The sequence below is a fragment of the Zootoca vivipara genome, chromosome 4, assembly GCF_963506605.1.
Source record: "Zootoca vivipara chromosome 4, rZooViv1.1, whole genome shotgun sequence".
NCBI lineage: Eukaryota > Metazoa > Chordata > Lepidosauria > Squamata > Lacertidae > Zootoca > Zootoca vivipara.
The window spans coordinates 64,834,886-65,123,243 of NC_083279.1; the positions used below are offsets into that span (position 1 = coordinate 64,834,886).

The following is a 288,358-nucleotide window of genomic DNA, read 5'->3' on the forward strand; positions in this document are numbered from 1 at the left end:
GCAACTGGTACCACAGACAGCACCACTGTCAGACCTCATCCTGGAAGCCTTGGTTTGGCTGCCACCACTTACCTTTGCCTCTCACCATTTGGAAAGGGGTTCCTTTAGCACCAGAGCAAAATCCCCCCATACCATCCCTGTTCCGAAAGAGCTTATTCCCTGGCCCTAGGTATGGAAAAGTAGTGCTGGAATATATATATTTTTCCAAGCCTGTTGGGGCGCCAAGGTCCTGGGATGCCATGTGCTGACATTGGGCCTGCCAGTATTCAGAGCAAAGTGTTCCTAATGTGTACCATTTTGAAATCCTTTCCCAACAGCTTGCTTAGCACAGTGTCATCGAAGGTGAATGGAAATATATGTGCCACATCAGTTCCCTGCATGATAATACCACAAGATGTCTTTCATCATTCTCAGTTAATTTTAAATATAGGATTAGAACATTTCCCTGTCCTCCGATTCTTCTTGCAAGGCAGTACTTAATATGCAAAAGCAATTCCACACACTGGTTTTAAAATGATCCTTGCTTTAGAACGGCACATAAAACTTTAAGGCAGAGGGAAGATGATAAATTATCCCTCCTGCTATGAACATCCAAAGGAAACTGAGCATTACAGGATGCTTTTACATTGTGGAGAAATGATTGGGAGGGGGGGGAGCACAATAAATAAACCTTGGCTTATATGGTTGAAGAAGAGTGCATTTTTACAGCATTTGGATGCCCCAGCATTATGAGAGGAGCTCCAGCGCCTTTGAACTCAACAAAGACTTTCATTTTCTTGCCCATTATTTCATTTCCTTGTTCTCTCATGAGTTTCAGATCCAATTCTTCATAGTCTTTTATTCCTAGAATGCTCATAGAACAAAGCCAATCACAAACTCTTGACTGGAAGGTGACCGTCCCACTTTTTCTCTTTGCTAATCTTTTTTTTGCAACACCCACCATGTGAAGAAGGTAGGTGAAAGTGGAATTTGTACAGTCGGGAGAGGGGAAGGGATTCATTCTAACATATGGTGCTGCTGCAGCGCCCCTTTCATTCATTTCAGTTAATCAGATTTAATTGCTAATCGGTACAATTAAACCTATTTGGCCTGTGTTGCAACTCCCAATTGCAAAATCATACAGAGCCTGCAACAAAACAACTAACTTTCCTAAACAACAACCCCACAAAACTGTCCTGAACAACAAAACAGCAGCAGTCGATAATAATCTTGGACAATTGAATTGCATTTTATCAAAGGCAAATGTGCCTCAATCTGGCACTCAAAGCCCAGTAATGTAGTAGCCATTTGTGGCACCAGGAGGTAAAACTACATAGTCAGGTTACCATTACAGAGATGGCTCTATCCCACCTGGGCCACCCTGATCGTGAGATTGGATCATCTTAAAGGATGGTCCTGGGTGCGGGTGGGCCCACAACACAGTTCCCCCCTCCCTGGTGTGGGGGGAGTGATGCCCTTTATGCCAGGGTGGCACCACGATCACCCCAGGCCTCTTTTGGCCAATCACAATTGAGTGGGGTGATCGTGGGGGTATAAAAGCAGCAGCGTGATGTGTGCTGGGCACCTGCTTCATGCTGCCGAACACCCTCCCACCCTCCCTTTTGTTTTAGGTGCCCTCTGGACTTTGGTTCGTCGCCTGTCTTGGGATGGGGGCTGGGTAGGAATTTTTATATTTGGCAGATTGGCACTGACCACTTGCTTTTCACCTACCTCTTAGCAATCGCCACAACTTTGTAAGGTTTGTGGTTAGGCATTGGATTACTGATGTGTGCAGGAGGGGAGGTCAGCCATCGCCTGCCCCTCCATGTTCAAGGGTATTCTGTTGAATGAATCCAGGGCCTGGATCCGGTCCGAAGTCCACTTGAGGGGTTAGGGCCATGCCAGGCCTCTGGGAACACTGAGGAGAGCTGCAGGCGGGTTCCCCTGATGTGGTTTACTCATTGGTGGTTTACCCTTCCTGACTGCCTGCAAGGTGGGCAGGAGTCAGTTAGAGTTTATTGCCAGTGCCTAAGCCAATACCACTCACATTTGCTATAATCAATAAAGTTGTGGCCTAAATTCCGCCCATTAACCTTAAAGCAAAATCTGTGTCAGTGTGAATTTATTTCTTCTGGGGGGTTGGCTTGGGGGCCTTGACCAGTGGAACAATTGGAAGGATGTCACCTGCTGATCTTAGGGCCTGTGTTGGCTAAGTCAGGTCCTCTCTAACAAGAGGGCACGTGTTGCAGTGTGACCTGGCAACCAAACCCTGTGTTGTGGGTGGGAACGTTTGGACAGCCACAACACCCTATTGGAGGTCCCTTGATGCTGGGTGCAATCTGACCAATGGGATGCCTGCTAAATGCTATCAAGGGACCTCTATTTAAGCCCATGCACGTGTCCCTGAGCTTCCTCTTTTGGGCCTGTGCATCGGAACACCTGCCCACCTCTCCCTATATTCTGGGCTTGCACGCATTACCTTGCTATGCCGTCGTGGGTCGTCTGTTGTTGGGACAGGGTAACGGCAGGCATTTTCCCCACCTGGCTGATTGGCTGGTGCCATTTGGGTTTTGCCTGCCGCATAGCAAATCGTCACAACTTGTAAGGTTGCAGATAGGCTTTGGTTCAGGTGATAGGGGTGGCAGAACAGTCTGGCCATCCCTATGCGATGGGTATTCTGTTAAAGGAATCCAGGGACTCTATGGTTTGGTCAACCCTGAGAGGGATTGTGCCCATGCTTGAGTCTGGAGGGCATCTGGCAGTTAGGCTGGTTGACCCCACCTTCCACTCTGCCGGGTGTTCACTCAAAGGCTGTCCTATGGTGTGCCCTGGGTCAGCGCTACCCGCAAGGGTGCAGAGAGCTAGTCGAACCAGAGCTTATGCAACCACTCACTTGACTGTAATCAATAAAGTTGTGGCCTAAATTCTGCCAAAAACCAAACGAAAAATTTGAGTCTTCTCTTAATTTATTTGGGGGTGGTTAAAGGATCTACACACGCAATATGGGGAGTGGTGCTACATCATGTATTTGGGGCACAAGCCATTTAGGGTTTTGTATATCAGCACTAACACCTTGAATTATCCCAGTGGGATATAGGCAGCAGGCGAAGTTCATACAGAATAGGTGTTATGAGACACTGCACAAATACTGCTTTCATCACTGCTTGGCATGTGAAATGAAAGTCTACTTCTGCATAGACACTTCCCCTTGCTGGATTGTGGTAAGGCTGTTTTTAAACTTGAGAAGTTTGCTCCAGATACTTTTGGAGATTTAATACAAAATGATTGCCCAACAATCAGTTTCCTTGGCTTCAAAACAATCACCTGTGTATTCCAATATGTAAAAAATACTTTCATTATGTTTATTATAAAAATATAAATGTTTCCACTACAAATCATTTTACATTAGTAACAGGCCATCTACAATTGCACAACGTAATTAACTAAATGAGTAAGTAATGCTTTGAAATAAAGGTTAAAAAGCAAATGTGGATTTGCCAGTTCAAATCACATCTATACATTGCTTATTGGAGTCTAAAGTACAGCAAAACAAAAAAAACCTACGTTATATGTTAACAGAAATAAATAATATATGTAAAAACAATATTTTTAAGATACAAAAACAATAATATAGTACATATTCTTAGTGAAGACTTTGCAATGCTTGTTTGATGTAAATAATAATCAAAGGCAGGTCCTGTACAGGAAGATGGCCACAAAATTTCTATTTCCTCTACTCCACAGTTAAGAATTGTACACTGCTATGTTTACATATGTACAGGGGTAGAAGGGGAATGGGGGCTATCGGAGGCCACCGAACAGTACAAAAATTGTAAGAAAGAGAAGACAAAAAGTTGTTTTAAAACCCTCTGCAAAAAAGGAATTTCCTCCTGAACAAACAATGAAATCAGTCTTTAGTACCGAGCACACACATAATTATGTCCCATGGTATTACTAGACATTGAAAGATGATTAAGGATAGGTAAGACTAAAATGTAGTTTGAAGACCTGCTAATACACAATTTTTCTTTCTTTCACAGCCATTAAAAATTGCCTCGGGGACAATTTGTTCTAGATAGTACTTCCAAGAACATCAATAGAATTGTTTTGCTTTAAAAACAAACAAAAACTTTCTGCTAGCAGGAATGGTGCATTTATGGCTAGAGATCAAATCTAAAGAGAAGGGAGGTGATTATTTGACACTATTAATCTGATCTGAATCCTTGCAGAACATGGGCTTAGGATGGTGCACTGTATACTTCCAGATCCTGCTATGTTCAGAGAACATCAAAAAACATGACATCGTATTGGAAGGGCATGCAAGTTACAAAAGTGTGCAAGGAAAGTATACCAGTGCTCTGTGTATAGTCAGAGTGTCAGCATTTTGAAGTGTCATTTTATGCTTTTTACAAAATGGATCACCTACTGGGCATGTTTGCACATAATGCAAAACCAAACCATGGCTTAACACAAATATGATGGTTCTTGAGAAAAGACTGTGGTTGCTGTGTTCCTTTCCTGGTCATCCTGCTGCTGTGCTGTGAACTAAACCATGGTTTGGGTTAGCATACTGTCTGAACCTGATCTCATGGTATGTCTCCTCCGGATAACCATGAGCTGTAAAACCCAAGAGCAAACCATGGTTACAGCTCACTGTTTGCCTGAAGTGTGACAAACCATGAGGCTAGATTTGGATGGCGAGCTAAGGCAAACCATGGCTTAGCTCATAGCAGCGCAACAGCACTAGGGGAGGAGGGCAGTAGCTGCAATCTCCACTCTGAGGACCTGTGCATTCATGCCAAGCCATGTTTTGACTTCACATGTCTTGCAAACAGGCCACTGAATGATTCGAATCCATCTTAAAAGCTGCTATGTACTGTGGTGAGGGCAAATGTAGCCAAAAGAAAATACAAACAGGACATGTGTTGATTTGGATATTGTTCACATAGTACAACTTACAAGCACATCTTTGTACGTGTGTTTAAGACGTACTGTTTAAGACGTGTGTTTAAGAAACATACTGTAATCATTTACTCTCAAGTGGATGCCAACAATGCTAGCTATTAGTTCTCTAATATAAGAACTAAGAAAAGGGATTTTCATCTTTTCCTATTTGGACCCCAGAGTATTATAAGCAAATAATTTTATCACCAAGTAATGCATCGTATAGCATGGGTGTTGTTGTTGTTTTTTTAAAAAAAATCTGGCACAATTCAACGCTTTGTGCACACTGCAAACATTTAAGTACATGCAATTATGCAACTCTGAGTTAAGTTGTCAAGAAAATAACGAACAGCTCACTATGGCTGTTTTCCTTGGAGAAAAATGATTGTGTGGTTCATTGGATTATATTACCCAGAACATGGTGCATGAAAATTTACTCACTTGTGGGCATGTATGCCTCTTTCTTCACTTACATCAGATCCTCAAGATTGGGACCCATTTTCTTTAAAGTAAGTCTCACTACTTGTACTGAAATTTCTTCCCAATGTCTGGGGCTACAGCCAAAGTCTGGGAGGATTTGGCACTTGGTAGTAATTAAGCCCAGTCAAAACATATATAAATATAAACAATAAGAAAACATTTAAAGGAAAATAAATATACCTTTTAAAAGAAAAATTAAGACTTTTTTTAAAGAACACATGCATCAAAACCAGCCCCAACAGCAAATATTATTCATGAACTATTGCCTCATTTTATACCCAACATTATTCATGTTTTCCTTCCACCGTTGAAACAGAATGTTGCAGGAATATCCTTGCAGATATGGCCAGACAGAGCTGAGGTATTATCCCCAAAGAGCATTACAATTATTTTAAAGAAATAAAATACTAGTCACCTATCCTTTCTGCATATAAAGAAAATACTGCAAGGGTTTCCCCCCCTCTTGCTTTCTGCTGACAATTGGTCAAGATTTAGCATAACATCCTCCGTTTAGTTGTTTGCCTTTCTTGTCATTCAGTCCATCAACATTGAAATGGCTCTAAGTTACATGGAAGGATTTAATAAAACAAAGAAACCAACATTTTCTTTCAAATGCAGTATATGTTTGAGCAGTCCATTATTACAAGGTGGGAAAGGCACCCCCCCTTCAAGAACAAGAGAGAGAGAAAAGTTTTTCATTCCTATTTTAAGGCAATTTAACTCAGCGTATGAGTCTCTTAGTGGGCTTGAAACGGGCCCAAAATGTCATGCTTCCAACAATGCTACAAGAGTGCCTTTTCAGTCTTGCACGTTTTCACTCATCACCATGACCTTTGCAGCAACCTCTTGCTTCCTCTTGCTGTGTCTCGAGTGCCAACGTTTCGGTAGCCTACACTGGAACGGGGCCATTCTTTGTATGCATTTCTAGAGATTTAATACTGCTAATGAGCTTTTTCTGTGGCCCCACAATCGTCACGCCGACCTTCTTCATGTCGCTGAAAAAGACAAAACACACCTGATGAGTTCCAGAGAAGTTGGAAAGTGTTTCGCACATCAAAAGAATCCACAATGTTAGGTCGATGATGAAACTTCCTTTCCATGTTGCTAAACAGTGGTAGCTAGCCTGAATGTTTCCAGATGGACCAAAGGCAGTGGAGTGTGTTTCTGATATCTAAGAAAATAGCTCTCCTAAGGAAGCAACACAAACACATTCTCAGGCGCTGAAAAAAATTGTTGCACCTGTACAGCAGCTTGCAGATTTTGGATGATTTAAACAAAAGTGCGTGGGAGACAGGGAGCAGTGGTGTAGTGGAGGAGGGAGGAGGGAGGAGGGCAGAGGGGTGGTGGCCTTGGGCACAAAATTATGAGAGGGGCACAACCAGGCACAATGCCCATGAATCCCACACCTGGGATGGCTGAGCTGGGAGGCAGCAGAGCTGCCAAGTTGAGAAGGTGCACGGCCACTGCAACCACCAGCAGCAACTGCCCAGTCCACCAAGGGAGCGCAACACTTGCCGCGTCCCGAGCACCAGCAATCCATGCTATGCCACTGATGAAGGACCACTGTCTTGGATGCCAGTGGCTACTGCCATACATATCTTCTTCATAGAATTTCCACATATGGTAACCAATGGCATCCAGGGGCCTAGGTAAGTTGGAAAAGGTTCATTCAAAGTGTCTGAGTTTTAGGGCTTGAAGGATTTCTGTGGTGGAGGGCTTTAAAAATAAATAAATCCCAATGAGCCTGGCTCACAAACTGGGAATGACAGATGGTTGGCATTTTATCTATCCTGAGGGGCAGTACTGTGCCATGGTGAGAGAATTTATGATGACCAGAAAGACTTCAGTTCAAATCCACATTCAGCACATGGGTTGAGTGATATTGGGTCATAGGATGTAAGATAGAACAGAGAGGAAAAGCTGTGTATATCTCCTTGAGATCTTTGGGCTCTGTTAAATCTTCAAAATGCCAAAAATGATCTCCCTCTCCTTTTTTCCTGCCCCACCACATCAGCATAACTGACTATGGACAAAGAACACCCTATTTTCCTGAGAAATCTAGAACACCCTATTTTCCTGAGAAATCTGAACGTTTGCTCCATTTCAAAAATATAGAAGCTAAAAATTTCATTATGCTGAACCGTTGACCTATATGAAAAAATTGACACATCTAATTCTAAACTAATACCAGCCACCACAAGTCAGATGGAACAAAAAAGTTGCATGCTGCTTTCAAAAGAAGATCTTCCATTTATGATTTTACAACAGCTTTTCAAAGAAGTAGAACAAATGTGGGGCAGCTCAGTTGGTAGAGCATAGGACTCTTAATCTCAGGGTTATGGGTTTGAGCCCCACATTGGGTGAAAGACCCCTGCACTGCAAAGATGACCCTCATGTTCCCTTCCAACTCTATGATTCTATGAAGAACACTATATTGTTCGAATTGACATATATGTAACTGAACACATCGGTGGTATATTTCAGCAAGGTGTTCTTGAAGTGCAATCCTATCCATGTCTACTCAGAGGTAAGTATCACTGAATTCAATGGGACTTGCACCCAGTTAAGGCTGCAGCCTGAGTTGACTTTAAAGGAGCATGTGTTCTGGGCTGTGTGCTGGGCTCATATGTTGCATTAATTTCACTGAAACCTAGATGTTGAACTGCCCACAAGATAGAAATCTCATAATTTGGGAAGTGGCATGAAAAATGCAAAAGCAACCAAAGAAACAGTTTTAAGATGGACTCTTACTCTGAGGAAATCTTGGCTATCGTATCGCATGAGCTGTATTCTACTCCTGTGAATATGTCCTTGCATTGTCCTATCCGAATGCCATTGAGCCAGTCACCTGTTGAGCGGAAGGCTGAGATTTCAACATTGCTTTGGTCCAGAAGGAGATTTGATGGCCTGGAAAAAAATGAATGTGACGGTGGTGAGAGAACAGAAATACACTGTGATTCCCTATGTATCTGGACTTAAAACCACTCCCAGCAGAATCTTTCAGATTAGGTGCAAGTTGCGTGCAGAATTTAATGCCTGCAGAAATCTATTGCTTTAGGGAAAAACAGAGAAATCACGGTGCTTAAGTGAACCAGCTGTTCAGTTTGTGTCTTAAGCTCGTGATTGCATTGTCAGGGCACTTCTTTTGAATTGAAGCTTTCATGAAGCTCATCTTGATTTAGTTCAGGTATGTGTAACTTGATAAACATACCTCAAATAAGAGCCGAGCCAAGCCAGTGATAAACGCTCTTAATCTCAGATTAAACCAACTGATGCAGTGTGATTTTAAGCACGTTATGAACTGGTGGCTTAAATAGGAGGATGCGACCATCTGGAGCTTTGCGGCACGACTGAAAATCTCTAGATGGCCTTGTTCAGAATTGGCAGCACAAAACATTTCAAACAGCAAATGCACTGATATCACCAAATGCTTCCCTAAAATTTTCTACAACATTTTTCAGTTCTGGAGTATCAAAAGAAACCTGAGAGATCTTTGCAGTTTAGAGCCTGTGGAGACAGACATAGAAAGCTTGTTTGCTTCATAAAAACAAAGTTTAAAAACTTAAGCTTCCATGATATTGCATCCCTAAAATGATGTGCAAACTGTATGCTAAATTATCCTGTGGCTTTGGAATACATAGTGGAGACTGAGAAAACAATAAGTAAACCATCACAAATGGTTTTCTACAATATACCTATTGGATATTCCCTCTCACTTTTATTTTGGTTGCTGATATTAAAAATAAAAATAAAACTCAGTGGATTCTTTTGAGGAATAAGCTACTATTTCCCCTGCCAGTCAGTCAACATGCACAATGCTTAAATGTGATCTTCTCAATCATCTTTCTACAATTATAGTAGGTGCAGTAAAAACAATATCCTTTTTGGGTGCATGGGAAGTTCGAATTCTCTGTGTCAGTTTGTCCATGTAGTTTGATACACTAGAGACAAATGATTTATTTTTTGAGAAACAAAACAAAACAAAACAAAACAAGGCACTTAATATTACCTCTTCTACCATCTCATTTTACCTGATAAGATAATGTCTGATTTATCAGCTATGAAGAAACCTGGGAGATGAACATCACCCCCACCTGCCCAACCCTGTTATAAGAGATAAAAGAACAAAAATCTGGGTGCCCACTGACCAAAAAAGCTCTCTCACCACCCCAGCAGGCACAACAGCATAATTTTTTTTTCTCCAGCAGTTGTCCTATTATCTTCCTGTCTATTGCAGAATGAGGACAAGACTTCTCCTCCTTGCAGAGGGGAGGGGTTGCGAGCGGGAGCTGTTTCCTGCACTAGCAGAGGGGCATATTCGGCCCCCTGCATTAGCCTTCCTCCGCTGCCATGCCAAGCCTCTCAGCTGGCCAATAAGACCAGCTGGTGGGTGGGGTCTGGCTGCATTTAAGCAGCCGCAGCAGCGTTAGTGCCCCATTTGGCTTCCTGGCTACATCGGATCTCCCGCCCCCGCCTTTAGGTCTGTTCTATGCTTTGACCTTGCTTTGGACTTCGGTTGGTTGCCTTGGTTGCCCAAGGGGCTTGGTAGGAATTTTTATCCATTTGGCTAACTGGCACCAGCCTCTTGGGTTTCCACCTACCTCATAACAATTTGCCACAACTTTATGGTATTGGCGGTTAGGCATTGGAATATGTATATGTGTTGTGTGTCAGAGGACAGGTTGTGGCCATCATCCAACCCCTCCTCTTTTGGGTATCCTGTTAAAGCAGGCATCCCCAAACTGCGGCTCTCCAGATGTTTTGGCCTACAACTCCCATAATCCCTAGCTAACAGGACCAGTGGTCGGGGAAGATGGGAATTGTAGTCCAAAACATCTGGAGTGCCGAAGTTTGGAGATGCCTGTGTTAAAGGGATCTGGCAGTTGTGGATCCTGTCTGTTGCCCTGCTGGTGGCTAGAGCCATGGCATGACCCCCGGTGACATCAGCTTCCAGTTGTACTTGCATCAACAAGCTCCTCCCACTGGTTGTTAACCCTAAACGACTCCCCACTGAGTGGGGTGGAGTCATGCTTGCTTGTGTTATCCAAATACCTAAGCCAATACCACTCACATGCTGTAACCAATAAAGTTGTGGCCTTATTTTTCCCATTAACCTAAATTCATGTTTCAGTGTGTCTTATTTACTCTGTGCAGGTGGCGGGTCCTCGACTCGCAATGCTCTTAATTGTTGGCCAAAGCCCTAGTCTCTGCTCCAAATGGATTTTGATTAAAGAAAACTAAAACAAAACTCAATGATACGCAAAAGAGTTGTTTGTAGCTTCTTAGTATATGAACCATCTCTCTTTCCCTTCATCTCCAAAACCAGTCAACACATTTCAGCTGGACAGATTATTATCAGCAATACATCATTGCTTGTGGTGAAGGACTGATATTGCTCATTTGTATAGAGGAGCTGAGTTGCTTAACGTGACTATTAAAAACAAGAGGCTATCTGATGCATCAATTGCCTGCTCTCGCTATGCATACAGTTCTTGTTAATATGTATGTATGATTTCCTTGATGCTCAGCCATTTCCCCTAAATGTACATTTCAGAAATAAATCCAAAGGAAATGCAATTAACTATACTGGATACAGCTAGCTAACTTCTGTTTGTCTCATGAAGTCCACATTTTTTATTTATAGCTTTCTCTGCATAGCTACTAGGATCCCAGGGCATTTATTAAAGTATATATGAAGTATGGAGAAGTTGCTTTTTCTCTCTGGTCAATCTAACATGCCGCTTCATTCTAGTAAAAACTGGCGTCGCTGCTCCTTTTCTGTGTGCATGTGGAATGTTAAACAACATGAGAAAAAGCAGAGCAGCAGGATTACAAATTGGACAATCCCAGTGAAGCTTTTATGTCTGTTGTCGGGACCAAGGTGTAATGAAGACAAAAATATGAACTAATTTCAAGTAACCACAGAATAACTAGCATTGTAAAGTATCATTTTTCTCGCAGGATTCTAAGTGGGGAGGGCATTCTCCCCCCCCCCAAAAAAGCTCCTTTCCTCCTTGGAGAGGACATCTGGACAGTTTATCAATGAGCAGGAATTTGTCTCTCGCTGTGAAGAGTCTGTGATGTCTCCCCATGTGCATCGGAGGGAGTGCCGGGCTTTCAGAGCATCTGCATCCATGGGCTTCCACCCCCCTCCCTTTGACCCAGCCCCCTAGACAGCAGGTCTAAACATGAAATTTATGGGCTGGGTGATGTGCACCATAAGCTCACACTTTTACTAGACAAATTAGATGGGCTACAATCCGTGCAGCTGTAAATGACGTCCTGCAGGGTTCCACCTGATCTTTCACAGCTTTTCATAAATCAGGTCCTACTAGCGTCAGACTGCAATCATTAAAAAGAAATCATGGAAATTACATGTTTGCTCAGGGGAACTGAAACACAACTCCCCCGCCTCTTTCATTTTTGCCGCTTCCCACTCCCACTAGCAACATTTCAAAACTGTTCTCTGTGTACTGGCAAAGCGGGAGGGAAATCCTCGGTGCTATTCATTCTGGCACTGAGCATGGTTGGAAGGCTGCATGTGCTGGCATATGGCTGCCATAAATAAAAGGACAGCAACCCACTCAGCAGTGAGATTCCAGAGTATATTTTCCACCAATGGCCTCTTGCAGTCAGCTTTTATGGACTGACCTATTATGTTAACAGCTGGAATTAACCTTGTTCTTTTGCATGCAAGCCTGGAAAGCCATGGTTTGCTGTCATTGAGATGGATGTTGCCACATTGCAAAGAATTTTCTGTCGCACCGCATCATGTCTCGAAATAAACATATAAATAGCAATGGAGCTCTACCTCCTACTGATACAAATTGCTGTTCTGAGCATGCCAGCTGTCCAGTGGGGAAAGATATAACTCAATTTGTAACCACTACCATCAAGCACTACTATTTGAGAGGCAGCAGTGCGTTACTAAGAGAAATGTTGCATACTCTACCCTCTAAGTTTCCACATCTATTTTTACTTGTCTTCTTAGCTAGCTCTCCTCTGCCGAGTGTCTCAAGACTGGGAGAGCATCTATTTCAAATGAGCCATTCTTAATACCTTGCATTTTTGCTTATGTAAAAGGCTGCTGAACATTTATGTGAGCTGAAATATGACTTTGATGGCTTATAAATGACCCTAAGGACCAGAATCCTAGACTAATTTTAAGGTCAACAAAAGCACAAGTGTGTGACACACACACACACACACACACACACACACACACACACACACAAACTTTATTGCTGCCAAATGGAAAGCACAGATACTGTATATCCACTTTCCAACAGGAGACAAGAAAATAAATGATGCACTGAGGAGGCGTGGAGACATGTTGTTGACTTTAATTATCTCAGTACCACAAGGAGTACAACTTTGCCTTTACAGTCATTTATGCTGCTTTAAAGTGCCAATCAGGTAAAAAAATATGACTATGTTCTTTAAATAAAATTGACCTACCTCTATGGCACATTTGCTTCCCCTGATATTTCTTTATATCATGTTTGCTCAGTTCAGTAATAATCAGATAGCTACTGCATTTGGTCCTTGACCTAAAAAGACCTAGACTTGCAAATCAGACATCAAAGGCGTAACCTTAGCCTAAAGACAATCATTTATGGACTGCTCACCAATAAATGCCCAAAGCGCCACTTCAGATAATGAATGCCCCCCAAATTGTTGTAAATGTCAACAACACTGAATGCTTTTCTTTTACTATGATTATAATACTGGAAACCTGTGGGCAAGGTATTTTTGCTTTGCCAACTCAAGTAACCCTATAGCATCTAGTTTTTGAGGTGCTTACATCAGAAACTTGGGTTTTAATCCAGTTAGTTGCATGATAACTTCAGTTACATACACGGCATGTGGCTATTCCAGTGAACAGACAAATCTGGGATTCATATCCATAGTCACCCAGCTCCAAAGTGGCAATAAAGCTTGAATTAACTGCAACACAGGATACCACGCAGTATCCATATTGCCTAAATAGTCCCAAGGAGCGCCAATTTCTTGGCATTTTGGTGCTTTGTTGAACATGGAGTTTAACACAACAGAGACCCATTGTGTTGGGAAGCCGGGAGAGCAACACAGCTCCACCATGCCACCCTATCAGCCGCTACTGTGCATAACTGAGTCCAATATTTACAACTGTAAAGCAGTGCACACGAAGGTAAGAAATAATAATCTGAACTAGGAAAAATAATGGAAGTGATCAAAACTCAACTTGCCCTAAAAACACACACACACACACAAATCTATATGTTATACAGATTAAATCAGAGCGGAGAAAAAGTTAACAATGTTCAGACACCCAGACAGAACCGCAGAGACAAATCAAAGAAGTTATGATTAGATTGTGCAAGTGCCCTGGCACAATCACAAACTAAACTTTAACTAAACTTCAAATATTGTGCCTTTTCGCACTGTGTTTCAAAACACAAAGTCTGCATGTACCTGAAAAACGCTGATTACAAAAGTGCCAATCAGCCTAGTAAGAAAGAAGAGCATAAAAATGATTTCATAATGGGTGAACATAAAACTTGTGAGAGAAAGTATTATTTAATGTTGAGCCAAGATATGGAACTTCCTGACCTGGGAGAATCAACTCCCAGCTCTCTCTTCCCTCCCCTCCCTTCCAATTACAAGTTTTCTTCTGCTGCTTGAACACCTGTTTGTTTGTTTGTTTGTTTGCAGGTCTTTAACCTGACCACTGTGATTTCTGCTGCCCTTCTCTGGAATCCCTTTGGTTTGCTTTCATATGAGTTATTTTTAAAAGTTTGACGTAATTTATTCTGCACCTGGATAGGGGCAAAGAGCTATGCAGTTGTCTCTAAATCAGTGGGGACAGTGGTTCACTACCATCATCTGCATGGCATAGTTTCTGAAATTTCACTAGGCATTGCTGACATATTTTCTTCAGGACTAAAACCTCATTTTTGAAAAAGAGCACAGGTTGAGATTGCAAGGATGAAATCTCTGTTCACTCACAGTTTCTGCACCTGTTCAACCTGACCATGCAGTTGCAGAAAATCCTCTGTCCTGATAATGTCTGTGTGCTTTTATCACAGTGTTTATGTGGTGCTGCACACCTACAGCTTTATCGTGTCCTCCCTCAAAGAGGGCATGTGTTGCAGTGCGACCTGGCAACCAAACCCTGTGTTGTGGGTGGGTACGATTGGATAGCCACTATTGGTAGGTCCCTTGATGCTGGGTTGAATCAGACCAATGAGATTCTAGTCAAAATGGATCAAGGGACCTATATATGCCAATGCACATGACCCTGAGCTTTCTCCCTTGGTCAGTGCATCGGAACATCACCCACCTCTCCCTACTTTTAGGGCTTGCACGCTTGACCTTGCTATGCCGTCGTGTGTCTGTCGTTGGGACAGGGGCATGGCAGGAATTTTCCCCACTTGGCTGATTGGCTGGTGCCATTTGGGTTTCACGTGCTGCGTAGCAAATTGTCACAACTTGTAAGGTTGTGGATAGGCTCTGGTTCAGGTGATAGGCGTGGAAGGATGCCTAGCCATCCCTATGTGAAGGGTATTCCATTAAAGGAATCCAGGGACTCAATGGTTTAGTCAACCGTGCGAGGGGTTGTGCCCATGCCTGAGTGCAGGGGGATATCTAGGTGGTGGACATAGCATGTCCCTGGCTTTCCACCATTCCAGGTGTTCACCCTAGGCTGACCTACGCTGGTGCCCTGGGTCAGCGCTACCTGCAATGGTGCAGGGAGCTAGTCAAACCAGAGCCTATGCAACCACTCACCTGATGTAATGTAAAAACCAAACCAAAATTTGAGTCTTGTCTGAATTTATTTATAGGGTGAGGTTTAAAGGTCTAAAGCGCAACTGTTGAACTAGTCTTGTGAATTCATAACCGGCAGGAACTTTGAAACTAGATGTCCCTTTGCCTCCTTTGCAAACTGGGGTTTGGACAACAAACAGTCAGGGATTCTGTTTGCCTACTAGAAGATAAAGAGATAGTAGCCAAGCTTCCTCCCAGCCCCAGTCCCCAACTTAAACTACACTACTAATAAGAAATAGCTGTAAACGTGGAAGTAGGTAGTGGACAAAGCAAACATATTGTAATTACTGGAGGTAGAGTAAGCAAACACATTCAGTGTGTAAGATGTAGAAGGTATTGTGTCACCTTGCAGCTGCATTGGTGATTATTTTTAGACTGCTGGGATTACGGATCAGCTTGTCCAGGATGCTGACAATCTGCTCAAACTTCGGTCTGTTGTTTCTGTCTTTTTGCCAGCAGTCCAGCATCAACTGATACAAGGCAGCTGGGCAGTCCATGGGTGGTGGCAAGCGGTACCCTTCTTCCACGGCTTTAATTACCTGCAGAAGGGGGGGGGGGAGAGAGATTGCAGACATTATCAGGAAATGCTTCTGCAAGGGATCTCCATTACATTGTCACGGACACACGGTATTTAAAACAAATCTATTCATTCTCCAATTGTTCCAACGTGTCCTCCTTCCTCTTTATTTGCAAAATAAGCCACTTGACAAAACGGAGATACGGAAAGTGACAGAGGAAGCAGAGGATAATGTGTAGCTCTTTGAAGAAGGTGCTGTTTGGTCTTGTCCAGTGCTCAGCTTTGATTAGACCAAATGCAAGTCAACTTAATACATTTCCTACAATACACGCTTAATTGGTCCAAAGAGAAAACATCTGGAAGATCACTACCCACTCATCTGCCCCTCCTCCTCAACAGCCTTTTAGGAACTGCAGTTTGAGATCATAGAAACATGGGAAGCTGCCTTAGAGTGCGCCTGATTATTGGTCTGTATAACTCAGTACTGCTTTCAAGCACTGGCAGCAATTCCAATGGGTTCCAGGCAGGAGTCTTTCCAGCCCTATCGGGAGAAGCCTATGACAGAACTTGGGACATTCTGCATCCAAATCATGCACTCTCTTTCTGAGCTACAGCCCTCCCTCCAACAAAGAGCCCTTACATTTTAAGGTCTAATTATCAATTAGGATGTTTTACATAATATTCACTAACACAAAGAAACAAGCATGCAAACTCTGGGACTATTTCATAGGTACGGAATTCTGTATAGGGAGAGAGCATCAGTATATATAAATATATATACATATTAATTGTTTCACAGAAAGAGGGCAGTATTCATCTACATTGGCAGCTGGCAGCTTAGCACAACTCATTATCCCTTCTCCTTTTGATGGGAGTGCTCCTCGCCTCTACAAGCAAGTGATATTCAAATACACACTTAAACTTGCATATGCAATTGCTAACGCCACATAATTGTAGAAAAATCCAGCTTTACTGACATTTCCATATTTCTGCATCGCACGGCAGATAGAGTTAGATTATTGTTGACAGATGGGTTAAGGCAGTGGTTCCCAACAGGTGGTCCGGGGACCCCCAGGGGTCCGCGAGCTATGCCAGAGGGGTCCGCAAGATGCTATTAGAATAAAAAATATATTAAATATATTTCGTATGATAACAGATTTTTTGTTTTGGCCGCTTCCTGCATGAGCAGAGTCTAGCGCAAAACTAGAATTAGATAGAGGCAGTAGGTCTGCTGTATGCCGTTAGGTGGCGCTTTACAAACACTACTGTTTTGCAAAGAGGCAGCGCGCGCATTCTACTAACGCTCACCTCCCCAAGATGCTTTGCGCGCGTCGGCTTCATTTGTGCGCTACTGCGCAGGTACCCTGTCTTCTCCATTCCCCTCCCTCCTCCCTGGACTCTTATAAAAAGACTCTTAATTTGGCTCTCACTTTTTAATTTTAGGATTAGGAATTAATGGGGGTCCTTGTCACAATAGCAGCTCGATGAGGGGTCCTCGGGAAAATTTTGTTGGGAACCCCTGGGTTAAGGGGCTAACAAGTATGTGGAGTAGCAATAAAGCTAGATTACCCATGATTGTCCTAACAAGCATATTTCCAGCCATGTTGGGTTTTGGCTTGAGAGGTTGTGGCTGTGTGGTTTGCATGTGAGAAATCAACCAGATTTTGACTTTCTATAATCATCTTAGGAAAATGACTGAAAAGCAGCAGGCAGCTTAACAAATGCCCTGTGGCAGATCACAAACAACTGCTTCCTACTTGACATTTCAGGAGGAACAAATTATGAAATTAGCTTCTATGTTCTAATTTCCATTCTCAGGGCAGCAATTCTTTATTTCTAAACCAGCATGTTAAGCAATATGGTTAACTAATATGAACAACTTACAGCCAATAGTTATATTAATAACCAGGGGCTAGTGCAAACATAAAATTTCTTGGTCTTTTTATAAACTGCAGCTAGGAAATTAAAAGCATTCCCTGACCTACAAGAAATTCCTTTCCCCTTTCAGAGTTAACAACTGCCACAGTGAGGAGTTACGTTTGCACTAATGCTAATAATAACCGTAAAGGTAAAGGTACCCCTGACTGTTAGGCCCAGTTGCGGATGACTCTGGGGTTGCGTGCTCATCTCGCTCTATAGGCCGAGGGAGCCGGCATTTGTCCGCAGACAGCTTCCAGGTCATGCAGTCAGCATGACTAAGCCACTTCTGGCAAAACCAGAGCAGCGCACGGAAACGCCGTTTACCTTCCCGCCAGAGTGGTACCTATTTATCTACTTGCACTTTGAGGTGCTTTCGAACTGCTAGGTTGTCAGGAGCAGGGACCGAGCAATGGGAGCTCACCCCGTTGCGGGGATTCGTACTGCCGACCTTCCGATCGGAAAGCCAAAGAGGCACAGTGGTTGAGACCACAGTGCCACTCGCATTCCTTCAATAATAACCATAGTTGCCTTTAATCATGGTTTACATAGCCATTTCAAACTCTTATTTTAAAGCTAACCAAGGGCAACATTGGTGCAAATACCGTGTTTCTCATATTTTAAGGCATCCCCAAAAAATAAGCCATGACAGGATTTCAAACGGTTGGTGAAAAATAAGACATACCCCGAAAATAAGCACTATCGCAAAGCCCCGACCGAGCGAGAGGCGAAGCCGCGGGACCCAGCAGGAGCCTCTGTGTCCCCTGTGCGAAGCCCTGGGACCCGGCAAGAGCCTCAGAGCGTGCGCGCTAACCCCCGGGAGCTGCAGCAAAGCCCTGGGACCCGGCTGGAGCTTCAGCGCACACGCGCTAACCCCCGGGACCCGGCTGGACACATAGCTGAAGCCGCGGCAGCTTGCAGGAGCTGCGGCGAAGCCCTGGGACCCGGCTGGAGCTTCAGCGCGCGCGCACTAACCCCCGGGGCCCGGCTGAACGCATACCGGTAGCTGAAGCTGCAGCAGCTTGCAGGAGCTGCGGCGAAGCCCTGGGACCCGGCTGGAGCTTCAGTGTGCGCGCGCTAACCCCCGGGACCCGGCTGGACGCATACCGGTAGCTGAAGCCGCAGCAGCTTGCAGGAGCTGCGGCGAAGCCCTGGGACCCAGCTGGAGCTTCAGCGCGTGCGCGCTAACCCCTGGGACCCGGCTGCGAGCCTCAAAGGCGCGTGCTAACCCCCGGGACCCGGCTGGACACGTAGCTCAGGAGCCGCGGCGAAGCCCTGGGACCCGGCTGGAGCCTCAGCACACTGTGCTTGAAGCCCTCCGACTGCAACTGAAGCCGTGCGAAGCTCCGACCCAGCGGGACCCAGCAAGAGGTGCAGCTCTCCAAACCCCAGTGGCAAGACACTACGGTACAGGTAGGGTACTTTTTTTCTTGCCTTGCCCACTTTATGCATGTTTAATGCAAGCTTTAATTGCATGCAATTGCTTGCCCCCCCCCCCAGTGCTTTTGCATGGTGCAAAAAAAGTACCGGTAACTGAATAAATGTAGATTGCTGTACCATACGTAATAAAAATAAGACATCCCTGAAAATAAGCCATGGTGTGTTTTTTTGAGGAAAAAATTAATATAAGACGTGTCTTATAATATGAGAAACACGGTATTATTGCATGGCTAATGCTGGCAAGGGAAGATAGGATGGAATTAACATGGTAGAAGGGACACGGCTACTAATTTATTAACAATATTCGATAGACTGGAAAATGTTATATATTTATATTAATAGACTACATTCATTTTAAAACAATGAACAACATGGGTTCACTACACTGTGATGCAGCCAGTGGATGTGGGTGGGTGTGTATTCCACGATTATATTCCCATTTGTTAGCTAAATAACAAAAGGTGTCTGGTTTCATTTGCTTTTACTATATGTTTGCTTAGCATTAGGGTAAGATATTGTACACAGAATTTATTCCCATTTGTAAAGCATGTATAGAGCTGGTCAGAATTGGTAGCTTTTAAATGAGTCATGTGGAACACATCTAGACTAAATTAAGGGAACAATATGGTATGTTTTTTAAAACAGCTTTGGGAAATACTATATTCCAAAGAAGCATAAAAGGATGGCAGATCTGTTTAACTTCCTGAAGTTGGACAGCAATAAATTTAAAGCTATCTAAATGAACCTCTATGTAAAAGACTTCTAAACAAATCAAACCATCACTTCATTTTATCTGCTCACTGCATCCGAAGGTATTTGCTCATTAAATCTTAAACACAACTTCCTCCTCTCTTTCTTAGGCAGTTTAATTGGCCCAGTATACTCCTAGAAAAGCTCAACAGAGCTACAGCCAAAAGGAATCAGGAGACATTTAATAAAGTTCTATAAAAGATGTATAACATTCTAACTAATGTAAAAGCACTTGTCGATTATTCTCAGAGTAACTTGAATCACCCTCCTTCCTTTATCCTGTAAGTTCAAAAGTTCTTTTTTTTAAATAGAAATGCTGCATATTTTTTCAAGAGAAAGTAAGATTTTCAAACATTTGTTTTTCCAAAATTAAAAATAGGCACCAGCTTTTCTTATGCTTTTCCTCCTCTCACAGCTTGCGAAAGCGATTCAGTGTACTCACATCCTGATTGGACATCTCCCAGTATGGTCTTTCTCCATAGGACATCACCTCCCAAAGTACAATCCCATAGCTCCACGCATCACTGGCTGATGTGAATTTACGGTAAGCAATGGCTTCTGGAGATGTCCATCGGATTGGAATCTTGCCTCCCTACAAACACAAAGCATTGTATAAAGTAGCAATAATGACTCAGGCAGTGGGATGCACATTTATGCTATGGAATTTGCTACCACAAGACGTAGCGATAGCCACCAACTCTGAAGACTTCAAAAGGAAATTAGACAAAATGTTGGAGGATATGACTATGAGCAAAACTTGTTCTATGAATGGTTTCAACATCCTGAAAAGTGAAATGGACCCAGTTTGAGTGTAGCTTGTAAAAAGAATTTGCAGTGGTGTAGGTAACTTTTTATTTATTTACACTGTCTCTTGACAGTTTTACAACAAATACGTTTTCAAATGTTTGCACAAATTTTAAAAAAATATTTTTTAAAATAAATGCAATTGAAAATGCACATAGCAACAATGAAAGAATACATAAAACCAACAGGGAGTCTATCTATCTAATTCCAAAATCCCTGAGAGAACAAAAAAGTCTTCCAGCTTCTGAAAAGAAATCAGAAACATCAAGATTTCTTGTGGGAACACACTTCATAACTCCAGGACCACATGAGAAAAAGCAATGGTGCCCTTATTTCCCTAGAGGCCATAACTTGGAGCAGGACCACACTGGCAAATACTAAATTAGTGTAGTAATCTCATGTAATTGATGTCATTGCCTGATGCTGTTTACTTGTTTATGTCACAGGGATTCCTGCCAGAAAAAGAACATGGTATGGAAACCAACGTCTGATTGTTCTTTATTCCATTGGAAAACACATAAACCCCAATTTCACCTGCCAGGCCTAGATGGTGCTCTTTTAATTTTATTTTAATCTCTGTTGTTAACATTTAGCTATTTTATGCTTTTATGTTGCATTTTACATTTAAAATGTTTTTGTTTTTATTGCAAGCAATCCATAAACTTTGCATTATGGGGCTGCATACACATTTTGCTTTAAATAACCGAATGAATAAATTATGTAGGACTGTCACAAAACAGCCACTAATATGTTGTTATTACTTTGGGCATCTTTTTCAGCGCTTTATGGATCTGCTGACATTTTATCTCCATTTTGATAGACATTGATTGCCATTGTATACACATTTACCTAGGACTTACAGCTGAATAGGTATGCATAGGATTCCAATCTTAAGCATGATTAGGTTCCATAATACATATTTTTTGAACCAAATCTCACCGGATGGCATTTGGCATGAGGACAGAACTATGCAAGCGTGGCTCGCCCTGCAGGGTAGAGCTGTAGTAATAGCCTCCTGCCAGCAGCATGCCTGTTGCTTACTGGAAGAGGCAAGGTGGTAGCGAGGTCGGTGCCAGGGGGAATCACTGTATCTGCAGCACTGCTGCTGGGAGGCTATTTTGCAGTACTGTCCCACTAGGTGAGCCATTCCTGAAAAGCATGTTCTCCAATTAGGGAGAGTGCGGGTTGCGGAAGGGTTAAAAGTCATCGCTTGGGTTGGGGATGGTGTTGGTAGAGAGGGAGGGAGTGTGATAGGACCATCCTGAGCTGCTGGGGTAAAAAGCATGTAGCAATTTTTGATTGGCAGGGACTGACCCTTAAAACCTCAGCGTCCAGCAGTTAGTTTCACTTTTGCAAAGTGCTTCGGATCTCCCTCCCTCCCACCCACCTCCTTCTTTCTAATGGTTAGCCTGACATTGCTTTACCTTTCATGGGATCGCTTGCTTTGCAAGGGCCCAGTAGGAATTTTGCCATTTGGCTGATTGGCTGTTGCCATTGGTTTTTGCCTACTGCTTAGCAAATTGTCACAACTTGTTAGTTTGGCGGTTAGGCATTGGTTAATAATTCTGGTTGGTGGAGGGGTTTGGCATGGAGGTGCCTACCCCTCATTAAAATGCTGCTCCACATAGAAGTATTATGTTAAAGGAATCCTGGGGCTCCGGGGCTCTTGTCCATACACCTCTGCAACGGGCGGGGCTGGGGCCATTACAGAGCACGAGCCTTGGGGAGCATTTCTGGTCGAGGGGAGAGTGCCTGGACACAGCTACCTCATCTCCCATGGGGTGTTTACTTCCCTATTTGGCTAGGGAAGTCGGAGCTGATCTGTCCCAGGCAGGGGACAGATGGATTAACCAATGCCTAAGCCAACACTCACATTTAATTGTATTTAAATAAAGTTGTGGCCAAATTTAATTTAATGCCAAAACCCAAACTAAAATTCTGTGTGTGGTGTGAGTTATTTAGGGGGAGGGATGTCTGGCAACCTCATCACGTAAGCATGTATGCAGCCTTGAGCTTCTTGGAGAAATTGTGTCGAAAGAAAGAAAGAAAGAAAGAAAGAAAGAAAGAAAGAAAGAAAGAAAGAAAGAAAGAAAGAAGATTGTAAAGGCCCAAAGGAGCAGAATTATGTGTTTCTAAAACCTTCAACACTGGCATTTGTGAAACTGGCAGGGTGGTTAAACGGCATTAAAGTATATATATTTTCTTACCTGCCTGGGCAGATCCTTTCCTTTTTTAATCTCTTCATCAACTCTTCATCACCAAGCCAGAAATGTAAGAATATTGGAGGAAGTGTATAGTCATACTGAACAGTCTTAGACAGAATAGAACTGTCGTGGTCATGTATGTGTGTGTGCCCTCCCTCCCTCTTTAAACATAAATGATCTTGTTGAAGAGCCACTATGTGAAATTTGACTCTCAAACACTTCAGGATTCCTAGTAATCATTCACAAATCACCAGACTCACCCTTGTTGTGTAGGCAGCTTCTGGATCATCCTCCAGAACACGGGAGAGGCCAAAATCTGAGACCTTGCATACCAGGTTACTGTTGATGAGGATGTTGCGGGCAGCCAGGTCACGGTGGACATAACCCATATCTGACAAGTACTTCATGCCAGATGCAATTCCTCGGAGCATCCCCACTAGCTGGATGACTGTGAACTGAGCATCATGTTTCTGTAAGACATTTACAACAGCCTTTCAGATCTTCGACACACCCAGGACCTGTATCCACACACATTCTATCAAAGTCACTGGGAACCTGCCTTGTGAAAATGCTTTTCCAAAACTCAGTGCTTATAATGAAAATAAACCTGTCCTAGTATGAGACATGGGTAATCTCATCTGTCCTTTTATTATTGCACAGTTTTATATGAGTTCAGACTATATAGCTCCCTTTGGGCTGATTTCCCCCCACTCCGGTTGACTGTGGGGGCCTAATTTCACCAAAAAAACTTAATTCTCTACTCCAAGTTAAGCAGATACACAGGAAGGCAGACAAAATATGATTATAAACATATATAATGGATTCAAATGGGCACATTCTATCTGTGACTCGATATTATTTTTCACAGTATAATACAATTTCATTCTTTTCTTCTGGCGAAATGCAGTAGGTGCACATATTTCCTTGTTGCCAGGTATCATGCGTCAGTCTTACAGGGGGTGGGGGCTGCCTGAAATCCTGGACAGCTGCTGCCAGTCATTGTAGACAATACCCTGACTGAGTACAAGATGTTCCTATGTTCCTATGATTCCTTAGGAGACAAGCAGTAGACTCATATCCTTATGACATTTTTACATATATGCAACCAACCTTTACTGTGGTAGCCATTACTCTGAAATTCTACCAATAATGGTACAGTCACACTGATTCATAAAGCCTGGGGCATCACCACAGAATAAACAGGGTACTTACTCTCAGGAAGCTATCCAAAGAGCCATTTTCCATATATTCAGTAACAATCATGACAGGTTTACCTGGGGGAAAAATATTAAGCACAATCACTTTGTAGGATAAGCAGCCTCATAACCAAAATGCTTAAGTCTAATTAATGCCTGCATGAAGGGGTTAATCCCATAGAGCAGGCACCCCCAAACTTTGGCCCTCCAGATGTTTTGGACTACAATTCCCATCTTCCCTGACCACTGGTCCTGTTAGCTAGGGATCATGGGAGTTGTAGGCCAAAACATCTGGAGGGCCGCAGTTTGGGGATGCCTGCCATAGAGCAAGCTGTCCTGCCAGGCTTATCTAGGTTACTCCTTTCAACTTGAATGGAAGGAAGTCAAGCCTATGGTTCCCCTCAGCCTAACATGCAAAGCCACTCGTGTGTTCCTATAGAAATAATTAGGAACTTGCACCATTTTGGAACTAACCTAAGACTTGCTGCCTGTGTTTTCTGACTACTGGATGGGAAAGCACATGAATCTGACCTTTGGAGAGACTACGTAAAGAATTTTTAACTTACCAAACATGTGGTCTTTTTTCTATGCTAAAGGAAGAGGGGAACTTTGGAAGGAACTTAGAAGGGCATATTTTCAAGGTCTAGGAGCCTATGTTGGCACTCCATGTTTTGTTATTTTAAATCTCTACTGCAGTTTTCTTACCAAACCTGAATCTTAATCATCTAGGGAATTACATTTTTATACCTAATTTTTCTTTCCCAGCCAACACACTCAATGCCAGAAAAGTCAATCAAGCAATGCAAACAAACTGTGAAAGACTCAATGGATATGTACCATATTGGCCCGAATATAAGCCACACCCAAATATAAGCAGCACCTTTAAAATTCGGGGGGGGGGGGGAGAGAGAGACAATACCCGAGTATAAGCCACTCCCTTAAAATCCTGCAGGCACTCACACGTGTTCCGTTTTACCGTATGTCTGTTTCATAAGAGCCAATTTTTGTAAGGTTGCGAATTTAAGCTACACTTTAACTTTTCATGGTCGGAATTTGGGGGAAAAAGTGAGGCTTATATTCAGGCCAATACAATACTTTTCCCTGTTGTTTGCTTGTTTTGTAACACAATAGCATCTTTAATAAAAACCAATTCAAAACAACAACAACAACAACAACAACAACAACAACAACAACAACAACAATGTAAAGGGTTAACAAGAGAAAAGTTAAGTTCTACAAAATACAAGAGAGCTGTATTATGGTAAAACGGCTAATAGCATTTGGTGTTTGATCAGCGCATGCTATCTCGTTCTAAAAGCATTCTCCAAACAGAAGAGGGACATAAACAGGTAAAGGTAAGGTAAAGAACCCCTAGACGGTTAAGTACAGTCAAAGGCGACTATGCAGTTGCGGCTCTCATCTCACTTTCAGGCCGAGGGAGCTGGTGTTGGTCCACAGACAGTTTTCCGGGTCATGTGGCCAGCATGACTAAACTTCTACTGGTGCACGGAGGACCGTGACGAGTGCCAGAGTGCACAGAAATCCTGTTTACCTTTCCGCCGCAGCGGTACCTATTTCTCTGCTTGCACTGGTATGCTTTCGAACTGCTCGGTTGGCAGGAACAGGGACATAGCAACGGGAGCTCACCCCATCGTGGGGATTCGAACTGCCGACCTTCTGATTAGCAAGCCGAAGAAGCTCAGTGGTTTAGACCACAGCGCCACCCGTGTCCCATCAACAGGAATGGTTGCATGGCTAGCTATATGGTTTAGTGCAGGGGTGGGCCTGAGGATGGCATGAAGCGCTCAGCCTAATTTCATTCAGCTGCAGAAAGCCTGGAAGGAGAGGAAGAAGGCAAGGAAGGGAACAGAAGGGGGAAACTAAAATCGATGGAGCAATGGCAGCAGGAAACAGTTCTGAGCTCTGGAGACACAGGGATCTGCATTGTACTGAGCAAGACTGAGAACTGATCCATCTAGCTCAGTGCTGTCTACACTGAAAGACAGCAGCTCTCCAGGGTTTCAGGCAGAGTCTATTCCTGGAGGTGCAGGGATTTGACATACGGGACCCCTTACCACCACCACCTCACCCAGCAGTTCAATCATATGGGAAATTGGTTCTCATGGGGGGGGGGGAGGTTCCCATGCTTGGTTTGCTGCAAACATGTTCAACTTGAAGGTTCTCCCAGCGGCGTAGGAAGCCGCTTGGGCACCCGGAGCGGCAAACATGATGTGCACCCGGGGCGGGGTGCTGCTACGTAGCGCGCATGCACAGCATCGCTACGTATGACATATGCATCGCTATGTACAATGTATGCATTGCTACGTGCAACGCTGCGCATGCGTGCTATGTAGCAGGGTGCCGCCGGCGGCGCACACGCTGCTCCCCAAAAGACAGAGCTAGGAGCGGGCTGCCCCCTCCGCTCCCCCCTTGCTATGCCCCTGGGTTCTCCTACACTTTTTATGAAGCTGCTGCTACTGAACACTGTCAGTGACAGAATGCTAGGTTAACGTGACCTATTGGTCTGAAGCAATATGGCAACTCTGACCTCCTATTATAGCAAGGCTATATGCAATTGCCTTTCATTTTGGGTCTCATGAAGGCAGATACAATATTAGCATTTCAGAAGATAATCACAACAAAGGACTATATATTTATATGAATCTATTTTATCTTCTGTCCTAGCAGATCGGTGCAAATCATCACAATTATCATGGATAAAGCAAACTTGTCACCACAGGGCTCAAAGGCCAACATCTTAATCCTAAACACATTTACTTGCAAGTGAATCCTATTGATTTCAAGACAATTTACTTCCAATTAAGAATGCTTAGGATCATAAAATGAGCCAGGGGGACAAGAGGCCAGACAACACCAGCAGGAGAGCAAACAATAGGGGAATATTTGACAATATATTAACATACACAAGAAACACACAGATGGATGGGGATGAATCACAACCATTGCTCATAATTATAGATTTCTCCATGCTTGTTTTCGTCTGAAATTGCCACTTCACTGCTGAAATTTCCTATAGGAAATTTTTCCATCAGTAGCCCACTGTATATAACCCTAACATATACTTCACTCTTTGGGCAAAGGGGGGCAAGTGTCCTGTACAGAAAATGACAAGGGAGTATGGTGGCAGAATACCACCCTGCTTTCCTGTGACTAAGCCTCTTCTGTGTCCTATAAGCATGGGACGCCTTTGCCCGGCGGCACTGTGGCCCGTAGATTGCAGCAAAATCCTAGGCAAGGTTTTGCCCAGTATTCTTTCTGTGTGATGGGCTCATGGGAAAAATCTGCCCCATGAGCCCTTGCTGAAAAGGGGAGGGGAAAGCCTAGATAAGGCTGCTCCCCCTGGAGCTCATAGCCATTTTGCTTTGAGAGCTTCCAGCCCACCCACCCTCGGGGTAGAGCCTTCACTGGGAAATTTTGGGTCACTGGTTGACAGGGTATTTTTCCACCTTTCCCTCAGTGAAAATTATGGCATCCCTTTTTTAGGAGGAATAACATTGTTTGTATGAAGGCGGAAATGGCATTGGTCAGAGGGGCCAGAGGGGAGGATTGACCACAGCAAACCCAAGCATGCGTTCAGTATCTGCCTAGTTGAAATCTGCACCCTGGTCCTCCAGTGAGACCTTGCTTGCTTGGCTTGTACCATGACAAGGTTCAACACTGGCCAACTCCCATCATACAGGTTTGGAGTGATCCAAACCCAGCAAATCCATTCCATCAACACGGGGCTTGCGGAATGATGAACTGATCCTGGGACCCAATGCCATGCCAACCCTTGCCCTGCCTGCTGCTATCAATAAAGATTGGGCCTGATTTTCCCCCATCACCGTTGTACAGTCTGGTTATTTTGCTGTTCTCGTGGGTCACATAAAGTGCTTGCCTGGACAATTAGCTAATCGCAAATATACTACATTTAATTATCACAAGCATTAAGTAGTTCAGGAGTAGCAGGTCTTACTCAGGACCCTAACAGCCTTTCCACTGCCTAATGGCAATTGGACACAGTTCTTTCATGTGTCCTTTGTAACGAAACACTGCCATGCTTATGCTCCAATGAATCTTTACAAAGCTCAGTCTTTCAGATCTTTCTGGTCAGGTCTGACATGAGTTATGGCTTGGGAACCAGGAAAAACCCCACTAGATAATCCACTTAGCAACTGCTTTAACTCCTTAGGGATAATGCCACCCCCCTCCATGGCTTTCCATAATCAATAAATACATGGCATAATACAGCATAATGTTCATTCAGTTAATTATTAATAACCATATTACAGCTGCAAATAATTCACAAGCTACCAGAATTATGGGCTCGTTCGGCATTACAGGACTACGCTGGCGGTGCACAATTTCCATTTTATAAATGGCTACGGACCTATTTAGTCTGAGGTATCCCTACTAAGACAGACCTATAGTCAAAAGTTAAATCACTGTCGTGTAAACTGCCATGCGCATTCTATGCTATGCGAACAAAAGAATGTTCACCATCTTTCAGAGGTATTGTAAGGGCATTGAAGCCATAGATTGCCATACTTCATATCATTTTTATGGGATCTCATATTTTAATAAAATAATTAATATCAGAGAGAGGATTTCAATGTCATGTGCAGGTAATTTTGTGTGGTATTTAAAATGCAGTCAAACCAACAATTCACGTTTTGCTAGACAGGCACACGCTAGGGGCTGAAGCTCACAGAATTTTCCTCTAAGTTTGCTAGAGACAACTCCATTAGAAGACACTCCCACTGTGCCCTGACAGGGAAAATGCATAGCTATATATCTTCTCTTACCTGCCCAGGCACATCCTCTCCTTTTTCACCTTTTCCTCAGCTCTTCACCACCAAACCAGAAATGTGAGAACATCTGCTAAATCTGAGCTCCAAAGCTCAACTACATTTAAGCTAGACGTAAGTATGTACTTGTAACCAAATTACCATTTTATTTTATTTTCAAATATATTTATTGATTTTATAAAACTGAGAAAAAACATATAAAACACACAAAAAAATCACATAAAACACAAAATACAAAAAGAAAAAAAAGCAACAACCATATTTATCACTCATGTATCCTAACATTGTTGACTTCCTCAAGTCCCTCCTTTCTGCTTTTCATTGTATATCATCCTTAGTAATTTCTATATCATACTTCAATCAAATTACCATTTTAAACCTGCCTGAAGAAAGCTGCTGTTATCTGTTACTCTTCCACAAGTATTCTGTGAGAACAAATGTTATTTATACATTTTACAAGATTGTTTGTGTGATTATTGTTTTAAGGGGGAGAAAAGGGAGAAATACCAGGAAAATCCAGTCTGCTTTAAAGCATTTGATCTCCCTCCCATCACCATGTGCTGTTCTGAGGGTGTTCCCAACCCCCTAAAGCCAATTTCAGGGGGCATGGGGGGGGAGAGTCCCATTGCACAAGCAGAAGTACTTGCATTTGGCTTCTGCTGACAGGACTCATTAGTCGTTTCCTGCTCTCAGGTCTCAGCTAGACTGGTAAAGAAAAAACAATTTATATGTGTTGTATGTGTGATGTAACATTGTGCCATCAGCTGGCAATGTGGAGTCCTGTTTTTCTCTACCTGTTTACCCTGTTTAAATTTACAATGCTTTAAACTGAAATGGTTTTTTTATGTGTCTGGATCTAGCCACAGTTAAGCCTCCATGTCATCTTCTTTTATTCAGATAAAAACATGGATGTTATTTCATAATATTGCTCCCCAGTCTCAAAACTCAACAAACTATTTCATTCCAATGACGATAAAAACTGGATTCAGACCTTTGAATAGATTTCATTGCACATTCACAGAATTATCTTTAGCCTCAACAGCAATCTGTTTATAAGATGCATGATAATAGAGAAACTATTAAATGAGGTAAAAGTGACTCTAAACGCAGAGCTGGCCCAAATAGGGAGCAGAATAAGACCACCATGCCTATAATGTTTTACTGTAGAGGAGGACCGCAATGGTCCATCCTCAGAGTGAGGTACGTAAGCAGTGAAGATGAGATAAAGGGGCAGCAGAAAAGCTTCTACCACTAATGCGGTGGCAAAAAAGTCAAGGGAGGAGGGAAGGAAGAACAGGTGGTTTGATAGGCAGAAGGGGGAAGAAGTAGGATAGTGCCACTGCTTGATGGAAGGCATAGCTAGCTGGAAGCCCCAATGAACAGGAGCATGCTTAAAAGGATGTGAGGATACACCACTAACATTTGCTACAGTGCCATACTTGTTTCCTCTAATAGCCAATTCCGTGGACTGAATGCCTATCAGTTTGCACATGGAACAGAACCACCTACAAGTAAGGCAGTAGCTTTGACATACAGAGGTGACACCCTTGCTAGGCAGAATCAAACGAACGAATGAAAACTCAACCATACTGGCTGACATGAAGCCATGAATGTACAAAGTCTTGATGGCAGTTGAGAGGCAATGGGTGAGGAGAGGGGAGACTAAGGGTTTAATGCTGTACTCACCAAGGGCATAAACCACACAGAATCAATGGGGCTTACTTCAAGTAGACTTATATAGGGGAAGGAAGAAAAAGTGTCCTTTATCCATTCTCCACCCATAAACCCCACTCATCTACCCCCATACCGAGAGGCTTAAACAGTACAACAAGGCTCCTATTCCATGTTCCTGTCTGGAATATTCCTCTAGGGGAATGGCTATAGACAGAAAGACTTTGTTATAGGTCCCACGTGTCTTAGTATGTTTCAAAACTCTAAATAAAAAGAAACTGAGTGGAACATTGTACGTTTGGTAGCAAGCAATGCTTATGAGATGAATTTATGCAACAAGTAAAAGCTAAAGTTGCCTGGTTACAATCTGAATGTTTCCATATTGATAATGTGCCAGTAGTCTAAAATCAGGAAATAAGCAAAAGCCTTTCAAATCAATAGACGTACATTTCCTGCCTTATTTATCCTGTTCTGAAGAGAAATTCTCACTAACACTGAGCTGGAAATGTATGTGCAATTCGAAACATATGCTCCAAAGAAAACCTACATTTAAAAAATAATAATGAAACATTATGTGTTAATTTATCAAAATGCAGCCATTTACACGATAACAACTTGTGTCAACAGTGTTTCTAAAATTTATACTAAATTGCTACAAACTGCTGTAAATTATTAGTAAACTAAGGAGAACATGTGTGTTGGCTATTAGGGCTGCTGCCTATAGGACACCCTAGAGACCAGTGTGGAAGGAAAGTTCACCACAGAAACAAATATGTTTCAGGGGAATAATTCAGTGCTGGAAGAATGGTCGGGGGTCTTATTTCGCCCATACACCTTATCACATCTCTAGTGAGTAATAAGAGACACTGTCCCCAAACAGTGAATATGTGCCTCTGGGTTCCAGTAGGGTTTCTTACAGACATTTGCCATGCAAGAGGTCAGGAATTAGTCCATATGAGCCTATCAGCATGAATAGTCAGTTCCTTTCTAAGGCCCATCCATCAAATTTTGGTTTGCCATGTAGTGGTCCCAATGCCTATTTATCATGTGCTTTGTATATTTTGAAAGGTATGCTTGGCAGACTCCTTTCAAAAAGAACACCCATGGATAATATACAAACTTGAACTATTTTCTTGAACTATGTCCAGCTTACCTTTAAGCTCTACATAATTGCTAGTAAAATAGAATTCAAAAGCACTGGAGAATTTTTCATTGTACCATATCGATGCAGGAAGAAATAATCTATTAAGTATTTGCCATCTTACTGATAATGCAAAACATGTATCTGAATTGCCTTCTTGAAAGCAGTAAGAACATTTATAGTAATAATGTCAACAATGGCCAAAAACATTTCCCCTCAATAATGTGTTGTGTTATATGACTTAGCTGATACAGTGGTACCTCAGTTTATGAACACAATTGGTTCCGGAAGTCTGTTCATAAACTGAAGCGTTCATAAACTGAAGCGAACCTTCCCATTGAAAGTAATGGAAAGTGGATTAATCCGTTCCAGACAGTCCGCAGAGCACTTAAACTGAAGCGTTCATAAACTGAAGCAAACTTTCCCATTGAAAGTAATGGAAAGTGGATTAATCCGTTCCAGAAGGGTCCGCGGAGTACTTAAACTGAAATGTTCATAAACTGAAGCATGGGTGTAATTGGTTCCGGAAGTCTGTTCATAAACTGAAGAGTTCATAAACTGAAGCGAACTTTCCCATTGAAAGTAATGGAAAATGAATTAATCCGTTCCAGATGGGTCCGCGGCGTTCATAAACCGAAAATTCATAAACCGAGGTGTTCATAAACCGAGGTTCCACTGTATATATTCTAAACAACTCTGGATTGTAATGTGCTAAGGCCTTTTGTGGTGGTGAAGCATCGGGTAGTGATTAGCTGGCCTGCCATGATGTCATGGAGTGTTCATAAATGTTCTAACTGCTGAAGAAAATGACACTATGAATAATAGAATGTTTGCAAAAAGTCCAAGTGAAAAATCACTTTGATTGAGGGGGAAATCTACTTGCAATCTAGTCCTAACTCAGACTTTTGGGAGCAAATTACACCACCACAGCATTTGTCATTGCAAAATTTGCACATTATTATTATTATTATTATTATTATTATTATTATTATTCCTTTGTTGGACATTGTTACCCACAAGGTAGTAAACAATGACCACAAATTTGAGTCATTTACAATTTACAGTTCTTTCTGTCAACAAAAAGCTCCTGGGACAAGAAATATCCCAAGAAAATCAACTTGATTTTACACGTGGGTTGCTCTTGTTCATGGGTAGGCAAACTAAGGCCCGGGAGCCAGATCCGGCCCAATCACCTTCTAATTCCAGCCCGCGGACGGTCCAGAAATCAGCATGTTTTTACATGAGTAGAATGTGTCCTTTTATTTAAAATGCATCTGTAGGTTATTTGTGGGGCATAGGAATTTGTTCATTTTTTTTCCTTCAGAATATAGTCCGGCCCCCCACAAGGTCTGAGGGACAGTAGACCGGCCCCCTGCTGAAAATGTTTGCTTACCCCTGAACAATGTTCCACCCAATGTAATGTGTTGGGGTACCAAGAAAAAACTGATGTGGCATTATAGTGCCCAGAGAGTTTTCTTTTTTAATAAATTCCCGGGACTTATTATAGAATTATAGAATTGTCCATTATAGAATTATAGAATTGTCAAGTTGGAAGAGAATCTGAGGGTCATCTTGTCCCATCCCCTGCAATTCAGGGATCTTGGCTTAAGCATCCATGACAGATGGCCCTCCAACCTCTGCTTAAAAACCTCCAAGGAATGAGTGTCCACAAATTCCCGAGGAAGTCTTTTCGACTATCGGAAAACTCTTATCGACAGAAAGTTCCTCCTGATGTTTAATGCATTCCAGACTAAGCAAAGATGTTCTTAGCATATCTAGTATAAACATCCAATTTGGATAGGGTAAGCATAAAAAGTTTTAAAACCTTTTGAATTTCCCCCCTTCTTTCTTTCTTTTTTTTAAAAAAATGAAATTGTCATCTGCATTGTGATAGCAATATTTATATGGGATTCCATTTTATCCTAATCAATTTATCAATGCTATTCTTGGCCATTTCAAGGCAGGAACTAATATTTGCCCACTTTGTACTGTTCTTATGACGCCTAAAATACATATGAAATACCATGCAATAAATAATGAAATTAAGCTTTTACATGGACCAATTATTGCCACATGGTTTTTTGCTGCCTAATTGTGGCTATCCAAATATCTGCCAGATGCTGACACCATGAGGTAATGTGCAGTATGGTTTTGCAAGCGCAGCCAGAATGCCTGCAGCTGTTTAAGAGCAATCACTCTCAGCACAGATCCCGGTATTTTCTAATCTTGAATGACAACTGCAAAGCATTATCATCATTATCACCACAGGAGGGTGTATAGCACACAGAATTCTCCAAAACTATAAGAGAATGAAAGACTATGGGTTCCTGTAGTATATATTTAACTATTCCAGAAGTTTAAAGACGGTTGCGTAGCCCCTTAAGATGTATAATACTGCTTCTACATTACTGCCCTGGTATTTAGGAGTCATTCTGACTTATAAGTAAGGGACACGGGTGGCACTGTGGGTTAAACCACTGAGCCTAGGGCTTGCCGATCAGAAGGTTGGCGGTTTGAATCCCCGCGATGGGGTGAGCTCCCATTGCTCGGTCCCTGCTCCTGTCAACCTAGCAGTTCGAAAGCACGTCAAAGTGCAAGTAGATAAATAGGTACTGCTCCAGCGGGAAGGTAAATGGTGTTTCCCTGCGCTGCTCTGGTTTGCCAGAAGCGGCTTTGTCATGCTGGCCACATGACCTGGAAGCTGTACCCTGGCTCCCTCTGCCAATAAAGCGAGATGAGCACCGCAACCCCAGAATCGGTCACGACTGGACCTAATGGTTTACATTTTTATGACTTATAAGCATCCTATAAGTAAGACTAGCAAAATTTAATTTGATGTGTATACGTAGTTCAATGAAAATTTACTCATGCTTAACTAAACCGTTAAAGATTTCTGGAGAATATATTACTGTTCTGTTAAGGGCTTTATATACCCATGGTAATACCTTGAGCAAATCGAGAACTGGCCCTGTAACAAATTGAGAACTGGTGTAGATCAGTGGTCAGGCAGACAATCTAGGTGCCACATGGCTCCTGAAAACTACCAGTAGGTTACAGATAGCCATCCGACCTCTGCTTAAAAGCCTCCAAGGAATGAGAGTGTACCACCTACAAAGGGAGCCCTTTCCACTGTCAAAACAGCTCTTACTGTCATAAAGTTCTTCCTGTTGTTTAGTCTTTTCTTGTCACTTCAGATCCTGCCCCCTCCAGAGCAGGAGAAAACATGCTGCCTCCATCTTCCATGTGACACCCCATCAGATATTAGATGGCTACCCAATCTCCTCTCAGTCTCCTCTTTTCCAGCCTCAACCGTTCCTCATAAGGCTGGGTTTCCAGACCCTTGATCACTTGCACATGTTCCAGCTTGTTAATATCCTTCATAAATTGTGATGCACAGAATTGGACACAGGACTCCAGGTATGGTCTGACCAGGCAGAATGGAGTGGGACTATGACTTCCCTTGAGCTGGACACTATACTTCTGTTGATGCAGCCTAGAATAGGGATTTTTTTTTTTTTGCTGCTACACCACACTGTTGACTCATGCTAAGCTTCTGGTTTACTAAGACCCCTAGAACCTTACATTTGTCCCCAAATGTAGCTCTGCACATTGCCTGAACAGAAGCAGGAGCCAAGCTACATTGATCTTACCAGGAAGAAAAAACTTTGTTTGCTGATCAGAATCTCTGTCTCACAGCACTGCAGAGGAATGAAGATTCCAATAAGCAAGCAAAATTTCTTTTTCTGCCACCGTGTCTCTTGCTAGACAGAGTAGAGACACTTATATCATACTTAGCCTGTCTCTATTCTTTCTAGCAAGAGGCACAGTGTGTGCCTGTAACCTGCATCACTGGCGGATGAAGACTTTTTGGAGCCCGGGGCAGCACTGTGGTCGTGCACCCAGGGGCGGCGCCCCATGCAGCGTGCATGCGTGGCATTGCAGCACACAGTGCATGCGCAGGAAGCATGTGATGCATGCGCAGTGCACGGCGGCTCCACACATGCTGCACAGCGGATCCGTGCGGCGCTGGGGATGTTTGCTGGCGGCTCTGCTGCGTAGCGGGGCCTCTCCGCAATGGCGGTCGCACCACGGAAGTGCAAGTCGTCGTCGGTGGAGAGGGGGCGCTGCCCCCCCCCAGAGTGGAGCATGGGGCGCCCCACCCTCTCGCCCCTCCCTCTCACCCCTCCCTTGATATGTCCCTGACCTGCATAACAAAAGCAAGAGTAAAGCCATGTGGATCTTATCCTTTGTTGATCGGAATCTGCCTGCCTCAGCAGGGAAACTTCTTGTTATGCTGGGTCTGCCTCTAGCAAGAGGCAGGGGGCTTGAGTCTTGCAGATTGTGCAGGCAGAAAGCAGCTTTTAATGCAAAGTAAAGCCCTTTAGTCTGCAACTTCAGCTGAGAGGGGGCAGGGGCTCATGCCTTGCAGACAGGGAAGGTAGAAAACAGCCATTTGCTTTGCAGTACAGTGGTACCTCTGGTTACGAACTTTATTCATTCCAGAAGTTCGTTCGTAAGCAGAAACCGTTCTTATCTTGAGGCATGCTTTCGCTAATGGGGTTTCCAGCTGCACGCATGTCTCCAGTGCACGATTTTCACTCACATCCTGGGGCAAAGTTCGCAACCACGAGCATCTACTTCCGGGTTAGCAGAGCTTGTAACCCGAAGCATTTGCAAGCAGGACAGTTCGTAACCAGAGGTATTACTGTAAGTGTAAAGTTCTGCAAGGCCAGCTGGACAGTGCATTCTCGATATATTACAGGGTGAAATAATATGAAACCTTTATCGCGGTAAGAGTCAAAATATCGATTTATCGATTTATCGTCCACCCCTACCTAGGACTAGGCAGCTAAGAGAATTCTGGATATCTTAGGAATTACATTTCTCATAAACCTTTCATACCTTGCCTACAGGCCATAGATTTTCGAATTACTCCCTGTGGGTGCAAATCAGATGAGCAGTTTCTGAGAGTTTTAATAAAAAGTCATTGGCCACAGAAAGATGACATTTGCAGCTTATGAATGTGATTTTCCACCACTTGATTCAAAGATCAACTTCTTTTGAGGCATATTAAGGCAAACCCTTTCCATGACAGTCACAGGAGGAGGGCTTTAAGAGTCTTCCATACAATCTTCTATACACTATCTGCAGTATGCTATACAACACACACAAGCAGACTTTAAGTATTTCTACAAGTTTCTTCATACTTCATATAATCCAAAGCGTTTTCTTCAAATACAGAAACTCAGGTAAATCTATTCAACTTTCAGCTCAAATAATTCCCCTGCCTTTTTTGAAGTTTGTTTGTTTGTTTTTTGCAATTTATTCATTCTCAATTACATCTGTTTAGACTTAGGGGTAGGTTGACCTTTTCAGCATGTGGGCCACATTGCCTTGTGCAGAGCCTTTTGGGGTCCACATGCCAGAGGTAGGCATGGCCAGAGGCAAATATTGGCAAAGCAATGGGTGTGGTTATTTCCTTTGCATATTCTAGCTGCACAAAAGTTTTACAGTGGTACCTCGGTTTAAGAACAGCCCTGTTTACAAACTACGGGAAGTAGTGTCCCGGTTTGCGAACTTTACTCAGTCTAAGAACAGAATCCGAACGGTGGAAGGGCACTGGCAGTGGGAGGCCTCATTAGGGAAAGTGCACCTTGGTTTAAGAATGGTTTCAGTTTAAGAACAGACTTCAAGAATGGATAAAGTTTGTAAACTGAGGTGCCACTGTACATGTATTGCTATCCTTTGCCAGGCAAGCAAGAAGCATTAAAACAATTTGAGGACACATTTATGGCAGGAGCAGGCACAGCAGGTCTGGTGGGAGAAAAATTGGGTTGTGGGGGTGTCATGACCTCGGGAGAGTTCCCATGAGCCATATAGAAAGAGAGGAATCAATGGTGACACTTTGCACCGGTGCCTGAGATTCCTAATTCCTATAGTAGACAATAGTTCTTACTTTTAGTGACAACTCCTTCTAATCGAATGATGTTGGGGTGATCAAACTGTCCCATGATGCTTGCCTCTCCAAGGAAATCTCTTCTCTGCTTATCCGTGTAACCAACCTTCAGAGTTTTGATTGCCACTGAGATTTCTTTTTTAGAAGGAAGTTTTAGGCGACCACTGCACACTTCTCCAAACTCGCCTGTCAATAAAAACAAAATAGAAGGGAAACACTTTTTTTCATTTCATAGCTCAGGACAAAACATTAACCAACTTTGAAAACTGCACTTTAATTGGCATTGAAAAACTGACATTTTCACCACTATGGATCCCATAACATGTGGTTCCCAACCAGTCACTCCTCCAAGCACTAACAAAAGTGAAACCGTCTTTACTTCAGCAGTGTGGTGGCCTCATTCACTTTCAGGTAATCACCCTGAGACTGTTTCAACAACAAGGCATCTTCAGCAAGCCTTTTCCAAAATATGCTTGACCGTTTCACATTGTTCAGTTCCTCTTCTTCAAAACTATGGCACTGACAACTAAACTGCCTTACAGTAATGTTCTTCAGCAAAAACAGAATTTTCACACAGCTTCTGTGGTACGGTCATTTTGTTAAAGTTTTGCGAAAGTTTTATTTCACAATGATCATGCCAAGTGACAAATGACGTTATGCAATAGATGAAGAAATAGACACTTTGACCTATGGCACGACTTGTCTTAATTCCAGGTTAGGAATTGATAGCTATTTGATAAAGACCTCACAATCTTGGCCAACAACTCAAGGAAGTGAAACCATTCCATCGCCTGAATAATAGCAGCCAGTGCTTCCATAGTTTAGTTACAATTCAGTCAGTGCTGTGCTTTCCTTACAGGAATGAAATCTACAGCCAAAGACCAGTAATTCTTCACCCATTGCTATCATCCCTGGACAGGAAGTGTCATCAACAGATGAGATTTCTGTTGTGCTGTATGTAAATATCTATATGTGACTAATTTAGTCACATAGGTCATGAAGAACACGGGCCATGTGACAGTGTGACAATTTTTCATCTTGACAAATTCACATAGAATTTTAACAATTGTCTTCAAAAGCCAGTATCTCCGCTATAGCCTACTGCTGACATTGCTAAGAAGTGATAACGTGGGCTGGCATTGAAGTGGTATAGGAGAGCCTAGCACACACTGCATTGCATTATATTTTCTTTTTGTTTGGTTGTAGGTCACAAAGGGCCATTCAGCTTGAAAATGAGCTTTTGGGATTATTATTTTTTTAAACTGACTATTTAGAGATCCTAACAGGCATTCAAGAAACTATACAGGCTGCAACAAGGATTCTGATGAATAAAAATCTGACCTCTACAAGAATCCACATCTGCCAGCATGCTTTACTCAAGGCAAACAGCAGTTCTATTCAAATATTAGCATTAGGTCGATACTGTTAGGACTCCATGAGAGCAGAAAATCAAAGCATGACACCAGAGGAGCAAAAAACCCACTTTGCAATAAATCTTGTGAAGGCTTGATGTTGTATTTTCTTTAGCTTTTTCTCTCCTTTCTTTCTCTCCCTATGTATCTTAATGGTTGTAACAGCTATAAGCTGCTGATCTCTTACACCTACATTGTGTGACAGCCAGAGGAACTTTTATTTATCATTTGAGCAAATGCGGTTATTAAACCTGTCTATGAATTCTTTGCCTGAGAACACAGTCAGAAGTGTCCACTGTGTGTGTGTGTACGTATAGTCTGATTTTCAGGGAGAAATGCTATGTTTTTGTTCCATTCCCCCTACATTATTTTGCAGCTTATGTAAAATATAGATTGCCCTGAAAAATAACAACATGCTCCAAGCTATAGTGTTGTTGTTAAGCTGTGCAGGCTATTAGGTTGATTTTCAGAAGTGGCTCAGACTCCCCAATGCAGTGCTCTCCAGCTGTTTTGAAGTGTAACTCCCACCAACCTAAACTGGCTGGGACTGGTGGGTGCTGCTTCCTCTGCCACAGCACTAGTCCAAGTACTTCTCCCATCCCTTTTAATGTGCAATAAATATCTCTGGATAGTTTTGTGGGATTTCTCCTTTTAGCCGAAAACCAGCAACACTGTAATGCTCTTTCCACAGCTAGAGATTGTGAAACGGCTCTGCAGCGCTGCCACTCATCATTTAAAAGGCTAAAACAGGTACAAGGAGATAACTGAGTGGGACATGGTTTGTGAGAGCACTTCCTGGCTTTTTGTGTTGTTGTTTCAAGGCGACATGGTGTTTCTCCTGCTACTGAACCTACTATGCCTTGCTGGAAGCATGGGGATAGCAAAAATCATTCCCCTTCTCTATCTCCCCCCCCCCCCATGTAAATGCTCATGGCCTCATTATTTTTCACTAGTTGTGGGCACCATATCCTGTTAGGAAGAAATGTTATCTGATGCTTTTTTAAAGTTATATTTTCAGAAACAAATTTAGGCTTAGTAGTAACTCACAGGTTACTGCTAAAAGTCTGAAAAACATATAGATATCTTGAATTTAAAACTGGACAGAGTCTTCACTCAGGGTCTGTCTTTTTACATTTTTCTTTTCTTTCAGATCATTATACTGTACATGCTTCTGTTTTTCTTATCGCAACCCTCATCAGGAACCCCACACAATGATTCAGTCTTCCAGCAATATGGTAGGAGCCGTAAGCCAGGGTCTTTCACAAAAGCCCATCTCCGCAGCTGACTTTCCATCTATCAGGAGAGATATCTCAACTTCCACTCCCAAATTCATTAAACATGGAAAACTGAGCACTATGTCTTCATTCTGTTACCTAACGGTGCCTTGATGTTCAGGTCCTCTTACCAAATGGTTGATGAATTCAAATCCTACATACTGCAATTGTGTAAGCAATTCAAGCTATAATTAGGTGAAGAGGGATTAATGGAGTCCTAAATTAAGTCAGTAAGCCATGTTGATAGTAAAACATGTGCATTGAGAAAACCTAGCAAGATTAAGATACGGAGGAAGAAGAGCAGAAGTAAACCCAGCCTAGAACTGGGGAAATTGCTGATTTGGATAGAACCAAATAATAGAAGAAGAAGAAGATTTAGCCAATTGTGCTTTGCAAGAGTGAGAGCCTTACATTTCTGCCTATCTGGCATGCCTTTTACACTTCCAGTTGTCTCAGACATCTCATTTGAATATGACATACATGTTTAAAACACAAGCCACTTAAGTGTGAACTTAGTAACTGATATGTCATACAAAATCTGGAGATTGACGTGACCTGGCCATAGTGCATTGGGTTTTATACATGTACACACAACTGGGATGGCATGCTCACACACAGCTGTCAGGGGCATCAGAGATGGGAAAATGCACCACATGAATGGCAGGAAAGGTTTGTGATCAGGTAAGTGTATAATCCGATGCAGCCTGCTCTCTGTCAAGCTCAGGTCTTCATTTGTGAATGAGAATTATGTACTACCAAGCTGTTGTGAAGTTAGGTGACAAAAGAAAATCATTGGTATTTTATTGCTGCTTTGGGCATAGTACGTTCGATAACAAGATATAATAATTTTATTTTTATTATTATTATTATTATTATTATTATTATTATTCAACCATTCAAACAGGCACGTTGTTCACTCCAGATAGCTTACAATGGATTTCCTTAGGGGGAAAACCCACGAGGCTTTAATTTCATTTCAAATCACATGCACAGCAGGGGTTGAACTTTGTTTTCAATTTGGACTGTCTGGAAATAGAAGGATACAGATAGATATTACTGGAAGAGCTTTACATGATTTAAATCTACTCAGGGGACACTGGACATTTCTATTAATTTAGGCACTTGCCTCAATCAATTGCATTTTGTTGAGAATTTGCAAACAGATGAGTTGTAGATGCAATTGTTTCCTCCTCTTAGTTAGGTATGCTCTAAATCATAACTCTGCTATGCACAGAGCCCTCCGTGACATTCCATTTCCTGTTCAGATAAGACAAATGTCTCATGTAAGCTTAAACATTTTGTGCTGAAGCCCTCATTAATGAGAGCCAGGTAATTCATCCCCGCTAGGCTCAATAGCTCTGGAGCTCAGACTGTTAAGCCTTAATTCAGAACAGTATTCAAGGAAGCATTGGTTAAGACTAGCTATTTAAAGGACTATACAGTCATACCTCGGAAGCTGAACATAATCCAATCTGTTTGACTTCTGAAATGTTCGCCTTCCAAAGCGTGGCTTCTGATTGGCTTCAGGAAGCTCCTGCAGCCAATCGGAAGCTGCAGAAGTCCCGCTGGACATTTCACTTTTGAAAGAATGTTTGAAAACACGCACTTCCGGTTTTCGATCGTTTGGGAGCTGAAACGTTCGATTCCCAAGGCGTTTGAGAGTCAAGGTACGACTGTATAAGCATAAGATGATATTTTACAGGACATGCTAATTCAAGAAGAAGACAGTGCCCCACAGATGATAAGAGGCACCAAACACATCGTGCCAAATTATGACTCCTCGTGGACCATCATTCAATTTTAAGAACCTAGGCCAAGAGATTTTCCAAATATAGGGGGGGGGGGAAATGAAGCAAATAGCCTGTTAAATGATGTGTGTACAATCTTTGGATTAACATAAAATTTTGAAAAATTAATGGAAGTTAACTTTCTAAATATGTCCATTGTTTTCTGTTAATACAAATAAAAGCTTAAATACTGACACCCCAATAGAATAATAACTAAGTAGACTTGGTCTATCATTTAAAATAGTTAGGTAAACAACCAGCCCTTGTTTCCAAGTCTATCTGACAGATAATCAACGTTTGTCTTTTAAAATACATTATTTAACCTCATATCTATATTTATATCTACATTCCATACCCTTCAACATGCACCAGAGTAAAACCAGGATGCCCAGCTTTCGGGGATGCACTCCTATGTGAGTCACGTGACTCATGTGAGAGCACAGCCCCCCAAATGTGCATCTTTCAGGGATGCGATCTTACAGGAGCCAGGTGACTTGTGTGAGAGCACAGCCCCTAAAAACGGGGTGTCCCACTTAATCGGGACAGTTGAGGCGTATTTCATTCTGTATATCCTCCAATAACTCAGGGCAACATAATTCATTTCTTTCTTCTCGCCCTTTTATCCTCACAATAGAGTTAGTCCCATGGTATTTATAAGCCACAGGAAGCCTGATGTTCACTTATATGGAACTGATAAGGGTTGATGATGAACGTAAAGATAGTATGGTCGTACCTTGGAAATTGAACAGCTTAGTTCCCAAACGTTTTGGCTCCCAAACGTCGCAAACCTAGAAGTGACCTTTCCGGTTTGCAAACTACTTTTGGAAGCCGAATATGCAATGGGGTTTCTGCTGCTTCCAATTGGCTGCAGGAGCTTTCTGCAGCCAATCAGAAGCTGTGCCTTGGTTTCCAAATGTTTTGGAAGTCAAACGGACTTCCAGAATGGATTGCGTTTAACTTCCAAGGCATGACTGTAGTAGTAAGGAGCATGTTTACACAGATCAGTCCAGGTTTTTACAATAACTTTACAATAACTTTAAGGCATTGCTTTGCTCTTCTGACTCTGGTGCACATTGCAGGCATGCATTTCAGTGGACAGATGGTGGGAGGCAGGCCCCATTGCCACATCTGCCCACACGTTCACTACTGGTGCCCAAAGAAGCGCAAACACATGAAGTCGGGCTCTGAGTACAGGCTCTTTAAGAAAAAGTCAGAGGAGCCACATTCACCTTACAATGCACACCAAGATTCAAAACAGAGGGGCAGGTGAAAGCAAAAAGGCAAGTGAAAAGGTGTGTTTTGAGTACCCTGTGGATAAATTAAAGCATACAACTTCCTGTCCCAATAAATATGTGCAGAAAGAAAACTGGAATTGGAGGAGGAGCAGAGCGAGATACACATGCCTTGCTTGGCAACTTCCAACTCTCCCTTTGACAACAAGGGCAGACACACATTAGGAATTTGATTTAGAAAAACAAAAGCTCTGCCTCATAGGTTCTAAAAGTGCATGATGCAGCGAACTCCATGTACAACATTCCAGATTAAAAATCAGAAATAATGGATGGAAATTAGGCACTTGAAATAAAATGTATTTTCCAGTGCTATGGTGTCCTTTAAAACAGCGATGGAAACGCTTCATATGCCCTCTCATGTTTCTATGGTTTGTGTTCATGGGGTTACTTTGAAAAGCACCTGAACCATAAAACACTTTAAAAGCACCTTTTCATGTCTCGAGCACTAGGGAGTGGAATGCCTTGGAGTGGGGGAAATGGAATCCCTGTTGTAAATCCAAACTGTATAAACACAGATTACAAGGTATGTCTGCCCTCATTTTAATTAGAGATTGCACAGCAGTTTACTTTGCTGATTTGATTGTCAGTTGTAAAAATGACCCATAGCACCCATTGTTAAGCACTCATTAAAGTATCATTTTAATTCATTTTAAATGCTTTAAAAACATTTTAAAGCTTTTAGGATGAAATGGTTTTAGCATTTACTGCTGTATAATTAACTGCTAAGAATTACAAACAGCTGTTGTAACCCTTATCAGGACCCTGAGAAGTGGTACTAGTTAGCAGAGGCAGATGGGATTGACGAGGATCGTTAGAAGAGATTCTTTCAGTATCGGACAAGAATCTCTTGCAGAAAATAGTCCGAACCAAGGAGTCTACACTACACCTGTGAACTTTATCAGCAAGGAACAAGACATTCAAGGGAAACTGCCAGCAGTCTTACAAATATGTTATCAGTCTCTTTTCTAGTTAAAAACAACCATGGCCATAACACATATGCCACTGCTAGCCTGGATTTAACAGGATGGAGAACACTGCACTCTTGTGGGGCAAAATGAAAAATAAATAAATCACCATAATTCTGTAACATGATGTGACTTTTCTCTCCCCTCCCCATCATATTTCACAAAATACATTGATTTCCTGTTAGCTTTTTTTGAAATAAAATAAAAATACCTTACACATCTTTCATGGAAAGCATTTTTTTTTTTTACAATTATTTATTCCTTCAGGATATTAAAGAAATGTAAACTAAAGAGATAAGTCCATTTTTTTGTTTGTTCTTCCTTCCTAGGTCTGTGTGCTACTTTGGTGGCTCACTGTTGATTTGGTGTAGTTATTTGAGTTTAGAGTTTGCCTCTAACTGTGGGAATGTCTATGATCTCAGGTTTGAGCAAATAAAGCATCGCCAGGAGAGATGGAAGGATCTGCTAAGTTTTGTTCCCTTGGGTTCTCATTTTTCCAATCTTAAACTCCACATTCTCCACATTTCTGCAGCAATTCACAGTTTAAAAAAATAAACCCTCAGCATTTTATTGTGAAACTTTCCTGATAAACACATTTGTGCACACTAATGTACACATTTTTGCAAGTAATTTTCAAACGTTGTTCTCACTAATATATTCATTTTAATGTGCACTTTCTCCTAATATACATACATGTTTTTGTTAACAACTAGTTGGTTGCATGTAATATACATGTTTTTTGTTAACAACTAGTTGGTTGCAGAACTGCATCACAAAATGAGGATATGTGTGAATTTCAAAGGATGCCTGTGTTTGAGTTTTCATAATGCTTCAGAGAATGTGAATTTGATAGATTTGCCTTCAAATGCAAACTGAATCACATTTCTCCTCCATCCCTAAATTCACCAGCGTCAACTTAATTTTCATATTGACTCGGGCAAGACTGCCAGCCAATTGAGGACTACAAAACATAAAGAGCTCGTGCATTTGCAAGTTCTTGAATCTGACAGCAATGCTCTCCTACAGTTTCAGGCCAGTTTATGGCAAAAGGTCATAAGCTGTATGTTTAAATGGCAGCACAAGAATAGAAGCAGCTCAACATTTCAATAGTAGTGGTTGGTAGGGTGGCATTGCTTACTGGCTTCCGAACACAGAGTCACTGCTAGGAACCAAGAGGGAGACAGGGGGAGTGTGGTCACTAGTGCAAGCACAACAATGGAAATTTTGGGTTAGCTCTGCTGCTGCACCTGCACCACTACCAACATTCCCATTGCTGCAAGCTCTTTGTTGGGAAGCCAGGGAATCAATGCCTTCCCATCCCGTTGGTTGCTTTTGCATTTCAGTGTCCTGAGAGTTTTCGTTTCTGGCCTCATTTGGGGCAAGGAGCTGGTGGTGGCTCAGCTTTAGGCATATTTGGTGGGAAATGATTATCTGAACCCATCGTAGTCAGGGCAATTGTTCACTTTAACTCACGGAGCAATGTGTGGGAAGGCCTTCCTCTACCTTATATGTTGTAAGACAGATTTTCTCCTTCTGCAACTACGTGCACACAAATACATGTGAGTCTACGCGCAAAGCCTGGAGGTGTGTGATTCAGTTCTTCAGCTGACCCTATTATACTGTCTGGGAATCACATGTAAGCCACTCTAAGCTCCTTGGACAGAGGCGCGGGCTATGGGTAAAATAAATGAATGAATTAAGTAAGTACAAAAGCACTATTCTGCCAAAATAAATTTGATAGCCTTTAAGATGCAAGCAAATTTGCTGTTTTTGCTACAACTCCTAGTCTTCTGGAATGTTTTCATTCTGTACTTATTCTTCAGTAATGTCTCTGATTGCTAAATGTTTGAAGCACTGAGGCATTTGGATACTATTCACAAACCTCTCCTGCTGTGCAAATATCCTGCATACACTGGTTTTGTGGAAACCGGTGCGTTTGCAACAAGCTTGTATTCAGGGGTATCTTTATAGCTCTGGTGATTAATAATATGTCAAGAAGCAGTTTGCTCTTAAATGAGTAACTCCAAATGGTGATGTTCAAAAATCAATCCACTGAACAAAGGTCACTGCAGTCTGATGGCTGTTTGATAACCTATATGAAATAAAAGTCTGAGGTTTTAGCTCAGATTCTGGTAGACCAACAAATCTTCAACATCAAACCTTTTATGGGCAGCAACATTAAAACAAAGGGCAAAAGAAAGGCTGGTAAATATTTTCAGTGCAGAAGAAGCAGCTGGATCTGTCAGTCGTGACAGTTGTGAAAAATTCAGAATACCAATGCAGAAACCTTCAAATAATTATTTCCTTTGCATCTACATGGAAAGTTTTCTCCACCAACGTGCCTGCATCTGAATGGTCCAGCTGCAGCAGGAGGACTGAAATTTCACCATTATTCTCACGAGAGAGGACCCTGTAAGTATCCTTACCTGCCCCAACAACTTTGTCGATGGCAATGGTAGCAGAATCTAGCTCCTTGGCAAATTCATGAACAGCTTGAGTGGGATCTTCATATGTATGTGGGTCCACATAAGTTCTAAGGCCTGGGAGCTTTACTGTTTAAAAAGAAATTCAGATAGACAAGTATATGTTCAGTAATAATAATCAATTCACACAAAAACCCTAATGAGTTTGTATTAAAAAGCATCCACTGTAATCATGAAAGCAAAAAGTGCAAGATTCCTAGGCCACTGAAATTTGGGGAGCCAATTGGATTACATCTTACCCCATGTAAATATCAGCCAAATTGCAGGGGGAAATAATAATCATGCTAATTTTCCTCCAGATCTCCCAATATTCCAGATCATCCTGCCCCACTGTACAGCTGATGTTAACTGAAAATAGAAATGTCAGGAAATCTGATCATGGATCTTTGGCCCTAAGAAGCTACGTAACAGAAGCAAAGGAAATAATTATGGCTTTTTCTTCTCCTTATACAGTGGTACATTGGTTTGCAAACTTAATCTGTTCCGGAATGAGCCTCCCGCCACCGGTACCCTTCCACCGTTCGGCTTCCGTTCTTAGACCGAGGTAAAGTTCGTAAACTGGGACACTACTTCTGGTTTTGCGGAGTTCGTAAACTGAATAGTTCGTAAACAGGGCTGTTCTTAAACTGAAGTACCACTGTACTAGAAATCAGCATCAACCATTGACATTGATTGTCAGTAGATTTATGATGGACAGAATAGCATTTGCTGTATCAGAGCAAATCTCAATCTAGCCCAGCATCCTCTTTCCTTCAGGCCAACTAGATACCTCTGGGATGTCCACAAGCAGAACATGAGGAAAATAAGATCCCTGGTCTTTCCTAATGACAAGTATTCAGAGGCATGGCACTTCTGACCCCAGAGGTAGTTATACTGTACAGCCATTGTGACTAGTAGCACCTAGTTGGCCACTGTTGGAAAGAAGTTGCTGGACTGGATTGATCTTTGGTCTGGTTCAACAGGATTCTTTTCTTCTGCTCTCACTTCACCTACCAACCCAATTGCTGCAAGAGCGTAATCAAATCTTGAAAGCTTCTCCCTTTAAGCTCTCCCTTTAAGCTCTAGTGTTAACTGCCTCCAACACAATTTAAGCATCACAGGAAGAACAGTGAAGCTGTGTTTTGCCCAATACGACATGCTGAAAGTGTTTCGTACAAGATGGTGGTTGGTTAAACTATCGTTCACAATAAAACTTCCTGAACAACAGCAGCAATTAAAACACACACTCACCCCCCTACTGGCAGCATATTGCTACAGGTTAAAGGTCTCGTAAATGTTCCCTGCCATCCATACTGCCTGCATATTACAGACTCCCTCCTGTCCCTAATAAAAAGAAATCCAGCAATTTAAAAACCTCTGAGCAGTGGGGACTTCTGTTCCTAATTTTTTTAATGCTGACCCCTGAGGGTTTGTGTTATCAGGTGACAGTGGAGACTGCAAGGAGAATAATTCCTTCACACCAATTACTAAAGAGCAGTCCATATAATGTCGATTCTGTCATGAGCAGTAGATAATAAACACATGTACTCGCGTTAAGCTGCAAGACTTTACAGCTCCTTCTGTGCCAGTGGCATCATTTCCATTTTTTTTTTACCAGCATAAATCGTCTTACAGGTAGCAAAGGAGTAGAAAGTGCTTGGCCAGAACATGGGCAAACCGGGATGATCTGAGAATGTCAAATGCATTTCTGCTCCTTTGAAGTGGTATTACAGGATCTGAAATAAGGCCGCAGGGAACACTTCATGGGTGAGGCTTTTTCTTAGGCAATTCACAAGCAAGTGGCTGAAATAAACCATCTGCTATGGGCTAAAGTGCAGAAAGTTTACTATAGCCACAGAAGTTGTTTTATCCTATTGAAACGAACCCAGGAGAATTTTCATTCCGGTATTTGCCTCCAACAGACTCCAGAAGAATGACTGGGTTTATATTTCCCCAGTAGCAACTGGGGGTTCGGATGAATGCTTAGCTTTTGGGAAGGGGGAGCGCTCAGTAGTAGTTCTGTATATTCAACAAAATGCCACTAATAGAACATTGTAAATAGCTATGGGGTATACAACTGAAGCACTGATGTTTGCCAAAGTTAATATATCTGGGTACAGTCCCCTTCTCTAAACATTTTCAAAATAAGCCTCCCCTGTAAGGAAGCTGAAGATTTAATTTGAAGCAGGACTCACCAGTGTTTGGTTGTGAGACCTGTTTTGAATGACAGACGTTTGCCCAGGAATATGTTCAGAAACAATAAAGAGGACTGCCTCTGAATATTTTCATATCAGCACTTAATAGTCCAATCTAGACACAACACATCTGACGTCAGGGCAATATAGCTTTCCAGACCCAGTTTGATATATATATACTGATAGCAACCCTCCCCCAACTATCTTCAGCTCTTTCTCTCTCTGTGATGGCTTGTCAGAGAACCAACAATATTTAGACTTTCTCCTCATATTGCAGTATGAAAATGGCTTGGAACGCCAAAGCACAATAATTGAAGTGGTTGAATCCACAGGAATTTTAACTACTGTGATTCATTTAGAAAAAAAGTAGTTGTGACATTCCACTGAACGAGGGTTGAGAGAGCAACTTTTGACCTGTTACTTGTCCATGACACTTTTTAAATGGTTGTTTCTGTTTTATAATCTAATTAAAAAGCTGTGGGCCACATATTACTAAATGGGGAGCTGAAGCCCAGTGTGTTAACTGTTATTGTGCAGCCTTAAGTAGCTGGATATCACAGCTTGCATGTTGGCAATAAAGTACCAACTTGCTCCTGAGGGGAAAGGCTCTAGAGAAAAACAATTTGACATTTCAATTGCTCCAACACGGTTGTAATTAGGTATAGGTTTTAATTTCTGCAACCATATGCAAACCACATAAAAGAAACTGGCAATAGTGACTCTGACTTAAATGGTAAATAAAATATATGCATCTAAGAAATAAGGATTCAGCTATGTGAAGAAAAAAGAAAACAAGAAGTCTCCCATTCCTTGATCCAAAATTGAATTGGGCCCTTCCAAGCATTTCACCCAAATTTCATGCGATCCCAAGCTGGGATGAGGTAGAAATTTTGCTTCTGTTCACATTTTCATGCAAACCTACCTAATCTGCACTTCTTGAAACAATACAGGAACTGAAACACAGCTATTATTTGAAATTTGCACGAATTTCGCAATGCAGTTCTGCAACCCCAAAAGTACACAAAATTTGCAAGGAAAGTGTACACAAAAAAAGCATCTGTAAATGAAAAGGAAATGAACAAAGGCACTAAATCAGGGGAAATTCCTTGCAAAAAATGTGTAAATCACCAGAGGAGATGCTTTCTCCATATCAAGTTGACCATTCATTATGATCAGCAGGCGAGGCTCTTTTGGTAGTTCCTGCTCTGAATGAGATGAAAAGTGTGGAAGGCCCTGTAAAAAGCCTTTTTAGTGATGGCTCCGTGCGCTACAATCTCCACACTGAGATGTGTCTTACTTGTGCTATGCATTTGTTGAAGCTGCACCTCTTTCATCAGGCTTTCAGAGTTGGAGATGTGTGGTAGGTGAAGTCAGTTTAAAGTATGACGCTGATGCTTATATTAGTCATGTAGGCATTTTAGGTCGAATGGATTTAATCATTTTATTATATGTTATGTTTTGTTGTCTTTTATTTTGTTGCACACCACCATGTGACTGCTGGGGAGAAGAGTGGTATAAAAATACCTTGATAAATAGGCAAAACTGAATGCAAAAATGTGTATCTTGATCACTTTACATAGAGGGAGGCATTTCTAGTTGCACAATAAGGGAGCACAGATTTATACTACACTGCTATTATGAATTTGGCCCCATTGTTCAGAATGAATGTAACGATCACTATGGCTTTATCAACCCAAGTGTCAGGAGCCTGTGTCCCTCTAGATCAGGCATCCCCAAACTTCGGCCCTCCAGATGTTTTGGACTACAGTTCCCATCATCCCTGACTGCTGATCCTGTTAGCTAGGGATCATGGGAGTTGTAGGCCAAAACATCTGGAGGGCCGCCTGCTCTAGATGCTGTTCAACAACTACTCCTATTATCCCTGACCACTGGCCATGCTGGCTGCGGCTGATGGGAGTTGTAGTCTAACACTAACCGGAGAGATACAGAACTACAGCATCCTACACCAGGATAATGGATTTGAGAAAGCACCTCAATGTCCCTTGATTATTCCAACATAATGAATTTTACACCCATCATGGGATGGATCAGGGGGGAAAACATTTGCAGCCAGCTTGCCATTTCAATTTAGAGAGAATAAGACAGGTAGACTTGGCTACCTTTGAAGCCTCTTGGAGTTCAGGATTTTGCTTGGAAACCAGAGGCATGGTTAGTGCATTTGCTCTATCCTGCAGGAACATTGATTTGTTTCCAATGTGCTCTGCTTGCATATATGAAAATAAACCACATATCACAGACACATTTCTTTTCTGGGATTTCTCATCAAAGAAGAGAGGACACAGTGAAACTTCTGAGGAAGCACATATAGAATTGCATGGGTAAAAACGTTGTATAATTTGCTTTGTGAGACACAAAGTTGCATCTGTATCATATGAGCACATAGAATTTTGCTGAATGCAATAAATGGCATAATGTACTTTGGTGGGGGTGGGGTGATGACAAAATAACTTACAATGTCCATTCCCAAAATACAGCCTCTTCTCATCAATTCCATGTTTCGATTTACTATGCCCACAGAATCTACAAGCAATAAAAGGCAAAAACATAAGAAAACCAACTTTTTATACGCTGCTTGGATATAAAAAACAGAACACAACAGTTACCTATTAAGAACTTTAGTACTGTTTACATTCTCTGTATCCTACAGAGCATAGATACGTTCTGAGGGAATTTGAGGAAATTGACTAATGAGACAATCTGTTGATTTCTGACCCCTCCAGTTTAGTTTTACAATTGCTTGAGATTGTGTTTATAGCTATTTTTAACAGGTTCTGTAGTGCCTGTGCCTGCTATTGTTTGCAGCCTCATTAAGGCTTATTAACTCTGCTGTGACTTCCGGGTCAACAAATGGGGGCCTTAGCGGATGAATCTTGGTGATTCTTGTTCAGGAGGGTGTCTCCTTGACAGCGCTTATCATTCAAATGCAGCACTGAAGGGATGGAAATAAATGTGTAAAAGAAATTATGAACTAACCTTCCGATCAAGATGTAAACCACAATTGTGAGCAGAATAATTGCTACTGCAGCCGAAACAGCAATCATTACAACCTGGCTGTTCTCGCTGGAGATTGAGAAAGCTGGAAGTTACAAGGAAATAAATGTGAGGTTTTCTTTTAGTTTAAAAACCCTTGGAACATTAACTATATCACCAGCGACAAATGCAGGTAGCAGATAAGTGAAATCATTACAGCATTGCTTAGAAATGATTTGCAGCCCAATTTTCTAAGCTAAATATCTATTTACTCTTTACCAAATTGAAAAGACAAGAAAAACCCTTAAGGGTCTATGAACAAGTTGCAATGGCTAATAAAAATAAAAATATATCAGGTTGGAGCCAGAGAAGTGCTAGCATGACTCCACACCAGGCAAAGGCAAACTCGGCCCTCCAGATGTTTTGGGACTACAACTCCCATCATCCCCGACCACTGGTCCTGTTAGCTAGGGATGATGGGAATTGTAGTCCCAAAACATCTGGAGGGCCGAGTTTGCCTATCCCTGCTCCACTCACACAACATGTCTTTTTCTGCCCTCCCTCCCCATGGTAGCCTCCTTCACCCTAAAAACCCCCCTTATTTTGAGGAGTGAAGAACTCTCTGGAACTGTGTGGGATTGAGACGGGAGAATCAGCAGAATTGAAGAAGTCTTTATCCAAGCAGAAACACATTTCTGCTTGCTCAATACACTTTTGGATCCATGCCACTGATGATGATGATTTTAAGGATGACTTATAAAATTATATAATTAAAGTAGGTTTTTTTTTTAGTATACAAGTCAAGCATGATAGATCGAACCGCTGAACATTTTATGTGCAATTTTCCTTAGTAAAGTATGTAGCTGGGGGTATTTTTTACACAAGAGGCTTAAATCAGCTCTGTTTAAATTGAGCTCCTAATATGAATGGAAAATGAAAAATTGATATCAGCTACTCCTTCAGGTCTCATTCCAACTCTCCATCACAATAACCACTAAAGGACCAAACTAGTCCATACATTAGCTTTATATCTGTGTCCTTAGATATGGGTTGTTGCCGTTTGCTTTTTACACAAATTTAATAAATAAACAAAACTGGCAAGTTTTGTAAAAATAACACACTGCACTTAAGAGCATAGATGTAGAGCTAAGATATCAAATCTTGGTCTTTAAAAATGCTTAATTGTTTTAAAGTCAATGGATCAAATCCAAAGTTTAAAATGCTATGGAAAAAAAGTACTTAAAACATAATAAGAATATTGAAATCCAAGTCATGATTTTTAAGTAACCAATTAGAATATCCACCAAAATAATATCATAATAATAAGGAATAATAATAATAATAATAAGGAACAATAAGTCTTCCATCTGTTACACATTCTGTTCATTTGCCAGAGGCATCCGCAAGCATCTTGGTTCGAGTTAAGACAACACAAAAACATATTTCTTTGACATCTATTCCCACATATCATACCCTAAATGGTTTTATGTTCTCTATGCATCATACAGTTTATTCCACAGACTGAAAGTCACCATAATGAGTCATTAGTTTGCTAAAATCAGGAGCTCAGCTACTTTCCAGAAAGAGCTGGAATTTCAAAAGCTCGCAAATCTCAAAAATTCAAACAAGATTGCTTGGCTTGCTGCTAAATTTTCTATGTTTATTTTTGAGACCTTATACTCTCCAAACAGAGCATTTCTTAAACTTCAGACACTCAGGCCTTATGAGAAGTCTGTCAGAAAAAGTTGCTGCCACAGTATCTGTGGTATAATCTGTGTTATGCTATAACTTTGGAATTCCTCCCACCTTCCTCCAAACTCCGATGTCTGACAAATTAATCAGGACCAACTACTAGATGGTGATATTATTGCTGACTGGTAGTGCACTTGTAATTGAGATGGACACGTTGAATATTAACTCACTCAAATATTTTCATAAATGCTATCAAGGGAGGTGATTCTCGGACCCAGTGGTTCAATTAGGGGAGTCAAAAGATAAGCATTTGTGTTTTAAAATATAGAATTACATTATGTACATTTCAAATGGTCTGATGACTTGAGTTGGCTTTGGTTGTTGTTGTTTTTTTTAATGGAGAGTTCTGCAAGATCAGACCAAAGACCTAGCTAGTACAGGATTTTGTCCTCAGAATGGGCCAGAATGGGAAGCCCACAAGCCAACAGCATGACATTGTTCATGTTTAGTGCAAGCAAGGGTTCTGTACATATTCTGGTTAAGTAATGTCTTTGCCAAAAGTTTTGGAATGCAGGTCTTTCCCAGAAAATAGCTATTTTGTGGGGGTTATTGCATGTATTTGTCACTCCATCACCTACAGTAGTGAATGTAGGATAACAATGTGATAATTCGAAAACCTCAAAGGTACCAAGGACTAATAATGAGCATGTAATGTTGTAATGAGTTTCATGAACTATTGAAAAATTTAGTTTATTGTAGGTTGCATCAAATTGTGTCCTTCCATGTACAGATGGAGTCTTTCCATTTGGAGCATATGATCTATTCTAGTTGAAGCCCTTGCTAATGGAAGAGGAGAGGACATGTTCTAACCCGTAGTCCCTCGTGTCACTTTCTATTCTTTCCCAGAGTCCATAGGGACATGCATTAGCAGATAATATAGCACTTTGTTAAGTCCCATGGGAAACATCTATTTGAATCAGTGCTATTTTTCTAGAAAAAGAGGAGCCAGAATTCACCTTGAACATCTCTCTCATTACCTTGAACGTCTCTCTCTTACAATGGGAATGGTGCCCACCTGAGAGGTGTCGGAACGGAGTTCTGGCGAATTCTGGCCCTGATTTTAATGCCACTTTGAGAAAAGCAATGCATTGGGGCTTAGTGTAGAAGAAAGCCAAGCAATATAATACAAAATGGTAATTCACTGGCATCAACCTCTGCTTTGACTGTAATTTGCATGAAAAGTTATGATTCCCTTCCTAACAAACCAACACCCACCTACAGGGGAAAACAGTGAAGCTTGCCTGAAGTTACGTTAATGAAAGCACAACTCTGTGTACTTGGAAGTGGGGGGATGTGGTTTGAAGTGACTGCAGTTCTTTTGGAGTTCAGAAGTTTAGGAGCCCATAAGTTTAAACAACAATGTCAGAATATTATGACACTGTGGAACTTTTAAATTTCTTTCCCGGCAGGAGCTGCTGCCTAGCACAGGATTCATTTAATTCTGGCAACATAAATAAGATATGGCAGGAGAAAGTAGGAATACCACCTGCATTATTTTATAGTATATTTCTCATAGCATGTTTTTAAAATAATGACAAAATATAAAAATTTATAGGCATGTTAGCCGGAAAGGCAGATCATAAATATTGAATCACATTTGCTGAACTAGAGAGGGAATAAAGCTAGCCAGCCATATAATCTTTGTGCAGGAAAACAGACAAAATCAATTTTTTACAAATACATACAATCCGGGCTGGTTTCAAACTCAAACTTGCGGCTGTTGGTTCCATATCCTGCAGCCGTCCGAGCTCTGATTAGGAAAACATAAGTGGTGTCTGGTTTGAGGCCACTGATGGTAACATTGGTGCTTCTTGCCCTTAGAATGGTGTAACTTGTCTCTTGCTCCTGCTTCAGAAAAAAAGAGAAATGGCGACATTAAAACCCAAGATAGGGTGGCATATTGACATTCTCTCCCACCTCATGCTGGCTGGGTAAACAGCATTTAGAGTGAGAGTTAATTGTATTCACGTGTGTTATCTTCCTGCACCAGAATGATGAAACAGATCGGTTCCTGATGCAATCACAGATACCCACGCATGGAATTGTATTAAGAGTATTAAGATTTTAAAACAAGGTACAAACAATAAATCTATTTTTTTTCTGATCGGTGTCTTTGGAGACAATGAAATCAGATCCCAAAACCGGGGGGCAGAGGGGGAAGAAAGACCCAGTCCTACCACCTCCTTGCCTTGAGAGGAATCATAGAGTCTAATATTATTGAGAACATGAGGGTGCAGAAATGTCTTAACCCTCCACAGCCCTTTGTCCTTGTTGGTGTAATTTGGAAAAATGGAAAAATGGGTGAAATTGCACTACCCCTAGCCAATATTTTAGTGGACTTAAGATTACTGACGGTCTATTATTGCAGATCAAAAATAGTCACAGTGCATTATGATTTTAGGCTGATTAATCATGTGTGAAAGTGTTTTGCCTTTCTCTTTTTCCCTTTCAAGCCTTTCTTTTTTACCAGCTTGACACAGGCATCTGACCGAAATCAAGGCCCTTTAACACGGCAAGACATCCAGAAGATGCCCTTATGCAAACCCTCCCCTTTCAGACTAATAAAAGTAATAGATGCAAGAAACATAGGATTAATAGAATATATGTTGCAAATGTAGAAATATAAAATACATGAATAAGCATATTTATAGACTACGTTGTTTGTGATTTAAAGAGGTCGCAAGATAAAAACAGAGGGCACAATCTAAAGTGGGGAATTCCCATAGGGTAGCTTAACAGAGTCTTTCTTTCCCCTCCTCTGTGCAGGGAGTTCAAAATGTCATTCGGGAGCAGAAAAAATTATCTGCACAGCTCCCATAGCCCCATCCAAGCACGACTCTGCTCAGTGCAAGTTACTCAAGCTTCAGAGTATGAATAACCTGCAGCAAAGTGAGAAGAAGGGGTACCTCGGGTTACAAACGCTTTGGGTTACAGACTGCGCTAAAGCACGTTCTCCAATCAGGGAGAGGGCGGGTTGCGGAAGGGTTAAAAGACATCTCCTGGGTTGGGAGTGGTGTTGGATGAGAGGGAGTGTGTGTGATTGGAACCCTTTGGGTTGCTGGGTTAAGAAGCATGTAGCGAATTTTGATTGACAGGAAGTGACCCTTAAAACCTCACCGTCCAGCAGTTAGTTTCACTTTTGCAAAGTGCTTCGGATCTCCCTCCCACTCGCCACCTTTTTCTAATGGTTTTTAGCCTGACATTGCTTTGCCTGTCATGGGGGCGCTTGCTTTGCAAGGGCCCAGTAGGAATTTTGCCATTTGGCTGATTGGCTGTTGCCATCGTTTTTTGCCTACTGCTTAGCAAATCGTCACAACTTGTTAGGCTGGCAGTTAGGCATTGGTTAATAATTCTGGTTGGTGGAGGGGTTTGGCATGGAGGTGCCTACCCCTCAGTAAAATGCTGCTCCACATAGAAGTATTCCATTTTAGGAATCCTGGGGCTCCGGGGCTCTAGTCCATACACCCCCGCAACGGGCGGGGCTGGAGCCATTACAGAGCACGAGCCTTGGGGAGCATTTCTGGTCGAGGGGAGAGTGCCTGGACACAGCTACCTCCTCTCCCATGGGGTGTTTACTTGACTTCCCTATACAGCTAGGGAAGTCGGAGCTGATCTGTCCCAGGCAGGGGACAGATGGATTAACCAATGCCTAAGCCAACACTCACAATTAATTGTATTTAAATAAAGTTGTGGCCAAATTATTGCCAAAACCCAAACTAAAATTCTGTGTGTGGTGTGAGTTATTTTGGGGGGATGTCTGGTAACCTCATCACGCAACCCGGAAGCAATACCTCGGGTTGAGAACTTAGTCTTAGCCCCAGGATGAGAATGGAAATCGTGCAGTGGTGGCGCAGCAGGAGGACCCATTAGTGAAAGCACGCCTCAAGTTAAGAACGGTTTCGGGTTAAGAACGGACCTCTGGAACGAATTAAGTTCTTAACCTGAGGTACCACTGTATGAGACAAATGTGGCATTTCGCCCTAGAAGCATGTCTGTACTGCTAAGTGCCTGCACATAGATAGTGGCAGGGGGAAAGGAAACAGGGCTTGCCATGCATTGGAAAGTGTCCCTTAATTTGCATTCATCGCTATTTCACAGACATCCAAACGCAAACATGTTTATTTAGAAATAAGCCTCACTGAATTCAATGGAACTCCCTTCCTAGCAAGTGTGTCCAAGATTGCCGCTTAGGTAACTATCTTAATAGCCCAAAAGGAATAGGTTTGCCAGTATAAATGTCATCATTTTATGAATCTGAATGGCTGCTTAAGTGGAATTTCTGAGGCTATGTTTGCATAGTCAGGGTAGTTCCTTCTTTTTAATAAATATGCAAAAGAGGAGATTTTGTGGTTATGGAAAGGTCACATTTCTTATTATAAATATAAATCTGCATCCTATACACACTCAACTGAGAATAAGCACCACTGAAATCAGTGAGAATTATTTCTGAGTGGACAATATAGGATTGCATTGTTAAGCTGCTTGGCAAGGTATATATATATATATAATGAGATGAATGGCAATGTATCTTTAATAGAATGGTAATTTCTGTTTTGTGTTAACAATCATCAGATTTTCACTGTACAACAGCCTCCAGGTTTATTTTTTCACAGCACAGAAACAGAAATTCAGAAAATCTGTACTTTATCCATTAACATTCTTTTTTTATTTTAAGAAAAGAACAAATCACTCTGATCAAACACCCAACATGTCGGTGATTTCTTTGAAATGGCCTGTTATTTTTCCCCTAAGCATTTCTGCCCATTTTTCCACAAAGCAGAACTGGATGGATCACAAAACCAACACATTACCAATAAAATAATCTACCAGAGAATATTTCTCAGAGGATAGTCAATTCTGTATTTCATAGCGAGAAATTCTGTCATTAATGCATCTCATGCAACAAAAATGTTCTAGTTAATTCAGGATGGGGAACTTGTGGCTTTTCAAATGTTGTTAGATCCAATGCCCAACTTAAGGCAAGAGCCAAATAAAATAGCTACATTTTAGATGATGGGGAATTAAATTACTGTTAATATACAGATATTCCTCAATGGTACTTTGTAAAAGTCTAAGAGGAGCCGTTCCAACCTGACACTCTTCATATGTTGTTAGACTACAACAACCATCATCTTGCTGGCACGGACTGATGGGAGCCAGAATCCAAACACATATGGAGGCAACATTTTTGGGGAAAGCCGCTCTAGATGTTAAGAGTACATAATTGCTGTTTTGTATGCTTGTATGTCATGTACCCCATAGCACACAATTATAGTCCAAAATACACCTCAGGCCTTTCTCCTGGTGCTCTGCTAATTAAAATGTGATGGGTAATTTACTAGGGTAGGGACCTTTTCTGTGGTCACATCTAAGTTATGGAACGTGCTTCTCCAAGAAGCTCACTTGGAGACCACATTGTGGTCTTTTTTATTTTCACTGGCTTTTAATTTTTTTAAAAAAATCTTTTAATTTTTTTTTAAGGATTACAGATATTTATTGAACTTTTAAGATCTGTGAAATTCTTGGTGCAGTTGTGAGTTTGCTTTATTGGTGTGATCCTCTGTTGCCGGCTTTATGGTGTGTGATATATTATTGCTGTTTTCGATTTATTTGTCATGGGGCATCCTAACAAAAGTAGTAAATTAATAAATAAATTTCACTGGGTAAATGAAGGGAAAGTAGAATGGATGATGAAGTATGTCAACCAAACATAGTGGGGACAATAATTCCCTAATTTTAATTTTTTCCGTACTAAATCCTGTGGATTTGCTTTTTATGCCTGGCTTTCATTTCTAACTTGCATGTTTTTGTTTTGTTTTTTTTAAAAAAACAAAACAAAGATCAGGAAGATCTGATATATGGAAAATTAAATAACATTCCTTCCCTTCCCCGGGTCAAAACACTTTCTAAGAAACTTGTCTTTTTCTGTATCCTGGAACATGGGCAATTATAGTATCTAAACAGGCCTTAGAAATTACTGCTTACATGGCTTTACCTGGAAAGTTAATTGCTAAGTTTAGTAATATAATATCTATTTGGGAAAATATTGAAACTTACGTAAATTCAATTATTTTACATTGATATCACAAGTGTATAAAACAAACAAGAATTCCATTCCTCAAACGTACTGTGTAAGTGGAACTTTAAAGGACAGTTGAGATGCTTATGTAACCTTCTTAAACTGTTGTAGTCTATGCTTTTATACAAAAAGCCTAATTAAATCATAATAATCTGATCTAATATTAAATGCAGCCACTGAAAGCATTAACATTAATATGATACATCAACAGAATGGAAAAGTTGTTCTGCATTTTTGTTCATGGTTCGGACAGCTAAGCTTGTGTTGAAGAATTTGGATATGAATGTGAAAGAGCATTTTTATACAGCTTTCAACTTCTTTTCAGTTTCTTATCTTACTCTTCCCATAACCAAGCCCACCCCCTGCCATCTTTGCTGTGCTTTCCCACCTTTTCGTAGTACTTGACTTCATAGTCCAAGATGATCCCATTAGGATGTTCAGGCTCTTGCCAAGAGAGAGAGACACTGTTCCTGGATGTCCGGTCTTTTCTAATTAATGTAATAGGGGATGGAGCTAGAGTGGAGAGGGGGGAAAAAAGAAAGCAAATGGAGTTTATCACTGTTCTAATCCTTGGCAAGGAGGCGGTGTTTCCATTTGAAGGGCTCCTGAGTATAAACCTGGATCCGTATCAACACTCAACAGCTGGATTATAGACTTCTTACCCAAGCCTTGAAGCAGGAGAGCCTGAAGGAAAACGAGTTAGGCTTTCTATTGCTAGAAGACTGGTGGCAAATGAGCAGATGTTTCTAATCTGCTACTATAATGTAAGCAATGAAATACATTTGATATATTAAAAAGTGAAGCAAAAAAAAGTGCTCAGCCTATTTATTACGATGTTGCGGTGTTATTAGTACCAGATTCTGCAGCTCATTGATAATTTTTTTCATATTCCAGGCATATGACAGGACTGGAGTACATTATGGGCAAGGAGTCCCAAGAGGTCCAATGCTAATAATAATAATAATCAGTGTACTGTTGAACATACACTTTTCTGTGACATTCTCTGTGGTTCCCCTATCCCAGTCCACTTCAAATTTCTCCCACATCCTTAACAATTTTCTACAGGGTTTAAGCAAACACATAGCTTTTTTTTAAAAAAGACACCACTAAAGCACAATTCATTTATCAAGGCACAGGTAATTTTGCTGACATAATGAAGAAACACAAGTACCAAAAATGCAATGTGGTGAAACATGTCATTGTTCATATTCAAGTTCTCCTTCATATGGTCCCATCAGGACAGGGATCACAAATGTGACATCCGTAGGCTCTCATGCTAGAGAAGGGTCCCAATAAACATCCCTTCACAAATCATTAATACATAACATACTTTTTGCAATTCCTCTAATATTCTGTTAGCAATGGGTCAGTCTCTTCTGCACTGAAGTCATCATGCTATGTCCCAATAGTGTCATGCCACACCCCATAACAGCCACTTGGTGATATTCCCACCCCTGACCATCAGCATCATTTTTTGTATGCCATGCCCGCATGGCAGCCATTTTGTGACTGGGATCCATGGTGCTTTCTTTAAATAGTAAATAAGCCCACGGCCCAAAAAGGTGGGTGACCTTTAACTATAAAAATTAAATTTTCTACTAGATGTTTCAACAGCTCATTCAGTGAGCCCATGGTTCATGCTGGGTATCCTGGTAATATGGCAGGACACAGAAAAATGTAAAAAAAATTACCCAATGGATATGACATGTAAGAAGTAAATGCATGTCAGCTTTCATTTGAAAATAGCAGATAAGGTGAATATTCACATTTATTAGAAGATCGGCCTGGAATTTTATTCCAAATCTGCTCACACAAATGGTAGTGTTATTGTTTATAATACAACTGTATAGTCATAATGGGTTAGAAACAGTCCAGGTTACTTGAATGAAGTTATCATAGACATCAACTGGAACTCAAGTTATGACAAAGTTACTCCATTGATTTCACTGAGACTTCTGTTTCCCTAATTTAGCTCAGCTCATATAATTTTATTGACCCCAAAATCCCATAATTTTTTTCACATTATAGCTTTCTGAGAATTCATCATAATAAAATCACCACCATCATTTTAGTCATGAACATGGTCAACTCTTAATTAGGGTGATTGGAATTAAAATTAAAAATAAAAGCTGATTCTAGATTCATTTAAAACAGAGAAATGTGAGGGTGTGTCCAGACTAAGTTCAGCTTCATGCATATATGGTAAGTAGTGGCATAGTTGCTGCAGTTGGAATGTCTGTCACAAGACACACAGGCCTGAAGGTTCTTGTTTGTGCACACTAAGGTAATGAAAATCTATAGGAGGAGCCCGTACTGTAGCTCATTTCTATCATTGTTGGACGTGCAACAGTAGAAATAATGTAGTTTGTAACTTGAGGGTGAATTATGTCATAAGTAAGTCAGCTAACCAAGAAGGTAGTAGTGGTGCCGACGCTGCTTAGCAACCAGGCAAAGTTGTAGAAAGCTTGCTGACGCAACATGTGCTGTGATTGGCTATGAACTTCTGAGGGAGTTCTCCCCTGAATGTTTGGTTGAATATCTCCTTGCTATGCACAATTCCTGAACCTCTGTTCCTTTCCCCCCAAATTACATTTTGTGTTCTGCTCGGTTTTCCTCATGAAAGTGTTATTAGGCTTTATTTTCTCCCTGGATTCCATCAGTGTTTTTAATGGGACTTTGCCAGCAAACATCACCCACAACATGTGCTCCTCCTACAATGGTTCAGGTGCTCTGGCATTACTGGAGTGGTGCAGGATGAACATACGGTGGAGCAGCTTCTATTGCTTGAAATGGATTTTGACAGCAGCTCTGTTGTTGCCTGAATGCATAAAGCTGCTCTTAATCTGGGCACTTCCGACAAACACAACAGAACATGCACGCACACATGCCACACACACACACACACACACCAGTAGAAGTTCAGCATTATGCAAGCAGCTCCAGCTTCCCATATACAACTACTAAATCTTGTGAGAGGTCTCACTGGCCTCTATGTCCCCAGGAGGAAACATGCACCTAGGAGAAGCAACTTCGCATAATGGAAGCCTTCCTTGCTGATCTTTTAGTTACAATCCCTATGACTGAAAAGGCGACATGTTTAAAACTCAACTGTGGCAAGACCAGCAAGGACTGGCCCAAGAATTTCGTGCATAGCTCAGAATACAAGTTGATTATAATAACTGACAAGCATTAAAAGCAACACAAATGGATCTGGATAACATCTACTCACTAGTAATTGCACAATCAGAAGTACAGGCTGCTGTTAAAAGATAGATACAATAATGGTCAGGCTGTTTTGAAATGGAGACCTATGTCATGCATAACTTCCTACTAGTTCATCTTTACATTCTTCTAATTTGTACCCTGTAACATTTTAGTTTGCATTTTCCAAGCATAACAAGCTCATGCTAAGGTAGGTGCCATCCATATTTATGAGTAATTAACAAATCATTAAAAGTTATGATTCCCCACCACCACTAATAATACTGGGGAAACCCAGCCGGATCGGCGGGGTACAAATAAATTATTATTATTATTATTATTATTATTATTATTATTATTATTTCAATCAATATAGTGTTGATGAGACAAGGCTAACAATTCTGATGGCAGTGATTACTCCCAAATTGTACTTTTTACAGTAGCTCCACTTTACTGATATACTTCTCTCTATGAGTCACAAAGAATGTTAGTGAGTTTATTGTGAATTTTTCAGAAATATAGCTGTTTTTGACACACACACACACACACACACACACACACACACACACACCCAACAGCTCCTCCAGTTACTGAAGCCACAACAACGTTGCACATAGTTGATATATGCCACATCATGTGAATGGAAAAGTGAAATCTTGATTAGAGAAAACATGCTGACCTTTATTAATCAGACTCCACCTCTGCAATAACAGAACTATTTGGGTGACCAGATAATTTTTACACTCAGATCTTTCCCAGGACTCACCAGAAACCACTAGATTCTGCAACTGAGTTGCCTCCCACACCATCCAAGCATCAGAAATATTAATTTCAAGGCCTGATAACTCTGCATATCTGCTGTGGGTTCTGACCTATAGGGGATTCGCTTGTTGTTCATACATTTAAGTATTTATATGCTGCCCTCTAGCAAAATATCATCATAAACAGATTTGAAGCAATCATTAAAATGCTTGGCTACTCAAGGATAGGGATTTTGTTCTCTAAATTTCTCATTTTTCCAGTCTTCAGTTCTCCATATTTTGCTGCACTGTGTGATTTTTTATTATTATTCTCTTAAAAATCTACCAGCATTTTAGTGCAAATTCCCCATATTAAATACATTTTATATGTAGTTTTGATTAATATGCACATTTATGAAAGCAGCTTTCCTTAATGTAATGCATTTTCCCCATTATTTCCATCAGTATATTCATTTTTATGAACACTTTTCCCGAACAGATGCAATTTTGTAAAGACAGGTTTGTGAACTACATAGCAGAATTTGGAAACGTGCCAATTTCAAAGGTCACCTGTATTGCAGTTCACGATTTATTTATTTTTTGCAAAAGTATAAATTGATAGATTTGGCTTCAAATGATACATGAACAGAATTTCTCCCACAGGTACTCAAGAAACATTTTAAACAACTGTGTAGGGCTATCAGTTTTTAAAATAAAATAAAATAAGAGATGCCTGAAAGTCTTAAGCAGACATGGATATTGGTACAAAATTTACTCAGTCAATAACATCATTCCGTATATAATAACTAAATCCAAAACCATAAACAGTCAAACATTAAAACATATACACCATCAGAATCGAAGAAATAACAGCAAAACCTTCACTGAATTTAAAAGCCAAAGGCTTGATTGTTCCAACATGGGAACCTCTCAGTGGCAGCAAACTGTTAAAGGATAAATAAATATTCTTTATCTGCTCAAAATCTGTTATAGTACATAGATTTTGGAGGCAATGAAAGCAAGTCTGGGAGTGAAAAAGCTCATTCTTGTAAGTGTTTAAGATGCAAAACATAAAGAGCATGAAGCTTCTTAAACTCCTGACAGTAATTTTAGATTTACCTTGCTAAAATTGATTTGCTAGAGAAAATAATCCCTAAGCATATCATGCATCTTCCTTTAGCCTAGTAGCAGCTAGACATAAATTTCCTTATTGATTTAAACTGCATGTGCAGTGTTTGTATTTGTTACATGAATACTGGGCTCCAGATGAACACATGGCAAAAGCCATGCCTGCAATGTGCATAGACTGCACTCAGTAGTTACTGCCTCCTAATGGTTCCTAACTGTTCTATTGAGACTGTAGACAGTCTATAGGGATCACAAAGATTCATATGCATGCAATTGCCCAATGCTCTCAGAATGATTCTGGACCATTAAGCTGGATATAGGGGGAGTATCTAAAACCATGTACAAAGTGGCACATGAAAAACTTATTTTGTTTCTTTCTCACCACCATGGTAGAACCCAAAATTTTCATACCTGCAATGTACTATGGTGATTCACATCCAGTATGGGCTTCAAATATTTAGATAGGCTGGAGTGTAGTGTTCACAAACCTGTTTAGCTTTCCTGGAGGACTAGGTGGACTCCATGACCACCATACCACTGCAGTTTTATCTAAAGCATAGGAGAATGCATCACATATCTAGGGAGAAATGTTGCTCCCTAGTGGTGCCACGAAATGTAAAAGACATGCAATAGTGGGAAACTGAATTCTGCATTCAGATCCCCATCACTGAAGCCCAAAGAAATGAGATAGAAGAGTTAGAAGAATTTAGGGAGATGTGTTGAAGCTTCATTCTGGCCTACAGGATTGCTGTTGACCAGTTTGTGCTCTTGTCTCCGCTTGTGCGCTTTTGATGAAGCCCTGCTCCCTGCAGGGAGGTGGCCTAGTTTAGCCAGAACGTTAGTCATGATTTCAATTCGCAATGAGTTCGATGCAACTAACTTAGGCTGCATTCAGACGTGAGATTATTCCATCTTCCAGACGTTTCCTTACCTGCTAATTTTCACATAAAATGCATCTCTGGAAGTCAAGCAGAACCTGGTGGCAGTTCAAAGCTAATTTCTGTGTTGTTACCAGACAACAATCTGTTGTAACCTTTGAAATTTGCTGCAGTTTTCATGGATCAGGCCCCCATTGCTCATGTGATGAAATTTTGGGTGGTATTCTAGCATACTGCACAGTGAATCACAGGGGAACAATAGAGTGAATTCACAGAAAGGGTGGGGGGTGACACTTCCAATGACATTCCTTGTTGTGTCACATGACACCAACTGGTGCAACTAAAACTTAATGCAACATGGGTGGGTTTATTATTATTATTATTATTATTATTATTATTATTATTATTATTAAAAACCCATAGCTCCATAATTCAACTGGTGCTACAGTGTAAAAGGAATGTTAGAAACTGGGACAGAACCAGGAAAATTAAAGCAATGATCCTCATGTCTGAATGCAACATTCCTCTGGATCCAACTCTGTTTCTGAATGCAAAAACTGCTGTTGAATTCCATATGAATGAATAAAGTATAACAGTGTTTAAAATAAAATAAAAAAACTATCACAACTCTTTCACAAGGTTTTAAAGCAAAAGAACTTTTAGTTTTCAAATAACTTCTAAACTGGTGACCTCACTAATTATGTATTTCCTTGTAGGCAAGGTAAAAGGTAGAGGACCCATGAGCTGTTCAGTCAAAGGTGACTATGGGGTGCCGTGCTCATCTCGCTTCAGGCTGAGGGAAGCTGGCATTTGTCCACAGACAGCTCTCCTGTTTGTTCACAGACAGACAGCATGACTAAACCGCTTCTGGCGCAATGGGACACCCTGACGAGTGCCAGAGCGCACAGAATGGCATTGCATGGATACTCTAAATGCCCTTTATACAGAGACTTATGCCCTATTCCACTGGGCCTCCACATTTTCTAGAACTATTGTATGTAACCTTTGAACGAACAATATCACAGTTTATCATGCAAATGTACATTTTAATTACAGTATTCTTACAATCTTAAAATTATTTTGCTGAGCTGAGGGAAATCTGTGAAAATTTGACTATCCTACTTCAGTATGCCTGCTTTTGTTTGGTTGGAAAAACACTGTCAAAAACTACTGCTTTTTGGCAAGTCTTCAGTGACCAGTATGAAACATCTTGGGAAGAGATGTCTCACAGCTCCATTCGCAGATGACTGATAATTACAATGTTAACTCTGATAGGTTCCCTATTGGGAACATCACTGAAGAGAGCAAGTCATGAAGAATGGTCTACATTCTCACCTTTATGTGGTGGTCCCTGTAGATTACATAAGACATGCCTGAAGGATGGGGATTTTGGATGAAACTTGTCTTGCTGCTATTTCTTTGTGAACAAATAGATGATTATATTCTCTTTATCTCAGTCAAACACCTTTCAGCAACAATGACTTTTCTTGAAAGACAAAGCTTTCCTTTTATAACAAGGAGACATTTTGCAATTGAGCTCATACAATTTTGGCCACTATCCACCAGTTTCCTATTTGTTTATCTGACAAGTGAAATGGCACAGGTGGAACATCTGGCCCAATGATTTCTATAAACATTCTCTCATTAAGAACTGGTGCATTTTTTTTCTTGACTACTTCTTTACCCAGAATCCATGCTATACTGACAGAAGGGGAGTTGAGGGTCAGGCTTTGTTATAGAAAGAATAAAGTTGGGTATAACTTTAAACTGTTTGTTATTATGTTATTATTGGTTTTTATTGATTTATTGGTTTGTTTGTTGCCTGTATAGGATATTGGTGTTTTTTTATGTTTGATGTTGTATTTTTATATATGCTGTAAGCCACACAGAGTGGCTGGGGAATCCCAGCCAGATGGGTGGGATATAATTATTATTATTATTATTATTATTATTATTATTATTATTTGCATTTTCTCAGAAACAGAAAACTGTGTGAATGAGCTGAAGAATTATGAAATGCATTATGATTCTACAGCAATGAGCATGACTGTTGAACTTCCCCCCCCCCCATCTTTTTAGCAGAGGTTGAGCTTCTAAGTTTCCCTCAAGGTCAAATTCCAAGGCTGTAGTTATTCAAATGGCTTCTTATTCAAGCTCACATCTTATGCACTGCTGTAGGCAAATGTTCTAGGGAAACAGGGCAGAATTTGAACAAGAAAATCATATATAGATTTGTACACCATGAAAAATAAAATCCTCATTTGGTGGAAATATCAAATGGACAGCAAGTGGAATTTGCCAAAACAAAACTAACTTTAGTACTTATCCTGCTGAATAGCTTTATTTAGACAACAGTTTTACGAAGTGCAATTTCGAGCATTTTAAAATTTAATACTTAAGACAGGGCCTGCCTGTCTTAGTGCATTAGGTGCTGGAACATACAGTATGCCCTAAAATTTATTGGGGTCTGCAAACATAAAAGGGGATAAAAGAATGCAAGGCGGAAAAGACAGCAAGGGACACAAAATGCCCCTAACTTTTACGTCAGAGGCAAACTACTCCTATCTAACAACTTTCTCTGTAAGAACAATCAGTGGCAGTTAATTTTCACTGGTACTGTTAAAATGCATATTAAACTTTGGCTTGTTTCACTCTTTCATGTGCTGTTGTCTGTCCGTCTCCTTTTTATAGAGATACAAAGGGAGCGAAACTAACGTGTTCCTCATATGTTTAACATGTGTGTGATAAATCAAGGATATGCCAAGTCTGCTTGAAAAGTAACAGGCTGCACAAGATATTCACTTCAGGAACCACAAATTACGGGGCTGTGGCTTTCCCAGGTGGAGAGGTAAAAAATCATGTATGCTTTTGCAATGGTTCTTCTGGAGTAAACATGTTCAGTTTTTCAGTTTCATGCACAAAATAGAAGCTTTTATGCTGCTTTGTCATTCCAGTTGAAAAAGCCTCATGGTGGTTCATGGAGAGATCCTGATGTGATGCCAGCTGTATGAATACTGTACAATTAAATTATTCTCCTCCCCTGCCAGACTTCTTAACTTCACCTTCTCTAAAATACAGAGTCAGCTTCTGATCTCTTAAACATCAATGGTGAAAGACAGTGTGATCACCCTTGTCTGGAGTGTAGGGATTATGCACTGAGATCTTTGCTTCAGCAGGTGCCTAAATCTTATCTAGGGTGGTTCACAGCACTGCTCTTGTGAAGCTTATTATATACCCAGTTGCTGGATATCTTTCAGAATAAGGAACTTCCTGGTAGATGAAAGCTCTCAGCTATGTGGGAATCTGAAGGCAATGCATCTAGTTCACTACACAGAACAATGCTGCTGTGCTTTTGATTTTATGCAGCTATAATACCAGTATGGGATGGTGACTTGTCAACATTTTAAGATCAGTTTATGGCTAAAGAGTGGGGGAGTTGCTGAAGACGAAACCAACGAAAACAGCCCTATTTGTGATACATTAAAGGTAAAGGGACCCTTGACCATTAGGTCCAGTAGTGACCGACTCTGGGGTTGCAGCGCTCATCTCGCGTTATTGGCCGAGGGAGCCGGCGTACAGCTTCCAGGTCATGTGGCCAGCATGACAAAGCTGCTTCTGGAGAACCAGAGCAGCACATGGAAACGCCGTTTACCTTCCCGCTGTAGCGGTTCCTATTTATCTACTTGCACTTTGACATGCTTTCGAACTGCTAGGTTGACAGGAGCTGGGACCGAGCAACAGGAGCTCACCCCGTCACAGGGATTCGAACCGCCAACCTTCTGATCAGCAAGCCCTAGGCTCAGTGGTTTAACCCACAGCGCCACCTGGGTCCCTTGTGATACATTTTTAAGTCCAATTGATTCAGTTAGGTTGAATGGGGTCTTATTTTAGCCAATGGGTACAATCCAGAAAAAAATAAGTGATCTTAAGTCCAATTAATTATAATTTATTTGAAATTTGGCTGCAATTTAAATAATAGACCTGCTATTTCAAGTATGCATGAGGGAAGGAATATCAACTAATGACTTGCATGTGTGAATAGGTCACAGGCAGGACTTTAATATTCCCTCAAACACCATTGCTTTTCCATGATTAAAGCTCACAAATATGCTACTTTTCATCAAGTGATGAGAAATTACAAATTTAATCAGACTTGAGTTCATAAATCAAGAGTGGAGAACTTGTGGCCCTTCAGATGTTGAGGGGCTCAATCTCGGATCAGCCCCAGCCATCCTAGCTAATGGCTAGGGATGAAGGGTATTGTAGCCCAACCACATCTGGAGGGATACAGATTCCCAACCCCTGAGTTGGAAAAGACCTTGGTCAATTCCCACTCTTAAATCAGCCTACACAATCCAGATTACAAGGGGACAATCGCAGATGAATTTCCCATTGAAAGGTATTTACAAATTTTCTCCTTCCTTCCTTTGTAGCTCATCAAATCTCAGAAATTCAGAGTTAACTAAAATAAAATATACAATATAATCCCCCAACACAAAATTAACACTAGGCAGGCTTATTTTAAAAAAATTAAGAGGCACAATTTGGACTTCGATTCAAGCAACAAACTACCCGTTTCTGCCTCAAATTCCTTTCCAATCACACTCTATTCTTCCCACTGCTCTATGTCTCACCCTTCCAACCTCCACCAGCACAGTGTTAAATACCCCCCTTTTTTTCTGAAAAAATGAAACCAAGCAGTCTAAGGAAACATTTAGAGTTCAAGAGGAGAGCAGGTGAAGAAGAGAGGAGAGGAGGTGGAGAGATGAATGGGAAACTTTGGGTCTTGATGGACAAGGCTAGCTTTTAATCACACTGAATTATTTCTGAAGCTACTCCAATCACAGTGATTTGGAGCAGGGATGTTGATCTAAATAAACAGAGTTGTTCTTCTCATGTGTCATCATTCTCTGAGTTTTGGCTGTGAGAGCAGGGTGTAAAAAAGTGGAATTAGATTACTGGGTGGCATAATTCTTTTCCCTAAAAAAACTGTTTAAAAGAAAGAAAAAATAGGGAATCACAATTTTCTCTAATGAGTAAATTGTAAAAATCACCTGGAACTATTTGTCTGAGCGTTGGTAGGTTTCTTGCCCAGGGGCACTTTGAAACTGATTGCCCTCAACAACAACAACAACAACAACAACAACAACAACAACAACAAAGCTAAGGGAGAAAATGTAATTTCTATTTTCCAATTATAGCAAAAAATTAAAAAGTTATAGTCTTTTTCTTTTTTAATAAACAAAACATTAAATGTTCGCTACATGAAAGCACCTGGATGGATCTGCCTGAAATTTGGCAGGCTTAAGCTATTCTTGAGGGGCTTCTTCGCCTAAAGACCTTACCCATTTTTGTAGAAAGTGAAAAAAATGCAAGAGCGGTTTTCAGATTCCCCATTACAGTAAATGGAGTTGAAACAAAGCTTTGGATTTTTAACAGATCAGATTCAGACCCAAATAATGGATGAATGAAATGAATGAAATTGGAATGACACAGAGCATATCTGAAACAGATTGGGCTTCTTCCAGATGCAAGGCAAATCTTGTGGTCACTGCACACCCCTTATATCTTATTTGTCTCGACTTTTCATTTGAGAACTACTAGCCGCGCATACCAGAAATTATTTTTTTAGTTTCTTTTCCTATTCTTTGCTGTCTGGTATTGAAGAATACAGTGGATACTGAATATACTGTAGGAAGGTATATTTATACTTTTTATTTTATGTCAGAATAATGCTCCCCCATTACAATCTTGAAAGGGAGAGGGTTGTGCTCCACTGCTATCCTAGTCTTGATTTAAGAGATTTATACAGTTGCAGCCATTTACCAAAAGATCCAGATACCTATAACCAAAATACAGCCAATTAAACAAGTTAAGGTTCTTAAAATAATAAAGAACCCAAAATCTGATCTGAAACCCTATCTGTGAACTAAACATTGACCAAGCAGACTAGATAAATCTGCGTATCAGCTTGTCACAGTGCCACAGCTGTCCATCTCTCTCCATGACACATTCATAATTAGCACCTTGCCTCAGGGGATTGTGGATTTCATATAATTCTCCTGCGGCAGTCAGTGACCCGTCCTAAGCAGGGTTGATTGGTGTTATTAGATAACATCTGTGTGAAAACATATTATTGTGAGTTGAGATGAAGTCTTGTTCCCTTTAGCATGGCTGATAACTACAGTTATCATTATAATATAGTCGCAGAAGCCTGATCATATGAGCTACTAGAAGCAGAGTGTGTTACTCTTTCCATGAGGCAGTTGACAACAAAACCCACCTAAAAGTATTGCAATACTGCAGTTGTCCAAGGCAAACTGTCCTAGACTCTATGTCAACGAGCACATGTGATCCAAGGAATAAAATGATGGATTAAGGACGTGAGTTTCTGAACTTCTTCTGCTTCTTTTTGTCCTGTTTTGCTTGGACAATGTTGGAAATGCGGAGCCATGCCAGAGAATGGCATGGTTACTCCCCACACCAGTCCAATACCAGGGCCGGATTTAGGTTTGATGAGGCCCTACGCTACTGAAGCTACTGAAGGTAATGGGGCATTTTATATGTCCAGCTATCCTTTGTCAACAACAAATTGTTGTCACTGTTTTTGTGTGTTGAATATATGCTATATGGTAATTTATGGACCTAATACAGGCATCCCCACACTGCGGCCCTCCAGATGTTTTGTCCTACAACTCCTACACACAACTTGTCAAAAAGGCAGATGAGAATTATTAATTAAGCAACACATTGTAACTGAATATCTCCATAAAGAAAGCATCTAAGACTCATTCTGAAGAAAGTAGAGAATGAACTACATGGTGGCTGCTACAGAAAGTTGAGTTTCCTCCACTTCCCACCAATGATAATTGTGAAATTTAAAAACAAACAAAGTAATTTCAAGTTTAGTCTTCTGTACTTGAACAAACAATACTTACTAGAGACCTATCTATTGCAAGCAAAAGTTTCCACGGTGAAAATTATACTCTCATTCATTCATTGTTCATGTACAGAAAATCCCATAGGCATGAATGGGCCCCTTTAAGGTCAGCTGAATGCCATAAATCACAGCACCAGCACTTTAAAGCAATATTCATGTAAAGCTGCTGGTGATCAGGATTTGGGGAGAGCAGGGAACATGGAAGAACAGAAAATATAATCCATAATATCATTAAATCTTTGTAGTGCCAGTGTTAGTATTTTATATGTCTAACATCAAAGCACTTAATTTCCTCCACTTCTATTATATCAAAATTAATCACTTACATGACCACTGTAATTTATATTGGAGATTACTGCTTTGAGTCTTTCATTAAAATCTGATTTTATTAATAAAACACATTCTTTCTGTAACAACAGACTAAAGTGTTATTTGACACTGCTGACTGGAGATTGGGAGTTAATCCTAATATTAATTCTGCAAAATCCCTTGATAATAAAGCCACCCAACAATTGGAAATCTGTTTCTGTTTGCTTTCACTACAGTATATCCATAGCATCTCCCCTTATGCTACAGAAGCTAAACTAATGAAGACAGTGTCCCTAGTACTTATGATGCAGGAAAAGAGAAAACACTACCTCACACCAGATAGGTGGCTCTAGCTGCTTGGCAAAGAAAGCCCACATGCCTTCTTCACCTCTTGTTGGCTCTCAGATGGATACAGTGATGATGGAGGGGCTGAAATTTGCCTCTATGCCTGCCAGGTGATTGGAATTTCAACTGCTCAGCAGAGACAGAACAAGGGTCCATGCCTCCACCGCCTCTCATCAACTAATGGCAGGGGAGGTTCTGCTTGTCCCTGACCTCATGCAGTGTTTCTACAACACCCCACTCCCTGGGGCAGGATTATGTCCTGGTGAAAACAAATTGTTGTTTGACCACAAAACACCCAAACATTATGGACATGTGGACCTACTTCTTATAAAGACAGACAGAATACACACACAAACACACTCCAAACAAATATGAAAGCTAAAAGGTAAGAACAGCAGTTGTAACCAGGGAAGGGCAAACATCTGCAGAACTCATGGGACTGACTTGGAAATGAATTTAATTCTTTGCTCAAAAATTGGAAACAATTTCAGTTCGTTGTCAGAGCCCGTGAGATAAACTCAACAAAAACAAAAGGAGCCCCTTCCTCCTTGGCAGTTGACCACTGCCCAAAACATCCTCCCTAGGTTTCCCTTTGTTTACTAATTTCAAAAGGTTTATAATTTAAAATTAATTTTAAAGAAGATTTGAAAGATTTTTAAAAAGATTTATAGACAATGCACATTGTAGTGGCATGGTATACAGGAAACCAAAAGTGATACAGTTAAAGTAACAGGACCACATCAGTAGACAATCAGCAGACAATAACTAAGAATTTTATTCAGAAAAGGTGTGGGTAAATAAAAAAGTTTTGAAAATGCATCTAAAAGAATAGATTGCTGGCCAACGCCTTATCTCAAACAGTTATGAATTTTGCATTAAGGTGGACACAACACTAAAAAACCTACTATTGGCAGACCCAAGGCACATAGCTTCTGGACTAACCTAATGGACAACTATATGGGATGTACTTTGCTAGCCAAGCCTTGAGGTTACCAGTGTGTGGCCACTGTGGTCAGATTACCCTCGTTCATGAACACACAAAGTTGGCATTCTGTTGAAGCTGGGAGAACCTCTTACTAGCCACTGAATCCACTTGACGAAAGATGAATCAATAAGTAACCCCAGAACACAAACCTGTTCCTTCAGAGGATGTGCAGCCCCACACAGAACAGACAAGAGCCAACTTCCCAGAATAATGTACAAGGCCTCCACTTGCCAGGATTCATTTCTCATTCTATTGGCCCTCATCCAATAAACTTATTTACTAGCAAGTAGAAATGGGGGTGGGAGCAGCAGCAGCAGCAGAAAGCAGAATGGAAATAATATTAGCTCCCCACCCACACACACATACCCCTGATGCACTGCAGATACTCTGTGGCATACCATACCAATGGAGAGGTAGTGGGGTCAATGTGAAGAAGAAGAAATCCCTTCCTTCTCCCTGCCATCGCTATAGCTACTAGTTCTAAATGCTGCTAAAAGTAAGGTGAGGGATGCTCTGAGGGAGGAAAGGATGATGAGGATGTGGAGAATGAGGCCTGGAAGCTTCTCAGGTTCAGATAGCAGAAGAACAATGAAAAAAATGGTACTCACCAGCTTGGTTGGTCGTAATGATGACTGCAGCAAATTGCCTTGCAAAGGTGCTCAAATCTGACACACCATTAACTGCATCTATCTCAAAGGTGTAATTTGTGTGAGCCAGGAGGTCCACCACAGTCACGGTGGTGTTGGTGAGGCCGATCTGACGTGGAAGGAATCTCACATTAGTACTACACGGATCGCACAGCTTTGCTGTTCCTCCACATCTCTTGCAGACTACGTTGAAAGTGACATCTTTCCTGCCTCCCGTATCCAAAGGCCAGCTCCAATCTAGGATGACTGATGTTTCATTGATGTTAGAGATAACATTTCTGGGAGCAGAAGGTGGTCCTACAGACGCAGCGGGAAGAAAATGATTATTGTTTCACCCGTTTGAATTCAAAGACAATAAAGACACTCAAAGATGCATTTGTTAATGGTAGGTGTCATGTTTTTTAATGATCTGCCTCATTTCTCCAAAGACATTTCTTAGAGTTGTTTTTCTTTTAATGGTCTCTTGACTAGGACTGCTTATATACAGGCATTTACAACCATTTGCTACTGATCAAAATCACTTTCATGAAACATCTGCTTGAGAAGTCTAGTATTGGTTCTACAAATATTCAAGTATGGGTTTCTGTGCAGCCCTTAGCTACAGGGGCACAAGGAAACCCACACTTGAGTTATTTATCCTCAAGGTGTATGTCTGAAGAAGTACAACAATGACTTAAGGATTATTATGGCCTGCAGTATTATCAGTTTTCCAACACAAATTACAGGTATCAAGCTTTGTTCCTCCTCCTCCTCCTCCTTTGTTAAAATCTTATGTAGATGGCACACTGCTATGTTAGATAAGCAAAAATGACAGAAATCATGCTTAAAGTACATTAGGATGTAAAGCTGTAACAGACAATCATTTCTGCAGCTACTAATAAAGATGACCTATTTGGTTCAAGAATCAAAATGCACAAAAATAATGAGAATCTTATCAGCAATTACAGTGCAACAGTATAAAAAGTTTTATTTTCAAAAGATAGATTTTTTTTCTTGTGATGCCTTCATTGTACACTTTTAGGTGCTAGAGAAAAACATTCCTCTTTAACTAGGCCTTTTGCTGATTGACATCTGATGCCCTTTAAAATGTGTTGCAGAACAGGGGATTATTGGGTACTCTTTGTTCTTATTTTTATTATGCATTTTGTGTTTTTTTATATTGCAATTTTTTGTTGTGAACTGCCCTGAGATCTACGGATATAGGGCAGTATACAAATTGTAATAAATACTACTACTACTACTACTACTACTACCACCATAGCTGCCAAGTTTTCCCTTTTCTCGCGAGGAAGCCAATTCAGCATAAGGGAATTTCCCTGAAAAAAAGGGAGAACTTGGCAGCTATGCTACTACTACTATACTTACAGGAGAGACTGAAACACAAGCATCATTTTTTATATTTATATACTGAGGTTACTCACTTGTGCAAGCCATAGATGGTGGGTCTCTCTCAGAGCGAAAATAATTCTTTTCACACTTGCAGTTCGTAGAACCTTCCACATTTGTAGAACTGTGAGGCGGGCATTTGGCACACTTAACATTACCAGCAAAGGCTTTGTAAAATCCTGGTCGGCAAGCTGTAAAAGAACAGTAGTTGGTTAAAAATCTCTCATATAACATTGTTCTACCATTCTTTGCTGAAGATGAGTAATAACTAAGGGAAGGATGACTACTAGTTCCTCTACCAAAATTAAGCCAGAAGGTATTATTTGAATGGGCTCCTTCCACCCTTATTTCCCCCTCTTTTGGAGTGATTTTGGAATGGTTTCCATTGGTTCAGTGGTATAACATCCGTTTGCATGCAGAAGGTCCCAGGTTCAATTCCTAGCATTTCCAGGTGGAGCTGGGAGAGACTCCTATCTGAAACCATAGAGCACTGCAGTCAGTGGGTATAGTTAATACTGAGCTAGATGGACTAATGGTCAGACTCTGTATAAGACAATTTCCTATGTTCCTCTGTTGGGAATTTAAAGTCCATATGGAAAGACAAGACATGCTGGAGAAGCATGCTACAGTTTAGGACTTGCTGTAACTCTTCAAAAAGTGTATTGTTTCTAAACTAAGATCACAGTAGTCCATCCAACAAAAATGATTGTCTCAATTTTAATAATTCTCCTTTTTTCTGAAGTAATGTGAGGCACTCAGGTACAAAGTACCTTGAGCAACAGGCAGGTAGGCAGTGTTTGGGAAAATCCACATGGGCAGTACTGGACCTCCAGTGTTGCTTGACTTCCCAAGGAAAATGGATTGCTGAGTGAAGTCCTAGCCACTGCTGTGTGAATGGCAACCAACTGCAATAGCAAAAAGAGCATAGATCCAATGTCTGATCCAAGTTTCCAAGTTTAAAGTCCATGGAACCTAATAGCTGGGGGCGATTATATTGAGTAGGTCAATAGACTAATCAAATTGGGATGTTGAAGTGCTCAAGCCAAGCACTTGAAAAGCCTCAATAGGTTTTTTGAAATCTTCAGCTTGGAAATTCTAGCATCCCTTACTGCCAATTTCTACTTTGGGGGAAGGGATATTAAAATATGGCAGGAAGCAGAAGAGTGTAGTAAGTGCAGAGGACAAGGGTGTCACGTGCAGCCAGAGATCATGGGACTTGCAAGCTCTGAATAATCTCTAAAACCTGACAACTGAATTCACATTAACAAAAAGCTGAGAATTATGCATTTTCAGATAAGTCCCCAATTTTATTTCGTGCCACACTCAATCATGAATTTGACTCTGTGCTTTCTTTGCAAAAGGTTGGGGTTTGAGGATGATCAAATTTTATGTTTGTTTGATCTCTTCAACACAACAAAGCAACACAAAATTACTAAAGAAAATGTAAAAATGCTCATCCCACCTGAAAATTTGCAGAGCTAAAAAAACAACACAGAGCTATAAGATATAAGCTATAAGAACGTTCCCTTTGTTAAACATGACTGCTAGAGAAGATGCTTCTGGCTGTATAATCTGCTTGGGACAAACTCCAGGTGGTCGTGTTTTATTAATATTGGTACATTCCTCTAGTCTTTCTCGTTGCCCAGACTGAGTCAGTACCACACACATGAAGTGAATGCATAGCGAAGAGTGTGCATGACTTTATAGCAACTGCATCTAAATTTAGTATAACCAATTAGACAAGAGAGTGGACAAAGGGACACTATGAATGAAACTCTGCCACTTTATTAGATACAGTTATACTGCCTTTTGATGCATGTGAGCAAGGAGTGTCCCTTAATTCCCCTGGAGGTCTAGCTCAGGGGTCAGCAAACTTTTTCAGCAGACCTTGTGGGGGGCCGGACTATATTTTGAAAAAAAATATGAACAAATTCCTATGCCCCACAAGTAACCCAGAGATGCTTTTTAAATAAAAGGACACATTCTACTCGTGTAAAAACACCAGGCAGGCCCCACAAATAATCCAGAGATGCATTTTAAATAAAAGGACACATTCTACTCATGTAAAAACATGGTGATTCCCGGACCGTCCGTGAGCTGGATTTAGAAGGCGATTGGGCCGCATCTGGCCCCCGGGCCTTAGTTTGGAGACCCTGGTCTAGCTGATGAGAACATTGCTTCTGCTCTGAAAAGGTCCCAGAGATTCATTCCTCTACCTCTACTGCACCACTAAGTAAGCCCCACAGTGTTCAATGAGTTTATTGCCTAGTATAGTGTATTCAGGATGGCAGTCCCAGTAGGTTGCTTCCAAGATCTCCACAACTGTATATAAAAACCAGGCTGGTGTCCTTACCTGTGAACAGATTTATGAGTAGGATTGCCAGACTCAATAGAGGACAGGACTTCTGTGCCTTTAATTGCCCTGCTCTCTTTTGAGTCTGGAAACCTTAAAGAGAAACCAGCACACCCTTTGTTTAATTTCGAAGCAAAGGGTCTGCTGGTTTTACTTTAAGGTTTCCAGACTCAAAAGAAAGCAGGGCAATTAAAGGCACAGAAGTCCTGTCCTCTATTGAGTCTGGCAACCCTATTCATGAGTACAGTACACACCCCAGATTGCCATTTTAAGTGGCAGTTTTGAAGGAACAGTGGACCACCTGTGTGGTGATCACAAGGAAAGGAGTAATTCCCCTACCAAGCTACAATGATCAGAATTCCCTGGGAAGTGGGATTGACTGTGAAACTGCTCTAGACACGGAATTTCTGGGAGGGGAATGGGGTATCCTCACAACTCTCAGCATCCTCACTAAACTACAGTTCCCATAATTCTTTGGAGGAAGCCACAACTGTTTAAAGTGGTATCATACTGTAATGCTTTAAATTTATGACATGAAGGTGGACAAAGACAACATTTGGCCTGCTGCACAACCTATACCATATGTATATTTTAGTATTCTAAAATGCCTTGAGAGGGGTGAGTGTGGGTGTGGGTGTAGCCTACCCCAACATGTTAAAATACTAAAACAAATAAATGGTATAAAATGCTTATTGATATGATATCAATGTGTTTATGTAGGGGTCCACAGAAGGGAAAAAATGACAGACCTGCCCACAGACCTGGCTTAATAAAAGCCAGGAAAAACTGAAGCAGAACATCACAGGAAAATATCACAACAAAGCCAGCTGAATCTGTTTATAGTCTCTAGAGGCAGAAACGTCACCAGAAACTTGTGTTTTTCTCATGGCTATGAAGATAGCAGTTATGAGGGAAATGAGCTAGTTACAGCCCAGCATGCCCTAGTGGGAGGATTCTGTTTTGTACCTTCACCTCAGGCTCTCTTGCACTTCTTCTATCTTTGTGTGTCAACCGAAGCTAAAATTATTCAGTGCTACAGCCTTCAGGGAAAGAAATTAAGTAGGCAATTATAGTGTAAATTAAAAACTTGGAAACAGTATGGCACGAAAAGGTGGTGACACCAATTTTATTATGTTTGACATAAGAAGATGGGAGAAAGAATTGCAGCCTTCGTTTCAACTGATATTTATTTTTCCGAGGCAGGCACATATGTGGAAGAGCCAACATTTGATTTTGTCAGATGATAGGCACTTTGAAAAAGACAAACCTAAATGTGAGATATGGACAACATTTTTATTCATAAGCTTATAATTGCAACTAATGCAACAGCAGCGTTGGAAACATTCTTCCTGCCTAACCTACAAAGTGACACCCAAGCAGCAAGGGGTTAGAAATCTGATAAACTCACAGCCCAAACTCTATCACTCATAGTATCCCGGCCTGTAACTCTGCCAGTGTAATATATGATACAATTAGGTAGCACGATGTGGGTGGGATTTATTGGCAAGGAAGCCCGCACACTTTTGGCTACAGACTTGTGCCATTGTGATGAGTGACGCAAACATGTCATAAATACAGGCAGGCTTTCTGCCACAAGCACAGAGCACCTCTAAGCTTCGTTTTTATTGGAGCTCCTATATTTAAATGTTATGGCCAATCAGTGCAAACACACTGGGAGGATTTACAAGTACAAACCCTGGTGTTTTAATGAACACATGGATAAGTAAACGGGAGGCAAAAAGACACTAATTTCTGGCACTGATTTCTGGATGATTCTATGCTGCCTTAGTCTCATATCCATAACATAACATATCATACCCTCCAGTAACAATATGGGGTGGTTGATTGCCTATCAGTTTGGAAATGACTTGGGATGGAAGGATCCAAAAACAGAGGAGTGGCTTCTAAATTCTTTAAAAAGAAACAAAGAAACAAAAAAAGCAAATAAATACACAGAAAAACACACACACACACAGAGAGAGAGAGAGAGAGAGAGACAGACAGACAGACAGACAGACAGACAGACAGACAGACAGACAGACTTGGCAAGGACCTCTGAACTTCCAGGACTTAGGAAATGTTGGTGGCAGCTGAGTCTATAAAGTAAGGACATATTAGAGCAGGCATCCCCAAACTTCAGCCCTCCAGATGTTTTGGACTACAATTCCCATCATCCCCGACCACTGGTCCTGTTAGCTAGGGATCATGGGAGTTGTAGGCCAAAACATCTGGAGGGCCACAGTTTGGGGATGCCTGTATTAGAGTAACTGGCTCCATTGCCTAGAAAGAGAACCTCCAGGTTCATAATGAATGCCAACTACAGAACTCTCGTCTTTGCTGCTATTTTTTGTTTGGAAGAAGGTCATCTTGCTGCCCAAAGCTACACTAAAATCTTGGATTTCCCTTTCATTTTCTACAGGCAGGTTTTGCTTCTGATGCTGAGGAGAGGAGGAAAGGTCATGGGTTAGGTAGACATGATATGTTCAATTAAAAGATTATTCATTTATATGCAATTTTTTTAAAAGGGCTGTGTTAGCCAATAAATTACATGACTCTACAAAGGAATCAGACAAATTCATGGAGGATGCAACTATCTGTGGCTACCCATCATGGTGCTGATATGCTACTCTGATATTAGAGACAGCATGCTTCTGAATACCAGTCACTAGGGAACAACAGCAAGAGTTATTGGCCTCGTGTCCTGCTTGTGGACTGACTATAAGCATCTACTTGGCCACTGAGGCAAACAGGATGCTTGACAAGATAACCCTTTTGTCTGATTCAGCAGCATTCGTAAAGTTGACAGTAAGCATCAAAGTCTCATTTATTTCTATTTTCTCTGGATTGCATCAGTTGGTGCAGGGAGGTCCTTTTTAGATTTTGGCCCTTAGCATATGCTAAAGAGGGTTGTTTCCTGGATTGGCTCTTCTAGGCCCACTCATCTGGGCAAGGTCAAAACAACAGTTTATTTGTGAAGAGAGCCATACTGTATGATCCAACAGGAACTCCATTCTTTAAGTTCTGGGCAGAAGAACAACACTTTGAGTCAAAGTCTGCAGCATTTCAATACACTGGAACAGAATATGTGCAGTCATTCAGCTGAGCAGGCAATGGGCAGAAGCGACCCTGCATGTCCTTCTGTTGTTCCCTACTGTTCAATTAAAAGAAGAGGGAGGTTTCGGGTGGAAACACCCCTCTGCTGATTTAAAGCTCCGTGTTGAGAAAATAAGCGGAAATAAACCAACATGACTCATACAGGTATCAGCTCCTGCATGCTTTAACAAGACAAGGTGTCAACAACCCAAGAATATACTTCACACACATCTTTGTTCTATACATAGAATATCAAAGTGCACCAATTACGCTAAGGATAAAACTGTTCCGGCTTCTTCTTTTTTAATCTACAGACACTGGCCCAGTTCAATTATATCTGAGCTTCTTAAACCAATATATGCACAAGCCTTTTGCTTGAACAAATTCCTGTTCTGATGCGAGCCACAATTAAAACAGAAAATCTCTAACCATGGTTCCCCAGTTCTGATGAAATGAAAAACTATGGCTAAATATATACATCTTGATTTAATAGCAGCTTGCCATGAGAGAGTGTGCGTGTGTGAAAGGCAGAGGCATAGGAAGAGGAATGAGGTGGGTGCGGTCTGCCCTGGCTGTCATGACTGAGGGGGGTGACAAAATTGCAGGCGAGTGGGCGGCATATCTTGTGCCCGGTGGCAACAGTTCTTCTGACCCAGCGGCAGAGAGCAGGAGGAGAGTGAGCAGCAGCTTTCCTGCCCCTCTCCTATTCACACACATCTGGCATTAGTGCTTATGTGGCAATGTGCTCATCTCTCCAGTAGCAAGGACTCCTATACTATATCACACAAAGAACCAACAATGTTATGGGTTGTGTGTTGCAGGATAGCCAGTAGAAAGAATTGACAGTTCAACTCTTAAGAATCTGGTTTTCTTGTTCAAATAATTTGTGAAATATTCTACAGCTAATAAAATGCTGACTTCCAAAAAAATGTGCTTCCTTCTGCAAGGAACTAATACATATAAAGAAGATGCTAAACTGTCCCCTCCACACCATCAGACTTTTTAATGTATTTCCAGTGTTTCTTTCCTTTTTAAAAAATGTTCAGGGGTACTCTCATTTTCCTACTCATATTGAAATACTGCCCCTCAATGAGGCCAAACTTAGATTCACAAAATGTTTAGGGGTATGCATCCTCCTAGAAAAAAGCATGTGTATTTCACACAGCTATTGGTACATGATTAAATGTGGAACATGTTCACCTATAGTCAAATTGCATTAGCATGCCATCACCCTTACTTTGCCCTCAATTTTATCAGACCTGTTAAAATGAAAATGAAACAGATTCCAATTTATGAATTATTACAAATTCAGTGCAATGTACTATCCGTGAAGTTGTATTTCACATCTGTGCATGTGCAGGGGGCAGGAAAAACAGGAATAAGTACCTGCTATACTGGGCCAAAACATATTTGAGGTGAGGTGAAAAAATCCTCCAGAAATTAGAGGGGGTGGGCAAATTTCTACAAACTTTTGGGAGGCTGGGGTATACCTTAGATTTAGTATGTACAAGTGACAGTCAAGTGATTTTAAACTTTCATTTCCATGGCCATTCTGAACAGTTGCATGGTTCTCCACAGCTTCCAACTAGGGTAAGGTTACCAGATTTTTTTCAATGAATCCGTGGACACTTTTCAACTTCAATGGGTTTTGTATGGGGACTGATTTGTAAATCCGGGGACTGTTTCCAGGAAACGGGGATGTCTGGTAACCTTAAACTAAGGTCACTGGCGGAGCTTCATGCTCCGGCACCGGGGCTGGCACCCATTCTGGGAGTGGGGCGCGCTTCCTGGAGGGGCATGGCACGCATTCTGGGGACGGGGTGGGCAGCCGCCATGGCGCCCTCGGGATTGTGCTGCCCAGGGCGGAGTGCCCCCATCGCCCCTCCCTTCCTACACCCCTGACTAGGGTGCATTCTTGGGAGGGGCAGAATGCCTCTTAGTCCAATGTTACACTTCACTCCCAGGGGCATTTGGTCAGTGGTGGATGAGATGGCAGGGTGGCAGCATTCGCCTGGTCTCCCTACAGCTGAGTCCTTGCTGCTTAGCAGGAGGAAGGAGTGGGGTGGTCAGTGCATTGGTGGCAGAGCTGCAACAAGTGGTGGTGAGACTTTTTTCCAGTCTATGAAAAAAGTAGTAAAAATAATAAGTCATAGAAGCAAAGAAAAATTATGATAGCTGTTAAGGAAACCAGCACACATGCATATGTGTGTTTGTGCTAATCTGAAATCAATTTTTGATGAACAATATTAAAGTGAGAGATAACTAATCCTAATTGATGGTAATAATAAAGGGTTTGTTTTATGGATCAACAACAAAACCCACAAACTGAGGGAAAGTTCCTACTTCCTATACCTGCAATGAAACCTCCCAAAGGGGTGATAAGAATGTGCAGATCCACATGACAACGTCAAGGTTAGCAGATACAAAAACAAACTTAAAGGGACTGACCACAGGAAGCCTTTCATGCATTACACTGCATTAGCATCACTGCAGTGCAAAGTTCTTTAGTCCTTTCTTTCCAACTAAGCCATCTTTCTCAGCAGGAATGTCTTATAAAGCAGATTTTCAGCAAACCGTTTCCTTGCTGCAATACGCTTTCCAACAGACCTCATTGTGCTTGCTATATAAAAAGTCACAACCTACTGAACAGCAGATGCACACTGACATGAAGTCTTTTCTTTCTAAGCCGCCAACATCCTCCCCTCCCACCCACCCGTTGCCTGGTAAGGAAACATTTCACACCTCAATAAATAGTGGACTTAACATTTCCGACTTGGCTTTGGCATCCAGGAAGGCCAAGGGCACAGCACAAGGGCTGCTGCTGCATGTTCCCTTTTCAGAGAAAGTTTCTAACAAAACGAAGCAGAGACTGTTCAGTTTCATTTCCCACAGCATTAAACAAGTTCAGCCTAGATTTAATCGATTTTCTATGCAAAGGAGTAACAGGTTCTGAAAATTCTTGGCTTCACAGTCAGTATAAGGAATAAGATACAGTGGTACCTTGGTTTAAGTACACAATTGATTCCAGAAGTCTGTACTTAACCTGAAGCGTACTTAACCTGAAGCAAACTTTCCCATTGAAAGTAATGGAAAGTGGATTAATCCGTTCCAGATGGGTCCGCGGAGTACTTAAACTGAAAGTACTTAAACCGAAGCATACTTATACTGAGGTATGACTGTATTCATGGTTCTTTGTTGCAGTGCTCAATATGTTTTCTGTACACTCGGGGCTTTTTTTCCAGCCAGAACTCACCGGAACTCAATGAGCACCATTGCCATTCTAAGAGAACAAGGGAGGCACTCATGATGAGTTCTGGCACCTCTTTTTCTAGAAAAAATAGTGCTGTGTACAGTGCCTAGAAAGGGTTAGGAATCTTTCAGACCAAGGGCAACATTCCCTTCTGACCATCCTTTTCTCTTCCATCCAGGAAAGCAAGAGGCATCATCTGAATTCTGAGATACTTTTCAGTCAGTCAAAACACTAGGGACATGTGAAATAGAGGTGGTAGGGATTGGGTCTGGCTGAAGAGGTGTGGTCTAGGAAAGGCCCCAAGAACCAGAAGGGACTGAAGGACAGTATTTGGGCCCCAGGCCTTTGGTTCCCCACTCCTGGCCAAGGACATCACCACTACCCAAAGTAAATAATAAAGATCATGAGTGATAGTCAACCGAGTCCTATTCTGAGCAGAGCCACTGAAATAAAATGATTTCAATGGGTCTGCACTGAATGTAACTTTGTTGGCTATCACCCTATGGCAGAGCTAGTTCCAGACAGGTAGCTCCAGAGATTTTGGTGCTCGGGGCTGAAAATCCAAATAGTGCCCCCAAAGTAGAAAAAGACAACAATTAAATGTGGCACCCTTTAAGCCATCATCAGAGATGGGCTGTCCCACCCTGTCCAATGATAGTGTTGGTCCTGTAATGATCATATGATCTGCTCAGTATAGTATAAATATTCAACACAGTCTATGCATAGTGTGGCATTTCAGCATTCTATGATAAAAAGAAGATTAACACTTTTACATAGTCACATAGCACTGCATATGATACATTTGAAAATTGATGTTAGTGAATCAATGTTCTTAATCTTACCCATGAGTAATCTTACCCATTTACTTACCACATTTTATATTTCACACTGATCTGTGACCTTAGCATTTTAATCAGATACCTTTTACATTGGCTGGAGTCCCAGGTCAAATTATTCAACAGAAACAATCCTTCCCCATTGTTTAATAACTGTTTTTGGCAGACATATTAATTATATGTACATAAGAGATAGTTTCATCCCAGGGGAACAACAGTGTACCTTTTAATAATAGCTTCCCATTTTAGTTATCCGGGTTTTTCTACCTCTTTTTATAAAGTGGATTGCCACAGTAACAATGGATAATAATACAGTTTTATAAGGTGATGATACATCAGTACATCAGCAAGGAAAAAAATAAGACCTATCATCACAGAGAGCTAGTGATGCAATAGGTTAAACTGTAGAAATCCAAGTCTATTTGCATGCAAAATGAATTCCTTTCATTAGACACTAAACTATTGGGAAATTAGTTTCACTGACTGACTCTCAGAGTTTTAAGCATGGCTTTGGATGTCACACTAAATTATGTTTGACCATGACAGAAACAAGCCTAGGTGATCCTCACATTGGCATGGCCACACACACACTGACACATACACTGAGCGAGAGATGGAGGGAGAGAGGGAGGGAGGGAGGGAGGGAGGGAGGGAGGGAGAAGGAGGCGAGGGGAAGCCATATTGGAAACCTTCACTTCTGATTCTTCTCCCAACCCATAAACTGTGATTAATCTTAATTGTGGTTAATGAAAATTAATCAGCTTTATAAACTATGGTTTAAAGTATAATTATTTCAAACAAACCATGGTTAATCACATTGTTGGTGGTTTCAGTGACACAACAAGCTATGGTTAATCTAAAAAAGTTTCTTAAATTGCCCCTACTGGTCTGAGGGTGGTGACCAAACAGGATTCTAGAGGTACATCACAAAAAACTTGGGAAAAGAAAACCTGCTTGTATAGAAAAGAGATGAAACTAAAATGAAGTCCAGTGAAGAAGGTGCCAGTTCTCTCCAATGTCCCAGAAACCTTTTCCTGCACACTGATGTATTTATTTTTATTTCACCCTTGCTCACAAATAAACTTTGTTTTGTATTGGTAAATGACAGGCCACAGCGTAAACACCTTGAGATTCTGTTTTTCATTGTTTTAGGTGTCAACATGAGCCTAAGTCTTACTGGGCTATAGACAAATTCATGAATTCCACCCAATATTCCTAACTGGATCCTGTGCCTTCGTCTCACTGGGGCATTGGTCTAAAGTTTCATCAGCATTTCTACTTCTCATACACTCCTCCAGACTGAAAAATATTTCTGTCCTCAAAGCAGGCATTCAACCCTCTTTCAGTCATGAACCAGAGTTTCATGCTTCCATTCCACTGTTTCTGGGGTGATTTGCCCCCCAAACTGAGTTCATTCACAGCTTCCAAATTCCTCCTCACACCTTTGCCACAGTAAGACAGGGAAAGATGGAGCTCATGAGCCCAAGGTTTACCCAAACTCATTTCAATTACAAGTCTAGGTGAGTTTGTGCTCATGTGTAGTTTAATGTGCTTTACTGCATTGTCTGGAGGCACCAAATAGTAAGCCTTTATGTCCCACAAGTATTTTTTTTTCCATGGAAAGGCCTTTCAAGTGCCTGTTCTACCAATTGTTCACACTTATTATTAGAGGACTACCTCAAATCGGCATAACGTTCATTCGTGAGAAGTACAGCTTCTGTTATACCTGCTATAATTATTGTGCTCTTTGTGACTAGGTCACCTCATAAAATCTAATGCCAAAATGCAATATTAAAATAAGTTATATAAGTGGATATTGCTCAGACTGAATCTGATGGGGTCAGGACACTGTGAGGCATAGGGGTTGTATATGATATAGAGTAATATTGAAGTGTGTCAAATGCAGGAAATTACGAGAAATTACTGCCTTGCCAGTACAGTTAACCCTCAGCAAAATATAGCATGTCGTTTGAGCACAGGAACATTTTTATTTGACTATAAAAGAAGTAATATTCTTAATTTAATGTGATCTTTAAAAAAAATTCCATGTGTTTTTAAATGAAAGGCTGCCACTAAAAGTATTTAAAATTTCAGAAGAACAGGTCTGTCCTATGTAGTGTTGTTTGCTAAACTGGAACAGTTACAAATATTAGTTCCAGGCTAAGTTAGTTGGATTTAGGTCTCATTGCAATTAATGAGGTAAGTTAGTAATGGGTTGACAGTGCAGTTCTAGTCAAATCCATTCAGAAGCTACACGTAGTTCAATGGCACTGACACAGATAGGGATGCAAGGAAACATTGTTTCCATTCTGCCCTGTAAATGTCACCTGCAGCACTGTTTCTGCTCAACTGCAGTTCATCTTATGCCAAATACTACATTATTTGTCTCACTGACCACTGTGGCAAAATGATATAACTTACATAACTTATATAAATTGCATGGCTACATTTTCATTATGTTATCTGCCCCATTCATTTCAAGGCAAAGGAAACACAGTGTAAGGATCAAAGATGTATTGTTTCAGGACTGAAAGCAACAACAGCAGCAAATACTGATTGTATTTGCTGGATTGATTTCAGTTATGGACATTGAATGAATAAGTGAACACCTGCAATTTCCACTTCCATTTTCTCAGAATCTTCTGGCCTTCCTCACCCCCAGGTAAGCATCCATAGGATGCAGCCTAAACACTGTAATCTTATGCATGCTTTGGACATAAACCTGGCTACAACTCCTGCCAGCCCAGCAGCCATAGCTCAATGGTAAAACACATGCTTTGCATGCAAAAGGTTGCTGGTTCAATCCCTGGCCACTCCAGGTAGGGCTGGGAAACACCGACTGAAACCTTGGAATGGAAAGCCACTGGAAGCCAATATAGACAATACTGAGCTAGATGGCCCAAAGATATGACTCTGTATAAGGCAACCTCTATGTTCCTATGCTAGAATCGCCCCTAGACATGTAGATTATACACCATTTATTGAAGTTGCAAGTAACACAACTTTTATATTGCCATCTTGAAAACCCAAAACCCTTGTTTATGCTGACATGAGGCCTAGATTAAAAAACAATGGCTTGCCCGGTTTTGTTTTGGCTTGAAACTGAAGACATATGTGCACAGAGTGTTACTGTCATTTTAAAAATGCTATTCTTTTTTAATGGCATAATCTTGCCGGGCAAAAGATGTTGCTGCTCCAATGGATCTTCAGCAACAACAACCATACACCCATACAGCAAATGTTCCTTCCAACTACTGCTACTAATGTTCCTTGCATGTAGATATATTCCTGATAATGTAAGCATTCCATAAACAGCTTAACAATGAAAACTTAAGACTTGATTCCTTTAAATAAAATGTTATACTCTGAAATAGTGACAGTCTGAGCAGGAGGAAAGAAAATGTCTTCACCAGTGCAGAATAAGCAATTACAATAGGGAAGCGAAAGCTACCTTTGCTATTAGACACTGTCATAATGCATTAGTGAAGTATCATATTAAATCATACCTAATGTGAAATGATGTTCCACTGATAGGATGTCGCTCCTGCTATGATCTATTCTACTGACATCTCACAGTAAGATCAAGGCAGCTTTCTGCAGATCTGGCACTGGAGAGCCAAACTCCTGCCAGAGAAGCTGATTAAGAACTCATATCCCCACCTGGTGCCAGGAAAAAGGCACATGACATCCTGAGCTTTAGCTGATTATCATCCTGTAATTACCTGGACACTTAATCTAACCTAGACCTTTTCCTGCTGAAATCTGTAATCTCCAAAGAAAGCATTGTCAGCAACATGGGGATAAACAACCGTGACATATTGTCGCCAATACAAAATGTTCCCAAAAGACATCCAGGATAACTGTGACTTTGTCAATCTGAAACCACTGCTGTCACAGTTGAGTATCTTGAACAGAGAGCAGGTTTGAGAATATTACTGTTAGAAGTGGGGGGGGATTCACAAGCTGTCAAATAATTAAGCCAGTTGCAGTTGTGATAATCAACAATGCTCTGTTCCAGATGTTACCATTTGGGGAGATTCTGTGCTTTAGAGAAGGGAGCGTGATAAAATAAAAACAAATGTGAGGTGCGTTTAAGGTGCAACAATCATTTCTAACGTGAAAGGGAAATACTGATTTTGCAAAGAAGTAGCTTAAATCTGTGATGCCAGTATACAGAAAGATAGAAATGTCAACAGAAATAAATGAACAGGACTTTGCACATTCCGAGCAGCCAATATAACATCACACGAGTCCCATGAACCATCATTTAGGAGTTGAGTAATCCTACAATAACATTTCCTGTTCGGTGCAAAGACAATCAGATTATGCTGAACTATGTACAGAAGTTATATGCTTAAGGGAGAAGAAAGAACAGCCATCATGTATTCTCTACAGAAAGATAGCTGCTTTTGAATACAATGCCATTTTCTTGGTCATAAATCAAAACAACAGAATTTGTCTCAGGAGATTTACAGGACAGTGGGACCTCCAGTGACAGCAAGTTTTCCTGTTCACAAAGGACGACAAAATCAATCACAGGAGATGCCTGTGGCTCAGCTTGGATGTCAGCACATTTGTTAGAATTTGACTGCCAGCCACCTCCCATTTATCTCAACTGACTGGGTACCAAAGCTGTCATAAGGCACAGTGTAAACCTGCCCAAAACACATCGAACCTCATCTGGAACACGAACTGGTTCATCAAGAGAAGAGACATTTTCATACATCACGCCAGACTGGCATTTGCGCCGCATAAATCAGCCCAAACTTTTCACCATGCAAAACGGAAAGTTTTGCTCCTCTTGCTGTCAGTAAGTGACAGAGTTATAAAGTGGAGTAAATGATCCCTGCACATAATCTCATGCAACAGTGCACTTCAAGGTCCTCAGTTAGGGACTTAATGATAATTCTTCAAACTTAAGTACCTAAATTGCCTATAAGGCATCTTAGATGTGCAATCTCTTATTGATCTTATTATTCAAATACTCTGTAAATAACTCTCTCCCCCCCCCCTAGTCCCATCCCCAGCCAGTTTGCCTTTCCTCAAGAGTAAATTAAGTAGAACTGCATTCATTACTGTCTTTAAGCATCTTGGCATATACATCAAACTGCTTTGAACTGCTTTACGTAATTAGGTTCTGCAGTTCTCAAATGCTGCCATTTTTCTTCTAGCTTAAGCATACTTTGTGAAAGCTTAGCAGAATGGTTCTCATAACTTTGTTCATCAAGGACACTGGTAGAAGTTAAATGCCATGCTATAAAGAAAGAAAAGCTTATTTTAACTTAAATGAGACATGCCCAGTAAATGAACATTACGGACATAATGGTTGTGTCCTCTAGTGTGTAATGGGAATTGAGTGTCTCATTTGGTTGCTCACTTAGCTGAATATTTACTTCCAAGGCCCTGACAAATCGCCAAGGAAATGGAAGTGACAGTTAAGGGAACTTTAGTCTCTCTTGGCATAAAAAGCAGCACAATGGGACCGATGAAACTGGAAGGTCCTAAACTCTTCCTGGGGCCTAAGCACTTGAGCTCTTTGGCTGGGCTCATGCTTTGCATACAGAAGATCCCTGGTTCAAATTTGAAATCTCCATATATATATATATAGAGAGAGAGAGAGAGAGAGAGAGAGAGAGAGAGAGAGAGAATATTTCGACCTCAGATACAAGGCTAAACACATCTTCCTGAGACCTTGAAGAGCCATCTGAGGGTAGTTGAGGGTAGACAGCTATAACTAATTATGTGCAATCTCATAATACTTTTCTTCTTAATCAGGTTTTCAACCACCCTCCCCAAGTTATTTAAATTGCTGTTAAGCTTGACTGCTTTCTATTGCTTGTATATACTGGGTGATATCCAATATTTAGTCAGAATAGACCTCTTGAAATCAAATGGCTTTTACAAATGCTACATAATATCCATTCTGCAATTGCAAGGAACCAGTCCCCCAATGTGTCAGCACCTAAACTTTGGAATTCCCTGGCCATTGACACCAGGAAGATCTTTTTCACTGTACTATTTTCAGCACCTGCTAAAAACTTTTTTTGTTTAAGCAAGCCTAATGTAACATGGAAATCTGACATATATTTTAATATGTACATGATTACTATTAATAGTAAACTGTTGATGTTACACTGAATAATGTTAAGATAAATTGTTTATCACATTTGATTTTATGGTAATTTGAATGTTTATTTTAGATCTTACCGTATATACTCGTGTATAAGCCGAGTTTTTCAGCACATTTTTATGCTGAAAAAGCCCCCCTCGGCTTATACTCGAGTGCGGCATGTGCGAACGAAGCATGAATAGTACCCGGGGCGGGGGGCGGAGCAAACCAACCATACGGTGCATGCACAGCACCACTACATACAGCGCATGTGTGCACCATCCAAACGGCGGCAGGATCGCCTGCTCATGGCAGGCGTATGGGCGGTTTGCTGACAGCGCCTCAAACATCTGTGCGGCTCTGCTCACTCCCTCTGCCTCACGTGCCCAGCCCTTTGCCCCACTCCATCAGAAGAGTCAGGCACCAGGTGTGCAGGAGACGGAGAGCCGGGCAGGTCGCTCTCTCTTTCCCTCTCTCCGCCCACATGTGCTTCCCCCACCCCACCCCACTCCACCCAAGACAGTGGCGGTGACTATGAGGCCGTGGTGGTTAGTGCAAGAGCAGACGCGGGATTGTGTGCCTCAGGGAGGCAGTGGTCTTTGCCGCTGCTGCCACCGCTGCTGCGCCGGCTGCTGCTCCTCCTCCTGTCGCCTCTCCGTCCTTGTGGGGGGGTGTGAAGAGGCGGCAGCAGAGGGTGTAGCCAAGAGCAGAGGATCCTTTTTTTATTTTCTTATTAACCCTTATCCCTTATTATTATTAATATTTTCTTATTTTCTTATTAACCCCTAGTGTTTTCTACCCTAGGCCTTTGCTCGAGTCAATAAGTTTCCCCAGTTTTTTTGTGGTAAAATTGGGTGCCTCGGCTTATATTCGGGTCGTGGGTATGTAAACCACTTAGAGGTTTTGATGATGAAGCAGTGCATAAATTATGTTAAATAAAATAAATAAATACTCTATGATTTGATTGAATGTCACCTATTGCCATTGACCCTCTACAGTATTGATATTATCCTTGTCATTTTGCAGCCCCTTCTCTCTGCTTTGAAAGGAGGAATAGCATTCAGAGTTAAAATAAACATACCAAGGGTTTGCCTGTGATCGAGGGGAGACTGTAATCTCAAAAATTGGTGATAGAGAGAAAATCAATTACTTGACAAGAATCCTGTCACTTTGGTGGGCATGTATAGGCTTCCTCCTGCTGCCTTCTCTTTTTCTCCTGACAATTTTTCGGGTAAACATAATTAACTCTGCATCTTCCCAGTACAGAGTAACATAGGAGGAGAATTGAACAAACACACACCACCCCTGCTAGCCTTGACGTTAGACAACCCACAGCCAACAGGGACAGGGAAAATGGTAAACTTTGATCTCCGACAACACATTTCAGTAACTTTGGTCCCACCCAACACCAATCTTCTCATGTCAATGTTCATCCCAGAATAACAATTTGGTTCCAAGTTGCTGCCTCCAGATGATTCATTACTGTTCTAATTAGCCAATCAACACTGGAAGTAAATCGGATTGGTTTCAAATACTTCTGTTTCTCCAGACTGTTAATACAGATATATAAAGGTCGCGTCTATGTAGGTGTGGAGAAACATGTTGGATTCCTAGATGGCAGCATCAAATTTGAATCAAATTTTAAGTGCCTGGCCCTGTGGAAAACTCAGAAAACGCATTTAAAGTCTCACACACAGGAAGTTTAGGAACAGGATTAAAGTAACAGCTCAAGTCAGGTCTGAGTGTGGGCTTCTCTTAAGATAGTCAGGAAGATGCAATTGGTGCAGAATGCTGCAGTCTGGTTGCCACGGAGTGCAGCTTGACAGGATCATATCATTCCAATGTTGAAAGCACTGTACTGAATGCCAAAAGCCACTGGACCTGATTCAGGTTGCCATATTTACTGTATAAACCCTGAACAAGTTGAGATCTGGGCACCTGAAGGCATGCTTCATCAATATTATTTATTACTACATAAACTGTCCAATACTTTGGCCACCTCATGAGAAGAGAAGAATCCTTGGAAAAGACCCTGATGTTGGGAAAGATTGAGGGCACTAGGAGAAGGGGACGTCAGAGGACAAGGTGGTTGGACAGTGTTCTCGAAGCTACGAACATGAGTTTGACCAAACTGCGGGAGGCAGTGCAAGACAGGAGTGCCTGGCGTGCTATGGTCCATGGGGTCACGAAGAGTCAGACACGACTAAACGACTAAACAACAACAACAACAAAACTGTCCTGCAGCGACTTACACCTCTCCACCCGAGCCTCATGTAATTGTTACAATGCATTTCTTATTGATATATGACACTTTGCATGTTCTGTGAGCTAAAGAGTGTAATACGTTAACTTTCTTATTGATAGAAAATAATATTTCACTACTATCTATAACAGGTTCAGAATAATTGTTCACAAAAGACCGTTCACCTAAACATTGAGATCCTGGAAATCATCTGAACAATTACCAGTTCTGTAACCTTCATACCTGATTCTTTCCTCTGGAAAAGCTATCTTCTTGTATTGATCATGGCTGTAATCTCCTCCCTCCCCGCCCCCCCTGTGTGTGTGTGTGTGTGTGTGAGAGAGAGAGAGAGAGAGAGAGAGAGAGAGAGAGAGAGAGAGAGAGAGAGAGAGAGAGAGAGGGGGAGAGGGAGAGGGAGAGAGAGAGAGAGAAGGCATGGAAGAGAGAGATTTTTCCAGGCTCTGCTGAAAGTATAAACTGAAGAATGAGGAAACTTGGTCACAAAATAAAGCTTTTGGGTATCATAAGGACACAAACCTAACCTGCATTGGCTATGATCTCTATTAAGACTGACTTGAACAAACATAATGGTGCTTCATGGGAAATCATACAAGAACAGTTTGAAAATCCATAACGTATTTCAGTTCCAATCAAAGGGAAATGTTTTGTCCCCAACACCCCAGATGGTACAGCAATTTGGCTGAAAGGCATCAGTTGCACCAGTTATAGAAGAAGTATCTGAAGAAGTGTGCATGCACACGAAAGCTCATACCAAAATAAAAACTTAGTTGGTCTTTAAGGTGCTACTGAAGGAATTTTTTTATTTTACCAGTTATAGAGTTCACACTAACTGCTAATAATGAATGCAGTACATTTTATCTGGGATAGAGTAATCAGCAATACATTTTTTATCTCATATAATTAGCTATCATAAGAAAAATGCTACAAATATTTGCATAGCAAATGCTCATAATGACAGCAGCTTCTGTACATCACTTGTCTAACACATCCACCATACTGAACATCACAAAATAAAACAAGGCTAAATGCTGCTTCTCCTAATACAGAATTTTAATTATGTTACATCAGAGCACACATCACCAACAGAAATTTTTAACAGATGGGGAGTTGAGGCAGAGAAAAATCAAGCAATCTTGACACTCCAAATCTATGCATTCAAAACCTCAACTGTATGATTTAATATGGGAACAAAACTGGAAATCATTTTTAACCCACAGAAATACAATCCTGCAAAATTATTCATTCATCACTGTCCGTCTGAGCCTTGTGCACATATTGCTAATGGCACCCTAAAGAAATAGCTAGTGTTCCAAATGCTCACTGTTAATCACTCTGGATTTATTAGATAAGGCACTTTCCACTGACTACTCACTAAGTTGCAGCCCCATTCCTGATTACAGTTTGGAGTTTTAGTGGGATATCCTTAAGATACTTAAGCAGAAATCGTATAGCACCAGATTGGACAATCATGCTTAAGTTCCTGGATATTGTTTTATTTTTGAAAACACTAGTGAAAAAGAACCCCATTTTTGGATGAGGGTGGTAGCTTTGAGACAAACTAATTAATGTATGCATAAAGAGCTTGCTTGCGTCCCAGGAGAAGATGAGATAATATTGTCACCCAGAAAGAATATTTAATTATAATCAATTCAGTCTTTTGGAAGAACGTCTTTGTTGTGCTCAGCTATGACATAAATGGTTTTATTACCAATATCTTCCTCCAAAAAGACTTTGAAATCTTATAAAGCAGTCAGGGTGCAGACAGTTGAACATGCTATTGCACATTACATTATATATTAGCAGTGAACAAGATTCGGCACAGACTACAGGAGCACAAATAATTATACAGTATAGATGCTCAGAGACACACATTCATTTAAGTGAGATTAGTTTCCAATCAGTTAAATTGGGATCCATACCATCAAATCAGATCAATGGGTGATTATAATTTTTCAGCAAACCAATTAACAATGTACTTCTGTACCTACAATTAAATCCCATTACTTTTAGTGGGGCTTTAACTGGTGATTGGATTGTGGACAAGGCTCACCTCCAGACTGTCAATCTTTTGTAGGAACAATTCAACTGTATAACAGAAGTTTAGGTCTGCATTATTAAAGTAGATTGAAGAGCTCTGGTTTAACAGATCTACTTTTCTTTTCTTTTCTTAAATGGACTTATTGGGGTTAGGGAAGTTTGGGGGAAATGCACTACAATGTGCAAAGTAACAATTGACTGATGAGAAGTCCTATAACTTCAGTGGAAACAAATCAGGTTAATAATAATTAATAATAATAATTTATTATTTATACCCCGTCCATCTGGCTGGGTTTCCCCAGCCACTCTGGGTGGCTTCCAACCAAATATTAAAAACAATACAGCATCAAACATTAAAAACTTCCCTAAACAGTAAAAAAAAATTATTACCTTGACATCTGCTGGGAGGGCGTTCCACAGAGTGGGTGACACTACCGAGAAGGCCCTCTGTCTGGTTCCCTGTAACCTCACTTCTCACAATGAGGGTACCGTGAGAAGGCCCTCAGCGCTGGATCTCAGTGTCTGGGCAGAACGATGGGGGTGGAGACGCTCCTTCAGGTATACAGGACCAAGGCCGTTTAGGGCTTTAAAGGTCATTACCAACACTTTGAATTGTGCTCAGAAACGTACTGAGAGCCAGTGTAGATCTCTCAGGACCGGTGTTATGTGGTCCCAGCGGCCGCTCCCAGTCACCAGTCTAGCTGCCGCATTCTGGATTAATTGCTGTTTCCAGGTCACCTTCAAAGGTAGCCCCACGTAGAGCGCATGGCAGTAGTCCAAGCGGGAGACAACCAGAGCATGCACCACTCTGGCAAGGCAGTCTGCAGGCAGGTAGGGTCTCAGCCTGCATACAGGTGGAGCTGGTAGACTGCCGCCCTGGACACAGAATTAACCTATGCCTCCATGGACAGCTGTGAGTCCAGAATGACTCCCAGGCTGCGCACCTGGCCCTTCAGGGGCACAGTTATCCCATTCAGGACCAGGGAGTCCCCCCACCCCCGCCCACCCCCTGTCCCCCAGAAACAGTACTTCTGTCCATAGCTGCCGAGTTTTCCCTTTTCTCATGAGAAAGCCTATTCAGCATAAGGGAATTTCCCTTTAAAAAAGGGATAACTTGGCAGCTATGCTTCTGTCTTGTTAGGATTCAACCTCAATCTGTTAGCCGCCTGCTCATTCTCATTTAACCTCTCCAGAAACAAATAAGAACAAATGTCCAATAATATTGGGTAAGCACCATACCTGCCATAGGTATGGTGGTCACCAGGAAATAGCACTGAACGTTCCATCACTGTGGCTCAGAAGGGCCACCTGGAGCAGCCAGTCAGTCAGAGCACCTAACTGGTTCTGGTGGGAGGTGCCTGGACTTAGACCATGGAGGACACTCGACATTCCTGGTCTGTAGCCAGGCTATTTAAAACAGCTCAGGCTGTTGCACCACTGCTGATTTTCTGACCTATCTTTGAGAAAACAGTATCAAGGAAGTAGCATTGTCTGTGTCTTGAAGAAACTGGAGAAAAGGCCTAAAAAGAAAGATGTAGCCCCTCTGACTGGCCTGAAGTCCAGCTGTGATATAAAGAGAATGCTTGGCTGGTGGTGGGTGAGCTGAATTAATAAAAGCAGTATTGGCTGCATAGTTTAGTTCTTTCTTTCTTTTTCATCGGGGCAGGGAGTGGCAAAACTTGTGTTTTTTTGCTTGGGAGCAATTTATGCATTTGGAGAAATTCAGGCAACTACAAAATCTCTGCAGAAATTGAACCTGCATAAAATGCAGAGACCAGCTAGCATTGATTAAAAGTGTTCTCCAAGTATACATTAAAGGAAATGATACAGTGTACACTATCAGGACTAATAATAATGTTGCTACAATTACAGACTGCAATGTAAACATAGCTGTTGCACACGAACACCACTTCCATTCATTTTCTTAATACAGTAATACTAAGCCAAATGCAACAGGTTTAAATAATTACAAGGAAGATTTAGGTTAAACAATCTTAACATAATGTTCAAGCTGAATGAACAATTGAACAATGAGCCAAATGCATTTTGAGTCCTACTGAATCCACTTTCCTGGAGGAAGCTATTGATTACAAGGTCTTTGGGAGGGAGGTAAGACTAAATGGGTAATATGCAGCAAGGTTGTACTCAGAATAGACCCATTGAAATTAATGGACCTAACTGAGGGCATATCTACACTTCCTCTTGTCCTGCTGCTATCCAACAGGGGAAACTGCACTCAATTGGAGCAAACAACAATTCAGGGTCCCGTCGTCCCCCCGATTGGCATTTGTTCCGATCTTTCACTAAAGAATTAGTTTTCCCTTGGAAAGGAATGGGGCAAGAGGCAAACTGCTCAGAAAGTATGGTTTTCTGCTTGACACACTTTCTAGACATGGTACAAGTGGAAATGTGGGACGAGCCCACAGTCATGTTCATTAATTTTAATGGGTTTTCTCTGAGTAAAACTTGTTTGAAAACCATCCTACGACCTGTTAATTTCTCCTGGTTCTATGCCCCCAGATTGCAATGGAGAGAAAACCATGCAGTAGAGAGAAAGTAGAGAGCTCACCAGACCCATCAATAATGTGTAAACAGGCAAAATGCAGTTTGATGGCTTACAGAAGTGCATCATTCTCCAACCTTTTGCCCCTCTACATGTTATGGACTACAACTCCCATCAGCCCCATTCAGTCAATGATGGGAGTTTAATTCCAAAACAACTGGAGGGCACCAGGTTGGGAAAGGCTGGGGAAGTGAGTCATGTCACATACTGCAAAAGGAAGGTCAAGCTGACCTAGTTGGAATCATAGAATCACAAAGTATCCTATTTCCCTAATACCCCATTACAATAGTTACAATTATCAGGTAAGTTTTACAATACACATAAATGCCCTTGAACTTCTTTGAATTGTCATAAATTGATCTTGGAAAAAAGTAAACATGGATTTAAAAGATGCACTCTCTTATTGCACCATTTTTGGACAAAAAAACGCCCCCACCCTTACTCTGTTTTTGGGATAATAAATTTGATATTAACTTTGGGAAATTGAAATCACAATTGTGAAATAATTCTCATGTGAACAGTTCAGTCTACTCCCCCCCCCCAAGTACATTGAGAATACTTTGGACATAGTGCAGTTTACGGAAAATATATTTTGATGGGATTCTGCATATTTTTGTGCACAGATTGTTTGCTCAAAAATAAATGTACTGTGACAGATGTCATTACATGCCTCAGACTTCAGCAGCCTCTAATGTATTTCCATTCCAGAAGGCTGAGAAAGAAAAGTGTCAATCAAAAACACAACTTCTGTTTCCATGAAAGTTCTTAGTATATTAATCTGTCAGTTTATTTTATTTTTCACCACCAACCCGCCCCCCTGCATAATGTGATCATTTCTGACAACATCCTAGGCATGATATTTCATTCCTTAAAATAAAAATAAAAAAGCTCACTTTTGAAACACACACATGGAAATGGGAAATTATAGGGGGCGGGCACAAGAATGCCATTAAGAATAAATAGGATTTTAACTTGTTACAAATTTGAAAACAGAATTGCTTTGAAAAGAGAACAAGGAGCATCATCAAAATAAAATATATCCTCTCACCTCTGCTCGTTTCTAGATGTGTTTGGGGATGGAGGAGGGTTTTTTGGGAGCTAGAAGAGGGTAACTGGAGTTTTAGTTCACTATATATCACACTGAGATATTATACAAGGGGGTGATTTATAAATATTCTAAGAATTCATTAATAGATTGATTAAAATCTTGTTTGCCTCTGATTGATTAAAATCTTGTTTACAGGTGTACTGGACTGTCATTCAGAAGCCCCTGAGACCACAGAAGTATATATAAGAGCAACAGCTTATGGCAGACATCCCCTTACTTTGGCCCTCCGGATGTTTTGGTCTACAACTCCCATGATCCCTAGCTAACAGGACCAGGGGTCGGGGAAGATGGGAATTGTAGTCCAAAACATATGGAGGGCCAAAGTAAGGGGGATGCCTGGCTTATGAGAACAGACAGGACCTTCTGCAGGACAGACATGAGTAACAAGCTAGCAAAACAGGATGGCACTAAGCATCTCATCCTTCTGCATATCATAGAAAGCATGGGGGTTGCTTATCCCTTCCTCTGTATCCTTTCCCATTGAAACCCACTGTTTTTCTTCGTTGACGTTGCAAACACACACCTATCTGGGGTGAAAAGTCCCATCAACATAGTTCTGCCATGAGACTTGGTCCAATGCCATGAGATATTAGACTTGGTTTGCATGTTAGACATTTTGCCACACACAGGAAAACCAACACTGAGACATTTAGATTACCAATTATTGCCTTCATCTGTCCCCCACAAAGTATAGCCTGAAACAAGTTGTTCCATGCTGTTGCAGGGCAGGGTTGGAGTTCCTTCACGGTGAATACCTGTTGGATGTGAGGGAATCCCTCCCTCCCTTGGATGCTACTGACAATAAAGTTTTTGTTTTTCCTTCCACACATTGACATCTTTGTACTTTCTGATCCTGAAAAGCACTCCTATGAGTTCCATTTGAATGTATGTCAGTGTAGTTCTTTGTGTCAGTTTTGGGCAGGATGCACATGGAAATATAGTCTGAGTTTCATTACATCTCTGTGTGTGTGTGTGTGTGTGTGTGTGAGAGAGAGAGAGAGAGAGAGAGAGAGAGAGAGAGAGAGAGAGAATGATGATGGTGACAGATTCCTGGATCTACTGGCTGTATTATATGCACAGATTCGCAGGTAAATTTTCATATTGTGGATTAAATTTAGTGATATATATACCTCCCTGTATGAATCCATTGGTCCTGTGTAAATTTCAAGATGTGTCCATTGGGTAATAAATTGTTAAGCTTAATTTTATGAAGACAACTGCTCCATTTGTTATGATGTTCTGCTATCCAGCTTCTGAGTTTACATTTTATTCTGTAATATTGTATACTTTCCCACCCTAGCCCTTCTTGCCTGCTGCAATCCCTGGTATAATAAAATTGTGGCTTTATCTACCAATAAGCAATCTGTATTTGCCTTTCCCCCTGTCAATTGCTCCAGCAGTCTTCCTATTTTTAAGTGAGTTCCTTGTGCTTATCTCAGTTCAGGCCATCTGGCCTTGGAATAGTTCAGTACTGAGAGTATTGCCTTTTTCATCTAGCATGAATTTTGTTAAAAATACAGAAATGAAATTACCCTACGACTGATACTGAGTCAATGTATAGAGGCGTATCAATTTTAAAAAATCAAAAATAGAAGATGCTTAGGTTTGTAGCAGGAATGAGAAACCTTATCAATGCTGTTGAACTCTAACTTCTAGCCAGCACGTGACAGTCAGGGATTATGGGAGCTGTAGTTCAATATCTTCTGCCAAAGATCAGTCACCTCAATGTCTACACTACAGGAAGGGTGGGCGGGAATCCACTGACAATTTGGGACACAGAAATCCTACACAGGGGACATGAAAACATTAGGAGGCCATTTACGGTAGTTCACAGGCCACCTGTTTAAACCAGCATCCCCCTGAACTTGACGTTCTTCCTCTAATTGTTCTAAATGCTATTTAATTGTTACGCTTTTTAAAGAGTTTGATTTATAGTATCTATTTTCATTACAGGGTTTTAAAATGTTTTCATGTAATCTCTTATTGTGTATTTATTGTGGGCCTCGGCAATACCTGAAGGAGTGTCTCCACCCCCATCGTTCTGCCCGGACACTGAGGTCCAGCACCGAGAGCCTTCTGCCGGTTCCCTCACTGCAAGGTTACAGGGAACCAGGCAGAGGGCCTTCTCGGTAGTGGCGCCCGCCCTGTGGAACGCCCTCCCATCAGATGTCAAAGAGATAAACAACTACCTGACATCTACATCTGGAGGCAGCCCTGTTTAGGGAAGTTTTTAATGTGCGACATTTTAATGTATTTTTAATCTTTGTTGGAAGCCACCCAACAAAGAGAGAGAGACCCAGCCAGATGGGCGGGGTAAAAATAATAAATTTATTATTATTATTATTATTATTATTATTATTATTATTATTATTATTATTTAATAACCGATTTTATATTTGTAAATGGCTTAGAAACCATTTTGACATGCAAGCAGTAAATAATAATAACACTGGGGAACAAAATTTTTGTTGCATTGACACCTGCAGTTGTTCTAACCTAATTTCTACGTGCTGATTTCATATCTGAAGTCGGTTTTGCTCTGTAAGCTCTAGTTCTTTTGCAATTCGTGTTTTTCACTTTTCACCATAATCTTCGTTTTTCGCAATGCAAGAATTCAATATTTTATTAAACACATAGCCAAAGTAGTACAATATGATTATAAATGTAAGTGACTTATATAGCATTGAACATGACATGTATAGCATTGAAAATGACATGTATATCTATGCAAAAAATGCAAAAAATACAAAAATGTATTCCCTTGGGATAAAGTATATACAAGCTGCTGTTATTCAGGTAAGAATTTGCACTTGTAGTTCTTGCATTTGTGGACTTGCACAGGGGATTCTCGTTTGATGGTCCAGCAGTAGTCTGACATCATAGTTTTGTCCCATCGTCCTTGATAACGCTCTTCCATTGTCTTCACGTCTTGATGAAAGCACTCTCCCTGTTCATCAATGACTGCCCCAAGGTTTTTGGGGAATTGATCTAGGTGGCTGTTCAGGAAATGGAGCTTCAGACTCATATTGCACCCAAGATTGTGGAAAGCCAACAACTTTTTTAAAACCACAACCTCATACTTGTCTGCTTTTTTGTTGCCAATGAATTTTTTGATAACTGCCACGAAAGACTGCCACACTTTCTTCTCTTTGCCATTCATCTTCCTGACAAATTCCTCATCTCAAACAAGGGCACGAATTTGAGGTCCATCGAACACACCTGCTTTGATTTTCTTGAAAGACAAAGCAGGGAAGCTGCAACTATATGTTGAATACATTTACCTTCAATATTTAATGCCTTCACAAACTGTTTCATCAAGCCATCTTTTGGGTTGATTGTGACATGGAAGAAGGAATTCTGGATTTGATTCTGAGATGGATTTAAAAGAATTAATTTGGAGTTTGAAAAGCGACATAGGAGGTAAGGATGAGATCTTGCAGATTTATTATAACGGTTCAGGATCTCATAAGCCAATATTGACCTCAAGGCCTTTTGCCTTTATGTGGTTGAAATAAGCTTTGCTGAACATATAGCTGTCCGTATTTGACATAGGAGACATGAAAAAAGATGGCTTGATGAAACAGTTCATGAAGGCATTAAATACTGATGGTAAATGTTTTCAAATACAAGCGCAAATTCCTTTTTTTGCACTTTTTGCATAGATATACATGTCATTTTCAATGCTATACATGTCATGTTCAAAGCTATATAAGTCACATTTATAATAATATTGTACTACTTTGGCTATGTGTTTAATAAAATATTGAATTCTTGCATTGCGAAAAACGAAGATTATGGTAAAAAGTGAAAAACGTGAATTGCAAAAAAAAAAAACAATTAGAGCTTACAGAACAAAACCTACTTCAGATATGAAATCAGCATTGAAAGAACATATAAGGACAGTTGAAAAATCTCATGCAACAGAAAATGGAAAAAAGTTCCCCAGTGATGATAATACTAATAATAATAATAATAATAATAATAATAATAATAATGACTCGCTAAGGACTGGGTTCTGATTTTGTTTACCTGTGTCTCATCCACTTAATGTGTGTTTCTGAGTATCAAGAACTATGGCCCATATCATTGGTAATTACTGGTACTAAGAGATCTTTTAACACACCTGAAATCAGATTTTCACCCACTTGAAAAGCAGCCATACCCTCTAGGGTGGCTCATCTGTCCCTGACCAATGGGAATAAAAGCATCACTTGTCACTGCTGAGGCACTTTGATTTGTATGATCAGTACAATAGGCAGTAGAGACAAGACGACAATATGCCCCCTGGTTGTCTTTGCCATTCCTTGGCAGTCTTCCTATCGATCCAGTGTTAAATGTGAGAAGCTTTCTCTCTCTGCCACTGTCACTGAGATCCAGACAGACTGTCTATCCCAACACTTGCCCCCAGTCTGTGAAAATAGATGGATACCTTCCCCTTTGACTCATTGCTTTTAGCATCTTTGTAGCACACTTGTCAGAGCTCCTTATGGAAAACGGCATGCTTTTGAATTCCTCGGGACTGAAACTCACTCTTCTTAATGTCACACTCAACATTTGCACCTCTCTCTGTTTTTCTGCCTAGATTCTGAATATCCTAATCTATTTCTCCTTTGCATTGTATTAACTCCATGCAATGTGTTTGAAAAGCAAGCCTTCACAGGGTTAAGGAACACCATTTTTATTGATTTTACATTTCCAATACAGCCACTAGAAAGGGAACAGGCTACTTGCAATTCACATCTTGGAACACAGTTAACGTTGAGAGAACAGTAATATTATTGATTTATCTATGATTAAGCAATTTGTAGCATATGCCAGCAAGTATAGTTTTCCTGTACAACACTTTACAAAATGGATTCAAATGCATTTGTTTTGCAATTTGGTTTTGTAATTATATCAGGGATTTCTTAAATGCATTCTTTTTACCGTCATTAGTTATCACTGACAAGTTGGCTCCTTATTAGGTATTTAAAGTAGAGGACACATTGCACAATTACTCTACTTACTTGCACCCGTATGTTGTACCAAGTATACATATTAAGAAAAGTCTCTTCAAGATGAATTGCCCCATTTACGAAACAGTGGGATGTCACTTGTAATCAATTAACCAAAAAGCTTCCATGTATGAATGGGTGACAGTCCAGCCTACTTCACTGAATACTAAGCAAATTGAGCCATTTCTCTGAATTTTCAGCTCCATTTACCTTAGGCATTTATTAAACAAATCTTTAAGACCTTAACCAATTATCTCCAGACAGCTAAATAAAAGGCAAGAATGACATTAATTAATCGCAGATAGCTCAGAAAGCCTCTTTTATAAATGAGCTCTTATCCAGAATTTTAACTGTAAATATGATAGCACAGGGAGAGAGGGAGAGATGCTGAACACAGGGATATTTTCCAGGGCTGCACATTCAAATACATGTCTTTAAAAATGTTGAATTGATAGCCCATGCAGCAAAAAAGTGATCTTTTTCTCATTGTCTGTCTTTACGTATACACACACACACTTTCAGATTTTATATGAATGCTTGGATGGATGTGGAGAAGCTATATAACATGCATCTGACCTCCACAGTGAATGTCAGAGACTACAGGCAGTGCCGTCCTTCCTATTGGGCACCAGACAGACCTTTCCAGGTATCTAGAAATAGATATCACAGAATGTGATATTCTTGCTTCAGGATTCACCTTGCAATTTAGACTGTTTTCTCTTCCTACCTATCAGCTGGTGGGTAGCAGAGTCTGGTTGTAATATGGACATTCATTCTTTTAGCAAGCTGGGCGCAAAATTTATTTTGAAAATTGTGGTGCCTTAACTATTACACGTTTGTTGGGACGCTTCAACTTTGCTAATATATCCTTTAAACAGGTGGTAGAACTCATAAGATCTGTTGTGTGAGCTATTTCCAGATACCTGGAAATGTCTGTCTGGTGCAAATTTGTGGTCCTTTCACATAGAGAGCATTTTCTTCTGGCAGTAATCACAATTTGCATTTGACTGTACCCTGGTGAACTTCACCAGGGCATTTTATTTCACTAGGATACCTTGTCTCATGTTAGCTAGAATGACAATTCTATCCCCATAATGACTAACTGCTTCAACTCTGTAAGTCTCTTTCATTCCAGGAAAACAAGAATAACTCTCTGTGCAGCGGAATAACTCATAGCTGTTTGTGTCAGTCTTGCAGTGGTACGACGAGTGATATCATATAATGCAGGTCAAGCTGTTTTACCCTCACGGAGGTTTCATATTGTTTTGGACCCCCCAAACCAAGTGGTATTTGCCTTCAACACTTCATTTAAGGAGTAAAGTACCCATGCCAACTTTGGCATAAATCTTTCCAAATACTGTACCATGCCCAAGAACCTTTTCAACTCTACAATGGATTCTATGAGCTAATCTCTGAAATAGCTTCCAATGTCTTAGAATCAGTGCTCACACCACAATCGTCTATGTCACGGGTGTCAAACACAAGGCCCGGGGGCCACATCCGGCCCGCCAGACCTCGTCATGTGGCCCGCCGAGCGCCCCAGCCAGTGGGACCCAGCAGCGGGACCTTGCTGCTGAAGCACCGTGCCAACAAAGCACCGACAAACAGCTGGGGCCGGGGGGGGTAGAAAGGCGGCCGGAGCAGCGCTGCGTGGAGCGCCCCGAGCCACAGCAGGAGAAGGAGGAGGCAGCTTGCCGGGTCAGCGCCCGGCAATGCCGCACGGAGAGTCCCGAGCCTCTGCAACGCAGCAGTGCTCTGTAGCACTTTGAATCCTCCTCCTCCTGCCATGGCTCGGCGCCTGGAAACGGCTGCTGCTGCTGCTGAAGCTGAAGCACAGACAAAGCACCCAGCAGCGCCGCGTGGAGGAGGAGGAGGATTCAAAGTGCTACAGAGCACTGCTGCGTCCCAGAGGCTCGGGACTCTCCGCACGGTGCTGCCGGGCACCGACCCGGGTAGCCGCCTCCTCCCCCTCCTCTTGCCTCACCTCCTCCTCCTCCTGCCGCGGCTCAGCCTCATGAACGTGAGCTCAGCAGCGGCTCAGCCTCACGAACGTGCAACTCTGAGGCTTTACGCACTTCTCCTAAAACGGACACCCACTGCCTCACGCTGCACGGGAAATGCTTTTTGCCCCTGGGTCCCTTCGCGCTCTTTTCTGGTGCTGAATCAAGGCGGCCACCCCCCTTCCCTTTCTTTCTTTCTTCCTCTCTCTTGTTCTTATTCTTTCTTTCCCTCTCCTTCCTTCCTTCTTTATCTCTGTCTTCTCTCCCTCTTTATTTTTCTTTCATTCTTTATTCCTTCTTTCCTACTCTTCTTTCTCTCACCTCTTTCCTTCCTCTCTCCCTCCTGCTCCCTCTTTTCTTTCTTTCTTCCTTACTTCCTTCCTTTCTTCCTTCCGTCCTTCCCATCTTTCTTCCTCTCACTCATTCTTATTCTTTCTTTCCCTCTACTTCCTTCCTTCTTTCTCCCTTTCCGTCTTCTCTCCCTCTTTCTTTTTCTTTCCTTCTTTATTCCCTTCCTTATTTCCTACTCTTCTTTCTCTCCCCTCTTTCCTTCCTTCCTCTCTCCCTCCCCTCCCCTCCCTCTCCCTCTCCTCAGAAACATAGGATGCTGCTTTATACTTCTGGCCCTTAAACCCTGGAACCAGGAGAGCAGCTCCAGTGAGTCAACCTCAGCCAGTCCCTTTGGTGAAGGGTGGTGGCTCACTGGCAGAACATCTGTCCTGCATGCAGAAGGACCCCAGCATCTCCAGGTACTAGTAGCTCTGCAAAGGTCCTGCATGAAACCCTAGCGAGCCTCCACCATCCAGTGCAGTTACCAAAGATCATTTTTCAATAAATTGTACAATAATTGTACATTTAAATATCTACTTGCCATTATTCTGACTATGTTTCTGCTTTCAGAGCTAGTTATTACTTACATTATTACAAAAAACCATAATAATTGAATGCAGTGACAATAATTTATGATAATAAAGAGTGGACACATAGTACTACAGATACAACCGGCCCTTTGAGGGTGACCAAACTGCTGATGCGGCCCCCGATGAATTTGAGTTTGACACCCCTGGTCTATGTGATTCTTCTGGTGTTGGAGGCACTTCCATTCAGTGCAGCTTAAACAGTTGCTCAGACATTGTTCAATCTTCCTCAGCGAGAACACACCCTAAAACTTCAGGCACGTAAACAGATACTCTTTCCAGGTGTTGCAACAGCGCTGCCATTTCCCTTTGAAACTGCTCTGGGGCACGCAAAATCCCTAAAGGTCATCTGTTAGAGAAATATCTCAAAATGGTGTGATGAATGTGGTTGATTTAGCACTGTCTGGATCAGTCAGGTCAGCTACTAGCCGCATCAGATGCACAACAAACCATGAGGAGCTGCTTCTCCTCGGTGGCATCCTAAGCAGTAGAGCTGGCCTGAGACATTTTGCTGCCTGAGGCAGAGAAGCAAATGGTGCTCTCATGTGCAATATATCAAAGTCCAGTCAAGTTACCTTGGCATCTGGGGCAGAAAACCTCATAACTCCATCTCTGGCAGAAAAAAAAATACAAATAAATAAATTAAAGCAACTAAATTAGTGAACTCATGTCCCTTAAAACCAGCTTCCCATTCCATTTCACAGCAGGGCCAAGACTCCACAAGCAGCTATGGTGGTTGCAAGCCATAATCATATAGACAGGACCACTTGAATGCGTCTTCCACATCAGCACATCCTCCCTAATTAACAGCCCCAAATTTGTGTCATTGCACCATTCACACACATTGCACCCACCTGGAATGTAACCATAGCAGCATATTAACCAGGAGGAATGCATCTACAAAGAGTTCCATTTTATGAATGTACTATTCCAAATGTGTATTCATTCCTCAGCCTGGCAAGTGGTTTTCCTACCAGGAAGAACTGGGCTTCCGAAGCCTGTAACTACCTGCAATACAACCACATGTTTGGTGATGCCTCACTTCAAAGGAAGCACCTTCCTATAACCTACTAATATAATGCCTACACGGGAAAAAAATGAATTAGTCCTGCTAATCTGGCCAATAGTTTAGTATGCTTAAGGCTTTCAAAAGCAAATAGTGAACATGAACAATTACAAACCCTCCCCCTTGTACCTCAAGCTTTCCGAATAATTCTCATCTAACAGAAAAAACATTTCAAATCCATTTTAAAGGGCTTCTCAGGGATATTATAAACCATGTCTTTTGATAAGCAATTTGTATAAAGTATATAAAATTGTATGAAGTCATCATGCAGCCTGCAAAAGTAAAGATCATTGTCAGAGAAAAACTGAAATACGATCAAGGGGAAACTCATGAACTTTCTCTGAAAAAGCAGCTGCAGTCAAACTTTTGGCTACAAGATGGCATGTGATTAACCCTGTAGTAAAATGAGCCATAACCGCAATGCCGTAGAAACCTTCAGGAATCAAAGCTTTGATTTACTCCTTGGATATTAAAAAATATAGGTCTGAAATAGAGTTAGAAGAACAACACACAAAAAAGAGTTTGCTATGTTTCTTGGTGTCAGAGTGTGCCAAGTTGTTTTATAGACCGAGCAAAAACCGATTCTCAGGTGTGTGAGTTTTCTTTCTCTTCCTCCTATTAAAATAATCTGATATTCAAGATAAGCATATGTTTTAAAAGCCTGGAAAAAAGAGACTATAAATACATTTTGAAAGTACAGGCTGCACCTTTTTCCTTTCTTTCCCCGAGTTGCTTTTCCCTCCCTTATTGTCTCTGTATTTGATGTCATCCTGTAACATTAAGGAATCTTTGCTTATACATTCCTTTCAACCGCAACGAAAAAGAAAAAAAGGAAAAAAAATATGGCAATTTGCAAAGCCTAGCTATGGATTTTGTGACTCATACTTTTAAAATATGTGATTAACGTTGACAGGACTTAACCAAAGGCTCAACGTCTTTTCTGCATTAAGGTTTTTGTCTTTTCTAAGAAAACTATAAAACAAAGAAAGAAACAACAGAAAAAGGCTAAACTGATTTACAGTTCTATAGCCTTTTGTATATTTTGGTCTAGAAAAAGTTTCACTAACATTTGACTGAATCCTGCATTGAAGAGGGGTGGACTAGATGTCATTCGTGGTTCCTTCCAACTACACAATTCTACGATTCAGTGGGATAACTACAGTACAATCCTATGCACACTTACCTAGAGTGAGCCCCACTGAATACAGTGGGGCTTACTTATGAGTAAACAAGCACAGGCTTGCACTGTCAGGTATCATTGGCTGGGATCAGAAACAGGACTAATCAGAGGACAGGCACCTCTGATCCAAACAGATTTTTAGTAATTTGAATAAACTAAACCTCAGACAAGTAATAATAAATCAGAAAGTGAATTAAAAAAGGATAATATTTAAAGAATTTATAAAACAGTATTGTAAAAATGTAGATCTCCTGACAGGTTTAGATTGAATCTTATATATTAAGGAATGCTAGAAACTTAAAAATTCATTCGTGATATGCAATAGATATAACAGGAAGTATGTATAGGCTAAGAATATGTAGAAAGCACAATAAGGTGAATCGGAAGTAAAAAGTGTGTGTGAAGTTAGAAGATTTGTTGTTAGTGTGTGTGTAGTTGTTACTGACGTACTATTCTTTTCTTTATTTGTCTGTGCTGTTTTATGTAAACTGTTTTGCAGTAAAATAAAATAAAATAAATTTTTTTAAAAAAACTGAACTGAGCCAAACTGAAGACATTCATTCTGACACAAAGATTATCCTTTCTAAATCACCAAAAGGGAATAATAGTCTGTTAATAGTAGCCTATGACAGTAGACACTTTGTGAGAAAGCAATGTTTACAATTACATTGTTGACTGGCCCAAGACATTCTGCTGCCTGAGGTGGAGAGCAAGATGGCAGCCCCGTCAACATTGGTGATTAGACAGCAATCTCCACCAAAACTGCAGGCAGCACGCTAGCTTAGGGAGAACAGGCCAGGTCATGTCTGTCACACAGTTCCCCCTCTCACAGTTTAGTATCTGCTGCTTCTCAACCTCACTAAAATGGTTGGTCCTGGTTTTTGAACTAAGGCAGGATACACATGGTTGTTACATTCAATTGATATATTAGTACTATTGATATATTAGTACTATTCATACAATCCTGCAGTAGAATCCGTATCTTCTCCTCTGTGCGTTGATAAACAACCCGGGGGGGGGGGGTGTGTTGGAAAATAAAAACAGACGGAGGAGAACATCTAAGTATCTTCTCTCGGCTGTCATTACTCACACGTGCAGTTTAATTTGGGCCTTATAATGAAATCCTAAGTATTTCACACATATGTTCTAAACACATTGCCAAGATATGGACATGGAGGAGGCATGGGCTACAATATGCCTTATCTTAGTTCTCTCATCTGCTAGAATAAGTGATTTTGGTAGATTTTGATCAGCAGTAAGACACCTCCTACCATATTTTAGCTGTGTCCTTTTTTCACGTGAAATAAAAACCTGATGCTACACAATACATTGTTATGTGCCGCAAACCTACAGATTTTGTTTGCCACCAGTTACTTCATAGACAGAGAGATGAATGGGTGGATAGAATCTCCTAATTTCAGTAATGCATACCCTTAAATCTAAGCACTTTTAATCCCTTGAAATCTAGGTAAAATTCATAGGTATGCATCCAAAATATTACATTTTGTACGTTACGTTTAACTTTTGGATGCAGTAAAAAACAAATGAAAGAAGTACAGTAGGTGGTTTTATTACAAAAGCAAGCTTTGGAACTAGTAAATCTTACAAATGTCAAAGCTGAAACCTTCTCTTAAGAACTGGGGCCTACTTAAACCTTGGCTCTGGAGTAATCTATTACAATTCCATACTAAACCCACATGATGGAAAGATTAATGTATTAAGCAAAAGCACAAGGCATTTCTGAAAACGAGCATGTAATTTCACATTCTTCAGGTATTCATGGAGCATAAAAGCTTGTTGTGTGGTGGCTAAGAGCACTATAGTGGCCTTTGAAGTTTCCAACACCAGGCCTCTCTAGAAACCCAGGCCTCTCCTGCTCAGTGGTGTTTTTTGAAGAAAAAAATCCTTTCAGAAAGAAATCGTAGGTAATGACCATCAAATTGATAGCTTAATTAAAGTGAATATATTTTGCAAGAAAAAACCTATTTTTTTCAGCCTCTGTTCAACTTAAGATTCACAGAATTGCTGTGATCTATTTTAGCTAACACTGCAGCTGCATTTACTCAAAAGAACACTGACTTTCCGATATCCTCCTTTAATACATAATATGCTCTTTAGTGCAAAAGAAAAATACATCATTTCCTGGATTCGGTGGGAACCTTGGCTTCCTGAGAGAGCCATTCTGCATAGTGTCATAAATCTTCATCCGCAACGTAGAAAGCTTCGTAAAACGTAGACTCTCTCACTTAATCAAACGTTTTCATGATGCCTTTTTCAAACAACATCCAAGAACGAGAAGTGGTGCTATATTAATTCTGCTGCTGCTTTTGGCTCCTGTGTGCTTTAATTTATATATGCACACTGAACACTGCTAGATTAAACATGGGAGAAAGAATGAGAATAGCATGCATTAGTGCACCAGCTTCAATTTGTCATTGGGCTGATTCATACAATACTATATTTTGTACAAAGTTTCGGCAGACTTTTAGAAGGTGGTCACACGAACAAACATAACATGTGGGCTGGGTCATTACAGATATGACTGGTAGTGGTTCTGATGATTCTGACAGTTGAGAGAGGGGCCATAACTCTGTAGCAGAGCACTACTGTAGGTGCAAAGATTCCCACATTCAAATCATTTACATCTCCAGTAGCTAGAAAAGACATCTGCCTGAGACCTTGAAGAACACCTATTAGAGTATCCAGTAGTTAAACAGATGATCAATGGTATGCATCAACATAAACAATCATATATTGCAGGTGTGCGGAACCAGGTACTGCTGGACTACTACAACCCTCATTATCCCTGACCACTGGCCATATTGCCTGGGGTTGGTGAAGTTGGAGACCAGCAACATCTGGAGGGCCATAGGTTCTTCAGCCCTTATATATATAGGAATAGCTTCCATTACTTCCATGTCTTGACTATTACATGTGTCCATGTAATGCTACCAGAGGTTTGGAATGGTTACATCTAATAAGAAAGCTATGTGTGAGTTGTTCTACTCAACAAAAATCCTAGAACAGTATTGCTTTGACACCTCTTTCTACTTGGTAACCTCCATCTGGTGTAAAGGAACAAGAATGATCTCTTTTAACAATTTGAAAGGAACAAATTGAGAAATGGCACCTATGGAACCAATAATATTTATGTTGATGGCTGATCACAGGGTAATCATTAAAAAATGAAAAGCTATTTAACTGTTGACATTGCATTTTTGGTTTGGTGAGCTATATAGCAAATAGGCATGATGGGGAAAAAGGCTTACCATTTTAAATTTGCAAAAGGTAAAGCTTTTGATTTTTATATAGTGTGGTAGGATTCTACTTTATAGATAAATTAGGGACATATTAGGTAGTGATGTTTATCAAAGCCTTTCCTCAAATTATGGACTTGCAAAATTTCTTGTGAGGGCTCCCCACACCCCTGAATTTGGAAGAGTTTTATTGGGTGAAATATCTGAAAAATGCTGAAAGGAGGCAGCAAAAGAGTTTAGATATAAGACTTGCAAAAATTATTGGTTCAGTGAAAATGGTTACTCCAATTGAAATGTTATTATGGCAGTAAAATCATGCAAGATCTTCAAATGCAAACATGCAGAGCTATTACTTATAATTAAAAGGCAAGGGTGAAATTTAACAGATTGACAATCTGGGAGGCTAGAAACTATATGCAGCCAAAGAAAAAGGCTTGAAATTCAACCCCACCAACATGACAGTGGTCTGAAATGAAACCTCACACCATGAAAGGTGTGTTGGACCTTCTGTCTCCATTCTGAAAGCCATCTGTTTTTCTTCTAAAGGTCAACTTGTGTGTTATATTTTTCCTGTGTGGTGATTATCTCAGTGTAGAACAACATGTATATGATGAACTCGTGTGAAAACATTTCTTTCTTTCTACGAAGTATTTAACTTTTCTGTTCTGTAATCCTGGATATGCAAAATAATTCTGTGGACTGCATTCAGATATTCTTTCTTTTTGGAACTTTGGATGTCTACTAGGCTTCTGAATGCACTGCCAAGTGTTGGACACTGCTTTCTATGGGATGCACATCTGAAAGTTTAACTCTGTTTCTAGCCACCACCATCAAGTGGTTTATGTATCCAAGCACTAACAATTTATTTTCCCCAAAGGGGGAAAAAGTAAATTATAATCAGACAGAAGGTAACTTTGGCAAAACTGCATTGTAAATGAAACTTTCCAGATCTCTATCATATATTTTACTGTAAGTTTAAAACTGCAGCACAAGGCCACTCACTATACAATTTCTCCAGATAGTACACTCACAAGTTTAGCCAAATACAGGTGACTCAAGGAAGTGTATCATGGGAAGAGCCTACCACTTTTGCAATGGTTACTTAGTTTCCAGCTTTTTCAAGAGATGTAACAACCCTGACATAGGAGTACCTTATTTCTAGGTACTTCAATCTTATTTAAGTACGTTTACCTACCTAAAGTACCGTAGGCTTCTGTAATAATGAAAGGTACCCCACATTTGATACCCTTTGAGGAGGTGTGACTTAATCGAAAAGTGAAGGCCAAAGTGCTCAAAAAGTTGACTTTAAAAATGACACTACAGTGGTACCTTGGTTTACAACCACAATTGGTTCCGGAAGTCTGTACTTAAACTGAAGTGTACTTAACCTGAAGTGAACTTTCCCATTGAAAGTAATGGAAAGTGGATTAATCCGTTCCAGACGGTCCGCGGAGTACTTAAACTGGAGCGTACTTTACCTGAAGCGAACTTTCCCATTGAAAGTAATGGAAAGTGAATTAATCCGTTCCAGATGGGTCCGCAGCGTTTGTAAACAGAGGCATTCACAAACAGAGGCGGTTTAAACCGAGGTATGACTGTAGGAGGAAAGTAATAATTTCCTGACAAATGTCTTCATGTGTCTTCTTGCTTCCTACAAAAGCTGTAAACATAGTTCAAATGCATAATGGCAGCTCACACCAGTATTTCCAACTCTCATTTACCCCTCTTGTGAGTTTGTTTACCAAGAAACAATATCCTTTGCTCTTCAGTGTTCTGTGATCAATCAAAGTTCATACAATGGTTTCATATAATAATAGAAATCTGAAATTGGAAAGACCTATTGGGGCCCTCTAGTCCATCTCCCTCAATATTACATAACTGTATAACATTATATGGTGCTTTTCAGTCTGCCTGACTCACAGCATCAAAATAAGCTGCAGTACAATTTCGCCAAAGATAATTAAATTATATTCTTTTAGAAATGCATGGAATAATGTCTGTTAAAACTGCGAGATGCTATATCACAAGACTGAGCCAGTTTCTTTCCAAATCCATTTATAAAACAAACAGCAACACTAGTTACCAGTTGGTTAAGTTACTTGTAATATTTGCTGTAACATTCACATTTCAGCTTTCAAGATATTAGGTTACATGCCCCCAGCGCCCCAACCCCGTCCAGTTTTGTTCTCACTAATTTTCTGCTACATGTTTGATTTGGTTTCATTTCAAACCTGTTGCCGAATTGGCGACAGGGGGGTAGTATTAGATGTTTTATCTGTTATGGCAAAAGGACACGGATATTTCAAAGTGGTGGGCAAAGATTAAGAACTGTAAAGGGAGATTAATTCCATTCTAAAAATCTGATAAGGTATACATATTTAAAATAATTATGTAAAGGGTCAGCTACCCATAAAGGACTAGAGAACTTGAATAAATGTCTGCATGAAACAGAATGTTTCACAACAAAAATTGCCGAAAACTTATGCATGGTTTTTCTGACAATTTACAAAGTCGGTTATTTTATTTAATCCTCTGTTTTATTGAGTACAGTACTCCCATATATATATATATATATATATATATATATATATATATATATATATATATATAATTATTAAAACCCTCAAGTCCCACCCCCCATTAGACTTTTAGTTTCATAATATGCTAAGATTTGAGGGTTGTTATGGTGAGAATAAAGCAAACAAGTCACAAGCTTACCTTTCTATAAAATGGGAATTGGAATTTTGCCTCTCATTGAATTTAATGAACACATAAGCGGGTAGCTCTTTAGTAACAGCACTCAATATCTGACCGATTCCAACACAAATCTATTCAGTGCTATTTTGCTAGAAAAAGAGGTGCCAGAACTCACCATGAACACCTCCCGCGTTCTTTTGGAATGCAATGGCACCCACCTGAGAGGTGCCAGAACTGAGTTCCAGCTGAAGAAAAGCCTTGAATCTATGACATTCACCACTGAACCGAAAGCAAAATACCATGCATTTCTGCTCAGAAGTAAGTCCATTGGCTGCAACACTATACTCAGTTTTCTGGGAATAAGTATGGCATATGTGGGACCCTGCTGTTATTGCCACGTAGTTGTGTTGAGGCTTCTGGTCTTAGTAGGAAATGAAGGATGACTTCAAACTGTAGTGTGAGAATGCAACACTTATTTGAAAATGCATGCTGACACCTAATTGGGAAATGAAAGGAACACTTCTTCAGATAAATGTGCGCAAAATAGTATTTCATAAACGGAACACACTTTTCTGATGAGTTTCAGTTAAATTACTTTTGAGCTTCTACTCCTGTGACCTTACTTATATTTTGCCAGCATCTGTCAACATTGTTTATTTAATTTTCAGTTCAAAGTATAAGCTTCTCTGCTGTGTCAGGCTAATTACTGGTCCAAACTAATGGAGCTATGAGATTGTTTTGGAAAGAAACAGCAAGATGGTTGGCCATGTTGTATGGGGAAAATAGCACTTACTTCCCTATGTAATATAATTCATATAAAACTATAGAACACAAATTCAACTGCTGCTGACAGAACAGTGAGGGTAATTAAAAGTGAAGCATGTTACTAGTTTACCTGCAGTATATTTCTGTTCATAGAATATAAAGTTCCATCTCTACAATTCTATGGTTCTACATTTAACAGTGTAAGTAAGCTGCAGTGCAAATCAACTATGGTAAGGATAGCTAGCAATGGTTTTGGCCTCAACTGGATTCTGGCTCAGGTTTGCAATTTTGTTCTTATAGGATGGTTTTCTGATTGGAACTCAGTATATTAGAATCCATTCGGTTTCCAGATGAATGTTTAAGAATAACTGTAGACGAAAAATTGAACTGGGTTAATTTGGAAAAAAATTCTTTCTTTCTTTCTTTCTTTCTTTCTTTCTTTCTTTCTTTTCTTAGTGCAGTGGTGAAATGATGGAATTTGACTATTTCATCACTGTACTGCTGCACTGTTGCACAATTTTGCAAGTAAAAGGTGTGGAAAAACAAAATATTGTTTTAAATTTTTGTTTGATATTTCATCATTGTGGAATTGTGGGACAGTTCTTTTCTAATTACAACATAAAGGTAAAGGTAAAGGGACCCCTGACCATTAGGTCCAGTCGTGACCGACTCTGGGGTTGCGCGCTCATCTCGCATTATTGGCCGAGAGAGCCGGCGTATAGCTTCCAGGTCATGTGGCCAGCATGACAAAGCCGCTTCTGGCAAACCAGAGCAGCACATGGAAACGCCGTTTACCTTCCCGCTGTAGCGGTTCCTATTTATCTACTTGCATTTTGACGTGCTTTCGAACTGCTAGGTTGGCAGGAGCTGGGACCAAGCAACGGGAGCTCACCCCATCACAGGGATTCGAACCGCCGACCTTCTGATCAGCAAGCTCTAGGCTCTTACTAAACTTTAAAAAGGACCTTTCCCGGCTTTTACAGTAATGTAACATATGCAGAATTCCATCAGTTGCCTTCCAGAATTAGAATTCTGACTGGAATGAAACTGGGGTGATAACTAATCTGGTGTCTGAATCCTAACACAATTAGAGAAAAGAATTGCTCCATTTTGCTCACAGTGTTGAGAAGTGAACAGATCAGAAATTGTGCACACTTACAGGAGCTGTGGTCCAAATGGCCCATTGTGATACAATAGATATGGATGAACTGATTTTTATGTTATTTTCCCTAATAGATATGCCTTTTGTATGCACTTCCCCTAATTTACATATTTTGTGGTTGTTGTTTTTTGCTGCACAACTATACTACAAAATTCAGAGAAGTGCAAATTTTGAAGGTTAACTGCATTTGGTTATATATTCAATTCAATTCAAAATAAATTCAATGATTTAGGATCCCCTAACTGACTTTTAGGGGACGCGGGTGGTGCTGTGGGTTAAACCACAGAGCCTAGGGCTTGCCGATCAGTAGGTCGGTGGTTCGAATCCCCGCGATAGGGTGAGCTCCCGTTGCTCGGTCCCTGCTCCTGCCAACCTAGCAGTTCGAAATCACATAAAGTGCAAGTAGATAAGACGGTACTGCTCCAGCGGGAAGGTAAATGGCATTTCCGTGTGCTGCTCTGGTTCGCCAGAAGCGGCTTAGTCATGCTGGCCACATGACCTGGAAGCTGTACGCCGGCTCCCTGAGCCAGTAAAGTGAGATGAGCGCCACAACCCCAGAGTCGTCCATGACTGGACCTAACGGTCAGGAGTCCCTTTACCTTTAACTGACATTTACCTGTATTTGAATCTGTTCTTTTGGACATGAGGCAGTATAGCCAAACCTTTGTTCAGTCATGGAATAATTGGACTGGCCTGTTCTCTATCCGAACTCCAGTCTCCATGTTAGTGTGCTAAATGTAATTTAGTAGCTATTGACTGATTAGAACATTCCATTATTCTTGTTCAAAAGTCAGTGTTATTGATTATAAGAGAAAATTCACATAAAGCTAACTTACTGTATAAGCTCCTACAATCTCTCCTCCCTGCTCCAAGACTGTACTTTGCTTTTCCATCTAAGAATCCCCCTATCTTGTTGTTATCATCAAATCCCTGGAACTAGTTCAAAACCACAACTCTTTGGAGACGCAGAGTGGCCTTCACTAATCAAGGTGAATGCTTACAGAGAAGTTGCTCTGTAATCTCCATGAAATCCCTTTCTTGACATGCAAGAGCCTATATTTTTAATAAACTGTGAAACCAGGTCCTTATCTCTTCCCATAATACATTAAAATGCCATTAATAGTTAGCCTCCTGTATGTGTCCGCATAATTGTTTAATTTAACTGTAGCTAAGTATCGACAACTAATGCCTAACTTTGCTGGTTATTCATTTGTTAAAGAAAAGAAAAACAACATGTGAGAAAAAAGACAAAAAAAAATAAGGGAAATGTTACCCATGATTATGGATTTTTAGTAGAAATAGTGGCACTGTTCAGGCTTGGGAATTGTATAATGCTAAAACACCACAGGGTTCATTAAGAATACATGTTCTGGGATTAGACTTTACTGCGCACCTCAGGAATCTACAGGTCTAAATGGAGGTGATATTAGCTTCCATTAAAGATTCTCAAGAAAGTAATTTATAGTTACTCACAAGGGGAAACTTAAGGGGCGGAGGAGAAGGAAGATTGCCAGCAACTCCTGCTGGGATCAGGAGTATCACTTGCAGCTCTACTTTAACCACTGCTTCACCTCGCCACTTGTCAACACATAAATCTTGCACTATCACTAGAAATACCTCAATGGCACCTGGGCAAAGCAAGACTAGAGAGGAGGGAGCTAAGGAGGAAATGCCGCTTGAAAAGTGAGTTGATGTACTCAGTTCAAGCAGTGTTTTACATTGAGCATTCCTAAGGCAAGATATCCCACTGAAATTTGTATCGGTGAAGACAATGTACTTAAGATTTAGGAAACTGTTTTAAAAATCAGATGAGGAAACCTCTTCCTATGTTGAAACTCCTCGAAAACAATGAAAAGAGAACATTTGTAAACATAAGGATTTTTCTATACCCGAAGGAGCCTCTCCACCTCCATCGTTTAGCCTGGACACTGAGACAGGGGTGTAGCAAGGGGGGAGCAGGGGGGCTGCCCGCTCCCAGCTCTGTCTTTTGGGGGGCAGCACGAGCGGCGGCAGGGGTACTCTGCTACATAGTCGTACGTAGTGATGCATACGTCGTACGTAGCGACGCTGCGCATGTGCGCTACATAGCAACGCTCCACCCCTGGGTGCACGTCATGTTTGCCACTCCGGGTGCCCAAGCGGCTTCCTACGCCAGTGCACTGAGATCCAGCTCTGAGGGCCTTATGGTGGTTCCTTCACTGAGGGAAGTGAGGTTACAGGGAACCAGGCAGAGGGCCTTCTTGGTAGTCATGCTAGCCCTGTGGAATGTCCTCCCATCAGATGTCAAGGAAATAAACAACTATCTGGCTTTTATAAGACATCTGAACACAGCCTTGTATAGGAAAGTTTTTAATGTTTAATGTTTTACTGTGGCTTTATAATTTGTTGGAAGCCACCCAGAGTGGCTGAGCAACCCAGTCCCATGGGAACAACAACAACAGTCACAGAGGACTGCACTGGAGTCCAACAAAAACTCTTCACATAAGACATGCAAATCTACAGAATTCCTTTGGCTTGTGATATTTCTAATGGGTCCTAGTGAGTGAAACAAATAAGACACATTGCTTTAAGGGTGTTTCAGGTTTTCACATAACTCTAAGAGAGAATATATGTGCTCAAATGTTAATGATTAAAGCAGTATTACTCCCAGCCAGGCAAACAAGTTGTTCTTGGACATCAGCATAACTTTAATACTGAAAAAGAGCTGTATTTAAAAACACGAGGTGTTCTACTGTCTTTCATGCATTTTAATCTTCTAAATGTAACATGAGAAATTGCTGCTGGCTCTCAGCACACCACAAGGAGCCATTTTTATCATACGTTTTTTCATTAATGTGTATCTGCCAATGCAAATAATTGTATGTGAACGGCAAAGTTAGGGAGGAATTTATCACTTGCACTGTCTGAAGTTTTAAGTACCATGTGAATGACGTTCTTGCTCTTAGCAAGAGCCAATTTGCCTCCCCACTGCAACTGGGAAGAGTCTCTAGTTGGTGTCTCCCAGGGGGAGGGGTCACATAGGGAGGTGTGCCCAATGGGAGGGGGTAGACCTGCCTTCTTTCTGGGTGTGTGGGGCTATAAGAACCTCTTTCCACAACTGTACTTGCAAAATTCACATTTATAGTCTAATTCAGGCCTGTCTCCCATCAAACTGAATGTGAGAATGCAAGAATGAGAACTTATGTGAAATTTCAGCAAAATACCTGCTATCAAAATACATCTGTCAAACATTATAATAGATGTTTGCTTAATTTGGTCTAAGAGTAGGCACTTTATGACATGCAACATTGTTCGGCAGAGTCGTTATCTCTGATTATTTTATGGTTTGTCTTTAACAAAGAGTTACACTTTTGTTATGAGAAGGCCCCCTTCCTCTGCCCCACAATACCTATTGCTTTTTAAAAGAGTGAGAAGGCTGCAGTTCCTGCAACAGAATGAAATTCTTTTTAAAACTTATTTTTATTTTAAAATCATTTTTATTGATTTTACAATAAAAACAGCCAATTAACATATCCATCAAATCATAATCATAATCCAATTAAAAACAATAAACTAAAATAAAAAAACAACCAAATTACAATCCAAATTACTAATTATTAATTTTTCTGGGCTTCCCATAGTCTGGACCTCTGAAATATATCTCCAATATCTTTGTTCCTGCCTTCTTCTTGTTGTTGTCATATTTTCCACATCCCGATCTTAACACTTCAAACAAAAAATTTAAAAAAATCCTTCCAGTAGCACCTTAGAGACCAACTAAGTTTGTCATAGGTATGAGCTTTCGTGTGCATGCACACTTCTTCAAATACACTGAAACAGAAGTCACCAGACCCAAATTGTTGTCTCAATTCATTATAAAGTCAGCTAGCAAGTATTTCCCACTTCCCTTGAAAAAAGGAGGAATTCTCATTTTTCCGTGCTGCGTCATATTAACAAGCGCCATCTTGTTTCTTCTTTCATCTTTATCAAGTCTTTCAAGTCTAAGTAAAGCTGTGCAATTGAATACTTAATTATAAATAGAAGTTCATCTGTACTTTTCAAAAAAAATAGGTTTCTTAATGAGGCTTGGCTTAGAAAAACAATTGTAGTTATTGAGAAGAAGAAAAAAGAACATACCAATCACCTCTGTAATCCAAACACCATGATGAGAATCTCTTTGAAGTCTGAGCTTAAACACCAGGGACTGTGCAGTTCTGCAGGTTTTTTCTCAGTCTTCTTCGGTCCAGACTATGTCTGTTTATTGTCCAAATCTAATTATTTTATCAAACAGATATTTCCGGCTATGAGAGTGACTTCGGAGAGTGCCAGTCATACTGTGCTCTGTGACCCAGTGTCCTGTCGCTTGCACAATGCAAGCTGGCAATCTTGGACAATCTGTGGGTCTTCAAGACAGTCCCCCCCCTACCCTGGGGAGTCTGCCAGGGCTAATTACTCCTATATCAACCCTGAATCACTGGCACGGCTGAGGTCCAATCGTGTGGGAGTCAGCCATTTCTCACCTCCGGAAACAGGAAGCCCCTTTAAAACTTATTTTTTTTTAAGTTGCATATGTTAGCATTCTACCTGGCACTCCTTATCTACAAAGCAGATAATCAGGTTGGACAAAACGGTTGCATGCTAAGGGGAATCCTGTACTATTTGTCTGACTATTGACCTATATGTTTAAAAGGACTTATTTTGCTCTCTTACTAACAGTAATTTTCCATTACTAAGCCATTTAAAGAGACACATAGAGAGCTAATCCAGTATTTAGTGCAGAGCATTTCTGGCACATTTCATTGTAACTTTGGCTAGAGCCTGTTCGGCAGGGGAGAGGTTATGGTTCACACGATATGAGCTCAATTCCTTGCTGGCAGTAGATTTGTGCAGTACATGTACCCCACCCCACAAAAAAGGACCTATAAAATGTACTGTGTCACTTGTATGCTTTATCTCAATACACTAAAAATGTTCTATTAAATTTTTTTTTATAGAAGACAGTGCACTGCGGAGCACAATACCTCAAAACATTAACAATAATGTGAGTGTTCAAGGAGGAAATGTTTAAACATAGCCAAAAAACCGAGAAAAATGACCACAATTAACTCTATGTAGCGCTTATCCCCCGCCTACCCTGCAATGAATGTCACACTAACATATTGTTTTAGCAATCTGAAAGGTCTTCCCCCCCCTGAACTTAAATGCCAAGCTAAGCAGCTCTTTTCCTTGGCCCCACTGGGGTTAGAAGAAAAACTGTTGACCCTTTGCCTTGACTATGTTCACTTGTCAGCTCTGGATGCTGTAGCTGTCACATATTCCAGGGGATCAGCTGGTCAGAGAGAGCTGGGGAATAGACTAATTAGCATCTCTATAGCTCGGTCCAGTCCACCTGATTACACATTCATACAAATTAATTAATTTTTAATTTTGCCCTATCTCAGCTATTATAAATCAAGTCAGGCTGGCCAGAGAAAGGCTTGCAGGAAATATGAAACTGTCTGGCTACGAGGCGCCTGATATGAGGCTCAGGTTCAGCAATCTGTCGTGCCATTGAGAACACAAAGGGAAATTACTCTGTATAGATATTGTGATTGGAAAACACCGTCTTAATTAATTATTGTTGCGCCTGAAAGGTCGCCAAGCAGGAAATATTACAGCAGTCATGAGCCCACCTATCCAGTATTGAAGATCACTGTATGATCGCCGACTCATTTTCTTTGCTTTGTCAATTAAGCTAATAATAATAATAATAATAATAATAATAATAATAATAATAATAATAATAATAGCAGCAACAACATATTTTCATACATGAAATAGATGCAGAAGGTAGACTCCTGTCAGGGGTAGACTCACATCAGCACCCACCAGTGTGGCCTATGTTTGGAAACATGTTTGTTTTCATCTTGCTAGTCTCTCTGTTTGTCTGCTGTCTATTATGATGTAGTCTTTGGAGCCTATTTGTGCCAAACCATCATGTCTTCAATACTAGACTCTGGGTTCTCTGTGGACATACACACCAACTCAGAATCCCGTGCTAACGTAAAACAAAGTATGCACTTATAAAAGTGGTTTTTTAATTTAAAAAAATTGCAAATTTGCATAATTTCCTGATTTTGCATCATTGCTTATATTCTCATTCCACAGTCAGTTGAGGAGGAAAACCTCCCAAACAAATTATTTATAATTTTGATTTCAATGTCAGCAGTGCTACCTCTAGAAGGCAAGAGGTTGGATGATTTTGCTTAGGGAACAAAGTAACTGCTCCCTTCCCTGTCCACCACTGTGGCACCAAGGGCTTTCATACCACTGATCTTCTGGGCAGTACGTAGTAGGACAATTCTGGAGGGGAAGCACTCTGATCCAAAACAATTGCCTTTTGGTCTGCAAAAATGCCATTTTCTGGCCTATGCTATGTACTACCTTGATGGAAGAAAAAGTTTTAAATTTAGGATAGGCAATTGCCTAACTTAGTTTACTTCTTCTTAAGCACTTGATATGTTATTTTTTTAACCACTGCTTATAATTGAATTACTCAAAGAATGAAATCCATATTGGAATACTATTGCCAGTTATTAAGTTAGTAACATTTGATGGTGCAGCCTTATTTATGGACCTTGCAAATACCAAATGGATAGCATTTTGGGGTTGAAGATTTACTAGTAGTGGGTGGCTAAACTATGAGTTCCAAAATGACACCTGGTTTAAATACTCATAAATCAAGCCAGGTCATTGGAGTTTCATGTTGATATCAAATTGGAATTCGGCCCTGAGGTTTACAGATCCAGATGTTCAGTTTTTACACATATTTGGCTAGTTTTAAAGTTGATATAAAACCTAAGATATATAGAGTTTGTAAGCTGCAGATTAATGCAACACACCAATTTGGCATTCTGCAAGAGCACCACATCAATAAAACATATTCATCTGAGGCAAAACTGCTGGGATCGAGAACAGCAAGAAACTGGAGAAAGCACAAGGAAGACAAATCTTTGATCTTACATTTGTTTTAAAATTATGCCAAAATGCACTTTCACTCCAATATAATTTCCACATATCCCCACAATTTATAGATCCCCGGTTCTCAAACTTTGTTGCGTTGATCACCGTTGGGCTCTGTATATTCTATGTGAACTAGCACTGCAATCAAACCAGCCTGATGGCTCTGTGGAGCCCTGTGCTACATTTAAACATAGGGTTGAATCCTGGCAAAAGTAGTTGAACTTGAGGCCCATTGTTTTCAATAAGAACAAAGTTGCTGTTAGTTTGTCCTATTCATTTTAATAGTTTCAGTGTTGAACTTACCAGTACTTAAGCTGGATCCAACCCTTCACCATATACACACATAAACTCATAACAATAAAAGTCCTACCAATTGTATCATATAAAAGGCTTTCAATATATAGCTAAACTTCACAGTTTTGTTATCTTCATAGAAAATAAATAAAATAAAATAAAATTCCCCAGCCACTCAGGGCAGTTTACAGCATATATATAAAATTGTAAAATATCAGACATTAAAAATTCCCGATACAGAAAACAGAAATGAACTTAAAAAACCCAAACTAAGATTTACCTTTGTAGCAACAGTCATTTATATTTGAATGAATGCTGATGAACATTTTGTTCACTTGCATGGCTGACAACTGGGGGGGGGATTTCTCTTCATTGTGAGGTGGAAACTTCAAAGAAAACTTCAGCTCTTTAGTATCTTATTTGTATTTACAGTCATACCTCATGTTAAGTCCGCTTGAGGATGCGTCTTTTCAGGATACGGTTGCGCCGAACCCAGAAGTCCTGGAATGGGTTACTTCCGGGTTCGGTGCACACGCCTGCGCAGAAGTGCTAAATTGCACTTTGCACATGCACAGAAGCACCAAATTAAGTCACGCGCCTGCACAGACACGGCGCTTCGGGATGCAGCCTTTTCATGTTGCGAACGGGCCTCTGGAACGGATCCCGTTCGCAACCAGAAGTACCACTGTATTGTGGTCCTCTGGAGGGGGCACTCAAAACAATAGAAATAGGCCTTCTTGGGTTTTTGAAACCCTAAGTGTCTTCTGATTTTGTATTACACTCTCAAGAGATGATGATGATGATGATGATAATAATAATAATAATAATAATAATAATAATAATAATAATAATAATAATATATTTATACCCCGCCCATCTGGCCGGGTTCCCCCAGCCACTCTGGGCGGCTTCCAACAAAACATTAAAATACAGGAATCCATCAAACATTAAAAGCTTCCCTACACAGGGCTGCCTTGAGATGCCTTCTAAAGGTCTGGTAATTGTTGTTCTCTTTGGCCTCTGGTGGGAGGGTGCCACTACCGAGAAGGCCCTCTGCCTGGTTCCCTGTAACTTGGCTTCTCGTAGCGAGGGAACCGCCAGAAGGCCTTCGGCGCTCAACCTCAGTGTCCAGGCAGAATGATGGGGGTGGAGACGCTCCTTCAGGTATACTGGACCGAGGCTGTTTAGGGCTTTAAAGGTCAACACCAACACTTTGAATTGTGCTCGGAGTCTCCTAATTCTAGAGTATTGGCATTCAAGGCATCCAGAAAGTGCCTAAATTCTGGGGGGAAGGTGGTTATAACCAGAATGTTGAGAATAGTGCATGCCTAATGTCTTACTGCAGGTCTTTGGTTCTGAAAAATATAACTTTAGGCACCTTTTAATATAGATTCATTAGCCATGGTTTTGTTGTGTTTTTAGTGAAAGTGAATTCCCTACTTTTTCTTGTAATCATTCAATCTGTGATGTTAAAGCATTGGTTATGCTATAGTCTATGCTATGCATCGATGTGGGGGGCCTGGAAGATGTCTGTCTTATATAAAGTTAATTGCACAATTATACGTAAAGCATTCACATGATTCCAAGAAAGGAAGCCCTATGTTTATAAGTAAAGTATATCATAGTTAATGGCTATCTCTCTAAGCCCAGAAATGACATCATTGGGCCAGATGTGACTGGAAGGCTGCAAAGTTTTTTTAGCTGCATCAAAGTTGCTCAAGACACCCCTTCATGTAATTTGTTTAGCATGTCATTTGTGGCTCAGAAACAACATTTCAGCTACAGAGCAATTTGCATGAAATTGTTTCCCTCAGGTATTCAAATGGCATTAATTAAAGTAGTAGTACAGTATTGTAAAGAACAGAGTTAGCCCTGCAGTATTTGGGGTATGGAATAATTACTTCCACTTAGCTTACTGGGCACTAGAAATGACTGTTTCAGTCTGTGGACATCTTAAAGCATGTCCCATCCCTTCCAGGGAAATTCCAGAGATTTTTAGGATAATTCCAGAGAATCAAAATAAATAAATAAATCTGCAGATAAAAACAGTCAACAAAAACCAAACATAAACCACAACCCCCACCAAACTGAGGAGTACTTAGGAAGAGTACCAAGGGCAGTTCTTTTGGATAAGTTGTACAGATGGGACAGTTGTTTTGTTGTACATTCAATGGTCATTTGTGCATATAATTGCACAGGAAGTGATGTGTGGCTGCTTCCTCCACCATCTGCAAAAGCATTTTTACCCTGTGCAGTGGAAGTGCTCTAACCAGGTTCATGTTGTTAAAAGCAATGATAAACACAAAACAACCCACGGTACACCTTGCAAGTACAATAGTCAAAACAGCTCTCAAAAAGGTTTGTAGATCTCCAGATCAAGCCCCAGGTTTGTGTTTCATTCAAAAAATGGTTCTATGGGATAAAAGGGGTGTGGCCTGGTTTGAAATTCTCAGCCATCACTACTTGAGTGTGTACTCAAGATTGCAGATACAGGTACCCTGTTTCTCATATTTTAAGACATACCCATAAAATAAGCCATAGCAGGATTTTTAAGCATTCAAGGAATATAAGCCATACCCCGAAAATAAGACATAGTGATAGGCGCAGCAGCAATGCCGGCTGCGGCAGGAGGAGGAGGGAAAAAATAAGACATCCCTTGAGAATAAGCCATAGTGTGTTTTTTTGAGGAAAAAAATAAATATAAGACATGTCTTATAATATGAGAAACACGGTAGGTAGCCGTGTTGGTCTGCCAAAGTCAAAACAAAATTTAAAAAATCCTTCTAGTAGCACCTTAGATACCGACTAAGTTTGTTATTGGTATGAGCTTTCATGTGCATGCACATTTTTCTTAAGAAGTGTGCATGCATATGAAAGCTCATACCAATAACAAACTTAGTCGGTTTCTAAGGTGCTACTGGAAGGAATTATTTTACTCAAGATTGTGTACGGTAGATGTTTTTGATACTACTCCTTTAGCCACTTACTGTGCACACAACTAGACAGAGTTAAAGACTGGATAAATGGTGTCCATCTCCCCATCTTATGGAGTGTGGGCAATGATATGCCACCATTACACCAGTGCTCCCATCTTAGAATCATCATGATACTTTCCAGGTATTTTGAAAGCAGTGTTCTCAAAAACCATCAAATGAATGGAATACTTCCCACTGGACCAAAGAAAGATGTTGACACATTTTTAAAAATAATGCAAACAAAAAACATTCAACTTGTGAAAGAAGAGGAATACCATACAAACTCAAGCCTTAACAAAAGCTTTAAATGGTGATAAATTAAAATACCAAGGGAATGGTTATTGGTAAAGAGAGTTCTATGCAACATTTCAAACCATCGTCAGGATAAAATGGGCTGAAAAATGACTGCTCTGGAGAAAACACAATTGAGTCATAGTTTAAATCAGGGTCAAGGTAAACACAAACATTATTTGCAGGAAACTAGAAATTTTTTTCTGTGCTTCATAAAACAGATTTTTTTTTAAAAAAAGAATAATATTGATTTCCCATCTTTCTGCCCTATGTGCCCCTTAATAGCTACATGTTTTATATTTAAATTGGACTCTCCTCTATTACTTCAGACTAAAGGGCTAGTTTTCTTATCCTGAAATAGAACTTGTTCCAATTTTCAATTAATTTCGTTCTCAAATTATAAATGGAATATAGTGTGATACTACGCTTCCAGGATATGCAGATGAAACATTATTGTACTGAAGACTGATCAGTAAATCTTTATTTTAAAAAGCCAAGAAGCAGGAATTATACTATGCAAATGGCTTTTTCCTCAGTGTTAGTTGCAAACAGCAGCTATCCTATTTCGAAAGGTTAATACAGTAGAACCCCCATTACCTGGATCATTATCCATACAGAATTCACTGTATCTTGCATGAAGGCCCACAACACTTGAACACTATCTAAAACATAGTTATTTATTATTTAGTAACTTATTTTGTAAATGTTTGTGGCTGTTGGGAAACCATTCATTAAATTTGCTACAAGTGTTTGCCATTACAATATTTTTTTAAAAAAGCAGCTCAGTCTTTAATCAGAAAGGTTGATGATTCTCAGTGTAGCCTCTGAAAAGCAATTTTTGGAAGTGAAATTGTGCATCTTTTTTTCCACTTTGGAGAATGTGAATGGAAGTCAGGCCATGAGGAAAACACTATACCTTAGTTCATAGCCCTTGCCTGCTGACAGACTTTAACCTGCAGTCATTTATCTTGTTCATGCTGTGGCCCTCCAACTCTCCCCGCCCCAACTCTGAACATCAATCCTAAGTAAAATTCCTTGCCAGAAACTGCTATGAGGAAAGAAAAACTTTGGCTTCTCACTGCCTCCCACCATGTCCTTTCCTTATGTCATACCACGTAGCATCATGGTGACAGAGAAAAAATAGCAGCTTGTGCAAGGTCCAAAGGTCCATAACAGCAGGAGAAGGTGAAGTAAGAAGTCATGTCAACAGCAACAAAGCAAAGGAAAAAATGCTTTGATCTTGTGAATAACTACCAATACAAGACACACTGACCACAGTAGAACACCCTCCCTATTTAAAACAAAGACAAAGACAAAGCAAAAATAGGATTTCAGCTGAATGAAGCAAGACCTCATCCAATGAACAGAATTTGAGTGAGTACAGCATTTCAGCCATTTTGCCATCTTTTCCTTACCCCTTTTAAAAACACCTCCTCAAATTTTAAAGATGTGCAAATCCTGTTGTTTCCTCCCCCTGCCCACTCACAGTGCACAGCTTAGCTGGTACAGAATCCTTTTGTGCCAACATGCCTATAGCCATAGACATTATGTAGTCTACCATTTTGCATGTGAATTGCAACATCACTATTACTGTTAATAAAGTACAATATCACGCAGGATTGTACTTCAGCAGCTGCAATCCATAGTGGCAAAAGAAGCATCATTGCCTATGTGGGTTTGAAGGTGACTCAAGTGTAATTGTCAGCAACTATACCTCCAGAACACATGAACCTGCTTGACTTCTTTAGATGCCCTGCTCTGTGCCCCCTTCCCTTTAGCTATAAGTAAGTACTGAAGGCAGTGGCACCTAAGTCCTGATCAATGTCCCAACACAGCAAGGTATCATTAGGCAATATGAGGCAGCCTCCTCAGGTCACAGAGGGGTGTAGGGAGGTGTTTTGTGTGACGGAGTCTGCTCTCAGACCCCTTTACCAGAATGCTGTCCTCATGTAATTGGTGACGGATGCTGTCCCTTTGCAATTGCTGAAAGAGAGCCAGACTGGCTGGCTTCTGTACATGTCTGGCCAAAGACCTTTTGCTGCCTGAGATGAAGCAGATGATTGCTCCCCACCCATTGCATCTTACTTCAGCACTGGGGTCGGGCCACACCACATCTTAAGCTGAGCCTGCTGAGGATTCTGCCCTCCAGTACCGTAATGACACTCCGTGCGTGTCTGCACACCCAGCACCTGCCACCGAAGGCTGACTCATGCTAGCACAGCTGTGGTGTAACCGCCTCGTAAAATACATTTATTTGGTTCCTTCTTTACTATCTTTTAGATGCCAAGAGATGCCCATCAGATGCACCCACAGTTCTAATCACAATTAATTTTCATCACTTTTAATCTGTTTCTTATAGTATATGCTACTTTTTAACCACATTTTTTATTCATCATTTTCATTTAGCTTGTTCTTGATGGATGTTTTAGGTTGTGTTTAGTGCCAAGGTTGTGCGGGCTTGCCTTGCAGAGAAGGAGCAGCAGCAGCAGGAGCAAAAGATTGGATTAAAAGTTATTTTAAAAAAATTCTTGTTGCAATTGTGTTCTGTCTTTCTTACAGGGCATTCAAAACAGTAGGAGAGAAGTCGGCAACCTAAGGCCCACGGGCCACAAGCAGCCCATGGGGGTCGTTTAACCAGCCCATGGATCCCCGCCGCCCACTCAGGGACCCCCGCCACCCACTTGGTCAGCTCCCTTGCGCAGTGCTAAACTGGTGCGGAGCAGAGCGGGGACCGCCTTCCGCGACGCTGCCCGGCTTCCCATTGGCTGCAAGAAGCTCCTGCAGCCAATGGGAAGCTGTGCATGCCTTCTCCGTACCGGAAGGAGCGCCAGAAATAGCATTTGCGCATGCATGTGTGCACATACACGCGCACACTCCGGCCCACTGCGGCGTCTGCGGAACCATTAACCGGCCCAAGCCACAAAAACTTTGCCAACCCTTGGAGTAGCACTTTCCACAGTTATTTTCCCAGGCTACCCACTACTCAAAGCCACATCCCTCAATGGCCCTTCCTCACATCCTACCTGAGTTCATTTTCCTCACTGGAATGTTTCCTTAAACTGAGATAAGGAGCTGCTTCTAGAATGGGACTGTTCTGCACACTTTTGCCTCTGGCCTTACTCATCACTGGCATGCGGTCCCCTGGGGATTCCCAACAAGGGAATGTGGCCCTCAGGCTCCCTATTCCAACCTAGTTCGTGCTTGAAGGCTAAAACCCTCTGCAGGGATCGCACCCTAACTTGGCTACTTCCATTCTAAGAGCCTCCATGACAATCTGCATTACAGTATGTACATTGCCAGAGTAAAGCCTTTCCATTTACCTGGGAGTGTTAAGGGGGGGTTCATTTGTCTGTGATCCGTTCCTTGGTTTTAGCTTTTAGCAAGTGAGGTATGTTTACTCAATCTGTTTGTAAGAAACTATTTGCCAGACAGCCGAAACGTAACCATGACATTGATGTGAGACACTGTGAAGGCCGTTGCTTAGTGAGCTGCTCCCCCTTTTACAGATATATAAAACAGCATTTATTGTACTTATTATTGTATTATTGTATACCACCTTCCAAATGAAGAGCACCAGAGAGGTTTAAAAAATACATTAATGAATATGCACCCTGGGAGTAAGTCTCATTAACCTAAATTGGAATTACTTCAGCTGTTCTGCATATCTCAGCAACAAACTTAGGGCTGTACATTAATCAGTACATACTATTTAATGTTTGCATATAGTGTTTATGTATTTATTTAACAGGATTTCTATACCACTTATCCAACTATAACATCTAAGCAGTTAACATTCATTCCGCTTGTCTCTAAACCAAAGAGGAAAGCCATAAGAAATAGCATGATGCAATAGCATGCAGTATGAAAGAGGAAACATCCTGGGTTCTTTTCTAAACCCTTTTAAAGTCCCTTATTTCACTTGACTCAGTTGAAAAACCAGCTTTAAATCATTCAAGGGGAAGCAGCTCGCTAAGCAACGGCCTTCACGGTGTCTCACATCAATGTCAGGGTTATGTTTCGGCTGTCTGGCAAATAGTTTCTTACAAACAGATTGAGTAAACATACCTCACTTGCTAAGATGCCAGGAGTGGGGGATCTCATCCATGAATCTTTAAAATGAACCTCTGGACGGTAGCTAAATTAAAAGCAAACACCACAGAATCGCTATCTTCTATTGTCAATCATATTTCTCTTTTCCAAAACAAAATAAAAAAATTAATAAATATAAACGCTGCACAGTTTGTGTCACATCACAATCTCTTGTCTATACAGCATTTTTCTGCATGTGGGAATTGCTTTAAAACACACACACACACACACCACACTACACAAGGTTTTTGACCTTGACAGCAACTGTAAATTCCCCCAAGTCCTATGCAAGCTTGGCTGCAGTCATCTAATCTTTACTAAATCCTGTGTCAGCTAAACCCAACTTTTGATTGTTTCATCTACCTATATATAAAACAAGAATGACTATAACCTACATCTGGCTGTTATTTGGAGGCCAGTACTAAAAACAATAATGAAAACTTTCAGCTACCAACCTAAGAGAAAGCAAAGTGTAGGATATTCATCTAAACCAATAACCCACACATCATGTCAAACTCAAGAGGGATTACTCCTTCCCCAGAAATGATCTATAATGAACTGAAGAAAATTTTTAAAATAACTTTTGTTAAAAAAACCAGAAACTTTTTTACTAGGATTGATAGGAACTGAACTCCCCAAAGAACAGAAGAAAATATTTATGTATGCTACAACAGCCGCCCGAATATTGTTAGCCCAAAGATGGAAGGAAGAAAAGATACCAACGAAAGAAGAATGGCAAATCAGCTAATGGACTATGCAGAAATTGCAAAATTAACGACAAAGCTCAGAGACTATGACAACGAGAAGTTTAAAAAAGAGTGGGAACCATTTATTGTTTATGTGCAGAAATACTGTAAACAGGTTGATACATTGGCAGGGTTTAAAGTAAATGCTTGCAACTAGCAGAAAATTAGATAAAATTAAGGGAAATAATAATTGAAAAAGTTTAAGAATGGATATGCAGAAGAACTTGGTTAATATAAGGAACCAGAAGTATGGAGGGAAGTCCAGAGATTTAAAGAATCTCAAAGAGAAGGTTTGTGAAAAAGATATTTGTATAAATTTAGATCTGGTAGAAATGTGAGTTAATTACTGTTATTATTTGTGAAAATGTAACTGTGAAAAACTAATAAAATTTATTTACAAAAAAAGAGGGATTACTCCTTGTCTTTTATGAATGGTTTCTAGAATTCAAGACATAGATATGTATCTGAGTGACAGGGCCAGGATAAAGCTTATTCCTCACCTGGAATGAGTTCTGAGGTAATCTATAACAGGGAGACAAAAGAGTTTCTAGTACCGTTAGGTATTCCTATTGCCTGTCAGAGAGAATTCAGAGGCTGAGCACAGGTAGAAAGTCCCACTAAAGGTACTATCATGTACTCCCTCAACCTCTGAACTAGGTTCATAAAGGAGGAATGAAGGCTGACCCTGATATATATACTTTGCCCCTCTTGCACTCCAACCCTTTATTCCCCCAACCCTCTGGAACAGATATTTTGGGGAGACACAATGGGCTGCAGGAGGAGGAGAGGGAAATGAAGTCCCATTGGACAAGCAGACACCCTCTTGCATTATATCAGATCTCAGCCTAATACTCTTCTGTTTCCAATAAATATAATCAGGAAGAATAAGAAATGAGAGGCAGAATGGATTTGGCATAATAGGCAATATAGTCACAGTTTGCTTCTTTAACAAGTGACAGACAAAACACATGTAAAGAAAGTATGCATGATTTTAATTTGGGGTGTACAATATGGAGCAGATTTCAGCTTCGAGGGCCCCCCCTCCTGCTTTAACTTCATTAAATCTTTACTGTCAAGAGTTTGTAACAATTTCTTAAATAAGATGGCAGGTTTCCTGACAGATGGGTAACTGATGTGCTATGCAGTAATCCCTAATTATAAAAGAATTTGGACGGCTGACATGCCTAGCATTAAGGAGGCAACCGAAACAGTGTCACACTGACCCTTCAGAAATGATTATGGTCCAGACATACAATATCTCTGATTACAAGGAATTGGTGAATGTAGTTGGCAAGAACTATTACAACAATTCCCTCTATGAATGGATATCCATTTTTATGTCTCATTTTTATTGTGGCAACATATGAGCCAACCTCTCCCATGCTGATAAACTTCAAACTTCATCTCAGGTAGGTATATAAATCCTAATTATATAACAAAAATAAAAATATCAGCCAAAGGTTCTGCTTAGATGCATTTAATGATCTCCAAGGCTACAATTCTCTCCAGTAAGGCTAACTTAAGTCTCATTGATTTCAGTCGGTCTATGACAGGACATCTGGTTCCAATCCAAAAATCAGTGTACTTCTGAGTTAAGATGGATAAAACTTCTTATAAAAAAGGGCTACTTTCTCTAATATGAGCTGATAGAGATTATTATTATGCATAATGCCTTTGAAAATCCCTAGGGGAGATATAAAAGACTGCTTGATCAAACTATTTTATGAATGTACATAATAAATAAATGAAAGAATGAAAGAAATAGGTAGAACAATTCAACTCCAGATTAAAACATTTAAGAATGAAAAGCCTGGAAAAACAAAACTAAACTAAAGTTATAAAAGAGAGTGCCTAATTGGAAAGATTTGTATTTTATTTTGAATTGGAGATTATGTTAATATATTTTATAGAAACTTTAATTTATGTTTCCAGCTAAGATGTGTTTATTTTTTACTCCCGTGGTCCACAGCCCCACCCCCCAAAGGTTCCAAATATGTGAAATGACAGGTTCACCTACTAAGGTACAAACAATGCAATACCTAGGGAAGGTGTGAACTCCTTTGTGCCTCACCCACTTTGGAATTTATTTTGAGAGAACCAAAAGGCTATCTACATCCCTGTGCCCTTAACAAACAATCAAAGCACTTTGGACATCCCACCAGGATTAGTAATACAAAAATCTGAAAAACAAAGCGACAATTAAAGGGTGAATCTCCACATCCACATCACTGATGGGATGCTCAGCTTCACCATATGGCTTTCCCTTCCTTTGTGGAAAGCAAAACTTCCTGTCAAAGAGCAGCTGCTCTAAGTAATCACATCAGACTTTAACCTTACCATAGTCAACCACCAAACCCATAGATGTTTGTCAATAAGATACTTTGCTCTGATGTTTTTTAAAGGATCCGTATTATTATTATTTTGCTTGAGAGAAGTTTTCTTCTTCATTCTGCTGCAGGCCAACTGTTTTGTAATCAGCTGATGCTTATCAGCATTTAATGGTGGAACTACAACTAAATTCTTGGACATCGCCTCCTAATCCTTCCATACTATTGTAAAATCGGATGTTTTGATCAGTTATTATGTGACCATATTCTTTTGTTAAAGCAGACAGACTATCAAAAGAAGAGTGTGATTTAATGGAAGGGAACATGTCATCACTATGGGTCTAAGCCTGATTTCTCATGAATTAAGTCAACTGTATGAATTTCCCTGAATAATATATGGACATTTTGTTTTGCTATAATAACCACTTCATTAGTGGTTATTTAGAGGTCTGATAACATTTGAGCAACAACGTTACTTCAAGAGACAAACAGAAGTTAGGTACCTTGCCTACTTGTGGTCATCATTCAAGACAACTCAATCTGTGTGAGCATTTTAATCAATTACCAAAATGTACAGTGCTCACAACAATTGCTCTCTATCAAAGTCTTGTAACAGCTGTCAGTGTTGTAATGCAAACCCTTGTTAGTTCTTACACATTCCCCTCTGGAACTAATGAGGGACCATCTGATAACTCTAAACATAGGCACAATTGAGGAAGAACCTACTCAGAATGGGAAGTGTGCATTGATATATGACTCAATACAACCTTAATGTAGCTGTGAATTTAATCTCATGTCTTCATCTTCAGTCTCATTGTTTTTTAGCCAATGCGGTCAAGGTATTTTCAAAAATTAAAAGAGCTTAATTTTCTGCAATCCTATACTCATTTGCCTGAGAGCAAGTCTCATGGTACTCAATTGTGCTTATGTTTGAGTAGATATGCATAGCATTGTGCTGTTAAAAGACAAAATATTTTTTAAGATAAAGAGGGAAAGATATGCCAGCAAGTCCACTAAATAGTATTTATTATGCAAATAGGTCAAATGTTCTTGAATAGAATTCTGCACAAAATAGCCACTATGACAAAATGTTCAGTACTAAAATGTTTAATTCCAAATAGGATGGGAATGAGCAAGTCAAAGCTGATATAACCCACTTTTGTTGCCTCTTCCAAGAAAAAATTAGCATGTCTTTGTCCATTTATCTACTGGATAAACTATGACAAAACTTATGGGTCATGCACCAGGTTTTTGGATAATGCATTCCAGTATTTCACAGCAAGAGCAAACCACATATCCTAGCCAATCATCAATCTAGGTTGTGTAAATGTATCTTCTGAGAAAAAGAATATAACAGTTCATAACCACGGCTCATTCGTGTATATTTGGGAGATATCAGCATGATAAAAACTGAAGTTATTAAAATTAGAAATGAGTAAAAACAGAAACTTCAGCTTTTTATTCCTAACTGGTTTAGGGTTGCTTCTTTATATACAGTATAACCAAATGCTAATAGAAACCATATATAGAATTATTTAAAATCCTAGTCAAGCTTCCTTTAAAATAATATTTAAAAACTATGACTGAAAAATCTTTACCAAATAAGGATCTGATTTAACTCCATTCCTAAAAATACTTTTGTATAGATTATGAACCACTATGATTCTAATGAAATCAACAGGTAAAAAAAAAGATCAAAAGAACTGGGCATAATATTTTCGGTTTTATTTCTAAAATACTTTAATGTTGCTGAGCCCTTCAGGGATGAGGCAGGTATGAATTATAACCCACATGAACTATCCTAGACCCTGCAAACATCATCATGGGAGGTTTGGAGGTTGGCAACACAACAGCAGATCTTCTCAATGGTGGCTCTTTGCTTGTGGAATGTTCTCTCCAGGGAGAAATGCCTGACATCATCTTTATCTATTTTTAGGCACCAGGGAAAAACTTGTTTTTACCCATGCTTTTGGTCCAATTCCCATCAGGCCCAGCCAACATGGCCAATGGCCAAGGATGATGGGAGTTGAAGTCCAGCAACATCTGAATAACCACATGACCCCTACTTCTAGTGTACAACTGTGTAGATTATTTTAACCAAATACTAATAGTCTTCATTGTGTTCAGGAAAAACATCATTTGAAGTAATAAAACATTAAAAGAATGAATGAAGGAAAAAAATGTGCCTTGCTTGGAAACATGATACAGTAGTTTTCATCTTGAACCCAAGTCTGGTACTCTGTCATCTGCCTGTCTCGCTACACACAAAACCATAACAGTATCTCCGTTTATTCAACTTCATAGACAAATGCTTCTTATTCATTCTGACCTTTGAAAACAATCTGATAAACAGACTTTAGAGATGGAAATAAATGGCCAAACAAGCTGATATGCTTTATAGTGTACTAAACATAGCAGGAGTTGAATGTATTAATATTATTTTCCATGATTGATAATTTTATGAAAATGCTAAGTGCACTGAAGTTGTGTTAAGCAGGAAACACATGGAACCAGATAATAACCTACAAACCTTGGAAGATTTTTACAAAGGGGTGAGATGAATCCTGCACAACTAGCTATAAAGAGACATGATCAGTCTGCACATTATAAAATATTTCAAAACATGAATATATGTAGTAGTAAAATGACTTCCATTAGCTTGAGATGGAGGTGGCTTTGAGGCATTTAACAATAGTTTGGACAAAATTTCCCCAAAACCTATCTTTATTTCAATTTTCTTTTCTACTCAGAATAAAATTGCTATTAGTACAGATTGATAGGGAGGGAGGGAGAGAATACCATGCACAGTTTAAAAGGTAAAACACTAGTGATGTCAATACAGGAACAAATGTTCCTGAAAAGACCCCCAAATTAAGAGCTATATAGGTTAATATATAATGCTTGTGGTTATGCCACTCTTTCAAAACGAATATGAACTTTCATTCACTGCCCTCAGCTTAGACTAATCACGACGCCTAATTCTCAAAAAGGGTTGGGAAAGCTCATGCCATCATGCTGTTGAACTGATTATCACCAGCTTTTCTTCTTTCACATTCTATGATAATTTTCCTATTACTTGCTCTAATGTTAATTGGTTTATTTTGGAGAAATTGCGGAGCAATCACTATAAAGTTTTGGAAAATTCAGAATCTCATAAATGCTGCTGTGGTACAAAGAAAAAAATATTCACAGAAACCAGCTAGAGTCCCCTTCCTTTTCAAAGAAGTGAATGTGAAGAAGCAATTAAATAAATACACCTGTTTCAATGGTTTCTTCTGCCAACGATTCTCATTGACTACCTGGGCTAGGTAGTATTACTGTCACATGATTCACCCCCATCATTAAATGCACTGATTTCATGCCTTTTTCTTGCATGCTCTGTCTAGAAAAGTACTATTTTAATCATCTTAACTTGGGGTGGGGGATAGCATGGAAGGAACACTGCTGAGACACCAACTAGTCCATTAAGAAGTATGCGAAAAACTTAACTTGGTTCTAAGCCTTCCGATTCCTGCTGCGTTACTGACGTCAACAGCAGGAGGGGATTGGGTTACCAACTGCTTTTAAAGTGCCACTTAAATCACACCCTGGTGAAAATATTTGACAAATTTGGGCCTTGATAAAAGCTGTCAGGACAGCAGGACGTAGTATGTAAAACCAGAGCAGGCCAGAATGCCCTGTCACTTTTGTTAATGGCCTGCTCATACAAAGCTCTCTTGATGAACAAATGGAATGGAAATAAAAAAAGCAGGCCAGCTCCACTGGATGCCAAGCCTTGATTGCAGGATCAGAGTCTGCTTCTTATATTTTGCATTCACGGGCACAAGTAATCTCTTGCTGACTGAAGTCAGCAGGCTTTTCTCATATACGCAGTGTCTGAAAACAGGCTTCATCCAGTGGTATAAACATTTAGCGATACATATGCTTGTCCCCAAGTCCCATGCTGACACTTTTAACAGATTAAAGCTTGAACAATAAATTTAGCCTTGCCTGGTTGGATCTACACCTCCCCCTAAAATGGAATTAATCTTTTATTCTTGTCATACAAACGGTCATAAACTCAGAGCTGAAGAAGGTGTGAATTTAAAACTCCTGAAAAACAAATAATTTCTTATTTCCGGGGGGGAGTTATGTGCCTTTACCTAACTTCTGATAGTGGAAACATAAAACCTTAAAAACACATGTAAAATTCAATAACTACTTTCTTAAATCACATTCTTATATTGAATCCTTTCAGTATATATATGTGAATAAGCAAAAATAAAATGCATTTGTTTACATTCTTTTTTGAAAGGGTAAACCTGAATCACCTTCTGTCCTCCTAGTTCCTTCTCACACTCACCATCTCAGAACACTAGCTTCTTTAAAAGAGTTTGGACTAATAACCAGGTGAACCTTGCTCTGTCTTGTGAGGAGAGGACAGCACCAATCTAACCAGAGAAACAGACTAGGCAACTGCTTGGTGTGGCAAAGTTCCACATGTGACTGACTCAGCAATTGCTGTGATTCAGGGGGTCAGACCAGGGGTGTAGCAAGGGGGGAGCGGAGGGGGTGGCCTGCTTCCAGCTCCGTCTTTTGGGAGCAGCGCGAGCAGCGCAACCGGCACCCCGCTACGTAGCACGTATGCGCAGCGTTGCTACATATGCGCACTACGTAGCGACGTCCCGCCCCGGGTGTGCATCATGTTTACCGCTCCAGGTGCCTAAGCGGTTTCCCACACCACTGGGTCAGACTTCCCCTCTTCAGGGGCTGAGGCCAGGAATTTAAAGCAGGAGGTATATAGCCAACTAGAAGTACTTGTAGTGCCAGTTTTCTAGCCTAAGAACATTGTTTTGTCCTCCTTTAATTCAGAGGACACCAGCTCAAAAGCCCTGCTCCATCAGAGGCTATAGCTAATAAAGCTGGCCGAGCCTCTTTAAATGAAAAGACTCTTCCCTGTGAAGGAGGAACTGCTGCTGAATCAATATCTGAGTTCTGCTCTCATGAAGTCTCCAGTCCGAGGTATCTTTGTCTCTGCTGAGGTCAGTACTCACAACATAGCAACAATGAGCATGCCTGGAGGAAAGAGCCCCTCTGCCTGCACTTTGAAAGAGACATACACAGAGTTCATTGAGCAACTTATCAGCAGACAACCTTGATCTCCATTGGCTGTCAGAGTATCTACAAAGAGCAGTAGTAAAAGACATGACAAGAGATTATAAACGGCAAGGGCTATAGCCTGGTACCAGATCATACATTAACGTCATAGGTTCAATCTATGGAATCTCCAGATCGAACTAAGAAATAATCCCGCCTAAAACTTTGGAATATGTGAATTTCAAATGAAATTGATTGCAGATTTATCACGTTAGGGATCACACTGCTCTTTTCTGAAAGCTATGGGTCTCATGGTGCCTCCAATTTCTGCAATCTCCTGCCACCAGCAGCCACTTGAGCTGATTTGTAAGTCATTCCAAAAGGGACCTTTTTTGGCAGTGCAAGAGGCTGTAGTAGATAGTGGTAATGGAAGCCCTATTATACAAAGCTTTGTGTGCAAGCCAATGAGATTAAATATCAAGTATTCAGAGTAGCCAATAGAACTAAATATAGCAAGTACAACTGCAGGAAATGAAAAAGTGAATGCATTTTGTATACTAAATACAAAAGCCATGCTAAAAGATTACTTTTCTCTTTAACCTTACTTACTTGCTGGAACACTTTATAAAGGAAAGGAAAGCAATTCACCAACAGCAAAAACGTAGAAACTATCAAACAGATTACCTTGGCAGGCGTATCCCCTTTCTTCATAGCCAGCGTTACACAAACACTTTCCAATGGGAACTAGCCATTCTCCTTCAGTACTGCAGTACATCTTGGGTGCGTCTTCCTCTTTGGAATGATTAACACAAGAACCTCGCACTTCCACCAGTGACTGGGAATCCATAGGGACTGTATCTGGAAACATGGCCAAGTTCTTTACAGTGAAAGGGCACTTCTTGAAGTACACTCGCACTGACACTAAGGCAACGCACGCACCCACATCTTGAAAAGCCAAGTAAAATCCTTTCCTGCTAACAGGTCCCACCTCACGGACCTCTGTGTTGAGTTTAAGAATCCGATCCCCAAGATCCATCTGAGTGAAGCTCTCATCGGCAGCAATGGTATCAATCTTTGTAAACTGATGTTCTCTAAACTTGACGGAATGGTCATCATCAGACTCCATATAATACAGGTTAAAAGTTTCCTTGCAAGTGCCCAGAACTAGTGGGATGCTGTTACAGTCCCTTAGGGTAAATTTGAGTTCTACATAGATCTTCTGAGCTGAGTTACGTGATATCCAGTTTGTCCTCAACCAATTGTTCTGACTGTGGTCCATAACGTTGCAAACCTGATACGTCCTGATTGGCGTATAGTTCTCATCAACACCACTTATTTCTTCCCACTGAAAACATAAATAAAAGGATAGTTACTGGGGGGGGGGAATAGTTATAACAGCAAGCTCACAGATAATTTACCAAGCAATGATCTGATATCCCCTTTTCAATTAAAAGTTAGAGAAAAGACTTAATCAATGTATATTTTTAGAAAAAGCACATGGCACAACTCTCTTCAAATTGTCTCACAATACTGCAGAATGTGGGTAGGAGCTTGCAGGTTTGCAACACACACACAAAAATAACACGACGGTACCAAAATTTGGGCACTTAAGCATACCCAGAAGAAGGCTGGGATAGAATAATTCTCCATGACAGGCTGGGTAATGTTTATGTAGAAGAGATGTCTATCACATTGTTTTCTACCAACATTCTGAAGTACAGTGGTACCTCGGTTTACAAACAGTCCCATTTACAAACACCTCCGTTTACGAACACCGCAGACCCGGAAGTGTTTACATCCGGGTTCTGCGGCGTCAGATGCGCAGGTGCGATCTGTGTAGTGCATGCGTGTGTGCGCAGAAGCGTGCCTTTGGGGAGCAAATGCCTCCGTTTATGAATGCCTCCGTGGAACGGATCACGTTCGTAAACCGAGGTTCCACTGTAATACAGTCTCAAGAGCACAGCACTACTTTTTTCTGAACATTTTGAAACATTTGGGGGAATTGGGTGCAGATCAATCTTTGCGACCTTGCTCCGAGACCCAACAATGAAGCCCACCACAGCTGCAAAATATTTATTTATTATAATGTAATATAATATAATATAATAAGAAGATAACATGCCACCACAACACAATTTGGAAGCAACAAACACAGCTGTACAATTAGATTTACCACTACCTACTTAAAAGAAAATACTGAAAAGAAAAAGTTAATGATAAAGGGTATGAGGATTGTATTGGAAGTTATTTTCAGCTGGAAAATAGCCTGCAGATGAAGAGCTAAGCACTCCCCAACTTGAAATTAGCACCTTCCTTCTGCTGCATTTCAATAAAAGGAAGACGCCTGAAGACTGTTCATGTGTTGCTGGTACATGATCCTGGTGGCCCTTCAATGTTTTGTGTAAGTGAATACACTTCTAAGGCCATAGCCCAACACTGCATTAAGCAAACTTAAAACCTCTGAGATTTATGGAGGTAAATGCACTTAATTCGTTGTTGGACGTTTGGCTTTTTAATTTAGAGCAGCCCAAGCATTTGTGCCATCTGCTTCTTTCTGTAAAAATATATCCATATGCATTGCCTGCGTGACAATAGGTAATTCAGGACACTTGGCTCTGGACTAATTGCACCTGTTTTAGATATAGAAAGTCTATTTTGTGACATACTTTGCATATGTGTTTTATTTGAGAAGCTAATCATTTACTTCTCTAACTGCAGAGAACAAATTATTACATTAAATGAATGGGAATGCACTTTTGTCCCTACTTACTAACATGCAAGCAGGAGCAAAAACCATGCAATTCATTCATGAGTGAAATCCTTGGGATTAATGGAGAATTGTGATTTGGAGTCAAGATTAGGCACGTCTAAATTCTGAGGCCACTGGTTGAAAGATGCAGTGTGAAATTAATGTTTACTGGGCTCCTCGTGTTGATGGTAGATTTATGGAGGCACTAACCTGGTGGAAGTTTAAATTCCTTCTGCTTTTCGTGAAGGTACATAATTCTTGATAACTGCCACGTTTATGTTTTCAGGAGTTCAATTTAAAGGGTAATTTGGCCCAGCTGTATCTCACCTATCTTTGTAGATCTGGAATCCTTTTGGTTGACATGTGGTTATATAATGAAGCTTTAGATTGGCATTTGGTATATTATTAGATATGGACAAGATACCCAACCCTGTCTCAGCCGAAGATATGTCAGCATAACTTTTTCAGCCCAGTTCAGCTGATGGAGGTGGGATGGGAGTAGGACAAGAGAGTGGGGACTTTGGCTGGATCCTAGGTCTATTCAATTACTTGGCAACCCAGCACAGAACAATATTTTTAAAGGCTTGCTATGCCTATTGCTTGCTATTGAATCCTGACAAGACAGAAGTACTGTTTGTGGGTGACAGGAGGTGGGCAGGTGTGGAGGACTCCCTGGTCCTGAAGGACCAGGTGCGCAGCCTGGGAGTCATTTTGGACTCACAGCTGTCCATGGAGGCACAGGTCAATTCTGTGTCCAGGGCGGCTGTCTACCAGCTCCATCTAGTACGCAGGCTGAGACCCTACCTGCCCGCAGACTGCCTTGCCAGAGTGGTGAATGCTCTGGTTATCTCCCGCTTGGACTACTGCAATGCGCTCTACGTGGGGCTACCTTTGAAGGTGACCTGGAAACTACAACTAATCCAAAATGCGGCAGCTAGACTGGTGACTGGGAGCGGCCACCGAGACCACATAACACCGGTCTTGAAAGATCTACATTGGCTCCCAGTATGTTTCTGAGCACAATTCAAAGTGTTGGTGCTGACCTTTAAAGCCCTAAACGGCCTCGGTCCAGTATACCTGAAGGAGCGTCTCCACCCCTCATCGTTCTGCCCGGACACTGCGGTCCAGTGCCGAGGGCCTTCTGGCAGTTCCCTCGCTATGAGAAGCCAAGCTACAGGGAACCAGCCTTCTCGGTTGTGGCACCTACCCTGTGGAATGCCCTCCCACCAGAGGTCAAAGAGAACAACAATTACCAGACCTTTAGAAGGCATCTCAAGGCAGCTCTATTTAGGGAAGCTTTTAATGTTTGATGGATTTCTGTATTTTGGTATTTTGTTGGGGGCCGCCCAGAGTGGCTGGGGGAACCTGGCCAGATGGGCGGGGTATAAATAATAAATTATTATTACTATAAATTATTACTATTACACAGCACAGCAGCAGTCGCCCCAGCTGAATGAAGTTTGGATCTGGTGTAACTTTGCACTCGCTTAATTTACACTAGCTTGCTTTAATGCCATCTCCTTGTGCTTTATGCCAGCATGCTCCCCAACAGTAGTATTGCTAATTTCCCCCAAATCACCCTTTTAGTGAATTCACATATAAGATGCATGTACATGCAAATGGGTCCACTTCCAGTTCTGGTTGCAAGTTGGAGCCCAGCAACATATTGATGGCACAGATTTCACCCTCCTATTCTAAAGCAGCCATTCATTCATTCCTAAACAGATTTTTTTTTTCCTTTGAGTAATTTTTAGTGTTTTTAACGATACTGCAGTTTGTCAGTATATCTTGATATCAACACATCTGTGCATCATTTGTCTGCATCTTGAAGGCAATCTGTTTTCATAGAGCAATTATGTATTAACAGAAATCAAAACAGCCATCTAAATTTAGCTTTCCAATAATAACTAAATTTGATTTAGAATTATTTTATCATTACATCATTAAAAATGTGAGTGGCATGCAGTAAAATACAATATACACCGTTGAGTGCATTTCTTAGATCTTCAGCATGTTCAACATTTTTCATTTTGCCACACTGACACCAGGGGGTGAACACTGAGGTCTAAATTGCATGACAAACCAAGCATCACCAGTATATACCTTCTGCACAAAAGGGTTGTATTGAGCCATTATCACTGCATTAATTTGTAATGAAGACCAAATTGCCTGTAAACTTATAGAGGGATGAGATTTCAGGCCATTTGCACAGATAGCAAAAGACCCAAACTAGCAGTTAACACTGAAGCATTGCTCAACACATCAGGTTCTGATCTTATCTGTAATAGATAGATATTATTTGCACTCATTTCCTGATGGTGCAACACAAATAATTTTGCAATCCCTAAAAGAGCTTTTAAGCATTTAAAAAAACTGTTAATGACCCTGCTGTTCTTAATGCTGAAATTGACTTATAGCCTTGTGTATTCCTATCTTATTATGTGGAGACATCCATTCATTATTGATAGGGATTTTTTATGAGACTTCATGCCCTAGCAGCACTTTCAATCATGTTCCCTCCTGGTACACAACGGAGACCGTTTGATCAATTGGGCTCATGCACTTGAGAGACCAGAGTGTTTAACTGCCCCACTATCACAGCAATCATGTATGACCTCTCAACTTGAAACATGATAAGTCAGGAACCATTTAAGAAACAGCAAATGTTGCTTGTATATTATTATATGCAAGCCATTCAAAACTACAGAATTCCTGCCAGGAATTCTTGGATCTGTTCATAAGAAAACAAGAAGAGTCCACTGGAACAAACCAAAGACCCATCTAGTCCAGCATCCTATTCTCATATTGGGAAACTAGGGAGCAGAATATGACAAAAAAGCACTGGTTTTCAGCAACTGGTATTCAAGAGCATTGCTGCTTCCAACTGTGAAGATAGAGCATAGTCATCCTGGTTAGTAGTCAATGTCATCAATAGCCCTTTCCTCCATTAATCTGTCCAATCCTTTTCACAGAATCATAGCATGGTAGAGTTGTAGTGTTGGAAGTGACCCTGAGGAACATCTAGTCCAACTCGCTGCAATGCAGGAATAAGCAGGTGGCCCACACAGGGATCCAACCAAGCTCTAGCCGAAGAATATCTCCTCCATCAAAATATACATTTTCATCAGCCCATTAGGCTAGCAAATGGTAAAAGAAGACTGGAGTTGCAGTCCTACAATATTTGGAGGCCAATCTCTGTTGTAAATAGATCAACAGAAATGTTTAACATTAACAGCTATCACAACTATTTAAAATACTCTCGAGATTTTGATAGGAGGAAGGCACAACTCCCATTGAGATTTAATAAAAACAGTTGGTTTGGAGATATCGTTTTCCACACTGAAAGATTTAACTTTTTTCACAATTCGACACATATAATTCTTTGTACAGGATTGTACATTTGCCATGAGTTGACAGCATGACTACCTCCAATTATTTCCATACTCATGTCAGACTTATGTTCTGATAGCAGTTGGTGACAAAATATAGACTGAACTAAACTGAACCTGACACATTCACAGAAAACATACTGTGAACATGCGACCCGGGGGGGGGGGGGGGAATCAGAAGAAAAATGACAATTGGATGGGAAGATATTGATATAATATGAAGATTGCTACATGTACCAACAAGCTCCAGATATGCTGTTGGAAACAGACATATCATCCAAGCAGGCAATGTGAAGAATAAAAATGGTATGGCATTCTTGTTGTCAGTGTAATTACTTCACATCACCTTATAAACTCACAATGGCTGGGGAACTCTCATGTTACAGATGCCCTGCATGAGAACAGTATGCATTTTCTGGGTGAATACAAGGGGATTGTTCATATCACTTTTTGGTTGCCAAGCAATCGCCCTAACAAATGGTAAACAAAAAGGACAGAACCCTTTAATGCCGTGACTCCCAAATGTTGTGTCAGGACCCACCAGCGGGGTGCAAAAACCTTGTAGATGAGCTGCCAGGCAGCCTGCAATGAATGCCAGAGACAATGCAGCCCTAGGATCTAATGAATGCATGATGTCAGGGTCAGAGGTGAAGACAACAGGTGGGCACCTCAAACCAAGATCAAGAACAGATGGACTGGTTTCGTTTGGCTTAGTGGAGAAATGGAGGTCTTTGTGGCTTTCACGAGAGGCACAAACCTAAGAGATTCTAACCCACATGGCCCTTTTTTCTGCTAGAAGAAATTACCTCCCCGGTTCAAAACACCATGTGCAGTGTTTTTGTTTGTGTATTGGGGCTTTTCAGAAGCCTTTTTGAGACGCAGCCTTCTGAACCTCCTGAAAAAACCATCAAAGCGACACCCAGCTATTTGTAAAGTCATGCACAGAAGGATTTTCCCCACACATATGGAACAGGGGGGTATGTATTTCCTCATGCCTCAGTTTTCTGAAGTAGGTCACAATCCTTCTTTTGGAATGGTGAAATGTAAAAAAGGGGGGTCAACTACTATTTCAGTTTTAATACATCCTACACTTAAGAAAAATTCAAATATATCTAAGGAAACCCATTGATCAATGGGGAACAAAAGTGAGAAACATGTGCAAGTATGAAAGGACTGAAGGACATCATCAAAAATACCATACTCGAAATTCAGGGTCATTGTAAACTTAACATTCGGGGGGGGGGGGGAATCTTCGATTTTTGCATTCTTACTGCCTGAAACAAAGAGTGTGGTTTCATCAAACAGGTGCACAATATATCATTTCTTTAGTCTACCCTGGCTTTCAATCTGAATATACACAATGGAACTCTCAAATGAATACATATTATCCTATTGTCATTTTAAATAGCATCAAATGTACAGTGAGATTCCTTAATGCTGCACTAAAATAAAACTGTTAAAAAGCACCAGCTGGCTATATCAGTAATGGCTTGCCTCCAAGTCTCAAATGTCTTATTTATATACAATGGAATTCTGCCGGCTGTTTAATATTTAGAGCTAATAAATATAATCAGCACTCCTATGACTAAAAAACCGCAAACACAAATATGCTTGAAAATCCATCCTAACTACAAATTTCACAATGAATGAAGGGATGTGTGTGTGTGCGTGCACACACACACACACATACACACACACTTGATATACTTGAGTAAGGCATACAAATCTATGCATTTGATAGTTTCAGTTGCAAAACTAAGCCTTCTATATATCTATAACGCAAAGAGTGAAGTGGATTCATTTATTGTACTGCCAATAAGAAACAAAGAAGGTTATCCATCAGTTTCAGCAAACTATCAAGAAGTGCTTCCAGTTACAAAACCAGGCACTTGCTCATTAAAGCAACACCCCCACCAGCTCCCAAAGCAGCCTGAAAACTTCCATTACTGACTGCATGACATGGCTGACAAGACATTACCAAATGACTTCCACACTCATTTGAACATAAAAAGTTTCATATTCTCAATGGAATTGGGATAGGTAAAGGAGGACAATATGCTCTCATCTAATGTACGCGCTGTGGTCTAAACCACAGAGCCTAGGGCTTGCCGATCAGAAGGTCGGCGGTTCAAATCCCTGTGACAGGGTGAGCTCCCGTTGTTTGGTCCCAGCTGCTGCCCACCTAGCAGTCCGAAAGCATGTCAAAGTGCAAGTAGATAAATAGGTACCACTCCAGCGGGAAGGTAAACGGTGTTTCCGTGTGCTGCTCTGGTTCGCCAGAAGTGGCTTTGTCATGCTGGCCACATGACCCGGAAGCTGTCTGCGGACAAATGCTGGCTCCCTCAGCCTATAGAGCGAGATGAGCGCGCAACCCCAGAGTTATCCGCGACTGGACCTAATGGGCAGGGGTACCTTTACCTTTAATGTACACTTCATAGCTAACCTATGGTCCTCCATTAGTTGTTGGCAGTGCTATTTTTCTAGAAAAAGAGGTGCCGGAACTCACAATGAAGACGTCCCTTGTTGTCTTATAATGGCAATGGTGCCCACCAGAGAGGTGCCAGAAGTGAATTCTGTCAAGTTCTAGCTGAAATAAAGCCCTGGTTGTTGGACACCAATTCCCATTAGCCCTAGCTAATCAATGGCCAAGAATGTTTGGAATTGTGTAGTTCAACAAAATCTGGAGCACCAAAGGATAGCTACCCCTATCTTCAAGATTAAGCCGTTATTTGTTTCTTTGTTTATAAATGTTGTCATCCATCTGCCTTGGGAGACATTGGTGAGATGTCCCTATGGAGGTGAGGTTAGGCTGTTGTAAAGTTGCAGCGCCTGTTGTGGCTGCAGAGACAGTTGCAGGAGAAACATGTTTGGTTGCAGCTGGGGCAGCTGAAAGCACCCAGTTTATAAAGGAGCAGCCTCAAAAGGGACAGTTGCAGTTAGGGAGAAAATGCTGACTATACGTCAAATCACAAACTGATTTCAGGTTGGGAAAAGAGTTGTAAATTATTTGGGATGACTAGTTAGAAAATCTATATTAAGTAAAGACAGAGAGAGGTGGGAAAGTTCTTATTACTAAGTAGTCAGAAAAAAATGAGGTAGAAGCAAGAATAGGCTGAAAATGGGAAGACATTAGAACTTTTGGGAAGAAAAATTCGTGGAAAACTAAAGGTTTTCAAAAGCTTTTGAGATAGTTTTTTTTTGGTCTTTTTGAGTTCTGTCCTCTATCAATGAAGCAAGCGCTTCTGAAAGCACATCCCTGTTCAGCTGCACATTTTGAAGCAAAGCAACAGAATCCTGATCAATGTTATTGTTGCTGCTCCATGATCACAAAACTTAATGTACAATGAGTTCAAAGTACAAGCTAGTCGGTTGTTTGTTTTGGTATCTGTATTTTCAAGTTATCTATATACTGGATTTCACAGGATTAAAAAAAAAATCTAATCAACTCTCACTAAGAAACTGATTACAGATTGCATCAAGGTCAAAAACAAATTAGCTAAACCCCAGAGATTTCCCCCTCCCCCCCCCAACACTACAGCTCTAAACAAAAAATGTAGCCCTGCTGGGAGCATGTTTCTACAAGTGTGTTTAACTTCTTTCCCCTGTGTTGGAGCCTGCAGAAGGTGGGAGGGAATCACACAACGATTTCATTGTTTGCCTTTTTGATGAATCGTGCCTCCGTGGCAAACTACAGACATCATGAGACGATAATGAAAGTCTCTATTTGCACACCGGTCAGACCTCTTGTAGGTAACCATACAATCTTCCCTCGTGCCCTGCTTATGACCTCAGCGGCAGACCAGGAACCCTCCTCCAAGGATAGGAGGTGGTTTAACCTTCAGACTAGTTCAGTCCCTTGGGATTTCCCCGGCCTCTGAGTTACTACATGTCAAATTATTTGTGTTTCTGATAAAGACGACTCAATCTCAGGGGCTTGAGACAAGACCACCAAACTCATTTGACTTGAATTAAAGTCTCAGATGTCAGAAGCTAGCCCCATATACTGTAAGATAAGGAATGCTTTTTTAATGCATAGCGGCTATTGCATATATTTTCCCTTTCTCTCTCTCTCTCTGTCTGTCTGTCTGAAATGGCAGCATAAATCACTTGCTCTCCTTAAACAATACCTATAGCTTGAAGACACATGCCAAGAGTCTGCATTTCAAATTGTCAAAAATTCTTATTGCATTTGTTTGTTGATAAAAACCCCGAGGTACAGTCTGTCACTGTTCCTACAGTAAGAACCCTTTCTCAAAAGGCTTGTATACGATCCCAAATCTTTCTATATAGTACCTAACTTGGATTGTATCACAATCCCTTGAGGAGGACACTAAGCACAAGAGAAGGGGGAAATGCCGCAGGATATGTTATTATTATTTGGGGCAGGATACAACCCCTAGAACAAGTTTAGGGGGTGCATGGGGGGGGGGGAGAAGAGGGAATTCTAAGTTATGCAAGCAGACCTTGCTTCCTGCATGCACACCCAATTTAGCACTATGTTGAATTTCATCCTTGATTTTTATCCTGAACTCAACATGTTTATTTGTAAACAGTTCACCTGGGAGATTCCCAGAGCATTCAGGACTCCCTCAGACTCCCTTAGTCAGGCCAGAGCATCTGATTGGGTCTCCCAGCCTTACAGGGGTATCACAGCCAGTCCAAACCATCAGATCCCTCTTAATCCACTGGTGACCAGACTAAGGAGATGACCTAACAAAATTCTCCTCCAATCCTAGTGTGTTTGACTCTTCCCCTTGATGTCGACCTTTCCCCTGAAACTTGACCCCCTTCCAGCTGTTCCCTCCCCCCACAGGATTCAAGACCTATATTTATGAAAGCAAATATTGGTGCAGAAAACTGGTAGAGCTAAAAAAAAAAGTAACAGTGGAGCAGAGGAGATGTTTCACAAGGGAGAAGCACCTGGCTAAGGAAAGATAATGTATCCCTTTTTCTGCACCATTGCTTGTTGCAAAGCAGCCCTTTAGGATGTTTTGCAGTGGTGAAATGGCTGCTGAGTTAATGCTACAAACTTACATGCCATTACGATACTACAAATCTGCATTGGCTGCAATGTAACTTATGTAGTTTGTCTATTAAGTTAAAACAGGATTCTCTGCTCCTTAGAATACAGTGGCACCTCGGGTTACAGACGCTTCAGGTTACAAACTCCGCTAACCCAGAAATAGTACCTCAGGTTAAGAACTTTGCTTCAGGATGAGAACAGAAATCGTGCTCCGTCGGCGTGGCAGCAGCAGGAGGCCCCATTAGCTAAAGTGGTGCTTCAGGTTAAGAACAGTTTCAGGTTAAGAACGGACCTCCAGAACAAATTAAGTTCTTAATCAAAAGTACCACTGTATAAGCCTCATTCCCGATTTTTGTTAATCTTATTGCTTGCCTTACCAGCAAAGCTCCTGGTGTGTTTTCTCTGAAAGAAAAACCATATTTTTAAATAAAATATAAAATAAACTAATAGATATTAATTAAATATAGGACCTGATGTACAAAGAATGAAGCTAGCATCTAGGAAAAGACACCAGCGGGGCTTCCCTGGCCACTGTAACATAAAAGCCATTCTAAATATAGGGTTTTTAAAAAGTGTAAAGAGGTGTGTGTGGTTAGAAAGAATTCAAACAGATGATAGATAATAAGGCCTTAATTGCTTCCTTTGGCTCAAGAGAGCCCTCTGGCTACTGAATTCTGGATTTAACCAATCTATGTTCACCCTGTAGCTTTTTCTCACACAATGCCTATTACTGGGACATTTGAAATACTGAACGGCATTCTGAGTAGTAGAATGATCTACCGTGGCAAAGCAATCACATTCTTGGCAAATTTCAAGTGCAGGTAAGGGAAAGGGCACTTTGAATGTATCTCTGTCTTGAGTTGAGATGCATGAGCTCTCCAACACTCAGATTAACCCAGAAATAAATATGAGACTTTCCTAAAAATTGGGAAGATCTTGGATAAATCCCCCCCAAGTCAATCTATGGCACAGAAAAATTACCAAGTAGGGGGAGAGTCAGCAAACCGAATATGGGGCCATTTCATGGTTTTTGCCCCTACAACATCATAATTTCCTCCCATGGAATGCAATGGAGCAACATCACAAGGAGGAAACTGAAAGACCAGGGGAGCTGGCAGTTCTTCTTTGGCTCAGATTTTAATCAGAACCAGAGAAGCATGTGGAGGCTTGCAAAGTTAATATTTCCTTTGAGGTGTTCTTTACCAAACCCTCAAAACACTTTTCCACTCATGGTTCGAGAAAACCTTTGCGTACGTCTCTGGTCTTGGCATAAAATAAATTCTTCTGGGAATGAGATATAGTTTCTCTTATCCCTGAGAGCTATGTGACTCCTATGTTCAGTCCACGTGGGACCTCTGCTTATATGGACTTGTTGCTTAGTAATGAAGCATCAAAACTGGATTGCAGAAAGTTGAGCCAAATTGGCCCTTAAGTTACCTTGATCATCCTCTTTCCTTACTTCTAGGAAATGCCTGAAGTGGCAACATGCACACTTTCCTGAGAATATGCCTGCAAATTATAGATGCTCAACTAACTCACACATCACTATGTGACTGTTCAACAAAGATGATAGCCCTGCAATTGGTTCTGCTATCAGTTTTAAGATCTGCTTTTATGTTCCATGGGGTTCTGTCCCAGCAGCCCAATTCCAGACCCAACCCTATTAGAACCTATGACCCAACACTGAGAGGAACTAGTGAAATGATATTTGTAAGGACACAAGCCAGGGCATTAGATACCACCAGGTTCTCATAACAGGAAAATTGCAAATATCACTGCAGCATACGTTTTTAAGATGCTGCCCCCTTTGAAAAGCTTTGCAAAAACCACTCCCCTGGGATTTCTCATTTACTGGGTTTCAATCTGCGGTCATCCATCACCTCCTTCTTTGTCATGTAACAAGTGTGTGATACCTAAGTGTTTACTGAGTGGGGGATGCAAGGTGACAGCACACAGTCGCACAGCCTGTTTGTCAGTATACAGGGGAAAATCACAAGAAGTAGCTCCAGCTGTCATGTTAATTAAGCATTGTTTGGCTTTGCAACTGCTCTGATTGGTCATCACCATGAACATTCAAATAAAAGGTAGAAAAGAGCCTGTTAGAAGGTCACACGGCAGATTTGGGGTAGGTTTCAAGAGTCTGATTCAAAGAACCATACCTACATTCACCTCACAGAGTGAGACATACAGAGCAGTTCACACCAAAGGTTGGATTCACTGCTTCTTGCAGAATGGTCTGCAAGATTTTCACACTAGATTCGCCAAGACAAAAGGACCAAATGAAATGCACCTCATTACCAGCTTAGTGCCTGTAAAGTTGCAAGCACCTCCACTCTATTCTTGTCCTAAATTCCCAGAAGCATCATCTACCAAGGGGACTGTCCAGGCCTGTTAGGTAGTGTGATTGGGGTGCATAGTTTGTTTTTACTTTCTAGATGACCTTGCAATTACATCCCTATGCACTCTCAAAAAGCCAGTTAACCAGTTTCATTCATTTTCTATCACATGCTCCCATGCAAGCCCCCAGCACACAAACTATTAAGGGCTGATTCTAGCTGTACTCAGGATGCATACCCAAGTACAATACACATGCCTGCTCCACCAAGCGTGAAGGACATGCCTGCATAGAATTAAGCATGTGCTCCCTTTAAAGAGTTGGAAGCAAGACTCCAGTCTGTTTCTGACAGCTGACTTTGAGTTTGAGTTTAAAAAAATAAAAATAAAAAATAGACACAATCCTGCCCAATTACAACATGTCAAGTGAAAATAATTCCAAACTTAAGGGGTATCTGTAATCTCCACTAGAGCTTGTGCCACATTCTCCAACTCACATGCTTCACAAGAATTACTTTTAGAACAATCCAAGTATTTTACAAATTGCATTAATGAGTAAGACAGTATCTTTGGATGGCAGTGGTCATCTTGAATTTCTAAACTCCCCCTTCCCCACCAAAAAAAGGTGAGGATCGGGTGTCTTAATAGAAAATACTAAATGTGTTACCAAGGGATTCCCACCATCAAAGATGGTAGAATTAGGAGTATTATCTCTTTTTGTCTTTGACATCAAATAGTTCATAGAGTTTCAGTTGTTATTCATTTCAAATGTAATATTCTTATATTGGGTGTTGGTCCATGCATGAAAATGCTTTAATGAGTTTATTATATCTATCTATCTATCTATCTATCTATCTATCTATCTATCTATCATCTATCTATCTATCTATCACCTTGCCTACAAAGGTCCGTATAGTTAAAGCTATGGTTTTCCCAGTAGTGATGTATGGAAGTGAGAGCTGGACCATAAAGAAGGCTGATCGCCGAAGAATTGATGCTTTTGAATTATGGTGCTGGAGGAGACTCTTGAGAGTCCCATGGACTGCAAGAACATCAAACCTATCCATTCTTAAGGAAATCAGCCCTGAGTGCTCACTGGAAGGACAGATCGTGAAGCTGAGGCTCCAATACTTTGGCCACCTCATGAGAAGAGAAGAATCCTTGGAAAAGACCTTGATGTTGGGAAAGATGGAGGGTACTAGGAGAAGGGGACGACAGAGGATGAGATGGTTGGACAGTGTTCTCGAAGCTACGAACATGAGTTTGACCAAACTGCGGGAGGCAGTGGAAGACAGGAGTGCCTGGCGTGCTATGGTCCATAGGGTCACGAAGAGTCGGACACGACTAAACGACTAAACAACAACAATCTATCTATCTATCTATCTATCTATCTATCTATCTATCTATCTCTATCTATCATCTATCTATCTATAATTGGAGGCAGAATATATGAATAAGCTTTCAAACTGACCCATTTTCAAGACAACCATAAGACGGTTAGGAATAGAAAATTTGTCACCGACATCAAGGACTTATCCATTTTGCTGGCATAAACTGACAATGGGTTTCAGAACCAATTTGGTTTCTCTGTATATATTTGTGATATATTTATGTATATTTATGAACTTAAGCCTAGATCAGGCATAGGCAAACTTGGCCCTCCAGCTGTTCTGGGACTACAACTCCCATCATCCCTAGCTAACAGGACCAGTGGTCAGGGATGATGGGAGTTGTAGTCCCAAAAGATCTGGAGGGCCAAGATGCCTATGCCTGGCCTAGATTGTCAAACACTACCTTTTCAGCAGAACACCAAAATGAAAACAAAAAAGTGACTATCATTCTTATTAGAATCTTGTAAAACTAAAATATCCCCTGTACAAAGCATGGGATAGGAGGAAAGGAATGCGCACGGCTGAAAAGGGGCTTTGCTGACTGGCTCAAATGTTGAACAAGAGCACTTGACACTGCAACATTTTGTTGCGGGTCTCAGTCCACCCCCTAGAATTCCATAACTGAGATGGAATTAAAAAACACATGTACCATGCAATGCTGTGCCAAAGGCAAATGCCAATACAAATCTGTGAAAGACATGCCCATAGTGGTAGTAAAAATTGCATAAAGAGATGACTAGCATTTCATATCTTGGTTACCCATGCAGAAAGGCCCATTTCCAAGTTGCAGGAGGTTCCCACCACCAGCAGATCTTAGAATATGCTCGTAGATGAACAAGACAGCAGCAAGTGCTGTGGGTTAAACCACAGAGCCTAGGACTTGGCGATCAGAAGGTCAGCGGTTTGAATCCCTGCTACAGGTTGAGCTCCCGTTTCTCGGTCCCTACTCCTGCCAACCTAGCAGTTCAAAAGCATGTCAAAGTGCAAGTAGATAAATAGGTACCACTCCAGTGGGAAGGTAAACAACGTTTCTGTGTGCTGCTCTGATTCGCCAGGAGTGGCTTTGTCATGCTGGCCACATGACCTGGAAGCTGTACGCTGGCTCCCTCAGCCAATAATGCGAGATGAGTGCCGCAACCCCAGAGTCCATCATGACTGGACCTAATGGTCAGGGGTCCCTTTACCTTTACCTAGTGGCATAGAAAATGAGTTGTCAAACCAATGGGTGAGCAGTTCAAATCTTGCCACTGCCATGAGGTCTCTATCTTCAGCCTCAGCTCCTTCTCAGCTGTATAAATGATAAATAATACATATGCTCCATGCAAGTTGGGTGTAATGATTATTGATCCATGCATCTTATAGGATGGCTGTATGGATTCTTCATACATTAAGAAGAGCTATATGCATGTAAACAGGGCTGATATATGGGGGTGTCAGCATGGTGAATATGTGTTTTTATGTGTGTGTGTTTTTAAAAAGTCATTTTCAAATCAAAATACTTTTAAAAAAAGTATTTGCATGTGTTTAATACAAAGGACTAGCTTTCTAGATGCCTTGCTACATTTAAACTATTGGTTTTTAAAACGGTACCCTTAATCTGTCCTTCCCCTCCCTTTGTTTCTTCTTGTCCCGTACCCCCCTCCATTCAATTTTACAAGGATATGAAACATCCACCTCCTCATTCCGCCTGGGAAGGCTTTCAAGACACTTTGCATAAATAGGGCTCTAACAGCCTTGCAATTATTAGTAATTTGAATCAAGTGACCACTGCAAAAAAGGTTAAACTTGGGGAGTAAAGAAGGCGCAGCAACTAATTAATATGTCAGGAAGGTACTCGGCTCTTTCAAAGGAGTTAATGAAGCCTGCAGAAGACACATGTGTGCCTTTTGTAGCCAGCCCTGATGCAACTTGTGCTAGGTTCAGATCTGTGAGAGTTGCTGGCCAGTTGGCCACCACCTGGTGACTGGTGCCAGTACCGTTCCCCTCCCACTTCCCAGCCGTCAATGACAAGCTGCTGCCATTAAGCAAGGAGTAATGTCTGATAGTGTTTGGTTCCACAATAGGCCCCTGACAACTGAACAAAAGAAGAGGGGCTACAGGATGAATAGGGAGATTTTTCCCATTTAGTCATGATGTTAGCAGCAACAAAGAGCCATCCCCCACATCATTGTGGCCATTAACATTTATAACAAGATGCTAATGACCTTCAAGCTAGCTATTAAGCCACACCACTGATTGCAAATGGACTTGGGGAGTTTAAACAGGGGATGGCGGGGTTATGTGAAATTGTATCAATCACAGAGCAGGCAAGGCTTTGCTTCTCCCTACCCGCTTTCTATCTGAGGAATAAATGATGGACAGACCCATCCCATTGTTTGTTTTTGCTCTGTGCACTGCCATAATGCTATGCATGCTTATTATAGAGGTCTGTCTGTATTAGATCACAAACTGGAAATTTATTCATTCATTAGGGTTTCGTATTCCACCCTTTTCCTCTGACAAGGAAATAACAATTGTGCAATCCATGGGAAGGATAGCACTCGATGTCAGGCCTCAAACACTGAATGGCACACACACATACACAACACATTCTTTAGTCCTATTTTTGCAAGTACCCTCCTTTCTTCCAATCAGCCTAGGAACTTGGTTGCTTTCTGGTTCTATTGTACTAGACGGTTCCCGCTGGGTCAAGAATCTAGAGGCTTCACATTGTTTTAAATGTAAGGAAATGTGAGTGGCGGGGCAGTTGGAGTAGGTAGTTACCGTACTCATCAGTAAAGGGAAGAGCTTCTTTCCATAGTAAATAACAGAACTGTGGTCCATGGAAGCTGTTAGCAACCTGAAACTGGGATCTTGCCAGTGGAGTCCAGTTTTCTGGGCTGGCTGGCAGGCAAAGGGAACTGTTGGTTTCATGTCTGCTGTTATGCATCACTTCCACTTCCAGAAGTACAGCAGGATCAGGTGATTAGCAGAGCCAATAATGTCCCACTGGCTTTATATAAGTGAAGTCTCTAGGTTGGTTTGCCATTTTTACCGGTACCAACTTTGCTACATGCTGAGAGACCACAAACTGCCTGGAAAACAGGCTTATTAACTATGAACCCTAAAATTTGAGATCCTCTCCAAACTTGTGTCAGATTTTTGCAGTGAAAAACCACACATTTTGCAGTGCCCCACATTGGTTTGAACTGATTTGGATACTGTTGGATTTTGAGGTGTTAACTAGGAACTTTGTGTTAGATGTATCAATTACTCAGTTTTTGGGGAGCTGCAAAAGTGGGATTTTCACTGCAAAATGACTGCATTGTCCTGAGCTATTCAATTCATGTTTTTTTTGTTTGTTTTTTGTTTTGAGAGCTAGAAATTGTGAGCTTTGAAGAAATGAAATAAAAGATGATGGGTTAAATAATATTGAAGCCTTGTAAGAATTAAAGGTATCAAATGCATTTTGAAGCAATAAATAAAAACAATTCTGAGATCTTAGTTAAGGTTCTGCTAGCAAGAATGTTTTGTAAGCATAATCCTGTTCACAGGATGCTTCCACTAGCACAGGGGAATAGCATTTTTTTATATATAAAAATAATAATCTCTCCTTGCCTCTTTGCCATTCTGGAAGATTGGTTGGTGTACTCTCCAGAACAACATGAAAAGCGGCAGGCAGAACAGGAGACCAGTGGAAAATGTTGTCCTGAAATACATCAGAAGCCACCTCTGGATTGGAAGCAGCCTTTCTGTGAATGGAAGGAGTTGGGGAGTTCTGGCTTGAATTCCAACACAGAAAATTTCAGCCATAATCCTGAGGCTTGTAGCAGATCCCAATGAGAGGTGAACTTGTAGCATAGCAGCCCTAGAAACTGTGTGTTTCCAGAATCACAGGTGCAGATCACAGATTCTACCCTACAAGAAAAAAAATGGGTAGATCCAAACAGCAGGGTTGTATTTGAATTTTTTTGTGATCACAAAGGAGGAATAGGTTGTGCATAGAATGGAATATTTATGCTATTTTCCAGTCCAGTAGAAGAGCTGGTTAGTTTTAAATTCAACTTTCAATTGATTATCTCTTCATTACTACACTGTTTACATCCATGATGGTCTGCTGACTTTACTATGTGACTTAATCCAACATTTGATATGTGTTAGTGTTTTTCCTTCATGAAATTTGTGTGTTCCCTCCCCCTTCCTCTCTGTTTTCCCAACTTAAAAAGCAACAACAATCTTGACAGAAACGAGACAGCTCAAAATGCATCATAGCCAGCCTCTTTGGATATCAAAAATTTAGTAAAATTCCTTAAGAACTAAGTGCCAATTAGTGCAGCCTTATTACAACAGTTGAAAAAGAAAACACTCTGCTTACCAGCCTGCACAGCAGTGCTCATTACTTTTGACACTCAAAACCCATCATTAATTCTGATTAGCAGTACTTGATAATTTTTGACAGTTGCTTCTGTTTCCACTGATGTCTGCATTTATATAGTGACACCATGAAATCAAAGCTGCTGGGGATCTACCTGCAAAAATAGATTGGTCAAGACAACAGGCATTTGACATTGCCAACGGGCTTTAATCTCAACCACCAGGAAGTGACCTTATAAACAATCAACACAAAATACTGTGTTTTGTCTTGCATGAACCTACAATGGACAGCTAGAAAGAATTTGTGTGGAAAATGCCATAATTGTAACATCAAAGGCAGCTGGGATAAAACACCTGCCTGTGTGTTAACTGGTGGGGGTTTTACTCCACACCAGAAGTAATGACCTGAGTGACCCAAGGCTGTTTCCAGAGTTGAGGAGGGCTTCAGAAATCTGTAGGTTCCCCTAATTTTACAGGAGAGGGTTCTGCTGAGAACAGAAAAAAAGAGTTCAACTCTGTCAAGCCCTGTACTGAAAAAAAAACCCCACAGCACCCTATTTAAGCATGTATGTGTGATTGCATATACAGATAGATACCAGTATATCTCACCTTTAAATCGGATGCATTTATTTTGAAGAAATTATTTTGAATTATTTTGAAGAAACAAAGTAAGTTATCCTTATAATAATTCTAATTATTATTCTCAATAATTCTCAACTATTTACTTAATTGCACACAGTAAGTTATCTTACTGTGTGCAATTAAGTAAATAATTGAGAATCTCATCACTACAGACCATCAATAAATGTGTCAAAAGTTCTGGCACACACAAATGACAGCACTGCCTCTCTCCGAGCCATTGTCTTACAGTTTACTCATGGTTGTGGTCAGTGATATCAGTGACACTCACAGGGGCTCATAATGTTTTTTCCCCTTTTCTTTTTTAAAAAGCCAGGGAGTTTCCATGGGTCTCAAACCGCTGGAGGTGATTGGGGGATCCAAGCAATGCGTTGGTTGATGGAACCACTGGGGTAAGCTGGCTCGGGGCTCATAATGTTTACTTCAACTTGGAAGCAAGAATTAACCACCCATTCTTCTCTGACTTGGATCCAATCTGAAGAAGAATTCAGCTCCATCTCAGGCTGTCCCTGAACTAACAGCATTCTATCTATTTAACATTCCAACCCACTAAGTGGGGAGAGAGAAAAGACAGATTGACTTTTGGAAATTTGTGAATGGGTCGGACAGGATGGAAACTGGATAAATCTGTGGGTTATAGTGCACTACATCTGAACTGGCCTAAGAATCAACCAAGCTCTTTACTGATGGGGGAGGAGAGCTTTCGGTTACTCTTCAGCCAGTCATCTGATATGAACTGGAATGAGCAAACACATCACTTCCTTGACCAGGGATAGAGAACCTGTGGCCCTTCAGATGGCCAAGCTGGCTGGGCTTGATGGGAGTTGGAGTCTAACAACATCTGAAGTGCCACATGTTCCCCATCTCTCCTCTGACCACAACTGAACTTGACCGTGTAGAAATCATGACATTTTGTTACTTCAAGCTAGATATGTGGTATCTCAACAGGCTTCAACAGAATCCCTTTCTGAATTCTATGTTCTTGAGCCCAATTTACAAAATGTAGCAGAATCAAATGTTAAAAACTAATTCTTCACTATACTATGTGACACTACAGGATTCTGAAAGATCACATCAGGGATTTTATCTTCACAAAAGACTTAAACTGGAAATTCCTGAAAGTGGGAGTTATGTGAACAGCACCAATGATAATTACTAGAACTACATCAGACAAAATTGTGGAGATTCTTTGAAGGAAAGGACACCAAATGTACTTGCCGTAAAACATTAACTCTCCCTTGTCCAAGGCGGTGAAACACTAAGTGAGGAGGTATGTATCATAAGCCTCCATGAGCCTCAACCTGTTATTTCACCTCATCTGTCCCAGAAGTGAGAGCTGTGTGCCCCAGCTCTCCATTCCCACTTTCCTCTCCACAGATAGAGCCTATCTTTGACACCTCCTTTCATGCAGCCCATCATTGAGCCTTCAGATGCCGAGTCTAGCTGTGCCTCTCCAGGGGGGGGGGGGGGACACACACACCCTCCATCACATAGATCCCAGAAAAATAAGAGGTGTGAACAGATGGAGGAGATCCCACCTTCAAGGCAGAGTGCTAGGTTTGCTTGCTAAGGAGCAAAACTGCTTGATGCACTAAGTTGAGCTCACTCTATTCCTTTACAAAGGATAGCAAGGGGAATATCTGTCTCAGATCAATGTCTAAGTTTTGAGTTGTTAGATCACCTAGCTTTGTGTATCTGAGCCTTGGGCTGACTATGTATATTGCCTGCTGTGTCTTGGATCAGTGATTTGCATATGTATCACACCAATCTAACCATTAAAGCCTTTGGAAAGAATCTTTGAGTTCTTGCTCTTCAACAACTAGAAGCCTGGACACAGTGAAACGCCCACCCACATGCAGGCTGAATTTTTGGCTTTTTGTAAATTTGGCCCGGTACTAACATTGGCATGGTACTCTGCACAGCAAACAAGGAACATATGTATGACAGCCACATGTCCTTATCAAACCTAAGGAGCCTTGTTTAAGAGCTCATATGTGCCATTCTTATTTTACATATTTGGTATACCAATAATTTACCCACATCAAACGTCATGCATATGGAGGTTCCTGGAGTGGCTTAGCAGCACTTATTAATGCTGTACTGAAGAAGTAAGGAGAAAATACATTTCGGACACAATATTTGAAAACACAATTTAAAAAAATGCATGCTTACAATGCAATGTATTACAAATTATTGACATTCTGATAACAGATGCTAGCACACTGGATTTTTTAAATTTAGGTCTCTAGGTTGAGCTTCGCCCACCCACTACATTGTGCTAAATGCTTCCAGTCTTGGAGAGTCTAAACCAAGAATTCTGCAGTTACCCAAGTTATCTGCTTCTTATCGAGCTCCATGTTTGGCACCAGACATGTTTGATTCATTCATCATTGTCAACGCACTAGCACACTAATTATTTCAAATTGTTTCCTCCGGTAGAGGTCTAGGACAAATGCAGGCAAGCCAAAAATAGCAGTTATGAATAATTATGCATAATTTACCTCAAGGCCTGGACCAGCCTATCATTAAAACTTTCACTTGCCACCTGTGGCCCACACAGCTAACTCCAGGCTTCAAATTATTACAAGATTTCACACAACAAACAAACAAACAAAACCAAGCTACTCTAGAAGTTTTCTCTGAAGAGTTTTTCTGGTGCTTTAAATGCTTCTACAGTTTCTTTCTTTCTTTCTTTAAGTGCTTTTCTATTTTGCAGGCCGACTAATAGGATAAATCCTGTGGAGACAAGGTCAGTGCATGGGTGACCTTGCGGTGATAATTCCTCTCCCTCTTAGACTGAAAAGCAAGTTTCTCCAGCAAGTGGTAAGAAGCTCTCAGCGTCTTCAAAGTGAATGCTGATCCCTTACACTGAAAATAACTTGCATTATTTCAGCACTTCAGCTTTATTCCTACCCGTGCTACGACTTGTGTTAAGGTGAGGTAAAAAGGCACAAAGGCCTATAGATGTATTGTAGGGGAGATGGGACAAGACCCAAAATATCATGTTTTCCATATCTATTTGATGTATATTTAATCATGTTCAACAAAGGAGCACCATATAGACAGAGCAGAATAAAAGAGTGCAAGCAGAAGCCTGGTTGTTTCATTTCTTAAGCACACACTGTTTTGCTATTGATTGCAATGACAATTTCAGGACAATACCGTAGTTTTACACTGCCTGGGAGTTGCATTTCCTGTACCATCGAAAGATGTATAGAGTAAAAAACAGCAGCAGTTGAAAAAAAAAACATTTCCAAAATGTAGGCGAAGGAGGAATGCTGTTCTGTAAGGCATTTGCTTTTAGTATTCACCCTACTGTTATCTTACTTGGAAATCATGTATTGTTCAAAACAGGGGCCAGAAAAAAAACATTAAAATAGACAATGAACCTGTCTGGGTGCCCTGGGACTTGGTTCTCTCTAAGCCAGGATTCACTGTGTAGAAAGCCATCTGGAAAAAAACACAGGATCTAAGGGACAGGCAGGCAATGGGTTAGAATCAGGTATTGTTCAGACCGAGGAAGAAAAAGAAGGGCTTAGGAGATGCAAGCAAGCAACAACAAGTCTACGAGGGATCAGAAAAGCTAGGAGAGGAATAGACACTGCAACACAATAGCTCCAGACCAGATGATATGTAGCTCAGGCTATAGACAGTAGGAGGAAGTAACAGATCAGTGCTAGGCTGGAAATTTTGCCCACTATTTTTTTCAACCATTCTCTATCAACTCATTAGAAAGAAATTGCATCAATGGGGAAATATATTTTTGCGATAGAAAGTTTTCTTTCTTTCTTCAAGTCATTACATCAGTGGTCTATGCTCTGCAGCCTTCTCAGGGGCCTGTGCTACAATGAAAGCCCAGCGGAAGACCATAATAAGGTAATGGACCCTTTTCCATTTAGAAAGTACAGGCAGCCAGGGAGGCTGCAGAGCCCTAGAGAAATGTTTACTAGAAAGGGGAGATGGGACACATTTCAACTCCAGTCACCTTGCAACGATAAAGAAAGCTTAAAGGCCTGCACTCAATGAAATTCTACACAATTTTTTAAAGTGCCCTCAAGAAGAAAAATGGAAGCTTTTCAGAAACTGGAGGACCAGTTTCAGCACAGCACTCTTAACATATGCCAAAGAATGGCATGCCTGAGAGGGGAGGTGTTCCTCTACAAACTCAGCTCCCTGTTCTCAGGACACGGCTTTTGGCTTACAATTTCCTCTTCTGAGCAGCTGTCCCACTACCGCAGGGAGTAAGAAACCATTGCCAGCCTTTGAGGCTCACAGCACCTGACACAAATACTATGGAGGGGTCCACCATAGACTTCCCTTATGATAGGTTGCCCTCATACCAGCTGCATCTTATCCACCCCCCAAGATTAATCTTGTCATGAAGCTATTGCGATAAGAGAGACTGTGTGTTACAGTACCAAAGAATCTGATTACACCCACATTTAAACTTTTAAGGATGACAAATGGAGGCGAATGTCTCAGCTGCAATGAGATCAGGGGCTCTGATACAAACTGAGCTTGTAGGAATGACAACACAAATGACAAATGTTCTGAGCTGTTATGCAGTTGCTACAAGAGCTCTGCTGATCAGACCGGGGAGCCATCTAGTCCAGCATTCTAGGTCCATTGGTGGCCAGCCAAATACTTCCAAAAGGCCCACCAGCAGGGCATGAAAGCAAATAGGTTTGCTTCTCCCTCCCACCCAACCTCACCAACAGGCTTTCAGGGACATACTGCTGCCATGACTAATAACCACTGATGGCCTTATCCTCCATGAATTTGTCTAAGCCTCTTTCAAGACCATCTAAGCCAGTCACCATCACTTCATTGGTTGGCAGTGAATTTCATAAATTCACTGTGCAATATTTATTTAGAAGATGCCCACCCCGAATCCAGACAACTGTGCAATGTATTTTTTTTCTCTCTCATATATGTAAGCATCTACAATGGACCGATCCAAAAGTGCATCTCTGTTCACAGAAGAAGTCCTACCATGAATGTACAGATCTCCAGTCCACCAGAGGGTCCTGCAAACAGAAGGGGGGGCAAGTTTATTTTCACCAATCCCCCTTCACCCATACACACCACCTTGCATGCTGTTCCAAAGGGTTCTGAAGAGCTTTGGAACAGATATTCAGTGGGTGCAGGAGGTTCAGTTCTCTCCAAGACAGGAGTCACTGTACAGAAACCATCTGACAGAACATACAGGATCCAAAGGACACGCAGATGACGAGTTAGAAATAGTTATCATTCAGACACAGAGAGACAAGAAAATGGCTCTGGGAGGTATCAGCAAGTGACATGACTATATATTCCAAAGGAATTATAAATCCATCTCCTTAGGAAAGTGGGAAATGCCCCCCCCCCAAAAAAATAAAAAGAAATAAATCACATATCCACCCACTTCCTTAACACAAAGGTACCTTTCACTTCAAACCTCCAAAGAATATAAAGAGAGCTCTACTGTATTCCACTCTGGTCAGACCTCAGCTGGAATACTGTGTCCAGTTCTGGGCACCACAGTTCAAGAAGGATACTGACAAGCTGGAACGTGTCCAGAGGAGGGCAAGCAAAATGGTCAAAGGCCTGGAAACAATGCCTTATGAGGAACGGCTTAGGGAGCTGGGTATGTTTAGCCTGGAGAAGAGAAGGTTAAGGGGTGATATGATAGCCATGTTCAAATATATAAAATATAAAATATATAAAAGGATGTCATATGGAAGAGGGTGAAAGGTTGTTTTCTGCTGCTCCAGAGAAGTGGACACAGAGCATGTCAGTGTTTTGAAAAAATATGCCAAAGCTTCTGACCTGCTTTGCCTGGCACAAAAGACTCCACGAAAAGTGTCCTTGCAGAGTATATTCTGCTTTTATTCTTAAAAGCCTTTAACTGCAGAACGACAGACATCAACACCACCAGCTTTCTCCAACCAACCAACCAACCAGTCAACCAACCAACAAACACCACTAACATATATACAGGTACAATATAATTAGGTGAAAGGTTGCATGAGTCACTGCAGGCTGCTGACTCATGCTGACCCAGCTCCCCAGCATTAAAGAAACAGCGGCCAATTTTTTAGCCGTGACACCCCTTCTGTTTCTTTAAATGCAAAAAACTCCAACAGAAAACAAAACATACATATACTATATACTATATACATAAACCCAGTTTTGTCATCAATTCCCTATGACATGTTGCTGGCAAAGGCTTGGTAAACAAATCAGCAATATTATCTTGTGATTGACAATACTCCAATTTGATTAACCCATTCTGTACACAATCTCTAACATTTGCATAACGGATGGCAATATGTTTTGATGCGGATTTCATTATTTCCGAGCCCGCTAATGCAATGCATGATTGACTATCTTCATACACTTGGATAGGCAAATCTACTTTACAATCTAGATCTTTTAGAATCTGTATAAACCACACAATTTCATTGCATGCTAGCGACAGGCTCCCATATTCTGCGTCACAGGATGAAGTTGCTACAAATCCTTGTTTCTTGGACCGCCATCCAATTATGGAATTGGCAAACATCACAACCATTCCACTTGTAGATTTTCTGGTAGTTATGCAGCTCCCCCAGTCTGCATCAACAAATACCTCTAGCCTCTTATCTTGTGTACTAGATATCTTTAAACATACACTTGCTGTCCCCTTTAGATATCGGATAAGCCTTTTCAAACCACACCAATCAACAGTACTGGGTTTAGATACACGTTGGCTCAGAACATTTGTAGCACATGCAATGTCTGGCCTTGACCACTGGCTTAAATACAGCAGTGATCCTATTTTTGAGTGATACAACTCAGGCTGATCAAATTCATCATCACACACTATCTTTGTGAAATCTGGTATCATGGGAGTTTGAACTGGTTTGCAGTTTTCCATACCAAACTGCTCTATCAGATGATTAATTTTCTCTTTCTGGCTCAATAGGAAGCTTCCATCAGCTTCTCGCCTTACTTCTACTCCCAAGTAATTGCTTACAGGCCCCAAGGCTTTAAGTTTAAACCTCTTTTCCAGCTGACTAGTGAGCTTCTGGATTTCATCTGTGGAACTCCCTGCTACAAGCAAATCATCTACAAAGACTAAGAGCATTAGATATTTGTCGCCTGTCCCCTTGGTGTACAGGCAAGGATCAGCCACACTCTTTTTAAAACCTAGTTTTACAAGGGCTTGTTTTAAACATTGGTTCCAACATCTTCCACTTTGTTTGAGTCCATAAACAGCCTTTTTTAAACGCCAGACTGCACCATTCCTCTCTTCAAAACCTGGGGGTTGTTTCATTAACACTTCATGGTCTAAATTTGCATGCAAATATGCAGCATCAACATCAAAATGGTGGACTGCTAGTTTTCTTACAGCAGCAATGGAAAGCATTAAACGAAAAGTTTCACTCCTTAAAGTGGGAGAAAACACTTCGTCATAGCTCTCCCCTTTAATCTGAGTGAACCCTCTGGCTACTAATCTGGCTCTGAAACGTGGCTCTCCCGATGCAAGGGTTTTTCTTTTGTAGACCCACTTGCATGACACCACTCTGCCACCAGGTGGCGGCACTATGACCTCAAACACTTTGTTACGTTTAAAAGAGTCCATTTCTTCTTTCATAGCTTGTTGCCACAAAGCACGTTCCCCAGGGGGTAAGTTTAAGACTTCATCATAACTTTGTGGCTCTACACAATTCATATTACATGCTCTCACTCCTAGGGTCAAACGCTGAGGAGGTACACCCTTGTTTGAACGCTGAGAGCGTCTAGGCAAAACTACTTCTTCCTGCTCACTTATCTCTGGCTCTTCTTCCTCTACCTCTGGAGAAGAAGTATCATCTATTGCCACATCTTTTGGGGAAACCTGTGCCTCCTCCTCATCCTGCTCCTGTGTTGCCAATGGCTGAGAAGAAACCTCCTCTCTTACTTGCAGGGGCAGTAGGCAATCTGGATTCGCGTGGATCATGGTCCACCTGTCCTGGTCAGCGAAGTCTGCGCTTCGTGACAAAACCACGCGTCCTGGACGTAAATTGAAACGCCACCCTTTGCCATAAGACTGATATCCCACAAAACGCAGTCTCTGTGCTCTAGCGCCCCCTTTTTGGCGCTGAGCTTTGGGGATATTTACATGTGCCCAAGAACCCCAATTATGGAGCATCGTCCACTCTGGTTCTTTCCCAAACAACACACGATAAGGAATATCCTTTATAGAGCTAGACCAGGTTCTATTTATCAGGAAGTTCGCTGTGAGGAAAGCTTCACCCCACAGCCTATGGTTGTGACCTAATCCTGCATCCACTAGCAGGCAGTCCTTTACTGATTGTATTACAGCCCCACGTCTTTCACACAGACCATTTTCTGCAGAACTATAAGGGTTAGTTAAACGATGAGTGATCCCCTTACGTCTCAACCATGCCCCAAACTGTTTATTCAAAAATTCCCCGCCCCTATCTGTTTGCAACTGCACAACAGGGCGATTGAAAAGCCTTTCAGCTTGGGCAACCCATTCTCTGAATGTGGGGAAACACTCTGACTTCTGTTTTAGCAAAAACAGCCAACTAAAACGTGATTTATCATCTATCACCAGAAAAGCGTATCTGGCGCCCCCTTCAGTCTTCTGTGGAAAAGGGCCTATCACGTCACAATGGACAAGTTCTAAAACCTCTTTAGATACTCTGTCACTTTTAGAAGCCACAGGCATCCTCTTAGATTTGGCCATTTTGCATACATTGCAGTCTAAAAAACAGTTACAGCTTTTTACTTTTAGGTTCTTGCACACCTTTTGCATCTCTGAAAGCACACGAAAATTTGCATGACCCAGTTTCCTATGTAGTTCATGTATACACCCCTTATGAACTGGCAAATTCTCTTGAACCACCTGGGCTGCTTTAACAGGCTTATCTTGCATTACATATAGCCCATTTTCTATCTTTGCATGGCCACATACCTGAGTTCCTTTCTTTATCAGACAACCATCCTGCGTGAACTCAACACTATACCCTGCTTTAATCAAACAACTTACAGACAGTAAACAATAGTCCAAACTGCTTACAAACAGAGTCTCTGGCATAGTAGTGTTCAAACACTGCAGGAAACATGTTCCCTGGCCATTAATCTTGCTTTTATGACCATCAGCAAGATAGATAGAGTCTTTTCCATCGACTGGCTTCCCCAGGGTCTTAAAGTACTTCCGTTTGTTGCAGATTATGCTGCTGCTGCCAGAGTCCAGCAACCACGTTCCTCGAGGTATCTTCCTCTCCTCTCGAGAAAATGCAGAAACAAACTGAGCAGAACGCGTGTTCCTCTTCCCTGAAGAGAGCCCCTTCTGCTTACGTTTCTGTGTCGATTGCTGTCTCTGCTGCACATTGTCTCCTGGAAGTCTTGCCCTGCATTTGCGCTGGAGATGCCCTGGTTGGTTGCATCTAAAGCACCTCCTCACTGCCATGGCCAAGTCCAAATCTTGACTTTGCTCCTTTGGCAGATTCTGCTGCTGGCCCCCTCGGCTGTAACTCCTCCTCTCTTGGAGTTCAGCCTGTATATCTGACCTTCTCTCTGCTTCCTCGGTCAATCTTCCAACCACATACTCAAGGGTCAGATCTCTGGGACGCATACTCTCCATGCTGTTAATCACGGGCATCCAGCTATCAGGCAAACTCGAAAGAATAATGTATGTTTGATCAGTTTCATCATAACGCTTACCTCTCTGCTGTAGTTGTAGAAACAGAGATTTCAGCGATTGAAGATGAGTTGTCAAACTCTCACCTTCTTTCATAACAGTCCTGAACAGCCTTCTGGTCAGAGAAATTATAGTTCCAGCAGTTTCTCTGACATGCACTGCCCTTAATAAATTCCAGCACTCAAACGCTGTGGTAGCATTTGCAACATGCAGTAACTGGGAGTTGCTCAAACACAGCATAATTTGGGTACGAGCCCTTTCATCCAGTCGTTTTTCATCAGCAGAGTCCCATCTTGAAACCTCAGTCTCAACACAGTCCCATAGTCCATCTCTCCTTAGCAACAACTCCATTCTTATTGACCAACTCAGCCAGTTGCTTTCTGAGAGAAGTTCAAAAGGAATGCCTCTCCCAATATTTACAACTTGGGAAGACTGGAAATCTGCCATCTCTGCTGGTGCTTGCTGAGCCCCTTCAGAAGGGCCTCCAGCAATCTCTCCAGACTCTCTCTTTAGAGTCTGACTGGATGGTCCTGGCTGGCACTCACCGGCTTCTAGCTGCTGCCTCTGTTGACCCTCAGGTTCCACCTGGCTCTGCAACCAATGTAGCCGCTCTGTGAGTCGCCTGCTGCGGTCCTGTAGTGAGTCAAGCTGCTCCAGTAGCCCATGCTGGGTGCCTTCCTGCTGCTCCAGCGTCGCTGCAGACAGTTACAGCTTGTCACAACTGCTCCAACGCACAGCCACAGACTCACTGCACCACCAGGACTCACCAGCTCCCTGCTGAGATGCTGTTAGTCGTTTTGCACTCTGCACATGCTCAGAAACACTGGGCCCATAACCTGTCAGTGTTTTGAAAAAATATGCCAAAGCTTCTGACCTGCTTTGCCTGGCACAAAAGACTCCACGAAAAGTGTCCTTGCAGAGTATATTCTGCTTTTATTCTTAAAAGCCTTTAACTGCAGAACGACAGACATCAACACCACCAGCTTTCTCCAACCAACCAACCAACCAACCAGTCAACCAACCAACAAACACCACTAACATATATACAGGTACAATATAATTAGGTGAAAGGTTGCATGAGTCACTGCAGGCTGCTGACTCATGCTGACCCAGCTCCCCAGCATTAAAGAAACAGCGGCCAATTTTTTAGCCGTGACTTCCTTAACACAAAGGTACCTTTCACTTCAAACCTCCAAAGAATATAAAGAGAGCTCTACTGTATTCCACTCTGGTCAGACCTCAGCTGGAATACTGTGTCCAGTTCTGGGCACCACAGTTCAAGAAGGATACTGACAAGCTGGAACGTGTCCAGAGGAGGGCAAGCAAAATGGTCAAAGGCCTGGAAACAATGCCTTATGAGGAACGGCTTAGGGAGCTGGGTATGTTTAGCCTGGAGAAGAGAAGGTTAAGGGGTGATATGATAGCCATGTTCAAATATATAAAATATAAAATATATAAAAGGATGTCATATGGAAGAGGGTGAAAGGTTGTTTTCTGCTGCTCCAGAGAAGTGGACACAGAGCAAGGGATTCAAGCTACAAGAAAGAAGATTCCACCTAAACATTAGGAAGAACTTCCTGACAGTAAGAGCTGTTTGACAGTGGAATTTGCTGCCAAGGAGTGTAGTGGAATCTCCTTCTTTGGAGGTCTTTAAGCGGAGGCTTGACGGCCATGTCAGGAATGCTTTGATGGTGTTTCCTGCTTGGCAGAGGGTTGGACTGGATGGCCCTTGTGGTCTCTTCCAACTGTGATTCTATGATTCTAGGTTAAATACCTATCTAGAACAGCATCCTGTTCTCACTGCAGACAACCAGATGCCTATGGAAAGCCTGCAAGCAGAACCTGAGTACAACCCTTGTGATTCCCAGCAACTGGTATTCAGGGGCATAGCATATCCAGTCATGAAGGTCAAACATAGCCATTGTGTGTAGTAACTACTGATGGGGTTAGACAAAGTAATGGTGGATAAGACTTTTAAAAATCCATCCAGAATTGTGGACATCACTGTCTCTTCTGAGAGCAAATTTCACAGTTCAACTATGTGCAGTGCAAATAACTTTTGTCCATCCTAAATCTTCCTACATTCAGCTTTGCTGGATGGCCCCGTTCTGATACTTAGAGAGAGTGATAAAACTTCTCCCTGTCCACTTACTCCACCCCATGCATAATATTACACACCTCTATCATGTCCCGCCCTTACTTGCCTTTCTTATGAACTAAAACCCAACATCTCCTTATAGGGGCATTGCTCCAACTCCACTTTGGTTGCCCATTTTGGATTTTTCCTAGCTCTATAATCAAATAAGAAATAAGAAGCAGACCAGGAGTTCTGGCAGCCATGTGCAGTCCAAAAGTTGTGCTGTTGCTCCCTCTGCAATGCTGCAAGGGACCTGAGAATGCAGCTTCATTGTTAAGTATTTGAGCAGTTAAGTTTTAAAAATAATTCATGCAGACACACTCAGAGACCCCCCTTTGTGTGGGGGTGGGGGCTTACATAAAAGGTCCTGCCAAAAGTGAAACCAACTACAGACATTTGGAGCTGCCAGGAGAGCAGAGGGCTTCCCATTTCTGGTTCTTTCACAACTTTCTAAGAACATAAGAAAAGGCTGGATGGCCCTGTCCAAAGGCCCATCTAGTCCAGCAATCTGTTCTCATAGTGGATAACCAGGTGCCTGTGGGAAGCCCACAAGCAAAATCTGATCATAACTGCCCTCCTGCAGTTGCCAGAAACTGATATTCAAGAGAATACTGCCTCCAGCAGTGGAGGGAGAACGCAGACATAATGGCTAGTAGTTACCGATAGTCTTATCTCCCCTGAATTTTGTCTAACCCTCTTTTGAACATCTAAGTTGATGGCCATCCATGCCACTTTGGAGAGCGAATTCTACATTGAACTACATGCTATGTGAAGCACTTTCTTTTGTACTTTTGTTCTGAATCTTCCAACATTCACCTTCCTCCATGCCATGCTCCTGATGCAAGGGCCACTTTCACCTTTGGTATGGAAAAGTCCCAGTGAAATCTGTGGTTCTGAATCCATGCTGAGATTTCAAAACCTTTTAAATACATGCTTCTGGGTAGTGACACACACAAACTTTAGAAGAAGGGAAAAAGCTATCTGCAACGCCATCAAGAGCTTTGATATTCATGTGGAAGACCATGAAGAATTCTTGATAACAATGGAACTGTGACAACATGCACCCAAATCTAAGCATAGAATCAGTTGTTCTCTTCCTTGTCACACTGGGCTGTGACAAATTGTTGCACCTGCCAAAAGTCCTTCTTCTATCCACTCCTGAAGGAACAGGAATCTTGCCCTCTTGTTACATTAGCTCCCGAAGTTCATACATGATTTTTTTAAAAAACACGAACATTGGCTATTTCCTTCAATCATATAGTAAACATCCATTTCTGATAGGGCATAAACATATCCTGGCCATTGCTTCATAATCCTGCTTTATTTACTGGCTCTGTTAGTTTAGAATTTTATGTGAGAAGACAGCTGCAAGTAATTGCAGTTTTCCATTTTATCAAAACCAATCAAGGTCTTGATCTTGGATATGCATATGGAAAGTCTTAATTTGAAGCATGGGAAACATTTTCATTCAAGTCTTTTATTTATTTATATTTTTTTTAAAACTCCTTTCCCCTCTCTCACTTAGGTTTTTTTTTAATCCTTGCCATCTCTTCTAATCTTTCCCCTGAAACTTGTACAGTAGTCTTTTTTAAAGGAGGGTTGTTGTTTTTTTGAAAAATGCCTTTCAACTCAGCCTTCATCATGAGAGAGAGAGAGAGAGAGATGCATGCCACTCTCCCCTATACACACAGAGACAAATTGTCAGACATATTGCCACATACAAACATACAAACTGGGTGATTGACAGAGTTTCTATGCCTTTAGCCAGCAATAGCTCAATCTATCGCTGTGTCTTCAGGCAGGGCTGGCAGAGGCAGGGATGATGTACTGGTGGGATAAAAATGATCTCTTGCATACTTACTCCCTTCCATGTGTTGAGGTGGATTTATAAAGTGGAGTAGGTTGGTTGGGCTGGTGACGAGGGTGGAGAAGTCTTGTCTGAAGTACTTCTGCCTTGGTCAGACCCCACTTGGAGTACTGTGCCGAGTTCTGGGCACCACAGTTTAAGAAGGATACTAACAAGGTGGAACAGTGTGCAGAGAAGGGTGCCCAAGATGATAAAGAGCCTGGAAACCAAGCCGTATGAGGAATGGTTGAGTGAGCTGGGTAACAGAACTGAGTGGTGATAAGATAGCCATCTTCAAATAACTGAAGGGCTTTCACATGGAGAATGGAGCAAGCTTCCTTTCTGCTGCTTCACAGGATATGACCCAAGCCAGTGGATTCAAATTCTAATAAAGGAAATCCCAACTAAATATTAGGAAGAATTTTCTGATAGTAAGAGAGGTTCAACAGCAGAATGGACTACCTAGGAATGTGGCAGACTGTATTTACTGGAGGCTTTTAAACAGAGATTGGATGATCATATGTCAGGGTTTCCTGTAGCTGTGATTCCTGCATTGCTGAATCAGGATCCCTCCCAATTCTATTATTCTAAGTAGCACTCTTAACACTAATCAAAGGATTGATGCAAATTTCTCCCTATTGGAAAGGGTGAATAACATCATTTGACCTTAGACAGTAACCCCCTCCACCCCAATATTTAGCCTCTATCTTCATAGATGAGCCTCTACCTTCATAGACATCTACAATAAATATCTAAGCTAACAGAACAATCTTAACCATGTCTACTTAGGAGTAAATCCTATTGAATTCAATAGGACATACTCTCAGGTAAGTGGAGTTAGGATTGCAGCCTAAAATATGAAGTTTATTTGCATTCATCACTCATTGATCACACATGTGCTTTCCTCAAATTAGTCCTGGATTTAGGTTTAGATTTTGCAAAATAAAAAATATTCTTAAAGCCTTTACTTGTTCAGTGCCACTAAACAAACAAACAAACAAACACAGTGTTGTTCTTTTTTGTACCATCCAATTCTCTTTTTGTATTCAAGATAACAAACCAGAACTTCTGCTTGTCTTGGCCATTCTATACTCGGTTACTATCTATACTACAATGCAAAAATCCATTGAAAAGAATGTTGCTATAGAAGAAATACTGCATGCAAGTTGAATTATAACTCCCAAGTCTTCAAAAGTATCAAAGAGTGGCTTCTACGTTTGCAGTCAATAAAATCCACTGAAAACACATTTAGTCACTAATGTTTTTCCTCCTCCATTGTCTGATCATGCAGGTTTATGCTACTGACAGTATTTTACCCCAGAGATTCCTTTCATGCCTGTGTAATGTAACATCTTGTAAATTATTTATTGCAAAACATCTGGATTAAATAACCCCAAACAGAGAGAAATATTACGTGTGGAAGCCAAATCATGCTCTCAACTCATTAAAACAAGGTTCTCAATTCCAGAGTTATTGGTGTAAAGAAGGTATTAAGCAGACAGTGAAGACGTGGTTTATCAAAGCTATGACAATGTTAATGGCAGAATAAATTATATACGCTTAATTAGGTATATTCTTTGTCCCAAAGCAGTGTGCTTAAAGTAGCCTTGTAACAGGATATCTTCTGATGAGGTCTCCAGTCCATGTACACACTCATGCAAAAATTTACATGTAAAAATTCAAGGCAATCTGCAGGTCACAAGCGGAGCCACACATTAAGAAAAAAAGAGAAGGTTTGTGTAAGCAAAATAATACAAGTGGAGATTGAGTTGCCCCACACGCGTGTCTACTTTGATGGACTGGTGTGTCTTTCTTTTCCTCAACACATCTCCCGATAGCTTCCTAACTCACTTCAAGGTCTCAAAAAAGTACACCAGTTATGTGGTTAAAGCGGTTGTGCCTGTTTCAGATGCAAAATTCAAGAATGAAGACAATCAATTAATTCACAGGCACATGCTCTAGTTATCTCTCTCTTGGACTACTGCAATGTGCTCTATGTGGGGCTAACTTTGAAGGTGACCTGGAAACTACAATTAATCCAGAATGTGGCAGCTAGACTAGTTACTGGGAGTGGCCGCCGAGACCTATGAAAGACCTACCGGTACATTGGCGCCCAGTACGTTTCCAAGAACAATTCAAAGTGTTGGTGCTGACCTTTAAAGCCCTAAACGGCCTCGGTCCTGTATACCTGAAGGAGCGTCTCCACCCCTATCATTCTGCCCGGACACTGAGGTCCAGCGCCGAGGGCCTTCTGGCGGTTCCCTCATTGCGAGAAGCCAAGTTACAGGGAACCAGGCAGAAGGCCTTCTCGGTAGTGGCACCCGCCCTGTGGAATGCCCTCCCACCAGATGTCAAAGAGAAAAACAACTACCAGACTTTTAGAAGACATCTGAAGGCAGCCCTGTTTAGGGAAGCTTTTAATGTTTAATATATTTTGTATTTTAATATTCTGTTGAAAGCCCCCCAGAGAGGCTGGGGAAACCCAGCCAGATGGGCGGGGTATAAACTTACTATTATTATTATTATTATTATTATTATTATTATGCTTACAGCTCCTCCCGTAAAACTACTTACATCAGTAGTTGGGGAGGCCTTGTTACATGCCTCAGACTACGTTGAAGCAGAATGGGTGGGTACTTTTCAAACTATTTCAGCTATCAGGGCTCAGTTCTGGAACTTCTTATGAGGGAGCTTCAGCCAGCTCCAACCTATTTGCCCTCTGTGTGAGGATGCCTTCAGATGAACATTTCCTGGAAGAAGCTATTTTTTAAATTTGTTGTCTTTGTTGGCTGTTATAATTTAATTTAATGAACTGCAATCTGTGTTTAATTAGTTTTTACATTGTTTTAATGTTAAGTATTTTTATATGGAGATTTATGTAATTATTTATTGAAATTGATACTTTACCCTTCACTTGGTGATGCAGTTCTCAGGATGGTTTACAAGTATTTCCTAGCTGTTGTCTAAACCACTGAGCCTCTTGGGCTTGCCGATCAGAAGGTTGGCGGTTCGAATCAGTGTGACGGGGTGAGCTCCCGTCGCTCTGTCCCAGCTCCTGCCAACTTAGCAGTTTGAAAGCATGCCAGTGCAAGTAGATAAATAGGTACCACTGTAGCGGGAAAGTAAACGGTGTTTCCGTGTACTCTGGTTTCTGTCACAGTGTTCCATCGTGCCAGAAGCGGTTTAGTCATGCTGCCCACGACCTGGAAAGCTGTCTGTGGACAAACGCCAGCTCCCTCAGCCTGAAAGAGAGATGAGCACCACAACCCCATAGTTGCCTTTGACTGGTCCAGGGGTCCTTTACCTTTACCTACTTATAAGTATTTCATAATTACTCTTCTTGGAGGAAAAAGTGAGATAAAAATGTAATAAATAAATTACATGTATTTGCATGGGAGCTTTAAGATACATTCCATTTGAATGGACCCTGGACAGGGTGCCCTTTGAGGGTCATTCCCTCCTTTCAGGGCTCCCAGACCCCCCTGTCACCCTGCAATTATACTATGGGTAGACATTGCCATGAAACAATGTGCCAAAAAAAAGAAGAAGGGAAGGGTGATGAGGCTGTAACCATCACCTCTGTCTTTAATTACCACAACGTATTTTCATTGGGAATTTAAAATGGCAGCAGCCACCTCATTATCCTCCACTTGTCTCCAGATTGCCAAGCCCACATTCTTTCTTCAAGGACTCCACCATCAACAGCAACCGATACCAACCTTTCTCAAAGGTTTCACTTTTCATTCAGTGCAAACCGACTCTTATCATGATGGACGCTCTACTCTACAACCAAAACTTTTTTTTTTACAGGCGGAGAGCTTATTCACTGTCCTGCTTTTTCCTCACTGTGTACATTAATCAGACCACTAGAAAGCAAATAACTGAAATATTAAAACATTCTTTCAGGTTTCTTTATATGTTGCACTGCTCTTCATGGCAAGAGGGATGTCAGATATTATGTAATACCGAATGTGCTTGTAATGTTCACGCACTATATTGTCCAGGGCTGACTTTCAATAGATCACAGCTGCTCTGCTATGTACAAAACTCTCACCTAGAATCAGGTCATGTACAAATGATTTAGCACTGGATTCCCGGCAAATGGGCTTCTGGGTCAGGGCTTTATATGGAGCAGCAGAGCCGCCTTTCTGCAATCAACTGAAAGTCAGCTCTCAGCACAAAGGCGTCTGTTGCTTGTAGCACACCTCATGTTCATGGGAACCTGATGCTATAACAGTTACACAGTCGTTTCAGACACTGCAAGTGAGGCAGTGAAGCAGATTGTGATTCTGATTTTCAGGGTACAATAGCAATATCTCCAGGAATCACACCAAGAGGAGGAATGCATAAGCTGTTCATAGCTTTGTAGCCCAATACAAATTATCCACAGTAAACAGCAGTCCTGTCGGGGTCCATCCCATGTGTGAGAGCATAAAGTGTGCATCCCTTTCTTCATTGTCCCTGCCCCAGCTTCCTCCACCACCAATTGTCTCACATTGAGCAGGAATGTTGGAAAGGGGTTTGTAAGCATGTTCAGATGAACATACTTAGAACTCTCCCTACAGTTAGGAACCCTGAACCACATGTGCCTACAAGCTCCATTCAGACCTTCCCACTCAATACGGGCCAGTCAGGGATTAAGCAGGTACAGATGGGAATATTATGACTTTAGGTGTTATTTACTGAAAATTAATTTAAAAAAATAATTTAAAAAATCCGTAAGGTATTATTAAAAACTAATGAGACAAATTGTCAAAAGCTTTTTGCCCAAGCAGAGAAGCCTGTGACATACAGCACTCTGTTAACTCTTAAGTTTTCTTGGACCAGCACTTGTGGCTATTGCTATCATTCACAGTTCTTTGTGTCCAACTGTATACTTTGGATTGAAAGCTTCGTATATAAACTTTACCCTGACTTTGGAAAAGATGAGTAATAAATCCAACCTGGGGGAAGGGTGAGTGCACACAACACTGTCAATGTATTAACAGTACAGAATCAATAGTTATTAAATTAATTTGTTATTCATGGGAGCATCATTAATCACCACAAACTTAATATCAATAAAAACGATCCGTCTTGTAAGCTTACTGTAAATTACCCTCAGTTTTGCCAGAGTTTGATACTTTCTTTTGTTGTGTTAACATTGTTCTGGTTCAGAATATGAGCCTGGCCTAATTTCCTCTTCTTCAAGTGATATTAATGTGTTCCCCAGTTCAGATGTAAAAGGGAGTGCTGGCTTCATAACAAGACAGAACCTTCATGATGAAAATAACATGGGAGGTGAGGCTGATATGAATCCAGAGTTCCCTTGGCCTCCAAATTCACTTCTGGCTTCTTAAACCAGTGCTTTGAAACAATTTGTGCAGCCAGACCTGTATTTTGCAATCCAGTGTCACGGCTGTTGCAACATTTGCCTGCTCCCTCACAAGGTAAATACCAACTTGTAAATGGAAAATTGGTTCATATTAAGCTAGCCTATAATCTAGAAGCATCTTTCTTTCTTTATATTGCCTCTTCTTCCAAGAAACTTTTTCCACAGTCACCTTCGTGCCCAAAGCACTAGAAAAGCTTGGGGCCAAATAATTCAGTTTTTTTGTTTGAAGCAATATTTTATAGGCTTTAAATAATTCTTGCCACTTCCAGAGCTACATCATTTCCTTCACTGACCAGGGCTTCCTCTAGTAATTTAATACTCTCACTCTTTATTATGACCTTTTCCACACTCTTCCTTTATTAACAACTTTAATAATCTTATTAACCATCTTGTAACCTTTGCAATCACCCATTGTCTTTTATGTTGCTTATTCTATTAATCATAGATGGCTTTTTGTACTTCCATGTCATCCTTACTGTTACAGAAATTGCCATTACAGCAAACCAAGCCAAATAAATTATCTCAGCCCACTTAATTCCCTCTTTGCCTTTTCTTTTAACTGCCATTTTGGTCCTATATCAATTTTCTATTTAAAAATGCAGTACTTGTTTTGTCTTAATTGGAGTCCTACTCAGATCCATGAACAGTATGGAGAACAAGTATTGTGTAATGGCTACAGGACTGCGCCTGGAGATAGCAAAGGGGTTAGCTATGGATTTCGAGTCCTAGGCATACTGCCAACTCTCATTCTTGCTGCGGATTAAAATAAAACTAGTTTAGTTGGCTTTGAAAAAGGAATAGACTCCATGAAGGATAAGTCAACCAGTGCCTGCTATCCATGATGAGCTAAATGGAATGACCATGTTTAAAGGGAGTATGCCTATGAATCACAAGTGAACATCAGCTCAGGTGGTGGGATGTTGCCTGTTTGCTCAACTAGTAATTCCCCAATGACATCCTGTTAGCCACTGCTGAAAAGCAAGTGCCCGAGTATATGGACCTCTGACTTGAGCTGTTGGTGGCTGGGTACATGGAGATAGACCTCTCTGGGCTTCTTGCACCAACTAGAGAACGCCAGGCAGCTACGTTCTCCCCCACAAGCGACCTTCGGGATGATTCATCATTCTTCTTTCCCGATGCGCTTCTGCGACACATATCTGAAGATATGTGCACACAATACAATAGCAGAGTCCAAGCAGAAGCTAGGCATTGGAGGTGTGGATTTTTAAGCTACTTTATTATGTATAAAACAGAACAAAAGAAATCATGGCTCCTCTTTCCTTCTTCATCTCTGAGAGACAGAAAAGCAACAGTACAACACAACGGAACAGTGTTACTGAAACTTCCATTCTCATGGCTCCAACAGTATGGAATGTCAACACAGACATGTGATGAAAAGAATCACATATCCTGCAATGGGAGGAATGAAATCCCAACATGACCTAGTACGTTTTCTTTCATGCTGTGACAATGCAACCCCTCTGTAGACCCTGCACTCATGTCTAGATGCAGCGGTGGTCAGATGAAGGAAAATAATATGAGCTTGAATTCTGGTAAGATGGTGGTACTGTGGATGAGTGCCCCCCCCTCCAAGAAGTTGGCCAATTACTTTCACTGGATAGGGACTCCCTTCTGACAGAACCTGAAAAAAAGTATACAGGTGCTTCTGGGTCCAGTTTTGTCCCTGGTGGCCTTGGTATAGCTTAAACACAGGAGTCCTGAATCTGGTACCTTCAAGAATGAATTATTCCAATGTGTTCTATGTTGAGCTTCTCTTGCAGCTGCTCCAGAAACTGAAAAAGTGAGATCCTGTCAGCACATTCCCCCTTTGCTCATAGTTCTAACTGGCTAATCATTTGTTCAAGGTGCTACGTGATATATAGAGCCCTCAACAACTTGAGATCAGCTTATGTGAAGCCTTACCCTACATGTGCCCCCCTCAACTTATTTGATTAGTAGAATCTGAAATTTTGCAAGTGCCACATAATGTTCATTCTGTACCTGCAAGGAGGAAACCCTTTATTCTAGTATTTGCCACCTCCAAAGGCCAACTCTTAATTTTTTGTTGTTTGTATCTATATCTTTTGATAAATATTTTAAATAATTTTATGTAAAGTTATTTGAGATGTTTCTATTTTGATTAAGTGGTATAAAAGTTTTGTTAAATAATTTAAAAATTGTATGTCACCCCCAAAAAAGAATCCCCGGAGAAAGGACTAAATACAAATATGATATAAACAAAGCTATCCCTTTCATTATCGAATAAAGGAAGCACAGTGGTACCTCTACTTACGAATTTAATGCGTTCCGAACGCACATTTGTAAGTCGAAAAAAATTGTAAGTCGAATCCCATAGGAATGCATTGGGAGAAAAAATTCGTAAGTAGAAGCAACCCTATCTAAAAATTCGTAAAAAATCCTATTTAAACCACATCCAAGATGGCGGGCGGAGCTCCATTCGTAAGTAGAAACATTCGTAAGTAGAGTTATTCGTAAGTAGAGGTACCACTGCATTTAGTTCATTAATAGTCATCCCTGCTCCAAACTTACTTGAACATCTAAGTTTTTTATCATTAGATAACTGCCACTCAAATAATGCTGATGAATGCACTAAAGAAATGCTGTATAATTTTCTATTTATAGATTTTCTATGCCTCTTTCCCTTTTTTGTTTTCTTCCTTTTTTCTTTTTGTTGAGATTGATTCTTAATAGTTAAAATATTATGCTGCCTTGAACAGAAATATTTCTAACATGTTTCTATAGCTTTCAGATTGATAGCATTTAAATGTTCCACATTGTTAAAATATCGTATTATTAAAATTGAATAAAAAAACTATCTTAGAAATAAAATGCAATAAAATAAACAAAGCTAGATATATTTTCCAACACTTAAAAGAGTCCTGATCCAAAATTCTTAGATGGGTACATTGAACTCTGACACTTACCAGCATTGGTTGTAGTAAAGGTAAAGGGATCCCTGACCATTAGGTCCAGTTGTGGGGTTGTGGCGCTCATCTCACTTTATTGGCCGAGGGAGCCGGTGTACAGCTTCCAGGTGATGTGGCCAGCATGACAAAGCCAGAGCAGCACACGGAAACGCCATTTACCTTCCCACCAGCGGGGTACCTATTTATCTACTTGCACTTTGACGTGCTTTCGAACTGCTAGGTTGGCAGGAGCTGGGACCAATCAATGGGCACTCACCCCGTTGTGGGGATTCGAACCGCCGACCTTCTGATCGGCAAGTCCTAGGCTCTGTGGTTTAACCCACAGCGCCACCCATGTCCCAACATTGGTTGTAGAGACAGTCTCAAATACTGGATGTTCAGTAAGATTTGCATTGATTGCATTAATGGAGAAGTTGATTATAGAAAGATGTCAGAGTAGTTATGAATGAGACTTTAGTTTGAATGTGGTTTGAATGTAGAATACCTCACCTCATTTTCAACCCCTTGTATCTCCAGGCAGAGCTAATAAACATGTCGTCCTTCAGTTGTGTCAAGTTCCCATCAACCCCAGCCAACATGGCCAATGGTCATGAATGGTGGCATTTGCAGTCCAGCAACAACTGGTGGGTCACAGGTTCCCCATGCCTGGTGTAGACAATACTGAGCTGCATGGACACTCACCCAGTAATGTATAACGGTAGAATCGTCAGAGCACAGGAAGCTAAGTACACCCATATACATCACAGAATACACAGATAATTTTCAGGGAGAGGAAGACCTGGGATCACAGTGTCAGGCTCCACTCTAAGCTAAGCACATCCATATGAACTTGGAACTAAACCTACATCCATTCACAGATAATCACAGACGCCTTGGAGCAAACTTTTTCTCCAGTTGTGTTCTAAATACTAGCCCTTCTTCACTCCTTTGAAATAACGAAACACCAGGAGAAACGAATTAGCTAAAATTTAACAGAATGAGCGCAGCTGTTTGAGAGTTTTATAGCACAAAGAAAATGAGGGGCAGGATATGTTTTGATTGTTAGCTGGTTAAATATCTTGTCCTTGAGCATAAAAGGAACCACGTGAATGTTTAATTACAGAAAATCCTGCCTCAGGTTTACCAAAAAAATGCCCAAGGAAATCAGATTGTGTGGAGCCATCACTTTTGATAAATGACGAATAGGCAGACAGATGAGAACCAGGCCCAAACTGACCAAATGAACCAGTTTCCTACGCACAATGCACTACGACGACATACCAAACTTGTTTACATTAATTAAAAGGGATGCCTTTAACTCAACTACTAAACCAGGCTAAACAAACACCCGAATCACGTTTTACCAATGTTTGTAAATACCTTCCCTTACCAGTTCCAATACATGTGGTTTTTAAAATGTTACTTCCAAACATGTCAGGCGCAATTATGCAGAAATTTTGCATACACTAAAAAAAAAAGGCAGCCTTTCCCCAGTGGCATCAAATTCCATCTGACCATTCAGAAGGACCAAGGATCCACTTCAATATTACATTACAGAACTTCAGATTTGGCCAGCCCTATAAAAATATATCTTTTTTTCCATATTCAGAAAAGGTGCTGTTCAATCAAAGGGCCTTGTATAATTAAAAACAGCAAGCAATTTTTTAGTGCATTCATCTCATTCTGGAGTGTGTGTGTGTGTGTGTGTGTGTGTGTGTGTAAATGCAGAGTGTAGCAACCTGTCAAATGTTTTCCTACATGTATATAATTGGCCATGGCCCTTCAAGGGCACATTTCAACTTGCTGTTGAATATTATTCTTTATAGCTAAAGTGAAGGTTGGCATAATAAATTGCTCCTTTGGCTTCCACAGCCCTAAGAAACAACATGATAAAGGAGTAAGCTTTCTGTAGAGAAAGCTTACATTGGTTTATTTTGGAGTTCCACTCCGATGCCCTTTCCCTCTATGTCACATCATCCATGGGGACATTGAAAGTAGTGCTCTCCCCAAACAGATGTTTGGCATGTTGTGAAAGTAACTGAGAGAAAGGGCTGCTTCCACACACGAGCTCTTCAGTGCTGCTCAGGCCCTGTTTCTTGTCAATTAGCTGCAAGCAAAATTAAAAAGTTGGTTCCAACAACACTTCTGGCTGCCCGTATGTTGCCGGGCCAGGTTCAAGATTGTTGTATTAATGTACAAGGTCATTAGCAACTTGCATCCAGGATATCCTAAGATTTGCTAGATTCCTTATAGTAAGGTTACCAGATTTTTTCCCCCAATGAATCCGGGGACACTTTTTAACTTCAATGGATTTTGTCAGGGGACTGATTTGTAAATCAGGAAAACGGGGACATCTGGTAACTTTACCTTATAGCCCTGCCTGATCACTGATATCTTTGGGGGAGTCTTGGTTGGTGCTCTCCCATGGCTCAGATGCACAGTTTGTAACCACCATTCCTGGAAGTAAAAACGCAGTAATAGTATTTTACTACCTTTCCATTACACCTCAAACTAAGTGCCTGTCATTCCACTTAACAACAGCGCAGGTCATGGCACAGTTAATACCCTGCATTGATAGACTATGGCAGAAGCAAATACTTGCGAAGCAATCTGGAATGTTGCATTCTGGGATCTGTGAAAGGCCTAGACACTTTTCTGTTGGCAAGTGGCCTCAGATTCAGTGAGCACAAGGTTGCTGTCCATCACATCTCCACAAAGGTAAGGGACAGCAGTGACAGACAGCATACCCACTGGAATATGTTGCTGCTAAAAATATTTGAACAGCTGTAACTCCCAACTGGGTTTTCCGTTTCAAAAGCTGCAGTACTCAGAGTAGCTAGATGTCTGCTCCAGCCCTTCATGGCCCCATCAAACCTTGTGAAGTGTTCCCTTAGGCAACAGCAGTTGAAAGTTTCTGCACATCAGTGCATCTACTCATCGCAGCAACCATAGAGATGAGCATGCAAAACCAGAAAGAACGAACCATTTCTTTTGGTTTCTGAAAGCACGTGTGCCTGGGAGGATTGAATGATTAGCATGTTTTCGTGGACAGTGTTCTCCACCCTGGCATCAACAGTAATGGTGGCACCTATGACCTTAATTAGTATACTTTTGACTCGCCTTAACGTGATTCCTGAAAAGGAGCACAGTTCAGGACACTGTTCTGAACTAAAGTCTTTGCTCTCTGTTAAAGAGGTACTGTTTGTTCTGCCAAGTTCACAAACAACAGAAGACCTCTGAACCTTCATAGGTTAGATGGGGTGTCCATTTACTGTGTTGGACATACACAAGTTGAGTGGTCCATCTATCTTTTGCAAAACAAAACATCCTCCTGGTCTCACACACTAAAGCATAGGAAATAAAAAAATCCTTCTAGTAGCACCTTAGAGACCAACTAAGTTTGTCATAGGTATGAGCTTTCATGTGCATGCACACTTCTTCTGAAGAAGTGTGCATGCACAAGAAAGCTCATACCTATGACAAACTTAGTTGGTCTCTAAGGTGCTACTAGAAGGATTTTTTAATTTTGTTTTGACTGCGTCAGACCAACACGGCTACCTACCTGTAACTAAAGCATAGGAGTTCTTCTTCCAAAAGCTAGTCAGGAGCATTCCCTACTCTAAGAAGGTAAGCAACATCAATCCTTAATAAATGAGAACCTTTCACAATAAAAGTTTTCTTTAGCATCTCAAAGATGCAGAAACAGCAGGAAGTAAAAAGCATTTCAGAGTTGTTCACGCGTTATACCAAACACAGGCACAGGCTGTCTCTACAAGTGTCCATGTGGACTTGCTGATTCGTACCTCTCAACAAATTTGCGTACACATGTATACAAACTGTACACTCATTTAAAGTAATGTATAAACACCCTTTTGGATAAAACCTCAAAACTAATCTCTTCAGTTACTTTTGGAGCTCCATTTGCTCTAAAAAGTAGAGTCAGAGGAGTGTCAGATGGTACATAGTGTAGAAAAGTCTTAAGTAGAAATTTACAGTCAGTTGTTCATATGTGATATTATGCACTTTCTACAAAGGCCTCCTGACTCATAAATACTGTATAATAAAAGTGGGTGATATTTGCATTCAAGATGCTATTCAACCACGATTTCCATGCAAGCACCACCATTTTGTTCCATGTTATTTTATGTAAATTAATTCAGCATAAGAGAACAGTGGGAAACTCAGAAATGACAGTCAAGCTTTTCTTTAGAGAATTCGGTGGAGGGTTGGGTGGGAGGGAACTTCCAATGTGATCTCATCTCTGATAACTTTCCACAAATGGTCTGCATTTATACTGAGAGACTGACAGAAATAAAATGCCTACCCACAAGGGAAATGATACTGTTTCTAACCATTGAAGTTAAAAGGGAAAACGGGAAGCTGAAACATACGTAGTACAAGTTCTAAATAAAATCTTTATTTAGGCCTCAGAATGGGAGCTGAAAAGTACATTGCTGAAAACCACAGAAAAATGATACGCAATCTGCAACAAGTTATTTTGCAAATGGCAGAATGATTGATTATATATGTAATTAAATAAGATGGTCTTTCAGTGCTACCCCCCTCCCCTCAAATGTGAAATGGCAGCATACTTGCTATGCTCTTAACTGCACTTCTTAGGCCGGTGGTGGCTTTAATTATTTTAAACAGCAGAGCTGCAAATGTCTGAAAGAGTGCTGCCATATACTGGGAGGGGTGGGGGCAGGGGGCAAATATTCAAAATATGAAAAGAGGGCAATGATTACTGGAGGAAGAGTGGTTTACATTGGAACAAACCTGATATTGTATACTACGTTACTTTGAGTTATTATCAACTTAAAAACCAAACTAGGTACAAATATCACAATCTGGTTGAATATATAAAGTTCCCATTTTCAAAAAGCAGGCTTACAGGAGGAGGGGTTGAGTTGTGTTTTGCAGACTTCATTGGCATGTGTGTAGTCCCTTAGAGCAGACGTTTCAGTGGGTTGTGTTGTACTTGATGCAGCTCATGAAAAAATGCTTGGGGAGCATCTTTCATTGAGGGCCAGTTTGGCTACAGTGGCCCACAATGAAACAAAACATTGGAGCACTTCCTTGGAATGGGTGCACAGCAATATCAGTAGCAGCTGCATAACTGTTTCATTCATCCTTTATGTTTCGGGTGAGAGAGAATTACGGTCGCCGTTGCCAAAGCTTTACGTATTCCAATTTATGGTGGCATAGTACTGCCTCCTATACACAAGTTCTTCCCATCTGGAAATCTGTTGTCCTTTCCTGATTTCTTGCCATTTAATAATAATAATAATAATAATAATAATAATAATAATAATAATAATAATAATTGGGGAAGGACCTTGCTCTAAGAGCATGCCCAATTCCTAAAGTGATTTTTCATGGATACCCGTTTACATATTCATCCAAGGAAGGATAATATCTCACGACCAGGAGAGCTTACATACTTCACACTGAACCAACTTCCCATACGGATCAAATCTATTTACCACCTACCAGCAATTTAAATTCTTTGCTTCTTGCACTATTCTGAAGTGCTCAGAGATGTGGCCACATCCTGTGGTTTCATAATGGCTAACAAAATATATAAAAACTATGCTAAAACAAACTGAAAGTGTAAGCACTGCTAAACACCAACATGTATTTAATAATAATAAAAAAATCCACAAAATGGCAATCCTGTCTATACCTACAAACAATATCCCCTCTTTCCACCTTCACTCACAGCACAAAGGCCTTGCCATGTGAGCTTAGGTGCCTTTTTCAAAAGAAGGAATGACCACCACTGTGATCGTTAAATAGCACTTAGCCGTGTTCCAAGAATATAGGTTTCTGCCCAGAGGGGCGTACAATATAATTACTCAACACAGGGGAGAAAACAGAAGAGTACGCATGAAAGAAGCAGTGAACAGGGTAGAAACATGCTACTGTTTCTGCTACACTAACTTAAGCCCAATGCCCTCCTTTTGAGTTTTCCAGACACCCATGTGTCTGCTGTCAGAAATTAAATACCGGACTGAATTTATCTTGGTTCTGATCCAGTAAGGGAATTATTATGTTTTTAGTGGTTCCAGAACTACAAACATCACCACACGCATAAAGGGTGGTGTTTGGGTGGCTGTGAGTGTGAGAAAGAAAGAGGGAGGGGCGATGTTTCCTCATTTGGATATAATCATTAAAAAGGGGGAGCTGTGGAAATGCTTTCAAACTGAAGCCTAAACATGACCACATCCTTCAGCTTCCCCTCCAATGCTCTTCAGTACCTCTTCTCATCCCCAGTCCTCTTGAAAGCTTTTACCATTTATGAAACGGTTCCTTACATGTGGCCTTCAGACTGGAGCACAGAACTCAAAATGAGATCATATCAATGCTTGGGTTATGTCATTTTGGTTAGCACAATATGTTACTGCCTCATATGCGTGTTTGTTTTCCAAAACTGCAGCCCCTCTCCATCCTCTTTTAGCCAGCCAGCTATTCCCCCATTTTATACTTGCGGGATTGGTACTTCTCTCTTATGTGTAACACTTCATTTTTATATAAACATATTCCCCCATTTTTACTCCATACAAGCTCTTGGCAAGGAAAGGAAATATGATTGCCAAGCGGGATCAAAGAGATTTTAGATACTGTAATTCGTTTCAGCCACAACTTGGTTAAGCTCAAGTGCTTGGATTTAAGACAATTTAATGGGAAAGCAGATAGACACATCTATTCACTCCATTTATTTATTTATTTTAATGCTAAATAAAAAATAAAAAACCCAAAGGCACCTCAGTATTTAGTATGCATAAGTAATGTATTCTGGCTACATATCTCAGGGTATATTAGTGATACACAGAGTGCAAAATAACACAACTAGGTGCAAGAAAAGAGGAAGATAGAGGGGAAACCTTCTTAACATTTAAAGACCAAGGCAATGATCCTTACCTAACTTACCTGGGAGTAAAGGATCACAGTCTTAAGGACAGATATGTGGCAACTTGCATTTCATTTATGCTACACTTGACTACAATACATTAGTTAGTTTGTGCTCGTGTGCAGCTGTGTAGGCACACTAGGGGTGTGAAACAGCTTCAGACAAATCAGAAGCCGAAGGAGGGTGTTTCAGAGGAATCCTGGGCTTCATAATGAGATCTACATCACATTATTTTTACAAAAGCATCTCAAAAGATGTATCAACTGGTTTCTTTTCAGATCATATAAATAAATCTTTTGCAGGAATCTTTCAACCAATGTGGAACTCAAACCCACAGCCCTGAAATTAAGAGTCTCATGCTCCACCAACTGAGCTATCAGAAAATACAAGACAGGCCATGCAACTACTGTACAAGAATAGATACATTCCCACTTATACTGAGAGACGCGGGGGGGGGGGAGTTTGGCATTGTTACGAGCCTGGAGTCAAGCAGTAAATGGGGCATCATCAGAGGATATCAGCTGAGGAGGTGGGCTGAGTTTCTAGTTCTAACCTGATACTAGCCATCATGGGACCCCTGACCTGAACCTGGCAGGGAGGACCATCACAGATGCCTTTCCTCTGCACCCAAGGAACTGAGTGCCCTCCCATACTACCTTGCCAGTTCAATAGCACAGGTAGTGCACCAGGTGAGAGGCAGTGAAGCACAGGAGAAGTGCCTGTTTTCAAGCCAAAATGATGGCCTTCAAGAGACTCCAGATCTCCAAAAGGGGACGCATCATATGGAAGGTGGACTGGAGGCAGAAGTTCAAAAGGCTCATTTGGTGCCTTCTTTGGTGCAGTGACGATTGACTTGGCTTGTCTGCTCATCTGCAGGATCAGAGCAAAACTCAGAATCCCACTAGACAGTTAATATGCACCTGGATATACAGTCTTGCAGAATTTCACTCACATCTGTGTTTCAGATGTGGGTGGGATGATGTGGGTTAAACCACTGAGCCTAGGGCTTGCTGATCAGAAGGTCGGCGGTTCAAATCCCCGCGATGGGGTGAGCTCCCGCTGCTCGGTCCCAGCTCCTGCCAACCTAGCAGTTCGAAAGCACGTCAAAGTGCAAGTAGATAAATAGGTACCGCTACAGCAGGAAGGTAAACGGAGTTTCCGTGTGCTGCTCTGGTTTTGCCAGAAGCGGCTGTGTCATGCTGGTCACATGACCTGGAAGCTGTACGCCGGCTCCCTCGGCCAATAACGCGAGATGAGCGCCGCAACCCCATAGTCGGTCATGACTGGACCTAATGGTCAGGGGTTCCTTTACCTTCACCTTTACCCACAGTATAATAATAATAATAATAATAATAATAATAATAATAATTTATTGTTTGTACCCCACCCATCTGCTGGGTTTCCCCAGCCACTCTGGGCGGCTTCCAACAGTATCTAGTGCCGTCAGTTCAAAGCTAGCCTAATCAATTACTGGCCTCATTTTGTAAAGCATCCTCAGTGTTAAAGCCACCAGTCATTTGTACATATTATTCAGATGCATCATTAAAAAAGGTCTTATGGTCCCTTTTTCAACCTGCTTCTGTTATTAAATGGAAGCTATGGGAAGTTCAGGCCTGGCCTAAGGGTGATGATCCTTGCGAAAACGAAATTAAAATGTCATGTACCCAAACTAAAGCTCTATATGCTCTACTACAGACACGGAGCTCTTGTGGAACTGATGTGCATCTGGCTTCCCCATTCACTTCAATAGAGAAAGTTAGCTGGTCTCCCTTGAAATGCACATGGAGCCCTGGTGCATCCTGGAAACAAGGCAACTTCTCATATAGGTTAAGAGTAGTTTCTAGTGGGTCCCCCCCTCATCCTGTATGGGTGAGCTCAGATCTGTATTATTGATTGAAGAGACTTCATTTCCCCCACCATTCCACATCTGTACTGCTGCAATTTATGTGAATTGCGGTTAATAATCAGTTGCGTTATGCTTAATCAGCATATCAATAATATGCTCAGCAAAGACTAAGTGGCTCTCATTTCCCAGACCCTTTCACAAATTTTGATTGATTGACAGCATGAAAATTGCACAAATGCAGGTGTTGGTGCAGAATATTATCTCTGTGGACTTTGCAATCAAGTACAAGTATATGTAGCTATTGCACTCTTTAATAGTTCTGTTGCTCTGCTTTCTGGAGGAGCCTGAACTCCCAGCAGACTTGAATGAGCTTGACCAGATGATCATTGTGTTACAAATGCTAATGTTATGAATGCGTGGGATGGTTGGGGGAGGGGGGGAGAGAATGAGACTATGGCATTCTTTGAAGGTGATGATAAATCCAGGGTTAAAAAACGCTGACATCAGACAGTTATCAAGTAGAGCACAAATGAGGGTAAATCGCAAAATGAATATTCAGGAATTCTGTTTAGCTGAAAATCAGATCAGATAATCATAAGGAAAACATCGAAATAACACTGCAGAAGCCAAACAAAACCTGTCTTCCCCACTCTAGAATTAACCCCTTGTATACAGTACATCTAAAATAAAATCAACACAGCAAATTTTCATGGGGTGCCTACTAAGGGGAAGGAGAAAAAGCAGCCCTTTTATATTTACTAAAGTAACCAAGCTCAGCAATATTGGCACTTATGGGTTGTGATGGGAATATATTGCTGTGTCTTGGAACTTGGCTGGCTTCATACCAACACCCTCATTTGCGAGAGGCAGCTTTGAGTGTAGCTCTATTAACTTTAGCTTGTAAATCACCTTAGCACCATTAGCAATGTTTCAATATGATGTGACATCTTTATTATAATGCTTTCCCTCTGAAGTTTAAGTTCATATTTTAAGCTGGGTTTCAGACAGATGTAGATCCCCTCAGAGTTTTAATTAATATAGTAGATGTAAAGCCGCTGTGAAAATATTGCCTTTCCCGCCTCCCTCTTTTTTGGTTCTCTGCTCTGCTGAATAATTATTGAAGAATGCAAGTGTGGAAGAACAAGCACTAGTCTATGATTGTGCCTTAAAATGTCAGATTGCTCACTCAGACCCAGACTACACCCCCTCAGATCAGCTTTGCTTCATGAAAACATGGATGTTTTGCTATTAAATTCAATAAGAGCAGACTATTTGTTCCCTCTTTCCCTCCCTCGATGCAACAAACTCAGTATAAACACACAGTTCATTATCCCATAACAGAATCAGTATGGTCCAGACATTTATTCTTAGCTCCATTCCCCAAAGAAATTAGAATCTGTCGATAGGAACAGCATGCACAGATCAAACTTACCCAAACCATCCCAGGCTTCCAGAGTCTAACCAAACTGCTGCGTGAGACAACAGGAGTCTTTTTAATGGGTTAATGTGACACGTCTGTTTCTTACAACACTCACGATACTCTGCTTCGAGAGCCTGTGCCAGCTGCTTTGCCTCTTGCTGCTGCTTTAGGCGTTTTGAGGCAAGAGAAGCTTAACAAGGGAGTCCAGCAGAGCAGGAGAGGGGACCAAAAGAGGAGCCAAAACAGCAAAGCTTAGACGCCTGCAAAATAGCACCAATACTCAGTTGGAGCTATCCAAGAAAAGAGATGGAAAAATGTGGGAGGTTAGTTTCATGAGACATTTCTGACAAGGACCATAAACTCATCTCTTGCCCCATTTTCTTTTGAAATTAATAAAGAATAGGAGTGGGGGGGGGGTGACAATTGTGGCCTCTGTCTCACAAGCACCTGTCCCCTATCCAAACTGACCTTTCCTCTCATTTCCCATATCTTCACTCAAATTACTGTACCGGGTATCCTGTATTCTCCTTTCCCCATATAGAACAAGTGTTCTTTGGGGAGAATAAGTGACTGCTGGACCCAACCTGTAGTTCAGATATTCCAGCTGACCGCCACAATTAACTATTGCCATAGCCCCTAGTACTATGTGAGGTGGAATTGCTTTGTAGGGAAACTGGCACTACGGACACCAGGAGATGTAGGTCACTGGTTGGGGATGCTCCTGTAACCACTAGCCCTCACTGCAATTGGCTGCGTGTACTGGGCATGCCTGGGGCATGCTGATTGGCTGCCATGGTGAGTATTACCATGGACACCATACAGGAATGCTTTGCATTCCTGTGCTGTAAATTGCGTGCCACATGACATGAGTTTGTACATACCTGATAAAGGCACCTAGGATCTTTCCCATGCATGTCAACAGGTGGGCACCATTCCTGGGAAGTTGCCAGCTGAGCTGGCTCTCTGAGTTTCAGTGGCTTCTTTCCACTCTGAACCAATGTTGACTCAGGTGGCGTTTCCCCTTCCTGGAGCCTAACAACTAAGCTCTAGAACTGGCATGCTTTATGCAGGCTTAATTTAAACTAGCATAATTTATGCCAGTTTCCAGTCTTTAGGATTGCTCCCTAAATTACAAGGATCAGGGGTGAAAAGTGTTATGGGACTATTGTTGCACCTCAGAAAACCTGCACAGAATCACTTGCTTGAAAGGATCCTCATGCCAAGGAACACCTAGATAATTTGCGTGACATACTAGAAAAGCACATGCAGGGAAATTGTGCTCTGTGGTACTTTAAAAGAAGTGATCTCCCCCAAGTGCACTCTGAAGTGGCACAGTCTTGTGGGGAATTGCATTACAAACCCTGCTGAATGTTTCAATCAGCTTTCAGTTCCCCAAAGAGAGATGCTTGCTGCCAATTACCACATAGGAACACTGTAAAGCTTAATCACACCAGAGACAACTAACCTTCTGGAAATAGCATGCTCTACAATCTAGTTAGCGTTAAGAACTTCCCTCTTTGCAGCAGACCATCAAGCGGCCAGACAAATGTCTCTAGGATGCTTATAAACAACTGCCCGTCCCCACATCATCTGTCCCCGACATCGGATACGCTACTTTTCAACAGGGACGTTCCACTGACAGATGCCTTGTCCCTGAATCTGTATATCCTCTTCTAAGCTCCTCTCTAAGCCAGTGGCCTTCACCATAACTTGTGGTCACACACTCATTCCTTACATTCATTGTGAGTTGCAAAAGAGGGGAACTGCCTATAGTATGTTCCGAATCTATTACCTATTAATTTTCACTGGAGCTGAACTGTTGCGTTTGTGCAGCTATTAAAGGAAAAAAGCAGCAGCAGCAAAAATAGACAAACGTCACGTGTAGCCCGTGCTATGATTCGAATCAGTACCGGATGGCCCACCTAGAAAAGGGGGGGCATAATAAAAGTCCTGCTAAATCAGAATATGAAGTCAACATCCTGTTTCAAGGGGTGCCACCCAGTTCGCTATGAGAAGCCCATAAGCAGGATACGCCAGTGTTCTGCAGCAACTGGTTTTCAGATCCATGTCATCTCTGAACATGGAGGCAATATATAGCCATCATGGCTAGCACTCATTGATTGGCTTATCCTCCACAAAGAGCTTTCCCAGTGCCTCAAGCAGAGGTCTTTCCAGTCACTTGCTACATGGTCCTTTTAACTGGAGATACCAGAAATTGAACCTGGAACCTTTGATGGTCAAGTTGGTTTCCCATCTCTCCCACCTTCTCAGTTTTTTGGCTGCCCCCCTCCCCCAGCAACACAACTGACAGACCATTAGTGGGGTAGGAGAGCTGAAAATAACGCCAATATATTCCACCACTGCAAACAAATGTGCCCCTTTTGTTTCAGATAGTACATGGGTAGACGAGTCTAAAAAAGTCCATGGCACAATTTTTCACGGCCCTCTAGTGGCTATGGTGGCTCAGTTACCAGAAGGAATGTATTTAGTGTTAACTATGGAAGTGACCAAACTAAGCCTCCTAGAGCAAAATCTACATCAGGAGGCTTAGTTTGGTCACTGAGCATACACTTCCAGAGTTAATGCTAAATACATTCCTTCTGGTAAATGAGCCACCATTTGGAGGCTGTGAAAAATTGTGTCCCAAGCTTTTTAGACTCGTCTTCCCATGAAACTAAAGGGGAACATTGGTTGTCAGATGTGATTCCCCCCCCCAGCTCTCCTACATGGGATTATGGTTAGCAACAGCAATTCACAAGGCAATTTCTGGCCATAGATCTGTGGCTATTTCTTCCAGGTAAGGGCATCATAATACAGCTTCCAGACTACAGCAGTTCGAACAGTGTTTAAAGCAATTCTTGCTGCTATGATGTATGCAGTTGGAGGAAGGGGACTTAGGCAAGACACAGAGGAAGTTGTAGGCCCCCATGTTGCCCTGCCAGCAACTTTATCAGCAATTTTAAATGAGTGGGAAGGAGTTCTGCATGCATGCCAATGTACAGCTCAAAGCCGTGCATTCCCTGTAGCTGGCCCAAGCCTATGGAATCCCATCCCAACTAAGATTAGACACACACCCTCTTTGCTGAATTTCAGGCACTTGACTAAGGTGCTCTTGTTCCAGCAAACACTTTAAAGGCAGCGTTCAGTTTTATAGCTCATCACTTTATCGTTTCATTTTCTGCATGGCTTGTTTTTACGTACACTGCTTAGAAATGCTGATGATTCAGCAGCATATAAATGTCTCAGATTAAATAAATGAATACACACAGGAATCTGCCTTCTACCAAATCAGCCCATTGTCCTATATAGCTCAGCACTGCTTACACTGCCAGGCAGCCACTCTACAGGTTGTCCAACAGGGTTGTCTCCCTGCCCCCCCCCTGGAGACATCAGGCATTGAATCAGAGACCCTCTGTATGCATAGCAGATGCTCTACCCATACAGCCTTTCTATGGACAGAGACTTTCCATGTAAGGAAGGTCACTTGCCCATTCAGTGACCCTCATCAGGTGGAAGAATGGCATGTTCATACAGCAACAGTACACATAGCATCGAAGAATGATAGAATTGTAGAGTTGGACAGGACCCTGAGGGTCATCTAGTACAACCCCCTGCAATGCAGGAATATGCAGCTGTCCCACACTGGGATTGAATCTGCAACTATGGCACGCTCTGACTATGTTCTAACCAACTGAGCTATCCAGGCATATAGAATAGCTTCCCACTTACTTTGAACGTGTAAACATCAGAGGAAGACCATGGTCCGTGATGGGTCCTGTGATCTCCACTTTCCCAACTCATGTATCATAAAGGTAAAGGGACCCCAAGTCTGGGGTTGCGGCGCTCATCTCACGTTACTGGCCGAGGGAGCTGGCGTACAGCTTCCAGTTCATGTGGCCAGCATGACAAAGCCGCTTCTGGCGAACCAGAGCAGCGCACGGAAACGCTGTTTACCTTCCCGCTGTAGCGGTACCTATTTATCTACTTGCACTTTTATGTGCTTTCAAACTGCTAGGTTGGCAGGAGCTGGGACCAAACAACGGGAGCTCACCCCGTCACAGGGATTCGAACCACCAACCTTCTGATCGGCAAGCCCTAGGCTCTGTGGTTTAACCCACAGTGCCACCCGCGTCCCACAGCACCACCCATGTCCCACAGCGCCATCCTTGTCCCACAGCACCACCCGCTGTGGATCATAGCCTGCCTCCAATGTCCCCCACCCCATGGAAAGCCTATAAACGTCCACACAGTAATTTCAGCATCAAATGTGGAAGTATCCAGCGGTTTGTTGGTTTGTTTTTAAATACATATCCTGTAGACAATTGCAAAACAAAAGCTACAGTAACCATTTATGCAAAGTGTTGATAGTGCAGAAAGGTGCATTTATGCTTGAATCATATTTTAAATACACAGTCTCTCTCTCTCTCTCTCTCTCTCTCTCTCTCTCTCTCTCTCTCTCTCTCTCTCTCTCTCTGTGTGTGTGTGTGTGTGTACATGTATATATACCTTAATGTTCATGCTTTAAAACAGGGTGGGGAATCTCAAGCCCAGGTGCCAAATTTGTCTATCCAGATCTTGCAATCTGGCTTTCCAGGCTCTCCCTAGATCAGGGGTTGTCAACCTGGTCCCTACTGCCCACTAGTGGGCGTTTCAGGATTCTAGGTGGGCGCTAGGGGGTTCTACGGCACAAGCTGAATCCTCCTTCCATTGAGCACTGGTGGGTGGTAAGGAAATTTTACCATCAGGAAAGATGCATTAGTGGGCAGTAGGTATAAAAAGGTTGACTACCCCTGCCCTAGACAATAGCTGGACCCCAAGCCAGACTCTTCATAATCTCTGCTCCTCATGGGGTTTTGCCTGGCTGGATTGTGTCCTTGAACTGTGAGGTCTCTTACTTGCCTGGACTGAAAGATGTGTGAGTAGAAACCTCTGAGTTTTGCCTGGCTGGAATGTGGCCTCATGTACAAAGGTAACAGTCGCATCCATTGAGCCACCCATTTTTGCCTGTGGTGTGCAACCCCCAGGTGGCCCCCAATGAGGAAATGTAGCCCTGGACCTGAACACGCCCCCCCCCACCTCTGTCTTAAGAAGTGGAATGCATTTTGAAGCAGAAGCAAGAAATAGCACAAACTACAGCTTGTGAGTCTTCTCTCTGGTCTGGTGTTCTCTGATGACGAATAAAATAGTTAAGCAGCTCCATTGCACTCATCAACTCACCCCATGTGATGGATATGAGATCCAGCCCAGCTCTCCTTGAATTGCTTTCGAATCCAGAAGATTAACTGCAAAAAGAAGACAAAATGAAGAGGAATGAGCTTGTTTACCTCTGCTTGATTTTTTAAAAAAATCAGAATAAATCATTCAAACCTCTGAAAGGTTGACGTAACATACACATTAAAATGGGCAAGAAAATCAGATGTTACAAGTTAGCCTATTCCCCCCCCAAAAAAATAAAACCAGCAGAATTTATATATATATATAAAAATAATATATTAACATTCATGTCAAATTTTAGCTGGTACCAGAAGCAGTACGGTGAAGGTGCCTGCCTGCCTGCCTGCCATCAGCTGGAAAGGAGTTCCAAAGTCTAGGTGCTGCGACATTGAAGGATCAATTCCTTGAAAGTACAGAACGAACAATATGAGGCAATTGTAAAAGTGTCTGTTCCACAGAGTAAGGTAACTGAGCGGGCACACGCAGGGCTTTTTTCAGCCGGAACTCTCTGGAACGCAGTTCTGGCACCTCTCAGGTGGATGCCATGGCCATTAGTTCATTGTGAGTTCCAGCACCTCTTTTTCTACAAAAATAGCACTGGGTGACATAAGGCAATCCTTCAAGCAAACTGGTCCTTCTACAACAGGGCTGGAGAATCTGTGGTCCTCTAGATGTTGCTGGACTATAACTTCCATCATTCCAATCATTTGTCTATGCTGGCCAACGCTTATGGGAGCTGGAAGTAAAGGATATCTTTAAGCCGAATACGTTCCTCCACTCCTGGTCCTCAAGTAGCTTCCTCTTACAAAGGAACTGGTTCGTTTGGGTTAAAATGTTCAGAGATACAGAAAAAGCAAATGTAAAGTGATTTGTATAGTAATTAAATCTGATTCTGGGCTTTGCCTTTTCTAGACAATTCATTAGACTTTTCTTGAACTGCCAGAGACAAAACAAAGCAATGGAACCATCTCCAAATTAATGATAGCAGGAATCTAAAATAAAAGAGTTATTAACACCTTTATACCCTCCAGATTTTTTCTCTCTCTCTCTCTCCACATAACATGTCTGAAACTTGACTCAGTGAGCACAAAATTAAAAATACAGAAGTGAAAGGTGCAACAATATTCAGATTGTAGTTTAAAAGGAAGCTTACATTTTTGCAAATGTAAAGTGATTTGTATAGTCATTAGATCTGATTCTGGGCTTTGCCTTTTCTAGACAATTCATTAGACTTTTCTTGAACTGCTAGGCGATATATGAATTGTTTTAAAACTAAAACTTCAAGCATCATTTTGAAACATGACTTTTCTCTTTCCAGATAACCTCGAGCTTTTTAAGCAGGCTTCTAATCTACCGGCAGCAAAGACCAGATCTGGCATTTTGATGCATGTTTGAAATGTAAATTGCAAATTCAATTAAGTACATTTTGAAACTCTGAAATTGATGTTGAAAACAGATTCAGTAAAATCTACCTTTTGACAGTGCCCCCACCCCACCCCCCACAATGTGTCTGCTCTTTCTCACAATAAACATATTGATCTGATTGCTGTTGAATGATCAGATGATTCCATAAAGTGCCTGTTCATTTTTCAACAGAAAGTAGCATTAACTGCATCAATATTACAGTAGCAGGGGGCAGATCATTATGATAGTTTCCAGATTGGCACAAATAAAAAAGAATTCTTAATATATAAGTAAGAATACTGCATCTTGTAACACAAGGCTTTAAGGTTCTCATCTAATATTCAAGATGTGGTGCCAAGATTTGGGGGTTTCCTAGGTATATATATTTTTCTTTTGGCACAGTGAGTATAATCTGAAAGACATATCTCCTTCTACAGCAGTTGAATCATTAGGTTTTTTGTTTTTTTTAAAAAAGTTCTATCCTAAGTTACCAGTTAGTAAATGTCAAATTAAAAATGGGATTTCCTTCAATGCTACATAGTTTTGAAAATTAATATTTTATTTCTTTTATCTTTTTTCAGTTTTTAAAAACACAACGAACAAATGCAATGTAACTGGAAGATGCTAAAGCCCTATACTAAAAGAAGGTGGAAATGTTAAATATATTCTGATTTGTACAACAGTCAGTTTTCAGTTGAGACCTTCTGATGCACGGGGGTGGGTGGGCACTTTCAAAGACTCTCAAGATAGGTTTCAAAGGTTAGAAACCCTTTAAATAAATAAATAAAATGTCAAGTGTTTGTTTTATCAAAACGAAAAGAACATAACTTTTACTGTCCACTTATAGCTGTTATGTTAAGGAGGAAGCTGCGTTGACCTGATCGAGTGCCTTTTTAAAGAGGGTCTGTGTATTTAAAGTATTCTATAGTTAGCTTTGATATTCTTAGGAGGTGGGAAAGGGTTTTCACTACTGGGGGAGAAATTACACTAAAAATATGACTTGAGCAAAAGGACCAAATTCTCTCTCTCTCTCTCTCTCTCTCTCTCTCTCTCTCTCTCTCTCTCTCTCTCATTAAATAGCAGCTCAGTTAATTAATCTCTCCCAGTAACATTTCAGAATTGAAATGTTTTGCTCCATAAAAACATTCCCATGAGCTACGCCTTGTGTTTGTGTCAAGGAATCTGAGCATTCCATTCCTATCACCTTCCATAAAACTTAACACACAAGCATCTCAGCAGTACAATTAGATTACCTTTCCCCTGCCCCAACCTCAGTGGAGTCTTCAAAGGCACGTAAGAGCAAATGATGGATATAAATGGACACAGTGTCACAACATGATCCATCGCATTAGGGATCCGCGGAAAAGGCTATTCGCCTTCTCACAAAGTTTAATGACAACAATGGATTAACTAGAAAATGATGTAGCTTAAGCATTTGTTGGCTAAACAAACATTTTTATAAGCAATTAATACTGGGTTGGGAGAAATTACAAATGACATATTACAGAAAGGCTATTGACCCATGTAATTAAATATTTTGATAACTTTGATTGTTTTCATTACATGGAGAAAGTCACGATGGGAATCTGCAAAAATTTAACAGCTTCATGCATCTCTAACAAGGAAATAATTATATAAAATTCATAATTATAATTTGGTTATTTGGATTATGGTAATTATGTGTTTGTTTTTAATGGATATGCTATGTATGTATACATATATAAAAATAGTTTTGATTCTATTATTGTTTAATTGTTCTTTTAATTATTGTCTCTCCCCCTCCCACATATTTTTAGCTATTCTTATTTTATCTGTAAGCTGCCTTGAATCCCTGTCAGGGAAGAAGGTGTGGTATAAATAAGTAATAATAATAAATACTTTCATTAGTTTTCACAGTATTGGGCTATAATGGAAGAGCAAATTCCCCTTTAAAATTTGTCCAGCCAACTTAAAAAAAAATTATCATTACAAAAAATTATCAATTTTTAGAATATTCTGTGAATATCTAGAAAACTGAACTTTGAAAACCTGTAGAACACTGACAGTGTAACTTTATACACAACGATACAGAAGTTCCACCGAGTTCAAAGGTGCTTATTCCTAGGTAAATGGGTATAGGATTGCTCAGTTAACAGAAACATCTGAAATAGCAAAAGTTTTAGATTTCTTGCTCAAAAGGCACCCTTAAACAGTTAAGGTATTTCCACACCAGACAGAAGGCTAAAACGTCGGATGTGCAAACTTCAAGAGAAGCATGAATATTGAAGACGTTTGAAAATAGATCTCCAGCGACAGCCATACACTTGCAAAATGCAGGCTGTATCTACTAGTATAAATATAAAACACGGTGATCTAAAAACTTTCCAAGTAGCTAGCAGGATTGCTAGATTCAGGTTTTGTTGAATCTTCCAACGAGTGGCATTTCTACTGTTAGTGCTTTTTAACTTGCCTGTTGAGTGAAAACAACCGATAAAAAATTAAAGCGGGTAGGCTCACTTGATGCAGGAATAATGCAGCAGAACGGAATAATACAGCAGAACGTAACGGCCAAAGTTCAAGCACAGGACTCAACGGGTTCACAAGAGAGCCCTACACAAAGGAATAAAAGTGCAGTCCATGTACTTACATGAGAGCAAGTCCCTGGGAAATCAGTGGGGCTTAATTCTAAATAAAAACATGCGTGGGATTGGGCTGCACGATTTACAAATCCCAGGATGAAAATAACGTGGCTTTCTTCCCATTTTACAAAATAATCGGTTTGCCCACAGCACAGCACGCCATCCCTATTTATGGCCCATTGCACCATACCAGCAACAACACTGCCTATTATTAACGTGTTCTTTCCTAAGAGTTCTGCTTCCAGCATGGCTACTGCGGCCTCTGCAGTAGCCAACTTCACAATTTAGGAGAACCCACAATGAGATGCCTCCGTCCAGGTTGATTCCATGTTTATAAAGATGAGTCTCATTTTGGAACTTGAAATAGTAGCACAGCTCACACATGGCTAGAAACCTGTTTAAGCTATTTGTGGCATTTACGTCGAACGCACACTATAAACAAGAGCTCCGCTGTTGGGGATTGCTAACCAGTAAGCAAAGGAGTTTTGCCACTGATAGCTGACTGGAAATCTACAGCCATTTCTGAGTTGTATTTACTAAGGCTGACATTCAATGATTCGCACGCAATGGCACAACAGATTTCTACTTGAATACTTGACTTCCACTTCCTTTCCATTCTCTATAGTCTTGGGGTGCATCCAACATCTGTTCCCCAACCCTCCAGAGTAAATTTGGATGTAAAAAGGTAAAGGTAAAGGGACCCCTGACCATTAAGTCCAGTCATGACCGACTCTGGGGTTGTGCGCTCATCTTGCATTATTGGCTGAGGGAGCCGGTGTACAGCTTCCAGGTCATGTGGCCAGCATGACTAAACCGCTTCTGGCAAACCAGAGCAGCTCACGGAAACGCCGTTTACCTTCCCGCTGTAGTGGTCCCTATTTATCTACTTGCACTTTGATGTGCTTTCGAACTGCTAGGTTGGCAGGTTATAAGGTTGGACAGAGGCTATAAGGAAAAGGAAAAGAAATGGATGTTCCATTGCATGAGCAAAGCTCTTTTTACACTACACTGGGTGTTACCTTGAATGAACTGGGAATAGCTTCAGAGAGCTTTGTAGAACTGCAGTATCAGAATGTAAAAAGAGGGAAGCCCAGGGCTAGTCAAGGTGGACTCCCATCCACCCCACCTGGCATAACCAGTGGTCAAGGATGATGGGAGTTGGACTTAGGGATGGGAGTCCATAGCTGCCAAGTTATCCCCCTTTTTAAGGGATTTTCCCTTATGCTGAATAGGCTTCCTCGTGAGAAAAGGGAAAACTTGGCAGCTATGGATGGGAGAGGAAATTGATTCAGTTTGTATTTAAAGATGAACCTATCTAATCAACACTTTTGAAAAACAGCAAGAGAACCCAAACAAAGCCATCCTTCGGAGTTTAGATTTCTCCCATTTTTATAGTTCTCCATCTGAGTAATGTTTACAAAAGTGCATATAAAAACAAAAATAACCCACTAAAATGTTTCTGCAGTGCACTTCCAAGAAGCAAGCAAGAGAACACAAGGCAACATGTTAAAATGCTTTATGTATTTTGCACAAAACAAAAAACACAACACACACAAACAGGGCATAGTAATAGGGAGTTTAACCCTTCCTTGTGCTGATTTCACAATGACAATCGCCCCCTTCCTGAAGCTGATGTTTCTGCCCCTCGCTGCTTCCTTACCATAGCATAAATAGATTGTACAGATGATTCTGGTGATATACATGATTGTCTTTCGTGGGACTTTGTGAGTATGACTTTGTAGACCCTAAATCCAGTAAGAAGTCCAACATGAATAAAATAATTACATGATCTTCAGTGCAATCCTATGTTTGTCAATTTGGAAGCCACAGTTTACTCTAAGTAAATGGGTACAGTATTGCAGCCTTATTGTGTAATTCAGAAACATTTAATCTCTGAAAACAAATATTTTCTCCCATTCTCTTCCTTTATGATTTAAATGAAGAAAACTCTTTAACTCAACTTTTTTGATAAACGGTCATACTGCAGTTAAAATGTACTGTATTTCAAGATGTAGATTTCAACATCTCATTTTTTAATAAAATAGGATTTCATTTTCAAACAGGATTCTTTTTAAAAAAGACACTCTAACTGGAGCAGAATAGGAGGAGAGAGAAATCTAAATGAGTAAAAGTAAAACCATTCTTGTTTTAAGCAAATTCTTTCTAAAGATAATCTTTTAAACTGTGCAGTGCAACACAAGAACAACAACATTTAGAATGCTTTTTAGTGAGCAAAACAAACAAACACAAAATGATCACTAAGATGATTTTTTTTTTAATTTTCAAACACTTTCTACAAAATGCAGAGGGAGGTGCAACGCTTCTTAGGTTTCTTTCGTTAAGCAGCTAGCTGCTAATTTGGAAGCAAAATCGCTTATGGAAAAAAATGCTAACAAAAAGGAAAAAGTGAGTTTTGCAATCCAAGGCAAAAAAATAAAAATAAAATGAAGACACCCATAATTGAAAGATGTCATGCAAATCTGGGAAGCCCAGAAGGCACTTTGAGGCAGAAATCCAGCCAAGCTTTGGTTTTGGGGTGGGACAACGTGGAGACTACTCACAAGCTGATATACATTTGTAGACCGCATGGCCCAGCTTGCACCCAGTTTCTTTCATGCAGTCGCTGAATGTATGCAACCCAAGCTGAGTGAATGGTCCATTAAAGGTGACTTGCTACTAAAATACATATAAGAGAGCTGGAGATTCTGCTAGTCACAGCTGCACCGACACTGCAAGTTGTTTTAAAAAGAAAAAATACAACCACAAAGAGACAGATTTGGATTCTGAAGACATGTCTCTCTTCCATCATTCCTAGCCACCCACCAAGAACCAGCTACACTAGCCATATATATAAAATAGACGTAAGCCATTATCCTGAATGATGGTGCCACAGAAACTCTCACAGTTTCACACCACACATTTCATCATGCAGGTACAGCTAGTTTTCTGCAGCACTGAACTGCCACCTTTTGCAAGCTGACAGTAGACTGCAGTCTCTGGGCTCCACCGTTTAGCACAGAACAAAACAGATTTTCATGTAATTTATTCATTATGAGCAACACAGCATGGACCATAATCCATCAACACATGGCCAAAGGATTTCTGCTGAGTTCAACCATCCTTCTCCATGTCCCCATCTTTGTTTCCTTCCCAACTAACCACATTGCAGGGCATATTTCAGTTCAGGCTGCCTTCCCAACATCCTGGATTAATACGGACATCCCATATTTTAAGAAGACCACAGATCCACTGCCTTGCTGTTGAAATTAGAACCGGTAATTCAAATGTCAGAGGGTGCAGAAAATGACATGTTCCTCACCGTGTAAAATTTTGATGGCTCTTAATTCACTGACAGCAGAATGTGAAACGGCCTGTTGTCATGGGCCCCGGACTATATTAAACAGATTCTGGGAACATGAAGTACTTTGATGGCACTGAGATGCTTCTCGCCTGCTTGTCTTAAATGAGCGGGGTGGAGGGAGGGATGAATCCTATTTGATTTCACTGAAAATGCATAAATCAGACAACGATGCCACAATAAAACTGTTTACTTCCTTCATAGCTTGGAACGAAACTAATTTGCAATGAGAGCTACATAGCCTCTCTGAATATAAGGAAGCAACCCTGCGGAAACCCAGGCATTGAGCCCAAATGCAACAATTTTAACTAAAATGAGAAATGGCTTGCCTCTTCAGCAGTGACTGCAAGGAAAAGCTCTGAAGAAGCCTATTACCAAAATGCATCAATTCTATCCAGTGTGTCTCAGTGACACAGATCATGCACAATCCTAGCAACAGCTACACAAGCAAAAGCAAATTATTCCTCTCTTCATTCTCGCCACATATTCCTTATTGCTTGGGATATGTAAGAATGCAAATGGAAAATAGTTTTAATTCAGGAGCCTTTTAAATGGCCTCTTGCAGAGGACATAAGATGTGATGGGGCACACACATACCCAAAAGAAACCAAGTAATCTGATAAGGGAGTGTTCACATTACCACATTAGAGCACAGTGAAGTTGCTGCTTTTTCGGTGCATTTCACAGCTCTCAGCCCCATTCTAGTTGTTCACATCAGCATGGCTTCAGGAGAGTCAGATTCATTTCTGCCAAGGGACATTGATGGGCAGGGATGTCTTTAACCCTGCACAAAGGTATTCACACTTTGGCTGGAGATGAATTAGGAATGGTTTAAGGCAGGCATCCCCAAACTTTGGCCCTCCAGATGTTTTGGACTACAGTTCCCATCTTCCCCAACCACTGGTCCTGTTAGCTAGGGATCATGGGAGTTGTAGACCAAAACATCTGGAGGGCCAAAGTTTGGGGATGCCTGGTTTAAGGACTTCCAATCAGTGTGAAGCTAGTTTGAAAAACAACACACAAACAATGATATTTAATTTTAAGTACAGGATACCTATGCAATTTGGATAACACCATGTGAACATGGATTAAAAGCCCAGTACAGGAGATGCACCGAGTACACAGTAAATTTAGTGTGAACACAGTCTAAGTTCATTATACAACAAAGTTAAGAAGTACTTATGAACTTAGCTATAATTTGTGTTCAAATCCAAAGCCACCATCAGGGAATTGCAAGGACCTGATTAAACTGATACATTTTGTTTTACAGAAATGCCTTTCACTGCATGCAATGTCAACATGTTGTGCAAAACTGACTTTGCTTCACACATGCCACTCTGATCTGTTACTTTGGTGACAATTATTATTTTTATTTACTGACCCTGTTGCTGGTTTATGTTAGTATCAGTTGGTAGAGCACGAGACTCTTAATCTCAGGGTTACAGCTTTGGAGACCTATGTGGGGCAAAATATTCCTGCATGGCGGGGGTTGGACTAGATGACCCTCGTGGTCCCTTCAACTTAAATGATTCTATTTTATTTTATTCATGAGCCCTAATATCTATTAATTATTAACTGCCTATTGATCAGAGGAAAAGATGACAGTCAATTAGCATAACAAGTTGCACATATTTGCAAAAGGGTTAACCCATACACTTCTTGTCTTCCTTTTGGGCATCTTTAAAACTCACTTGCCATGCCTCGTTCCCTGATCCAGAAAGCACATGCCTACCAGCGTCCTATATCAGCTGTTGTTCCTTTTAATGAACTATCCTGCAGGCTAACATCAAATCCACAAGGAGAACAGTTCAAACTTACTGCAGTGCATTAGTGTGCCATTGCCTATGAAAATAGCTGACCTGCATCTGTTAGAGGCTGATACTGTTCCAAGGCCTCCTCCCTTCATCTTCTCGCGCAGGAGGAACAGCTTTAACTCAATGAACCCATTGCCTTTCTCCTCAGGAGACGCAACTGGTGGATATAACCTGGACAGTGAACTCTCCATACACTAATATAGCCTTGCAAAACTGGGCGGACATCATTGAGAATTTGAGTACACCACAACAAAGCCAAAAAGTCCTGCTGCAGCAGTGGCTCACACAAAATGAGATAAGCATGTCGGAAATGTAAGCAAGTCATCATTTTTCACTACCAATGTTGCATTGCCTCGCAATAGTGTTGCCAGATGGTCCTTTTTCCCTAAGAGCCACCTCTTACTCAGGAACACCCCAGTCCCATTAAACATGAGTGTCTTTTCCTTCTAAGTCTCTATAGCGTTAACAGATGTTCCTTAATTCAGGCACTCCAAGGGCGAGGTGCTCCTTTAAAAAAAAAAAGTGACCGTAGCAAAGTAAAAGAGGGGGGGGGAGTAGCCACATTTTCTAGTAACAGAACATAGAATGCCTAGATTGAGATGTTAAGGGAAAAGAAATCCCTTCTGTATTTAGACCTTGGCACCACATGGCTGGATCTGGGTGCTCTCAGTTCAGCAAAGCACGAAATCCTTCTCCACCAAACTGCGCAATCTTATTTCCAAACAGCTAGATAGGAGCAATCTCCTTCCTCGCTAAGATATAAGGCACCAGCTGCTGGAACAGCAGAATCCGCTGGAACACTAACTGCAGAAAGAATGAAGAGTTTCAGCGAATTTTTCCCCACCACACCTGTTGCCTTTATTTCAACACTTCACCTGCTCTCCCACTCTGCTCCCCCCCCCCTCTTCTCCCATTTATGAGAAAATATTTTCATGGCTCTGCTTAATCAAAGTCAGGATAATTTCTTGGCAAACCTGAAATCCAGAAATCCAGCACTGCTTTCAAACACTTTAATTAATGGAGGGGGGAGGTGAACATTTGCCTAGCCACAACTAACAGTTCAATCCCAAGGCCAGCCTCAACCCCAAAGCAAGTCAAGCGGGAATGCATTTCATGCCAGAGACTTCAGTAAAGTAGATAGGTGCATTTTTTTCCAACCAGCCTAAGTAGCAGAAGTGAGGCATCTAAAGGCAACTTTACACACCAGAACCCAGTATTACTGCTTTCTTTTTAGGAAATGTATTTTTGTATCTATACAGACATTTCCAGCCATCCAATCTCAAATGTTCTGTGTTGGTATCAATACGCTTTAATAACAATAACAGCCATGCCAAATTGCCAAAGCTAAATGAATTATATAAATGCTTTGTCAAATCCTCTACCAGTGCCATCATGAATTCTCATCACCAAATATGTGGCTTATGAAGCTTCTGAATTAAGCTGGATTTCATTGATGACCGCAATTATTCTTTAAAAGTCCCACTTCATGTTACCTCTCATGTACTGTATGATTTCAGGTGGGGGATTAAATTCTTTATAAAACACTCAAGAGGTGTGTCCAGTGATAGGCATATGCAGTGTAAACCAAGCAAAACCAATGTACATGGTAAATTAATTTCAAAGGGTCTATCTACTCTGGGTACAAATTAGGCATATTTTTTAAAAAAAATCAGTCAAAATCACACACACACACACACACAACCCCATTTTGTACATAGCTTGCAGAATTTTAATTAGAGGGGCACTGAAAAGCATTTCATCTAATGGTACAGCCCAGTAATAGATATATCACAAAGGGCCTGTGCTCCCTTCTTGTGTCTCATGATCAGATACGCCAGCAGCTAAATAAAATAAAATAAAATAACTGCTCCCACAAATGGTTTACACACATGAGCAGCAAAATGGCAGGATTTCCAAATTCAGATGTAATCACAGCTTATCTGCTGTGAAAAGAAACATGTCAATGTTAACTACTTACATTCAAAATAAACACATCAATTTTTCCCTTGTAAGAAAAGACTCAGTTTAAATGTTTTCATGAGATAGTTTTTGAGGTTATTTATTTACCGATCTGGTGTATGGTTGCAAAAAACTTGTAGGGTACAATGTGGCTTAAAATTTAACAACTTTCTGACTTGTAAAATGTCTATCATGTATACATATAAGGTACTGTATATGCAAATTTAAAGGCTATTCAGTCAGACACCACAAATTGATGATTCTTCTTTCAATACCCAGTTAACTTCATAGACATGAATCTGAAGCAACAAACCTTCCAAATGAATGGTTTTAGCTACCCTAGCTTCAAAAGTAGTTAACAGGGGAATTCTACATAATTACTCATAAGTAAGCCCCATTGAATACCTTGGGACTTACTTCTAGGAAACAGAGTACAGTATAGGGTTGCAGTCTGGGACACTCAATGGCTCCTGGAAGAAACATTAGTTGTTGTTTTTGTTTTTTGTTTTTTGTTTTAACTTTTGTACTTGATCGCCTCTGACTTCATTGCAGAACTACACTGTCCTGTTAAATGTAGTCTAGCAGTTCAAATAGTAGTACAAGATGCTCTCCTGTTTTCTGCCAGTTCAGATTCCCTTATCTCCCCCCCACTCCCCCAGGGTATTTAATTGCCAGCATTACTATCCTGAGGAAGGCAACTGCACCGGAAACATGAGTGCAATTTGCATCCGATCCTACAGTTCACAGGGCAGAGTCCTCCTCCATGCAATCCTTTTTCAGGACATAAGAAGTGAACCCCAGAATTCTTAGAATGGGGCTACATTCACGAGACGTTCTCTGATCAAGCATTCTTTCTGCAAGATATTGATCTCAAGTTCTGAACACTGAGCATATCCAATGTGGACTACTTATACAGTTGCCATTTGGGGGCCGAGTTCTCATAGCTTAGGGCAGTGGTTTCTAACCCTGGGGTGCCTTATATGATGGTCAGGGGTGCCATGGGCAACACTGGCCTCTTTCCTTCCCTCCCTCCTCTGATGTCCTCTCGTGTCTCTGGCTCCCAAAGGCTTGTGTGCTTGTTTGTTGCAGCAGCCCTGGCTACAAGTTCCCCAGGTGAATGGTGGCTCTGGAGCTGGCCAGGGGGTGCTTCCCAGGCCCCATTGGGGCAGTGTCAGGAGGCATCTCTCTTTGCGGGTGGGGGGGCCAGCTCAGAGACCAGGGGCAGTGGCTAACCGGAGGACTCCCAAGGAGAGGGGAGAGGGGAGGAGCCTGAGGGAACTCTCTACTAGGGAGAGTGTTCAAAAATCAGTGAGGGGCTGCCATCTCTGTAGGCAAAGGTTGACATAACTGGGCTCCTGAGCCCCACTGGGGTTCTGCAGAAAGAATGAAGTTTGTCAAGGGAGCCGTGGACCCAAAAAGGTTGAAAACCTCTGACTTAGGGCTTCCACAGGGTGATGGAATAGGTCACGGATGTGGTTGAACTAAAACTCCCATCATCCCTGATCACTGAGCATGCTAGCTGGGCTCATAGGAGCAGGAATCTAAAAACATCTGGAGGGCCAGGGATTCCCTATCCCAGGAATGGATACTTAATAATGCCAAAGCAATGGAGGGAGAGAATGGAAGCCTAAGAAGTTGGGGGGGGGTGGCTGGTCTTCTTAAAGCTCCATTGCTGAACATGGCAGTCTTAAATTTCTAGATGCCCATAGGAAGCTTTCTTCATCCAATGGAGTGGACTCTGGTCCAGAAAAGCTTAACCCATAATAAATCTGTTCCTTCTTTTAAGGTGCCACAAGACTCTGTCTTGCTACAACAGATGAATGCGAATACTCCTCTAGAAATTGTTTCGATGACATCAGTTCCAAACACCCTTAAAAAAAAATCCAATCACTTTAGTAACTGCTTATGGTCTAATAATCAAATGACACTGTAGTGACTCATAATGTCCAGTAACAAGAGATGACGCATTGCAGGGGGATGAAAGTTTTTAATGCAAGTTTAACTTCTGCACAAAGCCTTGCACTGGTCTTTGCAAACCACCTACTCGGGAGTAGACCCATAGTACCCAGAGGATTCTACTCTGGAGACAATACAGATGGTGCATAATATCAAGCTTTTAATATTATTTTATGCCAATCACATATAACTGTGAAAAGTTATCCTAGCTCAAGACCACAAGCTACCAATTTTAGGCCTCGTCCAACATGTGACTCAAAACTGGATTAATAGATAAACAAATAAAAAGAACATTTCTGCTTGGCCTCAAAGCATTAATTCATGCATAACTAATTAAAAGGACAAGTGGCTAAATATTTCAGTGTGAACACAGGGAGAGGAAGCAATATGTTGATAGAATCAGAAATTTCCATTAAGTGTCATGTTGAGGAAAACAGGATGCTAATCCTAAATCCGGTTTTATTTTCCAACTTGCTGATGTCACCAAGAAGCTATTTTATTGTTGGACTGAATTTATGGAGGTAATTAATTCAGAACATGTGTGCTTTGCTGTTCGCAATTTAAAAAAAAAAGAAAGAAAGAAAAGAAACTGATTTGCCCCAGTTTAATTTTCTGCCTTTCCAAGCAAAATTTTATACACATTCTCTGTCAGTCTCCTCATGTGAAACAGACCAAGTACGATAAGATAAACATTAATGTTGGCTATTGCAGGCTTCCCCGCCCAGTTCGCCACGGCTCTGCAAATCATCCATCGCCTCCAGCCCCTTGTTGTCCCAAGACGGATTCATCATACTTCAGAACATGCCTCCTCCACTCCCTGAGAATCCAAAAAACAGTGTGTGAGCAATAGATCCCACTGCAAATTCGTTGGTTTCCCTCCAATGGTGAGCAGGTGTTCTCTGCCCTATTTCATTTCCTCCCTAAGTCAATAACACCCTAAAGGAAACTCTGGTGTCCCAAGGTGGCTGTTTCCTGACTGAGTCTTTCACCCATGTAGTTCATGAAACACTTGCGGGTGGTTCTGGCTGGACGCGTCCTTCAGCACGTCCAATCCTATCACCTGTGGAATGTTTCAGCCAGCGTAGGCGCCCAGTGGACAGGGGCTGGCGTGGGAACAAGGAGGGCGGCGCAATCCACACTGCTGATTTCCAGCAGTCAAAGGAGGGGCGCACAGCATGCAAACGAGAGTGGGAAGCATTATCATTTGGGTTCATATGCAATAGTCCGCCAGAGCAAGCCACACAAAGGCTGAAGGGTAAAGCACATACGCAGGCAGTTGGCTCAGGCCTTACTCCTGTTTAGAGTAGACCCACTGAAATCAATGGAACTCAAGCTAGCCATTGGTTCCAGCGGGTCTGCTCACTGCACACCCAAATAAGAACAAACAAAAATTAAAAGCAAATGTTGCCTACACAGTGCTCTCAAAAACAACAATTCCACCACAGATTCCATACATTAATATGTAGATGGGATTGTTTTTTTTAAAAAAAAAAATAGGATAGAGGCAAAAGCTGCAATGGTAGCTAAATCTTAAATATACGAATAAGCTAAAGGGCAGAAAGTTTTTAATGTTTCACTACGTGGGGAAAAATAGGTCTGAAAGCGCTTATGGTCCAAATTAAAAGGGAAGATTTTACTTTTTAATATGCTTGGAACAGAGGAGGAAGATTACAAAGATCTATAAATGCAAAATATTGTTTTTAAACAAAATGCTTGTGAAATAAAAGTGGCAAGACAGCGTATGAAGAAGATTGCAGTGAATTTAGTATAAAACCAGGAAGCACAAAACCAAACCATGGTTGAATATTTTGTTTTTTGAATGATAGAAAACATTTATGCAAAACCCTGCTGCAGCTCAGCTCACACCAAAAATATACTGAAAAGTAAGGCCTGAGAAAACTAAGCTGAAAGAAAAACTCAAGAGAGAGGAAGTGAAGATGTACATGGAGTTGTCAACTTGAAGATAGTCTGAAAAGAAGGGGGGAGCTGCTGTGGAGATCGTAACTCCACATATTTATCTTTTCCACAATGTCCTCAAAATATTATTTCATCTAACACTTCAGTTTAGACACCCAAAATTTCCTTTATTTTATTGGGGAACTACGAGCACAGGGTACGATCCTGGCTTCAATTGCCAAAAAATGTTTCTATGAAACTATTAAAAATGCAGAGATGTCATAGCTGCAGTATTAAATAAATATTATTATTTAGATGGGGTGGCAAAACTCTTTTTACCTCTGTGTGTCATGGCTCACAGCTGCAAAGCCTACGATTGCAAAGACTGAAAAGTACAAAGGCCTTTAAGACTTTCAAAAAAAATAATTATTGTAGGACTCTACATTTTTGGTTCCTTAGAATATTACGGGAAGTGCAGGCACACACAGGCACACACACACACACACACACACACACACACACACACACACACTTAACTAACTACAGGGGAGGGCGGAATTACCTCACTTCCGCTAAAGCTAATTGAATAACATTTTTTAAAAAATTATACAAGTTCATATCTTAAAACAGAACCCACCTCCCCCCACAAAAAATACAGTTATAAGAAACTTTCAAAACTTGATTTTTAAAATCTAAACCAATAAATTACTTAGAATATTTGAGTGAACCAAATACGTAGAACCTTATTCTGTAAAACCCCTTTATTCCACGGTTGAACTACTTGTATATCTCCATCGCTGTTTGTGTGGCGTACTTTTATTCTTTTCCCCAATATTTTTTTCCACCAGATTAATGGGATTTTCTTCCTCACTCTGCCCATAACAGCAGGATATACAGTAGTTTACAAAAAAAGAGAGAAAAGTTGCCTAAAAGTTTCCCCTTATAGTGAAGCAGCCTGAATAATGTCTCCCCATGTTAAACAATTAATTTGGTGTGCTTTCATTAATCCTAAGCAAGGGCCTGGCAAGCTAGGCCTTTCTTCTTTTGTCACTCTCTCAACGATTCCTTTCAGGCACGATTATCTTTATTTCTATATCTTAATTTCTTTTAACCACCCAATCCACAACTGGCCAATTTCACAAGCAATCTGAAATACAAGAACTCCTAAATGCTTGCGGATTTCAGTCAATAGGATTTCAGGGCTATCAGTCTTTAATTAACCCAGGGCCACATTAAAATCTACTCATATATTCATACTTATGGTCTTTTTCATTTTACTCTATGCACATCTTTACAACTTAATATTTGGGAAGCAGAATGGGGAGTTTGTCTGGCCAAAGTATGGCAGTTTTAAAGGAACCCTGATTTAAGTGGGACAGTTAAGCATGCGCTAAAATCTCTCCCATTCCAAAACTACAGAAATAAATTAATGCTAACCGAATTGTTTCCGATTTAGAACTTATTACGTAATGCAAATAAATAAATGTGCTCTCCATTGAATTCTGTACATATTCATGTAACAGAATTATTATTCGTCCCACCCCTCTTGTGTAATACCTTTATAAAGTTTCTACTTAAGTATAACAAAGGAAATAGTTTAGGTCTCCTTTTCAGTGGAGCATTTTCTACCCTGCAATGTCATGATATCTGTTTCAAGCACGTTTTCATCACAGAACCTGGCAATTATAAATTTCAGCTATAAGCAATCTATGAAAACTTCCCATGAAAATAAGTCCGCACTTATAAAAGGTACGATATAACAATGATACTTGGAGCTAAAAAGATGCTTTGGATCAGGGCATGTGCTAAAACAACACACAAAATCTTGCAGCACCTTGCAACCCCTGCCACAAAAATATAATAATAATAATAATAAATAATAATAATAATAATAATAAATAATGCATCTTGTACACCAACACCCTAATTTTAACACATTTACGAAATCTACAGTCCTAACCCTACTCAGCCAGAAGTAAACTCCACTGAATTCAATAGCACTTACTTCCAAGTAGACATGGTTAGGACTGTGCTTTAAAAAGTCAGTCCCATTACTTCAGTGGTAAATCAACTCTAGATCAGCATTACTGTGAATGGGACTACACTAGAGTATAAAGTTTTAGTGTAATAGTGTGGTCTAAATCTCAAATGACAGAAAAAGGGAAGCAAGACTGCAATTCCTTACCTACCGGTAGTTTTCCTGGTAGTAAGCCCCATTAATTACAGCAGAACATATTGTGGAGAGATTATATATAAATGAATGTACTCTATATACGTGTTATATATATTAAAAAATTGTACCGTGTTTTAGAGTTTTTTAATTGAACAGACCAAGTACTCTGGAATTTTAGAACTTTCTATTAAAATGCTTTTGTTACCGACTTGCTCAACTCTCTCTCTCTCCCCCCTCCCCCCTCTTATTATAAACAAGTGAAAAAACTAAACAAAATCAAAGGACGGGCTGTTCTATAAATACACCGTCAAGCTGCGGAACCTAAGGAGTGCCTAGCTGGTGAACAGGAGTCTGAACTTTTTGAAACTTTGCCTGCCTTGCCTCTTACATTTGCTAACAGCTCTGCAGTGACCCTCGCTGGTGATCGAGTCCAGACTGCTGACAGAAAAATGAAGGAAAAACACCTGCATCTGAACTGCTAAACCTTTCATCCAAGGACGATTACACCAAACAAGAATGTTTATGCAATTTTCCATGAAGAAAAGTTGCAGGGTTGGAAGCAAGTATGCAAGACAGAAGCAATATTCTCCCCACACTGTATTATCCTGGGAGAACATTTTTTAAAAAATCCCAACATTTATGTCAAATACAAGTGCAAATATAACATTCAGTTTTGCCAGTCGTAGGGTTTTTTTTTTGTTTGTTCAAATGGCAGCCTACTTTTTGCATGTGTTTTTAATTTTCCTTTGTGTGTGTGTGTAGAAGAGGAAGCTTCCTATCATTAAAAACTGATCAGTTTCTGAAGTTGCATACTTGAAAAGTTGAAACATGCACCCTCGATTCTCTCATTATCTTTTCTCCCTGAATAGAAACACACTGCAATCGGCCTGAAACAAAGTTATCATCAGAATATTACGTTTTGGTTTCTTTAATATTTAACATATGTTCCAAACTTTTAAAAATGTCATTCTGCAGGATTGTAAAATTAAGTCAATGAATCAGCCTTAGGTTGGAAAATATTAAACTCCAAATGACCAAAAAAATAAAATAAAAATGTAGATCATTAAAATGTATCAGTGAAGTCTTGCAATCAGAAAAAAGACTCTGTACAGCATTTTAGTTCTACGAACATGGAGTTTTAAAAATGCCATGATGCACATTATAGAGCATTTACTTGTTTTGACTACATAAACAGGGGTTAAAACAGAGCAGCTCTGTATGATAAGGCAGCTGCACGAAAAACAGCCCTTTAAACCTCATCTTTATTTCCCTTTCAATTCCACCTTAAGATTCTGATAATTTATTTTTATTTTAAAGCAATTGTTGCTCACACAGACACTTGGAATCCCTGTTCTTAAAAGTGAGGTAGCTAAACTCAAAACACACCAGGAATTGTGTAAGTCAGGTTTTGCCATGTCACCACACCTAACTTCTCCTCGAGTCATCGTAAGCCCCTTTTATTCTGGAGAATTTAATAGCTGGGGTTAAACTGGCGTCAACGGGTCTTGGGGGGCGAGTGAGTAGATGGCGCTCCAGTTGGAATTTTAATCATGCTGAGCCCTCATGGATATTTGGCCTGTTATTTATGTGATTTTTTTAAAGCTTTATCTTCTCTGCTTTTTAAAAATTATCTTTGACCCAGCACCAAGCCTGAAGCATCTTGTGAGATAGAAGTGTAAGGACAAACAATCTACTGGCAAAATCCCTTGTGCAAAGTCCCCTTGAAATGAATGGACACTGATCTGAACGCTAACAAGCTTGTAAGATCATTAATGAACACTTGTGTTGCTCCCATTCACTTCCATGAGGCTTATGCTGAAAAACTTCCAAGAGGACTGTACCTTAAATAAATATATCACATTTATTGAAAACTGTTTCGTTCTAAGATAAAGTGTTCTGTTAAAATCCCTTTGCCATGACAATCTGGTTTGTTGGTTTGTTTAAAAAAACATATTGGAACATATACAAAACAGAACCTAAAACATGAATTCTGAACATAACTTATTAAGGCTCCCTTTAAACCAGGGAACGATGTCTTCCATCACCCTCTGGGTTTAGATATGGGGAAGATAGACAGGCAGACCAGGATTTCTATGAGCCATCTACTTGAAAATGCCGCAGCTGCTGACATCACTAAAAACTACATTCTTATTTATAAACACCAAGATAATGTTTATGGGGAAAAGTTGTCGTTTAACCACTGAACAAATGTTCTGATACGGTAAAAAGAAATGGCGAAGGCATTTAAGGAAAAACTCAACACACTGTAAACAGAGAGTCTGAAATAGTTCTAGCTGTTTACCAAAATGGAGCCTATTGGTAACCATGAACAGATGTACAATCTTGGTGTCTTTGGGGTAGTTGTGTTCATAAGAAATTCTTTATGTGAGATTTGAGAGGTTAAAAGACGTTTCCTGTCTGGACAGTCAAAATATTATTGAAGCAATTCAGGTTGTCAGTAAAAGCTTAAACAAATTTGCTGATAATCCTGTTAATGACCTAGGTCAAGTGTTAACTGTTGTGGGTTATAAAATAGTTAAATTAAGGCTGCTGGTACCCTAGGGCAAATAGTATCATTACAGAAATGGATTAGAAAAAAAAACTATTAAATTGCAGAATTATATCACTCTGTAGGTTCTCGATTCTACAAGAATAGTTCCAGAAGAAGTTCCAACACCTTCAACAAGAAAGTGGAGTCTTTTGTTAAAAAATAAAATTAAAATCTCTCCCTCAAACAGATAAAGTGGTGCCTTATGAAAATTCTAAGAGCACACTTTCAGGCTGAGATTTCAGGGCATATTAAAAAAATCTATTTAAATCTCAGCATGGAGCAAAATCCATTCATTATTCAGATGCTAATTCCTCCTGACATTTTCCTGTTACCGAATAGATGGCTCACACTTTACAGCTCTCATATGTGTGAGTGTAAATTTTTATATGTATTGTATATGATATATATGATTTTTTTTTTAATCCAACCAAGATTTCGTAAAGGTGTGCATCACTCCAGAAACACACACATACAACTCTATAATGGGTTATTTTTCAAAGAAATATCTTAGAAGAAAATTACCTAATTTATCACCTTTCTACTTAATTGGCGTTTCAGTGAGGACATACCAAGTGCCTGGGACCCGCTGCATACAGTAAATCCGAGTGAGCACAAAGCTATAGATGCAACCTACACTAGCCCTTTTATGCTAGATATAAAATGGCAAATAACTTTTTCCTGTGTATAATATTGCAACATGTAAAATGGGCCAAAAAAATAATATAATTGAAAGTATTACTTTAAAAGTCTAAACGCAAGCCAAAAACATACCAAAATCCCTGCTGCTATAGAAATGCCTTTGTTATTTTCCATGAGGTGAAATAAACTCCTGAATTCATAGTATGTTTTATCCAGCGCATTAAAAGAAACAAAAAAAAAACTTTGCTCTGTTTGTGCTATATAAGCCTGGAGTAAAACATATCAGAGACTCCAAACAGTGTCTCTTTGGACTGCTTCTGACAATTTAGACAACTTCATTGAATACATTTCATATTTCTCTGAAGATTCTGCAATGTGGTTTCAGTGGGTGAAGGGATATGATGGGTTAACTTAGTTATTAACAGGGCAATCCTGTACATTGCTCAGAAGTAAGCCCCACTATGTTCAATGGCGTTTATTCCCAAGTAAGTGGGCACAGGACTGCAACTTCAGTGTAGTTTCTAAACTATCCCTTTCAAGTGTGGCAGAAATGAACACTTTCTGAAACACTGAATTCTTAAATGGAACAGTATTTCAGACTTACAGAAGTAGCCTTTAAAAGTTCATTCCCTAAAAGCAATCTTGTTTTCAGAAATGCTCAGGGAAACTTTGTACGTCCAAGCAGCAACACAATTCATTGTTATTTCTCCTTCCAGTTTTTCCTTTTCAGTTTCTTATTACAAAGTTACAATTACAATTAAATTGTTGATCAATCTAAAACGGTGTTACTTCAAAGTTGGCTAGCTGAAACCAGTAAGTGATTTACAATAAAAATTAAAGATATAAGCAACTACTTGGGTCCGGCTTGTGATGAGCAGGGCGCGTGAGCCAGATTATGATACAGCAATAAATTTGTAGGATTTTAAAAAACACAAACAAACAACCAAATAAATAAAATAAGCACCACTTTGGGTGATGAAGTGTTTAAACAGCATCTTCTACACACAGCATAGGCTTCCAAATAAATGTATAGAAGATAACACATAACATTGTAAGACATGAGCGTTCAGATAACAGCTCTTGGTGCCTCAGCTGCAGTCTTAATACACAGTGTACTTTGCCAGCCAATGCCCTAGCAGCTTCACTGCTCTATTGACTGCATAACAACAGGACTGTGCACATTATCAATGAGTTCAACTGCTGAGAGCTGCACGCCACTCCAAACTGGCCTCCATTGATACTCATGCTTTATTAGCCAAAAAAGGAGTATAACAACAAGATTAATACCACAGTTTCTTATCAGTAACACATGTTCTACTAATTATTCTGCTATTCTATGATGTAACAACTATTTTTTTAAAAAACAAACCCAGTATATGCATTTGTGAAGGAGGTGATTTATTTTTCATTTAGAACAGGATATATTGAACCATTTCGTTTCTTTGATGTAAAAATCAGCTACATCTTCTAAATCTATTTCCCATAGCCAGTAAAAAAACAAAACAAATACCAGCAGCATTATTTGTTCAGTGAATTAAATATTCTTGCTTGCTAAACAAAATGATTGAAAATTGCTCAGTAAATAAAATCAACCAGGCAGGTGCAAGATTTGGCACAATTATTTCATACTAGAAGTTATTCTCATCCTTTGGACTTTTTAATTTTAAATAGAAGTAAATATACTTGAAGACTTTTGAATCAAAGGTTGACTGTTCACAGTGGTCTGACTTTACTGGTATTTGATGGTCTTGTTTTCTGACTCAACAAATGTTTTATCATGAAAAAGATTTAAGTTTATCCAGAAATATTTGTACATGGTGCTACTTATGAAACACAGGTGACTTTCAGGAGTGCTAGAAATTTATTATACCTGAAGTTTGTGATGCAAACAAATGCAATTAACCCATGGCTTTAAAATGGAGATTTCATTAAAAAACATTTATTTTAAGGATGTGGGCCGCCATCAACCCCCCCACACACAATTCTGTGTCACAATAAGATATGTTAATGAGCCCCTAAGGCTGCAAATCCTAGGGAGCTTACTTCCAAGTAGACACAACACAAGATCGCACTGCTTAACTTGCTTGCATCAGTTGATACACATGGAACCATCAAGGCAGCTACTGAATAAGAAATAAGAAGCCAAAGCAAATTCAACACGGCTTCACAAGCGTTGTGCTTTATAGATATACTGTACTGTACATTTCCATATATACTGGTTTTTCTTTCACCTCGAGGATGCGCATCTGTCTTAGCCACAAAACAGTTAGAACAATGCAAAAAAGCACCCCCTCCGCACAAGGTGTGAAGGCAGGCAAGCGCAGGGGGCTTCCCCGTCCGACTTTTTCCTGCATCCCTTTTATGCTAATAATCCGGCTCACACGCCCTGCTCACCATAAACCGGACCCAAGTAGGACCTTCGCCACTTTGTGACAGACAATCAAGCCGCCAGTCTGCTGACAGCTGCTGCTAGATGCAAGGATCCTGCCTCCACCTGCAGTCTCACCCTAGCGCCAGGTCACTGCCACTCCCGGGGAGGTAGGTGTCACCATCTCATACACCCCAACCACCGTCCGCCAGCGACAGCCCCTTCTAACTTTGCCTCGCCACTGCGCGTCCGTCGTGGCCAGCAATGCGCCCTGGCGTCCTTATCCAGAGAGCGGCTTCCAATATTGGGGGGTCCTATCCCCAAACATATATAAGGCTGTGGAAAATAAATAAATGCCTAAGGTGAACCTGCTGCCCTGGGGGAAAAGACCAGGAGAGCCATGGACCAGGTTTCCAGCCACGGGATCCAGGGAAGTTCAGGCACTCCCCCGGCTCCTCTCGAGGATGCGCCCTGCCCGGCTTACCTTCGTTGGTGGGATGGAGGTTCAGATCCGCCCAGCAGCGGAGAGCAGATCCGAAGAGCAGCTGCAGGAGGAGGAGGAGGAGGGCGCCGTGACAATCCATGTTGCTGGTGCAGAGGGCAGCGCGAGCTGCATATCTCCCTGAAGCATGCCACTGATGTGAGCGCTCCGATCGCAGGAGAAGTTACCATGCTCCGCTCGCAGGCTGATGTCAAGTTTGACACTGGAGATAAGGAGGAGTCTGCAGAGCTGGCCCGGGCGGACGGAGCCTCGCCGAGAGGCCCGACGGGTCCTAGCGCACGCACGCACAAAGGGGGGGGGAGCACGAGGGAGGGAGTCACGGAAATGGTCTTTTCTGCGCGGATCGAGGAAGGGACCGAGGAGGAGGAGGTGGTGGTGGTGGAGGTGGAGATGGAGAGGAGGAGGAGGCGGAGCAATCTTCTCCAGAAGAAAGTAGGTGGCGTGCAGGAGCCCAAGGCAGCTCGGCTCAGAAGCACGCTGGATCTGCCGGTAGATTTGCAAGTTAGCGAGAGCAACGGCGAAACGTATTTCCTCAGTTCAGTGGGGCTGCAGGAATGAAAGAGAAGGGCGCCAAACGCACCGGCTCGGTTCTCGTATATTGGAAAACAATTAATCCCTGGGCTCGGGATATGCTCAGAGGACCCTTGTTCTTTCATGCTAACCGTGTGCCTTTTTGCGCCTGGTTCTTATTTGGGTTCTCTTTTGGGGGGGGGTTGGAGTTTTGGGTTTTGGTTTTTGCAAAGAAGGAAGAAGTAGATCCAAAAAGTCTGGAGTCTGCCCAGCCTTGCGCGCTCGCATTTATTTATTTTCCATTTTAAGCGCGCTTAGGGCGCTCTCTTTCCTTAGCAGGGGAAAGCGAGCGGCTCTTTTGATCAAGCCGTCAAAAAGTAGAGCCCCCCCCCCCTTCCCTCCGATCCCGCGGCAGAAGCTTGAAGGAAGCGGAGGAAGAGAGCAACCCCTCCTCAGCCAGCCAGGACCCCCTCCCACCTCCGAGGCCCTGGAGCCTCCTTCTCTGAGCTCTACCCCGCCACTTATTTGGGGGTGGCGATGTGCAAAGAACAGAAGGCAGAGGCTCCTCCAACTCGCCTAGATGTGAAAAGGACGCGGGACACGCGGAGGGGGCTCCGGCTCTCTATATGGGGTGTGGCCCCTGGCAAGAGAAGCAACCTGACCCGCGTCCTCGCTCACCTGCGCTCAACCAAGCGGAGGGCAGGTGGGAAGCCTGGGATGGGAGGCGCCTGCAGCAAACCCCCTCCCACCAGGGCTGCTTCCTTGGAAGGTCTGTTCCCTTCCTCTGGGAGCGCCCCACTTTGTGGCTCCGCTTCCACCTCCCAAGAGAGAGTGGGAGAGGCGAAGGAACAGGTAGAGACTCATAGAGGCTAAGCCGCTGAAGGGATCAGGCGCCAGCAATACCATTACGAACTGCCGGCCCGGGTGGGGTGGGGTGGGGTGGGGTGCTTGGGTCCACTCCCACCCTAGATGGAAAGCCTAGGGAGCGGCGAGGGTGAGGAGGCTGTGTAGGGGCGGGGCGGGAGCAATCGGCGTAAATTGCGCGTAGTCGTAAGGGGCTGCCCTCGATTTCTTTCCAGCCTCCCCAGCTTAGCGAGTGGGGAGCGGCTGCTACTCGCCACCCAGCCACCCACCCGCTCCCAATAAGTAGCAATGCTCAGAGGAAGTGGTGTTTCTAAGAGCAGTTTGCAGATTGGAGGCGGCAGCGGGGGGGGGGGGGAGGATCTTGCTATGTTTATTCCTGTTTGGACAATAGCGTGTTGAAATCAAAAGCGCCTAGCCGCAGGTGTCGTTTGGCACAGCCCCAAGCCCAGCAAACTGTTCACAACAACCCTAGATTTCTATTATTGTTATTATTATTATTATTGGTTGCGCGGGTGCGTTGTTTTCGCTCCAGCCGCACGTGGTAGCAAAAGCTGTCGCGGTGCAAAATCCAGGCGTTTCATCCGCTTGGGGAAGGGGCAGCATCAAAGCATCAGTGAAAGCCGAAAATCGATCAGGCGTACCTTATTTATTCACAAGCAGTCGTCGTCCCCCCATGCCAGTTAGCCACCCTCCTGCGGGGATCCTCCCCTCTTCCCCTGCTTCTTTCTTAGCGCTCGTGGCATCAGACACTCCCCGCCGTTTCCCATTCTGCGTGACTAGACGTTAGCCCACACAGCTGCTTCGCCCCCCCCCTTGTGATGTTGTAGGAAGGATGCTGGTTTCCGAATCGGACGCAGTAAACAACTATTCGCGAGGCTTTTCGTTACGGAGGCTGCACTCCGTAGGATCTCTTCTGGAAATCGGGAGTCTACGTGCGATAGGGTGGGCGTCAGCTCAAGCTCCGGGAAGGGTCAAACTTGAGGCTCCAGGCTTCTGTGCAATGCTTGACTCACCAGACGGCCATGGAAGAGAGTGCCTCTGAGCATAGGGAGAGTGCAGATCCCTCCTTGGACCCTCAGTAAGGGTGTGGATTTGGTTTTTTCTGCTGCTGCATTCCCCACCCCCACACCAAGAAAACCCCACATGGATTGTGTCATGCTAAATGGAGAAAAATAATCGTCAAAATTACTTCACTATAGAGGGAAATTATGGAGTGGTGGTGTAAGGTTTTTTTGGGGGGGGGGGGGTAGGAAGGATGTGTCACGGTTTAATTGTTTTATTTATTTATTAAATTTGTATACCACCCTTCATCTGAATATCTCAAGGTGGTTCATAGCATAAAACACGTGGTTTTACTATAAAACTACCCAAAGCACCATGATGGCACAATTTAGGTGGAGACAAAGAAGCAGTGGTTTGTCATGTCATTAGAGTCCCCCTCTCCTAATCCTGACTGTAGGCTGTAATATAGATTAAGCTCATTGGGGGGGAGGGGGATTTATCAGTGCAGTTAAGACCGCAGCCTTGTGTTCAGTGATTAGGAAGTTACGTTGAATTAAGTGGGATTTAAATCGGAGGAAACATGTGGGGCATAGGATGGGGCTGCTGGTGGTCACGCTGACTTCTTCATTCCATACCAAATATGCAAGCTGATATTCTACTGTGCCATCTGCAAAGCTTATAAAAACTCCAGTGGAGTGATCAGCCACAGTGGGAAAAATCCAGAGTGTAGCATGCATTGAAGCACTCACTAGACCACCATCCCTGAAACTTGTGATGTGCTTGTATGTTCTTCCTCACCCCATGGCCAATGGCAGTGAAGCCAGAGCCACTTGCCTTGGGGGGATCAGCAGTGGTGGGGACAGCGCCATCTTAAGCGCCCCTGTCGCCATGGTGCGCTGGATCTCTCCGGCGCCCTATGGCGCCCCGTTTCCCGGCGCGGTGGGCGGGTGGGCGTGGCGCTGCTGCGTGGCGGGCGGGCGGGCAGACACAGCGTGATCTCTCCAGTGCCCTCCCGCCCCGTTTCCCAGCGTGGTGGGCAGGTGGGCGCCGTGCGCAGCTGCACGGCGGACCGGCCGGCTGGCCAGCGGGCAGGCGCAGCTCGCGGCGCCCTCCTGGCAGGCCGGCGCCATGGTGCCCTGCGCCACCGGGGGTCTACGGCGAGCCGGCCCTGTGTGGGGAGCATTAATCCCTAAACTGTGGGCCTGTGCCAGACCCAAGCAGAGGAAACTAACTCAAACTGAGACAGCTGCTCTTTCCAAAAGAACAAGACATCAAGAGATCCAGTCATAGTTCTCCTGCAGATCATTTTAGTCTTGTACACACCCCACATGACTACACATCAGGGTTGGGGAAAATTGTGGCCTCTAGATGTTGCTACACTCCGGCTTCCCATGTGAGAACCAATATGGTGTCAGGATTGGAGGTTTAGGCTAGGACAGGGTTTCCCAAACTTGGGTCTCCAGCTGTTTCTGGACTACAGTTCCCATCATCCCCGACCACTGCTCCTGCTAGCTAAACTTCCTGTTGAACATCTGATGCTTTATTATTTCAGCAAGCATTTTAAGGGGCTTCCAGCTGAGCTTTTAATTGAGCATTCATCCTGATCTGCTTGCAGGCAGTCCAGACAACGTTGGCTATTTTAATAACCGTTTGCTCTTTTTAGTTTGGGGCTTTCCTTATCACTTTCCTTATTGCAAAAAGCCCAATCTTTTGGGAATGCGGGATTGTTGCGCAAGAGCGCCCAAATCGCTTTCAATTGTGCAACATACTGCATTTGCTAGTATGTGACCGAATCCCACCTGAAAATAACAGCAGTTGAAAAGTGCCCTAAATGAGACTTTCCTCTTGATTTCATGATTCGATCCTATGCACTTTAAAACTGTGGTGTATATATTATATATTAAATATATATATTAAAATGCAATGAAAATAAATGAAAATAAACAACTATCCTCCTGTGCAGCTGGCACTGCAGCCCACATTCAAGGTTGTGTGAATTTGACTGGCCCTTACATAGACAATAATGCCCATTCAGAGGCAGCGAATCACACAAGAAGTCCCTTCAGAAACACAGCATTCAGCCTCTCGTTGCCTCACTGTGGGGATTCATTCTGTGACTCTGGGTATAAAAATAAGGATGATAAAACAGCCTCCCGCCAAGTACCTGCCAATAAATCACAAAAGAACCATCTCTTTCTGTCTCTCTCTCTCCTCCCCCCCCCCCACGGCTGCCCCATACACACATGCTGCTTTAGCAGTTCCCGAGGGAGCCTTGCTATAAAAGATGACATAATTCACAGAAAAACCCGGGCTTCTCCCTTTAACATTGCAGGCCATTCACAATCTGATAATACTGGGTTACTGCTCTTTTCCCAGCTCGCGCTCACACAATTGCGACCAGAAGCAATGCTATCAAAACTCAAGTAACTCCAGAGGTATTGCAGAGTTTGTCAATCACGTTCCCTTTGCCACAGAGAGGCAATTGTAGCCCTTTATGCTTTGGGAATTTGTCAATTTGGAAGCTTAAGATAATAATTCACATCCCGGGAAGTTCTTATGGTCCCTCCGAGATACCCTATATGCAAACGAGGCTCACATATTCAGCCCACATCTTCCTTGCTCGCTTGGCTGTGATTCCGTTGGCACCAGGCGCTTGTTATGTAGAGCTGATCGCCCTCTCATACTTTCCACTCGGAAAAGCATGTTTTTAATAGAATTCATTAAAGGGCTATGTCTTAAATCCTCTGCTCCATTTATCTAGTCTTATAGGCCTCAAATGAAGTCATTCTGAGGGCTGCTGCAGGGAAGATAAATGCCAGGCCTGCTGAGATCCATTAGGGCTCTTCTACAGGTCTGCCAGCTTGAATGAAGTGAGAAAGGGAAATAGTAAGGGATCAAAAATTTTTCGCTGGGCAGCACTGTGCAGGCACATTGCTGACCTCTTAGCCCATCAGGGCCGGCTGTAGATTTGGAGCTGGTGGAATGAAGCAGCCAAGAATGTGGGCGCCCTTAAATCTTAAATCTTCATAGGCCTGAATAAAGGCAGGGCAATTGGTGACCCTCCAGATGCTGAGGAACTACTATTACTCTCAACATCCCTGTCCTTTGGGCACACTGGATTGGACTGATGGGAGCTGGAATCCAAGGACACCTGGAAGGTCACAGCCTCTGGCATCTCTGGTCCGAATCAAAATATGAATGTCACTGAACACAACCACAAAGTTATTAGTGACCAGGCAGAGGGCCTTCTTGGTAGTGGCACCCGCCCTGTCCTGTGGAACACCCTCCCCTCAGATGTCAAGGAAATAAACACCTATCTTTTAAAAGACATCTGAAGGCAGCCCTGCTTAGGGAAGTTTTTAATGTTTGATGTTTTATCGCTTTTTATTATTAATTCTGTTGGGAGCTACCCAGAGCAGCTGGTGAAGCCCAGCCAGATGAGTGGGGTATTAATATAAAATAATAAATAAATAAATAAATAAATAAATAATAATTCCCCACCCAGAGTGGCTGAGGAAACCCAGCCAGGTAGGCGGGAAATAAATAAAATAAATAAATAAATAAATAAATATTAGCTTTATACTCTTCATTGGCAAGCACTGTTTCTATGTTTGTGTGTGTGGGAGAGAAACTCAAAGATAGCCATAGGGCTTACCTACGTGGACAGATTTGGTGGCAGGTGAAGCAATTTTCAGTTTTATGAGGCAACTGGTCAGGTAGAAAGGGGTCCATTTCATAGCCACCAGATACACCTCCCACTAAAAATACATTTCACCACACACATGCAAGGGGAGCAATGATATTAACAGAAACTATTCCCACTGCTATCTGCCCCCACCTTTTGCTACTCTACGTAGCAGGGTAAGAGAGCCAAAAATAATGCCAATAAATTTCACATCTGGCAACTAATGCGCCCCTTTGATTTCAGATAGTACATGAGAACTAAGCCTCCTAGAGCACAAGATACACCAGGAGGCTTACTTTGGTCAGAATCAAGTATACACTTCCAGAGTTAACACTAAATACATTATTTCTGGCAAATGAGCCACCATACCTGCTAGAGGGCTGTGAAAATTTGTGTCCCAGGCTTTTTAGATTTGTCTACTCATGTGTTATCTGAACCAAAAGGACACATTGGTTGCCAGATGTGACCCCCCAGCTTTCCTATCCCACTAAAATAAGCTGCCTAAAATCACCGACTCGTCGCAATGGATTGAGTTTGCGAATACCCTCCCCCCCCTTTACACCTGCTTAAAGTTTGTCCCATCAAGGTCCTAGAAAGCTTAGCAAAAAATAAAAACAGCTGCATGTGGGAGGAATGTATTTGCAGAATATTATTTTTTCCCCATTCTCTCCTTGAGTTTGACGTGAGAAGCATCCAAAGCTCATGGGACTTCATAATTGGATCCAATATAAGCTGCTTAAGCAATAGTGCCTCAACTCAGATTGAATGCAAAGTAATTCTAAATTCACTACATTCACAAGCATTCAGCTTCATCATATGTGATTTTAATCTCAGATTTTTACACTCACACATGCGTGTGCAACATGAGCAAGATGGCGTGCATGATTACATGTTTCTTACGGAAGTTGGAATGAACAGGTAGCATAGCTCATCATGGACTCAAGGATTCTGAAGATAACACAAAACTAGTTTGCTTCTTACAGAACCAAAATGGTAGTGGTGTGTTGTTTTGTTGGGAAAACTTTTTGCTGTGCAGTTTGCCACTTTAAATACACATCCTTTTTTTCTGCCTTTCATGTCAACTCATTTCAACCGAAATAGTTCAACCATGTCTCTAACTGTACATTTGTCTTCCATAAAGATTATCTTAAATGGTGCTGAAAGAATATTGCCAGAAGGAAATATAAATGCAACATTTCCCAAAGTGTGAGATGTGCCCTATTGAAATAAGAGTTGGTAATTTTTGTGGACAACCGCAGGAAATAGGCAACTTAAGGAAAATTCAATTTTTTCCCAGATAGCCAGAAATCAAAAAGAATTTGAGTTTGTGTGTGCTTTCTCTCCATCATACTGCTGCATGTATAAGGCAGTTTTGTGTGCATTATTTACTTCAATAAGAATAATTTGCTGCTACTGTAAAGGTGCCTCTGAAGAATAGGAACAGGCATTATTGGCATTCTGCATTACAGGATAATGCAATCTATCCACTCCAACTTCCATAAAAACGTTCCGGAGAAACATGTAACTATGATTTATGGTATCCTGCCAATTCTGCACTTTTATATATTTTTTAATATATCTGAGATTAAAATCCTTACTAAACGCAAACTTTATATTGCACATTTTTCTTCCCTTAAAACAGAAAGTGACACCACCTTTCTGGGAGTGCGAGATCGAAAATTCTGAACACACGGCCGGAGTGCTTCGACAACATGCTTGAATACAAAATAGGAAAGCAACTTTCTATGTGATGAAAAATATTACGGGATTATTAAAAGTAACTACAGAAGTGATCAATCATTCTGTCCCTGGGGGCTCAAAGTTGCAGTCTGATTCCAAAAAGGCTTTTTAATGTCTACAGAGCTTGATTTGCACTTTTAATTAATTGCACCACATATAGTAAGACTCCAATAGTCAAGATTTAAAATCTCTGTAAATGGCACTTTTCCCTTTCCTTTCCCTTTTTCTAATTAAAAAGCTCAGGATTCATTTTTAATTCAGAAAGGGTGCTTGCAGGGAAATGTAACTGATGGAATTCTCTCTTTAAGAAGTTCAACAGCACCTTTCTCTATGTCGTCTTAGTACAATGACCAGGGTCCCATGCTCTACAGTAACTTAACTGGAGTCAAATTGCAGATTGAAATCTCTTTAAGGCAGGGACCTGTCCTTTTGCTCTCTGTAGAGCACCATGCATGTTGATAGGGCTGCGATCTTCATTATCTTATTGTCACCTTGGGGCAGACTGACATGCTTAGAGTGTGAGTGAGAGGATTTATTTCCACCGGATCCAGAATGCAATGAAACAACCATATATTATTTACTTATTTGTATTTCTTAGTAAGATTTTTTATCTGCCTTTCACCACAAGGTCTCTGGGCAGGTTAGAAGTATGGAAGGACAAGTCTGTCATCTTTCTTTCTCATCTTTCCAGTCTTCAATCCAGTCTGCCACATTTCTTCAGCAGTTTGTGATTACTGTGATTATTTTTAAATCGTAGTGAAAATTCATCAGCATTTTAGTGCAAATTTCTGCTAATAAGCACATCTCTGTTTGCACACATTTTTGCAAACATTTTTTATATATTATTTTCCCTTCCACAGGCATTTTTATGCAACACCCCACCTCCCCAAAATAAATGTATATTTGCATAGATGTTTTGAGAACTCCACTGTAAAATTCAGAGAAGTGCAAATTTCTAAGATAGTAGAAATTTCAGTCCATCTATTTTTTCAAGAAGTGCTAAACAGGTAACTTCTCATTCAAATGCAAAGAAAACCAAATTTCTCCTCCATCCCTAGTTACAAGAGCAGAACACAACCACCCAGTTACAAAAACAGTAACACTGTTCCAACCAAGACAGAACAGTAGTGTCAGTACACGAGTATCATTTATATGAGCTGAGTTCCAAGCTGAGTCCATTGAGAATAGCTCAGCAGTTTCTTGAATATACCATTGATCTGCTCAGCACACATTTCAACATGCTTTTTGGCCCTATGGTTTCGAAGAGCGAGCATTAAGGGATATTTGCACCACTAGCTTCTATTGACTATATAGCAAATGTTGAAACACAATGGGTCATTGGCCTGAAGGGAAAGGAAGACCAGGTATGGTACCTGCTTAAGGGTGGAATTAAGGGCATTTCTACATTTCCTCTTGTCCTGCTGCTTTCCCTCAGGGAAACACATTCTTTAGCACTCAATTGGAGCAAACAGCAATCCAGGTTTTCCAAGGACTTTCATTTGATCCAATTTACAGCTAAAGAGCAGGTTTTGCCAGGGAAGGGAGTGGGGCAAGGAGAAAACCACTTGCCTAGAAAGTGCAAGTCAAGCAGAAAACTTCTGGGATCTGTGATGTCTAGGCATGGGACAAGTGGAAGTGTGGATGAGGGCAATTCAAATGAAGATGAGATTATGAAGACCCCCCTGTCTCTTTAATTTTTTTAAGTTAAAAACATATACATGGGGGCAATTCAGACCAGAGTTGGGGTGCATTTGGAGCAAATATCCAAATGTTCCTCACCCTTTACTAGGTGAAAATTATGGAGTAAATGTGTAGCCCTCCCCACTTCTTGCCCAGCACCACAGACATCTAAACTGGACCCTGCCAATTTTTATTTTTATTTTTTGCAAAAATGCCTGGCTGTATGTGATTAGAGCTGTAGTCTAAAACAGCTGGAGGGTTAGCAAAGGTTGGATTGAATCATAAGGGGAAGTGGAAAACTTTTGAAAAAAAAGTAATGGATTTTTTTTCTTGAAACAAGAAATACACACACACACACACACACACACACACACACATTATTATTATAGTATTATGCTACCAAAATGTCAGTGTACTAATACAAAACAGGAAGGGATAAAAAAATTGTATACAATTGGCTGCAGATTACTAATAACAACAAGTTTCCTAGTGGAAACACAGAGCTGTGGTCATCTCTTACTAAAAAGTTCCAGGAGCTTTGTTCTGAATGCCATTCAGATTTTGACAGTGTTAAAGAGAATAAAATTTAAAGCCATTCTAGCATACAGAGTTGAACAATCAACCTTATAATCTGAGAAGGACAGGGTGCATAACTCAGTGGTAGAACACTTCTTGAGATCTTGGAGAGTTTCCTCCAGTCTTAATAGACAGCATTGGGCCAGATGGACCAATGGTTTGCTTCAGTATAGAGCAGGCATCCCCAAACTGCGGCCCTCCAGATGTTTTGGCCTACAACTCCCATGATCCCAAGCTAACGGGACCAGTGGTAAGGGATGATGGGAATTGTAGTCCAAAACATCTGGAGGGCTGAAGTTTGGGGATGCCTGGTATAGAGTAACTTCATATGCATGGTTTTACTGGTGAAAAAGGTGTCTGGCGGTTCAAACTGAGGTCTATCTCAGCCCTGTTGCCTGATAGCCATTTCTAAAACAAGACATTGTAGGTTTAGAAGCTAGAACCTTTGTATAATGCATGTGTTCTGCAAAGAGGAGCTGAATTTCCACATTTTTTGTCTTTTATTATTCCATATGGAGCAGGAGGTGCATAAATAAACAACTTCAGCATGGTGTGACCCTTACCCAAAATGGCTGCTTCTCTAATTTTCAGGTCTCTGTTGGTATTTCCCAGAACTGCTCTCCATGCAATAACTGCATCTTCCTTTTCTGAATAAAATATTAGTCCTTATCTAACGAGTATCCCTGTTACTCTGCCCTTTGATGTAATCATAGTCTTGTGGTGCAAAACATAATGCCACTTTGTTCTGCAAAAAATTCATGAGGCAAAACAAAAACTAAAAAGACCTTGTTTCTGAACGTTTGACATCTGGTACATAGCTGCACCTAGACTTCAATTTGAGCACATATGCCTGGCCAATAAATAGCTTCTCAAGCATTCTCTTAACATAGCTCAATTCCCAGAAGACTCACATGGATGATGTTCCGTATTTCTTTCCATAGGTCTGGTAATTCTTCAATAATGAGTCCATCGTGCATATTTAATTCTTCTCTGGAGCTTCAACAAGCATGGATTTATTTTGGACCTTCCAATATTCTATTAGCCATCCTAGGAAAAAAGTATTTTTAAGGAATTTGTAAAATTTTGTCATTCATAATATCTCTTTGGCATTCTTTTATAGCACTCTTAGTTCTAAGATTTCTGTATAAGATATCAAAAACATGAGCTTTCTTGGAACATCCTCCTTCTCCTTATTCCATATATACATGGAGCACCAACAATTGCAAACTCTTTGCCTGATTTCTATAGCACAGTTACATTTCCCCTGGACCTCAGCTTGTCATGTTTCTTGTTCCAGGAATCCTGATTTATAACAAATGCTGGCTAGTTTACCAAGTTTCAGAAACCATAGTTTGCAGTGGACTTGTTTTGAAAGAGAGAAGAATTTGTTATAAACCATGATCCCACGTCTAGACAACACAGCAAGCTCACATTCAAGGCAAGTGTCTAAATGTTTCCAAAGTCAGCAATTGAGAACTTGAATAATATGGTGAGCATGGACCAAATTTGGTGGCCCCTACTAAATATTTCTTATGAGCAGAGGCAGGTGGTGCTAAGCTCCTCCTCTCCAGGCCAGGCCATCATATATTCGTGATGTGGAGCCCTCACAAATTTGAGGGGAAATGTCTGAAGCTGGGAGCCTCTTTTATTCATCAAGGCTCGTGATTGTGTGGGGTTCCAAACTGTGTGAGGCCTTCATGAGTAGAGGCAGCTCCCTGCTTCGGATTCTCACCCTTTAAACCCATGGAAGGCCTTAAACTGTGAAGAGAAGACATAATGGAGGGGAAAGGCTTGGCAGCATGGCTCCACCTTTCCTTGTAGGTTTGCTTACACGCTAGAATACTGAAAACCTGAGTAGGGCTACAGTAATGATCCTGGGTATAAAGACGTTCTAAGGGACACCCAAACAGAACAAAACATTTGGCAGCAGCCATTTGGGGTTCTGTTGTTAAAGTTGCACACTGTTACATAAAGTTTGTTTCCCCCTCTCCCCCCTTGCCCTGATTTTGGAGAGTTTGCCGCAGAAAATATTATACAGAATTTCCTTTTAAAAGCACAGTTGCCATCCCATGAGAAATATGAGTCACTCGCTAATTCAGTCCTGCTGAGCCCGATCGCTGATCTCCTTGCTCTGGTCACATACAAAGGCTGTTTGTTTTCTTTTATCTTAAAAAAGTGTCAAGAGAAGTCTGCCTTTCATATAACTTTCTAAAGGGCTGATATTTTCAAAAGCTTCAGGAATTTTGTTGCAACGGCTGTCAACTTGTGCAACTTGTTTGCACTTGGGTCCCCCCCCCACTCCCCACACCGCAATCTTGTTTCCCAGTACCAGGGCTTAGTGGGCTATTTTAATTGCTTTTTCTTATGGGTCTCTCCATATGGAGAGCCCTCTAATATCAGACTGGGCTGTGTGTGTTCCTCTAGTCTAGGACTTTATTTCCAGCAGCGACCAACCAGATGCTCTGAATGCATCCAAGCAAGACATGGAGAGAACCTCCCATATTGATGACCCCCCACTCCAGCAACTGATATTTGGAGGCACCATGTCCCTAAACATAGAGATTCAATTTAGCTATCACGACTGAGCTAATATCTGTTGGAGAATCTATTCCTCACAAATGTATTTAAGCCCATTTTAAAAACCACCTAAGCCACTGGTTTTCACTACATCTGTATTGCTCTGAATTTCATAAGTTCATTATTCATTGCATGAAGGACTTTATTTTAGTGAACCTAAATGTATTGCCAGACAATTTTATTCTTCGCTGATCTCCAGGTCTAGTTTTATGAGTTGGTTTCTTTGTTGCCATTTTCTCCACCTCATGCATACTTCTGCTGCACTAGGGGTTGCACAACTGTTGTCAGGCTCCAGGGACTTGGCTCCCCCCCCCCCGCCCCTTTCACTGTAGATAAGCAGGACAAAGCGAAAAGAGTCTCTTACCATTTAAAGAGTCTCAAATATCACAGCAAAAGAACAAAGCATCCATTCTCGGAATAAAGGTGTTCCCAATTAAGGATTCCACCCACTTCCCCTCTAGCCACTTCCGTCTTGCAACCTTATCTCTCAACCACCCTGCTTTTTGTGTAGCCACCTTATCTGCTCTACATGACCTTGGACTGATAGTCTGGACACTTTCCAGTGAGAGAGAGTCTGTTAGCTCTCTCTCTCTTCCAGTTCTTCACTTTGCTGTTCACCCCCCAGTTCTTCCCAACTTTTGTCTTCAGAACTATGCCCCTCTGCAAACCACTCTTCCAAATCTATACTGCTGCACTGTTCCTGGGCAGCTTCAGGATCCTGGTCAGGAGCAGGGGGAGGGGGAGGCTCCCACCATTCCTTATCAGAGCAGTACTCCCCAGCCTGGTCTCTGACAACTATTTGCATTGCTCACCAAATCCACCTACAACCCACTCCTTGCTGACGCCACCACTAACCCCCTAGGGCCAGGGGGTTGGAAAACTTTTAGTCTCCTGCATTGGCCTAGATGATCCTCAGGGTCCCTTCCAACTCTACAATTCTATGATCTTGTGGCAACCGTTGACAAGTGCAATCTACAATCTACAAAAAGTTAGAAAGAAGTGAGAGGGGTGATGTCCAGTGTAGGTACCTGCCTCGAGGAAGGAGGAGTGAAGAGAAGCGATTTATTGGGTCTTCATTGTGACTTGAGGATGCCACAGTTGTGGCTGAGTCCAGAACCTCTGCCCTAGGGTAGGCAATTAATTCAGAAGTAGTGGGACTCCTGACATTGAAGATGAGACAGATCAATTTGTCTCAGTTTACCGCTCAGGTGATCCAACCAGCCTTTAGGCTTCCATTGCTGGATGATGTTAAGGCCTATCCTGACTGATTCAACCCTGGATTCCAAGGAATCCTCCCATTAACATTCAAAAAGTTTACTTTTGGGGTGATACTGGCTTGTGCTTCCCAAAAGAGTTTTAACCATTCTAAAGGAAAAATAACATCAAAAATAGCTGAGAGGCAGTGGGATGCAATAGGAGACAAGGGAAAGGGAATTAGCTAAAGCTAAATAAGTCTTGTGTCAAAGAAGCATGAACAGATCTTCCAAAATTGGTCTCATTTCCTCTTTGCTGAAACTCAATCATTGCTTTGTTCCATCCTGTTTTGTGCATATTGTAAAAAATAATGTATAAAAAGCTTGACATTTTAATTATATGCATTCTTCTACACATGAAATTTTGTTTGTCAAAATATGTATTTTCAATGCTTTTCAGTGCACTTCCCCCCCAAAAGACTCATCCTATACACATTTAACTGTAGAGAACATACTTCTCTGTGCACTTTTCACACACTGAAATTGCATTGGAAAATACAGAGGAGTGTGCCATCCAGGTGGGAATTGCCTTCCAGTTCACCAGCAAGTTCAGGACTATCAAACTGGGTCAGTCTGCCTCAATCTTGATACCAGCAGTGACCCACAGGTTTGGTGCATGCTTGAATAACAGCAACATGGGGCAAGTGCATAGCCAAGGCACAGAAGTGGAGAGAAGCATGGGCCACCAAACAGCGTGAGTGGGGAAGATTGAACAAAATGGAGACTGAGAGGTGCTCAGTTATAGGATGGAGACATTCTGGTGGATCTTAGGTCTGTGGCATCATTTAAGACAGGGCTGGATGGAAGGGACATTCAGTGCTGGTGAATTCAGGTCCTGGGATGTTATGGAGAAATCACTGCAAGTGTCCCACTGCTTAGTAGAGAGTCTCTCACCAATCAAAACTCACAGCTAGGTATGACCTAGACATGTCTTGTATAGGAAAATGGAGATGTTTCCTAAGAAATGGAACTTTAATCCCATTCCCAGGGGAAGGTGCTTCTTGGAGGCTTCCTCTGTTACTGTCCAATGTTAATGAATGCTAAATAAGGGTGTCTGCTTGCATTAGATATGGTAGAGGTTCTGGGGTCTAATTAGGCTTGCACTTACATGATCTATCATAAGCCTGATGCATATTGATTAGGACAGCAAAATCCTCTAGAGCAGCTACTACGGGGAGGATATTTGGCAGGAACCACCAGGGCTTTCCTCGATTCTGTGCTGCCTCGATTCTGTGCTCTGGTTGGTCAAGGGAAAGAAAAGATAATACATTATCTAAGTGTGGGTGCAGAGTTCCAGTTGAGCTTCTTGGTTAACACTATGGAACTGCCACTTGAAAAGCGGCTTCTGATATCGATTGAAGGAATGTGCAGGCCATGGACCATATTGGGCGTAACAGTTTTTTGGGTGTGATGTGTCAAGTACCACCTCTTTAAACCAGATACCTTCTTTGAGTTATCCTCCTAGCGGTGTGGCAATCAAACTGCTAGCATGTTTACAAAGCTAAGCAGAGTCCAGTATAATTTCAAATGGGAGACCATGTGCTGAGGTTCTTGTATTGCAGGGGTTGAACTGCTTGACCCTCAGGGTCCCTTCCAACTCGGAAATTCTATGTTTCTTGGCTGGCTTCTCTGTCACTGAACTCCTTTGAGCTCCTGAGTAGCTTAATCCCTTCCCAGCAACATGGACACAAACATTTATACTCCCTGCACTGAGTGTTTATATGTGATGATTATCTCTCCTGACTCTTTTGTTTTGTGTGTCTTGTTTTAACGCTGACATTTCAAAACACAATTTTTTATGTAATTCACAAATTATTATTATTTTTAATATGTGTGTCTTTAGCCCTCAGATAAGTGTTCACATTGTGGCAAGCATAGTTTTGTCTATATAATGTGTGAAACATCCTAGATGTGCACATTTGGATTTTTTTTGCCACAGAATAGGTCTTTTTCTTTTTCTACTTCTCAAGGGTTGTCATTATATATTCTGTGGTCCTTTCTATAGGTTTAGATCATAACAATAATCAGTTTTTGAAAAGTATATACTGTATAAACTTTTCCTGTTTCCTTTGGGAAATATTTCTTACTTTCTGACATCTTTTGGGAGCTACTTAGAGTCTGCTTCCTTGTCAGGTTCACCTTACATTTTTTGAGCTTGCCTCTTGCACCCTCTACCTGTGTCTCCATCTCTCCCTTTCATGAGAGCGTATTTTCAATATTGCTGCTTCAAACACACACCACAGTTGTGAACCATCTTCCAGTTGCAGAGAGGCACTCAGAATTCTTAGCAAGTAGCATCCGCTGTAACCATGGCAAATCTCAAGTTTACATCCAGATAGAAGGACTTCAAAAGCCTTTTCCATATGACGAAGCGCCCCCCCCCCAGTTGCACCTTGAAGTTCCTACCATGCAATCCCTCCTTCATGTACAATAAAAGGGGAAAAAACCACTGCATGTGCTATGGGATATGAACCATCTTCCCCCCTTACTCTGGAGCTGCAGAATATTTCATTAATTTATTTACTTGTTACTTTTGTAGATCACTCTTCCCAAGAGAGCCCCGGGCAATGTACAATCTGGTATCAAAACACAAAAGAGATATCATAAATAAAGCACAGTAACCAATAGAACTTTAAAATATCTATAAAACCCAGAACCATTAAGCACACCCCAAAAAAATCCACAGCTGTTAGTTATTAAAAGAAACTAACCACAGTTTGTAAAAGCCTGAGCGAAATAAAACATTTCCAACTGACATCTGAACATGTAAAGTGAGGACAAACATCTCTCCAAAGGGAGGGCATTCCAATGCAGCACACTTTTTAAAGGCCAATTGATTTGCACTGGGAAGAAGGAAATGGAGAGCTCTCAAGACTTTATTTTCAGGAAAAGGTGCGCATAAGAGCCAAATCTGACTAGGGACTGGCAAGAGGTTTGTCTGAATGTTGTCTTGTGATTGTGCCATTTTCAAACTGGCCCTCCAGAAGCTGTTAGACCTCAACTTCTCTCTCAGCCCCAACCAGAACAGCTAATGGTCATGAATATGGATGGCAGAGAAATTTGATTCAGTTTGCATTTAAAGGTGAACTTTCAACGTACAAAATGAAACACAGTCATCCTTCAAGCCCTGCACTTCTCATTCTGCAATGCAGTAGTCTGCATGGGCGTAGCCAGGGGTGCAGGGGGGCAGATGTCGCCCCCATCCAGTAAATAAATAAAAATACTTCACTGATCAATTGCATCACAGATAGCTCGGTTCTGCCCTTCCCCAACAAAAGTCCTACTCCCCAACAAAAATGCTGGCTATGCCCATGTTAGCCTGGCTTAGTAATGCTTTCAAAAATAATAACCATGTACTACAAAAATAACATGTAAAATGCATTATATTAGGTAGAATTGCTTACAAAGATGTGTGCATCAGTAGAGTTTCCATTAATATGTTGATGAATTTTGATGAGGTTTTTTTTTAAAAAAAAAAATGCAAGCTGATGTAGAAATGTAGAGAACTGAACTTAATATTGGGGGGAAATGACCAACTGAGAAAAAACAAAACTGAAAGGTTTGCCCATCCCTAGTCAGGGAAGTTGAGAATTATACTCCTGTAATGTCCTGAGGGGGCACAAGTTCCCAGTCCCTGTGAAAGCGAAAGTAGAGATATACAGATTAGAGAAGGGATGGGCAATTTCATCATATCCCCCTGCCCAGTGAGCAGAGCGGATTCTCCCCCTGCAAGCTGGTCAGGAGCCAAAACCACCAATTATGATGCCCACTCCACTTTCCCTAGGAAGGCTCTGGTCCCTTTCAATGGCAAGTCTTCTCAGTTCTCCTTTCCCCACCCTGCTGTGTGAGGACGCTAACCTAACAGTTTTGGACTCGCCACATGAAGTGTAAAATAATATTCTTGAGAAACACAAACCTTAGTGAATTTGCATATCAGACATCCAAGTATTGGCATTCTTCATGCTTTTTCTCTGTGGCTGTTCATCTACACAAATCCCTAAACTGGCCACTGGGAGGCCACTGAAATAGCCAGCAAATGGTAACATCCTTCATTTTTCCTATTGTCTTGGTGAAGCAATTGCAAGGGAAGGGCTGTGCATTATCTCAAGTCCCAATTTTCACTTTTCTGAAAACAGTAATAGTAATGAAATTAATAATAAATAAATAAATAATAATCATAATACATTCACTTTGAACCATATACTTTCCTCCGCTTATCAATGATGTTTTTGTGCATTGTTCCCGTACTTCGGGCTCCACAAGGAAAACAAAAAAGATTGCTGTCTGTCTTCTTCCCCTTTTGTTTTTGTGGGTAAAGTATTTCAGTGCTAATGCTGCCAGATGGCCCTTGTTCTAAGGGACGCCCATTATTTTAAACGATCGTCCCCAATTCCGGAATATCACATCTCCGCAACACATAATGGACCTCCCTTATTTCAAAACACTGTGGCTCTATAGAAGGCTGTAGAACAAACACCACAGCTTTGCAGCATCCTTTATTATTGGAAATGTCGATCTGGCAACCTTTGTCTGTTCTGTAGGTCTGCAAGCAAGAGTTAACACTGGTCCCTTATTCAGCCCGATGAGCCAAACTGTCGGGCCCTGTGCCCTGATTGTTTCCTGCTATCAGAAAACAAGGACAGTTTCTTTCTGTGCCGTTTCCTTGTCTGTATTAACAGAAAGGCCTAATTGCATAAAATGTGGGGAGTCTTTTGCAACTGGCGTGACATTCAGCATGACTCACCAGAGCCTGACACTGCTTGGCCTGTCCTATGCAACATTGGCCCCCAATTCGTTAAACTGAAGTTGCTACCCAAAAGGGCTCCTAAGGGATCTCCTGCACAGATTCCCTTCCAAGACTGAGGTCTTTTCCTTCACTTTGTTATGAAGAGTCAGGGTTAAATTAGATGGTTTTAGAGGGATGGAGCTGACCCCATGACTCTTTAGACCTCCTTCCTTATAATATCATCTACATTGCACTGTATCCTATGACATGCTCTGAAGGTATGCGATGGATCAACCCTAAATATACCACTGAGTTCCATACTGGAGGGGAAAGTGCATGTATGATCATCATTCCTGTGCATTTCCCCACCCGATTCATATCAGTGACTAGCTGGCAGAAAAAGGACAATGTGTCAGGCCAGATCATTTTGCTGACTGAGACAAGATGCATCCACCCATCTCTCTCACACAAAATTCTTTGTACAAAAGCTGCCTGGACTGGTAGCTGAATCATACCTTAAAGACTCCACCACACCTGAAGGCAGCAGACTAGCTTAGAGGGCTCAGCAGAGATGGTGTGACATAACTCTGTTGGCCTGCCACTTCTCTGAAATCTGCCTCTCTCCGCTCAATGGTAGGGCTGGCCCTGAGATGCCATGCCACACACTGACTGAAAGCTGACTGGAGAGTTGCAGATATGACAATAACACTGGCATTCAACATTGCACTATGACGAATGTTCTGCCCATGCAAGCATTTCAGCTTGCCAGACAGACTGCCCTCCCCCAAGTGCTGTTCTGGGGGTCCTCCTGACTTCCCCTGAACCAATTCTTGGGGCATGGGGGGCACAGAGGAAGGAGAGGAGGAAAACCCCTTGTGCAAGCAGAAGTCTTTGTGCAGGGCTTCCAGTGATGGGTCCTGCCCAGTAATTCCATCTTCTCACACGGGTGCCACGGACAATGGAATGCAGCTTCCTTGGCAAAAGCAGCAACCCGAGTCCAGCATTGAAGGAATTAAATAGACCATTGGAAACCATATCCGGAAGTCTCCCAACATTTGAATAGATAAGTAACATCTTACTATATTTTATTCTTGTGTCCTGCTCTTCCTTTGGAATACTCATTGCTAGGGATGGGACTTATTTCTCAGTAAGACAATATTGGAACATAATTAAGAGCAGTCCTGCTGGGTCATAATTATGAACAGTCCTACTGGATCAGACCAAAGGCTTATCTTGTCCGGCATCCTGCAAGTCTAATTAGACCCACAAGGCCTCTGCCTTTGGTCTGCAGTGTGACTTTCTCTAAACCCTGCCCGTCTGCCATATGAAGCCACATGACATCACTTGAGTCTGACCCCATTCAATGGGTCATCTCTGGATATTTTTGTACTTCTGCAAAACCTGGGTTTTCTCCAAGCCTGCTGATACCTCTGTCTCATTGTGTAGGTGATGGAATTGGAGAATAAGTTTTTTATTAGTATATTCTATAAAGGATGACCTCAATGGGAGAGTGGGATATGAGCTATTCTGACATACACAATTTGGCTTGTGCAAAGCTCACAACCCTTTTGTGTGTGTGAGGCATTTAAGAAGTTGGAATACCCACACAGTGTTTTTTTATTTTAAAAAATTAATTTTTATTCATTTTATAAAAACAAAAAGAAAACAAAAAACAAAAAAACCATACAAATAATTCTTACATTTCTTAACTTTTTCTAAACATTATTAAATGACTTCCCCTGATCCCCCTGTCTGAATTTCAATTCTGCTCATCTTTGGCAATTTTCAAAATTTTGTACATTGTCAAATTTTTAATCTAAAACATCATGAAATTAACCTGCATTTTATAACAACTTCCCTAAGGAATATAATAAATTAAATATTACAGTATTTTTTCAAATATAATTTAAATTTCTTCCAATCTTCTTCTACCGTCTCTTCTTCCTGGCCGCGGCAAGTTCCATAAAGTCCGGCATTTTCTTCTGCCATTTGTCTATAGTCGGTATCTCTTGAATCTTCCAGTTCTTAGCTAGTAGTAGTCTCACAGCAGTTGTGGCATACAGAAAGAATGTAACATCTTTTTTGAGAATTTCTTCCCCTATTATTCCAAGTAAGGCGGCTTCTGGTTTTTTTTAATAAAAAAGCCATGAAAACAGCACTTAGCAATCCCATGAGCCTTTGCAGGCGCATATTAGGAGCTCTTTCACCAACTGCTGAGGCCTGCAGAGAGTTGGAGTTTGAGCAAGGAGGTTTGGAGGGAACGATTGAGATGGAATTTGGCATCTGGTTAAGTTCTGCTGGTTTTTTCAAGGGTTTCCAGAGGTTTAGGGTGTGTTTGCACACTTTTCCAATGGTGTTTCAAATATATGTGATTTCACGTAAATCCACAGTGCCTCGGAGCATAACTCCCACATAAATTGGGAAATGACTAGTTTTGGGGAGAGACAAGAGCAGAGGAAAGAGGATGCAGTGGGTGTGGATCAACCCGGGTGGGATGTCACCACTAAGGGGGGGTGACAATGCCAGACGGCACTCACCACGGGGCCTGCAACATGCCCTAGCCACACGTCTCTCCTGGGAGAGACATGGTGGCTTGGGTGCGTGTAGACTCTGTGTTGCCCAAACAGTCTGCCCTCTGCCTCCATCCCCCCCCCCAGCTGTAGGGCGGCTGAGTGGGAGGAGGCAGACAGACTCCGGAGATCCCGTGGTGTGCCCTGCCCCTAGGGGCAGCTCGCCCCGCCCCAGGGCATGCCGTCCCAGGTGCCCAAGCAGTGTCCTCCGCCACTGGGGAGAGAGGCTTTGGGTACGTGGTGCAAATGCCACAGAGCTTCACGAATTTGGGGGGAGGGCATCAAAATTCAATTGTAATGCCTTAAAGAGAAGAGCTAGCGCTACCAACAGGAGTGACTGGCAGTGTGAGACAGAGTCACCCTCCAGTCAATGGTGTATCTGCTACTTCCCAGGATGATAGGAGTGGTGTCATTGCACCACTGGAGCCAAATAACTGCTCCAGCTGGTATACTGATATAGGTCTGACCTCAGTGCCACCATGCCCCTCCCTTCCCTTTGGTGATAAGCAGCAGTGATGTTGCTTCTTCCTATTAAGGAACATGGCACTCAACAGCAGAGAGTCCAGGTATACCCATGAATACACACAGGTCTTGTGTGTATTAACCTTAGGGACATGCTGCCTTAGTATTAGGCAAGTGCCTTTGCTGTATTATTTCCAGCATCTCACCACCCCCACCCCCGTAAGCCAACCCAGGCATATAATTTTAGCATGTAATTCTATTATATATAATAGTTTACAATTGAAGATTTTATTGCTATTGAAAATGTTTATGCTAACTAGTTTTTCGTGTTTGCCTTTATTGCCTTTTTAAAATGAACTTTTTGGATTTATTCTTTGTAAACTGTTTAGAGGTCTTTTATCAAGTAAACTGTGTATCAGTTTCGTTCACTAAGTAAATAACAGGACCAGACAGACACCTTTTGCTGTATTCCTTTCCATGCCTACTTAAAAACATTTGTGTGTGTGTGTGCAGGCAAGCATATCCAGGCAAGTAGAAGTTACAGGTGTGTTCTCTTTTTACCTGCTGTTAATTTTTAATCATCCTTTGAATGCTTCAAAACAGCTGGGTTTTTTTAATTGAGAATTTTAATGTTTTCTTTCATGTTTTTGCACACCACTTAGGACAGTGATGGCCAAACTTGGCCCTCCAGCTGTTTTGGGACTACAATTCCCACCATTGCTGAACACTGGTCCTGTTAGCTAGGGATGATGGGAGTTGTAGTCCCAAAACAGCTGGAGGGCCAAGTTTGGCCATCACTGACTTAGGGGGTTCTCTCACAATCAGTCATGTTAAATAAATAGTAACAGTAAACTGGGTGAAATCAAGGGTTCAGGACATCAGATTCCAGAACACCCCCAAAATGGAGAAGGGGTTTAGCCTTCATAAAAGAAAAGTACTCAGCACCATAGCTGCCAAGTTATCCCTTTTTTTAAGGGATTTTCCCTTATGCTGAATAGGCTTCCTCGCGAGAAAAGGGAAAACTTGGCAGCTATGCTCAGCACTTGTTCTGTGATATCAAGCCAAAGTTAGTAGCCTTTTCTTATTGTCAATTCACCCGGCTACCCATTGCACTCTGCAGAGTGCTATTGAGAGCACGCGCTGCATGCCTTCAGAAAGAGCCTTAACATAATTGGAAGTTTGGCCTGCAAATAGAAACTACTCTGATAGAGGTTGTGGTAATATGCAGAAAAATATCATTTACCACCACATTAGCAGTTACGGTTTCCGACACTAAAGATGGGAAATTCATAACCATCCTGTAATTTAGACTGTCAGAGAAATCAATCATACTTTAGACTTAATGCTAACTGTAAAATTGAGCAAGAAGAAAAGGCTAACAAATCCAATATTTTCATCCACAGACTGAAGGCAGGGGAATAAACTCCTCCCAGATAACATCCAAAAATCCAAACCCCGCAGAGTGAAGCAAGCAGAGAGGAAAAACACCAGAACCAGGTGATCGCAGACAAACTGATTTGAAATGATCCCACAACCCCCAAAATTTCACCCTTTCCTGGGGTTCAACTGAAAACATGTTTAGGGAGGAGTTGGGCCCTATGCATAAGCTCCATCCGAATCAACTGCAACCCATGTTGGCTCTGGTCTGAAAACATTGTGCAGCATGAGGAAAATTTCAGGAGGGGGGGATTTTGTCAAAAGCTTTACTGAAATCAAGATACACTACACCAACAGCATTCTTGCAAATGTTTGCAGGGATCTGACACTGTAGCAGAGAAGAATTTTGGAACTCATGAAAGCTCACAGCTCCTTTGAATTGAGCTTTATAAACCCTCAGTAGTTTGGACCTTATGATGAAGGGTGGGTAAGAAATCTTATACAGTACATAAATAAAACATCTAAGCCTCAGCCCAGTGGGTTTTGCTTGAACCTCTAGGGAAAATATGTAAACTGACCTCCGAGACAGTAAGATCCCACAGGCATCTGGCTGGCCACTGTGAGAACAGTATGTTGGACTAAATAGGCCATTGGCCTGATCCAGCAGACTCTTTTCATGTCCTTAATATATGTACTTGAATAATCAGAGGCTGATTCTGTTTCTGAAGAAGCAGTCAAAACAGACAGAGAAGTGGCAAACACATTCCTAACCCTCTGCCCCAGTCCAATTTTTGGTTCTAAGTGAGTTTCTAAGCAAATGCCAACCACTATGAACTGGCAGAACAGAGGGGCAGATTCTGTTGGGCTGAAACCCCCACCATCCCTGACTATTGGCCATGTGAGTTGGGGCCAGGGCTTTTTTTTTCCAGCCGGAACTCACCGGAACTCGGTTCTGGCACCTCTAGGTGGGTGTCATTGCCAGTATAAGAGAACAAGGGAGCAACATGTTCTAGCACCATTTTTTTGAGAGGTAAGCATGATTAAATAATAATTTAAAAAATCTGCCCTGCTGGCTGGCTCCATTTCCCTATCTCTGAGGAATACCATCTTTAACATCTTGGATCAGATGTAGGATATAAGTATAATAAATAAGCAAATAAACTCAGGCAATGAATATTTCTTGAGAGGAGCTGTTTCCCTACACACACAGTTTGTCTTTTTATTGAAAAAGTGTGCTATCTGGGCAGCCCAGGACCTCCTTCCACACTGCCCAGGTTTGGCACATGAATATATATTCCCCTGATTTCAGAACAACCACTCTGAGAAACTATTGAGAGCCTGCGTTCTGAAAGCAAGGATGTACACAAACAGAACCATAACGCACATCCATCTCCAAATCACCCTCTCACACAGTCACATCTTTTGTGTTTTATATGGAAATTGCCAACATTTCCAGAAAATCTACTTAGGCACTTGCCCATATCCAATATAAAAGGATCCTTGACCTCTGAGGTTGGCAGTTTGGTGGTAACGACTGAGTGGGTATCAAACATAAGCAGCGCTTCTGAAGCCTCATCTCCAAGCTGCAAATTGGAAATGCACTCCTGGTCCCCTCCATCAACAAAGGAGTCCCTTGATGTGTGATTCCACTCATCATCCTTCTTAAGCCATTATCAGACAGCTGAGATCAGGCTACAATGAATGAGCATGTGCCCGATTGTTAACATGTCAGACTTGCATTATTAAAAAACGGTGGGGGGAAGGAGAGGAGAGGCATCGCTTTCTTTGCTCAGAGTCATTATTTGGGAAGAAATTAATTCTGAAAAATGCATTGCCACAGCTAGAAGGTGTTCCTGTGACAAAGCATCAAAACTGTACTGTTAATTTGGGTAATTATTGGCATTGTTTGCATTTTCAGTTGCAATGCTTGTCAAGTCATTATCTGTTTTCTCACCTTGACTGAACAGATGACCTAACTGCAGGCATTTTTTATAAAAAAAATAACGAAATAAATAAAACCGACATCTGTAACACCCTTCCATTGTTAAACAAAATAAAAACAGTTTGGTGTTGCTGATTATTATTATTTTGTTAACCACAGTAGTTTCTTCTTTAAAATAATCACAGGGTTATAGGTGGGAATGATTAACCGCTTACATAGATGGCTTATGCGTCAGTGTAGAGATATTAGCTGTCCTTCAGATCCCTTCCATTCAGAACGTCAGTAGTCAGTATACTAGATAGCGATAGAAATCTGTCAATTTCAGTTTCTTTCAGTTTCTCACTTTTTAAATCTTAAGTTCACTTCTCCACATTTCCATATCAGCTTGTGATTTTCTTTTGTTCAAGTCCTCATGAAAATCTATCAGGATGTTAGTGTGCATTTCTCCAATGCACACACCTTTGTACACAATTTTGCCTAATATAAACATTTTTTGCAAGCCATTTCCTTAACACAATGTATGTCTTTGTCCCTGATGTATGCAAATGCATACACACTCTCCCCAGAGACATATTTTTCAGTTACAGGTAGGTAGCCATGTTGGTCTGCTGTAATCGAAACAAAATAAAAAAAATTCCTTCCAGTAGCACCTTAGAGACCAACTAAGTTTGTCATTGGTATGAGCTTTTGTGTGCATGCACACTTCTTCAGTGTTCACTACACCACAAGATTCAGAAATGTGTGAATCTTGAAGGATAGCTGTGCTTCACTTATAGTTTCAAGACATGCAAATTAGGTAGGTGCACATTCAGAGACAAATGGAACTGAATTTCTCCCATATCCCTAACTTCTTGGAGAAAGCAGAAAAATCAAGGCACCCCAGAAGTACCTGTAAAGTGAAGGAAATGCTGAATTACACAGAAGTCAATCGCTCAAGTAGCTAGCAATCCCTCGCTGTGATTTCTAAGGCATTCTGAAGTGCATAGACATTACTTGTTGATTGCAACATCCAGAGATGAAGAGCCTGGTTGAATGGTGTTAGATCTAAGAGAAAATTTTCATATCTGACACAGTACTTTTCAAGCAACTGTAGAAACAAAGAAAACAACATTTTTCATCCCTTGGCATAATGAATTCTATTTCTGTTAGTGATGAAGAAGGCCAAAAAATTATCTGATCACTTCAATCTGTGGAACTTCCACTTTTGCAAGTGCCAGGAATCATTCCTTTAGTACCTGAGCTGTGGAACTCCCTGCCAATTGTCATTAGACCCTACACTGCCTAAACCTGCAGAAAACTTGTGCATTTCAACCAGTCTGGTTAAATGACATTTGTTTAAAATGTATTCTTCGTTTTACATTTGCTGCTAATGATAATTTTATGCAGGGTTTTTTTTCAGCTGAAATTCACCAGAACTCAGTTCTGGCACCTCTCAGGTGGGTGCCATGGCTATTCTAAGAGAACAAGGGAGGCATTCGTGGGGAGTTCTGGCACTTCTTTTTCTAGAAAATTAGCACTGGTTTTATGCATGCTTGCTATCACTTTGTGTGCTTTAATCATGTTTTATATAAAATTGGACTTGTACATTGCTTGGGGAATTTTTTTGAGTAAGCAGCTTTTGTTGTTGTTTAGTTGTTTAGTCATGTCCAACTCTTTGTGACCCCATGGACCAGAGCACGCCAGGCACTCCTGTCTTCCACTGCCTCCCACAGTTTGGTCAAACTCATGTTTGTAGCTTCGAGAACACTGTCCAACCATCTCATCCTCTGTCATTCCCTTCTCCTTGTGCTCTCCATCTTTCCCAACATCAGTGGCTTTTCCAGGGAGTCTTCTCTTCTCATGAGGTGGCCAAAGTATTGGAGCCTCAGCTTCAGGATCTGTCCTTATATATATTTTTCTAAATAAATGATGTTTTCCAACAAGGTCGTCCTGCTAGCTCAAGGACTTCCACTTACACAATGGAACTTGTCTTCCCTCTGCTCCCCTGTGCACCCCCCAATCTGTTTTGGATTCTATCCCCCCCCAAAAAAAATCCCTCTAGAACAGATTGGAGGGTGCAGTGAGCAGATAAAGGGGAAGTTCTGTTGCACAAGCAGAAGTCCTTGTGCTAACAAGATTTCATGGATACAGTCCAATGAAAGTAAACAGCACGGGGCACTGGTCTCAGCTCCTGAGCAGCGGGATCTCGCCTCTTCTATGGAAAAATGAGGTTTGCTCAGCCATTACCCACAGACTATCTTGTCAGGTGGTCTAAAAACTTTATTTTAAAAGGAAAGAACAGCTATTGCTAGGAAGCTGATTGGATCATATTGTACTATTCTCCATTTTTCTGCACTTTTAGAAAAGCACAAGGGTAGAACATATGCTTTGCAGGCAAAATGCTCAGCCCCTGACATCTCCAGCTAAAAGGAAGTGGTAGTAGCTGATGGGGAAGAAACCCTTATGCCACTCCCGGAGAAGCCAAGATGATCTTCATCTGGCATAAAGCAGCTTCCTATTTGCATACAGAGTCCTGGAAGACAAACAGGTCCGTATCAGTTTCAGCCGCTTGCTTGTTTAGCAACAGCAGCATTTCATCTTGCCTGCCCTGCAGCACAACTGCGAGAGCCGAAAATGTTGTTTGGACATAGTTCCCATAGTTTGGAATGGATAAAGGAAGGAAAGGAGAATCCATTAGCTCAGCAGGCAGCTTATGTGAGCACAGCGTACCTACACTGGTTGAATGCACTCGTGAGATGGAGCACATTACGGGCCACTTCTCCCAACTTTGAGATGAAATCATTAAGCTTCGGATCAGTGTGGGAAGGAATCCGAAGGGTCATGTTGTGGAATCTCCTGTTAAGATGGAGCATGTGGGCTGCAATGCAGCTAATTATCTCGCTGTGCACTCAAGAAGTTGCACAACATGCCTACTGGGATTTTTGCCTCCCACCCACCACCCAGCCGCTTTTGATCTCAAGAGAGCTCTCTGCTACACATGCTTGAAGAAAACACTCCTGAATTAATGTGGCAAAGAAGACAGTGGTTTGTGAAACACTAGCCCAGCCCTTGTGTAGAACTAGTGAAACATGTCTCAGGATCTTGAGGTAAGTGTCTGAAAGATTCCCCAATAGATAACTATATATATATTTTCTTCTGGGAAGAAAAATTGAGTATGCACTCATGAATAACTGAAGCTCAAGGAGTAGCTGCACCTCTAATGAGTGTGTCATTTTTCTTGGAGTTGTCCTTAAAATTATTATCCTTATGACAGCATAACCTAACTGGTTAGTTTGTGGTGCTGATAAAGCCAAAGTTGCAGGTTTGATCCCCACAAGGTGCACCTGCATCACACAGGGGTTGACTAGATGATCCTCAGGGTCCCCTCAAATTCTATGAGTCTATTAAATGAGTGATAAATCGAATCAAGAGTGCTTGGCTATATGAGTAGCCCTGGGGCACGAGGCAGTTGCCTCAGGCTGTTCTTCCTCAGGCCTTAAATCACAATCATTCTCTCATTTTGACTCCCCTCCCCCTCTTTCTGCAGTTCCTTCTTTATATTTTAATTTACTGTATATCCAAATTATACCAATTTGTTATTTACCCTCTATGTTCTTTAGATGTTATTGTTCTTTTTTTCTTACAGGACATAGTTTACACTAACCCCGTTAACGTCTAAATTCTCGAGACAGATGGATGCCAACAACAACACAACTGCAAGTTTAGTTTTAAAATTCTGTTAGATTGTGGAAAGACACCATGTAGCACAAGTCCACATTATTATTGTGACATTATTATATATGTTTACTCAGCCAAGTTCAATGGAGTTCACTTCCAGAAGGGAGAGTATAGGATCTCAGAGCCATTAATTCCCCAATGTTGCAGCTAAAGGCAAGGACGGCATATAGTTTTGACCTCTGCAGGTGGAGAAGAGAGCTGCTGATGATGGCAAGGGCTCTGTTGTGGTGGGTATCCTGAACATCACCTTGGATGGTTAGAAGGAAACTACCACAATTGGCAGGGAGCAGTAAACCCTGAAATAGGTCATTTGGGTGGGAGTGGCATGCTGAAGGCCCTCACCTTCCACCCTGGTCAACACAAGCAGCAGAAATCTAAATTTTGGAAACTGAACCACAAAGGAGGATAACTCGAGTAACCTGCTAACAACATTTGGAGAGAAAGAGGCAAAAACTGGGATGGCGATTTATCAGGAGCAGGCACCCGGAGTGTGTGTGTTTAACATTTATTTAGCACCAACTGTAAACTAGGAACAATAGTTTTATGTGTTTTTGACACCAAGTAATTTAGTTTGGGGACATTAGCAACTCAACAACATCTTCTCCATGCAATGTGACACTGATTCTATTTTCAGTGTAGGTGCTGCTGCTACGCAGCATGTTTATTTTGGTGCGGCAATTACACCCTGGCATGCACTTTCATGTTTTGCTGCCTTGATTTAAAATTCAGTTTGTTTCATGCTGGCAATGATTTATAGTCTTGTACACTTGCTGGTTCTAAAAGTACAGCTGCTCTGCTAAGTTGATAGGGCTATTTGTAAACAGGCCAAAATTTATGAACTGCAGCTCAAGTTTGTTTGTTTGTTTAAACAGACATCCAAAGAGACTAGGTGCTCTGTGTTTCTCACATGCCAATGAGAGTCGCAGACCAAACTATCCTAGACAACTTTGGAAATCTAACATGGATGAATTTGTTTCGAGTCATTATTGTCTCCAGTGACATATTCTTAAACAATTGATTGATGGAGCATAAAACTCTGTTTGCTCAGGAAAGTGGGGCTGCCACCTGCTCTTTCCGCCTTCCTTTGAAAGTGTGTTTTAATTTAAAAGAGCTTGTCTAATTAAATTCACTGTTAGTGACAAAATTATCTCTTCATTGACAAGCCTCCTTAGCAACTCATTTATATTTTGAGGTCCACGTCTAAGAAAAAGAATTACAGGCATAGGATTAAGGAGGCATGTGTGTCTGTGTGAACCATCAGTCAGTCTTCAGCATGCATTTGTTACAGATGAACACAATAAATCCTTTGGTATTGCAGTGGTTGGATATATTGCAGAATTTGGTGCCAAGAGCCACTGAACCCAGTTCATTATCACCACAACCAACCATTACCAACTGGGAAGATGTTTATAATGGATGTAGATAATGAATTTACTTTCACATCACAGCCCCACAAGCGTGTACTAGTTCTGGTGTAGTATAGTACGGTGAAGTTGTTTTACTTTAAAATAGGTTGATTCCGTACTCAAGAATGAGAGCAAATATGTTTCTCATCTGGTTGTCTGCTGATTATGATCTGTGACAGCGATTCCAAAACATTTGAATAAGTACATCCAGAAAATATGGTGCTTTTGCCTTTCTTTGGGATTCATCTGGTTGTTTCAAATTTTCTTGACTAAAGATTTTTTTCCAAAAAAAGAACACTTTTCCATTGGTGTACACAAAGCTAGAGGCCAGCTGAGTCACTGATTTGAATGACCTAACAGAGGCCAGATTCTTATGTTCCAGGTTGGATATTGAAAACATTCACAGGCTTGGGGTGGACAGATCAGCCCAAATTCATCTCCTTTCACTTTTTTCTGATACTCAAGTACAAGTCCATTCCCTTCCTGTTTTGTGTTGATTTCTTTATTATTGAAAGAATGCATGAGAAGTTCACATTGAGATGGTATCATTATTGCAGACGTTGTTTGCATTTCCCCAAAATATGTATGGTATTTTTCCATTCTTTTCCAAACATTTTTTGTGTGCACCAAAACTGCATTGCAAAATCCAGGTAGGCACATAATCCAATCAGCAATTGTGTTGCTGTGTTCAGGCAAGTTCAAGATTACTGAACTGGGTCATTCTGCTCAGAAAATGAAGACCAAATGCATTTTTCCACCACCCCTATAGGGAATGGCCATGGGTAGCATGTTCTGAGGAAAGGCGGATAGTCTCAGAACTCATCCATGATGGCTATATTGTGTGCACCAGTGGATAGCCAGGGCTTGTTAACTAGAAAAGACTAGTGCACTAATTCTAATCCACCAGACATATGCAAATAAGTGTCCACACATGAAGTTGATGCATCCAGATCATTCAACACCAAAGTGATCTTGTTTATAAATCCCCCAAATTGCTCAGCAATGGTATGTAGATCCCAATTTTGAGTTGTGCACAACTTAAATGGGATCAGGGCCACTAGATTATAAAGCAGAAACTATTCAGTGTTCAAGGATGAAAAGCACATTAATTACATTTTACACATGAACTCCTAAAACATATTCTCTAAAAACTTTGGTATTTAATATACTAACATCTGATAATCTTTCAAAGTGCACATTAAAAAAAGTTTGTGTTTTCCCCCACACATCAATCCCTTGTTTCTTAAAATCTCTCAGACACTTAATTTGTCTTGGCTGTAATCCTAACTGTCATGGACTCTCAAAGGCTTTATTGTAATGTTATTGAAAGATGCAAATTGCCCAGTTCTTCAGAGCATCAATCTACTACAAGTGAGCGTCAGCAAGTTGTATACCAAAAGCATTGTGTCATAACTACTGCAATCCTTACAACAATGCGATATTTTCCAAAGTTTTTGAAAAGATTATGATTCCATCTCCCTCCCACACATATTATCAAAGGAAGTTAAGAATCCAATGTTCGAATCTCTTCTACCTTTGTACATAAAATGTTATTGAACATGCAGAGAACGTATTTCTGTCATAGACAGTTAAGATAACATTGAAATCATCTCACCAGTTTGAGAAATAATGGTGTACTATAAAGGTTTACAAACCATTAATGGGATGTTTTCCCTTGTAATATCTCCTCCTGTGCGCGGCTAATTTCATTTTAACACTATGATTCGAACACCAGACATACAATTACTTTCTGTTTTGGAGTGGAAGCCCTTTAATTCAAGGTCAAATTACATGAGCTTTATGAAGCATGATGAAGAGACAGTTACAATTCAACAAAGTCTCTATAACTATTTTCCTCATTCTTTAATTTTTTAAATTTTAGCTCAAAAGTTCTAAAAACAGCAAACTAATAGGTTTGACTCTCCGAAACAAAGGACAGCTCATTTTCCTGCCTTCAGAGCTGTTTGCACACGCATCCTGTAATTCACTTTTGCTCAAGTTAATAGCATCTGCCGAGGTAATTAGAAAATATAATGAAGTGCAGTTTTAGAATTTCACCTTGGAGCTCTCTCAATTAGTTCAGGAAAACTGAACAGGAATGCCTAGTAGTTTGAATGGTGCTGTATAAACTACACTAATGGGCTATTTGGAAATGACTGCTACTAGATCAAGACATCTGGTCAAACATACCTCATTTAAAGGGGTTGGAAGTGTCGTGAAAGCAAGCATAGAGGCAATCCCACAATTTGGAGAGCTTTCACATGGGGCCATGTTTCTATGAACTTGGTCACATAGGGCAGTTATAATGCCAGAGGGTAAAGGAGGCCAGGTAAGGGCTAGAGCGCAGATGGCAGGTCTCCATCTCTAACCTCCATATCCAGGAAAGCAAGAGTCATTATTAGAGTTCAATTACACATTCCAGCTGGGAGCGGGGGACACTGAATACAGCTGAATGCAGATAATAGGTGCATAAGTCTTTCATGTGGTGGTGAGGATGGAAGTTTATATTTCTGCTGCCATTGGATCCTCAAGATCCAGCGGAGCTTTTCTTGGTAGTGAAGGAACATGTGGAAGGACATACCGGTAGCACAGAGCCTTGGGGAAGAGCCTTCTGTGACAAATCTGCAAGACACTGGGGGCATCTGGACCAAACTTTAAGCCATGCTTAGTGCAAGTCAGGTGGTGGTATCTAAAGCACCATCCAGTCACACTGTCCAGGATCAGTTTCATTTAAGGTATTCAGTAGTGAACAAATGAGCCATGTTTGTCCCCACTAAGCTTCTCCAGGCTGCCCACTTAAATGGTTACACTACATTTTGAAGTGGTGGCTACAAATCAGCAGTAACTCCACCAGCTGCATTGCTGAAGAGTGAAATGATATTCAGTAAGGACTGGTGTGATCTACACACAAAGCTGTGGTCATCAATAAGGTAAAGGAAAAAGAGGACAGCAACAGCATTTTGGTAAAGGATTGTAACTGGTGGCCAAGGGCGCAAGTCACTAGGTGGGCCTCCCACACATACCTTGTTGAGATGATTAAGTGCTGCATGGGAGAACCTCCTTGTGAAGGATGCCAAAACTGAACAAAATTAATCTGTATGGATTACAGGGTGGAATCCCCTGCAGCTCCACAAGTCACCTTCCACCCTATTATTGAGGCAGGTTTTCTGGAGCTGATTTTCAGAGGTGGGCTGGTGCTGGGGGGCTGCAGAGGGAAATCTGAACTGACAAAAAACACCTTCCCTCCCCTTTGATTAGCAGAGGGGTAGGCAACTTTCTTCAGCTGCAGGCCCACAACCTCTTTTGGGAAACCTTCCAGGGACCAGATGTCAGCAGTGGGCGGGGCCAGAGGCAAAAGTGTGAGCAGCAATTAGAAACTAGGCTCGTTTTTACTCTCTTGGCATACTTCTCTCTCATTCACCTCCATCCAGACAAGAAAAAGTCATTATTTGAGTTCCAGACGGGCAAGAAGCATGGAAGGACAACATGGTTGGTGAGAGGTGTGGCTAGGGAGGGGTGTAGCCTGGGGAGTGTTCCTAAGGCTACTCAGAAAGGCCTAGATTTGGTACCCATGGATGTGCTCCTCCCATCTTGCATTAGCAGATGCCTCTACTGGATCAAAAGCCTTTCTCTAAACACAAGGATGCCAGCTGGGTTACACCCAATGCTAGGTTACAAGAAGTATGCATGTATAGTGAGAAAAATCTTTTTTTCTTTTTTTGCTTTCCCAGCATGTGCCTTTGCTTGGGATTCTGTAAAATATGCTCTTCTCTCCCCCTCCCCTCCTTTGGGCTAAATCAGCTTAAAGCCACATTTTCTGGTTCAGTTGGGCTTGCAGCTGACTCGGTTGATCATCTGAGACCAGATTAAAACAAATATTCTAAAAGCAAATAAATTCAAGTAATCATAGTGGTGTTATTTCATGTGTAGGGGCAAAGTGTATTGGGGGGGTGTCCTAAAACATTTCAGTAAATTGTTTCCTACGGATTATTCACTCCACTCCATTAAACACCCATAAGCACACTCAACTATCAAATTAGCACTGCTGAATTGTGCTATTTGTGATGGCTATTTTTATTCACAGCAAGCAGGAATCATTCCTCTGTGAAAAGCAAAGCATTTCATCCCATGCTCATTTTCTTCTTCTTCATAGAACTGCTAGCTTCATAGAACACCATCTATTTTGGTTTCCTAGTGCTGAATACTGATCAAGCTATTCTCAGTGTGCCCAACTCTGCATTGCTTTGCATTACTTGTCATAAAATAATCTAACACATTGCATTCTGTGAAACTGTTTGGCACAAGTGTGATTTGTCACATGCCTTGAATTTAAGATTAATTTGAAAAAGAAAAATCAGTGCATTTCCTCAGATTCCCCCACCCCCATCTTAAAGTTAAGCCACATCTTGAACTCTGCTCAAATGCTGTTGAACAGGCAGCTTCCCTCCTATGATTCCACCCAAAAGCAAATTTCTCGGTAGCACTAATGACTTGCATTAAGCATACAGAGAGCTTAATTACATACTATGGTTCACTTCCTATTTTGCCACTCAGGCATTTAACCGGGGGGGGGGGTAGTGAAGGAAATTGAACCCAGGTGAACACATTTTTAAAAACCCACATATAGCTCTCAGGAAACACTCCAAATATTTCACATTTTAAAATAACTAATGGTAAAGGATGTATACGAATGCATTCAAAAGAACAAATATGTTTGCTAAAAGCCTGCTTTGAGCTCAATGGTACTGGGGGAGGGGGGTGAGAAACCACTTAATGCCCTCTCCTGAGCCTTAGAGAAGCAAAATGGTTTGCTAAGCCAAGAGCCATTTTCTGAACACACAATTTGCACTTGATAATTATACTTCTTTCAGGTAGCCTGGTAACAAGTTTCTTCTGATGATTTTAATGTTATCATCAAAGCAGCTAAAGGACACGTAGATATGATGTATGAACAGGACTGCGATTACATTGAGAAGTCAGGGTAGAGAATGGGGGAGAAGATTTATAATGAACTAAAGCGAGTGTTGAAAAACACATTTATTAAGAAACCAGAATCCTTTCTATTGGGTATAGTTGGAAAAGAGATTCCCAAGAAAGATGTAATTTTTTTCCTGTATGCTACAACGGCGGCAAGAGTATTACTAGCTAAGAATTGGAAGATTCAATAATTACCAACAGTGGAAGATTGGCAAATGAAAATGATGGAGTACATGGAACTGGCTGAAATGACCAGGAGACTACGTAACCGGGGAGAAGAAGCGACAGAAGAAGACTGGAAAGACTTTAAAGTTTATTTTAAAAAAATATGGTAAATTTGTATATTGAGATTAAATTTAGAAGTTCATAGAAACTGCGGGTATGAGAATTATGTTATATAAATTGATGTATGAGAGATTTGAAATTGGAAGGAGTTTTAAACAATGAATTGGAAATTGCTAAAGATGAATGAGAAATGAACCGCAGATAGGGGGAACTCGAGGAAGTCCCCTCTTACAATGTTAATGGAAAAGGATTATGGTATTTTGATTTTTGTGTTTTTATTGTTATTTTTTCTTGTTATTTTTGTTTGTATTTGTTGTGTTTAAACTGTTGTGTTTATCTGTAAAACCAATAAATATTTTTTAAAAAAAGAGAGAATGGGGGAGAAGAAAGCTGAATTGACATTTTAGTTCACCTGTATACCAGTAAACCTCTGAAAAGTGGATTCAGAAAGAACATCTCAACATGTATATGAGCAGTGCAATACCAAGTCAGTTAACAAATGGCTGTATCCACCAGCCTTCGTACATGAAGTTTGGGTTGAGATCTTTTGGGACTGGAACTGTCCAAATCAAAAAGCCTGCCTAGTTTGCTTACAACGGAGCCTTGCAGAAGCGTGCTGGGCTATTGTTAGTTACTCAACCAACTGCTCGTTGCAAATATGATTTCTCCTTCTCTTGTGTGTTTGTAAATGTCACCTCAATCTGTGTTTTTCAAAAAATCTTAAGGAGGCATAGCATTTCAAATATCAGAGTGCTTGTAATGCTAGTTCTATCTGAACACTACTGGGACTATATCCAGCACTGTATATTTGTGGAATTTTAATTCATAGTGTCTGAACTATTGCAAAACAAGGAGAGTACAAACACGCAGTACTAGTGGGTATATTTAAGGCTCCCAGTATTTATTATTATTTTTTCCATCTAGAGCTACAGCCATCTCTTGGCACCTTCATTTTTTACTTTTAACTATGCAGAAACCAACCCAAAGGAGAAGTCCTGCAGAGATTCTCAAGCAGCACATATATTTAACTGCAGACAGGAAAAAGGCAAATGTTCCGCTCATTCCCCGTGGCATACAGCATTAAAATCTTTATGTTATGCCTAAAGCAGACGCCCACCTACCCAGACAACCAACATTACCACAAGGGGGAAAACACTCCAGAATGACTTGAATATGGTTCATTGCACATCCTGCAGTAAACAACCAGTAGCCACAAGTAGCTGCTGTAGTGTGTATACACATTTACACAGCATTATCGCCAGTGGAAATACTGGCAAGAGAATCATTGTTATGTTTCTCTTGCCAGTACAGTCATACCTTGGGTTGCGTTAGCTGCGGGTTGCGTTAGCTGCGGGTTGCATATTTTCATGTTAAGTACTCGGGGGGGGGGGACCCAGAAGTGTTTACTTATGGGTTCCTCCGTGCATGCACAGAAGCATGCGCGGAAGTGCTCTATCGGAGCTTTGCACATGCACTCTATCACCCCTTTGGATACATACTTTTTGGGGTGCGAATGGCACCCCGGAACGGATCAGGTACGTATCAGAGGTACCACTGTATTGAAAACATGGGGGAACCCTTAGAAATGGAAAAGTTTCTTTTTTGCACTTCCCCTGGACCTCTGTGTAATCCAGGCATGTCAAACCTGCGGCCCTCCAGATGTTTTGGCCTACAACTCCCATGATCCCTAGCTAGCAAGACCAGTGGTTGGGGAAGATGGGAATTGTAGTCCAAAACATCTGGAGGGCCGCAGGTTTGACATGCCTGGGTCTGTTGATACAATGTGTGTCTGCACAATTCAACTTCCTACTTGCTTCTTTGAGTCAACCTGTTGCTTCTTAATAACAGTGTTGCAGTCCAGTACACAAGCCGCTTGGAGTGTGGTAACAGTTTTCCAACAGCAATATAGTAGCACCATCAAATCTTCACAAAATTAAAAAGCCAACAAAAAAGTCTGAATACCCAACAAGTAGCTTCCATAATTCTCAAACCTTAAACTCAAATACAGCTATACTAAGCATATGCACTGAGAGCAAAGAGTGCTTCAGCTTCTAGTAGAGGTCGACTGGACAATAAGTAGAGAAGAAATCGGAAGACCAAAGTGGCACTACAAGAAACAGAGTTGAGGAGTTGAGATGGGGACTATATTTTAATGGGGAATTGCTTTTTGGGTTGGAAGCTAGTTATACACATTTCAAATGATGACAGAAATCTAACACAATGATCTTAAATAAATTTTAAGAAATAGTTCTGTGTTGTTGTTTTTCCAACCCACAGACAGTGACTAAGAAGCAATGTTAACCTTCTGAATAGAACTTTGCAGAGACAGCTCTCTAATTTAAAATAAGTTGAAGTCAATGGAGTGTGATTGGTATGAAAATCAGGACCAGGATGTTCAATTTATGAATTTCAAGATCAAAATAAACTTTACATGAGGTTCAATGTGAGCTTATACATCTCCAAACCAGGACCCCTGGCCTACCTGGCAGCAAGTCAGTATGTCAAGTCCAAAGACCAGGGATCAATCCACACAAGAAAGGTCCAGGAAACACAGTGCATGGGTAATCCGAGTATGAAGTCCAGCAGTCAGGAAACAGTCCAGAGTCAAACTTACTGCACAGTCCCACAGAGGTTCAAAAGCATCCAATCCAAGGTGGGTACTTGAGCAGACACAGCGCCTCAGCTCTGCTTCCCTTTTGTATGCTGATTGCAGCACCTGGGCTTGAAGAGGCATGTGACCCTCACCTGTTATGAGCCTATTCCAGCTGAGGAATCATACACCATCTCCCTCAGCTAGCGAGCCCCACCTGGCCAGCTTGGGAGCTGGGCTGTGGGCCCTTGCCTGCCTCAGCCTCCTAGAATGCTCTCCCTCCTGTTCCCTATGCCTCAGAGCCCACCGTATTCATGGGGGCAGGGACCCCTTTGGCTCTGGTGATGGGTCCTGCTGCTCTGGTTCCTATGCATTGACCCCTATCCCCTTGACATCCTCCGTTACCCTGTATTTCCTTCCCCATCCCCTACTTGCTGCAGTTATGTCCCAGTCCTGGCTACACCCTTTGCTGGGATCCTCTTCCTTCTCCCTGTCCTCCTGTCAGTTCAGCACACCCACTCTGGTTCCACTTCAGAGAAATGGATTAAGGCAAAAAATGTGAAATTAGTCAGCGCCCAGTTCAATGCAGATGTTAGCTGTTTCTTCACTGCAGGAATCCATTTGCAATTAAATAAATACCAATCTTAGGGCTGCCAGATGACTCCCCAATATTTTAAACACTTTGCTGGAAGCATAGAGCAAGAAAACAGCCAATAAAACTGAGTGTAAGATAGCAAATGCAGACAATACTTGCCTGATGCTAGCTTTCTATGAATAAGTCTTTTGATGCCAAAGGCACCTCCGCCTAGCAACAAGTTGTGTTTCTTTTCTATGGTTCACAACATAAATGCAACCATTTAGAGCTCACAATTAAAAAACAAAACAAAAGCTAATCGGTTTTACCTAGGAAGTGAACTGCAACAATTCCTCAAGTCCCAAAGGGAAGCAGAACAATTGCCCTATCCAGAGCACCAACAATGTGAAATGGTTTTTTAAGTTCATGAATAACTATTGGGAGCAGACGCAACACGTAGCAGGATGACAAGGAAAGCAGACAAGTTGTAGGAGATGGAGACCGGCTCCCCAAGGCATCAATTCTCTAGCTGCCATATTGTTTCACTAGACCAAAGCCAGTTGGGATAAGGTAGTGACTTGCTTGACAGCTATATCTTATAAATTAGCACATTAGAAGGATGCCTTCACATTTTAGTGGATTTGCAATGCTGAATTGACCCTAAGGATGAATGTAACTGGGAGAAGCAAATTCAGGCTTTGATAAAATAAGAATGTTTGTCAGAAAAGAATCTGAAAGGTCACTTGCTTTCCTGACAGTAGTCTATAGGGATGAAGTCGCAGCCATACAATTTATACTAGTGTAATGGGCACTGCAGGATTTTCTCTCTCTCATAATGTTGAGATTTTGACACAGGAAGATCTCAGTTTTATTGACATTCTTCCATACTAAAGAGACAGCTGACCTCAAAACCATCTGCTGCTCTAAGAGGAAAAAGTTGTACATCTGGGTTTTGGGGAAATGGCTAAATATTTAGTAATGTAGGAAGCTGTCTTGTACCAAATCAGACCATTGATTCATCTAGCTCAGTATTGTTTGGCAGTTTCTCTTTGGGTTTTCAGATGGAGGCATTCCAATTCTAGCTGGAGACACAAGGGATTGAACCAGGGACCTTCCGTATAAAAATGAACCACATGAACTGAATGCATACCCTAGATCAGACCTGTGAATTGTCTACAATGTTCAGTGGCTCCATACATGCTAGGATTAAATTGCAGGTGGATACTTATAGGGACGCGGGTGGCACTGTGGTCTAAACCAGGCACAGGCAACCTTTGGCCCTCCAGATGTTTTGGCCTACAACTCCCATGACCCCTAGCTAACAGGACCAGTGGCCAGGGATGATGGGAATTGTAGTCCAAAACATCTGGAGGGCCGAAGGTTGCCTATGCCTGGTTAAAACCACTGAGCTTAGGGCAGGCATCCCTAAACTTTGGCCCTCCAGATGTTTTGGACTACAATTCCCATCATCCCTGACCACTGGTTCTGTTAGCTAGGGATCATGGGAGTTGTAGACCAAAACATCTGGAAGGCCGCAGTTTGGGGATGCCTGGCTTAGGGCTTGCCGATCACCTGCAACAGGGTGAGCTCCCATTGCTCAGTCACAGCTCCTGCCAACCTAGCAGTTTGAAAGCATGTCAAAGTGCAAGTAGATAAATAGGTACTGCTCTGGCGGGAAGGTAAATGGTGTTTCTGTGTGTTGCTCTGGTTTCGCCAGAAGCAGAAAAACTGTCTGCAAACAAACGTCGGCTCCCTCGGCCAGTAAAGCGAGATGAGCGCCGCAACCCCAGAGTTGTTCGCGACTGGACTTAACTGCCAGGGGTGCTTTACCTTTACCTTTACTTATAGGCCATTATTTTCCGAGTTCTCCAGCTTCAGAGAAACATATTGATTCTTCTGTTGCAGGGAACTGTTAGACTGCAATAGTACGATCTGTTCTTCCACCTTGGCGTGTTATCATCTCAATAGGCTGCATATACAAATCCAGCCTCAGTTGTAAACATGTTTTATCTTACACATTTCAGCAGGCACACACAGGTCTTTTTACTTCAATATGACAAGCTGCAGCTGCCAGCGTTTCCTCTTGCATGTAACTATTGAAAACATAGGAACTCTACCCTACTTTACATTTGGTGACCCTAATTAAAATGGATGCATATATGAATGAGCAGAGAGTCAAGGAGCAGCTTGGGTGTCTTCCCAAGCCACTGATTATGCCTCACCCTTAGACGAGCCTGTGACTAGACCCCATAAATTAATATAAATCCCATTGACATTCCTGACTGGTACCATCTTTGTAGTGAAGTAATCACAGAAGCTCTGTGCCAACTCTTAAACCAATTTCTTCCTTCATTAATTCAATAGTTTACAGTTTGCAAGCAATTGCCATTCAGGACCAGAGAACAGTGGCAGAATGACTCACACTTTAGAGATTTCCTCCTTTTGATGCATGGAGGAGACTCTCATTAGGTGAAGCTCACCTTATATGGTCATTCATTTATCAAACGGATGTAACTATTGTTTCAACTAAATTTAGGGGAAGGTGGACATGAGGCTTGAATAGTAAGACACGGGACACCCAGAACTTTTTTTTTTAATGACTGTATTCCAGCTTGGAAATGTTTTCTGCCCCTTTGTGGATTAAATTAAATGTGGATCATTTAGCTATACTTACATCCACTATAATACTAAGGTTTTCCCATTAGCATTAACTATGGGATAGTGCCAGGGGTTCCCCCCTTTCAAAATTGTCAATAGCAAGAAGTAGTCTGGTACAAGTTGTTTATTTGTTATATTTCTTTCCCTCCACATTGATTAATTTTAACTTATTACATTTATTTTTTTATTTTAAATAATAATGCCAATTTTATACAAAAAACAATAATACCAGGTTCCTCATTATGCAATTCTAATAATAACAACACATTAAATATAATAAAATGCATCAGAATCTATCCAGGCTCAGAATTTAGCAACCTGCAAACGCCTGGGTGAACAGAACAGATGGATCTTTAGCAAGCAGTGGAAACACATCAGAGTTGGTGCTTGCTTTATTTTGGGGGGAGCCAGTTTTATGGACTCCACACTGGAAAAGGTTCCTCTTCCAGGTTATCACAGCTTATATTAATTTATTATAACCCTTAAGTTCTAACACCATACAAGCAAATAACTGATGGTGCATTTAAAATTTAGTGGGTTAAGTTATTACATGTGGATGTAAATATAGACTTAGCATTGTTGCAAATACAAAAAACCTTCCTCAGATGTTGCTGCACACGATACATTTAATGTAACATACATTTTGGTTTGAAGGTCTCTGGAAGACAGAGATTGTAGCTTCTTCAGTTGCAGTGATGGGAGAGAATCCCTGTTGAATGCTGGACTTTTACAGAGTTCTTAAAGAGATAGGCGCCCTGTCCTTTTTTGGAACCCTAATTCAAATGCCTCACAGAATCATAGAACTGTAGAGTTGGAAGTTACCATGAGGGTCATCTAGACCAACCCCCTGCAATGCAAGAATCTTTTGCCCAATGTGGGGCTTGAACCCATGGCATGAGTCTCATGCTCTACTGACTGAGCTATCCTAAAGATGAAGTATATCACCTGGCCACTGCATAAGAACAAGATTACAGGTTAGGTGAGCTCTGCATTCTCAGACTCAATAAGCCCATTCACATGTTACAAAGGTGTACAGGTGTAAACTTGCATATGAGCAAGTGTTTGTGTGAAAGCACACATATGTTGGCTTCTGCAGCTCAACTATTGTGTGCACAGATTGTGTGCTGGTTAATGTTACATATGAATAACTGTGAGGGTACTGGACAATACACACAAATTGTACACTCACTGAAAGTAACATATGGACACCCCTATAGTCAGAAGATAGGAATGGGGAAGCTGTGACTCTCCAATGTGGCTAACTTCAACTCCTATCATTCCTGACCATTGTCTGTACACTGGGAGATTTAGTCCATCAAACACCTTGAAGACCAAGGATTCCCCACCACTGCTCTTAAGAAAATAGTTTTAAAAACAAGCAAAATTAAACATGCACTCCTAGCATATCAAGCCTCTCATCACGGGTAAAAAGAAATGTATAACCAAAGAGACTTCTCTCTGTATACAGTCTGTCTCCTTTCAAACAAAAAAGCAGTTTTCCTGATAGTTACAGATCTGCAAACAACCTAGAATGTTGTTTTCCGGTTTTATTTTAATTTGAAGGGGGCATTGTGTCATTGAAATAATTTATCTTGACAAGATATTTGAAATTGTGCTGAAGGAAAAGGATTAAAATATAGGTTGAAGCATTTCCCACCTGTTTCTCTGCCGGTAAATTCAAGCATGGTCTGAATGGTAAGAGCAAATTTATGGGCAATGACTAATCGCACAACAAGGCTAATTAATGCCAGTCAATCTGGGCCGTTGAGACAATCATGCCTAATTGTGCTGAGCAACTTGCTAGTCTTTAACAGTGCAGCAGCGCAGGAGGGATTCAGAGAAGGATTTAAGGCTCGACTGCTGTTAAACCGAATGACATTTCTCTCTGGGTGATCAGCATGCAGGGCTTCTGGAAAGCAAACTGATCACTACTAGCTTCTATATCACACAGTTGCCTGTAGTTTGATGGGTTGCAGCCTGCGAGTTTGGACAATGACTATAAATGCATGTTATGGATTTGTTTACCCAATCCCAGAATTAAATATTGACACCACTAATCTATGTCTTTGTGAAAAAGGGAACTGCCGGATGCTCCAGCTGTACACTGTTCCTTGTTCTCATATCTCAGATCAAGCAGCCTTTGCCAACCTGGTGAACGGCAGGTCACAACAAGAGCCTGCTGGATTATGCCAATGACCCATCTAGTCCAGCATTCTGCTCGCACAGTGGCTACGTAGATGCCTGTGGGAAACCTGCAAGCGGGACCTGGGCAGAAGAGAACTCACCCATCCTGTTATCTTCAGCAACTGGTATGCAGAAGTATTACTGCAACTGTGGAGGCAGAGCAGAGGCATTGTAGCCAGCATATATAATGGTGCTACCTACATGTTCTGGATTGCAATTCCCACCAGCCCCAGCTGGCAAAAGATGCAACAGTATCACACAGCCTTAACACCACTGAGTCATATTCTTTCAAATGTCTCAGAGAATAGGGGAATCTTAACCTGATACCAAAAAGATGTCATTGATGGGTGATGGCACCAGGTGGGGCTAGCTGGAGAAAGCATTCCACAGGTGGAGAGACTTTCTTAGAGGCAGGTACCTGGACCAGGACAATCTTAGGATCTGTATAGATTCATGCTCCATGTTCTATGAGATATTGGATTATAGGTTAAAAGAAGCATTCTGAATCATAGAATCAGAAGGTACCATGAGGGTCATCTAGTCCAAGCCCCTGCAATGCAAGAATCTTTCGCCCAATGTGGGGCTCGAATCCACAACCCTGAGATTAAGAGCCTCATGCTCTACCGACTGAAACTACCATAAATATTCCCAGAAACTCTGTGGTATGTGGCCATAAGTGCAGCTTTTATTTTGTAATGGGCATAACTTTTGATTTCCTGCTTGTTTCATGAAATGAGCATGAGATGAGAAGCTGTCATTGAAGTCATCTGACAACATTTGAGCTACTGATGCTTTTTTTTCAAATATGGAAGCAACATAACAGCAAAAACAGCAGCAGTTTGAATAAAATCTGTAGTGTTGATAATCAGATTCTAAGATAATGAAATCCTCTCACTTGTCCTAAATTCCTAGAAAGGGTTTGGCTTCCCCCCAAACTGCTGCAACATGCACAAACAAGTAAAATAACAAAAAGGAAAAGGAAAACTAGTAAAAGAAAAAAGAAAAAAATGCAGCAAAAGAAGCTGAGTTATAACTGCAGAGATCCTGTAGATTACAGCAAACAATTCCTCCCTTTCCCCAGGTTTCACACATAATGCTTTTCTGACCTGGAAAGGTACATGGGCGCTGGCTGGCAATGGCTGTCTATATATCAGATAGGGGTCTTTCCTAGCCCTAAATCCAGTTTCCCAGTATTGAATCTGGTGCCTTTCGCTTGCTCTACTATTGAGCTATGGCTGCTCCTCAATGCTGCTGAATGTAGGAACAGTCTAGATTTATGCACATGCACCTTCCTTAATTGTGGAAGCCTATCCAGTAACTTGTTGCGATCCATCTTCAAGGTCAGTTCCATCCTTCAACAGCATCTCTCTTCTCTGGGTGCAGCTTTAATGTATGAGCCTTCACCTATTCCCACTTACATACCTCTTTTTCCAATAATTTGTTCGAAGAGGGTTTCCATAAAAAACAAAACAGCAAGTAAAGTATAAGGTATCAACCATTAAAAACAAAAAAATCAGCAAGTCATATCTGCAGCCGGTCAATAAAATTACAGAACTTTATACCGCATCCTCTTAAAAGCTTGCTTAAAAGAGAAGCAAAGACCTTGCATTGGTGCTGTGAAATCTGTAGGTCAGCAATAGGTCCCTTTCCTTTGAGAATGTTGGAACCATAGAGAAAGGTCAGCCACAAATATCGTCCTATATAGTTACATAAACATACATTTAGGGATCATCATGGTTTTCTCAGGATGCATCTTATGACCAAGCTCAAAAGAGTTGAAGGTTAGGCAGGCCCCATTTACAGCTTCTCTCTCTGTAAGTCTTCCTCCCAAATAATGTGATTGGTAAGGGCAATGTCCTAGCCTACTCTCATAATTTATTACAGGAAAAGGCTTGCAGAGACTATTAACTAGGAAGGAAATGAATAACCTTAATTTCATTCAGGTTAGAACCACTGATTTGGGAGGGACCCCAGAGGTCATCTAATCCAATGCAACATCGATGAGAGACGACTATCTCTGTTTAAAGTATGGGAGAGACCTTGCATTGGTGCTGTGAAAAGTGTAGGTTAACAATAGGTGTAGTAGTATATCTCCTTTGGGAGTGTTGGAACCACAGTGAAAGGTCAGCCAGACTGGCAAATAAGCAAAAATACAATGGCTTTTCCATATGTGGGATGGGAGCCATTTCCCTTCAGTCTTCTCGTGGTGCTCTTATACCATCTGTAGGAAGCAACAAATGAGACAGAGCGTCTGTTTTGCTGTCTCAATGCACAGCATCTTCAGGTAGGACTTTGAATGTCCCCTGTTTAAAAACCCCGCAGAGCCATAGCCAGTCAATGTAGCCAATACTGAGCTGGATGGACCAATGGTCTGACTCAAGGTGAGGCAGCTTCCTATGCACACAGGACAGATAGTATGGTTCCTTTCTAAATAAGTATAGTCCTAGGCTGGATCTACACTGACCTGTTTAACATTATTAGAACGATATTATATCCAGTGCTTTTCTTCTAGAAAAAAAGGTGCCAGTACTGCCTACCATTGAGCGCCCCCACAAAAAGGCACTGGATATATCATTCTAAAAAGGTCACAATGCATACTTGTAAACTAGATCATGGTTTGTTTGTTTTTTAAAAAGAAAACAAACTTTGTTTCTTTCTTTAAAACGTTGTTTCCCTATTGCTGCCTGCTCTGCAGCGCCCTCTTGACGTATCATGTTTTAATAACACATTATAACCATTAAAAGTAGGACGTCATGTGTCCATATAGTTATCAAAACACTTCCTTAACCCTTTCTTAATGTCAACAACATTGAGTGTAGGTCCGTCCCAACCCTCCAGAAAGGACAGTGGTGGCGTAGGAAGAAACCATGTAATTTGCCCCACCTTCTAAAACGATGTTAGTAGAGGAGGGTGGGAACCAACTGCAGGGAAATGCCCAACCACCAGGAATGATTTTTAAGGCTCCAAAGAACTACACTGTTCTTGAGGTATTGACACAGGACAAAGCTCAGGGAAATTCCTAATCCTTGGGAGCAAGGGAGCTCAGCCATTTCTAATCTTGTCCGACCATGTTGCCCTGGAGGGTGATGGGCTCTCCATTATTGGAGGTTTTTATTCAGAGGTCGGTTGGCCATCTATGTTGGGGATTCTTCAGCTGCAGTTCCTGCGTGGCAGGGGGTGGATCTCAAGGTCCCTTCCAACCCTATGGTTCTATGATTTCATGAAAAAAGAACTCTATAACAGATTTGCAGCAATCTTTTTTAAAAAATGGTAAAGGAAATTAAAGTCTCTCTTGCAGATGCGTGTGAGAGAGTAATTGTATCATTTCTATCCACTTTTTCTCATTTATAAAGCTATATTAGGCCAAGGAGGAATCAGATCCACATCAGTCATAGATGATTTCTTCCAGAAGTCACAATAATTCATTAATGGCAGAGATGGATCTGACTAGAGCAGGTCAGCAGTGAAAAATGGCCATTTTACCACAAAACTGTGTGTTTGGCAAAAACTGACAACATTCTGGACATCTTAATTTTTCATAAGAGTCATGCTGGAGGTGGTGTTGTGGGGACTGTTATGTTTTGCTAGAAATAAGTTTGGAAACTTTTCATTTATAAAGCATTGGAAGTTGGGTTAAATGGAGGTAGCAACAATTTCACTATCATTTGAGTTTAAAGACCAAAGTAGACATTAACTTTAGCTGTGTAGATCGCTAGCATACCTCTAAAGGAATATGTATATGAATAAACTCATTATTTCCTGCTGCACCACAAAGGTATCTCAGCTTTTGTTCAAAAGGGGGTGGTTAGCATCTGTAGAACCAGAGATATGAGGTAAAATGTACGTTCCCTGCAAAAAAGTTCTGTACAGTTCACATCTCTCTCCCCCACCCTCCAAAAAAAAAAACAGCTATAATATCCTTTTTGTGCTTATCTCCTGAAATTTACATCCTGGAGAAAAGCTCTGTATTTGCCTTTTCCACAACTTATCCACAACTATATACCCTAGGATCCATTGCTTCTTGAAAAAGGTCTCTATGTAGTTAAAGTAGTTATGCATGTGCCTTGTCCAAGCTAAAAATAGCCGTCATTGTCTTATAAGTGCCAGTTTCTCATTGCTGCTAAACACAGGTCAGAACCTGAGCTATTCAGATGGTATCTCCTGTAGAAAGTCAGCGAGATCTCATTGATTTTTATTTGGTGGCTGGACTGAATGCACAGCAGTTTTCCTATAACCATCCCAAAATGATTGATTCAGGCAACATTTTTTGCCAGATCGCTATGTGCTAATTCAATTTGATGTGCATGTCAGGGAATGGAACATACCATGGGGAGCTCTCTTTCAACAGTATACAAAGTACAGCCTTTTTCATTCAATCATGTTTGTGATACAGATCAAATGTGTTCTTCTATGAAGGCTCTCCTGTTGCCTCTCTCTCTAAATGCACTTCAGAGCAAAATGATGGCTTTCCTGGGGCTCCTTTTGTTGTTTCCTGAAAAGTCAGGAAAACAAGTGTCAACACATCCATTGACTTCCAATTCAGTTCCACAAAGCAGCATGAAGGATAAGTTATCAAAGGGGGAGAAATGTTTTATCCACCAACACAAGTCAGCAGTGATAATGATGTTTGCGAAAGCCTCTGGGGCTGCTGGTCAAAGTTATCATGCCTTTGAATATGATACGATTTGAAGGTGCTAGAAACTAGAGTGAGAAACTAACTACAGTATTCAAATAACTTTGGCTGGGGGTTCAACCAGAATTTATTGTGTGACGCAGCTTGTAATTTGTAAGTCAAAATTGACCCTGCAGCATGATATTTTAATTTAGCAACTGAAAGTGCCCTGATCTTAACTCAAAAGCTCTTCTCTGTGGCATAGTAAGGCAGGATCTCTGGGTCTTTTTAGGGGACTGGACCTGCTTTTGCCTAAATTTCCTACCCACTCTACACTTTAAGGAAATGAGACATGGTACTCTTTATACAGGTTTCGAGTTATTAAAAAGGGTTACTTTTCATGATCTCTTGGAGTCACTGAAACACTTTCCGGTACAGTGAGAGCAAAATATAATTGCCTTCCAAAAACATTCATTTCTGATGATACATCATGTTTCTCTCTACCATATCATGGGTTAGTTACTAAAACTGCATTCAGACAGCACTTTATTCTGTTTTACTGACGTTTTAAAAAAGCCACATTCCATATTCTCCTTTTCTCTGGATCAGCTACCTGCCCCTCCCTTCTTCAAAGCTGATCTTGATAGGCCATTTGGACTTGAAGTGATCAACATACGGACTGTCATACTGGCTTGCCAGACATGCAAAAGCTGTGCAACTGCTGGAGAAAGCCAGCATCTTTATGTGTCCTAAAACATATTGAGAGATCAAACTATTCCAGTCTTTAAGTGTGGGGAAACTGTGCCTTTGGAGCACATCCAAGTGGAAATTCTTTTGTGAGAAATGCAATAGCAGATGGCAAACAATGCCAAAATCTAATAAAAAAAAAACCCAGCCTTGACTGAATCATGAGCACAGTCCAGTGGAAATATATGTAGAACAGGGTGGGTGATGCTTTAGGATTTGGGATAGAACTGTTTCCAGGCAGAACAACAAAACTCCACAGAACATCCCTAAGCGGTTCTGGAAATGGCTCAAATTTTCCTGAAAGGCAAGTGTAGCGAAACTGCCTCTTCAGAGGTTGCTGAACAACTCCCACCAGCCCTAGCAAACATGGCCAGTGATCAGGGATGATGGGAGTTGCAGTTCAGCAACTTCGGGGGGGGGGGGGAGCAAAGTCCTTCACATACAGTGGATCTCACTCCACATTTATTACATAAGGCTCCCCTAACCTGGTGGTCTCCAGACATTTTGGACTACAGCTTCCATGACCATTAGCAAAGATGCTCGGGGCTGATGGGAATGGTAGTCCAAAAAATCTTGGAGGTCATCAGACTAGGGAGAGCAGCCTCACAGAAAGGCAGTGAAGAATGATGCAGTTCTCTGTACACAGACTTTTGTGTTCTCTGTGTACTTTGTCAATCCTTTGAGTTCTTTACTTTTTAAATTTTCTAGTTCAGTGGCAGGGAGAATCCTTTTCATGCAAAGTTTCCCCAATTCAAACCCTGACATCTTCAGTTAAAACTGGAAAAGACTACAAACCCAAAACCTTGGAAAGTTGCTGCTAGCCAGTGAGTAGACAATACTGAGCCAGGTGATCCAATAGTCTGATGCAGCTTCCTAGATTCCAAATTCTGCACACTGCTGGCGCACACATCTAACCCATTTTTATGAGGCTGAACAGCAGCACAGGTTTCCTTTCCCACAGTCATTATGCACAGATTGGGTTTTAATAAAATGGGTTTCACTCTTAAAGCCAACACTTACATTGCCCTGGTTGTTAGAATTCTGGATTACTGTGTTGCAGGGCACATTCCCAGGTACAGTGGTGCCTCGCAAGACGAAATTAATTCGTTCCGTGAGTCATTTTGTATTGCGAGAATTTTGTCTTGTGGTATGCAATTTAAACAAATCAACGGCAAAAAAAATGCAAAAAAATTCATCTTGCGAGGCACGGCCAGAGAAAAATTCATCTTGCGAGAAAAAGATCGCAAAACGCTTTCGTCTTGCAAGTTTTTCGTTGTGCGAGGCATTCGTCTTGCGAGGTACCACTGTAGCTGGAATTTGGTCCTCGACAATAACACGCTGACATGCCCCAATAAAAATACTGTTGAACAAGCTTCTCTGTGGAAGAAGTAATGTGTAATCATTAGGGAAATGCAAATTTGTTTATTTCTTTGGAGAGCCTTAAATTATTCCCTGAGCAGAGTTGAGTTCTCTTTTAAGATATGCTAATTTGGTCTCTTGAAATAGGAGACAATAAAAAAGTTATAGCATTCCATAAACTTTTTTTTTATCCTTCATTCTAAACCCCCCTCACACACATATATACATGAGAACTGCTCTCTCTTCCTCCCTCCCTCCTTATCTTTGGATGAAGGGTGGTATAAAATTTTTAATAATAATAATAATAATAATAATAATAATAATAAGACTTGGAATGTATGGTGAGATGTTTTTAAATCCAAGCTTTCTTTTCTTTTGATCTGAACATATTTCAGCCACTTTTAGTGACTGATAAAGACGATTGTGACATTCCATCATGACAATATTCTGTATCCCAAAGTCTATTAAATCATTGTTTGTTACACATCATTAAGAAACTAGTAAGCACTCTATGTAACGATGATGCTAAGTGAAAATTGTCTATGACAGCAGCTGGTGGTATCCTGCTGACAAATGATAATGCCATTTCAACATGTCCTCAGAGCATGGTAATTACTGTTGTATTAGAGAATGTATATAGGCTGACGTTTACCTGATTTGAATACAAAAAAACCCTCTTTGGAAAGTTCATGCGAGCTCAGCACAAGGCACATGTGCTGCATAAATGTATTAAAACAAACTGTTTGCAGATATAATTAATTCAGCTCCATCTGACCTCAGGCATTCTCCTGCAACACCAGTGGAAGGACTTTCATAGAATGCTAAATGAGAAATATTTAAAACATTGCGCTGAGTCCCTTCATCTTGAGAGAGGATGGAATGAAAATAAGCAGTGCAACAGATTAGATGGGGCAGAGCTGGAGAGTAGAACAGATTAAGTCTCAGAGTCATATCTTCATTCTTTCTTCGCTAATGCCTTGAATTTGGGAGCAAATGGGGCTGCATTCTTACACATATTCTATTATTGGCGATAATGACTCAAGAAATATAACTGCTAAGGGCTGAGGTGGCCGCCCGGCTCCACCCTCCTGTGTGCCTGGGACTGGGCAACCTTGGGGGAGTACCAGGTGGATCTTTGCACCCTGGCACCGTATATGCTTAAGGGAAGCCTGGGCATGGGAGCGGTCTTCCCCTTAAGAAGCTCCAGGACTGAAGTTTCCCTGAATATTGAACTTCAAAGTAAAATCCAGGCAATAGTGAACCAAACCGCAAGCTTTTTGGGGGGTGGTGGTGGTGGAATATAGGGCTCACCTTGCCCGCCCTTTTGAACAAACATCATTCAGTGCTGATTCGTTTCTAAGCACAATTCAAAGTGCTAGTGTTGGACACCACTAAACAGCTCATAGCTGCCAAGTCTCTCGTTTTCCGCGGGAAACCCCCGTATTTTAAACTGTTTCCCACTGGCAGCCCGGATTGGAAAAAATCCCGTAAATCCCCCGCATTTCCTACCTGCCAGGGAGGCTCCATTTTGGGTGCCGGCACCGCCCGATTTCCAGTGCCCAGACATGGGTAGCGCTGCACCAGAAGTCACTTCTATGCATGTCCAGACATGCATAGAAGCGACTTCCGGTGCCGCTCCGCCCATGTCTGGGCACCGAAAATCGGGCAGAGTGACACCGGAAGTTGCTTCTATGCATGTCTGGACATGCGTAGAAGCGACTTCTGGTGCTGCGCTACCCATGTCTGGGCACCGGAAATTGGGCGGTGCGGCGCCGCTGCTGATCCCGCATTTTTCAGCGGGAGACTTGGCAGCTATGAAACAGCTGGGTCAGAGCTTTCCAAACTTTTCATGTTGGTGAAAAACTTTGTAGACATGCATCATTTCATGACACAGTAGTTCAGTTTTACTAGCAAACTGGAGGTTAAACTAACCCCTTATAAGACCGTTCGCACGGCACATCTACACACTGCAGCCGACCCACTAACATCTCATGACACACAGTTTGAGTTAGGTTCTGTTTCTGTTGGGAAAAACTGAGGCACAACAAAAACTAGTGACTTTAAGAAACATGGTTTATTGCACACATATTTACACCTGGTGTCTTCAATGGAGGTGGTGCAGAACATTATAAACAACTGTTTTGATGCTAAAACAAAAAATTAAAAAATTCCTTCCAGTAGCACCTTAGAGACCAACTAAGTGTGTCATAGGTATGAGCTTTCGTGTGCATGCACACTTTAACATTTTCAGGATAGGAGTGTATTTTTCATTGGATATTCTGGGTTGTTTTTTTTCTAGTTACCCCTAATGAAGAGTCTCAAGACATTGGGCTCCAATGAAAGTTCTTGTGGACTTTTAAAGTCTGCTTTTCTTGTTTTGGCGTCTTCGTTCTTTCAGTCAGGATGCAAATGCTATGCGTGAAATGATCTTGAATCACAATAGATGCAGATAGGAAATAGTTGATATCCCCCACAATGATTTTATAAAGCTGGCAGAAGGAGGACATTCAAACACATTCCTGAGCAACTGTCGGGAAGATTCTTGCTAATTTATTTAATTATTCAGCCATCTATAGTGCTGATCAAATAATGGGCACTTGCATTTGTAATAATTATTCGATGGAGAGCTGCCAAAATTGGCAATGAATGCTGTTGGTAACAAATGGTTTGACCACCTCTAATCATGAGATATTTCAGATTGTCATTACAAGAATTACTTGTCTGACACTTACCAATTTCTGACAAGGCGGCTGATTGCATCCTGATTCTCATCTTCCCTGTGTGATTACCTTACTCTTTTGCTTTTATTATTCCTACGTTTAGCCTGTCACACTTTTGGAACTCTACTTCTTTTTCCCTTGCCTGGCTGAGTCCTGTTACTGAAGCCACCTTAGGGTGGCGATCCATCATTCAGCTTTGAAGGTAGTGTGCGCATGGGCTCAGGGGGTATCTGAGTAAATATATGCACAAACATACATTATTGGTCAGAAACAGAATAGCATGAGTGCATGCCTTATTTCTGAGGAGAGGCCTTTTCTATTAGTGAGTGCTACTATTGTGAGGTCCTCTCCTCCAGGTGGCCGCAAGATGGATTTCAAAAGGCCAATTTAGATATCATCATGTTCTCTCTACAAAGGGAAGGCTGAATCACTTGGGATTAAGTCACATCTTTAATAGTTTGATTCAGATTATTTAACCACATTTATGAGTTTAAATATCCAGCTCTGATGTTTCATGTCTAAACATTCACCACCACAAATGCATTACAAATAATTCCAATATAAATTACTTAAATATAATTTTAGAAAGTCAACAATTAGCATCTGACTATGTTAACAGCTTAAAATGTCTTAGAAAAATACCCCTCTGAATCCATTATATGCATATTAATCTCACTGACTTGTAGAGAGAGATTCTTAGTGGCTCCCCCATTTGCAGAAGACTGTTTCCTGGGACACTCATGAAAGTAAGGCTCATCTACACAAGATATTCTCTGGTCTGCTGTCTAGAGCTAAATTGATAGGTGTGGGGTTTTTTTGCAATGCTTATGCTTATTATTATTATTATTATTATTATTATTATTTGTTTTAAATGCATGCAAGTTCTTCCTTCAAGCTTTGGTATTATATGCCTATACTTATTTACTCTTGAGTAAGCCACACAGAAATCAATAGGACGAACTCATAAGGAAAGTGCGTCAAGGATAGCAGGGCTGCTGCAATTACATTTTTATGGTGTTCTGCCATTGCATTGTTGGAAATTCATGTGGAACATCCGCAGCGGAAATAAACTAGATAGATTTGTCATAAAGTGGCTGCAGTAGTGATTACATTAGAGACATTAAAATGGCTTTATGTTCTATCCCCCATATTAATGTTGCACTTGTAAAAATACTTTGATGACCTAGAAGCAGGCAAGTGACATTTTAATATCCAGCATCCTTGTCAAATGCAATTTATAACAATGCCTAGTAAATCCACACTACTCTTCATTGCACAAATCTGATTAACTTGGAAAGAATCAGCAAAATCTTAATATGAATTTTCAAAGCATAATCCTCTCCCCCTCCTTATTGCTGGCAGATATAATCATCTTTTTCATAAGCAGAACAACATCAAAGGTGAGACCCATTATTAATGAATATTGCTACTTGTTCTATGGGATTCTTTTAAAGAAATGAACATTATATTCATTTGGTTATTACATATACTGCCCGTGGTGTCTACCTGGTGTTAAAAGGCTGTGAAAGTTAAAAAATATGTCTTTGCAAGAGATGCTTCACATGCACAAACCCCGTTTGTATATTAACAGGACAATTATGTGCATGTCTACTCTGAAGAAAGCTCCACTCAGGTCAAGTGTCTCCACAAGTGTAACCTAAATGTTTAAGGGGAGGTGATGTAACAAATCCTAAACTTAAAATAAGTAAGTTTAATGAGTTTGATTAAAGATAAAAATATGCTTATGGATCTAAACATGTCCTTATCCCAGGGCAGTTACACTATTGAATTTATGTTGTTGTTGTTGTTTAGTCGTTTAGTTGTGTCCGACTCTTTGTGACCCCATGGACCAGAGCACGTCTGCAGTTATTATACTGCGTGTAATAACTGCTCTGCTTTGGACTGTCTTCAGAACCCATTAATAGCAACCCCCCCCCCAGTGCAGTTATGACAAGCTTTGTTGCTTCTCCAGGCCTTGCAGGGCTCCAGCCATTTAGTGGGGAAAGAAATTGGGCTGGCATGGTGAATGTACACATGGGCATGCCAGCACTAAGGGAGACCTTGGGGCCATTTAAGCCTTTGATAGTCCCTCTACAGTTTCTTCTGGCTAGCCCCAAGGCATTGATTTAGATGTACTGCCTACACTGTTGACTTCTTCCTGCAGAAATTAATGTTAATGAACGTGGCCCTAGTTCAACCTGTTCTCTGTCTCTTGATTCTTATTTTCTGGTTCCAGGTGCAATGCTTATCATTATTGTATTTTGCAGGACTGGTATACCACTTAGCTTTAATGGGACCTCACATCAGTTTCCAAAGAGAATCGAACAATAAAATAATCAGTAAAAGTAGTTAAAAGCAACTATTTAAACAATAATTAATATCAGCAAGAAGCAAAAGATTAAAACACAGGTCAGCATCCTACATGCCTTGATAAGCTTGGTCAAACAAAAGTGTTTTTAGTAGGCAGCATAAAGAGTGCAGTGCAGGTGTCTGCTGGATGTCAATAGCCAAAAGTGTGGGTGATCCATTTCCTACAAATTCAGAATGAGTATAATGTGGCCCTTATTATAGTACTAGTTCAGCAGATTGAAACAGTCAAGTGAGCATACAGGGAAGGGCGATCTTGCAACTAAACTTGTCCCAAGCTGCCAAGGATTTTAAATATTACTAGGAAGTAGATCTCCAAGCACAGTTGTTCTAATGCTGCTAGGGTTTCATTCCTTTCAGTAATTGTGCCACAGAATTCTGCACTAACTCAGCCCTTTCTTTAGCATATGTGCCACCAGGGGGCAAAGATCTGCCCAGTGCCCCCAATTTTAGTTTAGCCCCCAAATTAACTTTTATTATGCTTATGTCAGACACCACACTTATGCCTTCTCTCTTGTTGTGAATGACAAGCGCCGCCATTGAGTCTGACAAGTGCCGCCGTTGTGAATGACAAGTCTTTGGTAAATGAGCGCACAAAGTCGAAAGTCCTTTAATGAAACAGTAGGTATACATTTTGGTAATACCTAGGGTATATATGTATTTCATTTTTCTAGCTTGATAAAAATTATTTATTATTTCATAATAGGTAGATAGTTAAGAGCTTAGGTGGTTTCAGCAGTGGGCGCCTGGCGCCCCCCAGAATTCGGCGCCTGGGTGCCCCACACCCCTTGCACCCCCAGGTAAAGACGGCCTTGCACTAACTGCATCTTCTGGATCAAATGCAGCAATGTCCTACATAGAGCTCATTGCAGCACTGCATTCTTGAAGTAAACAACCCATGAACTACTGTGACCAAGCATTCCCAGTCATAGCTGTCATACCACTTGCAGCAGTTTGCAGCTTTGCCTTTTGAAATCAACAATTTAATGTCTAGGTGTCTATCTCTCAGGGATGCTGTAGTTGCATCCAGCATCACAGATTCTACATTGAGCAGAAGGTTAGACTAGGAGAATTTCAACTCTATGATTCTATAAACTCTCCTTCCAATCTTTGAGAAAGAGAGCGTGATAATAGAGGAAGCTCTGGAGTGCTTAAGCTCATACTTATGCTGAAGTACTAATAAAAGCACAGAGCACTTAAGCAGTGCCTCTACATCCTTACGTATACCACTGCTACTGTAAAATGTGTATAATACATCACTGCTTCCTAGTTTCTCATTGCACAGGTCATCCCTTCAGCAGTGCTCATCTCATTAAACAGAAACACAAGGAATAAGTAGCATCGGCCACTTCTAGACACCCTTACTACAGGCTCAAGGTTAATACCAATAAGCTTCCATTAATGTACCACTTATGAAACAATCCCAAAGATGTGCTATGGCTGCTCACAATTTGGAAAGCAATTTTAGTGCTGGTATAGTCCAATGGATATATTTGATATTACACAGATAAACACACACAAGTGCACACAAACAAATGTATTTTAAAATAGCCCTACTGAAGACTAAATGTAAAATTACTTCTGACAAAAAATTTTGTTTTTGTTTTGGAAGAAATATATATTGCAAAGAAACCAATCTTTGCCATTAATAAACCCTATATGCCATTTTCAGGAACATATATACACGGCTACAGAGAGTTGCCAAGGCAATTTAGATTCTTATCTGCAGCCTGGACCAGAGCTAATTTCATTCAGAGGATAAATGAGAAAGTCTTCTTTTGCCAAATGACAAATTGGAATGATTCATGATTAATGAAGGCTTTTTCCAGTAGAGACCTCCCCTTTAGACATGCTTTATTATCCGTGGAATGGAAGAAAATTTCCTTGAAATACAAAGAGGGCAGAATAACCAGGACACACTTCTACCAAGGAGTCCAGTTCCCCATTTAAGGAAAAAAGGGAATAAGCTGAGAAAGCATCATTTGGTTTTGCGGAACTCTACAGCTGTGTAAGTGTTATACAAGATCAACTCATGCTAATTGCTGTTCACTATACACTTACTGCTATGCACCAAAGATGTGCCATTTGAAGGCGCTATTCCCCAGTCAACAGGAAGCAAATACTCACCGGCCCCTGGGAAGTCTCATTCTGGGAAAATGTGGAGACACAGCTGCCCTAGGGTACTCAAACAGGGATTTTTATTATATTTGGTGGACAATGCTTTCAGACATCATTGGCATGTACCAGTTCCTTGTTTGGTGAGGGGGTGGCATATATTTCATGATGCATGGAGGAATTAAAAGAAAACCATCGACTTAGTAGGCTGTGAAGTGTAGTGAGATGGTAGAATCATGTTCATGCACATCATTTCTGGCCTCGCCTTCTGCACATTGATGAACATATTTAGGAGACATAGTGCATTCATTCCAATGCACATAGCCTGAATTCAAATGGCCTTTAGCCATCTCCTAATTTTGCCTGCTTCTGCTTTTGGCTGCTTTGGAACTGGACAATTACTGTGGAATAGTGACACTTTGTCCACTCACTTTGTATTGTGAATTGGATGAATGGTTTTGTGAGCACAACATTCTCCCTTCATGTTTTCCTTGTTCAGCCTTTGTCCCCCGCCCCCCCAAGAGCTCAGAAAACCTTAACTTTTCTAAAAACACACATGCGATGGCTTATATTCAACAGTATGTAAGCAGAGTTCCACTTATACAACAGGTCTTCTATTGCCTCTCCTCCCACTCCCCAACTTGCTCTGGAGGACCGTCCCCTATTTCCCAGAGCTTATTTTGAGGATGTATGTGGGACTGGAGAGGAAGTTCCATTGGACACACAGAAGGAGATGTGAACAGAGGCACAGGCAATGGATATAGCCCAATGGAAGAAGTTGGGCAATATCCCAAATGTAGATAATTCATCGCACAGTTGTTCAATAGGTTGTTGGGCAGGTTCTGGCCTGTATAGATTGCTCTAGCCCAGGCTTCCTGAACCTGGTGCCATCCAAATACTGTTGGGCTACAACTTCTATCATGTAGACCGTGATAGTTAGCTGCATTCCAAAACATCTGGAAGGCACAAGGTTGTAGGAGGTTGTTCTAACTCTTCCCTTCTCTATGGCTGCTTGTCTCTCTCTTCTCTAGGAATCAACTCTATGCATTTTAATTACTGCATTTGTTTTGTGAGCCAGATAACTTATCTGATTGGGCAGCTATATAAATTCAATTAACAAATGCATGATAATTGAAATCAAATCCTTTTCTTTCCTCTCCTGTATCCCAACTGTAGTGGGGAAGTGATCAGGAGCATAGCAAGGGAGGAGAGTGTATTTAACCCTGATGCCTACATACCATAGTCCCAATGAAAACCACACACACACACACACACACACACACACACACACACACACACACACATGTTTCAGGATGTGGAAAGGGGAAACCCACTGAGCTACAGAATTACATTTTGAGTATAGGACATAGCTGCCAAGTTTTCCCTTTTTTAAGGGAAATTCCCTTATGCTGAATAGGCTTCCTCGCGAGAAAAGGGAAAACTTGGCAGCTATGGTCTAGGAGCCTTGGAGCAGAGCTGCTGTTACACTTGCAGCTTAAAGCAAAACAGCAATGTTTGGGTGCTGCTAAATGGTCCTCGACTGGAAGAATCCTTTTGGGCATAAGAGATCATTGCCGGTGTATCCTTATTGGAATTAATACACATATATTGCCTTTAGATACATAACTATATGGTGATGAGGTGAAGCTGGGATAATGGGCCCATGAAATTGTATTCCTCACTGTGCACCAGCATTATTCGCTTAGCTGAATATATGGATAGGGTGTTACCCAACCAACCTTGGCAAATCATCTACAAGAAATAAGCTTTTATTACAGATCCTGATGAAGAACATGGGAGCAGCCATCTTGTCCAAAAAGATACTGTGTAATTGGCAATCGCTGTGATACTACAGTGGAATATGCAGCAACTATAGTTCCTTTTTTGTTTTCTATTCATTTACAATGCGATGGAAAATGTCATTTCAAAGATCATAATATCTGATAATGGAATGAAAATAAATGTGCTTGCAACAAAATGATGATTGCCTAGCACTAAATTATAGATATTAATAATCCCGGAGAGTATGATTAAAAAAGGAGCAATATTTGCAAGAGCCCAGATAGAAAGATCTATAAAGGTATGTGCAAACATATTCCTGATAAATCAGTCTGCGTTAATGTACTTTATGGTGATATGTGCTGTGTGAATACAGATGAGCTTGGGGTGAATAATTAGGATCTAGATCTCAAATATATTGAAGATGGAACACCATTTGTTCCATCCTTTGCTATCTTGTGCACTCTAACTTGGGTGCAAAGCAATGTCTGAGGAAACAATGGTTGATTTTGTTTACATTACTCATCGGTACTCTGGCCACATTAATGGTGTTATGAATATGGTTGGTGGGAATAGCTGAGCGTGAGAATTGCACGTGGGAGAGTGTTGTCCCCATAGTATGAGAACAGCATCTCATAAAATTGGACACTGGACTCTACTTTGGGCAACTTTGTATAGAAAGGTGTGATATGAGGAAGAACTGTGAGGGGAGAGACTCCATCAGGCAAGGCCTCTTTCCACCTGCCTTGACTCCCCCATGGCCCTGGGACTCCTCATAAGGAAGCTGTGCCTGGAGGAAGAACTGTGAGGGGAGAGACTCCATCAGGCAAGGCCCTCCAGTCTCTATTTTTCAATTTGTATTGTATTGTTTTATGCACTGTGGCTTGCTGTTGTTTTATTGATTATTGTTTTGAAATTATTTATTGTAAATGTTAAGAGTGGGTTTCTGTTTAATTTTCATATGCTGATATTATTCTATACTATTGTAATGATTGTTGAACGTTACACTTTTTGATTGCTTATTTTAAAGCTATGTTTTATTATCATATTTTTGTATTGCATTAGATTGTCATAAGGTTGTTTTGTATTTCATGAGATTCTGTTTCTTCAGCTTGTAAACCGCTTTGAGTATTGTATGATAGAAAGGCGGTATACAAATTAAAAGTGATGATGATGATTATATGAATGAACTAAAATAAAATACATAAAAGAAGCATTTTAGATCTCAGCTATGGCACTGTGGTCTAAACCACAGAGCCTAGGGCTTGCTGATCAGAAGGTCGGCGGTTCAAATCCCCATGACAGGGAGAGCTCCCGTTGCTCAGTCCCAGCTCCTGCCCACCTAGCAGTTTGAAAGCATGTCAAAGTGCAAGTGGATCAGGCATCCCCAAACTTCGGCCCTCCAGATGTTTTGGACTACAATTCCCATCTTCCCCAACCACTGGTCCTGTTAGCTAGGGATCATGGGAGTTGTAGGCCATAACATCTGGAGGGCCGCAGTTTGGGGATGCCTGAAGTAGATAAATAGGTACCGCTCCGGCGGGAAGGTAAACGGCATTTCTGTGCACTGCTCTTTTTCACCAGAAGCGGTTTAGTCATGCTGGCCACATGACCTGGAAAAACTGTCTGCAGACAAACACCGGCTCCCTCAGCCTATAGAGTGAAATGAGTGCCGCAACCCCAGAGTCGTCCATGACTGGACCTGTACCTTTACCTTTTATCCCTAAGGGGATTTGTGGCTGAACATTGGCAACCAGGTAACAAAGTCACTGCAAACATTTGAGCACACTATACATTTGACCAGAGTATTAAAAAGATAAAAAGCATGAATTTGTATTCAATTGTATCAATATGTATTTGTAGAATATATTCAGACTGTCTCAATTTCAGGAGTGATTCTTTTGCCTATCCAACAGAAGGGATGGTTGATTATTTCACTGATCACTTACTTAAAGAACAGCAAATTTAAATGAGTGATAATTACATATAAGTATATTTTAAAAGAGACAGAGATTTATGCATAAGCAGAATTTTTCATGCATACCTTTGCATAATGTTATGTCAATTACTTGCTCACACAGGCCTAGACAATCAAAATTACATTTTCAAATAGAAAGTGCTCTGAAGGAGAATGGGGCTTGGAAGATTTTTGGCTGCCAAGCTATCATCTTTACTCACTTTTCATCTGGAGGCTGAAATTATAGTACATTTATAACCTAGAGATGGCCCATGCCTATATGCAGCTTTATAACAGCATTTTTGAGGAAACAGAGAACTGTAAAAGCTACTGGGATGAGATTGCTGAACATTTGGGAAATGATCAATTCAGACTGTTTGCATTTCAGGTAAGCACTTTGAAGTGTACAATTCCAGAGACACTGGAAATCTCTTGCATAAGTTAAAACTGCCAATATTTCGATAGGAATGGAATCAAGCTGTACGGAATAATTTGCTTTGTGTTTCTGTAATATTTCAAGTGAACAGGGAGGCAGCTATAGTTGCTGGAGACACACAACTATTCAATGCAAATGAGAGCTGCAAGAGGATCTCTTCAATATGAGTGACTATCAAACAGGGCAATGGGCTCAGTGTCAAGTAAGTACAAATTGATGCATTTTGGAACACAAGTGCAATATTCCTGGTGGCAGTCATCCAAGAATTACCTAAATGACCAGGGAGATGGTATATCTTCCCTAAGAAGCTGTAGACCTTTTCTTTCTTTCTTTCTTTCTTTCTTTCTTTCTTTCTTTCTTTCTTTCTTTCTTTCTTTCTTTCTTTCTTTCGTTTTGGGGTAAAAGAAGAGTAAGGAGCTGGGAGAAAGACGTTATAGCAATTTACAGTATTATGAATTTATACTTCCTTCTCACATATTTCTTCCTGCAATGTGGAGTTCTTATTAGGTTATGTCTACTCTGCCTATCAAGGGTGATGTGGTGCTGTGGGTTAAACCACAGAGCCTAGGGCTTGCCGATCAGAAGGTCAGCGGTTCGAATCCCTGCGACGGAGTGAGCTCCTGTTGCTCGGTCCCTGCTTCTGCCAACCTAGCAGTTTGAAAGCACAAACGGGAAGGTAAACGGCATCTCCGTGTGCTGCTCTGATTCGCCAGAAGCAGCTTAGTCAAGCTGGCCACATGACCCAGAAGCTGTATGCCGGCACTCTCAGCCAGTAAAACGAGATGAGCGCCGCAACCCCAGAGTCATCTGTGACTGGACCTAGCAGTCTGGGGTCCCTTTTCCTTTACCTTTACTCTGCCTATCACTGTCCTTCAGATGCAGGAAATTTTCTGTCTCAGGAGAAACAACCACAGATATAGTTTGTACTCCACAGCACCCCAAATCCATTTTCTGACTCTAGTATTAATTAATACAGCAGCAAATTTGTTGCTGGCTGTCTTAAGAGCCTCTGGGGGTGAAGTCAAACTGCTGCATTAGCAACACAGAAGTGACTTCCCCAGGGTGCAGGCTTGGGCAGTGTGTATGGAAGTCTTGGGCTGCCCAGAATACAAAGTCCCCCTCTTGGCCTTGCTGATGTGGTCCAACGGAAACAAGAGCATTCAACCCTATTTTTGCTGAACAATAGGACACCACATTCCTGATATAACCATACTCCAACCTCCCATTACCAGTTTGTCCCATAGAGAGGGCAAAGGATTGGGCAATTGGTAAAAAGTGAAACTAGAACATGAATCTATATTTATATCCAGTTCTTCCAAATACAGTATCTTGGTATATGCTTACTTCAAACTACATCTGACACTGTTCAAGGGTACTTACTCCCAGCTAAGCAACTTGATTTATTAACCCTGCATTTCTGTCCATGGTCAAAAAAACAGTTTGTGTGGTTAAAAATCAATGAAACATTAAAACGCACTGTAAATAGCAAACAAACCATTGCAAAAAACAGTTTGAGACTGCAGTATCTAAAAATAATGCAACTATTCTGTACCTAAAGCTACCTTTGGTGATGGTCGAGCTCATTCTAGTTTGATAAAACCAAAGAACTTGCTAGAACACTGACTTCTCAGTTAGAACTGATTCTGAATTGACAATCTGTCCCACCAAAAAAAAAGCTAGCATCACCCATGTTTAAAGTTACCTGCACAATACCAGTGTTATTTTTCTAGAAAAAGAGGTGCCAGAACTCACCATGAATACCTCCCTTGTTCTCATAATGGCAATGGCACCCACCTAAGAAATGTTGGAACTGAGTTCCATCTGAAAAGAAGCCCTACACGTTACACTCCTATGACCAACATTAATTACCTTGAGATGGTTCTGTACTTGCAACTATTCATGGAGATTAGAAACCTCACTACATTCCCATACCTGCCAAGTTGCTGTCAGAGAAATAAGAGACTGGGCCGGAAATAGCAGTAGCGCTGCCGCCATTTTAGAACTGGGCGGAGAATGCTCAGAAGTGACTTTTGATGCTGCTTTGCCCAGTTCCAAAATGGCCACCGCGCCAGAAGTCACACTGCAGCCATTTTGGAACTGGGCAGAGCAGCATCAAAAGTCACTTCTGAGCATGCTCCGCCCAGTTCCAAAATGGCCGCCGCGCCAGAATAAACCAGGAAAAAACAAAAAAATCTGTTTTTTCAGCTAGGAACAGCTGGAAAAATGGGGATTTCCCGGGGAAAACGGGAGACTTGGCAGCTATGCATTCCTCAGCACCTATTGAAAGGGGGCAGATAAGTGTGTTTACATCAGTGTAAATGGGCCCTCTTTATATATTTTTACAAACACTTTTGAGAGATTCCTTTGTTTTGCCTACAAAGTGAAATTGGAAGCACATAAAATAATATGCTTTTATGCAATGTCTTTAAAATAGAAAACATATAAAATAATAGCTTTATGCAAGTCAAGGGAATTGACGCAAGGTGCCGCAAAACCCTAAAAGGGACCATCCTCTTCTGCTGCGATTTGACTCCAACCCCACTCCCACATTTATGGAAACAGACCTTTTGATATTAGTCTAGTCACATAATTCGTCTGCAGATGCTCATTTGGAACAGAGCTAGAGATGTAAAAGGCTAAAAAAAGGTAAAGGACCCCTGGTTAACTCCAGTCAAAGGCGACTATGGGGTGCAGCGCTCATCTCACTTTTCAGGCTGAGGGAGCCAATGTTTGTCCACAGACAGCTTTCTAGGTCATGTGGTCAGCATGACTAAACCGCTTCTGGTGCAACAGAACACCATGATTAGTGCCAGAGGCACGGAAATGCTGTTTACCTTCCCACCACAGTGGTACCTATTTATCTACTTGCACTGGTATGCTTTAAAACTGCTAGGTTGGCAGAAGCTGGGACAGAGCAATGGGAGCACACCCCATCATGCAGATTTGAACTGCTGACCCTCTGATTGGCAAGCTCAAGAGGCTCAGTGGTTTGGACTACAGTGCCACCCACCACTCACTCCCTTAGATAGATACCTTTTAGATAGATGTACAGGGTGGGTGGAAGGAGTGGCCTTATATCACCACACATACAAGGTATCAACTCCAGAGGGCCCACAGAGCTTTGATGACATCAGCACCAAGAGCAAGTAATGAAGCAAACTGGATTTGGACTGTGTACTTTCAAAAGGATGGTTCAAAAAAATAATCACATGCAGGATTGTCAAGAAGAAAGCCACATTAGTCAAAAGTACCAGGAATAACTTCTGAGAAGACATGTCTAGGATTATCCTGCATGTTTGATAACCGCAGAATGATATTAGGCTATCCAATGGGGTCCTCCCCCCTAATTTTCAATTTAAGTTCATGCGGTAGTCTGTTTTTATACGGTAGAAACTTTAGGAGCAATCAAGTGAAGCAAACTCATGAAATAATACTACCTGGAGACAAACTGAAATAGCAGAGAAACCTTAGGAAGATTTTTGTGCAACTGTTTAATCTTATAACAGCTGCTTCCTAAAGTACTCATTTGAGTTAATGATAACAATGTACTCTTGTGCTTTCAAAAACAAAAATCCAAAGCCTTCTGGAGCAACTTCATTCTTTGCCATAATCAAGCAGCACCTACTGGAACCATTATATTTAACTATCTGAAAGTCATTACAGTCAATACATAATTTTCCTTTCAAAAAAAATGTTCCTTTTTATCTACCATATGTAAAGTACTGTACAAAGTTTTCAGGTGAATGTTTGAGTCAAAGCATCTATCTCATTCTCAATCCAAGAAGTCAATAGCTGCAGAAAAAAAGCAACAGATCTTTAACTGAAGTTCATCCTGACTGGGGTGGAATTTTGCCTTCACATTATGTTGCTGCTGCAAGAATTGCACTGGCTACCAATTAGCTGCCCAGCTAGGTTCAAGATGCTCGTATTGGTATATAAAGCCCTATACAGTTTGGAACCAGGACAGCTTAAAAAAAGTCTCATCAGCTACATTCACAACAGATCAGTACCTTCTGTAGGAGAGGGCCTCCTGCAGGTCCCATCCTATCAGGAGGCTCATTCTGCATGATTTCAGGATCAGACCTTCACTGTGGCAGCACCTACTCTTTGAAACTTTCTCTACTACATATCAGAGAGGCGCCTCCTCTGCTGTTAAAGAATGAAATTTATATATTAGTTATATTGTTACATATTTTTGTTATGGAAAATGTTGTGGTGTATGTTGAGCAGTGCTTTTTTCCAGGGGATACTCACGGGCACACAGTAATGGCACCTCTTTCTGTTGTTAAAAAGTGTGGAACTTACTGTGACAACTTCAGGGCGAGTATTGGCAACTATTTCACTAGCAAAAAAGCACTGTTCTTGAGGTTCCATTTTCTCTTGTTAAATGGCATGCTGCTTTAATTTTGTCATGTCCACAATATTCTATTTCTAATAAAGATGTTGCAAACTGGATGCCATGTTAAAAAATGAAGAAATCTGAAGCAAATCTCCAAGTGCAGTTGTAATATCTGGAAAAAAGAGAGACTCATCTGAGTTGCTTTTGAATTTTGGGGGTGCTAATAAATCATAAGATTGAGTTCCTGTATAAAAACCCACACCATTCACACGCACTTGTCCAGAGTATTATCTCTTTCTTAGGTGACTAGCAAGCAAGCATGTGGCTAAAAGGACAGCTCGTCTGGCTCCAAAAGAGAATGTAAGGAGAAACACTTTTTACCAATTCATTGAAGTGGGATTCTTGTTGCTTATCTATGGTGAAAGAGTTAGGATCCCCCGAGCCAAATGCCACCTGTCTCTTATATATTAATTTCATGTCAGGTACTTCACAACCATTATGTTTTTGTGATCCCAGGCAGGCGGCAGAGACAGAGGAAGGCCATAGTTCAGTGGTAGACTAATTACCTTGCATGCATAAGGCCTCTGGTTCAATCCCTTGCAATGCCAGCCTGTCTGAAATGCTGCCAGTCACTGTAACACTGTAGGAGAACCAATGATCTGACTCAGAACAAGGTAGCTTGCTGTCACATTTATTGAGCCTTCAGAGATGTGTTTATCGTTTTGGCTTGGTCTAACTCCCAGATTGTCTGGACTGCCAGAATTGGAAATATTGAACTAATGCATCCACTGCCTAGGTTTAGAGTTCTCTGGATATTCTCCAAGCAAGTTAATTATTAGGTGGCTATATGGCTCACTGAAAAATGGTGATGAAGAATTTTTTATTCATGGACTGATGTAAAATGTGGTGGTAGGTACCGTGATCCTTTCCACAAAAGACTGATTGTTGTGACCAGTGCCAATTCATAGATCATTAACTGTGGGGAAGTTAATTAGCAAATATTCTGTATCACGGCAAATAGATGACTAAGGTGATTAATTTTATAGACGTAACTGTGGTGCTGAAAGTGCAGATTCATTTTTGTTGCCTTCGTTGGTCCATACCTGTTTCTAGAGATTGGAAAACTCTACCTAGTTTGATATGGAGTTGTGCTTGACTAATACAAGTCCTCCCTCCCCAAAGAAATAACAATATAAATAGTGGAGAGCTCATGCTTTCCCTCAGCTCTAAAATCTGGAAATCCCATTGTACTTCCAGTGACATCATTGTGAACAGAGTGTGCCTGGATAAGCCCTCCA

General features: G+C 41.2%; 1 protein-coding gene across 2 annotated transcripts; it reads right to left on the bottom strand.

Moving 5' to 3' along the window:
- Positions 1-3,320: 3,320 nt before the first annotated feature.
- EPHA3 (EPH receptor A3) lies at positions 3,321-221,541 on the bottom strand. Of its 2 annotated transcripts, none has more exons than XM_035116807.2 (17): positions 221,257-221,541; positions 198,040-198,104; positions 141,496-142,156; positions 76,418-76,573; positions 74,958-75,293; positions 60,212-60,336; positions 55,430-55,589; positions 51,996-52,098; positions 51,475-51,542; positions 46,771-46,896; positions 37,615-37,800; positions 24,055-24,116; positions 23,103-23,312; positions 20,277-20,426; positions 15,556-15,749; positions 8,155-8,310; positions 3,321-6,398 (listed from the first exon to the last, which is right to left on the bottom strand). In XM_035116807.2, exons 1-17 carry the CDS (start codon positions 221,354-221,356, stop codon positions 6,293-6,295), a joined length of 2,964 nt encoding a protein of 987 aa, XP_034972698.2. In that variant the 5' UTR covers positions 221,357-221,541; the 3' UTR covers positions 3,321-6,292. The 2 variants fall into 2 exon arrangements, with proteins under 2 accessions (XP_034972698.2, XP_034972697.2); XM_035116806.2 differs by having other exon boundaries at positions 55,430-55,592; positions 221,257-221,540.
- Between the last annotated feature and the right edge of the window lie 66,817 nt (positions 221,542-288,358).

Bases quoted from the DNA above. Each gene is read 5' to 3' on its own strand.
- EPHA3 (XM_035116806.2), bottom strand. From the start codon at position 221,356: ATGGATTGTCACGGCGCCCTCCTCCTCCTCCTCCTGCAGCTGCTCTTC. The intron at 51,543-51,995 runs GTTAGTTCATAA...TATTGCTTGTAG, and splicing joins GTTTACATCTTGATCGGAAG to ATTCTGTGGGCATAGTAAAT. The intron at 23,313-24,054 runs GTAAGTACCCTG...AATGTCTTACAG, and splicing joins CTTTGGATAGCTTCCTGAGA to AAACATGATGCTCAGTTCAC.